Raw genomic sequence first — 288358 nt, 5'->3', positions numbered from 1 at the left:
AACTGTAAGGGACAGATTTCTGCTGAGTTTTGGTAGGATCCAGGTCAACTGTGTTATACAGAGAAAAAAGGAGTGTCTTCAACGTGGGAGTGTGTCTCTATAGCACCTCAGTTTGAGGGGGGTCACTACTTACTATGGATTGCAGGGGAAGAGCATTTTGAGATTGTGCAAAACTTACCATGGGATGTTTAGGGAAGGAACCACAAGGAGGGAAGGGGAGTGATGGAGGTTTTTTGGGGGAAAGATCTTGGGAAAATAGAGAGATAAGGGATAAAAAGGGTCAGTTGCACATAAACATTCCACATGTGGCTTGACTGAAGTGGAATGGTGGCTTCTCTGATCGTGTCCTCCACTGGATCATCAGGGTCTATCCTGTCTTCTCATTAAACTCACATTTTTTATTTTCTGGGTGCAGGGCTCTTTTCTGTGTTTATGGAAGTCTGAGAAACCAGCAACTGGAGTGGGACTGTGGGATCACAGGAGCCCCTGATGTTGTTAGTAACTGGAGCGGGTGAGAGAGAGTGTGATGGCTCCCTGAATTGGTAATCAGTGTGGATTTGCAAAGTAGTTGAAGTGACCTGGGAGCCAACTGTGTGCATGTGTCTCTGGAAGTGAGACAACTGGCAGGTACATAGTGGAATATCAGACCCTTTGTGTCTGGAATGCTTAGTCCCCATTTTCTATATCTTTCTCTGAAATAGACCTCTGTTCTGCATCCAGTTCACTTGCTCTACTTTTTCACTCAGGAAATCTCTGGATTGAGAGTGTCTGTAACACACTGGGTTAGGTAAACAGGCATGTGAATTATAACTAGGCAGTCTGGATGAGAAGAGGAAGCACTGAGTGCTTTCTTCCCCAGACTCCTGAGGAAAACCCCCTTTATAAAGGGTTGTATGAAATATGTGCTACCTATTGTCATGTCTCTCATATAAGAAGTCTTCACAGTGTACTGCAAAGATTTTTTCAGGGTTCTGTCACACCAAAGGTCACCCTTTCCACACGACTAATTACTGCCAAGGACAGTCTCAAGCAAGAACCAATAATGGAAGGATATCTCTGCATACATGAAGTGTGGCAAAGCCTATAGGCAGATGTGTATTGCTTGTGTGGAATACGAGTTTCAGTATATGGTAAGGCTTCATGATGAGAGATGAACAGTCCCTTTACCAAGTGTGAGGCAACATTTTGCCTTAGTATGGACTAATGTTTTTTTTAACATCTAGTGAAGGCTGAGGAGTGGCCCTTATTAACAGGTGCTGCCTGCAAGAAGGAGAGAAATGCCTGCACGTGGCCTCAACAGGCATACCAGGTGTTTGAGGAGGTGAAAGCAATGAAGATTTGAGAGGAGTGTGTATTGATGTTGTCTCCTGAATAAATTAAGATTCAATAACTGTCTTACTGGGGAGCAGGAATCAAGGTAGAACTAAGAAGGACAAAACCAAAGAGACTGTATAGGTGAGAATTAATCCTAACAGATGCTAATGCAGGGAGGAAGTACTTGCTCCCTGGCTGAAATCTTTAAATTTACTTTCACATGTTATGACTTGGATAAGGACTGTGTTTTGAGCTCTATGGTCAAGGGGCACCGACTTGACGTAACAGAGTATAGGAAGCTCTCTGCATGTGATCTAAGATAGGTAAATACAAACACTATCTCTTTATTTCTGTTCAGTCATTTTGGTAACTTCTGTTTCTATCCAGCAACTTAAAGTGAGGAATGTAGTACCCTACACACAATTTCCTACCAGCACATGGGTCCTGCCATGAAGTGGGTTGGATATTAGGAGCTATGAGGAGTTAGGTGGAATGATTGGACTCTGGAGGAATCTAACACACACTCTCACTGCTGTCTCCCCACCAAGTTCAATAAATCAATGCTCAAAAGCTGTTTGAAAATCAACCAATTAAAAAAAAACTTGACTTGTGTCATTGTAATTACTTTAATGCTAAGCAACACCTACCATGAAGCAAACCCTGCGGTGGTGGAGCTGTTGTGTCCTTTCAGAAATATTTAATAGAATACCATTAAAAAAAGAAAAAAAAAGGAAAAAAGTCTTTGGTAACAAGTCTAGTCTAGAAACTTTCCACTGCAGCTTTCAGTGATGATTTCAAAGTAATTTATGTTGACAAGTTGAAATATCAGCAGAAACTATTACTGCCATAGGTATAAAGTTACTCAGTGTGATATAATGATGATATCACTATGATACCATAGGGGAAAGCCACACAGGAACCTCTGTTACACTTGTGTGAGCAGGCATGCAGAACAAAAAACACTTAATGTCAAAGATGTGATTCTGTTGGGGGTATTAACCCATCTGGCCTGAGATACTGATGTAAAGTTGTGTAGTGTCTTTTGATTTAGTAGGTCTGATACTTTATGTTTTCTGAAGCTGTGTGGCAAACAGAGTATCACCGTTTTTTAGTTCATTTAAAGTGAGAGATGGGTAAGATCCATCACCCCTCCCATGTGTTCTGGCCCAAGCTTGTCCTGGAGAAGACAGTGAAATGTGTGCACATTGGCTGTTGTGTCACCCCAGCAGGCACAGCTCCAGGGCTACACTGTAATCCTTACCACATGTACATCATCAGTGTTTTCTTTCTCTCCAGTGGATTTTCACTGCTGCTGTGAGGAACATCAGCTAAAATTCCTAATTGTTTGAAACCAACCAGAAATTTGGCTTCTATAGATGAAACAGTAGTTTAAAACAGCAGTGTTTCAAACACTGCTGTTCTCAGATTCACTAAGTCTTTGAATATCAACAGGAAGCTTGATATATAAACCTAAGTTTTATAGCTTTAATCTTTATAATTTAATATAGTGGTGTTTCTAAAATTGATTTCATTCGTGTAACGACTATGTAGTAGTGCTTTACAGGCACTGTTAAGTCTTTATCTGGGATTACAAATATGTCTGAGAATACAATGGAAGTAGATGTTATGGTATTAATTTATGCATTTTTGGAAAATGTCAAAGCCACATAACCTTATGGCTAATAATTTAATTTAATTATACATTTTCATCTTCAAAGAAATCTACAAACAATGAGCAATTAATCTTTGCATGAGCCCTTTGAAATAGGTAGATAGACTTAATTAATCCCATCTAACCAACTCCTTGCCCAAGGCAATACGTGGAATCAATATTTAAACCAAGTTTAGAGGTCTGTCTTAACTCTCTGGTCATTTCACTAAACTAACAGTTCCCAAGTTTCCTTGCTGGGATAGTTTAGGTGGACAGATGCCTTGGCCTGCATCAAACCTTTATTCTCTGTCTTCCATCTCTCTGCCAAAATGCTTCCTCTCCCTCTTCCCCTTAAAAATTACTTCCACTTCAGTCAAGCCACATGTGGATTGTCCAACTTTTCCCCTCCTAAACCTGGTTTTTCCTTGTTTGTTTGTATCACTGTCTGACCAACTCCTTGCACCTTCACCCATAAGTTCCCTCCCACAAGTTCCTCCTTCCACAAGTTCCCTGTCCTCCAGGTGCCATTACGGCCCCTTCCATGGAGCCCTGCTTCTGTGCTTGGTGTGCCCATTGGCATCTCCCAGGGGAATTGCCACTCTCTTCCCCTCCCCCTGGCTACCCACAGAAGCCGTGAGAAGCTCTGCTGATGAGGCTGGTGTAGCTGCTTTGTGTATTCTGATTGGTTCACTCTTGTATGGTGAACAGAGAGAAGACTGAGGATAAGCTTTGCACCATTAAATAGCATGCACTGTTCTCATAGACCATGGCCTGTACCAAGGTGCAGCCTGTGATCCACGTGCCTATTACCGAAGGCAGAAATTCTGAAAGGTTTTGCAGCACATTGTGAGTAACAAAAGCAGTTATTGGTTCAAGGGCAGGCATTGACTTTCAGATAGTATTGAAGTCTAAGGAAGTTCATGAGTGTGGAAATGAAGAGAAGTTGATGTAGTAACAAGGAATATTACTTGTCTTGAAAATGGACTAGTGATAATATTGTCTGGAGTGAGGCCGTTCTGAGGACCACAGGGAGCAACAGGGATTGCAAAATGACAACAGTTTGTGGCAGACTGTGATAATGTCCTGATTTGATGGAAGAAATGAATTTTGCATAGCATGTAGTGATGGATGTGGTACAAGAAAAGAAGAAAAAACAATGGAAAAGGAGATTCCCGTCTCACGTCCTCAAAGTATGGCACGAAAACATGAGAAATAGTGCCAGAAACCTGGACTTCCCACCGTGGAAGTGTTTAAGATCTCGTCAAATATTACTTGGCTGTATCTTTTCTTACCTGGTAGGAAATAGAGTTAATGTGATATATCCTGTAGCTGTAGATAACAACGCCACATTTGTATTTGTACTTTGATGTAATATGTCAGACTAGAAAAGGTATTCACAGAGACTGTAGAGATTCTGCTCCCCAACAAATTAGTAAAGGGACCAGAAGTATTCCTGCAGGCAGCTGATCTGACTGACGTGCCATACTCTAGTTGACTTGCCAAATTTTTCTTGTGCTCATCGTTTCCTTTGTTTTATAGAAAATGTTATTGTTTGATGTGACTGCAGGAGAGACAAAAGAAGAGGATACATAGAAAACCTGAAATTCTCCAGCAATGTTGCACAGTATTGAAGGGTGTATTCCAAATTTGATGTACTACTGCAAAAGCTCTGATTTCTCTCAGCCTTCCCAAAAGTGTAATTTTCTGTAGCTGATACTGTCTAGCTGTGTCTGCTGCTTGATTCCATTTTCTATAGAAAAATGTTTGATGCTCTGCCCCTTACTTCCAGGCTCTCTGTAGCTGACTAAAAGGGCAGATAGCTTCCTAAAATAGATAGCCTGATTCAACCACAAATTGACTGGGCTTTGACTGGATAGAATTTTATGTGGTGCAGGAGGTCAGATAGATGATTATAATTGTCCTGCTTGGCTTTAAATCATTGGATTTACTTGGGTACTAAGTCTCTCCATTCAGTATGATTCAAGAGAGTAAAATGCAGAGCTCTATAAAATAGGAATTGTCCATTCAGCCAAATGGAGAATGGCTGAGTAGAGACATATGGTAGAGTCATTTTTTTCAGGCTGTTGATAATCTGAAAGAACATGTAGTAACAGAACAAATCAGCTTGTTGGTGGAGGTTCCCCCGCCACCCACAGCGCCTGATATTTTGGGGCATATACACAGGAGTGAGTTACATTAACACATCCCTTTCATTCTGAGTAATTTTTACTGAAATCCGAGATGACTACTGTCAAAAGGAGATGCACAGGGTATAGTCTTCTTTCTGGTTTAAAATAATTGTATACTGCAAATACATTCAGGAGAAGGCAAATCACTTAAGGACTTGTCTTGGAAGAAGTAACGTAGTGGAACTATGAATGTATGTCAGTTTCTTGACATAGTTCAAATGTTAAATGACAGATAACCTACTGTCACCCAAACTACATGGCAAAGCTTTATTGTATGATACTGTCAATGAAATCCTGCATCTTGAAAACTGAATTGAAACACTTCCTTCACAGCCATGTTGAAGGCTGATGTTCTGATATTTCATCTTGCACTTACGTGACTCCAAAAATGTATAAATTATGTAGACCAAATGTAGCAGTGAAGATTTGCTGCATAAAGTCTTGAAGGAAAGTTTCTTCTAGTCTAGGAGTGTTTTTTTTTTTTTTTTGATTTCTGGAATTAGGTGTCCAAAAGCAGTTCATAAGCACAACACAAAAGCCTAGCGCCGGTGAAGTGTTACCGGGTACTTGCCCTGTAGTGAACAGAATCCTTTTTAGATGGTGACTGCTGAGATATATTCAGTGGTCTCTGTCCCTCACAAACAGAGAGGGAAAAATGAAATGTCATCTTTTCACTGTGTGAATTTTGCAGGCAGTTTACTGTGTTTAATGAACTGTTATAGCATATGCAGATGAACACTTCCCACCCGCTCTCCACAGATCTGGCACATGTTAATCACTTGTCCCATATTTCTCTGCTATATAGTGGCTACTTCTGCTCATAGAAACAGTTCTCAAAACTGAAACAAAGGTCCCCAAAGGCTTCAGTTTGCCAAAGGTTAAATCTGTCTCCTCCTGTCAGGTCAGGACATTGAGAGACTGGTGGTGTCTTCTCAGCTTTAAATAAAGTCAAAGACTAGGTGACAAGCAATAAAGTCTGCTGCCCTTTCTGTCCTACAGCTAAGGCCAAGCAAGACCATTGTCTCTTTTTGTATAGGCGTTTGCCCTTAAAGCCATAGAACTCACCATGGAGCTTTGGGGTAGTCGTACAGAACCCGTGTAGATAAATTGAAGTGTGTTAAATGCTTTCAGTGTAGTTCAACTCGTTGCAGAGAAGACACATCCATCAGTAAGGTGCATCTTGCAGTCAGTTATGCATAACCACAGTCTTTTGTAGGTCTCCTTTTTACCTCTCCCATGTTAAGCATAGCACTTCCATTCCTTCCTTTTCTCTTTTTGTTAATATAAAATTATGTCTACACTTGTTTGTTCAAGAATATGTATTATCCAGAGCCTGTAGGTAACTGCATGATAGCTTTCTGTCTCTTAGCATAAGTAATACTAGTGCTTCACAGGTTATATCAGAGTATGAGCAAGAAACTTTGTGCTCAAGTCAATGGCTACAGTGCTGGGGGTCATATGTTTATGCTGGGGATTCTTTTCTTCTGTTTATACCACTAGTCCCATCTTCACTGCAGGAATGGTATTTGGACAGGTTTTAGAAAATGTTCTGACTATTATACTATTACTTGAAAACAAAAAGTGGACGAGAGCTGTGTCACAACTTTTGTGGCTTGCACCTGGTGAAATTGTTCATTTTTGTATATTAAAAAAGATCATATATAATATCTACATATATATCTTACACATAAAATAAGTATACATGCACATACACATATATATATAGACTGCATACACTGGCATTGCCTCCAACAGTCATGTACTTCAGTTGTGGTCCAGACAAAATTTTGAAAGTATTTTAAGGAATGGCTCAATGGATTTATGTTACTAGCCTTCAGCCTCCTTAAGCATGCATACTTAGTACACTGTAAGGATCAGACTGTTTATCTTGAGTTCAGTCTGTAAAAATGACAATATGCTAGACCAGTAGACACTACTGCAAGCTTAGGTCTCATAGACCTGCCAGATTTTGTAGTCAATACATTTGCAGATGAAGCTGCTTAAAGTCCAGACTTTTGGGGAAGCTCTTCCCTTCTTGAACCAGTCTTAGGGTTTACCTGGTGAATTTGATAGGAAACCTGATTTAATTGTAAAGAAATCATCTTCTCTTGTGCTCTAGGGTGGGCTTCAGTTAGATCAGCTCCACAAACTTCTGCCTGATCATTCTAGGCCAGTGTAAATTCAGGAAGAAACACATAACAAGGCTTAAGAGATTTAACTCCTAGGTTGCTATAGGATTTCACGCTTAGTTTCTAGTGTCTTTTGTGCCTAAGAACAACTTATCTTTCTCTTGATTTTCCCCCAGCCCCTTTTGTTTTTACCTGCAGAACAGTGCAAGTAGATACCAAAATATTTTGCAAGATAAGAAGTATGTAACATACTGCAGAAGTGATGTAAGAAATAAATGAGATCAATGCAGCATCCTTTTACTTTGCTGTGAATCAGCTTTGGCTCAGCCCAACTAGAAGACCTTTGTCTCCTGCACTCTACTGGAGGTTTTGAATCTCCACATTGTCTCTCTGCATCCTGTAAACAAGCCGGAGAGATAGCTGCAGAAAATCTAAGGCAGCAATTCCTGCAGTCAAGATGACTTTTTTAGCCTTTGCTCCAAGTTCTTGCAAAACTGTGTGATATTTGGTGATCCAACAAGTCTGACATCATATCCTCTGCACAGGAAATAAAATGTTAGTGCATTCTTATCAGGGATGAAGGACATCGAAATACTGTAGAAGAAGTTGGAAAAAATGGGAGTGTTGTTTACCAACAAAATATATTAAGCTACCCGAGTTACTCAATCTTCAATTTCAAACTTTATCGTGAAGTTTTCCATTTGAATTCTGGGACATTGGTGCAGATGTTGAGGTTGCTGAGAAATTGGCTCCAGTGGTGCTAAAACAAAACACCTAAAAATCCATTCTCTTCCACAAATTCTTAAAAACTCTGCCAAGGCCCTTAAATATGGAAGAAAAACATTTCATTTAAGCTAACATGCTGCAAATAACTATTAAATGTAATTAACAAAAATTATATGTATTTTCAATCAGTTTTATAAAACAAGAAGATACAAGTATCACATTGCATGTCCTGAAATTGCCTGGAGTTCCCCAATAGAAATAAACAGCAGATCTTACCAATTATGTGATAGTTAGGTAAGATATTTCAAAACATATACTTTTATATACACACATATGTCCATGCCTACACATACATTTACCTCTACATTAACAGTATAGATGGAGTGCTGAACAAATGTGGAAAAGCTGACTTTGATTCACAATACTGTTTTATTGTTCCCTAGAGCTTCAAAAAATGCTTTAAAAGTACCTAATGCAGTCCTACAGCCAGAGGCTTTGAGCTTGTCAAATGCCATAAACAAATCCACAGTTGTCCTGGTCAGTGCTTGAATAAGAGGCCTCAGAGGCAAGAAAGAAGGCTGTGGGATGCATGTATTTTTTTGCTTTTAATCCTGCTGCTATTTCAATCTCCCACAGAAGTTCTTGTATTTCAGTTTGTTCTCTTTGTGAAAGCTTTGTTTTCTTTCGTCCTTATATTTTTAAAAGAAACTTGTATACAAACAGTGGGAAAAATCCTAAACTACCAGCTCATTTTTTATTCTAAATACTACTTGCATAAGGCTTCAAAGGAAATAATAAGCAGTGTTTGAAATAAAGTCTTTAGTATTTGGTTCACTGTTTAAAGGATGTTGTGGATAACATTTCAATTACCAAGTTACTGTGGCCTCAACCTGGAGCCATTTCCCTTTAATTTTGTCCCACAAGTACACATAGCTGTGACAGCACTTTTTTGTTGCACTTACACTGTATATTCTTTGCTTTACAACTCCCTACGCAGACTTCATGAGGCTTACAACATGTTGATATATAAAGGGGTTTCCTCCTGCTGGAACTGGGCATTAAGCCTTGGTGAAAATAAGAATTTCAACACAGGTTTTGAAGGCTTCCTCCTACAACTTTGGGGTCTTCTTGCATGACAGAGCAGGCCTGTAACTCATGCCTGTCCATACACCAACATCCTTTAAATCCTCAGCATGGTGTGTCAGGTCCAAAAGCCGCAGACGTTTCAAGTCTCATAGGTCTTTGGGGGCAAATCCTGTTGGCTACAAACCCAGCTGAGAGGGCTGCCCTACCTCTGCACAACTCATGTCTCAGAGTTGCTCCAGGATTGAGCCTTGAGGGCCAGCCAGCTCTCGCACAGCACAGACATGGCAACACCATCTCCTAGGGAGGGTGCATGAGGGCCATTTCCTACTGAAGGGAAATCCCAGGGTCTTGGGAAAACAGAGCGATGGGCTGTTGAAGCGAGGGTGAAAAGTCAGACACTTCCTTTTAGGACAAGGTGAGCTGTGCAGATCTCATTTTTTCCATTCATCTTTTCTCTTGCAGTTAGTTCCTGAACTAATCCAACTGTTGGTAACAGTGGAGCCATCAAAGGCATAGGCAGAGGATGCAAAGGGAAGCATCATGCTTGTGACTGAGGAGGGGGAAAGGGGATCCCTCTAAAGAGGCTCCTGTTTGTGAAATCTCACGAGGTGCTCTGTTATTAATAGAATCCTACATGTGGTGATTGCAGTGCCCTGTGGGCTAATACTGGTATTGGAGAACAGGGCTTACAAGCTAGAACGAACTCCAGAGGAGCCCATTGGTTTTGGTAGGTTCCCGTAGGACTGTCATTTATTTGATAGATAGTTGCACAGCTAGTATGTTTCTAAGATCTGTGCCTGTAATGGGCAGGGTATGGCACAATTATATGGCTTGACTCTGCAGCAGATGAAATTTCTCAAGTTATTTCGGGAAAAATGTTTCTATAGTTTCTGTGATTTGAAGTATTCTGTATAAAAGTTTGCATCACCACTGTTAATCATGCATATTTGAATAGCTGTGTGCCCACTACATTAGGTGGCTACCTGCAATCGTACTATCTGGTGATATTTATAGCTAGTTGGATAAAGTACAGCTAATTGCATTTTTCAAAAGAAGTTAAAGACCAATACCTATACAGAGACACATGCACACACATATTCTTTGAGAGTTTTTCAATGACTATTTTATTATTTGATTTTGCAAGTAAAAATTCTCTTTTTGGTCGAGTTTCTCCATTTATCCCATATATGATGACTTACCTGCTGCTAAATAATGTTAATCACTGGAGTTCCTGACAACAGTGCACTGGTGGAGGTGTGCTCAGGACAGCAGCCTGATAAGACATAGGGGTAATGAGACTCACTGGACACCTGGTTGCATTTCCAAACATAAAATGTTGAGGTTCAGAGAAAATTTTTTGTCCCAAGTTTTTATATTTCTTAGAAAAATCAAATGAAGCATGAAAAATAGACCTTGGAAAATTAACTAAAGCCCTAATTGTCTGCAAAGACTGCTTCAGTAGAAATATTTTCATCAAACTGTTAAAAGCATAAACCCCCTGGTGATTCAATACAGTGTTCTGCTCTGAATTGGAGAAACGACTATAAATTCTTGTGCATTTGCATACATACTAAAGGCACAAGTTAGGTTTCAGCAGAAGTTTGTCTTTATGCAGCATATCAGTCCCTTGAACTCCACTGAAAGCTCTTACTCCCAGACAATGCCTGAGAGATCTGCTTCCAGCTCCTAATTTTCCTTTTGCCTGATCTCTCTGTTAGTTAATAAGAAGCTATTTGCACTTCTTTACCAAGATACTCCTGTCAATATTAAACTATAATTGACCCTCAAATTCACCATTTACATTGGCAACAAAGTAAAGTGTACGTTACCTTTTTGTAACACTTGCTTCATGAGCAGTGGTTTGCATCAAATATTTTCTTATGCTAATGGTATTCTTTCAATTCCCTTCATAATATAAAACAGTTGATTATCCATCAGGACAATCCTGCTATGGGTTTGGATAGAGTATTTCATCCTCTCTTTATTAACCCTGTTGTCAAACAGCAAACAAATAACAATTACTGGTCTCTTAGTTACTGTTGCTTTGGAAGCTAGTTACATGTCTTTATACTGTTATACTATTCTTAAAAAAAAAAAGAATCTATGGGGTTTTTTCCTTCCTTCCTTTATTTCTGTATAATATTAATATGCTATGTCCAAGAGCTTTATTTCAAATTGGTAGGCTACAGCTTCTGAAAACTAATTATCTCACAATTCAGTTTAGAGCAGGCATTTATCAGCAGAAACTTACAGTCAAAGGATGGTGTAATGACTAATGAAGTCTTGTTCCAAGTTCTTTACCAGTCTTCCTCAATGACTTTAGCAAATCTCTGTGTAAATACTGTTATTCTCTTTCCCTGTGCCTGGTTTAGAGAAGCATTTTGAGCAAGGACTATTGCTGTACAGGAGAATGACTTCAAAATGCTGCTGTCCTGATGAGATTCTTCATATACTTCATGTTGCCTTTGAGTCAGTAATGGGGCTCGGAGTTCTTCCCAACATAATCAGTGTAGAAGGATTTTTACTGTTACTTAAGGTCTTGCAAGTAAGGAAGTAGAAAGCGAGGAAAAATCTTCCAGATTCCAAGATAAGACAGTCTTCAGTATAAAATCTTAATGCAGTATATTTGTGATTATTTAATTGTAGATTTTAAAATGGCATTTTCATATGTTTTAAGATGTATATCTCTAATTCATGAGACTGAGAAGGAACTTACATGGATATCAAGTCCATGTAATTTTTAAAAGTAGTTTTTATGAAACGGAAATTTTAGAACAGATACACATCCATTCCATGACTTATCCTTTAAATACACTGTTAGAAACACATCTTTATCTAACATCCAGTAATTGCCTTATTACCTCCAAAAAACTGTTAGGGTGCTTTGTCTTCTGTAACATACTCAGACGTACTGAGTTATTTTTACATTGGAAGGCAGCAGGGAGTCTGATTTTAGTACTACCTGTTCACGACGGTGCAAGGTTTCTGGCATTAATCTGAAAAAGACTGTTTTATTTTTGTCATGGATTGAAATGCTTTTGAAAGTTACCAAGCTGACAAATCTGGAGAGTGGCATCCTGTTTTTATCTCTTGTGTGGGTGCAACACTGGCAGTGACTGCTCAAGCTGCCCTGCATTGTTCTATTGTCATCTATTCCAGGCAGATGTAGAAGGTCCATCTGTAAAAAGGAGAGAGACAATATTCATGACTTCATACTAAAAAGTAGTAACAATTCTGCAATGCTTCTAAATACTAAAATCTGCTACTGGAATGACGTTCAAATCACCACTTTTATTTTCATCTGTCTTGACTGGTACTGGTTGATGATAACTAAAATACGATATTTTCTCCTTAATATTTGTAAAGTCCATGCAGAGAGGTAATTTCTGCCAAAGTAAAATTCAGAGCAGGACCCTACAGTTAGGAGCTGCAAATCTCTCATACCCCTCCACACTCCCCATCAAATTGCCAAAGATTGAGTATCCCAATAACAGACTTACAACTCATCCCACCAATCTGTCTACAAGCCCTGGAAATGATTACCTTTTGGCATTCTCCTAAACTGCCTGAAAGGAAGTTGTAGTGTGATGGGAGTTGGTGTTTTTTCCCAAGAAGCAATTGTTAGAACAAGAGGAAATGGCCCCACATTGCACCAGAGGAGGTTTAGATTAGATGTCAGGAATAAAATCTTCACTGGAGGGGTTGTCAAGCACTGGAACAGGCTGCCCAGAGAAGCCATGCAGTCACCACCCCTGAAGGTATTTAAAATCATGGAATAGTTTTATTTGGAAGGAACCTTTAAAGGCCCAAACTCCCTGCCACAAGCAGCACATCATCAACTACATCAGGTTGCTCAAAGCCCTGTCAAATTTGACTTTGAATGTTTCCAGGAATGCGATACCTACCACCTCTCTGGGCAACCTGTGCCAGAGTTTTACCACCCTTGCTGTGAAAAAGTCTTCCTTATATGTAATCTAAATCAAGCCTCTTTTAGTTTAAAACCACCTAAGTTTGTTCCCATCTTTGTTGTAGGCCCACTTCAAGTACTGGCAGGCTACCACAAGGTCTCCCAAGGGCTTCCTTTTCTTCAGACTGAACAATCCCAAGTCTCTCAGCCTCTCCTTGTAGCAGAAGTGCTCCACCGCTCTCATCATCTTGGTGGCACTCCTCAGGACTCGCTCCAACAGGTCTATGTCCGTCTTGTAATATAGATGTGGTACTTAGGGATATAGTTTAGTAGGACTTGGAAGTGTTAGGTTAATGATTGGATTCTCAGAGATCCAAAAGATCTTCTTCAACTAAGTGATTTTATAAATCTATGATTCTAAACCCACAAGGTTCCAGTTCTCTCCCCAGGAAACGCCTGTACAAGAGAAAAGTTATATGAGTAATGTTGGTCTTGAGAATGCACTTTTTCATTTCCACCTCCCAAAACACTTCAGTGGAGGAATGCCTTGGTACTTTTTTAATATTCTGGAGCAAAGTAGTTGCATTTCTCTGAGTATTGCCCAGGACACTGATACTAATGAGTCACAACTTCTTATAGGATTGATATATTTTAATTTTACCCAGATATTCTAAAAAGTACTCATTGTAAAAAATACCTAATAAACACTATTGTAAATACTTAATAACAGCCTAGCAATGAATGTTAAAGAAAACCATGAGTTGATCCTAAGCTGGTATCTGGAAATCGTCTACTTCACAAGCCATAGTCACAAACAGTTGCCTAGTCCATATGATCCATATGATGTAGAATTTGCACACAGTATCTGCAAACAGGTTGTATTAATGAGAGATGATATATTAATGATGAACTGGGGAACACTGAATGCATTTCTGTTTAATCTTCCTTGATGTTGCCCACAAGGGAGCAAGAAGGGACTGAGACTAGGGTTGCCACCAAGATTTCTACTTCCTTTGATTACAATCCTAAACTTACTCAAGACAGGTTGATCCTCACAGACTGCTTTTCCTTGTATGGAAATGTTAATGTCTCTTTTTACAGTCATCTCATCTCTCAGTGGTAAACATGGCTTGTTTATCATGGCTTGTCCAACCTGCCAGCAAATCTTTACTGTAGTGAGAGGTAAAATGCTCTTTCTACTCAGGCATTTTGTTAAATTCATCCTGTAACCATTCTATATATAGGGCACCTTATACTTACTGCAAACATGTGTCAACACAGGATTAGAGCTGCATCTCATTACTATCACACTCTTGAGACTAGAGGGTTTGATAATCATTTTGAGATGGCTAATTTCCAAACCTCATCCCTAACCAGTAAAGTGATACTACTACATATACATACACATGCTTATTCCCTGCCCAGCAAACAGCCTGACACACTTCTTTTTTAATTAGCCTCAAGTTTCTTAAGAATCCCTTTGAATTTGCTTCTACAAGATACATGGAACCAAGACTATGAAGCTTTCAGAAGTCTGGGTGTTAGATTGAATCACATGGCATACAAGCATCATGCACTCAAAACAGCTTAAAGCTGTAAAGATGATATTTACTGTTACTCTCTCAAATAAGAGTTCTTTATTCCTGTTTTGGATCTATGTACTCATGTAATTCACAGAAAATATTTGTTGGTCTCTGAACTGCAAACTCCTCAGGTCTCCATAGAAACATACGTTAAAAGATGAAACTAGATGTTCCTATGAAAGCTGAAATCTGCAGCATTTGAAAGACTTAGTTCCTAAAAATATGCCTCTTGATCTATTGTGAATCAGATATCTCACTCCCCACCTAATGCACTAATTAAAAAAAATTGCCAGTGTAATAGAGACTTCTTCAACAGCACAACAGAGTAGACAGTTTTAAGTTATTCTTTTATAAGAATTAGCTACAGAAGGTTTGAAATTCAGAAAAAAGTGATCTTCAGCTTACTATTCCCAGCAAAGGTAAGGAACAGCATCCTAGGTATAAGAATATATTCACTTCATCCACACTTAGTACCCCTTTTCACCTCAATGAGCTTGGCAGAATAGTCAACGTTTTTTGTATAAATTATCTCATTCTGTTCCTCTTCCAAGGACTAGTTCTTAGTGTTCTGGGCCTAAATTCTCACTTCCTCAGGAGAAAGTGTTTGAAAAGTGTTTAGCACATTATGCTTGTTTTTATAAATGAAAAATGTGCCTGGATACATCTAATCAGGCGAAACATACAGCTATACACACAACAGTTTTGCATGCTGATGGAGAGGGAGCAATATAAGATGCTGAATGTCAGAAAAAAAAAAGGGAAAAAATGTGTTGCTGCAGAATAATTTTTGTCAAATGATAGGGATTGAAATATGTATCCCAGATTTTCTCTTTTGCCCTATGTTTGACCAAAAGTCATGGGTAGCAAAAGATGCTGAGTGACACAATCTTAAGGGAAAAGCCCAAATACTGACAAGAAGCAGCAGAGAAACCTTCCATTCTGGTATGTCCTAGAGCTTGTAAAAATTGCAATCAGAGCCTTTTTTCACTGTGGATAAAAACATCTTTGAGAAACGTGTACTCTGGTTATATTTTGCCTCTTAATGATGCATCAGGACTACTTAATTGCTCCAGCTGCCTAAAAACATTCTGCCTCCCCAGCACAACATTAAAATCATAGTGTTCTGCCTAAGACAAAAGCCCTAACAGTTTTAGAACATATTAACTTTTCACATATCTTTTGATTGTTCCTAGTAGAGATGAAAAAAACCCAAAGCCACATCTGTGAAAGAGCTGTGGTCTCTATTAATATCTCTATCCAGAAGCTGTGTGCTTGTTTAATGGCTAAAGTCAGTAGCTCTCTCACAACATAATTATCAAGGCCATAGTCAAGACATCATATACTGCTTTCTTTGAAAACCTTCTGCAACAGCATAATACTTATTGAATTGTAAATAAAGACATAAGCAAACCATGTGAAAATAAATGAAAAATACTATTCTTTTAGGTATCCGATGGAACATCTATTTTTTTATTTCCAAGTAGTAAGGAGTGAGGTTCAAATCACAGTAGGTGGAGACCAAGAGAACACACAGGGCTGAAACCAGAACCTTAGAAATACTCAGTTTCTCATGCTGTTGTTTTTGAATGACTACAATATACTTTCCTGACATGTAATGGCTTGCTTTCCTAACTGTAACTCCTACTCCCATCTTTACCTCCTGGAACATATTTTGAGTCTAATAGGTTGCAACAATATTGCTTCAAATTCAAAGATTCTGCTTTTGATCTAAAATCTGTCTTAAGAGAGTTTTATTTGTGGTGATGTATTTTCCTCAGGTTTAATTGCACCATATTTAGTTTGATGTTTTGAAATATGATTCACATGTACAGTTAATGTAAGATAGTTTTATAGTTCAGCAGCAATTAGAAAAGAGAAGGCCATAGGCCTATATTAACAAGTAAGTGATGCAAGTATGAAGCAATGTCACCATAGCAACTGGGCTTGCACACAGGATGCTGCATTTAACCTTGTGGAGCCTTAAAAACTCCTTGTTACTAAAATAAGTAAACATTATGTGGTAATGGGGCTGTGCCTTCAATGCTATAGCAGCAGATTTGTCCTAGAAATGTGCAATTGCTTTGGCCCAATATAACTTCTGAGAAACCAATAGTGTATGAGCACTCAAAAAGACATGCCTCATGGAAATCATGACTTGCTTTTATAAATGTGCAAGATTGCTTGCTCTTTTTGGAATTGGGAGGGCGTTATCTTTAGAGCTTATTGCAGTAGGACAGAAACACCTTAGCATGAAAATATTCCTAGGAATTACTCTTAGATTTTTATTAAATTTTCTTCTTGCTAATCCACACACACACTTCTATCTGCACAGCTACTGTGAGCGTTGTCAGGAAAAGGCAGAAAAACACATGCTTTTCTGTTTCTCTTGCAGGTTTGAATTTTCAAGTTCCTAAACTAGCGGTGTGGGTGGTATTAATTAGAAATGTGAATCTATATGCCCTCAAGTCAGATAAAAGTCACGTGAATTAGCTTCTTTAGAGGGTCAAACTGGTAGTAAAAAAGTAAAAAACATAGGAGTTTAGAGGTGTGAGATCATAGGATTAAAATGAATTTCTAGAAGAAACAAACAGTGGCAGGTTTGAATACTGTGTGGGGTACAACTTCCCCTCAGCTGTCAGGGAAGATTGATTATTATAATAAAATACCCAGGGCAAGAGGACAGATTTGCTGGAGGACTTCTTACCCAACTACCTTTCAGGATGCCTAAATCACATATCATTAAGAGTTTCACAAAACCCTCCTGAGCTACTTTTATGTGTCTACAACTCCTTGGCACCTTAGTTTCCAGTCACAAATTGCCTCAAGTTCTGAAATTTCTCTGGAAGCAATGGATACTCAACCCTCAATGTCCACCTCATACCTATGCTCTGGAAAGACTTGCAAATGCAGCCTTTCCTGTCTGTAGCTCACCTATAGGATAAAGGTGCTGATATCTTTATATAAAATTATTTTGTGGGGAGAATCACCCATTTGGGATAAGGAAATGAGAAGGTCTGCCAGCAGAAGAGAAATCTTTATGGATATGTAAATTCCTAGGGAAGATTTAACAGAAAAGCCCCACTTAGCCTTTTAAGGAAATTATTAGTGGGCTTACCAATATCTGAGAAAACAATGGTGTTTGTAACATACAAGAGGAAAAAGGAATCATTATTACAGAACTATGTAATACCTGACATAGTGTGGATTTCAACTATTTAACTAAAAGATGTAGAGAGACAGTTGTATTAAATGTTTTTTTCCACACTCTGCTGTTGCACTGCTTTTCAGGAACATGTACTATATTGTATTTTAGTAACCTGTCTGAAAAGATAGTTTAAAACTCTCCATTATACTTAAATGCATTTTACATCAGTTCACAAAAAGAAACAGTCGTGAAAGTAGAAAAGTGCTGAAAAGCAATCTGGTAAATAAGGGAGCAAAAAGGAACTTGAATATTTTTAAAATTCCTGCCAAGTATCAAAATCAGGTTATGAGAGTAGCTGAAAGTATTTTGGCCAGCCCATCAGTTTCCAAGTCAGTAACCTGTAAAAGCTGCGGGTTCTTTTAAGAGTCAGGTCCTGTGCCTAGTGATTTCAGATGCCAGAGATTCCCCACTGACTTCAGTGGGAAAGAAAGGCAAACCTCTTTCAGGAGGAATAAATGTTGGAAATTTCCATCTTCAAGACAAAAACATTTTGGCCCTTCTCTTCAGTAAGGTACAATCCCATGATTTGCCGTGCTGCTTCAGTGACAAACTTCTCAGTGGATGACTGTGATTAGAGAGTCTCTGTCTTGGGGCCAGAGACGCCCATCTGCCAGTCTGACTGCCCTGCTGGGACATGGACTTCCCGACTGATTCAGAAACCTCAAGCACAGTGGAAAGACTGTTGGGGCATATCCAGTCCCTGACTGTGACTCATGCTATTCATGTTACTCATCCATGTGGGCACTAATGAAGTGACTGTGAGGTTCTGGGAACACAGGGGATGGAGTCCAGGTCACAAGTGCTGCTTGCCAATACTTCCATTTGACTGCAGAGGCCTACCCTGGGTCATATGAGTCATGAATTTGAATGCAGATCTTTACTAATAGTGTCAGCAATGGGCTTCAGCTTCCTTAAACATGACATGCTGCTTTCTAAAGGTGGAATGTTGGAAAGAGGGACACTGTGACAGGGAAACTGTCTGATACCAGTGCTCAGACTTCAATCTAGGGTTAAAAAGGTGTGCACTCAGTCTCCAGAGGAGTCAATTACAGAGTTTCAAATGCTGTTTGAAATGTTATATGTCATTCACAGTACTGCAGAGACTAGCAAAATGCCTAATCTAATCCCCAGACTGACCTTCTGGTTTATTCAATAGAATGATAGCAGCACAGACCATGACTTCAGGCTATTTAAAAATATTATTATGAAAAGTTAAAGCTGCTTGCAAAACACTGTCTGAATTCAAGCAAGGGTGTATCAGACAATTAGCACCATCTTCTAAAATTCATAGAACACAGAACAGTTGAGGCTGGAAGAGACCTCAGGAGGTCTGCAGTCCCTGCCCCCTGCTCAAGCAGGGTCAGCTGCAGCAGATTGCTTAGGTCTGTGTCACCAAGCTGGAGACTTCACAAGATTTCTGGGAAACTTGTTAAAGTGTTTGGCCATGTTTACAGGCTAAAAAAATCAATTTCTCTTTTGTTTAAATGTAATTCCCTATATTTTAGATTGTGATCATTGCCTGAAATTGCAGTGCCAAACCAGCTACATACATACAAACAGAAGCAAACCTGCCACTTTTTGGAAGATAAAAGGTCTGAAATAAACTGTTATTAATCTGAGAAGACTCAGGCACCTCTGATGTTACTTAGTTAAAACCTTCCACCTTTCCAGTCAGATGGGCTGCACTCAAGAGCAGGCAGATTCTTCTCCTTAGCAGAGCTGTCACTGATTTCAGTCAGTGTGAACTGGCCACTCATTCTTGTGGAGGCTGTGTGGTTCCCCACTAGAGCTAAAAATCATCTAGGAATATTATGTTTTCTTTATTTTTTAAAATGTAATTACAAATGATCAAGTAGATAATACATGGAGATGCTGTAAAGCATTTCTGTTGCTAAATCTTAAATCAATGTTGCTTCCTTTTATTAAATTCTATACAATTTGTTCCTAAAAGAAGCCATTCTAAATGCCTTTCTCCATAGCAAGGTCATTTCAGGGCAATATACAGGAATTTCTTTACCTGTATAATCTAACTCTGTCAACATCTATGTAAATAATTTCACAATAAACTTTGTGAGACGGATTAATTCCCGAGGAAAGCGAGCAGAAGTCAACATAAACAGACATTTATGAGCACATTTTCACCACCCACCTCACAATTGAGAAGTTTGATCCAATAGTAAGGCATCAGGGAGTGAAAATAAAAATGTATGATAAGACAAAAGATACTGTCACTGCCTGATAGGACCTATGTTAAAAATGCCAATGTTTCTTCAGACCCAATCCATTCCAATAATTACACAGTCATTAAAGCAACAGTCTAAAGGGAGAAATACCTTCATGGAATAGTTCATGTGAATAGTTATTTAATCTGCTTTTTAGACTATCTAGATGAATGGCTTTTTTGCTGAATTTAGGACATTCTATTATCAGATCTTTGCAGTCATTCTAATTACTTCTCTGCCAGGATCATTTTTACTCTAGATCTCTATATAAGGCTAGTTAAGAGGGAGAAATTTTATTCTTGCAGCTGTAGGAGAGCCATTCTCATCATTCCGTGAGTGGTTTCACACTGTATTTCCCTCTCATTATCCAGCACTAAATAGACAACTATTGATCTCCAGATAGCCTCTTCAGTACTGTGTCTGAGTGCTGTTGCCCATCTCATCCTCAGTGCAAGCACCTCAGTCGCAAGCACACCCTTGCTGTGCTGCTGCTTAGCCAGGTGTGCTCTCATATTCCAAAAGAATATGTTCCTCTCACCCAGTTATAGACACATTTCTTCACTTTCATTCTCTCAGGAGCCTGATGAATATTCATTTCATGCAAAGTGGAACAGTTTGAACAGAAATAATAGGATGCTTCACCCTTGTGCCTTAAAATAGCCACCTTTTGTGATCAGCATATTCACCCCCATGTGGGAAATACCAGGTCAGGTTCCCTCAGGCAACAAAAGGAATTTAACCCAAACCTCCCACAGTCTTGCTGGGTCAGGTGGGTTTTATGATACAAGCTTCTTCTTTGATAGATCTTTCTGATCAGCTTAGCCTGGTTTGTGTCTACATTTAACTCTTGATCCCTTAAATAATATTGGTCATTTATGAAATAACTGTGACTGCATCTGTGATGCCCAGCTGGGCTTCCTTTTGGTGGAAACCAGGGTGCACAGACCTGAGCCCCCAGCCTTGCCTGAGTAGGATGGATATGTACTCAGACTGAGAAGTGTGAAAATGGTCACTCTGCATAGTCTGGATGCTGGCATTAGGTAACCTGATATGCAGTATGCTCTGGAAGATGCCTCTGTTTTGTGCTGTATGGAGAAACACCTAACTCTTTGGAAAGAAGTCTTGCAGTGTTGCCACAACTGTTTTCATTCATAAATACCTACAAGTAGTTTAGCCTGGAATGTTTGTTGGTTCCTTTTACTTTCTTCAACTCTCCTTGCTTGTGTGATTGAGTGTGTAAGACTATATGTACATGTGGAGGGAGAAGAGGTTCAGTTTTGGCACTGGTATTATGCAAAACCTTTTGATTTCTTTCAGACTACTGCTACAACCTGGTCCAGAAGGCACAACCTTTACCAGCTATTACACTTTAATTTCAGGCTTTAAGGGATTTTGCTTACACAAATTCTTGCAAAGCCTCTTGATTCTTTGATACCTTGAATTCATGTCTGGAGAAAAACTACACATTTTTCTCTAAGAGATTTCTTTTATTTGGTGAGAAAAATAGGTGTTTTGGCAAAAAGAGTTTTACAGAAATAAACATGCAACTTCACAAAAGCATTACAACAGGTTAGCAGGACGAACAAGCATTACTGTAGTAAGGAACTTGTGTTACACTTGGCAAACACAAACTCCATGCAACTTGGGTGAAGTACCCACACCTTACAGAAAGTGTTTTGCCTTCACTGCACTCCTGTAAAAATAGTTTGTGCTGATATCCCATTGTCAGAGATGTCATTGCCTTTTAGATATGCACCTTGAATTTCAGAGGACCTTTTTATGAAGAGACCTTTTTATGAAGTTTTATGCAGTGGGAACAAGCTCCAGCTGGAGTTGTTAGTATTCATTACGCTTGCAAATCCATCCACAGCTGTTTCATATTAGATACCTAGAAAATGAGGAAACCATATCTTGTGACAACTTAGAAAACTGTGGTTTGGGTGACTTTCTCAGCACCATGCCAAACTCAAGGAGAGATGCAGGGACACAATCCCAGCTATGGATGCCAGTACTCAGATTTGGAATGAAAGGCAGGTGCTGGGGAGAGCAATATTTTCCTCTGGTTCACCTCTGGCTCACACCCTTCATTTGACATAGGACAACACTGACTGCATGCACTGAATGTGTCAGAACACCTGGACAATAAATTGTATTTGATCATTGAAATAAAGACTTCATTGTAACATATTCTTTTATTAAATCAAAGTACTCTTTAAAAGCAGTGGTCCAGGAGCAGCCTATCTTTTTCCTTCTGAGTGCTGGGGTTTCTGATCAGTATGGGCAAAAGGAGTTGTGGTTACACAAACAAGTGTTGGCTTATCAACTGATGTGGTGGTATAGTTTGGTTTATAACAGTTCAGGGGATCTGAGAGATAAGCCTGGCCAGAAACTAGTTTGTGTAGCCCAAACCTTAGGAAATGAAGCAATTATATAATGAATTAACTGGATTTTTTTTTCTGTTCTGGGAGGTGTTACAGTTTGACTTACAGGAGATTTTAATAGAAAAATAATGCTAAGACTCACCCTAAAGCTTACTTCAGGCTCAACAACAAGAGCAAGTAGATGTTAGACAGTAGGGACAGATAAGAGCTGTGACTGCTGCCTTCTGCAGTAGTGGTCTCATGGTAACCTGGGGCTAAACTTGATAGTACCAGGGCAGCTTGTCCAGAGGTGCCTGTGTGTATATACAGATACATCTGTGTGCACTTGAGTTGAAGGCATTGTCAGGAAAGTACCTATAAACATGACATGGAGAAGCAAAGCCTGAGACCTCCTGAGGCACTGAGAAAGGAAAATGTCTACACTGCTTTATTCTATGTCTACCAAAGCAAAATTACCTTTTTTCCTTTATCTTTTTCTTTTGTAAAATAAAATTGCAAAGCAAATGTCCCTTTTTACCCCCCCCCCTTTTTTTTTTGTTAAGTCGGAATGACTTCTATTTGACTGCTGTATAATTACTTGATGAAAGAAACAGCAATGGTAAAACAGACTTCAGGCTTGAAACAGTCTTGCAAAGAATAACTCCTTGAAAAAAATGTCACCCTGAAGCAGCAGGGCAAGCAGAGGTCAAAACAGATAAACCTCTGAATTAAAGTCATATGTTTTTCCTGTGATTCTGGTTGTTTCTGCCCATTTTTGTTTCTATGCTCTTTTTCCTCCCCTCTTTTAGGAAATGCACAACAATATTAATGTAATTTTTTAATCAAAATAATAAATAAATTTTGGTTTGATTTTATATTCTTCATATTTGTTACTTTTAAAGGACAGTGTAAAGTATGGAAATTTAAACTAAGTAGTGCAGTTTATAGAAGATTTAGAAGAGAATCATTTTATTAGAGCTGTTGAGATTATTAGATATGCCTAGACTTAATCAAATCTAATTTTAGGTGTTTGATTGTGAGACAATATGGTTTAATTGGCAACTTGACTAAGGCAAACCTTGACCAAGGAAAATTAATGTTGGGAAAAAAACCACCCTTTCAGATACTACTCGATAAATAAGGGGATCCTGTGGTGATTTTGTATATCACAGGCTGGTCCTCAGTATACCAAAACAGAAGCAGCAGGAAATCGTTTCAGTGAAGGTGCTGAAAACAGCTTTTGAGACTTGGTTCTGCTGGTTGTTCTACTTCAATGACATTCCTTTGAAACAGTGATCCTGCAACACAAACTGAAGTCCAGTGAAACCTCATGTCCTTGTTTCTAGTGCAACTAACCCAGCAATGCCGAGTAAGAAGATGCTGCTGGTACAGCAGCTAAATGAGAATGCACAGATGTTCCAAAAGTAATGACTTCCAGTAGCTATGCTAGGTTATGCAGAGAGAAGTTACAAGAAGTCAAGGAACTCTGAGCAACCTAGTCTAGTGGAATGTTTCCTTCCCATGGCAAAGGGGTTGGAATCAGATGATCTTTAATGTTCCTTTCAACCCGGGCCATTCTATGATTCTGTGATACGATGCTGTATGCATAAAAACAGGAACTCTATGTCACTTTCATGTCTTCATAGCAAAGAGACTCAGAACAAACATGTTTAGGAATAGAGTTTATTTTAATTTGTGGCTGACACAAATTAAATTACTTTGTGTTTGTATGACATTTGTAAATAATTTTGGTTTGCTTCTTTTGACTTAAAGCTGAGTGAGACTTCATGATTGGGGACTATGTAAGTGACACCTTTCACAGTATGACTGCAGCAGTATCAGCTATCAGTCGGGCCCAGCAAAGAGTGGGGATCAAATCTCTATAGGAGAAGGAGGTTGTTCTTCATTCCTAATTCAACTCACTTTAGACAAATAAAACAAGAAACATTTTATACCTATAGCAAACCTGTAACAATGAAATAATCAAGATAAAATCAGACATGCAATACCTGATGTTAGTATAGTCTGGCTACAATGCAGACAGTACACTACACTACAATCACTGCATTTCTTGAGAATTCCTACTCAAGCTTGATCTTTATTGTTGTTAAGATGAAGGTTTGAGAAATCAGGAAGGCAGAAGTACAGTTGGAAAATTGGGGGGGGGGGGGGGGGGAGGAAGAGCAAATATGTAGTTTACACAAATAATGAAAAGGTCACTAGTGCAAATAATTCTAAAAACAGGGCTGTGAAACATGAAGAATGTGGTGCTCACCATCAGATCATGCCTATTGCCTTGTTTTGCCATACAAACTAAAAAGAGATGGGACAGAACTTTCAATAGGAAAATGTATCCTTTAGATCATGTATATAGCACAGAAAATATCCTTGCTCTGATGCCACTATTAGAAGGTTCATAATATTATTTGTGATCCTTCTTGAAGAGTAGTTTTTATTTACCCTCACAGAAGAGATGACTTATTTCTATGTTTTTTCAATGTTGTTTTTTATTGGTGAAGAAGCAGCAAAGAATGACTCCATTACAAAAGCTAAAATGTGCAGGAGAAGGTCTAGGTGATGCTTAAAAGAAAAGTCCTAAGACTCAATTTGTGAGTTTAAGTGAGTAGCATTCCTTTATTACCAAGTCAGATGCATAAAAAGTTAGATTCTTCAAAAACATGCATGCAGAGTTACAAAAGCCTTTTGTTTTTAGTTAGCTAATTAACAATTCAGAGCATTACCTAGTACTGTTACACCTACTTCCAAAACCGTCCCACCCACAGTACTACTTTTGCCCCACCCCTGACACACTTCCTGAATTTAAATCAGAAGTCTTGAAGACCCTTTATCTTCCTCTTGTCTTCATCTTCCTCATCTCCTTTGGCCCAGTACACACCTTCTGGAAAGGTTTCAAGGCTTCTAAGTAGCTTTGACTGGTTATATCAGGTGTTATGTCTGTTTCTCAGTACATTTTTACAGATAGAGAGCTCTTCAGCTTGTTAAAATCCCTTGTTTGTTGAAATTCTTAACAAAGAATGTTAAACAGCATTTTTAGGAATTTTGTACAAAGGTACTAGCAAGCTAAGGGTATTAGCAAGCTATACTCAAATTTATTTAATGTAGATTTTAAGGCACCCCATGACACTGGTTTTTTTGTTTGCTCCATGTACAAACAGACTTACATGGTGCTCCATAGAAGATGGGGAATGAGTATTTTCTTAAAAGAAAGGTGTCTAGTGCTGAGTTAGCACAAACTTTAATTAGGTGGAAGACAAACTTTATTTTTACTTTGCCTTTTATGTAGAGAATAAACTCTTTTCTTAAATTATTTCCATGGATAATCCCCAGAAGACATTGGTGAAGTGATTTGAAGAAAAAAACAGAGCAGAACTAAGCTTTCATCTTCATTCTGGGAATACCCAAGCAGTACTCATGAGAGATATGGACAAACTGTCAGGGCAAGAGGTACTTGGAAACAACCTAAGCATAAAAGGATATGAAAGGTATGGCAGGAGAGAGTGAATTTTTAAGTGTAATACAAAATTATGCAGAAATCCTGTGGGTTACATTCTCTCAAAGCTGAAAATTACTCATCCCTTTCAAATGCAAATTATGTAAAGATGTCTTCTATCTGAAAAGGTAAGACTGCTCACTTACTAATGACATATAATACCAAACATATTTTAATTCAGGCTATCTCAAGTCTGCTAGTCAGGAAATTGATCTAGGCAGCAACAAAATTCATCAGAGATATATACAGAGGTTTCAAAAATAGGCTATACATTTTTACCAGCAGTCTGTATCCGAGAAGGTGGTAGCTAGAATTAACTTCAATTTCCTTGGTGACAGTAATGGCTGAATGAAAATTTTCCTGGAGCGTGGTGAAGCTGGTGCTGTGGAGCATCCCTGAAAAAAGTTACTCCTTTTAACCCAGTGCAAAAGAGACCTTAGACTTTAAATGAAGATTCAGTGCAATTTCTTACTCTGGAATAAGTGAAGTGTTTGGGGGTTTATTTACATGCAAAAGGATTGACTTGCACTTGAGGAGGAGGGGGTAAGTTGGGGTAGCAATCTAGTTAAAAGACAATTTACAAAACATGAAAGTTTAAAAATTCAGCATCCAACTTTATTTGGCACATTCTCTAGTGAATCCCAAGTTTAATTCTCTCTGGCTAGAAAATTGGTAAACTCCTCAAGTTCCTGTTGGTCTACATTCAGAAGGGTGTCTAAATAGCTAGTCTGCAGAATTGCTTGCAATTGTCACAATGTTCAAATGAGCTATAAATATCCAGAAATAAAGTAAAACAGCTTGCTTCCTCCAAAAAGTTGTATTATTGTTCCCTATGGAACTTCATGCATATCAGGAGACTCTTTTGCTATAATAAGGTCTCTGCTCAGCTGTCAAAAATAAGTGGGAAGAATGGAGGTTGAAGGCTCCACTGTGCAAACGTGTCCCTGCCATGTCCTGGCTGCACTTCTCCCTCTGAGCCAGCCCACCACCTCCACCCTCCGCTGTCACCTGCAGCACAGGTGTCCTCAGCTTGGGCAGAACTCATGCTGGCAAACAGATACGTGCATGTCAGGTTTTTCTGTGATCTTTCTTTTCAAAGATTTCATCAAGCATGCCAAAATTGCTCTGAGTTGACAAAATTTCAATACCTTAAAAAAACTGTCAGCAGTTGTAAGAATCAGGATTAAGACTGCATGTGTGGATCTTGTCCTCCATAATGGATCTTGTTAGGATAAGGACAGTCAAAACAGATTTTGGCAATAACACGTAGGTACCTGCTTCTGCATCCATTTTCAAAGGGACTGCAGGTCAAAGGGAGGGATTGGGGAACCAGACACTTTCTCAGGATCAGCGATGCTGCTGCCCAGCATTATTCCTCCTGGTCTTTCTGGCTCCCATTGGCCACCAATACCCCAGGTCAGGAATTTTAAAGTCTGATCAAAAGCCTGCTGAGATCAGAGGTAGTCTGTTCCTTTCGAGGGGTGAATGATATCTTTTAGAACATTAGTGATATTTTTGTGCACTTAAAATTATTACATATTTTGTTAAGTATGTTTCGCAGGCAGATCATCAACCTTTCAATCTATAACCAAGACAAGTTCATTGCTAACAAAACTATGATAAATAGTTTATTTCCTTTTATGCTTTGGGGGGTTGGGGGGGTGGGGGGAAGCTTCTAATATTTTTTTACTGTGCAGCAAGTCAATGTCACTTGGTGTCAAGTGTGTAGGATATAGAAAGAATTCAGACTGTTTGCCTCCCTCAGTGAGACTGAGTCATGGAAGAAAAGGTTTCCTTCAGATCTTGCAATCATTCATTATTTAACACAATCCCCTATTTTGTTTTGTAATAAAAAAGGTCTTTAAAAGCTTTAAATAAAGGTGATCTCTATTTGTGTATGGAAAGGTGTGGAAAACTTTGGCAGACTGTGACTAATGCTGAGGGAAGCTGTTTTTGTTATTATGTTTAAAGAGGATTATGCAGTAAAAATGCTTTGATTTTAGCAATCAGGAAATTTTAAAAGAAGCCCTCTGATCATGGCAGCTTTGTGTCCCTCTGGAGTTACAATATTCGACAGTAAGACAGGCGTTGCTATGGTAATTAAACATTTTTCAAGGTTTTGGGGTTTTTTCAGATTTCTTCAGTTATTAATAATTTTCCTAAAACAGTTAGGAAAAATACTGGTACATTAAAATACCACTTGTTCCTGATAAATGGACTATTTAGAGTCTAATCCTAGTCTTTTAAAAGTCTGTGGCAGATTTCCCGCTGACTCTTATGGAAACATGGCTCGGCCGTATTTGGAAATTTCTGTCTTATTTCCTCCAAGCATGTATTTTTTGTATGGGGTATATTGGAAATGCCATGGTTTCTGATATACCAATTCCAACAGGGCTTTCACAGATATGTGTTTCTGGCAGCACAGCTCAGCTAACTTGCGAAGCCCCAAGGCCCATTTCACACCTCCTGCTGATGCCGAGTTGTGCTTTGAGGCACCGCAGCACCAGGCATGGCTGTTCTCAGCACACAGGGTCTGGGAGACTGTGAAACCATGTCTTCTTGTAGGAACAAGACAACAACTTCATAGGAAGGAAAAAATAAGAGATTATCATAGAAGCACAGAATCATAGAACAGCAGGTTGGAAAGGACCTCAAGGGTCATCTGCTCTAACATTTCTAATCAAAGGTATAGTCTAAAGAAGATAGCTCAGAACCCTGTCAGCTGAATCTTAAAAGTGTCCAATTTTGGGGGATCCACCATTGTAACAGTCCCTGGGAGATTATTCCAATGGCTGATTTTTCTCATTTTAATAGGGAAAACGATGCCATAGTCTGGCAGCTTTCACCAGTGGCATTCATCCCTGAGCCACCTCTGCCTCAGGGTATCTTTCCCCCATAACTCACCAGCAGGATGCAATGGAGAAATCCCTCTAAAAGGATATCCTGGAGGCAACTCCCAGACTGGAGTAGAAGGCTATGTCACCCATCCCTGCACCACCCAAAGCAAAGGTGTTTGCTCCTAGGGGGAACTGTGAAACCCCAGAGTCTGCCCAGGCACCACAAGGCAGCTCAAAACAAAAGTCAGGGTAGCCAGGCACTGGGTGAGGAGATTCCTGCCTGTTCTTAGCTTAAACTGTCTTTTTCAGATACACCAAGTGGCTCAATCCTTTGAAAAGAAAAACAGTGCTGTCTTCCATTTCTTTCAGAATAGCTGAGTTGTTAAAAGCAGGCTGGGAGCTGTGCCTTCGGTCTCCTCTTTACTTGGCAACTGCCCTGATGGTTAAGGTATTGTATAAACAGTGATCAGTCACTGCTGCCACTGCCATTAACAGCAGTTGCTGTTGCCATTTCATTAAATTCAGTGTGTGTGCAGTATGTGCAGATCAGGCCTCCAGATGGGTCCCCTAAGAGGCATGCCTATTTTGTAAATCTTAGGGTGGAGACAGGCTTATATCAAATGTTCAGGTCAAGCAAGAAAGTAAGATCCCTGGCTATTTATGACTGCACCACTTGTCAGGTTGTAGCAAGATGATGTTTGATAGTATTCTTGAAAAGAGAGCTCAGTGAGAAGGAACCCATTGACCCTTGAACATACTTTGGGAATTCTTGGACTCTTTTGAATGCTGTAGCTTGAAATTCAACCTTTGCAGCTTCTGATCAAGGACTAATTTTTCACTTACACAATAATTCAGCAGCGTTCACTCAAAGTCTTTTGACTTTTGCATTTATAGTCCCATTTTTGTACCACAGCTGTTCACTCACCATTCTTGTGGTGTGTAGGGACCCCTTCTTAGATCAGTATTTTCTGATCAATTAGCAAAGCTTGAGGTGAGCCAAAACAGGCGTACAAGAATTTCCTGAAGATGAATGACAACAGCCCTAATGTGACTGTTAAACAGAACTAAGTGTCCAATGACTCCCTTAAGCATCAGTTGCAAGTACATGTACTGGAGGAGGTATGTCATTGGGGTCAAACTAAACCCCTAACAACACAGATGTTCAGAGGAACTTTTTTTTTTTTAATGAAAACTGCTACATGTGAAATTCCTCACATGGATAGCTGTAGATTTCTCCACATTAGACATGTGGAACAATCTCTCAGATACCTTCCTGACCATGAATACTCAAACAAAGATTATTAATAATATAAATAGTAATGATGTAGAATCTGATCTTTTCTCAGTTGAAGGCCTGACACGTGCTAGAGCAGCAGCCCCTCAAGCACTCACCAATTTAGGCTGTTAAATGCTCAGTCTTTCTGAGTAATTATTACAGCCAATGCATTGGACATCTTTTTTTGCTGCTGCTTATCTCGCCAGTGCATTAGTTTGGGTAAAGTTCGCTGCATAACACACTGCCTCTGAAATGTAGGAACATCAGAATGTGGGACAAAGTGAGAATAGTTTCTGATTAGCTAAAAACTCAGGTTTAAATCATGTCACACCATAAAATGACAGATAAAAAAGTGGCTGAATCAGAATTCTTGATTTCATGGCTGGTGGTGTTTTATAGCCACTACTTGACTTCTGGAAGGAATAATTGCAATAAAAGGTAGATAGACTCACGCTTAATCTTATTATCAAACCAAGTTTGAGATCTGAAAATTATAGACAGGCATAAGTGTTTTTCTATTTAAAAATCTCTAATATTATTATTTAGATTTACACTGTGTATCTCTAAATCAGTCTCACAGAAACACTCTGAATTTCATGTCAAAAATTGAGAAGAGTGATCCTGAGTTGTGTTTGTATCTGTATCTTGATCTGTATTATGACTGTAATTCCTAAAAGGCTAAAGCCTGGAGGCATGATTTATTTCTAATGGTGACAATATGACCATATGTCATATCAATACTCATGCACAGACATGAAGAATTAGTAAATGGTGGACCAAAATAAATGTTTAACAATTCTTTATTATAAGAGAGAGCTCTCTCGGTTCCAACAGGGAAGGAAGAGTCAGAAAACTCTGTGTGTGTTTCAGGCAACAGGACTGCTTGAGTAGGTCTAAGAATTAAAAATGCATTGAACTGGAGATGTTGGCTCAGATGTCAGCTAAACTGGAGAAACAGAGAGAGATAGAAAATGGCCAAAATAAAACACAACAAGTGAAATTCAAGTGAAGGAAGATAGTCTAGTCTGCAGAATGAGAGCAGAAATAAGAGAAATAGGTATCAGAGTTAGAAGGGAAGGTCTTATGATGGCAGAGAAGGACAAATGAACCAAGGCTGAAGACTGAAGCTAAATTAATTACTGATGTATCAGCACATTAATAGGGGAGAGGATCAGAAGGTGGGAAAGGAGAACAGGTGAGAAACCATTAAAGATAATGTCTGAGAAATAATGGAGAGGTGAAGTGATGAAGCACAGAGGGAGGAAAAGAAAATATGAAGTTGAATTGGAGAAAGGAAGAAGACAACAATGTCCAGTGCAGGCTAAGTATGTGAGCAAGAGCATTGAACTGGGGCTACCTTTTTCCAGGGTAGCTTCTCTTAGCTATATAGAGTTGCTTCATGAAGATTTTCCTCTTTTATGGAAGAGGACATCCAGCGTTTAACTTGTCACACTCTACTTTTACTCTTTCTATCACTTCCAGAGGTATTGTGTTTGTCCTCTGGAAACCATCCTTCTCTTGTAAGATATTATGCAGCACAGCTTTCTTAGTGCCTGATAAAGAGCTGAAACAAGCTATTTCAGACTAAGGTATTTTTAGTGCCTGCTGTAATAGGCTTTTATGGCTCAGCATGAATTTCCTGCAGGTAGATACTGAAAGCCTAATCCAAAATTGCTTAAAGACAACTAAAAGAAGTAACGTAATATTTGCAAGCAGATCTACAATTCCTTTTTCCTGCAGGAATGTGATCAGAGGCCTAAGCTAAGAATACATACTTAGCCCTTTGAGAGGAAAAAGAAACAAAAGTATAAAAATCTATATAAAAGAGTTAAAACATGAAATATGTGGGATTAGAGCTCTTGTTGCCTATTATAAAGTATAGCAGAAGGATGTCAGGTGCTGCTAAATGTATCTCCGTTGCTTGATAGTTTATAAATGACCATCTCTTTTCAGGCATAAAATCTAATGACTCTAAAGTTTTAGTCTTAGTTTTTGTCTTAGGCCACACTTGGGCAGTTAATAGCATCAGGAAAAAATTCACCTTAAATCTTGAAATGTCCATGTGCAGCTGATCTGGTTTAAACATGAACTACAGGACTAGACACACAGTCATCTCCTTTTTATTCAGCAAACAACTGTTTTATTGAAACTTTTCTGCTACCAGCTGTGTGATAACTCTTCCAGAACATATCAGGTTCCTAATGAACAGAACTGTTCACCCCAGCTTTTTAATTCATCAAACCATGGCACCTCCACTAGCAAGAGAGCACAGGCAGTTGCGGATCCTTTCACACCCCACCACCCACATCTGCTTTCAGTGGTAGGTTCTTGGCCACAGAACAGCTGGTGGGGTCTGACTCAGTGATGCTCCCAGAAACTAATTAAAACTCATCCTTCCTTTGAAAATACACATGCTAAGGTCTATCACTCAGTCTCAGTGTATGTGTTAGAGGGGTGATCAGGAGCTTCCTTATGAAATTAATTTCCAATGAGAAATGACAGATTTTGGAAAAGAGTTCCTCAAGCCAACTCTTCTGCCAGTTCAACCTTCTCTTTGATTATCTTCAAAGCCTCTGCTTGTTTCTGGTGAGCTGGAGGTGGGCTGAGGTTTCCAAGTCCCCCAGCTGGTGGCCACAGGGAATAGGTAGCAAGTATCTGAGCAGTATATAACCCAAGTTGCCACTACGGTCAGAGTTTGTGGCCTCTCTCAGCTGGCTGTCTCTGCAGATCTCATCCCAAACACTGTTTCTCCTGGTAGCAGTAGTAGCCTCTTGGTCTCCAGAAGAGTAGATTTCTGGGTACCTGCTGCCGTGGGTCTCCATATCACCCCAGTGAAGGGGAGAGCAGCAGACCCTTGGTCGATCTCTATTCCTTATGGTCAGCAGGTTTCCGGCTTTCTCTCTCATGGTCTCTAGACATCTCTTTCTGCAGAGCAGGCTTTCAGCTCTGCAGGAGCCTGCCTGCATAACAGGCAGCCACAGCAGCTGGACAGCCCAGGAAACAAGCTGAAAAAACCTCCCCATCCTTCCAAAGAGTAATTTTTTTCAGGCTTTTCCCTCCCACAAAAATGTTCTGATTGTTAGCTTTTGTGTTCCAGCTTAGCACAGCTTTGCTTTTCTTTCAAAAATAAATCAGGTTGGAACAAAAGACAATCTTCTGACCAGCTCTGGTTATTTTATTGCCCTTTTTGGTCCATATCTGGATACTTGCCAGGATACCCTGACTGGGGAGCCAGAAGCATTAGGCTATCTTGGAAACTAAGGCTGAGATATCCATCTCTGGATGGAAAACTAACCCATGGAGAATTAAAATGACCTCTCTGGATCACAGTGAAAAATTGGATGAGTGGGTCTACAGCTCTACATGAAAGGAGAAGGCTAGCCACAGAGAGTATTTGATGGGTGGCATAAAGCTGTTTTGGCCACATTTTTCTTTAGCTGATCCAATGTGTTTGAAACACATAATTACTTCAGCTATTGTCATGAGTATAGGTACTGCAATCTATGCTCATAACCTCACAGAGGGAGGGAGGGAATGAGAAACAGTGAGGCGTTTAAAGAGCAGAGCTGTAATTGATTATTGTCACTATGCAGGCAGAACCCGTGTTAGTGGAGCTCACTGTGAATGTTTAGCAACAGTAGCAATTCAGGAGGCATCTATCAAGCTTTACGGCCTTGTAAAACTCATGCTGACATTATAGAGTTTGGGGCTTTGGTATCTTTCATTTTTCTTTCTTCTTTCTGGTTTTTTTTAGTTGTTTTTGGTTATGGTTTGGTTTGGTTTTGGCTTTGAATTTTGGTATGGTTTTTTGTTGTTGGTTTTGATTTTGGATATATTATTTAACTGTAATTATTTCATGATGTGTATCATAAGGAGATGCTTCAGTGTTAAGTATCTAATATTGCTCTTAGATTTGTCATGGCAGGAAGAATTACATGTAGCTACATATTTACAGGACTAACTAGAAAATATTACATGACACGCATGTATTGATTTTTATCTGAGATTTGCACTTCTTATCATTATGGTTTTTTTTTAAACTTGTAGACTTTAAAATTGTGATAAATACAGCATTTGATAAATATAGCATTAAAATGTTTGTAGTATCTCTTCAAAGATCAGAGCTCAGAAATGGAAAGAAAGTTTGAGGAAGTGCTTTGATGAGTCTATTGGCTCTAAAATGCTTTATTTGACCAAGTAGAGTGGAAATTTAATATTGTAAAAAATGCATAGAACAATATATTTAAATGCTTGTTATGGAAATTTAATAAATATACCTAGCAAACAATCTTTGATAAGCTTTGTCAAATATTTAACATTTTGCCACATTAAATACAGGTGCCAGTATTGAAAAACATGTATAGAAGAAACAGTAGCTCATTTGATAAAAAAATATAGTTGTCAAGCACCTTCCACCCACTTTCTAGATAGTTCATAATTCATCAGTCTCTCCCTCATTTCAGAAGAAGATCACACTGGACATCTTTTAAGGGGCATCTATTGAGATGTCATTCCTTATAAAATACACTCTTAATTGTGTTTTTGTGACTGGTTAGCAACTCCAAAGTATTGACATTACATTAAACAAAAGTTATCAGATGAAAATAAGTATGTTTTGTGAGGCATTAATTTCTGCTATTCGTTGCTTTCGTGATTATGAATCTGAAAAACTTAGCAACTTCCAGTGAGTGACTCAGTTTTTACTGAAAAATAGGCAAGGTTCAGCTGTGCTTGAAAAATTAATTACATTTGTACTTGAATAAACTTGAAAGAAGAGAAAAAAATACCAGTCTGCATGTAATTCTTCTAGTATTAATTCAGACTTTGGAGTTGCCTAAAAAACTTTGATTTTTCCCAGTCAAGTCTTTCCACTCAACCCTAAAATCAAAAGTCCAGTCTTGTGTTTCTTGTAGAACATAGCAGTGTAGCAATGAATGCCACTAATTCATCTCAAGTTTGGGTAGAAGTGGGCTTACTCCTCAGCCTTTTTGTTCTTGTAAATAGTACCACTGCCTCCCTTTTCTCATGGTGTTTTGTTTTGGTTTTTTTAGAATCTGAAATATTTGGCAAGAAGCTGAGCAAACTACACCTTGCAGTCAAGAAGAGTTATAAAGAGAAAAATTGGTGTTCTGTTCCTCCCTTTCCCCTGCTGTGAAGCAGCCCTGGCCACACACTGAGCTCTCCCTTGTTGCCCCTCTGTGGGCACCCCCCACCCTCCTGTGGGCTCCTGGCAGCAGCACATCTCCTTCTCCCCTGCACCTCACGTCACCTCCTTAGCCCCTGCTTATATTCATGAAGCACAACATGTCCAGATAAGAGACAAAACAGCTACCCTCCCGAAGACCATAAATCCACAAGTGTGATAGGATCAGACCTCATTTTCTCATCTCAAAAACTCGTTTTCATCTCTAATTATACATAATAATTCAGTACAGTCACTGGCATAATTGGCCATCTGTGTACTTTCATACATGTGAAATGAATACTGGGAAAGGTTACATGGGCTGGTGTTTCTAATGCTTATAAAGGAGCGATGGAGACTAATCTTAAGAGCTGGATTTGAGCTGAAATTCGTTTTGGAAATGAAGTGTGATTTTTCTTGTTGGCTTTGAGAGTTATGAAAGGACCAGGCAGTATGGTAGCAGAGCCTGATGGCTGGTGGAAAAGCAAGGATGGGACCAGAAGGCTTGCAATTTTTTTCTGGGAAAAAGACAATTATGTCTTTCATACTTGCTGCTCAAGTTTTTATTTAGTCCTTGACAGCTTCCATTTTTAAAGAAATAAAGGACAATATTTCAAAAACACATCTTCAAAGCTGACTCTCTGAGAAACGCCAATAACAGACCTTACAACCTATTATATCTTTTTTCAAGCTTTTCTAAAAATGTAAAAATAACGTGGAGAGAGTGAACAGAGAGGGGAGATTCCTCATCCTTATTTCTGAAGGCTTAACTGTAATAAGAAATCACTGCACAAGTCTGAGGGGCTCACAAAGGTTGTAATGAAATAGTGATACTTTACTTGCGAGATAATGCTTGATGAATACAAATAGTGGGCAATTACACACACACACATCCTTCACTAAACCAGGCATAAGCTCCACCTTCCCTGAGCAAAAAAAAAAAAAAAAAAAAAAAAGCTTTGCAAGAGAGACCAATTTCTCTTTTAACATATAGAACAGTATTGCTCAGGTATAGGGATATGAGAAGTTGAGGTGACTGTCACAGTTCTGCAGCAGGATGATGATAAATTTTTGGAGAGCTAATTTTTGGCATCCTGTGCTTGCAGTTTGCTTGTCTGCACTCTCAGGACCCCAGCTCAACTCTGCCAGAGGTTCAGGTTTTCCTTCCAAAAAGAAAGCTTTCCGATATGTTATTAAATGGCACAGAAAATGGTAGCCAGGAAAATATTGCTGCTATAAAGCAGGATGCACACTAGTGTAAGGCACCAACCAGAGGTGTCTGCTTTTTGGTCCTGCATTTATCGTGATCTCTGAAAGGTAAGTATGCATTAAATATATTCATATTTCTGTATACATTTACTATATCTCACTCTTCTTTGAACTTTGAAGCCAGAAGGGCATTTTGATGTTGAAGTCCAGCCAATGGGGAGGCTGAACTCATGTTCACACACACACACACGAGCCAGCTTCAAACATAGAAACAGTGCCTTACCAGCATCCACATAATCACACAGCACTCACAAAGAGAACAGGCTGCCCAGTACTGTTCCTCCTCTTTGGCTGAGTAGGACTGAAATCCACCACAGGAAAATATGTTTGTGTATGTATTTTTATATATACATATATACCTATATACATATACATATATATATACATATATATATATATATATACACACACACACACACACACACACACACATACATACATACATATATATATATACACACACATACATATACATACATTCATATTCACACACACACACACACTCACACACATATATATAAACACATTCTGGATCATTCCGGCAGCAGGTTGCAGATTTCCTGGTCTCCCCAGGTGCTGGTAGCCAGATGAAAGAGGTATGGAGTTTCACATTCCTGCTCTTGTTGCTGATAGACCCATCTCTTTTCCTACTTGCCTGCAAATCCATCTTGAAGCTCACTAGCATTCATATATTTCTACTAAGAACAGACAACCATTATAAATAGTATTTAACCAGAGTATTGATTGGACTGTGGTAAGGAAGCACAGGGCTCAGTTGGGAAGTGCAACCTGTTTACACATAACCATCTCCTTTTGTTCCCATTTATCTTATTTTCACTTGCTTGTTCCTCTCTAATCTATCCTGAAGCCTTCCTTTCTTTGCCTTTGTTTCATTCTCTTAATATTCCATAAGTCTCATACATTCCCACATTCTCATTAAAATCTAACACAGTAAGTTGCATATAACCCCCAAATGCCCCTCCCAATGCCCTGTAGTGAGTCCTATGACCTTGTAGGCAATAGCCGCTGACAGTCTGCAAAGTCTTCTGGGGAGGCAGCTTCTTTGGTTAACTCATCTTGGTGGGTTTAACACCAGACATGATGGGTGAATGCTTCTCCTTGGATAGTTTTCAGAACAATCAATTCAGTGTGTGCTGTTTTCCTGGTTACTGCACTTCTAGGGTGCCTCTGCTCCATTGTTCATCTACTCCTTGCCACGCCTTTGTGATTCTGGTGATTAGCCTTTAATCACATAAGTAACAATCATCTTGTCTCTGTGCCAGAAAAGCCTGGAGTATCTGATTACGAACTGGATGTAAAGATGATAGCAATCCCACAGTGCTGCAGAAGAGGTGCAGAACCTGAGAGTGCTGGTCTTCTTTTTAAATTCATTTTGATATTATGCCCAAGTACAGTGCTGGGGAATAGTATCCTCTTGATTATTCCCTGGAGCTGCAGTATGGGGTGAAAATTACTGAGTTCATGTAATGTGACAACAGTGAGGTTGTCCTAGCAGGTTCTGGGACAAACTTGGGTTAGAGGATATACCCTCCCCAAATTCCAAATTAGATTACTATATTGTGCCAATGAAATACCTTCTGCTGTTTTACTGATGAAAACTATTAGCTTTCCTTTCCTAAATGCTAGCACAGGAATTTAGTAACCATTTCTCACATTTTACATACACTGATGGGAGACCCTGGAGGTGGAGCCAGGGTCTCCATCACCTTCATGAGAAGCAGGCCAGGAGCCCAGTCAGATGAGGCTCAGGGTGGATGGACAGGACAGACTGGCTAGAGTTCACCTCCTGTAGCTTAAAGCTATCCCACAGAAGGTAATGCCTTGTGCTTGGCAAGATGTCAAGTTCCAGGCTCTCAGAAAACAGCAGAGATGGTGAAACAAAGCACAGTGATGGTGAAAGGAAAATATTGCTGTCTTTCCTGAGGCAGAAGCAGTTACATGCACTCTTGAATAAATCCCTTCCACTTGGGTACCACCACTATATTTGTCTCTGTACAAAGCTGCAGTAACAACTTTTGCTAATGGAAAAATACCACACTGGCAGAATTTTTTCTTCCATGCTAATGTGGAATACTGGGATATGAAAGCAAATTATTAGTTAGAAACTTGTGAGACAGAAGTGACAGTGCTCTTCTCAGGTAATAAGCCAGAAATGGAGACTGTAAGTCAGAATGGATTTTCAAAAGATATTTTGGCAATAATTTCAAAACTGAGTCCTTTTAGTGACTCACTACAAGTCAGATTAGAGACACTGAGAAAAATGGTTCTTAAAACACTGAACAACTTGGCTGAGAGCCTTCTTCTTAAGAAGCACTACAGAATTTAATATTTCGAGATTATTGGTTTACTGTAAACTTTTTATCTGGGACAGGTGTCACTTCCCACAGAAGGGGAGTTTGAACTAGATGACCTTTAATGTCCCTTCCAACTCAAGGCATGACCAGATTCTATGATTTATATCGGCATTTTTATATACTTGTTACAATATTTATTTCATCTATTTAACTTAGTTTAAAACATTGTAGACTCTACCTCTTTAATATAAGCATTTCAAGTATTTTTTTCACCAAATATCCCACATCTTGACCAAGGGACATTATAATAGTAGATGGCCAGTGTTTGTGGATCTGTGAGTGTCCTTTGACTATGAAGGAAATTGCTTTTGACTACCTGCACAACAGTCTGTGCTCAGGCTGTGCTTGGCCTAGCTCCTGGAAATCCTGAGACACTGTAGGTACATCAGAATCACCATGCTGGACTGCAAGCACATGCTTGTACACACTAAAGTAGGAAATTCAGGGCTGTCCCCAGAGAGGTAAACGGAGGTCTGAACTACTCTTCTGCCAGTACTTAGAGTAGGTTACTGTCTGAGAGGGATTCAGCCGCTTGCACTGAAACATTGTGTCACGGCAATCACTCCTGTTCTCTTGCATGAGTCTTGCCCAGATTCAGGAACACAGTGGTTGAGAGGTTTTTTATTCTGTATTATGCCAAGGTTTTCTGTGGAGTCAGCTCCACTCCAGACCACTCATTCCTTTTTCCTTTAGAGTCATAGAACAGTTTGCTTTGGAAGGGACCTTTAAAGGTCATCCAGTCCAAATCCCTTGCAATGAGCTGGACATCTTCAACTAGGCCAGTTGCTCAGAGCCCCATCCAGCCTGATGTTGAAAGTTTCCAAGGACGGAGAATCTGCCACCTCTCTGGGCAACCTGTACTAGTGTTTCACCACCTCACTGTAAAAAACTTCATCCTTATACCTGGTCTAGATCAACCCTATTTTAGTTTAAAGTCATTGCTTCTTTTCCTGTTCACAACAGGCTCAGGTAAAAAGTTTGTCCCTGTCTTCCTTATAGGCCCCCCCTTTAAGTCGTGAAAGGCCACAAATGTCTCCTTCTTATTTTAGAATGTTACTTAATGTCACACCAGCTGGGGTTTTAAATATTTCTCTAGAAACTAGATCAAGAAACCGATGCACCTTGTGATGAATAAATTAAGATTGCAGAGCTGCCACCTTGCCACATGCATTGTCACCTAACAAAACAATTGCACAGATGCACCACCAGAGCTGAGCAAGCAGTCTAAACATATCTCTATAAATAATTATCTGAAAACCAAGCTATAAGTTCATGACACTCATGTTCACATCTAAATGTAGACAGGCTATTAAGTTGCTCATTCAGTCTAGAGGGATGTTAGGCAATGAATTTTCAATTGTGTATTTGTTGATGGCAATGAGAGTTTGGCATTTGCTTCCTACTGTGTTCTCTAATCCTGAGGCAAGCCCAGCAATGCATGAGTTACTCAACCAATGAAGTCCAGATAACCAGTCCTTCGTTACAAATTGTTCACAGGCTCTGCACTTGGGAAATGTTCTGCAAACCAATTTGAAAATTATTTTGAACAATGAGCGTATCTGAGGATTTCATAATCTGCCTGCACACATTTCTCAAACAGAGGAAGAAGTGAGAGGCAACTGTTTATACATGATAGTTTAATCAAGGAAAGTGTCAGGATTTAACTTGCCTGGTGATGCGTATGTCTGTAAACTCTTAGGTATGTCTCCACTGCTGACTTTATGCCCTGACAGGCTTGTGATGGTGAATTAAATTTAAAAGGTTTTTCCTGTTCTTAAAGCAGGCATGTGTAATCTGCTTTCTGAATCAGCTCTTGGACTGATAAGGCTTCCAGAACCATGTACGAGTATAAACCAAAATGAGAACTTGTTTACCTTCATTCCTCAAAACTGAAACAGATGAGAAGCTCCTGCCTGGGGAACAATGGCCATGAGAGAGGGTAAAGCACTTTGAACTGACCCTGCTGCCTTAAGTACAAGTGGGAATACTTGCTTTCTCAGATCTTGCCCCTACTCTTCTGCTCCATGAAGTGTTCCACCCATGAAGTGTTTTCACTAGATGGCAAAATGTATGTAGAACCTTGAGGCCAAGAATTGCTTCTTTTTTGACTGGTGATTCACCCAACTTGCAGTTATGGGCTAAGTCACAGAGGTGCTGACTTGCCTGCCTTCTTTGTACCCGGGACAGGCAAGTTCATTGGGAAAGTGGTATGGAACAAAAACTCTCTTTATGGCTGTAGAAAGAAGAGCAGACCAAGAATTGCCTTCTTGGAGAGGGCTCATGGACTGAGAGGCCGAAATGATCCCTTTGAACTTGGGATAGCCCAAGAGCTCAGAACTGGATGGCCTTTTAACCATGTAGTGTAGATCCCCATGGACATAGCCACTGTCTGCCTGAAGACCCCTTGCCTCTGTGTAGAAGTGTGGAAGGCACCTTGGGTGATTGCCCCTCTGAGCAGGGGAGCCCGCCTGACTCCTGATGCCTGGCCAAGGTGCCTTGGTGAGAAGTGTCAAGCTCTCCTCCCCTAGTCTCCAAAGGTCAGTGGCTGATGTGTAGGCACCTCCAGTTAATAACTCAGGTTCCAGGGCACTGAATCGTCTTCTTGTGACATCTTCATCTAGTCACTGACCTAGGGACACTGAGCAGGTGTCTCAGTTGCTGCAGTTTGTGCCTAAAATTAGATGGCATTAATCTTCCACTGCTCTGTCCCTTCTAATCCCCAGCTGCCATTTATCATGTCTTTACATGTATATATAGTGGTCTTCTAATGAAAACAGTGAGATATAAACTCAGAGAAAAAAGAAATCAGGTTGAAAACCCTTTTGTAACCAGCACTCCCACAGAGAGGTAAGAACAAAAGAAGAAAGGCCAAGACAAAATATCTGCAAGTGGTGCCAGGGAGATGGAGGAGGAAGTCACATGTCTACTTTTCTTTTGCCAAGCAACCAGGAAAACCCCCATACGATATATCAGTGGTATAAGGGATTTAGGCTTTTCAGCTTTTCTCTTTTGCTTTGGATGTAAAGCTTGCAAAATAGCAACACATTTGAGGGAAACTTGAAAGCTGTGGCATAGACTGACAGAAGAAACCGATAATTTAGGAATGTATTTTTAAAAAACCTTGGTGTGGAAAGTTAAGAATGTTATCTATTGGGCAAGAGAAAAGAGATGAATATGCAAAGAGCGGAAATCATCCAGGAACAGGCAGACAATCCTTTGAGTTAATCATCTACGAATCATCTACTAATATAATCCAGAATCCTGACCCATCAAACAGTGTTGGCAAGTGCCATTCCACCCTGTAGAGCTCAGAAAAATCCCAGATTGCAATCACTGTAAGAGGAAGAGCTGCCTTGTACCAAGATTGTGTTTGACCTCCTCTGCTCATTTCTCTCTGTTTTTCCTTAACAGATAGTGTCTAACAAAAGAATAAATTACCTGTATATACATTTTACAGTAGATGTAGAGATTTTCTATTCATAGTGTGTCATGTCAGTGCATAATTTGTACAGCACAGTACACTTTAGTTATTACTCCTGAAACTTACTCCTGGAATATATATCAATAGGTTTCTTTTGCAAATCTGTGCAACATAAGAAGATTAAATGTATTTATTTAGGATATATATCCTGTCTGAACTATTCTTCAACCCCTTTCAATGAAAGAGACTGCTCAGACAGTACTTACCAGACAGTATTCTTCCAGGTTCCACAGCCCCTCAGATATCTTCTTTGCCCTGAAGTGTAACTTGAGTCATCAATTGCAGCTTTGTAATTTCTACCACATAGGGCAGTTTACATCTCCATTATTATGTACTTCAACACATGAACTAAATTTTCTTCTTGTTACCTCACTTAACGTTTCTATCCACCTGATTATTCTTGATGCTTGCCTTGAGTGAGACTACTTTCTTGAAGAGTGGGACCTGTTGCAAGACAGAGTTGAGCTCACCAACTAAGGACCTTTCAGGGCAGAAGAGACAGATTATTCCTTGCTTTGCAGCTTGTGTGCCAGTTTCACATTCTCAATATGGTATTTGCCCACTTCTCAACAATGATATATTTTTCTGATGTACATCTGCTGTCCATGAGAACCTATTAAATTAAATCTTTAAGCTCCAGAATATAACAGGAGGGCTGACTACCACAAAGAGTAACCCTCACAGCTACCTTGAAGAACTTGGCATTGTAACCACAAAGGCTTGCAGAGTACATTGTGATCCTGAATATCAGATGGGAGGTAGGAAAGTCAACCAATCAAACTGATGTTCAGCTTTGTTCTGCCTTGGATTGTAGTACTTTGAGATATTAAGGCTACCTTTAACATCAAAAGTATTGAAATAAGGTGAGGCAGTTTAAAAAATTAATCCATGTTTCTTATTTCAATGGGTATTTAATAGGATATAAAGCAGACAAAATCAATGTGATTTAGAAGTGGCTTTTCCAGAACTCTTGGAATATGAATCCATCAAACCACTGCCCCTGATTTTTGTAAAATCTGATAAGTGCTCACTTTTTCTATCTCCCACTTTGCCTGGCATTTCCATTTCTTTTTCCTTCCACCATCTTCCAAAACAGCTCTGCAGTTAGTCTTTCCTTCACCCTCTGATTTTACTGCTGTGAAGATCTCCTTCCAATAAAAACCTCAGCTGCTTTTATGCTTTCTCCTGAACTTACAATCCTTTTCCAGCCAAACTTTTTCCTCTTCTCCAAGTCATCCATACTACTGACTTTATAGCTGTTCAAGATCTTCTCCAACTTGCCCTCACAGAGCTGCAAGCCCTCCCCCCAGCTTCCACTGCCTTTGAGGCCATGGTGCCATCTGCCATGCTACCTGGCAGGTCTGACATCTGGATTTCCCGTCTCTACTTCTCCGCTGGAAGACAGATTCTGGTGAAATCACTGTGTCCATGCACTTTCCCTTGCTACAGCAACACTGGGTAGTAGCAACACTGGGTAGTAAAAAGCTAAGTAAATTTGGTAGGAAGTTCTTTTTCTACAGTAGATATAACAATATCATCCTAGGTTGGGAAATAGGAGGGGAAAGCTTAAGTCTAACTGTGTCATCATTCTTAGAAACCTGAACACTACTAGAGTAAAGAAACTAATTCCCTGCCTGCACTTTTATGGCTCAATGTCTCTGAAAATCATTCCAAACAGTAGTGTTTGCTTAGAAGTTACACCCTGGCAAGCAAACAAAATAGAGCTAAGTGTCAGTAACTTCAAAAGTGAGGACCTGGAACTAAAAATGGAACTGGGCAGCATACATAAAAAAAATCTCTGGAAAATAAGAAAAAGGCTCAAGGACAAACAACTCAGAAATTTGATTTTTAAGCACTCCTGGAAAGGTCAAAGATTAAAAAGAAAAAGTAAGAAGGATTCAATACTTGAATATATCATAAAGGATAAAAATAAAGAGACACAAGTCCATTTACAGGGCATGCAGTTGTTCCCACCCCAGAGACTGTTTGCATATACCCATTTCCTAAGAGGGTGCAGAGGCAGCTTGCCACAGAGTTAGTCAACACTCAATAGCTGTGCCTTTTCTGACACAGATTAAGTGATTTAGAACAGGAGAGTGTATGATTCACGAAACAAGTCTGATTAATTTGAATTTTGTAAAGTGGGGACCATTAAAAACTCGTTCATGGTAAAATACTATTATCAGCCTCTGTTATGGTGATAGTGACAGGGTTAAAAAGAGATTGTCAGTCTAGAAGTATAACAGGACCCTACTGAAGTGGTGAAAAAGATTTGTAAGGGTCTGACTATAGGACGTATAAATTATGAAATTTACACCATAAATTGTGTACCTTTCTCACACAGGTTTCAGAAAGAGCATATTCAATAAATATTGAATTGGGAATGTCCTATGCAGGACCTGGAGTTGGGTTGGATGATCCTTGTGAGTGCCTTCGGGCTCAGGGCATTCCATGATTCTATGATCCTAACCCACATCAGCACCTAGATGATAAAACTGAACCATATTGTCTTGAGACCTTTGTCAGACAACAGATTGTGTTCAAACTTATATAACCTGCATTATTTTTGCTTTGCACATCTGAGGCCTAAAATAGCAAACAGGCAGCATGGTGACTTAGATGAGAGTATATAACAAAATCTCACCCTGGAAGTTGAAGTCAAAGTAACTGTCTGATCAAAAGTACAAGTACTTCCACTGTATTGCAATAATGTAATAATGTGTATATATAAGACCTTTAGGGGAAAGCAAAAAAATTATTCTTAACCAGGTCATGCCTCAGTTTCATGTTGTTGGAAGCAAAACAAAAACCATATGCTTAAAATTTAGGAAATGACTAATGAGGTTACTGAAAATTTTTGGCATTAGTGATTTTCTTATGACAATGACATTACTGTTTCCCCACATACAGAATCACAAGTTAACAAGAGAAAAAGAAAATATTTTTTAAAAAATCCCTGTAGAAAAATTAACACATAAACTAAAGCAGCATAATATTAACATATCTCAATGAATTTTGCACAGGCCTTCTCAAATCTAACCAGAATCACTGGCTAAAATGTAGTAGTATACAAAATGTGGAGCTATTGAGACTGTCTCCATGCATTCATGTTGCACTTTTTACAAATGAGTTCTCCTTGAAGCAGGAGCACAGAGCAGGAGGACGTCATCAGGGCAGCAGCAGTCTCTAAATTACCTCACTCAGCATTAATAGAAACAGAAGAGCATTTACTTGAGTTTACTTCTGTTATTTTGTTGCCAGCCACAAATTATCAGTTCATATTTGAGGCAGGTATGGTAATACTTTTATTTAGCTCGATTCTTCTGTGTAGCGTGAGCAGTGGCTTGGTTCTTTCTTCATGTACACAGAAAGACACTGTTTTCTTCCATTTCCTGTCTTTTTGAACTGCTGCATTCTGCTGTTGTGACAATTCCCAACTCTGGCTATGTTAGGTCTTCTACTTTCTCTCTTTAATCAACTTGGTCTTGAAGTTTCATCATTCTTGCCAGTCAGAGTTTCGATGTTTTGAGCAGTATCATTGGCATGTACCCATCTTTCAACTGCCTCACAAGCATTTTCTTTAATTTTTTTGTCTTGCCTCCATTTTCTACAATGCTTCCTATTTCAGTTTCATTTTATGGCCAAAATTTCAAATAACAAAAAGGCAAACAAAACAGTTGTTACAGAAATTAAACACAAAGTCTATCATTTTGCTCAGCCTCTTTGCAAAATGGCATATGAAAGACATCTAGGATTTGCAGTTCTGTTCACAGTTACACTGGTGAAAGCAAGAAGGTTTGCATCTTTTAGTGTTAGCTTATTTGGGATCTTGTGTGTACTCTGTAGTTTAATGGATGTTGCTTCTTAAAACACAAATTTTTCAATCAAAAACCTCTTCATTACCAAGAGATTGTTTATACATTAATATTTCTGTTTAAAAGGTTTGAATAATTACTATATTAGCTGAAATCTACTTTTTCACTTTTCACATGTAATACTGCAGAAAGCATATTAACAATGTGGTTTGGAAAGTATTTCTTACAGCTGCCTAACAAAGCTACTCAGCTTCTGATTGACTTACATTATCAGACACTCCAGCTCTTCATCACCTCTAGTTTATCAAGTTTTTCTTTTTATCCTCCTTTTGGCTAAATTCTTTATTTGCCCATAGCACACTGTTTGCTGTGTACTTTTGATCTGTTGACAATTTTGTGTAGCAGCTTAAGAGTACAGAGAAGCAAACCTGTGAAAATCGTATATACCCTATTCAGTGAAAAGTAGGTTTTATACTGTAAGACTTTCCTTTATGAATTTTTAGTTCTGGCCTAAGTGGAAGTTATGGTTGGGGGTAACCAGGGGAGCACTAGACTAGTGTTTGAGAACAAACCTTGGAGTAAAGAGTGAGGATGCAATTTGTCATACATAATGGAGGTCCTGCCCAAAGCCAGAGAGCTGGTAGGCCTGGGAATGAAAACTTCAGAGACTCACTCTACAGACAGTAACCAGTAATAACACAAAACAGGAGGGCCCAGGGTTTGCTGGCTCAGGGAAAGAAACACAGGGAGAGCGTGTAAGTGCTTTGAGGCCATCCTGAGCTACAGTTGAGATAGCAGAGTATATATAGCCTATTTTGAGACCTGTTTTCTCAAGTAATAATACTTGGAGACAGTTGGCTGGTTTTAATTGCTCTTGTAATTACACCTGGAGGGAACAGAATTGCAGACACTGAAAATAACTCAGCCCTGCCAAGGTAATCACTGTTAGTGCTGCTCTGAGGGTTAGTTAATCAGATGACTGTGTGAAGGTTGTGTGGTGGTGAGAGGGGTAAGTTCTGATGACAGCAATGCTCAGAGCCTGGTCTGTAATACCTGCAGTGCTGTCCTGGGCATCCTTATCACAGCAGCATGAACACTTGCAATTCAATTTCCAGAATACCCAGAGACCACTCCTAATTTGTCTTTACATGCCAGGACTGAGGCACAGTGAAAAGTCTGGCATGCTTCCTGACCTGTCTCTGCATGTCAGGAGGACTTTTGTACCTTGGGCACCCTACACATCTACCACTGCATTAGGTGACATCAGTATCCATCCAAGCGACAGCTTCAAAGTCAGGGTAGGAAATACTGAGTTTCATACCAGCCTATCTGCCTCTAGATAGTCATTAGGTGTGTACTGTGGCTTGACTATATGATAGTTACTGGAGTTTTCTCATTTAGGACTGCCAAAAGTCACCTCTAGCCTGTGTCCAGTTGTGAACTCACACCACCATTATGTTGCATCAACATGAGGTAGTTTCTTCCTGCTACCCAGAAAAGAAAGGAGACTGAGTGTGCAGAGATAGAAAATATAAGGCCTTTCTGGGAAAACCTCTGAGTGACTCCCCTGTATGTTATCAGGCATGAAACTCCAGTGAGGCAGTCCTGGGCATGTGCCATAACCACAGTCATCTAGGGTATCATTGTGGTATTTCCAAACTGTGGAGAGTGATGAAGCTAAATGTGTACTAACAATTATGGAAACAAGTCTTTCCTTCTCCTCCTTCCTTGGCATTGTGAAGCTCATCTTGGAAAAGGCTGATGTCTAGATGGGCTAGAGAGTTGTGGAACTGGGGCTAAGTAAGGATTGGCCTGTTTTTGAAAAAGTAGAGGAAAAAGAAGTATGACTGACCTGATAATTGTGACAGATAACACTTATTACAGGAGTTCCTCTGTAGACATTTTGAAGCATTTTGACTAAAGCAAATAGTCTGTAGAATTACAGTATTTTGCCTGCCTCGATACCTGGAAGCAGCAGGTTCCCTCACTAGGCTGGAACTCCAACTGACTTGCTCCCCCTTGAAGAATTCAGTTCTCTTAGAGGCATACACTTTCTGAAACTCAGCTTTGAAGGAAAATTTTCCAGTGTTATTCCTCAGTACAACCCATTCAAACTCATAATTTCAAAATTATCTTTTAGATAAGGTCATTTATCTGAGCATAGGTAAAGCCTTTGACACCATTTTCCACAGCAGTGTCTGTCCCTGGAGTTGCTGTCTGCTTGTGGTTTGGACACATGCACTGTTCAGTGGGTAAAATAATGGTGGATGGTTGGGCACAGAGAGTGGTGGTGAATGGAGTCAAATCCATACAAGTGTTGTTCCCTGGGCCTCAGTATTGGGATCAGTTCTGTTTAATACCTTTATCAATGATCTGGATGAGGGGATTGAGGGCACCCTCAGTGAGTTTGCAGGACACCAAGCTGGACTGTTGTTCTGTTGGATGGTAGAAAGGCTTTGCAGAGGGATCTGGACAGATGGCATTCACACAGATGATATTCACAGTATTCAGTGCTTGATTATCAGATGGGCTGAGGCTAATTATATGCAGTTCAATAAGGCAAAGTGCCAGGTCCTGCTCTTGGGTGACAACAACCCCATGAATGGCTACAAGCTTGGAGATGAGTAACTGGGAAGTGACCCAGCAGAAAAGGAGCTCAAGGTGTTGGGTGACAGCTGGCTGATCATGAGTCAGCTGTGTGCCCAGGTGGCCAAGAAGGTCAAAGGCATCCTGGCCTGCATCAGAAACAGTGAGACCAGCAGGACCAGGGTACTGATCATGCCCCTGTAATCACACTGGTGAGGCTGCTCCTTGAATCCAGTCTTCAGTTTTGGGCACCTCACTACAAGAAAGACATTGAGGTGCTGAAGTGTGTCCAGGGAAGGGCAATGAAGCTGGTGAAGTGTCTGAAACATAAGTCTCATGAGGAGCAGCTGAGGGAGCTGGGATTGTTTGGCACGGAGAAAAGAAGCCTGAGGGGGAAGCTTATCACTCTCTACAACTACCTGAAAGGAGGTAGTGGCAAGGGGAGGGTCAATCTCTTCTCCCAAGTACAAACAATAGAACAAGACAAAATGGCGTAAAGCTACACATGGAAAGGTTTAGATTGGGTATTAGGAAAAATTTCTTCACAGAATGGGTTGTCAAGCATTGAAACAGGCTGCCCAGGGAAGTGTGGGAGTCACTATCCCTGGGGATATTTAAATGATATGTAGGTGTGGCACTTAAGGACATGGTTTAGTGGTGGACTTGGAATTGCTGGGTTAATGGTTGGTGTCAATAATCTTAGAAATCTTTTCCAACATAAATGATTCTATGATTCTGTCATTTCAAAAAATACAAATATTAACATGCTGTTCCTGCAGACTGTTATATCTGCTTACCAAGCTATGAGTTTTAAGAAGCTGAAATTGAAGCAGAACAGTGTTCCACTGAGATGATTAATGTTTTTGCATAAATTTCCTCCAGGAAGGATTTCAAACTTTTTGAAGAGAGAAAGAGTTTCTAATTCAGAAATAAAGTAAAATTTCAGGATTTCATTTTTTCCATGTGTCAGGCTTCCTAGTCTTGCAAGAACAGGCATCTCAGATGGTGAAGCACAAATGTGCACCTCAATGGAATAGGATCCACAACATAGTTTCTTTCTGATGTGGCTGCTTGATACTGTACAATGAAGATAGCTGGGATGACTTTGCTTTACTAGCTATCTAGGGGTTAATCTTCTAGTAATTCCCTGTTTAGCCACATCTGATAAAGCAGATCTTCATTCAACCTGTCATAGCTGTTGGTGCAAAAATAACCTTAAGGAAGAAGAATGGCATGAATGAGAGCACCTTGGTCCATAAAGTGCAGCAGCTTGAGCAGCGCATATCTCTTGCATTGCAGATCCCAGGTTCCCCTAAGAATCACAAAGATAAAGGTATGTTTGATTCCTTTGTGCCAACCACTGAATAGCAAAGCACAGTCCAAACTAATGTTTTTAAGCCCCAGACAACAGTGCTGCTTTAAACAAGGGAAAGTGCACCTGCCTGAGCTATCAAATGCCACTGTGGATATTGAAGTGTTAGCTTGATGAAGCTTTTCACTGGCAAGTTTTGCATTTACAGCCACTCTAAAGAAAAGAATTTAGAAAGGTGTTTTCAGAAAATAATTAAGCTTCAGATCCTCATTTTGTCTCTGTCTAGGTGCTATACATGTACTGGCATTGTCTACATATATGTCTATGTGTATGATTATCAAGCACAAATGAGATCTCTGTAAGTTTTCATACAATAATTATGTTGGACTAAGAGCAACCTCTTCAATAACATTTCACTTATTTTGCATTCAGGATGGCATTCGAGCAGGAGGCTGCAACTAATGACTGCATTAATAGGCTTAGCACAAACAGAGTATGTGTACTTTCCTCTCCATTTGCAGAGCATCTGGTAGCAAAATTAACTGACCTTCTGTGATTCCTATGCATTGTCAGTGAGTGCAAGCACCAGACTGTCACTTTCCTTATGCCTTCTGAAAGCCAAACAGACCTACTCATTTGTAGTCATTTGCTTTTATAAAAAAGGCAAAAGGTAACAGTAAGATGATATTCACAGTATCACAGAATATGCCGAGTTGGAAGGGACCCACAAGGATCATTTAGTCCAACCCTCAGCCCTGCACAGGACCACCCTCAAGAGTCACACCATGTGCGTGAGCATATCAACCAAATGCTCCTTGAACTCCATCAGGCTTGGCACTGTGACCACTTCCCTGGGGAGCCTGTTCCAGCATCCAGCCACCCTCTGGGTGGAGAACCTTTTGCTAATATTCACAGTATTCCATACTTGATTATCAGACCGTTGCCTAAAATCAAGGTAAAAAAGCTTTCAAGACAATATTAGTATAGGGAAAGTAGAAAGCAGTTCTTTAATGAAAGGTTTCTAGTGCACAGAGTATATAGGTGCACACACAGTATAGAGTTCTTATAAATTTATAATACTGCTTAATTATCATATCTAGTGGGTTTATCCAACCTGAGAACATTTTGCCCCTGGTACCACCCTCAGAACTGCTCCATTGGAGCACCTCCAAGGGTTCTGGGCCTTCTATCTTGTTTTGCCTTGTTATTCCAGTCCAGGTGCCTGTGTCCCAAACACGATACCCTTGCTGCTGTCTTGTACATTGAAAAGACAGTTAAACAAAATTCAGGAATGTGGCATAAACTATGAAAAACTGTGAGAAACTGCTACAAACTGTTAGCTGCTACCTCGAGTGTGAGAAACTATACAGCTATATAAAATTCTACAAATATAAAAATATTAAAATCTACAAATATATGAAAATCCTAAGGCATCAAGACTTCTGCAAACTTTGGTTAAGTTTAATGTACAAGGCTTCTTTCAAGCAGAAATACAGCATGAGAAGGCATTGTTCCTTCATGAGAAACTGAGATTGTTTTTCAGCAACAATAACATCATAAAGTAAACGATAGTTCTGTACTCATTCTTAAAACAACATCCTCATCTAAAATTTTGACCAAAACAACAAACATTTCACAGTATGAACATTTTCTCTATCACTTGGAGAGTCATGTCCTGACTCCATTGAAATCTTCTGCGGGAAATCATCAAACAGGTTTTCTTATAGTTCTTATTTACTGGTATATATAATATATTAGTCAGGTAAACAAATGGTCCCAAGTCACTCTAGCCACATAAACCCATGAAGTAACTGGAGAACTATTTTTCACCAGAACAGGTTAAAAGGATTAAAATAAATTAGATTAAAATAAAACACCAACATGTTTATAGGGCAGGTAGAATCCACTTGTTCTTGGGAGCACCAGGCAAAGTCCAAGCTTCACTGTCCAGCATGAAGCATAGAACAAGCTGCTGTATTACTGAAAAATGCTTATTTGAGCACAGACAACAGCTAGAAAAGATTTCCAAGTAAAGATTAAACTTTCAAATCTTAAATGTTTGCCATGTACAATTGCTTCATTTTGTAGCTGTCAAAGACAATCTGTTTCTTTGTTATTTCTGGAAAACAAGCAAATCTCTGGACTGTTAACTTTTGTGGTCAGCTGGCCTTGAGATGCTAACTTTTTCTTTGTTCCAAACATTGTTTATATTCTTTCCTGGAAGAAAAAAAAAATATGTACCCATTATTTTCACTGAAATACAGGCTCTCAGTTTGGCCCTCATTCTCCTTCCAGTGGCACTACCATGGAGCAGATTCTCCCTATGTCTCCTCAATGCAGCTTGTTTACCTCAGTACAGAATTGGTAAAACTGAGAAAAGAGCAAAACCTCTGTTCAGGCAAGAGTTTTCTAGATCAGAATTGTTCCTTCAGCTCTGTTGTTAAAATTGGAATCAGAATGCAATGTCCTCCAAACTATGGGTTAAATAATGATCAGGTATTAAGGAACCCTTTTTTCATACCTCTAAATTTTTCAGTTTTTAGGTTCCATCTATTTTATATTTTCAAAATTTGATGGTTTGCTGAAGGGAACATTTAGATCTAGCTTTCTTTTTGCTGTGTTTTTTTTTTCCTGTTTTTCTTCTTTTTGTTTCTTCTTGTCTTTCCTCCTTAAATAATAAAGGTATGTATGTATGTATGGCCGGTCTTCTCAAACGAGGATTTGGGAAGGGGTCTACCATGTGGGTGTGTCCTTCGAGCCTGTGCAGTGGATTTTTTAGGTGAGGCACAGTGTGCGCAGAACTGGCCCCACCTTTTAACTCTTAAGGTTCATCTGCCATGGCCAAGTGAGCTTGGATGGTGACAGTGAAGTCCTCAGGACTAGAACCTACAGCCCCCGGTATTGCCAGGAGGTCTCCCATCCAAGTACTTACTGGGGCTGACCCTGCTGAGCTTTCGAGATCTGATGGGATTGGGTGTCAAGCAATGATGCAGGCATCACAGCTGTGTTCCTCCAGGTGGACAAATCACTTTTAAGAAACTTGACAGATATTACAGGAGGGTTTCACATTCACACCACAGCATGGTGTGAGGAAAGAGGTTTGGAAAGAGGCCTTGACAGTGGCATGAGAAGTGACAGACTGAAGGCTGCTGCTGCCCCAAAGTAGGGAGCAAGCCTGTGGTGTTATGATACAGCATTTTTGGAACCTTTTGGGGATGTTTTGAAGCTCATTGTCCTTAGTGCAAGCTGTTGGCTGGGTGTGACAGAGAGGCAGCGCATCACAGCAGGAACAGAGCCACAGTCAGAATAAGGGTGCTGAGCCTGGTGTGGCTGTGGATCACTTTGCAGCATCAAATCACACCTAAAGCTTGCTGGAGGGCAGAGAACCCTGCGGTCATCCCAGCTGCCCAGGCAAATAAAGAGTTGTAAAGTTTGCTTTCACCAAAAGATACAGAGTCAAGAAGTGTACAAAACCAATGTATCTTGATGCAAAGTGCAAACTGCACAACTGCTGACCCCAGCTCTGGTGGATGCACATGGGAAACAGGGCAAAGCTTGCCTGCAGTCAATGGAGGTGCCTCATCTGGGAGGCTTGCCCCCCTGCCCTCCCTGTATGTGCAGTAAAGGACAGCAGGTACCTCTGGGACAATTGAGAGGAAACATGGGGCAAGGGTGTTCCTACTACAGGTATCTTGGCTATCTGCTTGGGTTTTCAGCATCTGATCAAGGTCTGATCAGCTGTCAGTTGAAGAGTGGCACTGTAACCATACTCCTCTTCAAGATAGGCTGCTCTCCAAGGACATGAAAGTCCTGCTTAGGGCAGCTGATTTTGAAAAGATGAAGACCAACATGGGTGTCAGCTCTGCCCAGCCTTGTGCCCCATGCCACTACCAGAGACAAACACACTCTGCTGCTTCCCAAAATTCCTGGCATGGCTGCACAGGTACTGTGTAGCTCAAGGCAGGAATAGGTGCCAGCAGCTTCTGTATAGTCCTTGGGAAAGCTAGAGGGAAAAAACCCACTTCCCATGATCAGAACAAGCCCGCTGTCCAGCTCAAGCCCTATGGGAGCTGCACCATGGTGCCCTGGCAACATTTTATGGTGCTGTTATGGAAGTGGTTTCTACTCTCCATATCAGTCATGTGCATTGCAGTCTCCTTCTATGGTTGCCAATCATTCACCTTTTTAGGGAGCAGTCAGATTCTCAGGTAGCAGTGTGTTGTTGTGCTGCCAGCAATTGTTATTACTACTTAGTATTATAATTCTTAATGTGTTGCTTTAACCCGATGAAAGTGGGATTTCCCAATAAAACCTGCAAACAGTGAACCTATTGAAAAGTATGTTGCATAAAAATGAATCCCACTTCAAAGGCCTTACTCGGATTAATACTGCTATAGCTTAGAACAGAATTTAGTCCCATGTTATTATCTCTGGAGGAAGATTAAGGCTCAAGATGCAATTAGTTTTAGTTTAGTGGAAAGGGCAGGATAGAACAAGTATGCTTCCAGTAGAGCATATTTCATAGGAGACCAAGGAACCAGAGACTTTTTCTGTTGGTGTCTGAATTTTACATGTCTCAAGTTTTCTCTAAACCTTTAACAAACCAGTCATTAGACAAACAATGTCTTTGTATTTCAGGGGATTTTTTGTATACTGAAATAATTGCCCCTGTAAAATTCCTGGCTTAAACACAAGATTATTGCTATGAAAATGTTTCTAGGAAAAATGAACTCTACTTATATAATCCCACTGATACTGGGGATTAACACTTTCCCCCAGATACAACTAATGCAATTCAAATGTTGATGTGAAATAGAGCCATTTTCCTAGTCCCATGTATCCCCTTCAATCAGTGTGAGGAGGAGGAAGTATACGAGTCATCAGAAATGCACTTTTTGCCTTTCAAAAAGTTTAGATTTAGGAGGCCTAAAAAGTGTGTTTAATGTCAATACAGTACTGTATTCTGACCCAACACTCTCTATTCAATAACATTGTCTAAACACCACAATTTTCTAATGCCTTAAAGCCAGAATGAATCAGGTCTATTCTTTGTTTTTTTGTCTGCTACAACTGATCATTTCACAGTGGTCAGTTCCCCTCTCTGCTTTGTGTCAAACCAATATTAGAGAAAATCTTGAAATGCAAGAAAGATTTTAATGATTTTGCTCATATGGACTGTACACTTCTTTGGGCCAGGATAGGGCCACACTATAGGGTTGTTAAATCTTTCAGCCCTGAGTGATGACATAGGTAGTTGGAATCTCTACACATTACCATAGTCTACCTAGTTATACATTAAATATTTGGTATTCAAATCACTCTATAGAGCATTTCTCCTTGCTTTTTGAGAATTGAACTTCATGGAATAGGCTAAGGAGAAAGCAGGAATGCTTAGAAGGAAAAAGAAAAAACATTTTGAGGAAGTTTCATTTTAAACATAGTAAATATAATAAACTTCACTGCCTGCAGCAAGCAGTGCTTAAATATAACTTCTTATAGGCACTGTAGGTTGAGAACAGGCTTTGGGCTTACTAGGACAGTAACTGGTTGAGAGTTGCAAAAGCAATAAGGAGAAGTCTTTATCCATGTCCACAGTTTGAAATTCAAGTCCTAGCTGCTCTAGAAACCACAGCGTCTCTTAGCAACTTTAAGGCCTCCAAGCACACTAATTTATGAAAGATAATGTGTTTTCTGACTAGTCTATGGAGAGTATAAAGACTGTTTTCTAGAGAAAATATTTGAAAAATAATTTTTCTCAGAATCACCCCCCTTTCTAACAGTAAGGATATGTCTGCAGGCTGCCTGGGAGCACAGCTCAGAGTTTGTGTGCTGTAGTGGGTTAAGATTATGAGTTATGAAGAAAACTTCTTGACTTTCTGGGTGTGTGGGTGAAGAGAAGAAAGATTCTATAAAGTTATTGTTCTTGTATGATTTTGTTTCCATGTCCATTGCACAGCGCAAAGTCATCACCAGCTGAATTCAGCAGCCAGTATTCTGCCCATCCCTGGAGACTGGAAAACCAGCCTGGTCTGAGGTCAGTGTCAAGTTCAAGGTCTCTGAATTTTGACATGTGTGACAGAGGTTCCAGTATGTCAGTACAAAGCTGAGATACATCCAGAAAAGACCTAAGAGTTTGAGAACACATTAAGCATGGCCTTTCCCTCTATCGAAATAATTTCTTTCATTCCACAGCCCATAATATTTGCTCACTGTTCCATATCCTCAAGGATCAGGCATACCCTTTACTGTATGGGACTCAAATTATGTAAATGGGATTTGAATTAGGTGAAAGCATTAGTTCTCAATAATCATGTGTTAGTTCTTGTCACATGCAATGGTGCTTTCTATTTAGCTCTGTCTGAAAATAACATTTTGCATAACGAAGTAGGAAGTAAGATAAAACAACAACAGTGATCATTCAAAGCTCTAGAGAACTTTGCAATACATCATTTATCATCATCATGGATGTCATTTGTTTGAAAGGCTAAATGAAAGCATTTATAATATTAGAGTATTTCAAAGCTGGGCCAAGCAGTTGTGCTAGATACTCAAAGATGAAGCTTATGAAACCAGAAGCAGTGGTTAGCCAAAAGCTTTCAAAGAGCTGAGAAGATTTATAAAATGACATATATACAGTCTGAAAATCATCAGTGGAATATTTTTTTACAAAATCTGGAGCCTTAGCTGTTTGCAGTCCTTCACAAATGCTGTTATTTATTTATTAGTTACTTTTGGTGCAACTGTACCTAGGGACTAACTTGGGAGCCCATTTGGACACAGAAGAATACATAGGATCTGTATTGAAGGATCTCTATTAAAAGTGAAATAGATACAGGGGAAAAACATCATAGGAAAATCAACAAGGTAATGCTTGAATGTCATTTAGTTCTCTTTAAGCACTCACTTTCAAGTGGATTGCAGAGGAGAGTAACTAGTAAATGGAAACAAAAAAGTGTTGTACTGGATCGAAAAGGGCAGGGAAGAAAAGAAGTGTAGTTGTGGAAACCTGTATGTACAAGGACGTGAGGAGGGAAGGGTTAGGCAGGAGAAGAGAACAGAGAAGGTTAGTGGACACACAGAGCACTCCTCATTGTGGTGCAGTGGGTCCAGTGCCCCAGCACATGTGCAGGGAACAGGCACATGTACCAAGCCACCAGGCTGGACATGCCAAGGGCCTTGCCTCTCACAGTCCTCATGCCTCTCTTCTTATCCCTGGCGCCTGGCAGGGAGGAGGCCCTCAACCAAATGCAGACTGGGAGAAGGGCTGGGCCCATGGGAATGCTGAGACTTCAAGCACTGATTCCACCTTGCAGCATATCCTTGCCAAAATCAGCTTAGTTTGCTCCCATCAACAGTCTCTCCTCATCATGGCATGCTGTGAGAGAAGGGTTTCACCAGCAGAGCTTGAACACTTGCTGCCAGATTTGTCAGTGAAGGCAGGTGCTGAGGGCTGACTGCAGCAGCTCTTGCTGTGGGAGCTGTTGTGGATGCACCAACCACCTGAACTGCTTGTAAGCAACATGAAGGGCACTTTCCCCATGGCAAAGCAGAGGAGGATGCACAGCCAAATCTTATGACTGATTACTAGGGCTATCATGGGTTTTTCTTGATTTTTGCAACTAAATGATCAGTTGTTACAGGTGGGTTCATGGAACACACATGCAAGTCATCAGTGTTAGCATGATATGATACAATTTTTTTCAGAAAGACAGTAAAAACCTGGTACAATTACTTGAAGCAACCTGTGTGTGTGTTAGCTCAGTTTCATATTTGCCTACTGCTACAGAAGTCCCCTCAGGAGCTGGGAACATCTTGTAACACAAGTAAGAACTATTATAAATACAATTTCATTATACAGTTGGATGTGAGAAGGATTAAAAATAATAAATTCATGTTAGTTAAAACATAGCCCTATGGAAAATTCACACTTGTATAGCCTACATGCATTTTTGTCAGCCTGGCAACCTGAAAAATGCCCATGTCAAGTGTTATTTTATGGAAGGTAGAAGAGTATACTGGCAATCCAGATTTAAATTCAAACATGGCCCTAGGTTGATACCTGCAATGCACATTTATGATGAACCTGGGAGAATATTGTAATAATGAACACAGCTTATACACTACTGGAATAAATTATATGCTACAGATGGAGAGATCATGGTGGGATCAGCTTGAGATGCATATATTTTTCTGATACATTAAGCCATAAAAGTAACTACAGTGCAGTTTCTCATGCTGTGTTTTTTTGACATATTTTTCCTTAGGTCTGCTTGTAAAGACAGAATAAATTGTCCTTGACATCTGTAAACATATTTCTTCTGTCAGTCAGTGCCCCTTCCCTCTCTATGTGATACCCCATGGAAACAGTGTGTGGGGGAAGCTGTGCTTAGTATTCTGCAACAGTGAGTGCCCGAGAGCTCTGAAATGGAAAGCTCTCCCCTCCAACAAATTACTGCAGGGATAAATAGACCATGCTTTCTTTCAGCCTACAAATATTTGCCTTTGTGAAGTGTAATGCAGTTTGGGAAAACAATGCTGATGGCATTTTCAGATGAATCTGGATTTCTTATTTCTTATGAAGAGCTGGATTATTCAGATTATTAATAGCATATTCCCTGGACTATATTTGTTTGCATCTTTATATGTATGCAATATTTTTGTACATGTATGCAATTTGAGTACTGTGTTCAGTTCTGGGCCCCTCAGTTCAGAAAGGATATTGAGGTGCTGGAGTGAGTCCAGAGAAGAGCAACAAGGCTGGTGAAGGGACTGGAGCACAAGCCCTATGGGGAGAGGCTGAGGGAGCTGGGGTTGTTTAGCCTGGAGAAGAGGAGGCTCAGAGGTGACCTCATCACTGTCTATAACTACCTGAAGGGAAGTTATAGCCAGGTGGGGGCTGGTCTCTTCTCCCAGGCACTCAGCAATGGGACAAGGGGGCATGGGCTCAAGCTCTGCCAGGGGAAATTTAAGTTGGATATCAGAAAAAAATTCTTTACAGAGAGAGTAATCAGGCATTGGAATGGGCTGCCCAGAGAGGTGGTGGATTCACCATCCCTAGAGATTTTTAAACGCAGATTGGACATGGTGCTGAGTGTCATGATCTAGTAAATGGTCTAGAGTTGGACCAAGGGTTGGACTCGATGATCTTGGAGGTCTTTTCCAACCCAATCGATTCTATGATTCTATAATTATGCACGTGTACATTATATAGCATGTTACCACCAAGAAGCAAAGATCCTACCTCAGCATCTAATGATGCCATCTGTAGTCCGGTTTTCCTCCTTTTCCCACCCTCACTTAATTTAAAGATCTTATTTGAGGCAGAGATTGTGCCTTCCCTGATGTTAGTCCTTTGCAGATGTAAATCCATTTCAAAAATTTGACAATGTTAATCTGCCACACAGGTCTTTGCTACAAAATTGCCTGTCACAGTTTCCTTTGCAATTCTGCTTAACAAGAACCTAAATGTTTAGGCTGACAGTGCTCTGAGACCCCTTCCTGTCATTCTGACAAATACTGCTGCAGTGTTCCTTAGGATTTCTCTGCCTGTCTAGATTAGTCTGCTGTCTCTAGTCCTCTGCTTCTATCACATGTTTTTCTTGGTGGTTTTTTTTTGTTTTGTTTTGTTTTGTTTGGTGATCTGTATAGCTCTTCAGATAAAGAATGTTGCTCCTTTTATGTGTTAAGATAAATGCAAGTAAATAATGATAAAAAATTAATTCATTAAGAATACGCTTAAAGAGGATCAGAAATGAAAAGTAAAACCTGAACGAGTTAAGTTAAATTAGACAGACAAAAGAGTAAGAAACTAGGGGGAAAATACCCTGCTTAGGGGATTTTGAGCTTGTTTGTTTGTTCATTTGTTGTAGGGTTTTTTGTTTTGGAGGTGGTTTGGGTTTTTTGTGTTTTGCTGGGGGTTTTTTTGTTTGTTTTTTTTTAAGGTAAAGAATGTAATCTGTTTTTTATTTGAAGAACAACAGGATTTTCAGAAGATCCTTTTTGGCTGACTTAGACACTCTAAGATATCAGAATGTGATTATTTTACTCTTCAAGTAACCTCTATGACAACAAACAGGAGGTTCCTAAGCACTTGCTACAGTGATGGTTTCACTTATTCAGCTCTCTACACCTGAAGAAACCTGCAGAATATAAGGTGCATCTAGTGCAGAGGATAGGCATTCTTTGCTCACAAAAATTATTGTGCGAAATTGTCACACACAGCTGAGCTGGTCTGCACTCTGTGGTCCAGCTCACAATGCTGAATTGCAGCTAAAAATGTTGAAACTCTACCTTGCCTTTGTGTCCTCCCTTTCCCTGTTATCCCAGCTAGCGCAGAGGCAGAGCAGAAGAGGCAGCGCATGGCTCAGCATTCCTCAATTTCAAAGCCACCAAAAATAAATCCATTGATAGCAGGCAGGCAGGGGCTGGCAGCTGGCGCTGCAGTGAGCATGGGCGCGGCAGAGCCTGCGGGCAACACGGAGGTGTGAGGCGGTGGGAGTGCTGCTTACGGGGGTACCCAGGCCCCGAAGGAAGACGACTCATAGCGTGGAGATTGGCACTGCATATTTGAAGTATGTAGTCAGTTTAGATTGTGTGGAATGTGGGACCCAAACTGGCTTCACTTAACCCAAAACACTGCATGCAAGATGCCTCTGCAAGCTCCGTTTCCATGGAAATGAACACAAGCATTAGCTTCCCTTGGAACCTGACTCTGTTGCACTGAGTTCAGTAAAACAGGTATTTTATCCCATTTCAGTCTGGGAGAAGATAAGGATTAGTTTGAAATCTGCACGTGGCATTATATGAGCATGATTTGATTATTCCTTCTGGGCTTTAGATTGGAACCTACTAGGCTGTATTATGTAGGTAGAACAATACCCATTTAAGCTAAGGCTGACTCACATACGTAACTCTGCCAAAACCTTATATATAAAACTTACACCAAAAAGAGGACAAAATAAATTTGAACGTATTTGCCCTAAATTAGGCTTTATTACTGACATGATTGTCCTTCCAAAAAAGTAGAATTGTTTTGATTTCAATAAGCAAAAGAGTTGTTTCAGTTACCCTACTGACTTTTTTAATTATTGAATCTCCTACAAAGAAACCCTCTTCTTTAGCATGTAATGAAATTATTAAATCATCTAAATCAAGTGAAAACCAAGCTTTTACTGTAATGATATTAAATAATAAAAGAAACTCTATCTCAAACATGAAGGAATGGTGGAATTTATATGGATTTGCTCTCAATATACATTACCAGCAACACTGCCTGACTGATTTCTCTCCAAGCTGTCAAAGAAATGGCAAATCTCCAAGGAATATTCTGGAAAGGAAGTTTTTAAATAAACCAAAAGAAGTTTCAAAGCTATTTTCAAAGCATGGTGGATCACTGAAGTTTGACAGAATGAGTGCAGTGTTCACTCAGTTTACATGTGGTAATCTTACTTAAAGTGGTCAGTAAAAGGGCTAAAAAAAAGCAGTAATATTCTCTCTTCATATCTGTAAGTGCTAAAGAAGCACAATATCTCTGGGAAGGGTCCATGGTTTATTAGTATGAATTGCAAACAGAAACTCAGCTGCAGAACCATTAGTTTTCTTCTTTCTATGAGAGAAATCTAGTAAGACTTCAGATCCCATGTCAGAATTACAGAACTTGGTTCACAGTTAATAAAACCAGAAAATTTGACCCCTTTGAGAGAAAACAATTAAAGTTGTATCTAATTTTAAATGTGTTTTTCCTTGTTTTGAGGTAAGGTCTTGATAGAATAGGTTGTACCTGGCCTATTATGCTGACATATGTTAGCATGACTCCTGGAGTTTAGGATATGTTTTTGTAGAAAATAAGGTGAGCACAAGCAAGGGTGCCTCTCCTGAAGTGCAGGAGTGATCTGGTGAATTCAGGAACACCCTCCCCTGCCACCAAATCCTGCAGCTGCAGAGCACGCCCATCATCCCACCCATGTTACCAGTATCTTACAGCCATGCCATCCTAGTAGCTGATTGCAACAGATATTGACAGAATTAATGTCTTTTTCCTTGTAAAGCTGGGAATATTTTCTCCCTAAGTCCAAATTTTCCAAGACTTTCTGTGTAACACCCATATCAGTAAAGTTTTCAGGTAAATATAGAGAGTCTTTGTGCCAAGGCATCATTCTTTCCCTTGAAAACCTAGAAATATACAATAAATCTAAAATCCTTAAAAATGCATCCTTCTGTCATTCTAAAGCGAATACATAGAAAAAAACCTATTTAAGAATTCAACATAAGAAACAAAATTCTTTCCAACACAAATGAGGTTATAAAAGTGTCTTAGTCTAACACAGCTAATTCTATTGGGACATAACCTGATCTCCTACCCTGCAACAATATACTGTTTATAACCTGTACTTTTAAATCAGTTCCTGATCAAATCCATCCCCAGTTCATTAAAAATTATTGTACCAGAGTAGCTAATAAAAGAACTAATTGGGACACAGGCCAACTTCTCCCAGCTTCATGATAGAGTTCTGACATTTTAGTACTTTTAATGAAGTGTATGTGCTGGTGTTACAGTGTTCAATAAATTGTGCAGTAAAGATATAGAATAAATTTCAGAATTCTTTCTTTGGGGAGGAGACAAGTTCAAATTTTGGTTTTGAAACAGATGGACAAAGACCTCTTAGAGTTCTGTTCTTGAACAAATGCACCAAATTTTGGAAGCTTCTCTCCTTCTCTTGGTTTCATAATCCTGCAAAATCTGCTTCTCAAGTTTTTAAAATTTCATTGCCTGTTACAGAAGCATAAAGCTGGAGGTTTTTTAGTTAATTTTATTTCTGTAGTGATATTGTGAGCAGAGATCTGAAAATGAGAATGAATTCTGCAAATACATTGCATTTCTATCTTGTTTCCAAGATCACTTCATATTTTCATTTCTTCACTCTTTAGTGTCCCAGCATGTTTGAGATACAGTTTATTTATCTTACAACACTTTCTGAAATCTTTGTTCCCATCATCATTTAGGTTGATAGAAGTTCTGCAGTGGACCTCTGCACAATCTGACCCAGTCTGGACTACAGATATGTGCAGAGAATGGGACAGATCACCTATGGAAAATGGGAGGAGCCTAAAATGACTAAGGACATCAAAATAGAGGTAGGGACTTTGCTCATGCCCTTTCTATCCAAACACAAAAACTTACTGCTTGACACACCAGTGGCCCTCCCAGCTGGAGGATAGGATGAGACTTTGGCTGGAAATTCACTTGGACCAACCCCTTCATAGAAAAGACAGGTGTGCACAATGACCTAGGGGCAGCTCATACCTTCACACTGTCTGCTTCACAAGTCAGAAGAAGAACCAGGTCTTTCTGTAACTCAGCAGGAAGGAAGCAGCAAACAGCTTAGGCCAAGGCAACACAAAGACTTGAAGGACATGCTACAAAGACTCCGGTCTGCCTAGAAAGTCTGCAGCGTGACTTTGCATATCCAGGTGGGATCCAAAGAGTTGCTCAATCTAGCTAATTTTCAGTACAGTTACAATCTGAAGGCCATTGTCATCTAATAAATATTTCCTGAATTCAATCAACTAAGAGATTTTAACCCATTTCCATTTTAATCCACTCATTTTGCCTGTAAAGCTATCACAGGTTTTCCTTTTTGTTTGACCTCCTCAGCTGAGTAGGTAGATACTGGGTAGATAATAAGTAACTTCCATTTCACCTTTAGGGACTGGGTCTCTGCCGGCCTCCTTGCCTCTGTAGTATACATTTCTTGTTTAGAATAAGTTGGAGGAATAATGTGAAAAATTGGTACTATGTCTGCATATATCTTTTTTATATTGCTAAGAAATCTTATTCCATGTCCAGCATTGCCTGTAGGATACTTTTTATAGGCATATAAGTCAACAAAAGGAAGTTCAGTGACATTTAAGACAGAGCTTGATATAGTTCATATATCAAAGTTTTAACAATTTTTTAGTGTTTCTATTCTGAACAAGGATAACTGATGGTAATTATTATATCAAAACTTGTAATGAAACAATTAACAAAAGAAACAAAAATAATGTATTTGAGACACATCTATCTGTTGACTGTTATGTGTCTGTTACCATGCTAGAAATCCTAGACAACAGCCACAAAATTTAGGTTAAGAAAGATGATAAAGCGATTAGAATCTGATCAGGCATCTATAAACAAGCAATGTATAAAAAGCTTTTTTCACTAAACCCTAATTACTTTGGGAGAAAATCCGTCTTTGCACACAGAAGGACAGATCATGTGCTAGCTCTAATTTATGCTGATCCTTATATATTGTACAGTAGGGATATGCCTTATCCCTTGACTGTCTCTACGTGACATGCAATTTTTCACAGTACTTCCCAGTGATTTTCAGAGTCCAGGAGCAATTCAGCATGGAGAATAATGAAAACCAGGACATGGTGAGTGATGCCTGCTCATGGCAATGCAATTATGTTATCTTCCAGCATTATGAAAAGAGATTGCATATTATCATGACTACAACCATAAGGTGGTAAATGATTCCCACCCTGTCTTTCACAATGTAGACATGTCTCCTTTCTAAAGTAATTTTAATCTTTTCTCTATCATCATTATTTATTCTGTATCAACATCTTAAGGAGATGAAGCAATGTAACTTCATTTACAACAGCTACCAGACTTATTCTATCAAATACAAAATGTTTCTTCATTATAACATTTATGGTTTTGACCTCTCTGAAGGCTCTGCAAAATCCTTGGGTGATGTTACTGGTACAGTAAGCATGGGTATTTTAGGTATATGTTCATATTTCAAGATTAGCACAGGATTTTTTTTTAATATGGCAGTTACTATAGTGACAGTGACAGTTTCAGAGAGGAAAGATGGTATTGTGATAAAGATATTGTGCTAAGATTCAGCTCAAATTTTCAGGAAGTCTTCAGAGAGAGTCACTTGTATCTTCTTATTTTCTAGTATTTTTTGATGTGGTTGTGCTTTGATGTACAAGTTGTTGACCTGTATTGCAGAAGGAAATCTGGCTGAGAGTTGTTCTTTCATTCAGTAGAATTCTTCTACATTTAAAAAATGTTTTTATTATGTATCAAAACAAAACCATATCTCTTGAAAACTATTTTGTATAAGTAAAATTAACCATCCCAGCAAAATATAATGCTGAAGGCCCATACTTTTTGCAGAAGGGGGACTTGGTTGCAGTCTGCCAACCTGTGCTAAAAAGCCTAGTACTGCTACAGTAGTGAGAAAGTTCTGTGGTTTACCCTGTTTTGAAATGGAGTTTAATTCTGGATTTGGAAAAAAACCCCTTACCTAAACTTTGTCTGACAATAAATTTGTCATCTTTTTTGATGAATTTCTAATGAATCAGTATTTTGCAGACATTTTTTCCCTAAAACATCTGTAGCCTAAAAAAACTATGCTGGCCAATTTACACTTATCTACATAAAAAACAAGAGAATTTATTTGTATTGATTTCTTGAATAAGTGTGTATAATGTTACAACTTATGAGGCTGAGCTCTAATTTAGGCTTGGTCAGAACATTCTTGTTTACATCTCGGCCTTTCATCCATAACTAGGAAGCTACAGAAAGTCTGTTCTCATAGTTGCAACCAACTGTTCTCACACTTGCCCAAGATGCAAAGATGAAGATCTGTAGTTCAAACCTCTCCAACACACACCTTGTAAGGGGGCTGCTATCTCACAATGAATTGTCAGTGCCCGTGATAATTATTGAAGTAGCCATGGTATAAGTGATGGCCCAGGTGGTCTATTCTTGCCTCTAAAGAGCCTTTGACAGCTTAAATTTACTGTACATATGGAATCATTCATGGCTGCTGGCATGAAATGCTCATGGCTAAAGCCCAGTGACAGCTGAGACAAGGTTCAGGCTGCTGATCTCTGCTACATTTCAGTAGTTGATTGCCAACTTAGAGCTGGTAATTAACTACATGAAGCATTGCTATCTGTGGCCTGCAAGTGTAAGCCATCAGTGGACACAGCCTAGCAGAGGATTGTAGGATGCTGATCACCAGCCTCAGCTAGGCAACATCAGAAGTCACTGGTTTTTCAATTGTCTCCTAAAAAAGATCAGCATCCAACTGAGTGAGCTGGCAGAGAAAATTTAAGACCAGATTTTTTCCCAGTTATAACTGAGAAACCTATTCCTAATATCTTCACTTCTTAACTACTTGTGAATACTCCTGAGGAAAGTCTACCAGCTCAGTTTACACCACTACAGTGTTCATTGACCTGTGAAACAATGTCCTGGAGGGACTGGAAAAAGCGACATAATCAATTACTGCATCTCAGGTAGCAATTCCAGAGAAACTTTCTAGGTTATCTCTGTACTGAGGTATTTAGGATGAAGCAGTATGTTCCAGAGTGTCATAATACCATGGTAAACTTCTGGTAATATCACTGTATTCAGAAACATCAGAATCTTCTATGAAGGGGGTGTTGGTCTTTGGTAATATGAATAACTTATTTTCCCTTTTGTCTTTTCTTTTTTTTTCACCTTGTGGCTTAGGTAATGTTGCCTCTAAGAGGAAAGAATTATAAACTCTCTCCCAATGCAGGATAAAGAAACTAGATTTCCTTATTGACACAGTGTTATGAGAGTGGTGTGATGACAATATTGTTATGCCTTATTTGGAGGTGATTTGGCTCATGTGGGTAGCATTGGCATTATTGCCATTTGGCATGGAGCTGAAAGGCCTAAAAAGCTGATTATATTGAATTGTTTGAAGGAAGGATTCAGGACACAGCCCTGGGAGAATTATAATCCTGCTCCAGTATGATGTAGCTTTAAATCCCACTGTTCCATTTCAGTTGCTTCTTCCCTATGCCTAAAAACCTTCTCTACCCTTCAGACCAAAGTGTACTTCTTGTTTTGAGTAAGGTAATAAGAGATTTGAAAAAAAAACATTGTTGTCACCTGAGCTTACTCCACAAATTAGCTTTTTGAAAAGCTATAGAATCAGAGCAAATCTCTGTTGGTTCTGCTGGCAGAGAGTAAAGCAAAAGGTATTTAGGTCTTGGGAACATAATTCTACCCGAGCTGGTTCTTCAGCTGGATCTGTAATGTTTAGTAAGATGGGTTCGATAGGTCACATTGCCTTGGATGAGTAGGTGCATAAGTGGAACCCTGTTCTGCCTGCAGGCTGTGAAATCCATCAGCAGAGGAAGACAGATGGTGGGAATGGTTAGATACTTTATGACAGAGTAACAACAATAACAATAATAATAGTGCTATAGTAAATAGGGTTACATCAAGGTGGTAAACAGTTCACTGGTGGGGTTCTGTAGGGCTCCATTTTAGGGCCAATGCCCTTCAGTATCTTTATACAAGACTTGGATGCAGGACTTGAAAGAATACTAAGTATGTTTGCTGATGACACTAAATTGGGAGGAGCTGTTGACTCCCTTGAAGGCAGAGAGGCCCTGCAGAAAGACTTTGATAGATTAGAGGCCTGGGAAACCACCAACTGTATGAAGTTTAGCAAAGGCAAGTGACAGATTCAGCACCTGGGACAGGGCAAAAAGAGACTAAAGAGCAGTGCCATGGAAAGGGACCTTGGCTTCCTGGTCAATGGCAAACTGAATATGAGTCAGCAGTGCCCTGGAAGCCAGGAGGGCCAATCGTGTCCTGGGGGGCATCAGACACAGCATTGCCAGCTGGTCAAGGGAGGGGATTGTCCCACTCTGCTCTGCACTGGGGTGGCCTAACCTTGGATATTGTGTGCAGTTTTGGGCACTGCAATATACGAAAGATATTAAGCTCTTAGAGGGTGTCCAAATGAGGGCAACAAAGATGGTGAAGGGCCTTGAGGGGAAGCCATATGAGGAGTAGCTGAAATCACTTGATCTCTTCAGCCTGGAGAAGAGGACACTGAGGGAGACCTCATTGCAGTTGCAACTTCCTCATGAGAGGAGAAGGGGCAGACACTGATTTCTTCTCTGTGGTGACCAGTGACAGGACCCAAGGGAAAGGCCTGAAGTTGTCTCAGGAGAGGTTTAGGACAGATACTAGGAAAAGGTTCTTCCCCCAGAGGGTAATTGAGCACTGGAACAGGCTCCCCAGGAAAGTGGTCATGGCACCAATGCTCCCAGAGCTCAAGACGTGTTTGAACTCTCTCAGACGCACACTGTGATTTTTGGGGTTGCCCTGTATAGGGCCAGGAGTCAGACTTCGATGATCTTAGAGGGTCCATTCCAATTCAGGATATTCTGTGATTCTATGATTCTGTGTTTCTAGCCTGTTATAAGGAGGAGATGAGGTTCACAGGTGGAAGAAAATGATAAACATTATTTATGGTTGTCATGGTGCAAGTCCAGCTGGAAATTAAGCAGCATGCAGCTGTTCATTCAAATCCCCTCTCTTTCCCCCACTCTAGTGGAATGGAGAGGATAATCAAGCTAAAACTTGTAGGTTGACATAAGAACAGTATAATAATTGAAAATAAAATAAAATACAGTCATAATGGTAAATGATGATAATAATGATAATAAAAAGGAATAAACTAGTGATGCACAGTGCAATTGCTCATCACCTGCTGACCAATGCCAGACCTCCCTTCCTGAACCCAGATTGGCCTTGCCCCCTTTGTGGTAACTCCACCCAGTTTATATACTGGGCGTGATGTTCTATGGTGTGGAATATCCCTTTGCTCAGTTCAGGTCACCTGTCCCAGTTATGCCCTGTCCCACTTTCTTTGTATACCTTCTCACTGGTAGAGCATGAGACTTCTGGGAGCAGGGATGGAATTGTGTCTTAACCACCAGGATAGAGACTTGAGCATGGTTAAGTCAGCACTTTTCTTATTTAGGCTGTTTTTATGCTTTCACATCTTGGATTCCTATCTGCAGAGTTGCCCAGCTTAAAAATGGAGGTGGAAATAACCCCACCACAACTGTCTCATTAAAGCCACCACCCACAGTCAGGAGGTAGATTGGAAGCTGTTTAGTTTGAGGAACCAAATATTTATCCTATCATGTTGGGTGAACGCTGCCTCCTATCCTATAATTTATTCCTAGTTTGGCACCTATTCCCCCAAGAGATCAGAGAAGAGTGTGGGGTTTCCTGTGGGTTAGTCCTTAGCATCTTTCTGCACAACATCCAGGATCACTCCATTGTGCAAAGTCCACAATGCCCTACAGTTAGGAGAAGGAACTTAAAATGACATTTGAGGTACCTCTTTGTTGCACTGGTGTGCTTGTCTTCTAATAATTTCAACATCTGAATTGGAAGGCTAGGCTTGGATTCATCTCACCCACATTAAACCATGTGGAAGATAAATGCTTGGTCCTGACTAATTGTTACAGCTCTCTCTATGTGCAATTATGGCATAAGGATACCTCCACTGATCAATTCTTCTCAGCTATCTCAGATACCTCTTTCAGTGTGCTCTGAATCTGCCTTTGCAGCTGCCTGTCTCTCTGCAGTGACTTCTTAGGGAGAGTGCATCATTATTTTTGACTGGGTTTCTACTTTAAATGGGTTAAGGTGAGATATTAATTTCTACAATACTAAATCAAAATCAGTTTTATTGTATTCCATGCATGAGCCACAGTGGATTGAATGCTAAAAATGTTATATTGACAGTGCACAGCTCCTATTTTTTTGAGGTGCTTTCAGTTAAAAATCTGCCAAAATTTATTCGATATAGATATTGGATAATAAAGTTCTGAGCCCTGCCAACACATTCATGTTCAAGTAAAATGGAAATTGAAAGGGAATGGAGAAAATGGTGGTCAAGGATCTACACGTTAGCACACACAGTAGAGACTCGCCCAAAGGGGAAAATTATGTGGTTGTACCTTTTGCAGTGTTTGAAGTTTAAAAGAGGTTATTTTACAACACTCTTCAGACATAACTATGCATCTATACATATGTAGGACACTGAAAGAATGTAATGATTTACTCAAGGGCAAAGTGACACTTCACTTGCATAAGCTGTTCACCCCTTAGGCAATGTGAGATTATACTGTCTTTTCCACAGAAGCCTTACTTGTGGCGTTTAACCAGATCTAATGCACTTGCTATTAGACAAACTGTGGGTGCTAAAGTACCATAAAGATGCAAGGAAGTCCTTAAAATGGAGAGATCTTATCATATTATAATAGTTGTATTTACTGCAGTTTAGCTCTTTGGATAATATATATTATTCTTGAGATAGTTTTCATAGCTGTAAATGATATGCAAAGGTACTTTAATGTTTTTAATATCTGAAGGGAAGAGGATCATGTACATAGTTGGTGTAGAAACTGTTGCTTTCAACTGTCTTTTTCATTATAAAGCAATGTTTTTAAGAATCCTGATGTTTTAGACTGGGAAGTTTATGTATTAAGGAGCTTGATTATCTCAGAATAGGAACTAATGGCATAAATCCTCTTCTGGTACCTGGAAGGCAAAAGTATTAATGAGGAACAGTTTGCAGTGGTGGCTGTGAGCCATATGAGTGCTGCTTGGTCATAGACCAGCTGTATGGTGATCTGCTTTCCAGTTTCAGCACTGTAGCCTCGGGGCTGCTCTTGCTTGTGCCAGTTTCCCAAATTCCCAGCACTGCTGCTGTGACTGCTGAGACACGTGGGATGCATGGGGGGCTGAAGGTATCCTCACCAGCAGAGTTCACATTCTGGAACCTTCCACCAAGTCTGTGCAGAGGAGCAAAGTCACTTATTGAATTAGACTGGCAAAAGTTGCTTAGATTTTACAGATTTTTCATTTTGCCACTAGAGGATTTTTAATGGATTTTTTGTAACATCATTGTGCCTTGCTTTTGTCTGCAGTGGGAGTGTACTAATTAATATTGATGACAGTGTTTTCATATGGCATTCCACTATGATGGGAAAGCTGGGATATAAATAGTTGTCAATCATTATTTGGGTGTCTTATAGATGAGATACATTAAAATTATTGCTGGGATGTAATTTTAAAAAATATAGAAATGGAATTGTTACTTTCCTTCTCTGAACTTTGTTGTTTGTTTTTTGGTTTTGTTTTTTTTTTTGTTTGTTTGTTTTTTATTAATGTGACAATCGTCAGTTAGTTTAGTTTCCTGCATTTTTGCAACAAGAGGTGAAATGACTGTTCTGACTTCAGAGAGGATGGGCACAGTAAAACCTTAATGCTCCTGGGCAGGTATCAGTGATGTTAGTGCAGGTCTTGGACCAGGGCTTATATGCAGATTATGCATAGATGGGAGATGCTTTATGCAGTGTAGAAGAATTTCTTTACTGATTTTGATAGAATCTATGAAGCAAGTTTGTATCAGAAGTGCCTGGGACATTCCTGCTTAAATGGCATTTTTTCAAATGAAAATATTTCAGAAATATGTATAAATTTTAAACAGAAGATACAGAAAGATTTTAGTGGTATAGTCAGCAAAGTATTGGTCCTGGGAAGTGGGAAGTGGCCAGTCAAGGCCTTTTAATTGCTTCAAGATTATCTGTGTTAAAGAACTTTCTCTCACTTGTACTTTAAAGAATCTCTGTCAAAGAGATTTAATTGTACTGTGTAGTGGAACTAAGCTGTGAAAAACAGATTCATCTTAGTTGAGTTTGTTTTGTTTAAAGTGAATGTAGGGTCAATGTATGAGAGTAATTTTAAGAGTCCTTCATGGTGTGATTCCAAAGATGCACACCTGTAAGTCAAAATCATATCTGCTTACATTGCAGTCTTAGTAAATATGCAAATCATATAGTCACATGTATTTCAGTTCATTTCCAGTGTGAGCAAAGAGCATGTTTCCAGATCAAATGCTTTTCCCTACAAATACACATAGAAAAGGATATTCAGTAAACTTCATAATCTTCAGAGCAGATTTTCTGTATATAAAATTATAAGAGGTTTTCCATTATTTAAGTGTAATATTTCATGACGCTATAGGCCTAGAAATTACAGCTTTAACCTTTTGAGTACAAGAAAGCAATGAAACCCACAGCCAATTGTCTGCCTAGGTCTCACAATAATGTGCTGAGAAGGCATAATGTATGTTGTTTTAAGGTATTTTATGGAGTACTGTTACAGATAAATAATGTAAATGTACAGGGAGAAGGATTCGAAAGTAGGTGCAGTAGCATTTCTAAAAATCCCCTTAAATATTGTGTTTTTCCAACCCCGTAATCTATGTGACATCTCTCAACATCATATGTTCTGCTGGGGGTGTGAGAATTTTGCGTACATAAGTTTTCTATCAGGTATTTAACTGATTCATGGTTTACCACCTACATGTAGATAACAATCAAAAATCCTGATGATATTACTTTTATGTGTCATCAGATAATTGTATATTGAATTGTGGTGTCCTTAATAACTTTTTAAAAAAGGATAACTATGATGTATAAATATACATGCATGTGTTTTCTCTCTTGTGTTAGTCTTTAAATTTGTTCACAAATGTCCTTGATAGTCACTGCATGAATATCTATCAGTAAAAGTTCTGCTCCAGATCACACAGAACACAATGTGGGAAACTTCCACAATGGAACTGAACAATTTGTATGAAGATTAATTCTCATGTCTAAATCTTGACAGTAGTCTTTTTAATCACTTTTCAAACAAAACTATCCACAAGATGAGAAAAAGGGTTGACAAACTTCCCTGGAAACAACATGGACAAGCATAGTTCACTATATAATTTCATTTTTAAAAACTAGATGTATAGATCACATCCATCTGAATCAATTATTCCTGTAAATAACTGTCTTTTCAACAAGAAACAGCTGTGTTTTTCCAATACTATTAAAATTTGAATTAATACTCAAAGAAACAATAAATGAAGGGAATAAGTGGATTATAGGCATTACTCATTCCAAATGACATAATTCCATCACAGGCTCCACACTAAGTATTTACAGTAAAATGATACTTCATTTTTAAACTGTGATTTCTGAACCCTTATTCTTATTTACTGTAAAATCTTCTCTATGGAATTAATAATCACTCTCATGAACAAAAGAAAGAAGCAAACCTCAAAATGAATAAAAAGTTTTTAGTTTAAAATGTGATTAATTAAATCTCAGCTTTGCCCTTCACAGATTTCTTTCATGAGGTGATGGCCAGTAGGGACCAGTATACTTGGTTGGTCTGACATCTGTCTGCAGACATTTGTTCAGAAGCTGGATTAAAGCACATTTTTTAGGAAGACACATAATAATTTCTCGAAGACCTAAGGTTGAGATGAATTTACAGGCTCCTGATAAGCTGATGCAATTTTCACCTACCAACACAGCTAGGAAATCATATGTCATTTTAGGGTTCAAAGCTGGTTTTTTCTCCCTTTATCTTCAGTCACAGCTACTGGATTGTTCCAATGCCTTTGCCTGCAGGACATTAGGTAAACAAAAACTTTGCACAAGGATCAGATCTTTAAAAAAATCCAGCAGTAGTCCTCAGTGTCCACATTGTAAATTGTGTCTTTCGTGACCTGAATTATTTGTGGGTCCCTTTGTACACTCCATTTTCCACACTGTTACTTAAATGGGACTGTTGTGAGTCAGAAACAGGACTCTAGTAAAGACCTTAGCACTGCTGTGTTCAGAGACAAAGTGCCTTACCAGCTTATTCTCATGTTACCCTTGGTGCATATGCAAGCATCTACCTAAACTCTTTGGCCAAAACATTGAAATGGGTTAGTGAAGAGCACTTGTGTTTTTCTGGTGAATACTTCAAAGGGCTCTAGCCTCTGAGAACAGCTGGTGTTCTTTGTACCCAAACACACTACACAGCACTTGCTTGAATTAAAGTATGTTTTGCTGGACTGTGTTCTCATCATTTACTGCCTCACCTATCTTGGCAACATCGTTATTCTACAGTTGAACTGTATGTCCTATGGGTCATTGATAAAAACATCCAATAACATTGGAACAAACTCTTCTGCAGGTTTCAGGAGGTTTCAGGAGACACTGTGGATGCTGGATCTAGGACTAAGTATGAGGTGAAACACAATAATATCTTAATTTAATTAATATTTTAATAGGCATTTCTGAGTGGAGATTAGCTTTTCACCTCTCCATTGCCTTCCACTGTACTGCGCTTTTGCTCCTGTCAGAATTTGTAGAAGTTTTTGAAACAATAAGAGAGACTCTTTAAAAGAATTGGTGGTTAAACTTCTCCAGAACATGAAAGAATCCCTATGTGGTCAAACACTGTGACCCAAACACAGTTGGATTTGGTTTGTCTGTGACAGCATAAAGAAGTATAAGAATCAGGCAAGATGCTTTAAGAAACCATTGTACACAATGCTGGAGAAAGAGGATGAAACTATAAGAGCAGCCAAAAACTCGAAGAACAGAGAATTCAGTTTGTTGGGAAGTTTATTAGCAGCTGCAGTGAGGGTGAGCAGAGCACAGAGACTGTGCCTTATAACAGTTAATAACTAGTTATCTCACAGTGCTATGGGAAAGTGAAAAAGATACAAAGAGTGTTGCAATTTTATGTACATGTTGCAGATCTTATCAGTAATCAGGCAAAATCATGAGGTGCAGACTGCAGAGTATTGCTGTGAGAAAGTGCACTGACTTACAAAGAGCCAGAGGAAATAGGTGCACTATGAATGGCCCAAAAAAAAAAAACCAACCAAAAAGAAGTCAGCAAGGATCAAACTTACTTTGAATGGAATGGTTGCTGGAGTACCTCTTCAGTCTGTTTTAGTAGCATGTGGTTTAGGCAATTCTTCATATGCACTGCATAGGCTAAACCCCTCCTCTCTTGCTAATACTTTGTGCTACACAGATTGAGCTAAGGACAGGATTTGAACATGATGATGTCCTTGAGGCAGGGATTTTGCAGCCAAAAATGCAGGAATTAACTTTTTCTCCCCTTTAATGTAGATTTACCACCAACACAGAAGCTGTGACGCATTTTCCTCCTCTACCTCTAATGACACAGATGCCTAAAGTTCTTAGCCTGAAAACCTGAATTTACCTCTGCTTCTCTCTCCATGTAGGATGAATGATTCATTTTGTTCCATGATGCTGTTTCCAACTGCAAAACTGTTACATAAAGGCATTCAGGCATTCTGCTTTTCATTCAGCTTTGGGAATTTCCTGTGCTTTGCCAGCAAGACCTAGGTAGGGTGAACTTCAGGATGATTTTGAGTAAGGTGCCAGCAATCCATGCAGAGCATATTTTTTTATATTTGTACTACTTTTCCATAATAGTGCATTTTCTGATATTTAACCATCATCCCACCTCAATATGTTCAACATATTCAATATGTTTAAGCTAAATACTGCTTCATCTTGTCTATGAAAGATCTCATTTCATGTTGACATGACATTTACTCAGTGCCAGTTCAAGAAGACTGTCCTTTTCAGGAAGGAACTCAGGAATCTCTTTAAATCATGAATATCCCACACTGGGAATAGGATACTACACAAAATAACTCAATTACTTCTTTCTTTTAATCGTGAAGTTCTTTGTCTTAATTATTCTCCTGGTTCTCATTAATATTTTTTTATTTCTACTCATGAGTTTTATGCTTGTGTATAGATCCAAAGGTACTTAAGAATGTATCCTCTGACTAGGCAGATCCCACACATGGGCAGCATCTGTTCAACACAATGAGTCTTCACAGAGAGGAGCGCTGACCTATATAGAGATGGGTGATGGAGAGATGAGGTCTTGTCTTGCTCTCTGTCCCATGTTTCCTTTCTTCCTGATAAACTAGGACAATTCTTTACTCACAATACAATGACTAACCATTCCTAACAAGGTGATTTCCAGTAGGTAAAACCTTCCAGTTTACTAACATAATTTTAATTTGGAAAACTGATAATTATTATATGTTAAGATGGTATACCTTAGGCTTTCTACTATTACTTCTGAAACAGGAGGAAAAAAAAGCCAGGAGTAATGGAACACCATTAAATTTAGTTTGGAAAATGTTATTAGTATGCTTCAGATAATCTAAGGCAGCTATTTTGGTGCACTGTAAGCTGTTATTGAAACAGATTAAATGCAATCATGACAGTATTCTAGACATCATTCTATTCTCTGTCAGTGTGTTATTAAATAGCATCATATATATGATAAATGTGTTCTTTAAGCATTTAAATGCTTTGTTTAGTTTGGGGAGGAGGGGGAATGCAGCAAAACAGCACTATTGGGCCATATTTTTAGCTGCTGCAAATTAACATAGCTCCACTGGGAGTAGTGCCAGGAATTTAAAATTATTGTTGAACTTCACAGTAGAATCAGCTACTGTGGTACTTCAGTTATATGGAGGGCTGGGATGTAGGAAACATTTGAAAGAAAGCACAATATATTATCTGTGGATAAGCATTGCTTCAGTGCCAGGTGAGCTGAATAAAACATTTCCAGCTGCAAAATATTGAATGTCTGTAATATGTTTCAGTACTGGCATTATAAATGTCCTATAAAGGAAAAACTGGTGCATGCAAAACCTATGCTTTTCTAATACAGTAGAATTCCCTGCATGCAGACTATGAAGTAATGGCTAAAATCCCTGTTCTTTATAATCAGCATGGGGATTCACATATTCTCTAGTGAAATCCCTACTAAATAAGCCATATGGTCATTAAACTTTGGTTTGAAGCAAGAGAAAACACATTATTATGATTCAAATATCAGATAAGAGGCATAAGATGAAACAGCTAATAATTTTATTTTTTAAACAGCAAAATGAGATACAAAAGCTGTGATGTAAAATTACATAATATTAGGAAAAAGCACAGTTTGGAGCCATAGTACTTTTAAATGCTAAGAAGTAAAATGCAATATATGTTTAAAGAAAGGTACTTAACCATTCACATAGTGAGGCTGAACATTAAATTAACTGTATAAACACTGAAAAAAGCATTTGGCACCGTGGAGGACATGTCATTGTAGTCACTGCAATCCAGTGTGAGGTCCTAAGAATATAGATGCAACAGAACAGAAAACACAACTGAATAAATCTAATATTGTGTAAATCAATCTTTCCTGGAATGTTATATTCTGTTCTGCTCAGCTCGCCTTAGAAGAGCGATAAACAGGAAGAAGAAGGGTTCAAAACTGGGTCAGTGACACCACAAACACTGGTGGAACTCATCACTACCAGTCATCCATTAAAATCAAGGAAAAAAAAAAGAAAGAAAAGGATTAATCTTATGGTGAATGCATGATGAAAACCTCCACAGGTATGACAAATAAGGCACTATCACATCTTTAATAGTAAGGAATTAGTAGGGCCAAGAAGGGTTCTCAACGATTATAAGTCATTTCCCCCAGCTGATATCAGTTCACTGGCTACCTCACCAGTTGGCTGGACAAGCCCCATCTATGTAAACTAGAAACAGGATTCAGTTCGTGGTGACAGAAACAGGTTAGGGGGCAACTGTAATGTTATGCCAACAGATCAAAGCTGAGCATCTTGTTAGTGTGTGAGGGACAAGGTGATACCCTGATCAGCTGCAGTCAGTTCAACATATTTTACCACAGTCCTAGCAAAGGCAAATATTTCTGTTCTGTTTTCAAAATATTTCAAACTTTTCTGTGCTCATTATATCTGCAAAGTAAATCAGAGGATGAAAGCTATTTTGCATAAAATCTAATCTGGAAGTATCTTGGGAAGGATAGAATAAGATTTACACTATATAATCAAAGCTCTGAAATTTTAACTCCTAGCAAAAGTAAGATGAAGAAGGAAATTGTTTTGGAAGAGCCAAGACAACAAACATAAAGCAATATTACACTTCAAAACATCTAAGCAATAAAGAACATAGCTCATCATTTGTCAGCACAGTTTTGGAGTGCTTTCAAACCCTCCTCTTTAACATTGCTCAACCCACAACATTTACACAAAAAAAAATGTATAAAAATGTACCACCATGAAACAAGGGGCTACTATCTCCCACATGTCATGACTGATCGGTGTTACAACTTTCCAGAGATGAGAAGGCCCAGGGAGAGTGCCTCCAGATGAAAGGGACACAGGGTTCCTTGTGGTGTTTCTCTTTATGCTGATTCTGTATAGTCCCATTTGCTCCCCAGGAGGATACTGTACATTGAGACATCGACATATATTACAAGTGAGCACTGGTTATGTATCAGTTGTGTATCAACAGTGTAAAGGAGCAGCAGAGGAGAAAGCCTTTATTCAGCAAAGACATGGGTAATCTAGAAACACAAATTAATCTATAGCAACATCTGTATTTACTTTGAAAAATGTGTCAGTAGGTCTCCAAAGACAAGAGATGAAGCTTTAAGCAGTAGTGGGTAGACTGTGACTTCATGTTTAACTTCAAAAAGTTACACTTTCATCTAATCAACATATTTCCTAGTACAATCCAGTACAATCTCTGTTGAATATTTCTAGACTACCAATTCATACCACTGTGAAAAAACATACATATACTCTGACCTAATTCAATGTACTGGAACACTGGACTTCTTTCAAACTCTCTAATGCACATTAGTTAAGAAAATATACAAAATCTTTGGTGACTTGCTACCAACACAGTTCTGTTGCCCAACAAAATGAGGGGACAAATCTGAAAACAGTTGGATTATGTAAGTGCTGTGGAATAACTGGGGGTGTTGGAGGGACACACAGCAGTGAGGAAGCTAGGAAGTCTCACACTCAGGCTGTTAGTTTCCAGATGTCTCAACAGCTGGGCTCTCAAGCAGTATGGATGGAAAAGGAAGGTCCAGCACTGGCTGGGACAGGTAGGACTGCTGGAGTTCACCAGAGTATGCTTTCAAAATAAAAGTTTGTATTTGTGAGATTTAGAATAATGTTGTAGTGACAAAAAATTAAGGGAAGAAACAGAAGCTCTGAAATCTGCTTTATGCTACTCTGTTACTCCATAAGGTGGGATTCTTAATCAATGCTTTATCTTTTTGCCATTCTACAGTACATCTATTGTATGAATGCTATGAAAGACTGGTGAAAGTTGCTGTATAAAGCAAAACTGTTGTACAAGATGTGCCAAAGACTTTGGCTAATTGCTCCTCTTATTTTTATATCATACAAGATTGTAATGTTTCACAGGGGAAACCAAGGTCAACATGCAGTTTCTTTGCTTTATCCTGTGTGAAATGTTCATGTTAGAAAACTAATGGTTTATTTCATATATTGCAAATGTCGCAATCCTCATAGCAATACTGCTTTTGACACAAAGGATTTTCCTTAATGAAGGATGACATGTTTGGTGTGTTAGTTTTGTCACCTAAATTGGTCTCTTGTGAAACATCATATACCTTCCTGAATGTGCTGAGAAAGGTTGTGCCAGATACTCCATGCCTATTATTTTAAAATGCAAGTCTCCTTTCTGAAAAGATTATTTCTTTCTTAGAAGATAAACAGTGGAAGGTTAAAGTTACCCTAAAGGTAAAGTCAGGTCAAAGCTGTTCAGAGTCATCAAATAATTTATCCTGAAAAAAGAATGCTGGTAGACTGAGCTAGTCAAAGAGTTTGGTTCACTGAACATTGGCTATCATGCTTGGCACTCTATTGACTTTTCAGAACTTGTCTATCCCTCCCCTTGCATTACTGCAGCCATCAAAGAACAACATGCATCAGAAGCTCTGCTACAAGTTTAAATTAAAACAGGGCAAATAAATGTGAAATACTGCTCAGTGCCTTTTAAACCTAGGCACTTCCTCTGACAAAAATCTTTCTAAGCCTAGTAAACTGCTTGGAAAAAAAGTCTTGCTTTCCCAGGGAACCTCCGGAAATTCACGTGGTCTTGATGTGCCTGTGGAATAACATCAGTTGTAAGAATTCTCTTTCCCTGTCCCCTCCAAATCCTGACAGTTGTGCAGTCTTGGTTGTATAGTTGCACAAAAGGGAATAACATTTTTAATTTAGATTATATATGAAGTATACAACCATGTTTTTCCTAAAAGGGAGTGCCCATTAGCAGCAGTTGTTATTGCTATGCTGCGTTACTCCCCTGATGTTTACAATGAAGAATTTCAATCTCAGATTGTGTTTTGCCTTTACTTCCAAAGACCTTCCTTTTCTTGCAGTCCCTGGCTGCCACAAATTTTTCTACTATTCTGCTGAATGATGATCTTACAGCTTTGCTTCCTTCTCCTCTCATGAACTGCAATCAGTCTCTTTAGTTTATGACTTTATACAGTCTCTTCAGTTTAATGAAATAACATCCAGTCAAGTGCTGCACAACTCAAGAAATAATTAAAATTTGTAAGAAAGATTATAGTCAATGTCAGGAATTGGGAAAGAAATAACTAATTGTATTCAGAGCAAGAAAGAACTCCCTAAAAATCTCCTGCACTCTCAGAGAAACCAGATGGTTCAGGACTTGCATGGTGTATAGCTGTGTTGTTAACTGAAAACTAGGGAATTTATAGAGCTGCTAGGACAAATCCTGCACTCACCAGAACACAAATCTGCAATAATTCCATTAGTCTTTGTAGATATATGTCACTACAAGGGAAATCAGAATGACTTTTCCCCTGCTTTATGTAATGAATAATGAGATCATCATAAATACAGAGTGTCAAGAAAACCCAAGTGTTACATCACAGGGATTAGAATAGATGTCCTTTAGTGTGGCTGTGCAACAATTCTGACACATTGATGTTCCTGATGAATACACAGCATAGTGTCCAACTCCTGCTCATCACATAGCAAATGCAACATTTTTCTCAAACTTGACTTTAATCAGAACTAAAAGAAACCCTGGTCATTTGTGGTCTGCTTTTCCTAAGAAGTTTGCCCTAGGCATTGTTAAAATGACAACTTAGAAAGTATAGACAGAAAGGAAGAATTTAGTTTGATGTTTTTAATTTCCTTTAGCTGGATTTCAGACTTTTATGCGACTAAAGTGTTGCAACCTGATGATCCAACTTCAGATGTTTTAACTTTAAACAAGGGCAAAATCATAATAAAAAAAATAGGACAGTGTATTAGCCCTTGTTCATCTTTGTCCCTATTCTGGATATAAATTTTTTTTAAAGTAAAGAAATTAAGTATTTTAGATATGTGAACCCTGGATGCCCTGGTACATAATACAAATTAGTTTGTGCTGGACAGTATTTACAGTGAAAGGCTCAGGTTGGTCACTTGTGGTTTGGCCATTGGAAGGCTGAACTCTGATATGAAGGTCACCAGCATGGTCTCCAAGCAGGGAGCAGCTGGATGTATCCAAGTCTGGAAAAGGAGCTGTGAAAGAGTTCAGCAACAGAGAGGATGGTGAGTATCAGGCTCAAGTTTCTGTCTGGGCTTGTTACAACCCACCCCAGAAGGCTATAACAAGAACCCAGGTTCTTGTTAATAAATCCATTGGGGTGGTTTAGAGTGAAACAACACTGAATAATCACTGTTTGTAAACATATATATGTACAGTTTATTTCAGAACAATTTTGTTTTGAAAGTAAGCAGGTATGTTGCCATTTGGGGTTTTATCATCTATAGTAATACAGCAATATTAATGCATAAAATTAGCATTTAAGGAACTCTATAAGGAATAGAGCAATATTAAGGCACAAAAATATCACCTAAGGAAATGTATAAGGAAAAGGTAAAGAAAGAAAAAAGAAGGTGGAAAGATATATATGTGTGTATATATCTGTATATTTATATAGTCACCATCCATTGGATCCAGTGATGGAACTTGGTCCTTGATGTCGGTTCATTGAAGCAATGGTCTTGATCTGCTGGGGGTGTGAACACCTTGTACCTCTCCTAGGGCAGGGAATTTTACAATGGATAGTGTCATGTGACATGTTCCAGGACATGTCACGAGTCTCTGACACCCCTAAGATGTTACAGCTGCCTATTATGTCAATATTGATCAAGGTCTATCATGGTCCAACATTTGAGATTAATTGTCCAGGCCAGATGGAAAATATCTTCAAGGTCACCCAGAATTTTTACAGCAGAGTCATCATGTAAAGGAGGACATTGGCACAATAAGGATTATCCCACCTCACAGGATTTGCCTCTTATTAGCCTCTTTCCTTATCTGGAAGTCCAGTTTGTAGCTTCAGGTAGACCTACCCTTCTGCACCTGGGATAGCTGGACAATGGCACCCTCTTTATCTGAAGGGCCTTTCACAGGGAGGGGTAGGCTTTGCTGAGTGAGGAGTTGTTTCTTTTCAGTTTGCTACAGTGTACAGATGTCTTAGTGATCTCAGAATGTTTAAGCCACTGACTATTTCAGTTTCTGATAGGGTACCGAGGCTCATGGGTCTCCAAGTTTCTGATCATGGCCTGGGAGCAAAGCAGGTCATCCCAAGACTGTGTGTGCTAAAACTGGTACTTTGATTTGCAGAACAAAGCAGGTCACAGATAGAGATATTTGGCTCTCAGCCTCACTGTGCTGCCTCTGTAGCTCTGTGACCTGGTTCAGGGAGAAGCAGGGAAGTAAGGACACACACACCTACTGGCTATTTTAGAACATCACGAAACACATAAAGTTTGTTACCACTAAATTAGTCTGATCTCTGGTTTTGCATCTGAATGTATCGGAGTTGTGAATCATTAGAAATCAGTTCATTAGCCAATGTAACTGCTTGTTTACCTAGTAGGCAATTATTCCAATAAATCACTTCTAATAAATGCTTTTAGGGTTAATGAATAGTATTCCTAGCAGCCATAATAAGCCCATAAACTAATTATGATAACAGGTATCCTAAAATACTGTGGATGATATCTACTATCAGTCAGGCATGGATTTACTGGGCAAATATAGATTTATAGCCTTGTATTAACATAGCATGAGGCACCAAAAACTTTGTGACACACTGTGGAAGAGGTAGGTCCATGGTTGCCACCCATTTCAGAAAAATCAGGAACCGAAAGGAGGTGCATTGTAGACAGTGATGGTTTATGGAAAGATGACAGGTTGTGGCAATAGTATTCTGAAAGGCAGACTTCTGCCATAGCAAAGCTGTGGATGGGAATGTCACAACACCTAAAGGAGGAAAAATGTCTCCAGGTCTCACACTGCATTGACTTCATGAGAAAGGGTGTAGAGGTTCCCATTCTTTCTGAAGCCAACGTGCAGGTTCTTGCCATAGGTGGCAGGCTCCAATCTAAAGCATATTTCTAAAAGTGTATGGCTCATTGCTTTTACTGCTAGCCATTTCTTCGATGTCAAAATGGGCACTAGAGTCAAAGGTTCAGCTCCCTGATCCAACACACCTTTCTACATCGTACTTTTAAGCACGAAAGTGAGACTATTTTTATATCCCATATCAAGGTTGAATCAAACTAAGGTAATACTGTTGGTGGCAAAGATACGTTTTCATTTTTTTCACAACAAGAGATTTACACCTTTACTTTTTAAATACAAAGAAGTCTTGTATTTTTACAGTACTCATAAACATTTAGATTAAAAGCAGATAAGATATGGATGGTACAAAATTTATACTTTGATGAAGTTCAGAAGTGCCATGGACTTCTGGCTTTTACTAAAAATGTCAGAACAAATTGATGTGCTCATTTACATTTGAGATAATCTGCAACTCCAATGACATAACAGGAAATTTGTATCTTGAAGTGCATGATTATTCTAATTCTTTGTCAAAAGTATTTTAAAATACAATATATTTATCCAGTTGCCAGGAGTTTGTATGGGCCTTTAGCTGCAGAAAATGGACACAATGAGGAATGTCCCAGCCAGAGATTTCATGGGATTGATATCAGCAGAAATTTCTGTTTATCTTTCTTTGTTTAGCTGAATCTATTTCCAGACCTGACAGAAATTCAGAACAAGCTTGTGAATGAAAAATAAACAGGTTTTTGAAGCAAAAATGTAACAGGTCTTATTTCCAAGCTGATTCTAGCTGTTACCTTATGTATTCAAAATTGGAGCATTCTCATGTTAAAAATTCACATGTACTAAATACCTTTTGAGCATTTCCATTGTACTGAATTGCCAAGGGGGAAATCTTCCTTAAGCTTAAAAAACAGAGTATAGAGCTGTTAGTATATGCACAAGAGGATTACAAAACAGATAATCTTGAAAAGAACATTTCATACACTTTTTTTTCTCTCAGTAAATTATAAAAGTCCATTCTATTTGCTAGAAAAATCTTTAAAAATTGGGAAAACACACTTTGGAATAATTGCCCGATTAAATATAATGTCTCAACAAACCTGAACACCTTCAAAAGTTTCTTTCTTAGCTACCTGAATGTGTTACATGACATATTGCATTTGAATTATCATTTACAGAAATGTCCTTCAGTAACTCTAAGTAATAAGGTGATAGAAAGGTGAATATCTATTGCAGTTACACTTGCCTGCCTTGAAAAACTGATTGCCATTATGCATCTCTGTATGGAGAGCCTAAATTCTGCTCTGCCACACACTTCTGCAACAAATGGATCTAAGAACCATGATGATGGTGATGCAATCAGGATTCAACTTTTGTATGAACTTCAGTCTGAAATGGCAGCCTAGGCCTATAAATCCATTTCGCTGTGCTAGCAGGCAGCTGTGGAGTCTTGAATGGCCTAATAATTCCTGCTATAATACTGTCTGAGGTTTATTTGGATCAAACAACTACTACAACAAATATTTTTTTTAATTCTCTAATGACCTACAGAAAGTACATAGGATAAATCAAAGATATTGCTAACATTTTAGGTTCCAGCATAGCAGGATATATTTTTTTTATTTGCATAGTCTCAAGGTACCTAAGACAAAGACTATGCCCTTCAATATGGAGGAATCAAACAAAACAAGCAAAAAAAATCTTGTAATCATTCCACTTGGATTAGGTGAAAAATTCTTCCTGATCCCAAATCTGGCTATCAGTTTAACTATAAGCTTACTTCAAGTGGTACCACAAGCATTGTAGCACTGTGCTTTTGCATCCTGTCTAGACATGTGGCCTATTTCTAGTTAGCTGGTCACTAGAGGAACAGAAGTTAAGCCAAAAGTTAAACCCTAGGAGTCAATTTATAAATCAAGAGAGAAAAAGAAAAAAATAAACCTTCTTGACCCAAAGACAGTCAATAAATGCCCTGAAGCAGAGAATTAATATAATACAATATGTGTCACGAGCAAGCTGTGGTCCAGTTTCCTTTCAAAACTTCTGGAGACTTAGACCCAAAGATTTACATCTATCCAACATTGGTTTGGGTATGGGAAGGCATAGCCATCAAAACCAATTTTCTGCAAGTATAACTCCTCACTCTGGAGGAAAACAGAGAAGCTTTTATCTCTGTAGAAAAAGTACTGATCTAAAGAGATTTCAAAACCTGAAGACAGCAAAATAAGTATCTTGTGCCCAGAACCTGCTGGTAGCTGGTCATTTGGGAAACTGAGAAGGAGAGCCAATGTGTGGGCAAAGAAACCAGGAGCAAAGGTTTCACAGTAGCATGCACAGTGCACTGTAAAAGCTCTCAACAAAAGGTGTATGCCATTCTGTTTCCATACCCATATTAAGACTCATTGCTTGGACATGCTATTACTCAGAAGACCAGCACACAAAAAGGTGTATGAGTAGGGTTGGGTGCTTGACTGGATTTCTGTGAAGTTTTTTTTCATGGTCTAGGCACCACACTTAAATTCTGTCACCAGAGGCATTTTACATCAGTAGAAATAAAATTGTGGTGGTGGTAGTAGGAATCCTATGAAAATGTAATCTATATGTACTTGAAAACATAGAAGTTTTAGTTTATTTCTCAAGCCTTTGACATTCTTTACTTCTGATATATTACTTTGCTTTTATGGTTTATTAAGTTATCACTTCTTATTTGATTACATAGGCTAATCAAATACAGAACCTATGAAAGATGAACACATTACCCTCATCTAGACTAATGTATTTGTGTCTGTCTGTGTGTATGTATTTAGGGACAAAAGTAAAACAGAAAATTGTTTTTATTTCTCTCAACTGGAGAAGAAAAATATCCATTATTTTATTGTACGTAAATTTGTTTCAAATAATATTATTTGTGTTGCAGTAGTGCTACCATTCCAACTGGAGATGAGGGCCCCTACTTGGCATGCACTATACACATGTTTAACAAAAAGTGTGCCCGATCCCAAAACCTTACCATCTGCACAGTTAATTGGAGATAACAGTGGATACAATAGGCCAGAGCAGAATGAAGAAATGGTGAAACAGTTTAGTCAGCATAACAGACATCAATCTGAAATGAGCCAAAAACTGATCTTAAGAGTGTTTATGCATAGCAGTCTGTTATCTTCATGCACCCCTGTTTTCCACTGTGTAGAAGGAAAACCCTTCAGAAAGGTCATTCCCCTTTCTTGCCAGTGATTTCAATGACAAAGAGAAGACTATTACTAATTTAGTATACACATATTACAAAGAGAAGGGTTTACACATGATCATGACAATTTTAAAAAATTGAGTCTTCTTGTACAAATCATATTTTAGATTTCAAAAGGTGGTAATGCAAATGGCAGTAGAAAAGCAAAAGTATTTCAAAGAAAGAAGGTGTACAGTCAGATTTACTAGCAAATTAATAAATGCTCATTTCCACAAAATAGGACTAGATAAATAAAGAAAATGTTAATTTTCTTTATACATATTTAATACCATCAACATGAATACTTTTTAGATTGTTTATAGGTAAAAGTCCCATTCAGTGCATAAGACTTGTAAGAAATTTTGACTGTTTAGTACATTTTTATTCAATTCCTTTTAATGAAAGATATTGTTGCATCAAACCAATTGCTAGCAAATGATTTTTATGCTACCAAAATCACAATGACTGAGCAGATATGGTCCCTTAGGTTGTATTTTTCGGCAGTTGCCAAATGGTTGAAAGTTGCATAAATGAATATATTTTGTGGTAAAAATTCTTTCCAGGTAGGAAAAAATAAACTGTCATAATTTACAAGCTGGCACACACCTTTAATTTTTAATGTGCTACATTTTTGAAAAATTAGAAATAATTACATTATAGCTTCTAAAAAAATAAAGCCTCTTTAATATTATAAACCAAAAAGTCTTTCTCCAAATATATACCAATAAAATACATTTTTCCTGTGCATTTAGTGTATAGCTAGTGTCTCATGAATTACAGTTCTTAAGCACCAAATTGGATAGCCACTATCCCAAAGAGTGAGAAAATGCTTTCCCTCTCCTCTGCACAACCCTTTCCCAGGGCTTCCTGATGAAGGAGAAGAAAAAAAGGCTTCACAAAATGTGTTTATTTTTTGCCCATGTGTTAGGGGTAGATTTTCATTGAATTAATGATTTCCTGATTTCACATGCTATAATGAACCCCAGCTTTCTCTAGCATTAATACCACAGGAATTGTACACTGCCTTTGTCCTCTTTAGGCTATCTTGCTGCTCAGGCTGCTTCTTCTGATGGTCCTAACCCACTGAGTCCCATTAGGAATGGATCTCATGCGATGAGGATATAGAAGAATGAACACACTGTCAAACTGAGTATTCCTTTTATTGATTGACTGAAGGAAAAAATAGCTACATACTGCTGCTATACAGTAGAATAGTACATCATCCAGACCTCAGCTTATATATGTATGCAGCAAATTCAAAACATCACGTAACCAGGAATCCAATACTTAGAGTGCATAATACCAGAGCACATTGCAGGGACTAGTCTAGGGCCATCATCATCATGGCTAGACTTCGCGAACAAAGATTTGAGAAGGGCACTACCCACGCTTGCTGCAAGCATGCTGGTGGCTAAAAAGGCCGATACAGGATAGGCAGGTCCGGTCACAAAAGGCACAGTGGAACGTCTCCCTAGGTGACATTGGCAAGGAACAGTTCTTTCTGCATTGTCTTTTCTCCTCAAGACTGACTCTCTGTGCATTCTCAAAGGAAGCAGCAGCGTCGTCAATGGTGTGTCTCCATGAATCCCGATTGGAGGCCAGAGTGGACTAGTGGTGGCAGTCAATATGGCCAAGGCTGAGGTGTTGTTTCAGGGAGTCCTTGTATCTCTTCTTCGGGGCTCCTCTCTTGCGGCAGCCGGTGGCGAGTTCACCATAGAGCACAATCTTCGGAAGGCAGTGATCCTCCATCCTGGAGACGTGCCCTGCCCAGCGCAGCTGCGTTCTCATCAGCATGGCCTCGATACTGCTGACCCCTGCCTGTTCAAGAACGGACACATTGGTCACGTAATCAGACCAGTGGATGTTTAGGATTGAACGGAGGCGGCGCTGATGGAAGTGTTCGAGAAGCCGCAGGTGGTGGCGGTAGATGACCCAGGATTCAGACCCATATAAAAGAGTAGACAGTACAATGGCTCTGTAGACACTAATCTTTGTACTTTTCTTCAGGTGTTTATTGGACCAGACTCTTTTATGGAGTTTTCCGAAGGCTTTGTATGCCTTTGCTAGCCTGTTGTCTATCTCTTTGTCAATCTTACCATCTCAGGAAATGATACTTCCCAGATAGGTGAACTGCTGGACTGACTTAAGCTCTGAATTGCCTATGGTGATGTGGGGATGATGAAAGACTTCTTGAGGTGCAGGTTGGTAGAGAACTTCTGTCTTCTTCAGGCTGACTTCCAGCCCAAAAAGCTCAGCAGCCTCTGCAAAGCAGGATGTTAAGTGCTGCAGAGCTGCTTCTGTGTGAGCAACGAGGGCGGCATCATCAGCAAAAAGCAGCTCACAGACAAGGTGATTCAGGGTCTTGGTGTGGGCCTTCAGTCGCCTTAGGTTGAAGAGGCTTCCATCGGTACGATATCGGATGTAGATGCCATTTTCTCCATCGAGGTCTGCTGTGGCTCTTTGGAGCATCATGCTGAAGAAGACTGTGAATAGAGTTGGTGCAAGAACGCAACCTTGTTTCACACCATTGGTTATTGGAAAGGGCTCAGAGAGTGCATCGCCATATCTGACTTGTCCACGCTGATCCTCATGTAGCAGGATGATCATTTTGAGGAACTTGGGGGGACATCCTAAACGTTCCAAGATCTGCCACAGGCCTTTTCTGCTCACAGTGTCAAAAGCTTTGGTGAGGTCAACGAAGGTTACATAGAGACCTTTGTTCTGTTCCCTACACTTCTCTTGCAGTTGTCTGAGAACAAACACCATGTCTGTGGTGCTCCTATTGGCTCTGAAACCACACTGGCTTTCAGGTAGAAGATCTTCTGCAATAGTGAGTACTAATCTTGTTCAGAAGTATTCTTGCAAGGATTTTACCAGCAATGGAGAGCAAAGTAATACCTCGGTAATTTGAGCAGTCTGATTTTTCTCCTTTCTTCTTGTACAGGGTGATGATGACTGCATCACAGAGATCTGGTGGTAGTTCCCCTTGTTCCCAGCAACACACAACAAGCTTGCGGAATTTGGCATGGAGTGCTTGACCTCTATGCTTCCAGATTTCAGGTGGAATTCCATCAACCCCAGCTGCCTTGTCAGTTTTCACCTGTTGTATGGCCTTGTGTGTCTCTCCCATAGTAGGGGCTGCATCCAATTCATGTTTCACCGGTTGTTGTGTAATGTGCTGAATTGCTGAGCCTTGGACTACACGGTTGGCACTGAAGAGAGTCTGAAAGTGCTCAGACCATTGGTTCAGGATGGAGGTTTTATCTGTTAGAAGCAGTTGACCACCTGCACTGAGTAGGGGGCTTTGAACCTGGTGTGTGGATCCGTACACTGCTTTCAGGGCCTCATAGAATCCTCTTTGGTCACCCAAATCTGCGCATAGTTGTGTCTTTTCTGCTAGGTCGAGCCACCATTTGTTCTGGATGTCTCAAAGTTTCTGTTGGAGCTTACTGCATGCAAGACGAAAGGCGGCTTTTTTTATATGGCAAGATGGCTGAGCAAGGTGTGCTTGGTGAGCAGTTCTCTTCTTCTTCAGCAATTCCTGGATCTCTTGATTGTTCTCATCAAACCAGTCTTTGTTTCTATTGGAGGAGAACCCTAGGGACTCTTCAGAGGACTGCAGGATGCAACTTTTAATATGTTGTCAAAGCGCTTCAGGAGAGGGATATATGGGATTATCTTTAAGTCTAGTTTGAAGGTTTCCCTGGAAGCTGTCTCTCACTGTGGCTGTTTGAAGATTGCTGACTTGGAGCCTCCTCCTTGGAATGTCGCCTCTCTTAGGTTTGGGCTTGAAGTGGAGGTTAAGTTTGCAGTGCACAAGGCGGTGGTCTGTTTGACATTCTGCACTCGGCATCACTCGAGTATGACGGACATCACTGACATTTCTCTGTTGTACTAAGATATAGTCAATGAGGTGCCAGTGCTTGGATCGAGGATGCATCCAGGTTGTCTTCAGGCTGTCTTTCTGTTGAAAGATAGTGTTGGTGATGGTGAGCTGCCGTTCTGCGCAAAACTCTAGCAGGAGGCGTCCGTTGTCGTTGCAGTTTCCAACGCCATGCTTGCCCAGGACTCCTTTCCAGGCTTCAGAATTCTTACCTACTCTGGCGTTGAAGTCACCAAGGATTATGATCTTCTCGTCTGCAGGAACATTTTGGGTGAGGTGGCGCAGGTCTGTGTAGAATTTGTCTTCTTCCGCTGGGTCAGCTTGGAGAGTTGGGGCATATACGCCAAAAAGAACAACATATTGCTTGTTGTGTAGAGGGAGGCGTAAGGACATAATGCGATCGGAATGACCTGTCGGCAGATTTTCAAGTTTGGAGGCAATGGAGTTTTTAATCATGAAGCCAACTCCTGAAAGGTATCTTTCGGTTTTGGGTTTGCCTGACCAGTAGAGTGTGTAGCCAGCACCATGTTCTTTAAGGCTGCCTTCCTCATGAAGACGAACTTCACTGAGAGCAGCAATGTCAATGTTGAACCGTGACAGTTCGTGGGCAATTAGAGCAGAACGATGCTCAGGACGTCCACTATCTCCAGTATCAAGCATGGTTCTGATGTTCCAACATGCAAGTGTTAGTTTGAGCACACCTTTGCAGGCAGGTGTATGCCTTTGAAATCTCTTTGTTTTTGTTTGACTGCATGGAAGATGCCGGTTGGCCGCGGTTATCCAACCGGGTGTGGAGATGAGCTTTGTTTAGGCCACCTTTGCTAGGCCCCTCTCCGTGTGGAGCAAGCAGTGCTGTCCCTAGAAAAGGCTGCTTGGTCATTCAGGATGCTGCCGCAAGACACTCTCATCTCCAGGGTCAAGTCTCTAATGACCCATATCCTGAACCACCTGCATGCAGGGTTGGGTCTGTGGCTTCCAGCTGCTTCCTATCACCTGCCGTTTTCAACCCTCACCTGTTGCTACAGGGCTTTGCAATGTGGGAGAAACCTTCAAGCCTGTGCAACGGATTTTTTAGGTGAGGCACAGCGTACGCAGAACTGGCCCCACCCCTTTACTCCTAAGGTTCATCTGCCACGGCCTAGCGAGCTTGGACGGTGACAGTGAATACCTCAGGATGTAGGTTTGGTTAGAGTATCCTTCTCTTAGATGGATGGCCTTACAGGGCTAAATGAGCTCCATCTGCCCGGGTTTGGGGTTGGAGTTGTCCTTCTCCTAGAATGGTTGCCAGACGGCTAGCGAGCCCATCCTGCCCATGGACACACTTTGTCTGACCCTTCAGCTGAGACCTGTCTGGCATGGGAGACCCTACTGGCGGCACAAACCACCGTCAGCATAGCTCTCAACCTCATGAGGGCATGCAAGCTTCTCCCCCACAACAAGGGGGTGTCCCCGGAGAAGTCTAGGGCCATACATAGGTGAGGTTAGTCTGAGGGCATACATGTGATTACAGAAAGATGCTGCTTGAAAACAATCCTTTTTAAAATATATGGGTTTGCATGTGTCTTGAGGAAAGGAAGGCATGTGCCATTCATTTGATACAAAGATGGACTAATTATCAGGCAGCCAGATGGCAAAATACAAACTGTAATTCACAGACAAGCATTCAGCACAGATCAATACCTCCTGTATGGCTCCCACATCCCAACAGCAGTAAAAGCACAGAACTACAGAAAGAAAATGCTGCGAGGAGCTCAAGAAACCATCTAATCCATCTTCTTGCATCCAGAAGTGCAATACAACTTTATTGCACAGAAAGAGTGTATGGACAAAAGGTTGCAATAATTAAAAATCCCTTCATATGCAAAATGGATAACAACAACAAATCCAAAAAAATCCCAGAGCAAAACCTTGAGGAATTCAGTGAGACCCAAACCACAAAAACCTCAGAAGAGAGAATAACCACAACACACATCCTGACTGCTGCAGACACATATGTTTCTTTAATGTGGTTACAAGTAAAACATGCAACAGGAACCTTTTATTGCACATGGGATCATTCATGTACATCCTGAGCAAACCAAAAATTACATTTCTATAAAGTGCAAAAACCACCAGCATCTGACAGACTGTAAAATGAGCTTTGCTGTAATGGGCTCACAGAAAGCTATGTGATGGGCAAGTTATAAGAACCTGAATAGAATACTAACAACATTCACCACAAATCAGAGCCAAGAAGTGGCAGCTGATGAGTCTGCGCAGACAGGGATTCAGCTGCCATGGGCTGGATAGATGTGGGACAATGCAAGTGCTCCAGCCCTGCCACAGAACACAGACCATGAGCTGTCCTGGGAACTTGCAACAAGGAAGTGGACCCAAAACATATGAAGACTTGTAAATTTGTCCTCGTAGAATCTGATTTTAAAGGACTAATTCCTATGCTTGCTTTGGGCTCAGAGATATGTTAATCAGGGCTCTTCCATATGCAACTCTTGATTTGCACAGACATACCTGAGAAATGTGCACCCTACGGACTGGGGACCAGTTTTGGGTTTGTCTGCCTTGGTGGCTTAGTGCTGGGTTGTCCTAGTTCAGCAGGTGGGACCAGTTTATCACTTATAGATGTGACCAAAGCTATGCATTCTACACCCTCTATTCATTTCCCGTGAACTGTTAACAATGGACCATTTGCAGTAGCTGCCCAGGGCATACCCAACCCCTCAGGCTGTGAGCTGGGTGTGAAAGACACCTGTGAGATAAGAGCTGTGATAACTCCTTCACACTCAGCCTGAGGGGGCGTGTCTGCTAATGGGCCATCAATGATACCAAATACCCTATGACTCACAGAGTGAGATCACTCATTGTGTAATTTCCTGCCCTGAGGGAGGTACTAGGCAATCCCACCTGGACCTGAGGGGATATAATCTTGGGGGTTTTGGGACCTGGGGAACCACTTGTCGGATCCAGAGGAGGACCAGAACCTCAACAGGAGGAGACTACCACTCTTGATCAGATTGCAACTGTCATCTGCACCAACAGGTTTCTCACTTCCTTTTACTTTGGACTTGAAGGAGCCATGTGGGGTTCAGTAGAGGGGCTAACAAACCCCTTTGTGTTTGTGCCCCAGGGTGCTGGATCATACTTCTGGGTTTTGTGGGTTAAAACCAATTTCTCTTTGTGCCATTGCATTTATTGTAATATTGTTATTAAATTGTAACTGATTTAAAATCTCTTTTGTGTTGGGTTCATTTCTCCTGCTGGTTTACTCTTAAACCGGTACATGGGTGTACAACACACCACCTACTAACTGCTGAGGACAAATGGCAGAGGATGACATCTCACTGTATTTTGTGCGTTTATTACTGTACTAGGTTCTGTAAGACAGAAAAGATGGTGGAAACCTTCTTATGCATTCACAATTTTCACCAGAGAATATATTTGGGGTTATCTGCTCTATGCCTAGAAGAGAAAATAAGAAGTCAGAATGTATGTACTTAATTAGTGCCACTTCTGCACAAACCCCCTTATTAACATTCATGGTAGTGTGATTCAACGAACTGCTGTTGTTTCTATTTCTTTTAATTGCTGTTTGGGGTTTCTTTATTCCTCCCTAAATAAGAGAAAGCATGTCAGGAATCTTGAGTTTCTTTCTCTTGAAAACATTACTGGTGAACACTGACCAGAGCCACTCCTATGCTGGGCTAGTGTCAGACAAGAGATAAATAACTCTCAGAGAGTGCTGGCTTTTTGATGCTCTCCCATGTGCGCTGTGGGTGATGAAGTTTCAAAGTTGCCACAGCTCAGGCTCCCGGAAGCTTGACGTTCATAGGGGATGTGAAGCCAGAAAGAGAATAGTGAGCACTGGGAGACAGCCTCGACTGCAGACACTTGTGGGACATGCAGGCAACAACTGCTGCCTGCTCCTGCAAGCTAGTGGGTTTTGCCTGTCACCTTCAGACCCAAATCCAGTGCAGTTGCCTGGTCAAATGCTGGAAAAAGGTACATAGACTAGAATATTGCAACTAGATCTTTACCTAGGACAGTTTTTGAGGGAAGGGAAAGGAAACTACCTTTGAAGTTTAGCCTTCATGCATTTGCACAACTCCTGTGGCTCTCAGTGGGTTTTTCTCCTGGCTGGTGCTTTGAAATTTAACTTTCTACATGAACTGCAAATGTAATAGGCATATACCTTTTATTTATATTTACATTTACAAACTGAAACATTTAGAATATTTTGTGACCTAAGTACATAAGAGAAAAACAAACTATATCAGTGAACTGCACACATAAAATGTGGGAAATATGTTTGTGTATGCATATACATAGTGAGCAGCAAATATAACTACGTTTTCTAAAAGAACTACTGAACAGCTGGTAGCAGATTTGCTTAAATTAACCTGGCTATATGAGATTTAACTCTGGGAAGCAATAAGGCTGGAAATGTCATTTGCTCAGCTGATATACAGCTATCTTTCATATTCAGATTCTGCTGGAATGTTAACTAGAAATTTGAATTCCAGTCCCTTGTTGATAGACCAGACTCTGAGAGTTACCTTCATAACAACACTTTCCCTCCTCCTCAGTTCCTCTAGTTGGAGTTGATCTCTGCCTGAGTTCTGTTCTTCCTTCAATACTTTAGATGCTCAGGGAAAGTCAAGAACCCAGAGGAACAAAAGCGGCTTTGTTACACAATGTCTAAACACTTAGGAAACATGTGAGAAGTGGGTGCTACGTACTTAGTTTCCCTGGAGTTTCATTTTCACGAGATTACAAAACAATGTATTTCAAATAAAAGACCAGAAGAACTGTGTTTCAGTGGCTGCACAGATTCCCTGCTGAGATGTTCCCAATAGCTCTATTTTCTAAATGGGAAGGATTTTCCTGCTCCCGCCATGAACTGTCACTGCCTACTTCTACACATGGAAAACCTTCTTGAGGATTCATATTTTTTGTTGCAATATTTACATAGTGCTTGAAATCTGCAAGAAAATTTCATAGTCCTAAGAAATATATTCAGACAACCATATATTTCTAGACACTTTTTTTCTGCAAGAAGCTCTGTAGCAGATCAAAAGGTGTTGTTTTGGGCTTTTTTTTTCAGAATAAAAAGTGCCAACCCATGTAGTAATAGCATCAGAATCATGTAGTCCTATGACCTGAATACTTGAGGATGAGGGTGATTGCTCCTGGAATTGGATAGTTACCTCAGAATCTCTTGTCCTTATTGGAAAAGCAAGCCAGAGGACAAAGAAAAATAACCCCCTTCCAGCTGGCCACTTTGCTGAGAATAAAATAGAAAATTGTCATGTATCCCATAGTGATGTCTTAGTAACACTCAGAGACTGGTACACAGGTGTAATTACTGTGAAATCATCTCCTCTGTAGGGCCATTAGCAAGAAATGATTTTGTAAACTCTCATCTATGTATATACCCAAGAACAACCCTGATCTTCACTGTGACATTATCTTGATAAAGCAAAGGATCCTAAAAGTTTAAGATAAACATGACTTGAAGACAGGATACTTTTTGTCCAGAACATCCATATTCACATGAATTGTCGGCTAAAAGCATATATGATGTGTGCTACAGTCAGTCATGTCTACAGTGGGGCAAGAGAGGAACCAGCTGGTGACAGGTGTGAGGGTCACCACCTCAGGGTGCTCTGCAGGTCCAGGGCAGACTCTGGAAGAAGCATGTGGCAGCTGAGAGGAGCAAAGAGGACAGCAAGACCAATGGGAGAGAGCTCCAGAAAAAGGGTATCAGAGGGAATAAAGCAAATGTGACTGGTGAACCCAAATGCCCTCCCCTTGTCTGAATACAATAAACAGCTTTGTGCATGGACCTGCAAGTCCTATGTGTAATCAGTGCATGGCTAATCTATTTTATTAAAATAATTTTATCTGGGAAGAGATTAAAATCCATGAGCATTTACTGCATCTGAAGTTCACTCATATGAACAAAACCTCTAGCATTGTTTTACATATGATTTCACTTACCTCTGTTTCATACTACTGTAATCCCAGTTATTTCAGCAGACATTTCACACTACGGTATCTGGGACCAGAGTGAGTCCCTTACAAAAGACTTTCAATATTGTGATCTTGGAGTGGATCTTTCACCTTGTTAAAATTTTTCTTCTGGGAATATTCAGACCATACTTTTTATACAATGTGTATAAGGGGCCATAAACAGCCTCTGTGGAAATGGAAGTTTGAAATCACTACATTGAAAGTTTCAAATATTTGTGAGATTCACTATTCAGAGATTGATTGATTAGATGTACAATTTCACTAGCAAAGAAGATTGTTCTGTGTAGATTACCTATTGTCCTATTTATGCCTATTTATGCATTTTGTTTAGTCTAATGCAGGTCAGAAATCTACAGTTTTGAGATTTTTTTTAATTTCTCAGGCAACAGTATTTGACCTTAAACCAAGATTAGTTTTTGCATATTTCAGTGTGAGTGGTGATTTCTTTGGAATCTTAATTAAGAGGATTCAAGACAAAATTCTAACCTCTGTCACGCTTAGCTTGTCGCATTCATGGATAAACATAATGTATACTGTGCATCTTTATAAGGGAACTTCTTTTCCTTAACCTTTTGTAATAGCAACATGTTAAAACAGAGAGTCTGAACAGAAAAATGAATAGTGTAACTCCACTAACATCACCCCTCCATTGATACTGTGTCCTGGTGCCCTTCATTTCACATCCTTGACTTTGTGCTGAAGGATGGTGGTCATATTCTGCTAAGAAATAGCCTGTGTAATGCTCAAATGTTGTTAAAATGTGGGGAACATGTCTCAACCCGCTGCAGCCAGCTGAAATGAAGTAAGCACCACACTCCTCTCTGAAGCACATGCATTTATAAGACTCCCCTAGGCACTGCATGACATTGTGAGGACACAATGACTGAAATAATGAGTAGCCACTGTGTGGTAACATGTTATTTTACAGCAGGGAACCTGTGTATGGCAGGCATGGTGCCACACAGAGATTGATTAGAACCAGATGGTAAGAAATACATTGCAGTTGGCACCCTGATGAGCCTGCTGCAGTGATCATTAAAAGGGTAGACTGGTCCTCCTGGAACATACACACCTTCCCTAAGGCACATTTCAGAGTTCTAGATATTGATTCTGGGATAGAAATGGTTGTGGTTGACCACATGGATATATAAATGTAATTCTGTTGGTGGGGTACAGTAGAGTACAGAGCTCACATGCCTACCCAACTGCAATCAAGACAAGTGTTCATTCCTACATTCCCTTTTCTGTTACAGAATTCAGGAAACCTGCACTCAGTTCCTATCTCTACTGTACCACTGCAGTATCTTTGTGGGTAAAAGCCTAATCCAGTTGCGTTACTGGCAAAATTCCCACTGACCTCAATGGAAGGAGATTTTAATTCTTAATCTCCATGTTTCTTATCTACTAAATAAAGAAGATATTTCATTTCTCCTTGTACATCTGTTTATCTTGTCTTTATTTAGACTAATAATCCTTTTGGATAAAGACTTGCTAATTTGTGCTGTTCTCTAAAATAATGTCAGTAATAGTCCATGTCATCCCCAAGCCATGTGACAGCCCAAACATCAGTAGGTTCCAAAAAATCAAGCATGCTCCCCAATGGGTAGAAAAGTACAGCTAACAAATTGCCAGTGGGTAACATGACCATGCAATGGCATGCAAGTGGTCCTGCCCTGTGGTTAGTCGTACAGTGCTTTTCCCACACATTCACAGTCAGCACTACACCGACTGCCCAGGAAGAACGATTTCCTGCAATTCACTGGGAACCTGGAGCAGCTCATCTGACCCAAGCACGTGGAACAATTAGATCATTCTCTATACTCTTACAAAGTCTGATTATTGCAGCACAGCTGATGCTTTGTAAAGTGGCCATTCTCTATTGAGCTAGATTAGCATGGCTTAGAATATTAAACATAATCTTAGATAATATCTAGCAAAATGTCTACATCAGCCTCATCTGAGATCTCTCTGGGTTACAGTGGTATAAATAATACTTAAATAATTACTGTAGGAATTAACTGATATTTAACAATTTCAGTTTTATTATAGCACTTGCCCTTTGAAATCCAAAGATGAAGTGATAGATTCTATAGGAACATTTGATGCTTGTGGAAACAGAACTGTAATTAAAAAATCTATTGAGACAAAAATGTAATGAAATCGCATGGCAAGTTTACAAATAAAAAAATTATATGCAACATTAGCACATAATAAAATGATTTGTTTTACTTGTTCTATGTGTTCAACTGAAGTTTCAAATATGTAAGTACTGAAATGATTCTTATTTGGTCCAGAACTGCTGAATTTTAAATTTTATCTTTTAGTACTCCCTTCAGGGTGTCAGTCCATTCTACTGGCCTGACCATGTATTTTTACAGTATAGGAATATCTTCTCCCAATGCAATAGATTTTTTTCTTGCACTACAGTACAGAGTGAATAATTTTCCATTATAAGTAGGACTGTTTTCTCACTTCAGCAGAAAAAAAATTGCTTCACTTTCATCCCACCAGCATTTAATTCACTTTGGTCTATTTTTCATTCTAGTTAGTTGTGTAATTCATGCCCATCTGTTTCTCTGCAAGCCAAGTGATAGTTTTTATTTTTGAAATGTGTTCTTTTTGTATATTGCAGTAAATCTTAGAGTAATATTTTGCCGACTGTTTGACTATTTCCACTTGTTGCAGAAGACATGTGAAAAAGGAGCACTGGAATGTTTCCTTAACATCTATGAGGTTCACAGTAAGTGCAGAAATTTTCTTCGGTCATGGTAGAAATGAAAGGAGTGCCAGGCTTATGCTATGCATTCACATTCAAAGGCATGTTCTAGTTTCTAAATGTAAATCATTTGAGATGGTCTCCCAGCTTTAGGAGAATATAGAAGAACAAGAAACAGAAATCATGCCTTCAATGCCCATGACAGTGTTCTGCTCAGATCATGAATAGACAGTGGGAAGCAAAGCACACAAGGAAGGAAAAGAAAAACAAAAGGAAAAGGGACATGCAGTCATTTAGCAGTATTCTTGGGGGGTCACTTATAACGGAAAATTAGATTCTTTAGTTTCAGGTGAAGATATGAATGCAACTTGAAATGTTGTAGAACATTTTTAATTGGGGTATGTTATACTGTTTTGTAATAACTTCTCCTAGCTGTCATCCACACCAATGGGAAAAGACTTCTTCCCGACCTTAGAAGCTCTTCTCAGCTTGAGCTCCAGCCACTATGCGAGAGGAAGGTCTCCTACCTCATTCCCTTCCCATACAGGAGAGACCAGAGCAGCTACTAGATCCAGTTGTTCACAATAGTTTTCCCTGTCCCGTATTCAAGGGGAGGAAGGAGAGTACAGAGTGTCAAAAACCAAACTAGCTCCAAAGAATGCTCCTGGAAGGAGTAGCTTACTCAGTAGACTTTGCCCTGAGCTACCCTTGAAGACACAAACTAGTCTTTGGTTTTTTGGCTCCTGTGGCAAATAATATTTCTCTTTTCAAACTTACAGAAAAAATCAGTTGCTTTAATAAGATATTTCAAATAATATCACATGGTGATATTTACCAGTGATTTCACCAGGCTATACAGCTAAAAGCAGAAAAAATAGCTTGGCCTTATAACTAAGTGCTGGTGTGCTGGTGTGGGAAGAGCTAGGTTAGCACCAGCAGGCTGGGGGACTACTGTGGTACAAGAGAGTGGGGCTTTGGGAGGAGGCAGCATGTGCTGCAGGGCAAGCTAGGGAGATGACAGGTATCACAGTAGCAAGGCAAAGGGACGTAAGGATGAGCTGAGTGTATTGTGGCAAGAGTGTTTAAAGTATATACCTAATTCACATATACTACACAGACCTGTAAGAAATCCAGCTCCCCCTAATCCGCTGGCTGTGGATTAACTGCTTTATGATAGTTACCTCACCAGGACATCAGGAGTGAGAAAAAGTCCATCCATGGTTTGGAAATCCTGACAGAACTCAGACCACTGAGTATGCAGTATGGGCCTTCCTGCTGTTAAGCAGCAGGACTGAGAAAGCCCAGTAACAACTTCAAGAACAACCATGCCAATTCAAAGATATCCCAGAAAGGTCAAATGAAACAATCACTTTTTATTTATCCTGTTCAGATAAGTCAGTCTGGGACTAGATTGCATACCTTTACTGTTGTGTGACTAAATTTTACCTGGCTCATTGCATTCCCATTAATTTCATGGCTTGATTCTCTGCTATCTTAATTTGTGTAACTACATTGCTCTGTAATTTCCACAGATCTGAATCAAAACATGAAGGAGCAGAACAGGAAGTGATCCTTGCAGAATTCTCAGCCTTCATCCACACCTTATCTGACTGAAATTGATGTTTTTCAAAAACATCAGAGGAAATAAAACAAAATGTATACCTTCCTGCTGGAATAGCCCCATGATGGGGGGATTCACTCATGATCTGCATCACCACCTGAATATCCACAGGAGTTAATTTAGAGGGATTCATATCCAAGCTTATAGCAGTTTATGAACACTCAATCTTTAATATATAGTGTGTATATACAAACATACAAAATACAAAGACTTATGCCTGGACCACTGCCCTGTATAATGTGTGATACAGAAAAAACACAAAACCTGGCTCCCCAGCCCCATCATCAAGAGCAGGCATTTTCAATTTTCAGATTTTTGATGCACACTTGTATTACCTGCATGTTTGTGTGTGTGCCTATATAAATAGAGGCATGTGCATATACAAGAGATTGATAATGTTGTCGGGCTCGCAGGTATGAATACAGAACAGCTTAGTCAAAATGAATGCTTCTGCATGCAGCTCCCAGTGCAGTGTGGCTGGATATCTGTTCACTTCAGCCATCAGTGAAGCCACAGGCCTGGGACAGGCCCCATGACGTTAAGGTGCTTTACTGTTTGTGTACTATTTTGTTTTACCAGTGAGGGTAATCTGTGAGGGCAGCTGAATAACAGAATGTGATGGCAATTCACTCTCTGAACAGGTCCAGTGTCCCAGCAGGCTGTAACAGCCCTTGGCTGGATTCATCATCCAAAAGGGAAAGCAGTGCAGAACAATTAGAGAGAGTTATATTCCTGCTGAGTTGTACTGATGGGCAGATAAGCTACTGCATTATGCACATGTCCTTTAATAGATTAAATAATTAAGCAATAGGTGGACATCCCTTCCTTAGAGTTTAAGATCATTAACAAAATTACTTGGAAGCATTCCTAGACTTGCAATTTTTCTTATTAGATTTGATAGTATCACAGGATGATGTGGGCAGTGCATCTTTTCTGATTCAGTTCAAGTGATGGGTGTCATGCTGTGTAATCTGAAGTAAAGTCATATTACTACTTGCCTGTATTTTTTTCCATGTTGAAATATTTTTCTCTCAGCACTGTGCATACATGGTATCTTAGTGCTGGAAAGCATTTGTGCTATCTGCCTTTCAACAAGCCTTCTTTGTTCACCAACGATTCACTTAAAAAGTAAATAGATCAATAAAACAACAAAGCAGTTGAATGGCCATTGCTGCCTTTCTATTCCTTGCTAATCACCATCAGGCAAATACACTGGTATGACTTTTCTACACAAGGAATAAAAAGACAGCTAACTGTACAGACTACCTGTATGAAAAATTACCCCATCTCCCTTGGAAAAGAACTCAGGCTATAATGGAAAAATCACACTTTATCTCCAAAATGATAATGTTCTCTGCAGTGCTCTGGCAATAATATTGTTATTGCTTCTAATTAAGTTATATAAAGGGATACTTTTTCCCCTCCTACTACTCACTTCACATTTATCCAGAACTTGCCCGAGATCTACCTTTATTGTACAGTGAAGAAAGAGCAGTTAAATCTCCAGTTATTTGCTCAAACTTCTGTGAACTTCTTCTGACCATCTGGAAAGCTCCCGCCACACATGAATGAAAGCTCCAGCCACATACAGGCACATCAGTGTTCTCTCCCTTTGAAAAGATCTAACTCCCATGAAATTTGGAACCCAGATGAGCATAGGAGGGGAGGGAAGAGTAAGCTGAAAGTGTAAGTTCTACTTCTTATACCAGTCTATGTGCTAACAGGCTGCGTAGCTGCTGGTAATGGTCCCTTCACTGTCACCGATGCATCTAAGGGTCTTTGCTGAAGAAGGATCTTGCTTGTATTTTAAAATGTAATTTTATCCATCATTGAAAGCTATTATTAGAAGATGGGGATGATTAGTGTCTCACAACATATCAAAAAAATTATTTTGATGGAAATTAATGATGCTTTCCTAGCATTAATTCTTAATTTCCTGGTATTGCATTGCTTAAGAAGTCAAGATAATTACAATAGGAATTTAAGTGGAAAATATCTAGGTCAACTCAGAGCAAGTATGGTCCAGTACAGTGTCTGTCTTTAACCTCTCTGAAACAATTCCTTTATGTCTGTTACACCTTCTTATAAAGATGTTTTGGTCCACATATCCTAGAGTTTCAAAACTATTGGTGACTATCTCTGACTCTCTGCTTGCTCTCCCTTTCTAAAAGTTTATCTGATTGGAAACCTTTTTTACAATTAACGTTTATTTATCACTTAAAACAACAAAATACTAGCATGTATTTCTGTTCTTCAGTTTTTTCCTCAGAGTAAGCACTTTCTAAGCTTAGATCATGTTTCTCTTCTGTTTCTAAAACATAGCTTCCCCTCTAGTCAGTCCATTCCTTTTCTTCTATGTTGCCCTGATTGAGCTTCTTCTGAAGGAACCTCTTGAATATCTACCTTGTATTTCATGTAATTTTATGCTCAGCCAGATGAAATGAGCAAAGCTCTCAGGAAAAAATAATTGTTCTTTTCAGATTTGAAAAATATGTCTTGAAAAATGACCATTTTGTTCACTCAGAGATATCCCATTTGAATGGATCATCACAGAAGTTCAGAGAGCACATATTTTCATGTCCATACAGGTTACAGGAGTTTTCCCAGTACATCGTGAACAGGAAAGCAAGGAGGCTGAGTAGTTCCATGGTCAAAATGGAATCCATGGTTTAACACAGATATACAGAGGAACCACATGAACTTTACCAGATGATCAGATGAGACTTACAATATCTGCTTTGTGACAGGAGACGTGGAACAAACATAGAAGGGTGAGTAACTACAATTCTAACATGAAAAGCTTTATCTTCTTCAGTTCCACTTGTGTAGCAGCTGGAATCACAAACTTTGGTATGGCATTTTAAGTGGCAGGATATCTTACTGCCTTATCAGTAGGGGCATTGGTAGCTGTTTTCCTTCTCTTCTGTTGCACTCACAGGCTTTGTGACTCTCTTCAGTTGATTAGCATTTTGAATTTTGCCACAAGATCGTTCTGTTTCTACAGTGATCTTGGCACCACTAATGTAGGTTCATTTCCTATCAGTCATGGTTTACTTATGTCAGCGAGCACATTATTTTCAACTACGTTTCTTTCATTCCTGCATCATGTAGGTCATTATATGGAGTCAATGAAACCAACAAGTTTCTAAAATGGCCAGAATATTTAGAACAGTCTGACAAACTGTACTATGTTCCTGCCTATTAATGTGCCATTCTGTTGGGAAAACAGTGCATAAATAAACACTAATTAGGAAAACAGGTAGAAAACCCAGACAATTTCTGTACAGTGCTCAGAAACAAATATGAGCATGATAGTTTCACAGAAATACAAGTATAGGATCCTAAAAACTAAATCAGGGTCTTAAAAAAGAAGGGGGAAAAAAAGCTAAAAATGACTTTAAAAAGACTTTAAAAAAGTGGCTAAGAAAGACTTCAGAAAATTCATTATTGCTGTATCTCCTCAGTTGAAGTCCTGGCTATTATTTACCGTAACATGTGTATGGCACAGGGCCTATCTCATGTTCTGTTCTCATGCCTTTTAAGTAGGCAGATGTAAATCAGACAAATGAGCTTTTCTAATTTTATGTACTGCAAACACTTCACAATTGTCTACACCAATCTCTTTTTAGCCTTGACCAGACTCTATAATGATTTTTTGTTCTCTTGGACTAAGAGTGTGTATAATGAAGGAGGCCTCTGTTTCCAAACAAGGAGGGAATTCAAGAAGAATTTGTCACAGAATGGGAGAGCTAGTAGATAAAAAAAAAATCCCCAGAAATGATTTATTGTTCTTCCAGTAAAAATAATACAAAAGGTACTGATGTAGCTTAGCTGTGACTGTGCAAACAGGGATGTTGTTCAGTTTATTTAATTATGTTTGACTTTCTCTGCTTTTAGATTATGTTCTCAATAAAATTATTGGAATTCTAGTTTATCTTGAGTTAAGCCTTTGCAGAGCAAATTAAAGCAAGTAGTAAATGCTTTCGTGTCAATGGAAGAGAATTAGAAAAGTGTAAAGTTGTGTAGTGATGATGGGTGGATACAAATGCAAGTGAATTCCTTAATGGTCACTGTGCTCTACTTTTCAGTAACACGCATGTAGGGAAATAGAAAGGATAAGGAGAATGAGTTTTCAGGGACAGAAACTGAGGTACAACTGCTGAATGTCATGTTTCTATTACTTCAATTAATGCAAACCTGTGAAGTAAACTTGAAACCTCAGAGAAAGTTATTTGGTTTCAAACCTGAGTACATCTCTAGCCCTGTCACTGGTGTTGCTGTTTTATTACAAATACATCCATTAGAAACAGACCTAAGGACTTTACAAGCTTCACCTCAAAGCAACATTTCAGATGAGAAAAAAAATGTTTATTTCAGGGTTTTCAGGGCAGGGACCAGTTATCACTCACATTTGTGTTTCTCCCAGCTCTTGAAAATAAATTATTTCTTTCCTGTTGTAATCCTGCTGGCTAAACTGTGCAAGAATGCTGCTTCTTAAGTAACAGTATAACCTTCAGTACAACTGTAACTAAAAGTGAACTCAGTGGGATGAGATTGGACAAGTGGTTTAAGTACTTATTTCTCAGCACTATGGAACACTGAATTGAAATGTCTGATAGGCGATTTTTTCCCCTTCCTAATTAGTCTCTGAAAAATACTATTCTGGCTTAAGCAAATTGCAGGTCAGGGTCAGGTCTGCAGCTGGTGTGCATTGGCACCGCTTTATTCTTTAGTTGTATTTTTTTTGTATAACAGCCAAGAATCTGATCTCTATTTTATTACATTAACTCTGATGAAGTTCAAGGACATAAAAGGTGATATCTCTCTACACCTAGAACAGGTCATATCCAGATTCTCTGAATTCCATATCAACAAAGTGGGACCAAGTCTTCAGAATCTTAAAAAGCCTTGCCTCTGTTGTCTTTTTCACAAAATAACCAGTCTCTTAAGTGCAAATTCCTAGCCCAAGGTGCTTGTGATGCTGGATTTGGGCACTTCCAAAGCCAGTTTCCAGCTTGCTGGGCAATGAGGCAATAGGATTCCGTGTGGATCTGGTTCTGAGAGAAAACATTGCTGAAGACAACTGAATTCAGCATAACAATATCACAGACAACCACTGAAGTGGAAATGAGATGATGCTTTTAGTTAGAGTCTGTAATTAAATACAATAGCTGACTATGGAAAACTTCTGCTCAAAGAATCATGAAACAAATATAACTTATTCTTAATGAGAAAAATGAAGGAAGTAAACAGGATATACAATAGTAAATAAATAACTTAAGACCCATGGTTCACTGTGTCAAATTACTAGAAATGGTGCGAAGTAGCTCCAAGTAATATCCCAAAATGTAAGAAAAATAGAGAACATCAATAAACATAAACATAATGTTCATTTATCTGATGTTTTCATATCAGACAAGTGAGAGAAAAACATATTGGTCAAATAAATATCAGGTAAAGAGGAGGAGGTTTTCACAAAGATGCATAAGATTGTGGAAGATAGTCAAAAAGCAGTATTACAAATAAGGAAAGATGTGAGTCACACTTATTTGTACATTGCTGTGTAAATTGTGTTACATAAACGAATTGCATTGGTGAGGCTCTAGTACAGACACACAGCCTGAGCCAGCCTGAAATTTGTGGTTGCCATCATGTAGTACATCTTGGCTCCTCAGAACTAAGCAGTGACAGCAAATCTACCTGCTTTGGAAATGCTATCAAAGGAAAATCTCTGCTGTCTAAAAGATCTTCCTAAATGTATCTGAGAAATAGGATATTATCAGTGTATGTGTTCACATTTGTTATAAAATTACATTATGCTAGTTTTCTTTTTTAAGAAGAGTAATTTCTTAATTTCTCTGCTTTAAGCATTCTTTGTGGAACAATCTTTTAATTTTTAAAATAACTGATTTCCCTAGCATACCACTTCGATAAAAAGTACACATACTATTGGTACCATCCAAAGCTCAAAAAACAGCATTCCAAAATTGTCCAGCTTTCATGGAAGAGTATTTATCCCTATGAAGGGCCAAAGGATAGCAATTTTGTCTCAGTTGTGTGTCTGTCAAAACAGTGAATGAAATGACTGCTCCTCATACCTTTCAGGTTGGAGTCAGTGAAAAGAAAACAGTCAGTGGCCTCAGCAACTGGGCAGTCATGTTTTGGAGCTGAGGAGTGTTGTGGAGACCGCTGCACCCATTTGATTGAAATGGAATGTCTGGACTTCTTCACTGGCAGAAGACAGGTTCAGTTTTCTTCTGGTTTTGTAATTGTTGCCTTCCTGATAATTTTGCTGGCTAGAATACTCCATGAGTATATGAAGCAGCACAGTACCAGTCTGACAAGTATTCCAATTTCTGAAAAATCCCATGGCAAATTTTCAGATGTAAATATTCATGACAGTTTTCTGACACATATCCATCTAAAGACATGCAACTTAGGAAACAGCAGGAACTTTTCAATATGGGCCTCATCTACAGATGGCACAAACCAAAGTGCTTCCAGTACCCCTTTGCTGCATTTCACACGCCCTCTGCACAAATATTAGTGTATTCAAGATGTGGGAGAAGGCGTCCTTGTCTGTACAAATATTTTCAGTGACACAATCCCTTATTAGTGTCTCCTTGACCCTCTCCCATCCAGAGACTCATTTTCTTTCTTCAGCCAGAAAATAATTAGCACTTTTTGTCTTGCACTAATTGATAAAAGTCTAACAATTTCTGTGTCTCATTTTCTTATTATTCAGTTCATGCCGTACGACAGTAATTTATTTGCTTTGGTGTTGGTTACATTTTGTCACTGTCACTTCACAGGAGCTTCCAATACACTGCTGGTTACATTTTCCCTTTGCTAGTGACTTGCTTTAGTCTGAATTCCATTTTTCTTTGTACTAAGTGGAGTCTCTTCTTGGCTAACCTGTTTAATTTCATGGGGTACAACTGGTCTCATACAAAGGATAAACATCCCCTTATAAGAGGAATGTGCCATGTATGTGTTGTAACACTGGTGATGACTAGCTAGGTAGCAATGCTAGAGAAGGAAGAACAGCTCTCCTTTCCCATAAATACAAGCCAGTGTCATGAATGAAGTGAAGAAGTTTATCTCAAGGTAGACACTACTAGACTAAACCGTTCCTCTTTCACAAGATGTAATGGGTTGGTTTGTTTGTTTCTATGTCAGTTTTGCACCATGCAGTATTTTATTTTATAGCGTTCATGTTCTAAGGCTTTCTTTTTGTGTTCAACTACTGGTACAGATCAGTCTAGAGCTAAGCACTTGAATCAGGGAAACAAATGGAAGAATAGTGTATTTTACTTCAGAAACTTTAAACAGCTTACTGTAACCACACTTTTGTTCAAATCCCTTTCCTGCAATTACAAAACAACATTGAGATAAAAAAGAAAATATTAGACTTCGCTATGTCAGTCACCTTTGAACAATTTATCAAACACCAAATTCTCTGCAGATTAATAATGCTTGTCCATTAGAATGCAAAATTACTTATCCTGTGACGTATCTAATTGCATATTTTCATCTTCCATGGAAAAGTCCCATGGCAATAATTAGTACCTAATGTTATATACACCATAGCTTTGGGTGTTGCCTAGCAACCAGCATCCTGTAGGCTTCCTGAGGGGCCTCAAATAAAGGCAGGGGAGCAATCCTTTCACACTACCATGAAGGAGAAGCAGCTTTGTTCTAGCCTGACGCTTTGTTCTGGTTGATTCTAGAGTGATCTCTGCAAAACAACTCTCCCTTAAGAGGTCACAATGTCTGAAAGGTCTTTTCAAAGGCTAAACAGAAAAGTGCTGCACATGCATATTTTTTTTTTTACTATGGGATTAATTTTACCTCCAGAAATACAACCACTATCCTCTTGTTATCTGCCTATAAAGAGTTTTGTTTTCAAGAGTGTACTGGCTTAAAGGTAAACCGTCAAGAGGGAACAAACCCATCACAAGAGAGATTATAAGTCAGAGTTACAATTTAATAAAAATATTACAATAAATGCAATAGCACAAAGAGAAAATGGTTTTAACTCCCAAACCCCAGAAGTGTAACCCAGCACACTGGGGCACAAACACAAAGGGGTTTGTTAGCCCCTGTGCTGAGCCCCATGTGGTTCCCCTGAGTCCAAAGTAGAGGAGGTGAAAACCCTGTTGGTACACATGGTGATCGCAGTCTGGTTGAGAGTGGTAGTCTCCTCTAGGTTCTGATCCTCCTCTGGATCCACCGAGTGGTTTTCCAAGGTCTTCAAACCACAAGATTATATACCCTCAGGTCCAGGTGGAAATGCTCAGTACCTCCCCCAGAGTGGGGAGTTCCACAGTGGATGATCTGACTCTGTGAGTCATGCGGTATTTTTGGAATTGTTGCTGACCCATTAGCAGACACGCCCCCTCAGGCTAGGTGTGAAGATGCTAACGACTTCCTGGAGGGGAGTTATCACAGCTCCTGTCTCTCAGGCTTCTTTCACACCTGGCTCACAGCCTGAGGGGTCAGGTGTGCCCTGGGCAGCTGCTGCAAATGGTCCTTTGTTGACAGTTCATGGGAAATGAATAGAGGGTGTAGAATGCATAGCTTTGGTCACACCTATAAGTGATAAACTGGTCCCACCTGCTGAACTAGGACAAAAAGAAATGTTTCTGTGGGTTCATTTACATTTTTAATTGGATTAGCTTCCCCTCCATGACAGAATATCATGCTGATGTTTTTCATAATCAACTATTTTTTGGACAAACTACATATTGCATTTAAAAGAAGACTTGCATTGTGGAGTGTTTTTATATAAATACTGTTGTATCTCAGTGGTACATACAGTACAGAGCAGAAAAAATTTCACTGAAATACAGTCCTTCTCAGCTGTGAAAGCATTCCTTTTTGACAGTGTCATTTTTAAAGTACCAGTTCATTTCCAGCGCAATTTCTTTATCTTGGCTCAGGGACATCTAAATCTCATTTCATTAAATGTATATATTTACTCAGAAAATCACTTCAATAAGAGCAAGAGGCTGGAAACCAGTATTCCAGGGTTTTCCTTATCAGCTACAGTTTCCAAACTGTTCTGTAGTCCTTACCAAGTCACTGATCTTTGTTTTACATTGAAATAATGGCCTAAATATCATCAGAACCAGAAAGATATTGTAGTGCTCACTTAGTAGCTTCTGTGTTATTTGATAGCCCTTAAGAAAAGGTTGCCAGTATCAGGACGTATTTAATTTTGTCATAAATAATGCAAAATGTACATAGTTTTAAGCTAACACATTCAATATTATTTGAATAGAAAAACATAGAGTAAAAATTCTGATGTTAAAGTGATTGTTTTATTGACAGGACCGTGTAATACATATTCCAGGATCTGGAAGAGGTTAGGCTAACTGATGGGTAATCCAGTCCTAGGTTTGATGAATCATATTTTGTAGCTGTTTTAACATAATGTGGATCAAATATTACATAAATATTCCTCAATCCAAATCCACTGTCTTTCTTTTCTTTTTTCTGTCTTTGTCCTGCAGCAAAATTATTCAGTCTCTTGAGATATTTTATAAACTCATTATATTCATTCGGATTTCTGACTGCAGTAGATCTTCTGTAGAGCTTTTGGTTTTATATTCATACTCAGTCTTGAAACCTCAGAGGAAATTGTCAAGGCACAGAAGGCAAGAGAGTTCCCAGCATTCATTGCGAGCTGATGAAACTCAGGAGCCTAAACACTCTTTTTATTTTTGCAATAAAGCTAGTTCACATTCATTTCTGAATTTCATTCCCATTTTATTCCCTGTAAGATAGGGAAGAGACACATTGGGAACCAAAGTCCCATACAGTTTAAGTGATGGTGTACAGTACCTCAATCTTGAGGGACATGCTGAGCAAAATTCTAATGAAAGATAATCTTATGGATATCCAGAATTTAAATGGTACAGCAAAGGCAGAACCCCTAATCCTGGACTTGAAGACTTCAGTGCAATTGTACATTGAAAGATGCTTATACTTGACATGAAAGACTAGTCAGGGTTATCTCTCTCCTGCTTATTGCTTTTCCTCTCTCTGCCTCATTTTCATGTAAATAAGTGAATTTTGCACACATACAGAATGCCATATGAATTATAATTTTGCAATTTTAACTTATGATTTTGCAAAGTCTCTTGTACTGAATTATTTTTTTTTCTGATTAAAACATTCATCAGAACTTGTGTTACCCATAAACTTGTATCACAGACTTACATGTGAATTACCTACTTTTGGGGAGGTAACTATGAGTCTTGGCAATATGATCACATTAGTTCAGTTTATGGAACACAACCACACACACTGAAATCTCTTGTCTTTTCATAGGATTACTTTTCACCTTTGAGAGTATAAATAAAGTTACATTGCAAAGGTTGAATTGCATCAGTAAGTGCATCACCTTCCTAAAGGCAAGCAATTTTGCTTCTTTATTCTAGCAGGTGATTGTTTACCAGGTGGGAATTAACTCCTCAGTGCAATTATTTCTGTTCTTTGTCAGCAGCACAGGACCTTATTCACAGGGGCTATGGTTCTAGTGCCAATGTCAGAGCTAACAACCTTTTGAAGCAGTTTTGCTTCATGAGCAACAGAATTTTTCCCATGTGGAGTGTTCCAATACAAAAACCATTTCATTGCCAAGCCTGCCTATAGACATTCAATCCAAGAGCTAAGGTAGTTACCACCTTAGTGAGACTGATCCCTCTTGGCAATGAGTTGATTAACCTCCCTTGAGGTTTTATTTCTACAATTACAGGGTAAAGGTCCTCTTGAAGCTGTTTCATGTGCTGACTACCCGCACACAGCGCTGCACTCACACAGGGAGCTCTCAGGGCAATAGCAGAGCATTGGCAGGGAGGAATACCTCTGCTGTGTACACTATCATTTCAATTCCAGGCAAGTTTCTTCTAGGATACAGAAGTCCATTTTGGCAGTGGTACAGCTTCATGTCTACAGGGGGGCATTTAGCAATCCAATTTTGTTCACAGAATGTCAACAGCATAAGAAAATTCCAAAATTAACCTTTTGTTTAGTGAAAAGGAGCAAGTGCCTAAACAGTAGGGTTAGCAATCAAGGGATTATTTGGGGTGGGGCCGGGGGGCAGGGGGAAGTAAAGAAAAAAAAAGAAGAAAAAAAGAAGAGATTCTGCAATAAAGTGACTTAATAATCATTGAAAAAATTAGTTTCATCATGTGGTGATTTGTGGGCAAAGAGTTAAATTCCAGAATGAGGTAGTGTACTTCCCAGCACTGCAGATCACGGCATAACTCCTGCCAGTGAAGGAACAAACTCTTTCACGTCTGGCAGTTACAGCATGAATTCCCCTGCCCCTGCCACTACAGCCAATATGATCACAGCAGCAAGAATTCCTCCTCTGTTCAGAAAAAAAATGTGGACTTTTTTGACTGGAAGTGTTGATGCCTGTAAAAGTATGTTAGTCATCATGCCTCCTTTTAGGGAAACTGATTTTGAGAATTCTTGATTCCTGTATCTTTATTGCTTCTTTTAGAAATCTCTTCTGGATTTACTTCACGTTCCTTACTGGTGCCCATGAGAAGATGAATGAAAAAGAGAAATAAAAGAGGGCTTTTAGCTCTTCTGAATATTTTCATAAATTTTCAGTCTGATAATTTTAATTGTCCTGTACCTTTCTGGTATTTAAAAAGCTCTACACACTCCTTTTTTTCTTGACAGCAAATGAGTTATCATTTTCTTCCTCATAGGAAAGGTTATGTATTTCAAGTCCAGGGAGATAGTGTGTGATCTTTTTGTATAACACAGACTGCAAGACGTCTCTAAAATAAATGTTTCAAATTTATAGGCTGTGTTTGTTTTCAGTTTCTGGATTCTATTCTGGGCTCAGATTTCCAAAACTTAGGCACAGCAAACACTCAAATTTTAGATTCCAGTCAGAGTGAGCTTTCCCTCTCCTTGTGTTAAAATGAGGTCTCACTTAGAATCCTCTTGATCAAGGTTAACTTTTTGAATTGTCACCTGTAATTTTTAGACATTTACAGGATGTTGCAGTATTGGAGAATGATGCCATTCTAGGTTAAGCCTCAGGGACAGCAACTTTCTCTTTCTTTGTAAAAGTTAAGGATCTTGTAATTTGGTTCTTTAGTATGATGTGAGGTTTACAGTAGACAATAAATACCTAATTTTATGTTTAAAGAAAGAAATGCCCTTTTCACAAAACAAGAGTTAATGGTTCAGAGTTATCAGAGTGCTCTATATTGCTTATAGGTCTCCATATCCAAAGTTCCCTGAAGAGGTAATCAGTGCAGTATTTGAATTTTGTTGTTTGACTTGGCTTGATGAGTCCTAGAGGGTGATGGCAGAAATGTCTTAAGTTTGCACTGGGATGACCTTTGCAGAGATTGTGATGATACAATTATTAATTACTTTTTCTCAGATATCGAATATTCTGTAAAAATTTATCTTGGAACTTCAGCATCTCCCACTTGCTTTAAATTCAGAAACAGGCTTTTTTTTCCCCTTTTTTTCTTTTTTTTTTTTTTTAGGGTGAATAAAGTACTATTTTCCACTTTTCTTGTTTGGTTGTTTTCCCATGTAAGTGGTTAGTTGCAAGGTGGGAAAACCACAATAGATTGCATGATTGAGATTCATAGCAGTTTCCTTCCCTGACAAGGTAAAGTCAAGGCACGCATTTTCTATCACAACAGTTGTGTGCTAATGGAGGGAATGAGCACCATTCAGTCCAGCAGTTGCATCCTGCAAGGTGTGACACATTCCACTGCTTTGTGCCAGCTCTGTAATCATAGGAAAAATTATGTTTAAAGCTACACTGTAAGGCCTGCTCCTAGGCTTGGGCTTTTCTTTATGTCACTCAGGCTAGATAAAACTGGAACAGCAGAAGAAGAGTTAATTGCATTCAATTTGCCAGCTATGTGTTAGTAGTAAAACAGTGATCACCTTGCTCTGAGAAAAGCAACTTTTTTACCTCACTGTAGTGACCAAATAGTCTGTAATAGCAAAGGCAATTTCTTCTTCTAGAAGGCCTCTGACTTAGCCATGCTTTAAAAAAGTGTTTTGCCCTGTATAATGCAGGCATAGCAATGACAGTGCACTATGGGAGCAGTCACGAAGTCATGCTGTCCCTCACTTTGAACTCATTCATTATGTGTGTAGATGCCGTATTACCAAGGGCTTAAAGCCACCTCTGAAGGAGGATGTCAGTAGCATAAACCGAACAATCAGGGAATAACTAAGACCTTGTCCAGTGATGCAGTACTAACAATCAAGGAAAAACATGTTTCCTAGTTTGAAGATGATCCCAAGTGTGAAGGTGTTCTTTGTGCAGCAAAACCTCAAAGACTTTTGGACCCTGCCACCGTCACTGATGATGCAGTCGTTGCTGTGCATCTTGAGAATCTACTCCCAGGGGCAACTGGCAATATCTAATATGGATTTCAGTGCTCTCATGCCAACAATAAGCCTTGCTGCTGTCATCAGGGAAAAAAGTGAAGAAACGTAAACATTCAACATAGTCTCACACAATTAAGAAAATTGATGATATTTTCAAAATGTTATGACAATTCATTTTATGACATAAAAATAAATATAGACCATTCCTCCTTCTAAAGAATGTCTGTCATCTTTTTGACCACAAGAGCAAGTCAAACTACCTACAACACTTGGATGTTGTGCTGGATATTAGTTGTCTGAGGATAGGCTTTGAAATTAAGTGTTGCCTGCCCACCTATCCTATTAATTTTTTGCTGGCTGAGATCTGAACACTCCCATCTCTCTCAGAAATCATTCTAAATTTATCTTCAGATGAGGAAAGAGAGATCAGTTCTCAAGTCTGAGATGGAAAGCTATGACTAATCTAATACTCATTGTTATTTTGATAAATGTACGCTTGGTAATTGATAAAATATCAGCTAAACCAGTTTATGATCTCAGCAGAGCAAGAGATAAATGGTGTAGTCTTTGCTGCATCATTGCTGTGATGTGGATGGAGTTAAAGGACAGTACTTATACAATATGTTGCATTCATGCTTTGTACCAACTCAGTTAGAAAGCCACATAAGTAACTGTGATGGTCAGCGGATGATTCTAATACAACAGGGAAATACTGGCAATAACAATGGTTATTGATGGGAATAAAGAAGTAAAAAGATATTTGAAAACAATTTAAAAATCTTCAGTATTTAAAACAATTTTGGAAAGGAGTAAGTATAACAGAGTTCTTAGGAAACAAATGACTTTTGGTGGAGTTTCTTGAAGGTAAAGCACCAAATACTCTTCCAGATTTACATAAATAATAATTATGAGCAATGTATGTTACTTTGCTGTCAATAAAATAGACAAGCAACAGTTTATCCTAAACAAATTATATGGCATTAGAGTGCTGAGAACTGAGAAAAACAAGTTGTTTTAGGCTGTGTCATCAATGGAGTTTCTCAGCTTCAGTGGTGGAAAGGACGTTAGCACTTACTATAGTTATAAAAAGTGTAAAACTTGAGTAGGAGGAGACCTAGATATTTTTTAAGGAGAAAGAAAAAACAGACCCTAAACATCTGTTTCATTTGATTTTATGTGCCCTATAATGGATACTATACATTGCCTTCTGCTCACTCTGTTCAGTGTACATTTATGTTCCAGTTGGATTTTATTGTTCATGCATGCTTTTAGTTCCACCCTTAGTACAGCATGCTTAGAAGAATATTTGCTGCCTTTGATCAAGGTGTTGGTCCATTTTTGTCTGGTCACGGTGCTAAGGGAGTTAGTCCAGCATGAATCTAGACTTGAGGCAGCCCTATGAAAGGAGTAGCCTGATAATGCTCAGATGAGCCTGTTGTTGGTGGAAGTTCCATGTGTCGGCAGAGTAAATAGTGTTGCAAAGCCAGCTAATAAGGGATGTAAGTTGGTTGCAGTGGAGGGTACGTTTGGATTTGGCTTTGGTGTAGGTCCCCAATGTGAGGGCAAAGCAGCAGGCCAAGATCTTGAGGAACCTGGAGACAGGCAGTGCAGCAGAAGTGGAGAGGTGCTGCTGGGTGGGGAACACTGAGCCTACATGGTAGTAGGTTCAGCTCACCTTCCTCTAGAAGAGTGAGAACACGATTTGGCTTTGGTACCTGCCTGGAATGGCAAAGGGCAGCTCCATGTCCGGGGGGCTCCAGCACGGGGTCTGAGAGGTGCCAAGGCATTGGACCTGACACACTGGGCCTGGATGAAGGTCCACCCCCACATAGGTTCTGAAAACACCCCTTGAAGATAAGCCTGCAAGCAATGGCTCGAAGCAGAAATGTCCCTCAAGCCCCTTAACAGGGCATGGGGAGGGATAGACTTCTGCAGTCAGTGCTCTCGGTAGGGAAGAGGCAGAGAAGCCCTTCAGTCAAAGACTGATCAGGTAAACCAACCGCACAGCAACTCCCCTTTTATTTTCCGCCCCATCCACAGCGTTTCCTTTCCTTCTCCCGCTGCCAAGGCAGGGGGGAGGGCAGGGAGGGAGTGGTGCCTGCGTGGGGCCCGGGCAGCGCGGCAGCGGGGACGCTCCCTCCGCAACCCTTGCGTGCCCCCTCCAGCGGGGTCCCGCTGCCCGGTGCCGCTGCCCCTCCGCCCGCCCCGCTGCCCCGCCCCTCCGCCCGGTCCCGCTGCCCGGTCCCGCTGCCCCCCCGGCCCGGCCCTGGGCGCCGCACGGCGGGCGGGGAGCGAGTGGGTGGGGAAGCCCGAGCACCCGCCGGCTGGAGTCGCTCGCCTCGGGCGGCGCAGGGGGCGGTCGGCTCGGCAGCCCCGCCCGCGCGGCGCCGCAGGGGTTAAGCACCGCCGCCGCCGGCGGGGAGTGGGTTAAGCGCCTGGCGGCGGTTCCGCCACTCGGCTTCGCACCGCGCTCCGCGCCGGGGCCGAGACAGCGGGAAGATGGCGACGGAGGGAGCGAGCGGCGAGCTGGGCTCTGGCGGGCGGGAGGACTCGGCGGCTACGGCAGCGGTAACCGGGCTGGAGGGCGAGGGCCGGGCGACCCAAGCCGCGGCGAGGAGGGCTCCCCGTGGGATTGGGACGATGCGGCGCTTGTAGACCTGCCTCCCCGGCTCCGTCCCTCCGCCCTCCTTCTCCCCCGGGGCGGGACGGGGCTCGCTGCGGGACCCGTCGCCGCCGAACCCCGTCCCGCCCCGCCCCGGACAGGGACAGAGAGGGGCGCGGGTCTGCGTCCCTCCTGCCCTCTCTGTTCCCTCTGCGCCCCACCATTGTTCCTTTCGGCTCCTCCAGCGCGGGGTGGGCGTGCGGCACGGAGCGGCTGCTCTCCCGGCTCTCCTATCTCGGCTCTGCTCTCTCGCACCCACAGCCCCTTTCCCGCAGCGAGGGGCTGCGCTCCGGCTCCCCGGGCGGGCTGAGGTGCTGACAGCGGCCGGGGCACCGGGACCTGTCACACCGGGGCGGGGGCAAATGTAGCCAGCCCGCAAGGCGCTTGGCTTTCGCCTTCACTGTCCTTTCCTCCCGCCCCAGGGGTCCGTCCCGAGCGGGGTGTGTGGAGACGTCTCCGCTTCCCGGGCCCGCGCCCCAGGGTAGGATCTGGCTCCCCACTTAAAATATCCCCAAAAGCCGAGCAGAACCTCCCTCCCCGCCGGCGTGTCCTCTCTGCGGGTGGGTGAGGCGGCTGGAAGGGGGGCGGGATACGGTGCCGGGGATGGCTGCGCTCCCCTAGGCCAGCGCTGGGCTCCACTCCTGCTTGCCCCGACCCCCCGGCAGGGCGGCAGGGCTCGACCCCTCGTTCGCCCTGCGCCTCCGCTGGGCCCGGGCTCCTCGCCCATGCTATGGCAGACCGCTCTCTGCACGGCATTCTCCCTCGCCCGGTGCATCCCAGTCCTGGCGCGGTCCAACCGGCCTGGGGACCGCCTGGGGCGAGCCAGCGCCTGGTACTTGCCGGGCTGACAGCCACAGGTCCAGGGTCAGGCTCTTGGTGCTCGGCCTCGTATCAACACGCGAAGTTCAGGGTAGTAAAACCGCGGTGGTTTGCATTCTGCTTGGGATCGTTCCTGAAGGCAATGACCCCCGAAGGGGAGAACACTAGTTTCTGTGAAATTTAGGTTATTGCTACCATTTTATTTTTTATTATTTTGTTTACTTTCAAACAGGAACTATTTCTTCTCTGAAACCCTGTTCCAACTGTGCAGTCCTTGTGTGTTTTAAAATCTGCAGTGTTGTGGAAATAGAGTTTTACTTCAAAAAAGCAAAGCTTACGCAGTGAATATTTGTAATTTCTTTTTAAACAATGTCATAACCGTGGCACAAATGAATATTAAGATAAGAATTCATAAAAGCAAGCTTAAATATTTTAAAGCCCTGCTTTTGACAAAAAATATTTATACTAAATTCTTTAATATACTCATATGAATAGTGCCTTAATTTTCAGTTTTAAAATCTCAACCAAGTAGCTTATAATCAAGTAAGACTTCAATATTGCCCTATTAGGCAGTGCAATATAAGCCACTCATGCAATTTGGTGCTCTCATTTTGAAAGGCAGTAGTGATAGCTCTATACTGCACACTGATTTGAAAATTTAAACCTGAAGAGATGCTAGAATGTAAATTGTGTGTTGCTCCCTAACAAAGATAATACCTTTACTTGCACCAAAATGTTTTTTTTTAAATTACTTTAACTTTTAATTTACCTTCAGTCATTAAATATTTAGTATGAATTTTAATATTTTTTTGCCAAAATAAGCATTGTATTGTTGATTTAATTTTATCTCTTGTGCAGGAAAGTAAAAAGAACATCTCTGTGCAATAAAATTATTTTAAAAAGATGTTCACAATAATCCAGTATTTCTTTTGAAGGGGTTAGTATGAATAGCATGCTTTCTATCTTTAGACTCAAGATATAAAATTATGAATTGGATCATCTTGCTTACTTTTTGGATACCACTAGTCATTCAGTTGAATACCTTTAAGTCGCACTAGACTCCAACATAAAAGAAAGTATTGTGTTAGGGGTTTTTTGGCTTTTGGTTTATTTATTTTTTTTTAGTTGTCAGAACTGTGATCGCACAAATGGTGCAGTAAAAAGCTGTAAGAACAGTATTTGTAATAGTAATGTGTTAATATGTAAATTTTATAGTGTAAGCAGAAAGTGTGTATCACAGGACATACAGTGGTGTTTCCTGATACTCAATACTGTTATTGTATCTTGATACATTATCAGTAATACCATTGGAAAAAAAAAGACTTTTTCTGCTCTTTTTAGAAGCACTGTAGAAAAGGAATGAAAGTGCCTCCCTCTTTTTTTTTCCATTCATCAGGGAATTTGACTGAAAAAAACCTAGACTGTTCTGCAGTGTTTTACATATAGAAACAGAGCTGATAATCCTGTTATTCTGAGTTTCCTTGGATGGAGCGCAGAATTTGGTAAACCCGTCACTTCTTTCCCACAAATTACTGATATTTTTATCATTGTAAGAATGACAACAAAAAATGACAGGCAGGTGGTTCTGGTCCTTTTTCACACCTGTACAGCGTGATTGCACTAAAGTCAGTGAAATTGTGTTGGTGCAATTTGGACTAGAATTGAAAGAAAACATCTGTGTGTGTGTGTTTTAAAACATCTTTGAATGACTTCCATCTGCATAATGTCTACCAATAATGATTATATAATAGCAAGAAATAATCCAATTTGACAGTCTTTTTGTTGAAACATTGAACATCAGCCTGCTGTGCATGGAGGGTTGCCTTGTCACACACTATAGATTCAGTGTAGCTTTAACAAAGCCTGTGAAAAGCCTCTTATATCAATCATGAATTTTGTTAAAATTATTCAGCAAAATTTTGGGGTTTGATTTTGCTTCACTAGTGATCAAAAGTGTAAATGTTATTTTTCCCTCAACATCAGTACCTTCTACTCTCTGTAAAGCTTTACATATAGTGGTTATTGATAGAGTGGAATCTTGACTCCTCTAAAATGTGTAGGGATTTTACTGCTGTCTTCATTAGTCAAAATCACAATGAGAATTGTGTGCACACCCTAAAGGATAACTCTGGGTTGCTGTGGGTCATGTAACAGAATAAAAAAGTTACACTACCTAAAAAATTATCAATACTAAAGAAAAAAAATTGAAGAGAAATTCCATGACACTTTGTGGTGACATTTTGGGGTATTTTATGCTTAGCTTGCTATATTAACTGTCTATTGATCTGTTAGAGTGTTCATAGCAGAACTGCCATTCTGGTCAATATAGTGAAATGCTAAATTATGGTTTGATTATATCAATTATACAGGCTGATTTAGATCAGTTGGAAAGATTCTTACATGAAAAAAACCCCTGCAAGTAGCAGAAAATGAGACTATAGACTTGAAAAGCAGAGACTATCTCATTAGATATTGCGTTCAGAAAAATGTTCATCTGCAAAAGGACTTGAACTACCACTGTCCTCATCTGAATACAAGTTCTCAGTATAGTGTTGTAGTTCAGAGAAGTTATTTTCTTTTAGTAAGATGCGTGATGCTGTTCTGGTGTTTCAGTGTATAGGTGAGATGCAGAGCGAGCGTGGTTCTGTCTGTTTTCATCCTGCTGCTCCTCTGTGGTGAGAGATTGGTCTTGATCCATCTTGGAATGATATACTTCAAACCTCCTTTCTTCCTCTGCTCCCCCTTCTCCAAACGAGAGCACGGCCTTTTCTGTGCCTTCTACTCCATGACCTGCAGCACATCCTCTCTTCCTGTGTTGTGAAGGTCCTTGGGAATGACAAAAGAAAGCTATGGAATGTAGTCCACTTAGTAAATGTTCTTTCTCCTCCAAATGTGGACTTGTCACACTGTCTGTTAGAGATGAATTGCAGAGGGACAATGCTCTGAGCTGGATGTGTGGAAGTATCATGAAGGTGCAAAGCTGTAGGATGCAGCATGTTCTGTTGTTTTCCCAGCAACTTTGACTTCATTTGTGTAAGCATTGGTTTTGCCTCAGAGGGGATATAGGAAGATAGAAATAGAGATGTAAATTGGGACAGGAAGGAAAGAGCTCAGGAAGACAGCAGTTTGGGGTCTGACTGCACTGCTCCTACTCAAGAAAGGGATCAGTTGATTTACAATACCTGTATAATCCTTGAATATGTCAACTGGAAGGTGTCAATTATAGGCTTAGGGAAGACATACTGGTATGTAGCTTTAACTCATGAATGATACATGAATTAAAGCTTTCTTGGGCATTACTCTTTTGGTTCTCTTGTAGCACAAAGTAAGGTGTAAAATTCCGAAAGACTTAGCAGTGTTTACCCTTATCTGTACCTAATCATATACTGTTTGCCTCAAAAGTGACTTACCTGAAAGCAACTTGCTGAATAGAAATTACCCATTAAATCTAAGTAAAAATTTAAACATGACTATTGGAGGTTTGTGGGCCTAGATCCATAAAATAGTCATGTAGTTGCCTAACCTGCACTGAAATAAAAAATGACAAAGCACCTTTGTGGCTGTTAATAGATGGCAAACATGTTTTAACAGCTATGACAATATCTGGGTTTGTATAAAGGTCAATGTCTTACTAATTATGGAGGAGTAGGGGGCTGGTTTTTTTCTTGTTTCCAAAATAAATTTCCCAGCTCTGAGGTATATTTATGGTTAATGTTGAAACTGTTAAAAGTTAGTTTAAGCCAAAAAAACCCACAACAGCTAAACAAAACCTCCCCCATACTTTTTAAAGAAAACCTTTGGAAAACCCAGAAAGCAAGGGAGCTGTGCTTGGGAAGAGGAGTGCAGAATAAGCAGGTAACTTCATGTGGTGAACAATCTAATAAAAGTCATTGAGCTAATGGATGGGCATAATTAAATGCATATACAGTGACCTCGTGATCCCTTAGGTATGACTGTGAAATTTTATGAGTCTTGAATGTTAACATCAGATGATGTTCTCTTCAGCAAGAAGCTCCATGTTAGTTGAGAAGCAAGTTCAACAACATTGCTTTTCCTTGGAAGATATTTTTGTGCCTTCACATTTGTTTCTGTTACTAAGAACGTTCCTAATTGTCCTATCTCCCCTCTTAAGTTCATCTTGGATGAGGTGGGAAATAGACATGTATTTTTGTATCAGATATCTTCTGATGACTTGTGGGATCACAGGTTCTTACCCTAATCTCAGACTAAAGAACAGACCTTCCACAGCAGAAGCAGTAAATTGCGGTTTTCCCCTGAAGTATTCATGAACACTATGTGATATTATAACCACGTATTTTAACAGTTTCTCTGCAGAGTTTTCTTTATTAGAAAAGGGTTAGAATTCATTTGACCACATACCCACTTCCTTTTATAGTTGGTGGAGTGAAGTAAGTGGCTAGGAGTAACTTGTTTTAGAAACAGGTTTGTGAACTTCTCTGTGTTTGAATGAAGTGATTTAGGCAACTGACTCTTGGAGGTATAGGTGGAGGTATGGATGGCATTCAAGACAATTAAATTTAGGTGTCTATATGTGTGCACAGTGTTCAGTATCCTATTACAGTCAGTAGAACTGTGAGCAAATAGTTCTGATGGCTGATTAACTGAATAGCTTTTTTGTCTGTTTGACTAGGCTGATGAGTTCTCCATTGAAAATAAAGGGGCATCAGGTACCTGGCTTACATAGCTGGTACCATAAGGTACCTCACTTACATACATACATCCAAGGCACCCACTTTGGTCCTGTCTTGCAGGCTTCCTTCAATGGCCCTTCTGTGATGCTCTGATGTTCTGTATCATATCTACCTGCCCCAAAAAGCTATCTCTGATCCCTGGGACATTTCAAATCCCAGTAATATTTCTCCATAGGCAACTAAAGGGTATTAGTCAAAATAGATATTCATAGATGGTCAGATGAGTTGTCCCTGGAGGATGTACTTGATGTTGTAACACATATGAATCATGGTTGTGTTTCCCTGGTGCAGTTGTTTCATGGGTCTGACAGATGTGAGGCCATCATTACACTAGAAGTTTACTTTGTAAAGCCTATAAGGTAATAGAAAACCTTTTAGCACCTTATCTTGGAACTCTGCTTTTTGAGTCCTCAAGAAGATGTGTATTGATTGGAATTCAATATAAAATATGTAAAAAATGCAGATATGTACCTTTCCCTTTCCTTCTGAAAGGACTTTTTTTGACAGCTTTTCCTTACATGTTTTCCTGTACACTATTTTTATACTTCTCCCCACCCCACTCCCATCCTTCCATTTCAGCCCTCAATTATGTTCCACAGGTTTCTTTTCCGAGTCTGGGTTATTACCCAACTCCATCTTTTAAAAGGTTTTCTGAGCAAGAAGAAGCTTGTTTTCCATGGTCATTTGTGATTAATTCACGGCTAACTTGTTTCTTGCCTGTCTTCTGTTTAGTGAAAGTACAAAGTTGGGGCTTTTATACTTTACCTATCTATTCAGACTTCTCCTGAAGGCAGTAGAGTTTTTAACAGTTGCTCCAATAGCACAATGAACAGAACTTTTAGCTCCTGAGGCTAAAATCGTCAACTGGGCTAGGTCAGCAAAACCAACTACTGGCACTGCCAATTCCTCGCAATATATTTTTTTTAATGGAGAGTGGTAAGATGAATTTTATCATAAATACTTTTACCATTTCTACTCCAAATTGCTATGCTTGTGGGAAAGAGTCCATTCTGTTCCTGTGCCTCATGGTGACCTTACAATTTCATCCTTTCCATCTTTTCCAAAGGCAATGGAGATGGTAAAATGCGTGTCCAGTTTGATCACCGCTGTCCTCAGCGGTCCTTGTTCAGAATTGGTGCCATTTTCTTCTTTGTGGTTCATGGCAGAGCTCCCTTTAGTGTTTAGCAATGCTGGTTTCATTTTGCCTGTACTGTTTTTGTGATGCATATGCAGGTAGTTGAATGAGTTTTAGCTAATTAGCAGTTTGCTCTACTGTCAGTGCACTTGCTGCCAGGCAACATACACCCCTTACAAAACTGATCTTAAAAAATAACATGTGGAGCTTTAGAGACATAGAGGATTGAAGTAGTCTTTTTTGGGTACTTTATTCTTACAAATCAAATAAATCAGACATTTTAAAATCTGAAAGAGGTAGAGAAAAAATTCTCTTTCAGTTTGGTTGTGTATACCAAACGTCTCCCTGGGGCAAGGTATTCATGTATCTTTGTTATAAAACCAATACAGTGGTTTGGTTACACAGTTTTTAAGTTGTTGGTTAAATTGTTACAGCTTGGCACTCTACCATAAGTATTGTAGCTAAACCCCAGATGACACCTAAGCCATGAGCCACTAATGCAGTCTTTATTTTCTGGAGATCTAACACTTATTGCCCCACTGGAAGATGTTATGAAGATTACTTTTCTAGATCTGAAGAGCAGTTTTCTTTATTATTTGGCCAAGCAGTGCTCCATCTGTATAAGAACTTTGGGCAAGCCCACCACGACTGACACTTTGATGCCCAGAAGATGGCACAGAGTGCTTAAGAGGGAGGATAGTTTCATTTCATCATGTGCTTTATCTGCTCAAATGTCTTAGAGACATTTTTACAACTATGCTTGACAATATGTTAGATATTTAAGGAATGTATTTTGGCCTAGTTATGGTAGGCTACGTTGCGGCTCTGTAGGTGTTGATTCAGATGTGCATGGGAAGAAGATGTGGTAGTGTCTTAAGTGACTGCCATGCACACTCCTCCCCCATGTGAGTGGATTTGAGGTTGCTTATCCATAGCAAACAAATCCAAGATGTCCTTAAAGTACTGGGAAAAACTGGTCGTTCCAGTTTCAGAGTTTTTCAAATGCAGTTATGACAAAAGCTTCAGTGGGTGTAAAATTATTCATAAACAAGACCTGGGAAATGGTGGTGTTTTCTTCATCCTAAAAACCAACCTCTCTGGTTTTAGGTCTTTTCTGGCTGATTGTGGACAGTTGCTGGAAATTTTGTTTGCTTTTCATATGTATGTGAAGATTTGTCTGGTAGAGTGTGTAGCATGCAGAGTGTGGGTAGTAATAAATTATATTTTCTGTACTTAAAAATCAGAAGGCATCAAACAGAAGTAGCTGCTGGCACACTGACAGCAAAGGTGCAGGTTCTACATATAATATGTAGTTGTGCTGTGGAATGTTGTGGATGCCAAAATTACACAGATTCAAAAAGCAAGGGAGCAGACTCACAACAGATATGTCAGCCAAGGGCTGCTACATGCAAAATGACAATTTCTGGCTCAGAAGGTGAATGAGCTGCAAATTGCTGGAGTTTAGGAGAGTATTTATGAGAATTATCATTAAGGGCTTGTCTTGTTCTAGTGCTGATTTCAAGGCATCCATTATTGGCTGCTTTTGGAGCCAGGTTGCTCGAGTAAGAGTGTTTAGTCTGGTATGCTAGAACTGTTCACATAGAAAGTGGTTTTATTAGTTATTATTTCAGGATTTTAAAGTTAAAATATGAAAATGAACTTACATTTCTGGTTTGTATGCCTTTCTATTAAAAACCATAAATTACCAGACAGCACTCTTAATTGCTAGTTTTTGCTGTCTTTTCATATTTTCTAGTTCAAGGTGTGCACTTGAAGAAAATTTACTGTAACTGCTTGATCAGATGCCTAGTTAAAAAATCGCATCACTGTGTCACATGTTGAAGAATGTCTCTGCTTTGTTCAGAATGGAAGAATATTTCATTTATGTCCTGTGGAAGACTGCAGAAATTAGAAGTTTCATCTGTGAAATACACTGTTTGACAAAGAACTGCCCTGTGTTATGCCTCCTAAAAGGCTGAATTTACTGACTTGGGCAAAGGAGTAGGTTCATATTTCTTGTACTGTACTTTTGTGGATGTCCCTCTTAACTTTGTCACTGCTTGTCAGAAACCTTAGGTGACTTTTTTTTGTCAGAAGAGGCAGGTACACTGTAGAATGGAAAGATGATGTGGTGGTTAAACCATTGAATGGGGACTTAAAAGACTGTTACTGAGTATTATGTTTTATACTACTTGCTTTATATGTTTGGAAAAAATATCTCTGCATCAGTTTTCCATCTGAAAAATGGATTTTTTTCCTCTATTATGAAGGAAGTTGTATGAATAAACCAATACTTGTCCTTGAGCTATTAGATTTTATGAAGTGGTTCATAGAAGACGAAGGGATAAGTGGGTTCTACTACCTGACTGAATTAAATTTAGTAATTAGAAATACTGAGAGTGAAATTGCTGGAGCCTATAAGGTAAAATCTAGTCAACTGGCTCTAGATTACATGAGGAACTGTGTAAGTTGAGTAACTTTTCACTTTATATGTGTCCTTAGGTCAGTGAGCACTATATAGAATTGTGAGGAGCAGTGTGAGTGGCTGCTGCAGCATATACTGGAAAAAAGCCTTCAGAGAAACCAGTTGGGTTTTTTTATCCATTGACCTGGAGCCTAAGAGGTATCTTTTGGATTAGAGAAATAGCTGACCCAGCAGCAAAAATAGATAACTATTGTTCAGTCTACAAATTTTCCTTAGAGTGGATGACCCTGTCCTCAAAACAGCTATAGTCAATAGGAATAAGGGACCTTGAAGCACCTCTTGTGAGGACAACCTGAGGGAACTGAATGTGTTCAGCCTGGAGAAGAGACAACTGAGACGGGACCTCATCAATGCCTATCAGTATCTGAAGGGATTGTGCCAAGAGGATGGAGCCAGGCCCTTCTCAGCAGTGCCAAGCAATTGGACACAAGGCAGTGGGCAGAAAGTGATGGACAGGAAGTTCCACCTGAACATAAGGAAGAATTTCTTTACTGTGCAGGTGACTGAACACTGGAACAGATTTCCCAGAGAGATTGTGGAGTCTCCCTCACTGGAGATGTTCAAGAATATTCTGGACACAATCCTGTGTTCCATGTGCTCTACTATGGCCCTGCTTGAGCAGGAAGGTTGGACCATATGATCTACTGTGGTCCTTTCCAACCTTCCCCATTCAGTGATTCTGTGAAATCATTGCTCTTCTTGTTGATCCATGTTGTTCATTTAAATGAAGAAGCTTAATCAAATGTACATTGAATGTAAATAGCTGAAGTTCTGGCATAGAGTTCTTGCTAGCCATTTGTGCATCTCTGTGTGTTTTAACAACAATGTAAAAAGGGAACACAGTAAATCTAACACAGTTACAGCTTTGGGGTATTTTTGATCTACGGCCTTCTAGCCTGAGGGAAGAATAACCGTTTTGCCATCCTCTTGCCTTGAGAAAGTAGAAATGGTACTTGCCTTAATTTTTAACAGATTTTTTTGTGCTGAAGTTAACCTCCTGAGTAGCTGATAAGCTTAGATTTTACATCCCTCAAGGCAAGTGGACAGTATATCCAGATACACTGTTCACCTAATTTGGCAACAGATTACTTCATGCTGAAGATAGCTGAATGTTTGCATCACAGGGCTTTTCTAGGAGACACATCTACATCATAGCAAAAGCTTCAGTGGGGGTAAAATTATTCATAAACAAGACATGGGAAATGGTGGTTGTGACTTTTGTGTTTCCCTTGCAGGGAATAGCGTATTGAAAACCAGTCTGGGCAGCTGAATGTAGTACATGGAATAAAAATTGGTTTATCTCCCTGAAAGTAATTCCCTTATAAAATTATTATGTCTACCTGTGTTAGCATTATAGATATTGGTGAACAACAGATTTGTATTAAACTTATCTACCTTTGTGATTTTGTGATTATAACATTCCTCTCATCCCACTTCCAAAATCAAGACTTCCAGCCTTGTAGTCTTTCCTGATATAGTACTTATTCCTTCTCTCTGCATTCTTTTAGTTAACCTACTCTACACTTTTAGATGAAGACTTTATGCAGTCCTTGAGATGTAGGTTTACCAGGGGTTTATATAGTGGCTAAATGAGGCTGTTCACATGTAAGTGAAGAATTATGTGCCAACTCCCACACAAAGTAGCTGTCCCTGCCACTTCTCTATCCTTTTTCCAGGTTATTGATGAAGAAGTTGAGTAAAGCTGTTCTCAGAGTTTCTGCCTGCTTACGTGTTTCCATCTTGAAAAGTGGCTGTTATCCATAATGTTTGCTTGCTATCAATGAAATGTCTTTATTCCAATACAGTTGGATAGGAATTTCTGTATAATAATATAAGATATAGAACTTTGTCCTAAACTTCTTGAAAATTCAAATACATTAGTGTCCAGTGGATCTCCTCTACCATTACTATTGAAATTGTTACAGAACTGTGGCAGTTTGTGAGATGTTTATGCATGTGCTTAAACACGATTTTACCCATCAGTATAAACTCCTTTTCTTGTTTTACTCAGAATGGCAGTCAGACTTACGCTGGTCTTGGTAACTGAGGAGTGAGAATATATTGTTGCTATGAAGTGTCATTTGTCAGTTCCTCTTAAACCTGGACTCTTCCCTCCATCCAAACAAATGGGACTGCAAATAAAACATACACTTAAGATTTCATGTCTTTTCACAAACCGTGCTTCAGAAATTCACATTCAGGCCAGTATATGGTGATGACTTGATAGCTGTTTGCACAGGTGGATTAGGTGTGCCATGGTTAAGGTCCTTCTCTGCTCTCTTGCCTTCCTCTCTGATGTGCTATTTTAGTTCTCCTGAATTGTTTCGGCCTCTGTGAAGCTGCAAAAGGGAACTGTCAGACACAAAATTAGCTGCTTTACCATTTCACCCTTATCATTCACAAGACTTTGCAGGATCGATTCCTTGCAACAGTACAGGATTTGAAACAATATCATATGTGAGGGCTTTAATTTCTTCCCTTTAAATAAAAAGAGTCAGACTATTTGCTATTAATTTTGACTTTTTATAGTACAAATAAAGATGCCTCAACTTTTGACAGCTATAGATGGATGCCGATATATCTGTGTCTCAAATCTGCAGTAACTTGTAGTCAGTGTGCTCATCAGTGTTTTGTTTCTTACAGACGAGAGAGTTTGATGTGGATAACCTGAGCAAGGCAGAATTGCGAATGCTTTTGAGTATAATGGAAGGAGAACTAGAGGCACGAGACCTTGTGATTGAAGCCTTGCGGGTAAGTCACTGGGTTGTTGTGATTTGTTTCTGGCTTTATTTTAAATTCTCTTTTGCCACCTCCTTTATATTGTAGACAGAATGTTATTAGTGGAAGAGTAAAGTGTGATTTTTAGTTTTAGGTTAACTAAATCTCAGTAATCACAAAATAAGTTCTTATTTCATTGTTGCCATTGAGTAATTCTATGTAATTTTGGTATAAAGTGCCAAAAAAATTTCAAAGAAATAAGTGAAAAACCTGTAGAATTACTTCCTCTTTAAAATCTTTTATATTCTAGACTCTGTTCTTTGTGAAAGGAAGGAATAACTTCAAAGGCAAATTCAGCGCATTTGTAATTTGTTCTAATGGTCTATATTTGATTGTATGCTCTATTCAGTGCTCTCATTTTCTGTGAGATGGAAGATGGGATGAAAATCAGATGGTCATATCCAATTACAGAAAAGGCTTTGTGGGGATTTTTTGTTTGCCCTTTTTTTAAAATTTTAATAAAAGGTGAAATATGAGCTATATGCTCTTAATAGCACTTTCAAGACTTGGTAGGATTTTTACTGCATTAGGTGCCTGTGAAGATTAGTTTTCTGCTTCAGAAGGTTGCGGTCTGAAAGGCAACTTAGAAAGTTGACTGGAAATGTACAAATAAAACTGTATTTTAATAAAAAAAGATTTTTTCTTTTATGACTGTATTGATTTTAAAATCAATCTGAAACAGAATAAAATTTAACAGACCGGCCAAACAAACTGCAGGATTAGTGAGATAAGAGTATTTCATGGTTTGAAAATATTTATAACTTCATAGGATAGAGGGAAATTGTGCCCTTTAAGATATTGTAAAGCAAAACCTCTATGTGGTAAAATATATTTAATACTAATTTTAGTAGTATGTGTAATGATTTTGAAATAGTGTGGTAACATTTTCCACTTGTAATGTTACACTAAAAATTGTAAATGCATTTTTATTCATTTTAAGTTGTTTTGTGATAGCTTCAGATCTCTTGCTGCAAATGAAGCATTAATGTAGCTGTCATTGATGTATTAGTAACTGAAGACTTTATGGGTATAAACCTCTCATATAAAATACAATTTTCATTTTGTAGTAACAATAAGACACTGGAAGCAATATTTTTCTGGGGGATTACTGCACTTTGAAGTTATTTGGTGTTTGGCCTTCAGTTATACGCATATGTTAAAATGTACTGCCTGGACTAGGACTTTTTATTTTCCCTGCCTGCCAGTTAAGGTTTTGTAGAAGCAGGAAGTGTGTGCACACTACATCCAGAATCTCTTTTTTTTTGACTCTTCTAGCTTTGAAGGAATGCAGATAGAATATTCAGGCAATTTTCTCTGGTACAAATTCATAAACAAGCTGCTATAGTGTATACCAAAGTATGTATGTATTGGAATTGAGCAAAATGGAGGATAAAAAAGGGAGAGAAAAAGAAACATGCAGTAAACATTTAATGATAGTAAACATTAAAAATGTGCAGTCTCATATGAGAAAAAGTCTGTATCAGATTCACATGCACCTGCTGAAATGGCTAGTATGTACATAGTGGGGTTTGATTATTAATAAAGATCGATATCAAAAGTGCTCAATTTCACATAAGGTATATAAATGCTGAAAAGTGGGGGTTTAGTGTTCTTTGTTTGTTTGGATTTTGTTGTTTTTAAATTCTTTTCCTGCACGTCAGTTTCCAGTTCCTCTAAACACAGTCCATGTATAACTCGAATCTTCCTGGCTGCTTGCCTGGTTACCTGTACTGGTACTGGGGAACTTGGAGTTATATCTGCTGAAGAACTGTAGGCTGATGTGTTGTAGTATAATAGTTTCAGACCTTTGGGGGTCTTAGTTGGGAAGCCACAAGTCAGCAATATTAGCACCTGGAGTCTCCAAGTAGCACATAAAATAAGCAACTAGATAGCCACAAACAGGTCTTTTGTAGCAGTGTATAACAAGAGGATTCCATTGAATTGTGTCACATTTGGTACTTAGATATGCTTCAACAAATCAGCATATGTAGTTTGTGTATTCCTGAAGCAAGAAGGAAATGGTTTTCACATGAGAGAAAAGAGTTGCTATTTCAAAAAGAGATGAAGGTCTGTTTCAAAGTTAGAAAAAGTTTGTGAGTGTGCATATTGGGGGAGTTGGTTTGTTGTGGGTTTTTTGTAATCCTACAAGTAGTACAGGGCTGTTTCAAAGCCTGATTTCTCTGATAGGTCAAAGCCTGAAAATTTCCAACCCTACAGAGAATATGTATGTTGTCTTTCCCTCTTGAATTATCTTTCTGTCAGTTTAAAGCCACTGGTATATACATTTATTAAGCAGTTCTTATATTTTCTTGGTCTTTTTGCAAGACTATAGAACTGGATCTCTTAATCTTCTCTTAGAAGCTGTTTATTCTCTGTTCATTCTTGTGGTGTTGTCATCTCAGATTTTTCTCTATAATCATATAAGTTTAACTACCTAATTCCAAAATGGGTGTGCCCTTACCTGTACTAATTTTGTAGGGTTTCATTGAGCATTTGTAAAAATTGTGCAGTAAACAGTACTTCTGTATCTATTGTAAATACCTCTCCTGAAAAGTTTTGGCACTAAAGGTAATCCACCTTGACTGATCACAAAAGAGCTGATAAGAGCTGATTATACTGAATATAATTAAAGACTGACTCACATGGTACTGCTCTTAATCTGTACCTGCTCTGTATTAGTCTGTCCTTTCCCATTGTATAAATTCTTACACTGAGCTCTCTTATTTCTCATTTTACTAATTTTTTGACTCAGTATCACATGCTTTATTAAAGACCTGAGGCAGATCTGGTTGTTTTTTTTTTCTCTGTCTAGAAAGCCTGTTCTATAACCCCACCCCCCACACTTACCTTCAGCATCCCTTGGTAGGCTTTCTTTACAGGCTGTCGTGGAGGTACCTGGTTCTCACAGTACCAAATGGGGTTTTTTTTCTTTGTATACATCTGATATCATCACAATCTATAACTTATCCACAGTATTCACTTGTGGAATGGAACAGAACCAGGAAGCAGAAACAGTACTTTTGATTAAAATATGAGGTTGGAACTTGTGTCTTACTGGTTTTGTGGTTTTGACCTTTTCCTACACCATGTTTATAATGTGTATATACATGTATTATGGAGTTTTCCCTTAAATCACTTTAAAAATCTTGTTTTAAGTTAATTATTTTCCCTTATTTTAGAAATTTCCCTTTCAGGATTACAGTTTAATGCTTCCTGATATGTTGTTAAACAATCACTTGCTTGTCTGGGTTCTCATGGATTAAGCAGAAAACATGTATGACTTTTTTTTTGTGTGTGTGTGAATTGAGCCTCAGTCTTATATATATGGAGCAAATCCTACTACTTAATAGCTCACAGAAATCTAAAGTATTGATCTTCCAAATGTGTTGTGGTTTTGTGACTTCTGTTTGGGGTTTTTTCTCTTACTTAAAAATAGCCATAAAATTATGTGCAGCTTGGAGTGTCGGTGAAAGAAAGAAAACTGCAAAGTGGTGCCCTGTATCAGTTAGTACTGCTGTAATACTGCTTTTTTGACAAGGAGACAAAGCCCCTGGATTTCCAAATTGTGTTGTCTTCAGATGCTTGTCTTCTGGCTGTTCATTTAGAGTATCTTTTTTTCTTAAAATAAATTTGTATTGTATGACTTTCAGTTTAATTTGTCTTGGTGCTAGTAGCATCAGAGATGATTCCTACTAACTTCTCATTTAGCACTTTTAAGATGTTGCATAACTTTTTCTGCTTATTTAAAGCCTAATTTCAAAAGGGTGCAGTCAGTGAGAGTAAAGAAGTGGTGCTTCAGAGTTTGTTACTCTGCTTTGAAAAGATTGAACTGGGGAATTTCAAGCCTGTCCACTGGTTCTTGTTCAGGGTGCAGAATGTTAATTCTGCCTATTCTGTGTAAATAAATAAAAAAAATTACGAGTGAGAAAGGCTAGCAGTTTGAGATTATGGGAAAACAAATCTTGTTAAATTAAATAGTCATACTGGGGGCAAGCGTATGGTGGGGAAGATAAATTTAGTTAGTAAAGTTTAGAGTGTTGATTTCTAATAAGGCACTGGAATTTATGTCACAGGGTAAATAAGAAAGAATCAAACCCAGTGTCACATATAACAATTAACTCTTTTTATTGTATCTTTTTTTCCATAATGTACCACAGTTTCCATGGCATTTCATATAAAGTTTTGATACCTTGAAGACCTCTTTTTGAAAGAAAACCAAAACTTCAAATCCAAACTGCATTTTTAAGAAATATGCAGATGACATCTGTTTATTTCCACATTGTCACAATACATTGTTGCCTGTTTATAACATGCACAACTCATTCCTGCTTCAGCACTTGAAAAAGTTACTGTAATTATTAACCAGACCAATGTAAGTTACTGGACAAGTTCAGCCCTGCGAGAGCCAACAGCCTTAGCAAAGTAGACCTTTATCATGCTTAGGGTCAAATTTCCAGATTTATTCTCCAAGTGAATAGTTAGTTTACTGTGGAGAACAGCATTAGGATTCACCTCAAAGGAGGTCATCTTTATGTAAATCTTTGTGTTAATCCTTCTCATTAGCACTCTACTGTTTTTGAAGCTGTAATTCATGTATTTTAGTATCTTCATGATCATGGTTACACTGCAATTAAAATTAGATTCAGATTAACATTTAAATTATTACAGTTATTTCATTAATGAGAAATATCATCATCATGGCTTGGCTTTGCAAACAAAGATTTGGGAAGGGCTCTACCCACGTGGGTGTGTCCTTCGAGCCTGTGCAGTGGATTTTTTAGGTGAAGCTCAGAGTGCGCAGAACTGGCCCCACCCTTTAACTCCTAAGGTTCATCTGCCATGGCCGAGCGAGCTTGGACAGTGCCAGTGAAGTCCTCAGGACTAGAACCTACAGCCCCTGGTATTGCCAGGAGGTCTCCCATCCATGTACTGATCGGGGCTGACCCTGCTTAGCTTCCGAGATCTGACAGGATCGGATGTCAGGGAGGCATTTAACTGCCTAATGAGATGTAACTTGCTGATTAATTGCTATTGGGACTGCATATAGTTAAAAAAGGAGGGAGACTTAACTGTAGCTGTTGCCTTCATCTGTCTCAATTATCCAAATAAACTGTCTACCTGTAATAAGGGGATAATATATTCCTAATGTGAAGGTAATGTGACCACATAATCAAAGCACAGGTCTGGCCTCCCACACCTGTGCTCTCAAATATGGCATTTATTTGTTGTTAGCTTTTATCCATCCTAAAAGTGATTGTTGTAGCTGCTTGTTTTCTAGAAGATTTTTTAGAGTGCATTCATCCTCACGTGAGGAATTGATGTGTTATTGTTAGCTGTCAAGCATAGAAATGGAAATACTAAATGCTGCTTTTAGTGGTAATTCTAGCAATAAAATTAAATCATTTGTAGGTTTTTTTTCATGTAAAATTTTAAAGCCCCATTCAGTTCAGATCTCTGTTTGCTGTAAAATTAATTTATTTGCCTGTATAGATTTTATTAGATGTTGAATGATAAATTGAAAATGTTTACTTGCTTCTATTGTATACATTAATAATGTAAATAAAAATGTAAATTCTTACTGTACTAGATTCTTTAATATACCACACTGCATGGATTTGGAAAAACTTTTTTTGATTGTTGGGAAAAATCACTTATGAAACAAAAAAAAAAAATCTAAACTGCCAATACCAACACTGGATATGTTTTTGTTTAATTAAAACTGACTACAATATCAGTGACATTACTATAGAACAATGTGTTTCTCTGACCTTAAGTGATATCCAATTCAACAGACTCTGTGTATGACCTGTCCAAGTCAGGAGAACAATATGTGAATGGCAAGGTGAATTTGGCTGTAGGTGTTTCTTCAGTGTTGTAAAGCCCTACTGTACTTAATTTCTACTGTAACTTCCTAAGGCAAAACAGTTTATCTTCTATGTATGCATTTGTGCCAACAACTGTTTAATCTTTTACGCAGTTCTTGCAAAATCTGACAAAATTCCAAGCATTTCAGAAATAGGGAGTGTCATAAAACTAGGCAGCTGGATAAGAAAATGTATAATGTTTTTAGGACCTTAAAGGAAAGGCAAATATTTGTGTGGTCTTTTGTTGAGCACTACATAGGAACTGTAGGCACAGAGTTAGGGAAAATCAGACTTTGTTAATTTAACTGCTCAGAGAATTTGAGACTATATAAATTTATAAAATGATAAGAATAAAAATATCTCTGCTGTGGAAGTTAGTTCTGCCTGAATTTTATCTCCCTGAATCTAGCATTTTGACAATGAATAGAGCTGGAAATTAATCATAGTTTCTATATTATGTCTAAGTAGAAAATCCATATAAGATATTGAGTTCTTGCAGAGCAATGGTTGAATTTTGTAATAAAGGTACAAATATTAAAATAATGAAATAGGTAGGGCAAAAGACAGGAATTAATACATTCTGTAACAATACCTCATAGACACATTTAAGTTTAATAACCCATTCTATTAGCTTTACTTAAAAAGCTTGCAGCCTAAAAATGCAAGATTTAAAAGTAAGTATAAACAGCTTTTAAGAGAGTATAGTGATTACTGTGTAGTAATCTGTTTAGATTTGTACAATATTTCTTTGAAGTAGGAATACATAATATGTTGAATGTGAGTTTTCAGGTTCCAGCTCTCCTGTTAATCATTTTAGACCTACTGGGATATCAGTATTCAATTGCATGAGAAATGTAATAGTTCAATGCAAGTTTTCAAAGAAAGGGGTGTCATACTTTTTAGGAGAATCACTTGTTTTGGAATGATCAGGTTGTTTCAGAAATTTTCTACATAATTAGCTCCAATGAAAAGATGTTCCATTTCCAAGGCTATAATGGTATCACCCAACATAACTTCAAAACTGTGCTCTACTTTTAGAATGATCAAATGGAATGTTGATTTTGTAAAGTATTGCAATTTAGAACAAGAGATAAAATGTTTCTTTGTATGAACATTTTATTAGACAATTCTAGTGAAATAGGTAGCTTATAAGATGTTGGAGTTCATTATGATAAAGGCTATTTTTTACATATCTGTATAATTGTGTGTGAATGAGCTTCTTGAACTTGCTGAACCTACCTTAGCATTCTGACCAAGAGTGTACTTTTGAAGAAACTCTTCCCATTGCCCCCACCTAACTTTGCTTTGATTTGCCTCACAGGTCACTCTCAGACTGTGTAAGCTGAACTGAAGAGCAGAGTTAGTCCCAAATGAGACCTTCTTCCAAAGGGCAGGACCATAGGCACATCCCCAGGGCCAACTGTGTGGCTCTGCAAACTTGCTGCTGTGCTGCACTACCTGCTGATGTGGACATAGTCATGTACCTAGAAATTCCATTTTCAGGGTTCTTTGTGTAAATATAGTAGTAATAAGAGTTGATTCGGTCTAGATTTAAAAAAAAACAAAACAACCACACCTTAAAATTTATATCCTGTGTTCTTTCTAAACCCAGAAATTCCCCAATGCATTCTAGCTTTGTGATTTCTCTTGAATTTAAGACAGATGGACCTTGCTTGTGAAACTGCCAGATAGGTCATTGTAAAGTGCTCTTCTGGAGTCTCTTCCTCCCCAAGAGAGTTTGCTTTCAAGTCCTGAGATGTGCATTGTGGAAGGCTTTCATTCTTGAACTTGTCTTTCAATTTGGGCTGAAAATGATTTAACATTGAACAGTATAGTTTTATTTTAATCTCGTGGAAAGCAGAACTGTTTTGATGGTAACTGTCAAGTGTGCATATTTCTATACCACTTTTGCAATTCTGTATGCATATGTGAAGATCAAGCAATATTTAAAGAGACACCCTGAGCATATCATAGTTTATTGTAACTGTATATTGTGTAACCAGGTTAGATTTTGGGGGGGTGAGTCAGAATGATACTGTAATTTCAATGCAAAGTGTGGGGCCGGCTCTGCATTTTCAGTAATGAGGTAGCTGTTCCTTGGGGGAAAAAAAAAAAAAATTGAAAGGAGAGCTGTAGATATTTGCAAGCTGTACTTATCTACTTTGACCTGTCTGCTTCCCAGTAAGTTTTGTATAGCGATAGATCTTTCTTTACTTGGCCAAGACAGACTTTTGCCTACTCTAGGCTGAGATTTTAGTTTTTAAAAAAAATTAATTTATCAGTTAGTACTTTCATACCCTTTTAATAGTATTTGTTGTCTTCTGCATGCTGTCATGGATACTTGGTTGCGCTTGTACTTTTAAGCTGGATGTCAAAACAGAATTGTTATCAACACAATAATTGCCAGTTCCGTATGAATAAAGTTTTGCTCCTGAACTACTGCATAAAGTCAGCAAGACTTTTACTGCAAGACTTTGAACTTCCAGTATGAATTTTGGGGTTAGGAGAGATCCAGGAGCTATTAGGAAAATGATGAATGCTTATTGTTTAGTTGGTCTCAAGCTGACTTATAGGTAGAAAAATTGCGTGTATATAAGTGCAGTCTGTCAAAGGGAACTACACCACCAATGAATTATGAAGACCCTTGGCTGCAGTAATTGTGTTAAGTTGTGAATTTAAAATGTAAATCTGAACTTGTCCTGTATATATGAATCCCATGGATCCAGAATGGAGCTAAGAGCACACAGAAGGTGGCTTTAGAGGTTTCTGGCAGCTTGCAATGCAGCCTGGTTTTTAGCAGGTGTCTTGAAAAATGATAACCAGGTAGGAGGAGCAGAAGATGTTAATCTGTGCATAACAGAAGGTTATTGTTGTAGACAATATAATGGCAGTCGTTGGCCTTTGTGGCATAAGTGAACCATGAAATAGAATTCAGATAATGCCTTGTTTGTATTGTCATTTTTGCATAGTGCAATTTCTTTGCAAAAAAAATAATTGTTAATGAATTTTTTTAGCTAATCTGCAAATTGTATCTTTGTTCATCTGATCATTACTTTTGGTTTATTGATTTAACGATGATTGTGTATGCATTTTCCCTGCTCTTAAGTATAGTTTGTCTTTACCTGTCCAATGAGTCTGGTTATGATTAGAGCTTTTACTTTCTTCATAATAGTTTACTGTACTTTTCTGAACTTGTCTGTCAAAAAGTAGTATTTCACTATTGCAAGCTATTTAAAATTGATTGCAAGAAAAGGATGAAATAGGGATAAACCTCAGACAGGTTTGTAGATTAAATGATTTTTTCTAGTGCTCAGTTTGGAATTGTTTCTTTATCTGTGGTTTATTTCAAATTTTAAAGTAATGTCACATGTTCTTTGAACCTAATTGAAAAAGTGTTGCTTGATACAACCTTAATGTTCAAATTTTGATTTGCCCCTATTTGATCATGGGGTTTATAATGTATTTCTTCAGTTTATCTTACATTGTATTTGCTTTTCTTGTGTCAGTGCGTTATGTAGTGATAGTTGTGTAAGCGTACACTTTGTTATGAAGGAAACCAAGCCTCACCTTTTCCTGAAGATGCTGGAGCTGCAGCAACAGCACTCCCTGGAATGATTAACTTAAATGATCTGAGTGGTCCTGATATTTTGACACATACAAAGTCCTCTTCTCAAAGCTGCTGACAAAATAGGTTTTCAGTCATGTTATATCACCTCTTGTGGTAGTTACTTGCTATTTGCTGGAGAGGGACATTAAGCACTGAACAAAGCAAAACTTTTGGTAAACCACATTAAATCAGTCCTGTTTTTGTGTTGTTTCACTCAGCTTAAGCATCAGTACTCGGGTAAATGCCCTTATTTCAGGCTCTCCTGAAACTGGACACTGCAAGCATGAAACTATGAGACTTGTTTTCTAGCATGAAAACTCTATGACCTTACATTGCAAATATCCTTTTCACTCTTCTTTCCAGCAGTGACTGTTAAACTGATCATAGACTCTGTTTTTCCCGTAGGGACCTGAATATCTTAATTGTTGGCAGGCATGTAACTATTAATTTGGCTGAAAGTATTCTGCTAATTTCTTATTTGGATAAGTGCTTTGCCTTTTCTACTTGATTCCTCCTACCCTCATTTGATCTTTCTGCATAATCCAACATAAACTAGTGAGTAGATACACACACTATTTGTGAAAATAATAATAAAAATTTCCAACATCATATTTATGTAACTGTTTCTCCATTTCTGCGATCTTGATGAATTATACAGATGTGACTTCATTGTAAGTGACTTATTTAAAATCTTCTATCTGTTTGCCATCATTACGCACAGTGCTGACAATGAGAAATGTAACTGGGTTGTCCTATCTTGTTATGTTAGCTGAAATGTTCCACTTTTTAGTGAAGGTAACGTATACAGGATGTTTCTTCTAAGGCAATAAATAGTACAGTTAATTTGGCTGAAGCAACACTGAAGTGCAGCTGAACACAGCTTGAATTGTGTGTCTCTGTGTTACTGTTGCTGAAGAAAAAATGTATAAGGTTTGCTCTTGAATCTTCACAAAAATTATGATAGTAACTTATAAAAAATAATTATGCATAAGACGAGATTTTATTAGGATCCTTTTCAACGCTTGTGAAAATAGAAAATAGTCATACAGCAGCAGTTACTTCCATTATGCTTGGGTGTATGTGTTCCCATGCTTTTCTCTCTCCTGCCCTGTTTTGTTGCTGTTGTGACTGGTGGACAAGTCTTACCACCTGCTGCAGTTCCAGAGAGAGGCATCTTAGAAGCTCTGGCAGTGTAGTAAAAATACTTAGCACCAGGTCTCTTATTAAAGCCAAAATTCCATTTTTATGAATAAATGGAACATTTAGAAAGTAGAACAACAGTGGTTATAGTGAATTCTCTCAGAAACAGCAAAGTAAAGTTTTAGCTACATATTGGGTAAATATACAGTGTTACATGAAATTTTTTAAAATGGTAACTCTATTGGTGTCTGTAAAGGGTGTTCTAGCTGGAAAATTGCTTTGAAGTTTCAATAAACAGCGTAAAATCCAGAATGTACAATGTGGATGAGTATTGTGTTTACTTTAAAGTGTTCCATTGTAGCAATCAGAATTATTAATTAAATGTATTTGTTCATTCAGCTTCTTTACTAGGGTACTAGCAAGAATAACATTTTTCCTGGAGGTAATCTATATTGCTCTCACAATTTACCTTCCAGTGAATACTGAAAATAATTTGAAAACTTGGAATTCCCTTAATCTACCTAAAATCTATATTGTAAATAGAATTAACTAGTTCAATTGGAAGCGACCAACAGTGATCATCTAGTGCAGCTCCTGACCCCTTCAGGGCTGACTATAAGTTAAAGTGTGTTACCAAGGGCATTGACAAATGCCTCTTACTGTCAGGCTTGGGACATCAACCACCTCTCTAGGAAGTCTGTTCCAGTTTGACCAGGCACTCAGTGAAGAAGTGGTTCCTAATCTCCAGTCTGATCCTCCCCTGATGCAGCTTTGAACCATTCCCACATGCCTTCTGATTGGATCCTCTCCCTCTTCCCCCCCCCCAGGAAACTGGACAGAGCAGTGAGGTCACCTCTCAGCCTCCTTTTCTTTCAACTTGGTGAGCCCAAACTCCCTGGCCACTCCTCACAGAACATCCCTGCAGCGTTTTCATCAGCTTTGTTGCCCTCCTCTGGACATATTCAGGGATCTTCACATCCTTCTTAAACTGTGGAGCGCAGAACTTCCCACAGTACTGCAGGTGAGGCTGCACCAACGCTGCATAGAGCAGGATAGTCACCCCTTTTGCTCAGCTGGTGATGCTGTGTTTGATGAACCCTAGGATGGGGTTTGTCCTCTTGGCTGCCCAGGCACAACTGCTGAATCATGTTGATCCTGCTGTCAGCCAACACTCCCAGATCCCTCTCTGCAGGGCTGCTTTCCAGCCACTTCTATTTCAATGTATGGTTGTGCCTGGTGTTACTCCATTGCAGGAGCAGAATCTGACTTTTGGACTCTTTAAATTACAATTAACCATGGTCCAGTGTTCCAGTCTGTCTAGATTGCTCTGCAAGGCCTCATGTCCTCAAAACACTTAACAGCATTTCCCAGTTTGGTGTCATAAGAAAACTTGCTAATTGTGCATTTGACTCCCATGTACAGATGATTAATGAATATATGGAACAGACAGAGCTGGCCTCAGGAATGAGCCCTGAGGAATACCTGGACACCAGTCAGGTGTAGCCCCATTGACTACAACCCTGAAGCCAGTTCTTCACCCAGTGCACTGTGAACCTGCTGGAGATCTTGTCCAGAAGGATACTGTGAGGGACAGTATCAAAAGCCTTACTAAAATCCAGAAAAAACTACATCCATCACCTTTGCTTCGTCAACTAAGTGGCTGACCTTATCACAGAAGGATATGGAATTAGTTAAACAGCCTTTTTGCTTTGAGAACCCATGTTGACTGTGCCTGATGATGGCATGATAAACTCTTACTTTGCATACTTTTTCATTAAAGTAATTAAAGCCTGGTAATAATTGAATTTCCATGCAATAATGTGGGATAGTATTTTAACTGAGCTTTTGATAGCTTGAAAATATGAAAGTCTAAATGCTCTAAATTAAAAAGAAACACAGATTGATTTAGTAAAAGTTTTACTGTTATGCTTTTGATATGTTTTGTTATTGAGCTGAAGAAGCTTTTTAACTGCTAAGCATGGAGGTTAAAGACCTCTTTTTGGTTAGAGATGAAGTCAGATTTCCTTCAGTACTTCAGAACAATGGCTGACAGATTTTCATGCAAAGAATTATGAATCGATTTGCATGAATTTGAACTATAAATTTGAACATGCAAAAAAATCAAGATGACAAATGGTTATTTAAAGTAACCAGAGAGCTCAAGTCTCTTCTATCACTTGAGACTCATTATGAGTATAAAAATCTGTATTATTTTCAGAAATAATTGTCTAGGTGGTTAGATAATCAAAGCATCAAACAGTGATACTTCCTGACAAAATATTGGCTTATAATTTTCAAATGTTTAAGTATCAGACAACAAAGCTGTCATAAAACAGGTGTAATGTAATCTTTATATGGAACATGTAGATGGCTCTTCTCAATCAAACCCACATATTGTTTCATGACTTGAACTTTTTCTTCTTCAATTGGAAATGTAGTGCAAGGCCTGAATTTCACCTTTTACGTTGGTGTGAAGAATGTCGTAGATTCACTGCACTGCTTTTTTCGTTGGGACTGATCTCTTAGTAACTTATTTTAGCTTTGTAATATGGCCTTTTCATTTTAAACCTCAAACTAGTAACTTCTCATTACTATAAAGAAAAAAAATAATAATGAAGAATTGGAAGCATGACTGTCTGTCCTGTCTGTGCCTCTTCCTTTCATGGAGGTTTGTGTCAAGTAATGGGGAGAAAGGGAAGGAGATTGTGCTGCTTGGTTGTATTGGTGTAATAATAATGTAGTATTGTATGATACTCTCTTTTTATGGATCGGACCCCTAAGGAAATTCAGGCTTGATCATTAGCTTGGTTGTACAATTCTGCTACAGTGTTTTGTGTTATATTGCAAGCCAGGATTGTTTAACTGTTAGTTAAATGTTGTCCTCCTATCACAGAGAGATTTGAGTTAATTGTTCAGCATGTTATACTTTTGTCAAGTATGTTTTTTAGTGCAGACAAAAGAAAACTCTTCAGCTTTTTGCAACCACTGTGATATTTCCATACCTGAATGAAGTAGAGGAAGTGTGTTTTGCTGTTGTTTTTATCAACTGCTTCATAAGATCACTTGAGCCTTAAAATGGTCTTCTTAAATGGAGGTTGTTATGGATAGCCTTGTAAAACGACATTCAGTCTTTTATTCAGAGCTTTCTTTTTACCTTGAAAAATGCTTTTTCAAAGCTTGGATTTAAAGCTATGTGATTCTGAGAGGGATGCTTTGTGAAATACAGATTTTCTAAAAGGTTCTATGGGTTGCTGTGAATGAGAGAATAATGCAACTTTTGGATAGTAGTTTCCTGCTTAGGATAACTTTTCTAGAAAAATTGTTTACATCTCATTCAGTCTTCTGTACTAAAATTCTGCTGATGTGTTTGCATGGCTTCTGACTTATGAGACTGCTCCAAGATAGATTTGAATACTTTCTATGAAAACATGCGTCTCATATTAAAAATTTCTGAGTGGGTATATGTACTTTTTTTATTAGTAACTCTACCAAAAGACTTGAATTTGTTCATGATCCTGCTCAGTCATCCGTACAGAGCATGTTTTTATAGTATGAAATAACCATATAAGTCTGTCAGAGTGTAATCAACCTGTATATTGATTTGTTTAACTTATTAATTGTATATTCCTATTTCTCAATTTCCCTGCTGTTTTCATACTTCTTGAGCTAGCGGCCTGTTATGCTCATCAATCTTCTTCAGAGAATTTCCGTTTTTTCCAGTCTTAAAATGGACACACATGATTTTGTCTTATGACACTTGACAATTAACATGGAAACAGGCACTTGGAATGTATTGGTCAAATATTCTTTGTATAATATGGAGTTCATTAAAATTGAACTCCCTTGTAGGCTTTGCATAGGTCTGCACTGTCACTGTGCTGAAAAAAGGAATTTAAACTGCAGTTAAGATAGTAAGGATAAATTGATCATTACATATTCATTGACAGAAATCATGCTCTTCAGCAGTCATTGACTTTTAAATTTTCATTTTTAGTTTTTCCTATGAAATTTTATATGGAGATAGCATCTCATGATACTTTGAAAACATTCATTTACATCAGCATATAAAAAAAGTCACTAACAAAAGTCAGCAAAGCCCCCAAGCCCCATTGTGTAACAAAATTGCTAGCATTCTTTAAAGAATCATTCTTAATTATTCATAATAAGGCATCATATCCTCCAGCCTGGTATTTTGCAAGTGTATCTGAAAGAACTTGCTTTTATTATGAGTATATATACTCACTGATAATTCTCTTTTGCTTAATTGAGTATCTCCAGCAAATCATTTCAAGAAACTATATAATGCCAGTGAAGAACTGAGAAAGATTTATAAGCATGTTCTCTTTCAGCCACCTTCCTCTTTTAAAAAAACCCATCTATTACCCTTTCAAGTTTTTTTTAGAATGAAGGACTCACCCTCATCTTTAACATAGCACATAAAATAAGTTTTTACTGCCTCCTCTTCTGTCCTGGGTAGTTTTAGTAAACCAGTCCCTAATTCATATGTCAAGAGAAAATATTAATATGAACCTGTCAACTTCTGTTGAAACAATTTTCATATATGTGGAAAAGGAAATTAATCAGAGGGACAAACGCTCTTGAAAGGAAGGAAATTTTGTTAAAGGGTTCTGGGGCAGCTTCAATTCAGTTCCATTGTTCCATAACAGTGTAGGACATGCAGTCCTATTTTTGATGTTTATCATCAGTTTCTCCGTGGAAGGCTTGGACCTGCTGAACTTTTAACTTGGCAGATAAATGAAGAGGAAACTCTGAGATACATTGGGGGAAAATGCAGTTTTAACCTTAAAAACACTGTTGGTTCTGTTGCTGATTATATACTCTGATTATGAAAACTTGTTTAAATAATTGTGTGCAACTAATATCAACATAAATTATTGAGGAAATAAAGCTAATATGTGCTTAATTGTCTGGTTTTCATTATTTGGCTTATTCCTTACATATATTAGTTGCATAATAATAATAATAATAGTATTTCTTTTTCCTAGCTTTTTTATGCTTTTAGCTGTAAGTCTACAGTAAGATGGATACTATTTGAAGGCCTCCCTGCCCCCTTACATTCTTATTTCAAAAACAGTGGTAAAAAAGTCTTATTAGATTTCATAATTCTCAGTTTGGTCACTGAAAATAGATTTTTGTTTTCTACTGAAATGGAATGCAAGAAACAAATGATTACAGACCAGTTCTTATACTGTATTGCTGCTTTTCCCACAGGCCATCATCGAGATATCTCCGCATCTTTTATCCTCTCCCTGCACACGCTGCTGCTAGTTTTCATCTGCCAGTAGATGCTAAATGGGGTCAGGGACTGCAAAAGGTCAGCTTAAGACAGGGAAGTTTCCATGAGAGAGATTGCAGGTAACTTGAGGTAACTTGTAAAAAGTTGTTGTAGGGATGAATGAGGTGTCTTGCTGTATGTGGCAGGACACAGGCTTCCTGTGAGAGTCATAAAAGATGCAGTTTATTTTACAATCTGATTTTTCAGATTTTTTTTGGCTGCAGACTTAGAAGAGAAAATTCGAGAATAAATCTTCCCCTTGTGTTGTACAGCTGTGTAATCACTAGGCATTGTTAAATTCTGATTTTTTATTTTTGAAAATATCACAGACTAAAAGTTATGTTTCCCAAGTCATACAAGGTATTTTCATGATTTAAAGCAAGACATAAGCCTTGTTCTACCAGTAAGTATTTCATTGTTTTTCCTTCCTCTGAGAGCTCCTTTTTGTCATTTGTTACTTGAGAAGATAACCAGCATCTACAAGCTAAAAAATAATAGTCCTAGAAGAAATCACTAATTATGAAGTAATTAGGTTGGAAGGCACCTGAAGACATTGTTCAGTCCAATCTTCTGCTTCCAGCAGGACTGAGGTCAAACATGGATCAAGTTGCAGATGGCTTTATCCAATCTGGTTTTGGAAAGCTTCCAGTGGTAGAGGTTACATGTTTTCCCTGGGCATTGCGTTCCATTGCTTACCTGCTCTCAGTGAGAGGAATTTCTGTCCAACTCAAATTTCACTCATTAGATCATGAGACCATCACTACTGTTCTGTCAGTGTATAGACCTCAAGCATCTTTCTCCCTGATTGCCTCTGTTTCACACAGAAAAGTCCTATTTCTACTTAGCTCTTCGTTGAAGAGAAGTTGTGTTGTACCTTTTGATCATCCTTCACTCCTCTCTGAAGATGTTTTTCAGATCTACTGGGTTTTTTTTAGTCCATCTTTGATCTAACATAATATTACAGATCAGCCATAAAGAAGTAGAAGTTTTATTGTTTCAGATCTTGGGTATGGATTTAAAAGTTCTGTAAAAATGTGATGTTCTTATTGGACTGAATTAAAAAGCTGTTGTAAGCAAGTTTAAGGTTTTGCTCTATTGCAATAGTGAATTTCATGCACTAACTATTTAAAGAGCTTTTATCTTTGGTTTTACCTTCTTTATCTTGATTTGTGTGTGCTTACTGTCACTTTTCATTTGCAGTTGCCTGTTGGAGGATTTTGCTCAAGTCTTGAGTCTCTTAAGTCATAATTTTGTGTACCACTGACATAGGCTGCAAAAAATATCATTTCCCATGGACGTATTTTCATACTTTTAAATACTTCCAGTTTCAGTCCTTCCATTAAAAGCCTCATTGCTGTGCAAGTGGGTATGTGCAGAAAACTAAATCTGATGGTTTATAAATTCATATAGCGCCTTTCACAACGCAGCTGTCCTGATGACTTCCTGTAGTGGGTGGATACTCTCTGTTTCTAAAAATGTTCTGTTTGAAAATGAATTCTGTTAAATATTCATAAATCAACTTTTAAAATGTTGTTTTCTGTATATATTGCTGTGCAATTGAAGTTAATATATGAGACACTTCTAACATTGCTTTAACACAGCCACCAAATTATGCAGAGACTATTTTACTGGTATGATATTAGATGGTACATTCCCCAGATAAAAACTGCCATAAAAGCAGATATGTTGGCATTGCTACTAACTCTTATGACTTGAAGTTCATTGCTGGAAGACAATGGAAGAGAGAAAAAAAATCTCATTCAAGCATTTCTATTTCTCCCAATTGATGTACTTTAGTGAATTGCAAAGGAACAGAAGTATTATTTAGAGGCTGGAGGAATCATGTTAAAAAACTCAAGCCTAGCTTGTCTTTCTGACACTTTGTGCATAAGTTTTAGTGAAATTCTCATTGTTTCCTTTCTACCAAGCTTCTGCTTTGTCTTTTATTCTGGTACCTTCTTTTTAAATCATGCATCTTCATTCCATCAGTGTATTTTATATTTTTCGTCCTTGTATAGAAACATGGAAACATTTCTTTTAATATTTTACATTTAGCTCCCTTTTGAGTTGGAAGCATCTTTAGGTGATTTTGCTGTCTGTGGTTTGATGGCTTTAGCCAATCTGTCATCCCAAACCATGTCCTGGTTTTTCTACAGTCTTTTCCTGTAGCCACTTTAATTTTTCTTTTGGTTTTCATTTAGATGTACCTCAACCCTACTATATAGTTCCTTCTTTTCCTTAGTTAATGAATCTGAAACCCTAGTCTGGTTACTATGTTGGCAGATCCACACTGAGTCTTTTTGCCTTGTTCTGTTAATCACTGTGCATGTTAGAGTACATTCAAAAGAGTATATTCATATTGCATGCATATAATATGTGCCAGGAGGACAGTTGGTCATGGATCATAGAAAAAACTGGAAAATGCACACTATTTCACTGATTGACGATATGTGTTTCCTTAAAGGCACAAGTGATTACTTTTGCCTCTAACACAGGTTAATCTTCTTGGCTTCTCCTTTTGTTGTTGGCTTCTGGATTTAAGGATGGGGGCTCTGGGGGTCTTCTTTTATTTACAGCTGAGCTCCTACATCTGTTTTTTTCTTTGCTTTGATGTCTCACTTTAGATAAACTGAATGGCTTTTACATAGTTGTTAATTTATGTATGGACTGTGCCTCCATCTCCATTTAAATTCTTAACCTGCTTCGGTTTGTCATCCTGTTTGTCTGATTAGCAAATTAATCTGTTTGCAGTTGGGATTTTGGCTTTGATGGTGTCCTTTCCAGGAGGGTTGAATTCCTAAGCTGCATACTGTCCTGTAACTTCATCTTACAGAACCATGAATTAAAAATACAGCCATCCCCCCAGCTTTGTAATATTACCTTTGAAACTAGATATTTTATTTTATAAATTAAAAACTAAGGGATTAAAATATTAGACTATTTAGGGGTTATTTTCAAAGCACTTTAATTAGATTATATCAGTTTGGTTTTGTCTCTTCATCCAGTTGCTATCTGACTTTGTAAGCCAAACTAGACTTTAGGTCTGAATGAACTCTGTAAACTTTTTCTGAAGTTGTATTCCAAAGGTCTGGGATTTTTAATAAATATTTTCAAGTTCTATTTACACTATCACATTGAAAAACAGACTAGAAGCATCTGAATATGTAGGCACGCTTATGTCTTTTACAAACAAAATCTCATTCTCCATATAATTTCAATTTTGTAGACTATATAGGGAAAATTTTGGGCAATCATTAAAGTGTGCTACTTGTAGTTAGTCTTTGGAGAGTATTTCTAACATAATTCTAATGTTCTTTGTTTTCTCAAGTGCTGAACTGTGTGTTACTTTTTATGAACTTTTCATATGTTGCAATTTTAACTTCAAGCTTTCTAAATGATCTACTAACCCATTTGGTAAGCATTAGGCCTCTTCCTCCTTATTTGTATCTCAGAATTGACTTATTATTTCTCTTTTTTTTTCTTCAAAACTGAATTTGAACCAAATCACAGATAAATGTTTTATCAATTTTTGGAGCTATATTTTTCTCTTAGAGGTTGTAAATGAATGCCTAAAGAAAATACTGTAAGACCTTAAATGAGTAATCTAACTTTCCCTGTAGTTTAAGTCTCTTCAGTGTGTGGATGTACTTCAAAGAATGCATTTAGTTTTATTTCTCTGTTTTTGCCTTGTTTGTTTGTTTATTTTTCTTAGGCCCGTCGCAAAGAGGTTTTTATCCAGGAGCGATATGGAAGATTTAGTCTGAGTGACCCATTTCTGGCTCTTCAGAGAGACTTTGAGGCAGGTGCTGGTGATAAAGAAAAGAAACCAATATGCATGAACCCTCTGTCCATTTTAGAAGCTGTTATGGCTCACTGCAGAAAAATGCAAGAAAGAATGTCAGCTCAGTTGGCTGCTGCTGAAAACAGACAAAAAAAGGTATCCTGCTACTGAATTTTTCCTTTTCCCTCTCCTGATTTGTTCATGCCACTTTTTTAATTTGCAACTTTTTTTTATCATTAAGAGTGTTAAAGTGTTATCACTTAATTGTCTTTATAGAGGGAGGTAATGGTTTTCAGGTGATATTTTTTGTGCACACCTTGTTTGTTCTGTGAATTTAACTCTAGTTATGGAATAAATAAAATATAACTGGTACAAGTTGATGCAGTGGATATATAAGTAGATAGTTCAGTGTGAGCTGAGACAGCATCATCACAATGTATATTTAGACCAACACCATTGAAGCCTTGAGGAACTAAGATTATTTTTGTTCTAACCTAAATAGTACAAAATAAATAATTTCTTTGCCTGCTATATTAGGTGGCTCTATTTCATAAATCAGTGAAAATTACTTATGAGTCTAAAAATAATTTTTTGCATATTTGAACATTTGCTGTAAAAAAATATTTTAGAACAGGTTTGTTGCAGGACGAAGGTGTCACATTGAAGACAAAACAAGGTGTTTATATTACTGATACGATTTAGTATATGCACATGGTACATTTTGCAAAAATCAGGTTGTTGTTAGTTCATAAACTCATAAATAATTACAGCTAGTTCCAAATCTGTCATCTAAAGAAAAAAATGCAGTGTAAATATTCAGAGGTTTTCCTGTTCAAGGGGATGCAGCCAAAAGAACAGGGAAGACAGAGACACACATAGGAGACAAAAATAAGAAAATAATGCTGCTTTTGTATTTCAAAATCAAATAAAGGATTTACATTTATATTAGTGATCCTTTTAGATGCAATGCTTACAAATAAGGTATTATAATGGTATGGTAAGCTGATTGCATGCAAGCTATATAGTAAAATCTGGTTGTACTTATTTGAAAGTAATACAATTTCATAACAATTAATTTATAGAACCAGACCCTCATCTGAAAACAAAATAGAAGAATAATAAAGTATAGAAAATCTTAACGAAAACATTTTCACTATAATCTTATTGCATCTCCAAGCTTTAGAAATTGTATACATTTCTCAGGATTTTTGTGCCTTTTTTAACAAAAAAAGAAACTGTTGGAGGCTCCACTTGATTTAAAATGCTAATGATGCACCCAAATGTTGTATGCTCGAAAAAGCAATGAAATCATTGAAAATAAAAAAGTTTTTTTTTCCGCTTGTAAACTCTGAATAGGACCATTCTTAAATACAGTGTCATTATAATAGTTTGTTAATTTAATTTGCAGCTCCACTGTCATTAACATAACTAAAGATGTGTTGCTCCTGATACTGTTTGTTTAGCAATGACTGATAATGCCATACCTTATTTTTTCTGTGTTTAACACTGGGTTTGGGGCTTTGAGCAACCTGGTCTGGTTGAAGATGTCCCCGCCCATGGCAGAGGAGTTGGAACTTGGTCACCTTCCAACCCAAACCATTCTATGATTCTATAATTCTGTTTTTAAGAAAAGGTGGATATGGTTTTGTGAAATGCATTGTACAGAGTGTGTTGGTCAACCTGATAAAGCTCTAAGACCCCAGTGGAGCCCCTCCACTGCTAAACCAGTTCTGAAGTATTTGAAGACAAGCTGATATTTAAAATGTAGATATCACAACACTGTATTGTCTTAAAAACAGAAATCAGTGTCATTTTATCATGACACTATAATCTGATTCTATAAGCTATGATTCTTCTTTCACCTGTTGATTAAATGTACTGCTGTTTGCCACAGGTTTTCTTAAACTTTTTTCTTTGAGTATTGTGAAATATTCTTATATTGTAGAAGAAAGAAAAAGTTTTCTGTTGCAGTCAAAATTAATTGTTCATGTTTGTGAGCACTTGATTTATTTTTTTCATAGGTGCCCGAAAGTATTTTTCCAGAAAAGATGCCCACTTAGAAAACGCACTTTAGTGGTATAGATCTGAATTGTTTTTTCTGTATCACTCTCTACATAAACATGCAGCAGAACTGGCAAGGCTAAACCAATAAAAACAGTCCAGGAGAAGGAATGGTCAGCAATTTTTTGGGGGTTTGTTTGATTTCTTTGTAATCAATCATTCAGATTAGCCATATAGAAAGCTACTGCACCAGTATATGAAGGGAGAAGCAGAAAAAAAGTAAATAATTTTTCTTTTATTCTGGATTTGTGTAAAAGTTTTCTTGGGAAAATTTAAAGTAATTTTGGTTACATTATTACTAGTAGGTATTTTAAAAATGGTGTATTAACATATTTTTTCATTGTTTTTCTAGAATAGTGTCTGTGAGTAAAAGCATAAAGGGCAGACAAGATGAGTTAGAGGCAATGGCTACATGAATAAGGGGAAAAATGATTCTTATCTGTTATCTGAATTTTAGTAGGTAGTTTTTTGATTCGAGCCTATAACATAATTTATGCATCACTGATATCAATGAGACTTTCCACCACTAGTAAATACAGGAAGATATTTGTGCCTTTGCCAAAAAGTTGGTCTCAGAAATGAATGTCTTATTTAAAAATGTTAAAATAAAATGTAAGATACCAATTATGATCATCATGGATTTAATCTCCTTCAGCTGGAGGAAGACCTAAAACCTAACCCCAAAGCTTATCTCTTGCTTGTGTCTGGTTCCTTTACTGAGAAGATGACTTTCTGTTATGTCTTATTTCTGGATAACAAGTAGCTCCATCACTCAGGTTTCACAAGCATTTAATCACTTTGGGGAGTTGCTGTGTTGTCAGTGGAGGAAAGTAAATGGGTTTACTTAGTTTCTGAATTGTTCTTCAAAGATGGCTCGCTCTGTCTTTTTCTTGTGTAAGAATATATGTACTTATGTTCAATATCACAAATCCCTTCCTGGATTCATTTTTTGGCATAAAGATTAAAATATCAGTGTCAGGTTAATACTAGGTTATTATGAAAATTTCTGTCTTGTTAGTGAGCATTATTTTCTATGCTTTCTTACAGTTGGAAATGGAAAAAACCCAGTTACAGAATCTTGAGCTGGAGCACAAAAAGCTTTCCGCTCGTCTTGAAGAAGAGCGTGGAAAGAATAAGCATGTAGTATTAATGCTGGTGAAAGAGTGCAAGCAGCTGTCTGGCCGAATTGTAGAAGAAGCCCAGAAACTGGAAGAAGTAATGTCAAAATTTGAAGAGGAAAAGAAAAAGGCTACTGAATTGGAGGAATCTCTTGCAGCTGAGAAACAAAGGAGTACACAAATGGAAGCTCAAATGGAAAAGCAACTGTCTGAGTTTGACACAGAGAGAGAGCAGTTGCGTGCCAAACTTCATAAAGAGGAAACACACACCAGTGACCTTAGAGAAGAGAGAGATAAAATGATCAAAATGATTGAACAATTAAAAATGGAAAATGAAAGCAAAGCTAGTCTTTCTCATAAAAATAAAGATAGGAGTCTTATTTCTGTTTCAGTTGAAACAGAAGAGCCTAGTTCAAGAACTGTTGCCTGCCAAACAGATACTGTAGTGATGGACAATAGCACAGAAAATGTTAAGAAGTTGCCTTTGACTGTCTCTGCAAAGTCTTCTACAGTGACCCCACTAGTGTCTGTCAATACAAAAATGAATGTGTGCACCAATGCAGCATTTGTGAAGCCTGGCATTGATAGGCAACCTTCATCTAGCGAACTTGTCCCTCCTACAACTCCTGTTCTTGCACAATATCAAAACAAAATTGAGGAAAATGGACCTAGTACAGCCTCTTCCCCTGATTTACCAAGTAGCACTTCCCCTTTTTCAAATAGTAATTCCCTTTGCTCTCCTACCAGACCAACTGCCAACACTACTGGGCATCCAGGCCTAAATCCACGAATCCAGGCAGCTAGATTTAGATTTCAGGCGAATGCAAATGATCAAGACCAAAATGGAAACACAACTCAAAGCCCTCCCTCCAGAGACGTCTCCCCTGCTAGCCGTGACAACCCAGCTGCCAAACAGGCAGCTCGGAATACTGTTACCCAAGTTCTGTCAAGATTTACAAGCCCCCAGAGTAGTGCTCCGTCGCGACCCGGAGCATCGCATTCAGTGGAAGCTGGTAGAATGAATTTAAAGACTCCCAGTGTATCAAGAATTGACAGAGGAAACCCTCCACCTATTCCTCCTAAAAAACCAGGGCTTTCACAAACTCCTTCTCCACCACACCCACAGCTTAAAGTTTTAATGGATAGTAATCGATCCCCAAATATAAGTGCAAAAACTGACGCCAAAACCATGACCTCACCTCTTTCAAGTTCACCACAAGGAATCAGGGTAATAAATGAGGAAATTATTTCTAAGTCCTCACCTCAGCTGCCACCAAAACCTGCTATAGATTTATCTGTGGCACCTGCAGGCTGTGCCATACCAGCCATAGCCTCATCTCAGGTGGGTGCCTGGTCTTCCCACTTTTCTGGACTGAACCAACCTGCATGTTCAGAAAATTCCTTTGTCATTCCCACCACCATTGCCTGTAGCTCCTCCATAAACCCTGTTAGTGCTTCATCCTGTAGACCATGTGATTCAGACAGCCTCCTGGTAACAGCATCAGGTAAAGGGATTGATATGCTACAAACTGTCTCCCTCAAAACTAATGTTTTGAGTTTTTTATGCATCTCTTGTTTGCTTTATTTTATCTTTTTGTAGCTTTCTCTTTTTCACTTTCTAAAAGTTGAAATTTTAATTTATACTTTCCCACATTCCAGGGGTATGGAAATTCCTTTGCTGATTTAGTAACATATACATTAGTTTGCTTCCTTAAGGAGGTCTCCAAATTGAAGGATTTTTGTAAGGGTAAAGAGGACTGATGTTTAAAGTAAATAGGTTGCAGATTATGGTGTATTGAATAAACTTTTTTTTTTCTTTATTTTTGGTTAATGCTATTATTTTGGACTTCAAAATGCTTTCTCAGTCTAAAATTATGTTTTGTATATTACTTCTGCAGGTGATCTTCCATGGAATATGTATTTCTGTGCTTTGTGAATCTGTTAGAAATCAGGGCTATGGTGTTCTGCTATGGCCTTAGATGGTTACACATGAAGGCATATAATTGCCTGAATAATAGTGTAGTTTCCTATATATCACTACATTCCTATTGAATATGTTTCATTTTTATTTCTATTTTTCTATAGTTCTGGTTTTAGTTGTAGGCTTTGTTAATATTCTTATATGGCATCTCACAGGTTTATTTCAACAGATACAGCTGTCTGGACTCAGTGTGTGTATGGGCTGCTCATTTTGCATTGTGGGCATTTACTGGTGTGTCTAATGTGCCACCAGCTTCAGGGAATCTTCTTGATGGCAGTTAAGTGAACAAAGGTGATACTGATCTACCTTTCAGTTAATTGTAGATCTCCTAGAAATCTTTTTGTCAGCATATTTCCCTGCTGGGATCAATAGTACTAGAATATTAGGTAGAAGTTCCTTTTTAGCTTGACTTGCACTGCAGTGAGGAAGAGAAACACACAGTTGTGAAACACTTTAGACCTTCATCAGCATTGAATAATGTTTGAATTGTCTCAAACTTTCAACAGTTATTCTCAGTTCAGTTATGGTTCTTCAGACCTTCATAACACTAGTCCCTGCATCATCCTCTGTGGGGTAAAAAGGCCTGCACACCTGCTCTTCCCTCACACAACCAACCACTTTCTCTTGGTAGCTGCACCACTAACATAAGGCAGTTGAACTCACCACTCCTGGGAATCTGTCCCAAAAGCAGTGTGTGGCAAACTTAGAACTCACCACTCCTGGGAATCTGTCCCAAAAGCAGTGTGTGGCAAATTTACGTGTATATATAGGAGATTCAAGGGTTCTCATTAGTAAGCAATTATTTTCCCCATTCCACTTCACTGAAGACTTTGTAGATGTATCAGGAGTATCCTCATCCTTTTAACATTTGATTGTGGCACTATACTCTCAGAATCATCCCTCGCTTCTGAACTGTACCATAAAAATAGAAACTCAGAAATCTTACCCTTCCATTTGTCTACTGCTTCTCAGTGTCAACAACAGTGGGATTTGATGATTACCTTTTAGTTTTCTACTTTTCATATGAAGGTCCTGAATTTTCATCTTAAATTCCTATTCCAAGATAGTTCTGATTGCCATGTCAACAAGATCATTAGTGTCCCAGTATTCCAGGTATTTTCCAAACTTAATTTGTCTTTGGGTGCTATTAGACTCCATAATGGAATTAAAATGTCTTAAAAAATCTAGGATTTTAGGAACATATAACAAATTAGTGGCAAGATTAGCTTCAAAATAAATAGTTTTTGTAGGCAAGAGATTGTCTCTTATCATCATGAATTAGACTGTATATTTCAGTTAGTATTGCAGTAATTATATGAAATTTGTTAGTCATTTAAGATACTTGGATCACTGTTAAAAAAAAAATCTCATACCCTAAAAATAAAATTATCAGTACTTGACTTCATAACTCCCTCTATTGCTATTGCTTTAGTTTGTGCTTCAAAGTGTAAACTTTTTTCTTAGGAGAACAATCAGACTCCTCCCCCAAATAGTCAGTTTGTGTTTCTTATGAATTTTGTGACAGTTCTCAGAGACAATTCTCAAAGATAGTTTTTTTGTCAAAAAAAAATTTTTTTAAATTGTATTGGTTTGTGTTAAGATTGCCTTTCTTTCTTAAAATCCATTCACTTGTTTTTGGGAGGGATGGAAATATGTGAGTCCATTTAATTCCCTTGCAGTCCTTGCTCTGAACATTTGACAGTTGTTGTAGTTTGTAAGTAGCACTGCTTTTTGTGTATTTTTGCAATTGCAGATGAAAAACATACCACATGATCCGAAATCTGCAAAGGAAGATTGCTTGAACTCTACTTAGTTGTTTGCTGTTTTATTTTATTGATATAGAGATGTTACTGACTACATACAAGCTCAAAGAACCTTCATAAATTTATCTGTAATATTCAGGAGCTTCTTATCTTTTACCCAAATTAATGCTTATATTTTGTTGCACTTATTCTTCAGTCCCATTTTATTTATATTTTTAATGAGACTTAATCTATTTTGGCCAAATGTTGTGACAAACTGCAGAACTAAATAAACATTGAGCAACAGATGGAAAGACATTTCCTTCAAAATTTTGTGCTGACAAAAAATTTAGACTTTATAAATATATATCGAAATAGATTTTATCTTAGAAAAGATAAACCAAATTTAAAAACACTGTTAAGATGACATGGTCAGTAATGCCTGAATCCATGTCACTTACTCACTTCTTTCAGTTTCTTAAGTATGACTTTTCTTGAGGTAAACATCTAACAAACAACTATTGCTGAAATGTCATTCCCATATCTGCATTTTCATGCCCTCTAGGCACAGATTCAGCTGGTTTTATTAATGATCTGGTTGATTGTTTAATATGTTTTATTTACTTTTTTTCAGAAAATGTTCAGAATTTTGATTTTACTTTCAGTTGAAGCAGAGCATGGTGAAATCTTATTCATATTTTATTGTATTATAAGTAGTGGGCTTCAGTCAGAGGTTTTTTATTATTTTTAACAACACTGCAAAACAAATTTAACATATTAAAAGACATTGAAAAAATCCTTTTTTTTTTTTTTGCCAGTAAATTCATGCATCTTTCTTCTTACCGTGGAATCAAAAGAATTAATAACATAATCGCTAAAGTAGTTCAATTACTAATTTTAAAAGAGTTTCCCAGTTAAATCATATCAAGAGCTTGATTTTCAGTAAGAAATTGTCTTGGTTCTAGAAAGAGCGACTATTAAGAGCAAACTTAAAATCAGAGCACTGATCCTGTCAGTTCTGTGTTCTTCTAAATTAATGTGATAGTACCTTCTTTTACAGATGGGGCATTGTACATGTTGCTCTTTTCACCCCTGGTAGGAGAAGACTCCAGCTTTTGTCATTAATGTTGAGCAGACTGCGCGTAGAGAAATTATTTATGGCCTGATTCAAAATCTGCTACAGTGTTTTCATTAACTTCAGCAGCCTTTGAACGGTGCCAAAATGCTTCTGCTCTGTTTGGATTTCTGCAGTTCAATGGCTGTAAGACTTCAAAATGGAAACAAATGTAGGCATTTGGATTTTCATACCCCTTGGATTTCTGCTTTCACTTCTTTCTTGGTTTTGTGCTTTCTATGTCACTCTTCTATGAAGTGTATTTTTTTATTTTGCTCATTTCTATAATGATTGATTTATTCTCTCTGTACAATTGGTTTTGAAGATAAAAGTGGGGGCAGGGGGTGTGTGAAGGACTGATCTAGGCTCTGAAATTAACCATCTCACATTCTGAAGCTGATGCCAGAAGCTGTTTTTGACTGTCCCTCTGCTCTTCATCACTGCATGACCTACAAGCTTTCACAGATGCTTCTCGTTTCCTAACTTTGCATCTGAAATAATGTGCCTTATTTATTGGTATCTTCTGATGTTGGTGTGTTTTATTGGATTAATTGAACTTTATTTTACTGCTTTACACTGATAATAGAAGCTACAGTTATTACCTTTTATTTATGTTATTACCTTTTTTATCTTTTTCAGTAGAAGGTTTTCATTTAATTATAACCTGGTATAATGAATTTCATCACCGAAATGCAACAAGATATTTTTCATTCTTTTTCATTTCAAAGAGGTGAAATGAAACTTAAGACACCACATGTGGCATAAAAAAATTCGTTTATTTTCATATTTCTTTTAAGGATGCTTTAAAAACAAACAATAAACAAACCACATCAAAAAACTTGCACTATTTTCAAGAATGAAGAGAACCCAGAAATAATATTCATATTACCAAAATTTCAGTATATCTTCATCAATGAATGTTAGTAACTGGAATACCACCTTAGCAATATCCACTATCAGTTAACTGCCACATCAAGACAGTAAAAACTACACATATTTTAAAAACCATATATATATATATATACACACACACACACAGCTGCAGCACAGTTAGTTTCAAAGAATAACAAAAGATGGGAAAAATAAAAACACCTTTATAATGGAAAGAAATAACAAAAGTTATTCTTTGGACCTTTGGGAATTTTGTAAGAGTTAATTGTTCTCAAATATTGGGAGTGGGGATAAACTATTTTCTTGCCACTTAAAGGATGCAGTTTACTTTGTATATTGCTTATTGGGGTTTTTTAAAAACTTCAAACCTCAAAATTAAAAACACCGGAGAAGCAAATATTAGTAAGAGTATTAATAACCAGAAGGTAGCTTCAGAATTGAAGCTATATGAAGATGTATGGAGGTAATGCTACAATGTATCATTGATTTAAAGTTTGATTTATGAGGTAACTTCATAGCTCTAGTGATGACTTCTTATAGTGAATATGAAAAATTAAGTTGAATAATAAGCTAACATTGTGAAAATATGAAAATGTTTTCCCATTAGATAATCAATGAGTAAACTTAATTTGAATTGACAAATTTACCTTACTTTAGACACAAATATGGGAATATTCCAAGCATTTATTGTTTTGGATTTCTGAACTGGAAACAAACTGTGTTCTCCATTGGCACTGCTCTAGTCTTATGTAAGTCTTGATGTTAATCAGAGTTTGTCCAGATCTTACCAGGTTCTCAGTTTATTGTTTCTATGAAATTCCATTGGCGATTTCTATTTATTTTTTGTTTTCCAAAATGTGTAGCATATCGTCATGGCATAGTAGAGCTGCTGTCACATACTTTTTCTAGTTCAACGTGTTAGAGGTTGGATAGCACTGGATCAGTTTAAATGGAGCTGAAGGTAATGCCCTGCAGCTCCTCTTCAGTCTTGGACGTTGCAAACCTCATTAAAAGTTGCAAAAACTTGCTTTGTAATGTCAGATTTCAGCTTCATTTACTAGCCTATTTGTGGCCACAGAGGACAAAGTTATTTATTCAAGAGATAAATATAATGTGGATTTTCTAAAGGTAATAGTGAAAAGACAAAAAAAATCATCTTTCTCCATTTTCTCTTGCAGTCCTTGATCAAGGAAGAATGCACAAAATATTCCATGCCTTATGCAGCAAACTTCATATTCTTAACAAAGTCCCTACTAAAGCTGATAAGTAATCAACAGAACATTTAACCACAACTCCCAAGCTTTCAGAGCCTTGGATTGAATATTCTTTGGTAATGGGGTGACTTGAAAGCTTTCACTCATAAATTTTATATAACCTCTTATTCATTCACACTGGAGCATTTTATAATATATTGTTTAAGTATTGCTGAGTAAAAGGAACATAACCTTAGTGTAGAGTTCAATAATTCATACAGTTATTTTTATATTATTTGTGTAAATTATTTCTACAGGTTTTTTTCAAACTTATTGAAAGGCACTTAAAGTCATTAAAGGCTCTCTATGCAATTTATGTTAATAACTACAAGTGAATTATGTAAATGCTAAACATATAAATACTAAAGTTTGCACTCAGACTGTAAGTAGGATAAAATTTCACATGAAAATTAGTACTCTGTTTTGAAAACCTTTCTATAGATACTTAAAATAAATCTTCCCAGCCTATCACAAATAAATTAAAACCTGTCTAAAACTTTTGTTAGTTTCTGAATTTTAAGAATATAATTTTTTTTGAGACATTCATCTGCTACTGCAGTTGATAATGGGTTTCACATTGACCTTTCGTAATGAAATCCTGTTCATTTTTATTAACAACTGTCATCCCTGAATACAGTTTTTATTCTTCAGAATACCTCCTAGTGTATAGACAAAGCATCATCACAAAACTTGTGCTAAACTAACAAATGCTGTCATTTTGAATATACTTTTTAACTTTTAAAAGAGCACAAAAAATGCAGGGCTTTATTTATGTGTCTTCCATCTAATTTCTATTGCTTTAACTCACAGGCTGGTCTTCCTCCCTAACCCCTTTGTTAACAAGTGGTGGTCCTGTCCCCCTGGGTGGCAGGCCCACCCTTCTTCACCAAGCTGCTGCCCAGGGAAATGTCACTTTATTATCAATGCTGCTTAATGAAGAAGGACTGGATATTAATTACTCTTGTGAAGATGGCTATTCTGCCTTGTATTCTGCTGCTACGAATGGACATACAGGTAAATTATACTAAGGTTTATTACGACATCAATGGAAAACAGTGACAGCTTTAGTAGTCAAGTCAAATGCATGTTTCTTAAAAATGTGAAATTGAAACTGAAATATATAGGTTATATAACTAAAGTCATGATATAGCATATATATAAGCAATGCTTCTGATGGCAGGATTTTCTATCACAGAGAACATTTGAAACAGAAAATAGCTTGTGGTAACATTCTGCAGGAAAATCCATTCTAATTCTCCACTCCCTTCCTATAAAAAGCCACTAAATATCATCACCCCATGTTCTATGGCGAACTAAAGATCTTTTCTAGCAATGGAAACTTGAAAGAAAGAACTTTCCTCTACAGGGAGTAAGCAGGAAAGAATAGATCATCGCCAGGTTTTTGATCTCCTGCAGCAGCAGTGAGAATGATGGAAGATAGTGTCAGAATAGTGTTACTTGGGAAATAAAATGAACTGTCTTTATTTTTTAATTAAATGAAATAGCCTTCATTTGTTCTCTAGGCTCTCCTGAGAAAATTAACAGGTTTCTTTTTGTTTCCTCCTAACCCTCTGCCTTTGAGGCTTCCTCTGAACCTTTCAACAGTCAGTCATCATTTATGGAGCAGATCATCCTGAGTGCAATCACACAGCACCTACAGGGTGGACAAGGGATTAGACCCAGCCAGCATGGGTTTAGGAGGGGCAAGTCCTTTCTGACCAACCTGATCTCCTTTTACAATCAGATGACCCACCTGGTGGATGAGGGGAAGGCTGTGGATGTGCCTGTCTGGACTTCAGCAAGGCTTTTGACACTGTCTCCCATAACACGCTCCTGGAAAAGCTGGTAGCCCATGGCTTGGACAGGGACACTCTCTGCTGGGTTAAGAGCTGGCTGGATGGCAGGGCCCAGAGAATGCTGGTGAATGGGGCTGTGTCCAGCTGGTGGCTGGTCACCAGTGGTGTCCCCCAGGGGTCAGTGTTGGGCCCAGTTTTGTTCAACATCTTTATTGATGATTTAGATGAGGGGATTAAGTCCATCATTACCAAGTTTGCTGATGACACCAAGTTGGGAGGGAGTGTCGACCTGCTGGAAGGCAGGAGGGCTATGCAAGCAGGGATCTGGATAGGCTGGAGAGATGGGCTGATTCCAATGGGATGAAGTTGAACAAGGCCAAGTGCCGGGTCCTGCACTTTGGCCACACCAACCTGTGCAGCGCTACAGGCTGGGCACAGAGTGGCTGGAGAGCAGCCAGGCAGAACGGGATGTGGGGATACTAATTGACAGGAAGCTCAACATGAGCCAACAGTGTGCCCAGGTGGCCAAGAAGGCCAATGATGTGCTGGCCTGTATCAAAAATAGTGTGGCCAGCAGGACCAGGGAAATGATCTTTCCCCTGTACTCAGTGCTGGTGAAGCCACACCTCGAGTATTGTGTTCAATTCTGGGCCCCTCAATTCAGGAAGCTTATTGAGGTGCTAGAGCAGGTCCAGAGAAGAGCAACGAGGTTGGTGAAGGGACTGGAGCACAAGCCCTATGGGGAGAGGCTGAGGGAGCTGGGGTTGTTTAGTCTGGAGAAGAGAAGGCTCAGGGGTGACCTTATCACTCTGTACAACTACCTGAAGGGATGTTGTAGCCAAGTGGGGGTTGGTCTCTTTTGTCAGGCAACCGACAGTAGAACAAGAGGGCATGGGCTTAAGCTCTGCCAGGAGAGGTTTAGGTTGGATATTAAAAAGAAATTCTTTCCAGAGAGATTAATCAGGCATTGCAATGGGCTGCCCAGAGAGGTGGTGGATTCTCGTCCCTGGAGGTTTTTAAGATGAGACTGGATGTGGCACTGAGTGCCATGATCTAGTAATCAAAATGGTGTTGGATCAAGGGTTGGACTTTATGATCTTGGAGGTCTCTTCCAACGCAGTTCATTCTATGATTCTATTATTAATATTTTATGAATACATTTATGAAATGGAGCAAGTATGCTAGTAACAGATATGAATTTCAGGGATACTAACTCCAAGCAATAATTTTAATTTTGCTTTTAACATAAGGCTTTTGAACAGCAGCTTCCTTTGAAAGTTAACTTCCTAGATTCTTATATTGCAAGTAATATCACTAAGGACACTAAAGATGAAATTCAGCAAGATTTTATTTCAGAGTAGAAGGTGGAACGTAGTGGTGTTAGAGCCTCTGCTTTCAAGAGTACTTTGTGGTTTTATTTAACAGAATATTTGTTAGTAACACAATTAAAAAACCTTAATCCAGTGTTCCAGATAATATTTAGAGAGACTGTTTCATAAATTTTCTCAAATATTTTAAAAATAAAAGCAAAGTTAGGAAAAAACATCTGTAGCTAAGCAGATAGTGTGGACTTTTTGACATGTCCAGGATTAATTTCGCTACCAGGCATAGGGAAGGAGGAATTTTCCCTTTCCTCAGAATGGTATATTTTGTCTTTGCTTGCTAGGTGCTATGCTTTCTCTTGTAGAAGCATCTGGGCCTTTTCACCTGACAGATTCTTTCCTGATTCCAAGACCTTCAAAATAGTGGGAAAGTACCTTTTCAATTTTTTTTCTTTTGCACTTTTTTTTTTTCAGTATTTTATCTGCAGTATCAAGAGTCCAAGTTTATCATGTTTGTCTGGATTTATTTTTCTTCCCTCAGTGAATGGGTGTCAGAGGTTTCTTCTAGGCTTACATCAATTTATCATTGCTGGTGTTTTGTTTGTGGGAGACCAAAGTTGACCCAATTCTTCTTTACTCATCATGTATTCCAAAAATGTTTCAAAGAAAATACCCTGGATTTCAGTTAAAATTACTTTACAGCAAAGACAATTTGATTTCTTGTTTTATTGTCAAAATTTCAAATAAGAGAGGCACTTGACATAAATGTGAAAACAGTAGTAAAACCAAACACATGCATATGCATCCTGTAATTGTTTAGTATCTTTTACCTTTTAAGATAAAACATATATTACAGATATCTTAGTGTCACTCTTCTATTTATAGTTGACAGGATGTGAAAAAAATACTTTGTTGTACAAATCATCACACTTAGGTTGGAAGAAACCCTTAAGGTCGTTGAGTCTAAACATAAGACTTAACACATGAGCTTACCCTGCTGGATGATGACACCATGATTTAATTTACTGAGAATATTTTCAAAGTGCAGTTAGTGACTAAGTGGATTTGGAGTTTTCCAGGACCCTTCTAAGTCAACTAACCAGATTTTCCTATTTCTCTTGGAAAAGATGTGGCCAGAAGAAAAGAGTAACTCTAGACTTGGTAAGAGATTCATAGTGAGTACCTTCCTTCAGAAACAAATACCGTGTTGCAGGGAGTCTGGGAAGATTAGAAAGTGAATGATTTCCACACATTTTCAGTGAAGAAATACAGTATTTGAGATGTGTAGATAACTAGAAAATGGTAGAGCACATTGTGAGCAGCATCGTGGCAGTGGCTCTTACATGTTCTCAGCCCATTCTGTTGAGAAAATTGAGTTACATAAGAAAAGAGAGCAGTGAAATATTCTGTCCTAATTTACCCTTATTGCAAAATATGTAGCTTTCTTGCTTGTAAACAGTTGCCTTTTGAGAGCTGCAGCAGAGGGATTTTCCAGCGCATGAAGTTAATAGCAGATGCTTTGTTTCTGACACACGCTCTCCTTAATTCTGTAGATCTGAGAGAGAATTTCACCTTAAAAATATACACTTTCTTTTTGTTTAATCTTATGATGTAACCACTACATTGGGATAGCTGAACAGGTTATTTTGTCAGGCTGGCTTGGTTTGATCCATTAGTAAAACAGAAGCCATTTCTGGCTGTTATGCACTTAATAACATGTACAGTTTTTGTAGCTAATGGATCTGCATAGCTGTATTGTGTTGCAAATCCTGACCATTCTCTGCCATGTGAGGTGGTTGAGAAGGACAGAATGAAATAATAGAGTTCCTGAAACTGAGAAATGTGAAGAGAGTAATAGTACTATCCTTTGGACTCAGCTAATATGCTAATCGTATGCATTTATGGTGTAATTGATTCTCTTCTATCCTGAGTATTTGGAGGCTGTGGCACCCTGATTGATAGGATAAAAACTGGAATGATGTGGGAAGTAGAAAGGAGTGAGGTGCAAAGACATACAGCTACCCGGAGTCAGCTTTGTCAAGCCACCGGATGTATCTGCATGGTGTTTGCCAGCACTCTGGAAGAACTAACTACCCAGCTGTGGTGGAGAGCAGTAAAGTCTCCAGGTGTTTGTGCTAATTCGCTTCCATGTTTTGCTTTTGTTTTGGCCAAAACCTTTAACTTAGCAAAAACATCGGTGTCTGTCTTGTGCCTGCCGTTCCACCCAGTGCTCCCCACTGCTGACTACTTATGTGGCAGACAGGAGTGAACTGGAGTTAATGAGCCTGGAGTCACCCAAATTACCTTTCTCCAAATCCCAATAAAATGTCCATCCAGAGGACCCAGGCTTCTTGGAGATAATTGCTCTTTTACCTGACATGCCACCAGAACAGGTCTCGTAGACATTACTTGCTCACATGGTGTGCCTTACGAAAGTAGCTGTATTTCCTCATGGCCACACTTCCCCCTTAGAATAAACAGCTCTTTTCAGTGAACTTCATGGGAAACAGTGTTCTCAGCGATAAGCTACCACCTGATTGATCTGGTGATCAGTAAGTGAATTAACCATATCTTTCTAGAAAGGTCGTCCTGTTCTATGTGTTCTTCATGGCTTTTGCATGGCTAACATGCTTTATGAAGAAACAGAGGCGTATTTGAGCCAAACACTTGAAACTGCTAGGTGAAAATTTTTACATCCTTCATAACCTTCAGAAGTATTTTAGGATGTCAAGCAGAAATCTGTATTTTCAAGTTAATCATTTAATATACGCCTGGAAATTGTTTTTTTATGTTAAAAAGCAAATGAAAATATAATTTTATTTTAAGTTGGTATTATCTTGCATTTGGAAGGACTAGGTAAGTTAGTTAACAGAGAGCTTCTTTGTGACTTAAAAAAAAAATTACAGGTGAAGTCCTGGTAGCTTTTTGTGACAACCAACCTTACAACAACAACAAAAAAGTAATTTCAGATCAGATTACTTATTTCAAAATTAAATAATTTTAATTTACAATATATTAGTGTTGTAAAATCTTATTTCTTAATGTTAAATTATTTATTCAAGCAACTCTAAAACATCTATATTAATATTTGAAAAAATTATAACAGGAGTAAGTACATTAAAGAATGATTTAGATTAGTCAGATTTCTAAATAATTGTTAATATATGTTTCTGATATCTAGAGCTAAACTTCACTAGCAAAGCTTGGCTTCAGGATCTTACTGAGTGCTGGAACGGCATGAATTAGGCTTGCTCAGAAAACAGGTCAGGAATTTATAACTGGTGTTGTAGCTGAGCTTATTTTCCAAGTAATAGTTTCAATTAAAAAAGACTTGCTTTATTTTGGTCTAGGACCAATTTCAAGAATGAGAAGCAGATTAACTATTTTCTTCAAACTTAATTGCATCAAATGATATTCCAATTTGTGGATGAAAAGCAGTTTAATTACTATGTAATTAATTATCTTAATTTAGCTGTAGGGATGGTGGAAACAGGCTGGTACTATTTGTAGCATGTCATTTTGGAATTATGTGAATGGGAATGGTTTGGGGAGGTTTGTCAGCTTATTTGATTTGTCATTGCACTCCCAAGTCAAAGTGTCCTAAAACAAAACTTGCCGGTGTGTTGCTTGATTTATGTGTGGCTTGTGAACATCTCCCCTTTGGCTGTGGTGTTTGGGATTTATCACTTGACTGTCCGTGGGCAGTGATACCTTTAGGGGCTCCTGGATTGTTCAGATTCCCCTCTTGGATGTTAATTAGCTAACGCTGTGAGAGTTGCTAGCAGTGGGCATGTATTTGAATTCAGCAGAACCCAATCTAAACCCTTTCTGCAAGAGGATGGTGGTGCCCCCAGGCATTCAATTCTCACCTCTCTTGCAAACTTCTTACTGTCCCCTAAGGTGTGTATGTATAGTCCAAAAGACTGGCTGATGTTGTCCCTTGAGTCTTTTATAGTTTTAACTGCTTGATTTTGTTGACTCAGTCTATGGTTCTGCTCTATTTATAGATTGTGTGAAATTGCTGCTGACTGCAGAAGCACAAGTTGATGCTGCTGATAAAAATGGCTTTACACCCTTGTGTTCAGCAGTTGCCCAGGGACATGTCAAGTAAGTGAAGTCTTTTAAGATTTTGACTGCCAGCTGTTACTCAATTTTATATTCTCTATACTTTTTTCTTTACATTACTGTTTCATTCTTAAGTATAAATGGATTTGACTATAATTTATTAAAAGTATCTACTTAAATGCCTTTTTTTTTTCTTAAGCAACTATGATCAAGTGTTTATCATCCTTGTGAAATTCAGTGTTTTACATTCACAATTTTTCAACACAGTTGCAGTGGTTTAAGATTTACAGATTTAAAGTAACCTGTCTTTATACCTACGTATAAAATCATACATTATACATGTGCGTATGGGGTGACCACAGGTAGATCTGTATCTGTAAAATCAGTACTTTATTTAAAATATTTTAATGCTGTATGTTATAAAGAGGCTTTGGATGTCAAATATAAGACAATTTTACTGCTTTATTGTTTCCTGTAGATGTGCAGAATTATTAATTATGTATCAGGCTGATATTAACCATGCTGCTGAAAGGGGACAGACACCTTTGTACCTGGCCTGTAAAAATGGAAATAACGATTGTATTAAGCTACTGTTGGAAGGTGGAGCAGATCGAACAGTAAAAACCAGTGTAAGTTAAAATAGTTATTAAGGTTAAAGTGCCTTGTATAGTATCGAATGTTTACATCAAAATATTTATTTAAAGTTTTCTTTAAAGCTCGAATAAACCATGCCATTTAAAATTAGTATTTTGTTCTTTTCATTATACTTTCTGGCTTTATTAAAATTGTATATCATCTTAAATCTTATAAATTATGTGACTTTCATATCGTTTCACATATTTCACATTCCACCTGCAGTTCACTGCAGACTTTTCTCCAGAACTGCATTTGTAAAACAGAGCTGTTCTGGTCTGACTTATTTTTAAGGTGGAGAAGCGCAGATAGGGATTTTGCTTCCAGTTTTTATGTCAGGGTGCTTTGGTTTTGTCCTTGAGAACACCACCTCAAAACTTTTTTACCAGTATTGTAAAATCTCATATATCACAAATGGGAGAATATGGCAAAAAAATTTGCATCTAAAGGAGAAAGGGGAGGAGGACTGTCTTAGAATTAATGCCTATTTATTGCCTTTTTCAGAAAGTTTTTCTTAAGGTTCTAGTGTAAACATGACAATAAATGGGAATGGTAACCTGTCCCAAAATACAGCACAAAGAATAGGAGCTACAGAACGTTCTGCCCCTCCTGTAATTATGACACTAATTTTTTTGTCACTCATTTATTTTGCATCTGGAAATTTAATATATTGGACTTGCAATGAGAGAAGGTTGTAATGTCAAAACCATGAAACTGACTGATTAATGCAACATGAAACAGTGTTGACAGTTAGTCATGTCAGTTTGATACACAATAAGGAAAAGTTTACTGTATCACTTAGACTCTTCTAAAAATTTTGAAGACTTTATTTGTTGGGCTCTTCTTGAGGAAAGCTGTGAAAATTTCTTGCTGTTACATTTTCTTCCCCAAACACATACAAGCAACTTTGTTTTCCCAGAGGATTATTATGTCACTCTTGCTTATTTTCTTAGTTTCTAAACAGAAGCTTCCATTCAGGTTCATTGCTGGTATAAGTCTGCAAACATTTGTCTATATATTTGGTGGGAGTGTGCTGTTTGATTTTGGTTCTTTTTAGGATGGCTGGTCACCAATTCACGCAGCAGTGGATTCTGGTAATGTTGAAAGTCTCAAGCTACTTATGTACTATGAAGAGCCAAACAGTGGGAACTCTTTCACAGTTGCAGAGTCTAATTTAGACTACTTCGATTTGGAGAAGAGAGAAGATGGCTACAGCAGCAGAGTGAAGCCTGTTGTTTCTGCAGATCTCATCAACCACGCTGACAAAGAGGGTTGGACTGCTGCCCACATAGCAGCATCAAAAGGCTTTAAGGTCAGTCTGTGTGATCAATTACAGTAACCTTATAGAATTTAGGCAAGATAAATTCTTTTATCTTTGAAGAATTAAAACTTAGACATCAAATATACGTTTTTGTCTAGTTTATTGGCATACTTGATTTAACAGAAACAGAGCTATACTTCCAGTGGACAATTTACTCCAGAACCTAGGTGTCAAATGGAGTGAATTGTCATTTAAATGTCTATTTCTTTTGGGGTAACAATACAAAAAGAAAACTTCATTACTTGAGATTCAGGTTTTTGAAGTTAAAGTGAGGTGAATCCCACCCTGTATGCCAATTCAATGGGTGTCATGTACTTATGCATGTACAATATGTCATATACATTAGATGGACATAGTTTCCAGTTACAGATAGGGATGATTTAGCTATGAACAACTTCTCCTGTCTGAGGAAAAGCAATTTGAGAATCAGACATGTGCAGTAATACATTGTTTAATTTATTATTTTGGGCATCTTTTTTTAGCAGGAAACAAATATGGTTTTGGGGGGGTTAACTGTTGACATGGAAAATGATGTGACGGGTCTTACTGATAAAAAACAGGAAGATTTCTGGAAACTGAATATTACTTGAAGGTTTTGACATCAAAAGTTATACACTTCTAATGCTGACTGTTTAAGGGACTTCTTTTTATATGACAGCTGTCAGTCAGATCTTCACAGAAGAGAGTGAATTTTAAGAAAATACAGTCCAAGACTTCAAAACTCAGCTTGTGATTACATGCCTGGTTCAATATCTGTCATTATCTTCACTTTATTCCTGATAAATTTACTATGATAGGTTCAAAGTAGACACAGATTTAAGATTTAGTTTATTACGTTGTGATTTTTTAGGGGCCAGCCACTGCTTACTCAGTATTTTACATTACAAAGAGTCAGTGTTCCATTTCCAATGTCTGTTTTTCCACTCATCTGAATTTCGATGGAGTTTATAGTCTGCAAATACTTTTAAAAGGTGCAATTTGTTGACTCTTTCTGCAATAATATAATCCTCAGGAACTTGGAAGCTAGGTTTTGTTCACTGTTTGAGAGTTGCTTTGGCTAGGTGATTTCTCTGAAGGTTCTGGCACTGAAAGTCTTCATCTGTATCTTTCATAAATAACTCCAAGTCAACTTTTGGAGGGTAGTCTCTTAGGTGATGAAGGCAATATATAGCTGGCAGTCAGATTGCTAGTTTTGATGTTGCAGGGAGTTTTATAAAATTGTATTTGATGAAATGCATTTATTGACTTGGGATATGTTTGGGATATTAAAAAGCTAAAAAAGCCTATAGCCATTTTCAAGTCCAGTTAACAATTTGACTGCTTTCTCTAATACATTATCTGCACTGCATGTCATTCATTCTGACACATGATAGCTGCATATAAGCAGTGCTGGCACTTGCATCCTTTTGTTTCAATGCTATTCTTTACAGATACATTCTGCTAGGGTGTCTTAGCTGTTCTTTCATAGGCAGCAGATCCAACAAAAATCCTCATTTTACTGAGGAAATAGGCTTGTTTCTTTGTTCTGTCCCACATCTTCCTGCTTTACTTCCCACGTTCAGCCTCACAGTTCAGTCCTTTGCCTTCTGCTGTCCTTACTATTCATTGCTGCCACTTGAGAGTCAGCGCTAACGAACTAACCTGACAAGAAAATACACACTTTTTCTGCTTGTTTTTCTTCTGGCAAACTTAGTGAGCTAATTAATTTTTAAAAGCAATCACAAATGCTGAAGCTACAGCCTGATAAAATGTCACCTCACATACAAATATACCTTGGATCACTGCTGTGTTTATGAAAGGTCTCAGGAGGTCAGATATACTGACAAAAGTTTCTAATGGAACAGCTACAAAATAGGTAACCTTACCCAAACCTGCAACAAGCCACTGTTCTGCATCCCAATACTTAATACCTGCTTCTCTGTGTTTTCAAGGTTTTGTTTTCCTGCTGTGCTTAACCCCAGAAGTTATAATACAGTATTAAGTAGTATAATTTATGTTGTTGTTTGTTTTTTGTTGCCTTTTAAATAAGGGTTTAGGTCCTTTAAAGGCATCTCTGCAGATGGCAAACCTTTTGTGAAGGCCACTTATATTTTTGCTGAATGATGATCTTTAGAAACAAGGATTTAATCCTTCTTCTGGTTGCTGGTCAGTCAACTTTTGAATGTAGTTTTATGAGAGCTTTTTTTACCCCACACTAGATTGGGAAGATCTATATAATTAAGATTTTTTTCATGTTACATTATGATTGTACAAATCCAAATTTATATGCTAATAGCTTCTTTCTAATAAATTTTAATGATTTTTCCTTTTGATGGACACATGACTTTTTTTTTTTTAAGAGGGCATCATGTTGGCATCCACAAGATGTTTATGCCCAGACATAATAAAAATGCGTTTTTATGTCACTGCATTGTTACTATGCTTGCAAAAATTCAAGTTTGCCTGCCAAAGAAGAGGCTTGCAAGGTGATTTTAAAATGATTCTTTTTCTCTGTCTCACTCAGATGTCAGGCATGATGGAAACTCCTACTTCATGAAATGCATTGCTTTCTAAATAGATTAATTAATTAGTCTGATGAATCTTTAGAATTACTTCTTTAATTATTTCAATATTGAGGCCAAGATGTTCAAACCAGGTTGTGTAGATGGGCTTCTGTTTCCTTATGAATACCTTAACTAGTGGCCAGATATTAAGACTTTCTTAATTCAACTGATCAGCACTTGATCATCTTGGAGACTGTAGGAGCCTGGCTGTGTATGTTCTGCTCTTTCACAAACATGACTTGAGACTTTCAAGTCTGATATAACATTTTTTTTCTCCTGGTTTTCAACTTCCTGAGAAACAGCATTTGAATCTCATCTATAAAAACTCCTTAGCTGATTATCTTTGGAAATGCATGTGTAAGAATTTTAGTTAGGAAATTGGTAGAACTCTTTAATGCAGCAAATGGACAAGTGAATAATACAGTTCCTACCTTTGCAGAACTGTCTAGAAATCCTTTGTAGCCATGGTGGACTAGAGGCTGAGAGAAAAGATAAATGTAATCGAACATTGCATGATGTTGCTACTGATGATTGCAAACATCTCCTAGAAAACTTAAGTAAGTAAATGCTATCAGCACTATATAAAAATGTTTTTAGTAAAGAACGTGTGTGACAAAAATGAGAAATATGGAAAGGGTAGTTGTAACTTTTTTGGTACCACAGTATTAAGTTTCCTTAATCTCGCAAGTTTCGGTTCTTCAAATTTTGCAATAGCATATGATAAACTTTTGTTTGAAGTTATCAAATGACTCATGCCTTTGTTTTTAAACCACTTGAAAAGATGGTACATATTATACATGTCCAAACATCCATATTCTCTTAACATTTCTGAATTTAATATTAATTGCTTTTTCCAAAGCTATTATCTTCTTTCTATTTTTTCTTCAAATTCTTGCAGAAGTAAATCACCTAGTGGTAGATAGCTGTCAAATTTCTTCAGGCTACAAGAATCATCTAGTCATATCTGAATCTCTTTTTAGAGCACAATTTTATTTGTCACTTGTTTATTGTTGAGGGGAATGTTTGTTTGATTCTTCAAAAATGTCTTAGAGACAATACTGAACAATTTCTTTTTTCCAACATCAGCAACTTATGTCAGAAGATTGTTCTTCTGTTGAAACCTGTTATCTTTTCCTTATCTTTTAAGTTTTCTCAACATTCAGTAGAGCAGGCTGACCTGTATATTTCTTGAGATAGAACTTAATTCATCCACTCAGTAGTTCTGTGTATATCTCTATATATTTATATCTGTGCATGCAGAGAAATATATATCTGTATTTCTCTGTATAGTGAAACATATTGTCTTTATAGATTTGTATGCTTTATATTTATTCACTTTTTGGTGTTTGTTTTATGAGATATAGTGATATGGGTAGTCAAATTTCTTGATTATCAACAAATTAGGGAAGCTTTCTCTCTGCTGCTTCTGATTTTCCTCTTCAGCGACTATGAATTTGGTTCTTACCATTTTACTGCAGGTTCTGAGGGGAACAGCTCATTTTCTAGTAGAAACTCCTCCATAGTGATCTTCTTTATCAAACCGAAGCCAATTTCTTATGGTTGAATCTGTAGCCTGTGAAATTAATGCTTCTATTATTTTCATCAGTCTTAGCACTGTGTTTCTCTGGTCATGCTTGTCATGGATCCAGCTGCTTTTATCAGGTCAAAAACCTTTGATTCCCCATCTCTTCTTCTATACACCTTAAGAAGCCAAGACTGCATTTTTGGTAAGGTGTGTATGTACCATCCTCTACCTTCCTCACAGTCCAGTAGGGTTTCCACTGTAAGGAATTATATGCATGTGGGACAGAAGGATATGCTCAGACAGATCTGAAAGACTTGGGGCCAGGATTGCCAGTTGTGTTGTAGAGGTCACATGCACTGAAGTTTAGGCATATACTGTACCTCTCTCCTGGGGGCCTGTTTACTTGTGGAGAACTCTCTCTACTCCTTACAGTCTGTGCTCATTTCCCTGAGGTCCAGCCATCAGAAGGGCAAGCCTTTGATGCATTTCTCAGAATTCCACATCTGAAGGGTGCCTTTAAGTAATCTTTTTCCTATGGTAGGCTAGAGCTTTTAAATCAGAGCTTTCCTGACATCAGAAAAGTTTCACTGGTTTCTGTCAGCTGAAGATCTGGCTTCTGAACACAAAAGCAAAACCAAGACCATGTGACAAGATTTCATAATAAGCTGATACCTTTTTTTCTTATGGTGTACTTATTTTTAATTCCAGGGATAATTTCTGAAGAGTATTGTTTTCGCATGAAAATTAGAAGATAGTTTCCTTTTCAATTTACTTATCTAAATGATTCCCAGAGACTGCTGCTTCTGTTGAATTGTATTCCAAAGAGCAAGATTTAAAATAACTTTGTTGTTTCTAGAATGTGAATGTAAATTTCCTATTTTCCTTTTTTAATATTTTATCAATTTGTTCTGCAGCAAATCAAATATACATTTTCAAGTGACTTTTCAATCCTAGCTCTTAGCTTTTTATTTAAAGATGTTTGGCTCAGCTGTGTTTTCCACTTGGGCACTAGTGCCAGAAAATTCTTTTTTGAATTGATAATAAAAGTATGCACAACCACAGTAAACTAAAACATGAACACACGGCCTACCTTGTGTCTCAATTTATATACAATTAGTCTGTAAAGAGGAAATATAAGATTAAGTTTTGTCTTGCTTCCTATTATTTAAGCATAATAATCCTGATTTTTGTTTTTAATTTTCATTTCTGCTCTCATTTTGTGATCGTGATCTGTGCTGCTCTTTGCCATTTTCTTCTCTGTAGCAGGAGTTATTTTGTAGCTTTCCATTGTAATATTAGATATTGGTCTATAATAATATTATTTTAAATTGAGTTTTATAGGTTTTCTCATTGTTGGTGTTTGTTTTTCAACAGATGCTCTTAATGTACCTGTAAGGATTTCAGTCAGTGGCATTGAAGTAGCCCATTGTGGTACAGAGGAATTTGATACAGAAAACACGATATGTGCTATAAATATCCGCAAGCAGATGTCATGGGATGATTTTTCAAAAGCAGTGAGTCAGGCAGTGACAAACCATTTCCAAGCAATCGCCTCTGATGGATGGAAGAGCCTGGAAGACCTGTCACTTAGCAGTGCTGCAGAATCCAGTATTGGCCTCAGTGCAAGCAGTATACTATCTGTTAAACTAGGTATCAATATTAGTGTAATAATAAAAGGGAAACTTGTGGCTTTTCTTGAATTTGAGTAATCTTGTAAGTAAGATAAAAGTATCTTTAGATTTCTGGATCTTTTAAAGCTTAGACTTAGACCAGTACTAGCTGTGAACCTTTGAATAGTGTTGGCATGAAAGCATTCATTCTTTTTAGCTATGTGTATGGCACAATTCATTAAGCACTTCAATATAATCTTGGGGACCATGAAGCCCTTTGTTAATTAGTGCTTTATTCAATTTAGTACTCCAGAGGAGAGATTGATACCACAGGTGAAACAAAACTCTCACCTTGAGTACTGTGTACAGTTTTGGGTGCTACAAAGTTAAAATAAAAGATATTAGGCTGTTATTGTACAAAGGAGGGCAATGAAGATGGGGAAGGGCCTTGAGGGGAAGCCATAAGAGGGGCAGCTGAGGGCACTTGGTGTGTTCCTCCTGGAGAAGAGGAGACTGAGGGGAGACCTCATTGCAGTTACAACTTCCTCCTGAGACAGAGGGGCAGGCACTGATCTCTTCTCTGTGGTGAGCAGAGACAGGACCTGAGGGAATGGCCTGAAGTTGTGTCAGGGGAGGTTTAGGACGGATACTAGAAACAGTTATCCCTCAGAGTGCCCAGCCACTGGAACAGGCTCCACAGAGAAGTGGTCACAGCACCCAGGCTGCCAGAGTTCAGTAAGTGTTTGGGCAATGCTTTCAGGCACATGGTGTGATTCTTGGGGTTGTCCTATGCAGGGCCAGGAGTTAGACTTTGATGATCCTTGTGAGTCCCTTCCAATTCAAGATATTCTACGTTTCTATAAAAGCAATTTGAAGCAATGCCAACAATGCATTTTTACATCCAGAATATACAGTAAATACACACTGTGTATCATTGGCATAGGTAAACAGAACTAGTTTTATTTAACTTTACTTATCAAGGTAAAAAAAGAGAAACCTTTAAAGTTACGAGAAATCAGTCAAAATGTGGTGTTTGTAGTAACAGTCATATAGGTTTCTGAAAATTCTTATACTTTATCTTACATCTCTTTTCTCCCTCCACCTGCCCATCAGCCAAAAAAAACCCTATTCACGTTAGACTGGGCAAATATCCTATTTTACTCTATTTTACATGTGAAGATGTAAAGACAGGCTAGCTGTTAAACTTGTGTCTCAGTTAGCAGAAAACATTATTATCCTCAAATGTGTATCAAGTGATGGTGTGATTTAGTATATTTCATACATAAGACTGGTTTGTTTGTCAAATTTGTCAGTGTATACACACAATCTTTGTAAGCAAGTGAATATGCTTGAGCATAGGACACTTTATATAGATACAGGGAATATCTCTCTCTTATTTTTTCTTTTTAACAGGAAACATTTCATGGTCAAGAGGTCAGATTTTTTCCCAGCCACCATGGGACTTTTTGAAGAACAATAGAGCTGAACATATCACAGTGTTTTTGTTTGGTAATTTTCAAATCATCATTTTTCAATTTTGAATGCTAAGATACTCCATGTGAAGTACATCATTTGAGAATCATTTGCTGCTGGTTTTGTTCTTCAGTGCTGCTTGATTCTCAGAAATATCATATCTACTTAATTGTTTAACTAGATTTGAAAGTATCTACAACATTTAGAAAATGGGCTGGCACATAAAAGTCTTATTATCTTTTCAGTTATTTAGTAGTATTCATATTGCTTATGTCATGGATACCTATGAATCTATAGCACCAGATATTTATTCAGCATTTTAATTTACATAGCCTCTAATTTTAGGAGACTACTATAGAATACTGCATGAAAATCATATGAATCTGCCATTTGCATATGTAAACATGAAAGATTTAGAAAGGTTATTTGTGTATGTCGTTTTAAGGACCTCAGGAAGGTTGTCTAAACAGTGTGACTTATGCATCCATGATCCATCTTCAGACACTTCAGAATTACCTCCGCCTGGTCAGTACTAAGCTAACTTCTCTCAGCATGCTAATTGTTTATAGAAATACTTCTGTAAGTGTTAGCTAAAAAAAAAAATTGTTCTTTTACTCCATGAAAGAATGTCAAGACTTTTAAAACAATTAAATGGGATGAAAGCTGTTATTTTAAAATAAAGTTCCCCTTAAATCTTACCCTTTAATTTTAGTCTCAGAGAGCATTAACTTTCTTCTTTAAATAGCTGCTACCTGATTAACAGAACTGCTTAAAAAATATATTAAAAACTCTATAATATCTTATTGTTTTCCAGAGTTACTTCATTACACTTTTTGAGGGAAAAGTAAATTAGAGTAACATTCATGTAAGCAATTAGTTGAAACATGAGTTTTGTTACTAGCTTATATCAGTCTCCTGTTATACTTACAGGTTGTTTAATACCTCAAAATATTTTGATAGTTGGATGAGTTAACTTTCATAGATCATTTGTTTTAACATTGCATCAACTCAGAATTAGTTTAGAATCTGCATAATTTTTGCTGTGTCCTTGCATTCAGCAGTATTGCACAATGATATGAGTGTATTCCATTACTGACTTTTTAGAGATAAAGCAATTTTACAGTTAAGATAAATAAAATACTTTTTATTCTACAATATTGATAACATGATCCAATTTCTACTGGAAATAAAGTTCTCAGTGAAAGTTCTTAAGTTAGCAGTGACTTAAACTGATGATTTTGTCATCATTCTGCTGTATATATTTTAATTCCAAATCAAGAAAATATTTGTTGTTACTAAATTCATTTTTCCTACATGAATCTTTCTAGTTTTAAAGCTTGTTGTAACAAAATACCTGGTTATGTATTTTTATAAATTAGGATATAAATTTATCATTACCAAGATATTGCATGCAAATTAAATTAGTAAGAAATGCCTACTCCAGTAGTGCAAAGCATAGAATTTTGTCTCTTAGGTGCTCATTGTGTTGTCTGGGTAAAAAATACCCAAAACCAAGTCTGAGCTTTCAAGCATATTTTATTGTCTGCCTGTAGGTTGAACAATACCGTAATGTCATTTTCCATGGTCCAGAAGGAAGTTTGCAAGATTATATAGCATATCAGATAGCGGCCTGCATGAAGGTATTTACACAAACATATCAAGTAAACTGATTCATAAGTTTCCCAGAGTTTTCACTATTTCACCAAATCTCTAAATTTTCAACACAGCAAAAGCAAGTGGCTGCAGGTTTCACATGTGAGATTGTTCAAGTTCAAGTGGATGCTGGTTTCTCCAAGGAGCAGCTTGCAGAACTGTTCATCAGTACTGGTAAGGTTATTTCAGCAGGACTGATTTGGTAATTTGTAGGAAAAATTTTAATGGTGCAAAGTAAAGAAATGCATTAAGACATTTTGCATAGTGGATGGTGTGTTTCAATGGAACCCATAGGTTTTCAGGTCCTTGGGGAAAAATCGTATGAGTCTAAACAGAAGTAGAACTAAGTATGACAGAGCTTCAAATAGGGAGCTCTGTCAGAAGTTCATGCCATTTAAGTAGAATTAATATTTATTTCTCTCTCGTTCTTTTTTCCCTTTGTTTGTGAGCCTTTAAAAGTTCACTGCTCTGGATCAGGTCTCCTAAATCAGAAATAAAGATCTATTGTTGTCTTATTGAAGCTGTTCTAATGTTTAAAAAAATATATGAGAAGGGAAGCTATAATTATTACCTTTCTGGGGATAAATGTAGTTGCTTATTTACTAGATACTTATCTGTGGATCTGAGCCAAATTTTGTCACCCTAGCAGGTAAATATTAATGTGTGTGTGTGTGGTGTGTTCTAACCCACTACTACAAGATAAAGTTGAATTTCTGTTAGGATTAACTGTTTTATTTCAGTGGTTGTAAACAACTGCATATAGATTAAAGTCCTGACACTTGGGTGCTCCACAGTGAAATATACTCAGAGCAGTGAGCAGGCTGTACCTGTGTAAACTGGCAGTGAAACTGGTAAGAATGAGAAAGGACACAGTAACCAAACATAAATGACAGTGAAAATGGGGAAATGACATATCGAAGCAGAAGAATGTGGGCACATGGGTCAGTCAGAAGTAGTAAGGAGGATGTAAGAAAAAGGAATGTATGGCCAGACTTTGCAAACGAAGATTTGGGAAGGGCTCTCCCCGTGTGGGTGTGCCCTTCCAGCCTGTGCAGTGGATTTTTTAGGTGAGGCACAGCGTGCGCAGAACTGGTCCCACTGTTTAAGTCTTAAGGTCCATCTGCCACGGCCAAGCGAGCTTGGACAGTGACAGTGAAGTCCTCAGGACTGTCACAGCACTCAGTACTAACCGGGGCTGACCCTGCTCAGCATCGAGATCTGACAGGATCAGATGGCAGGGAGACATTTAACTGCCCAGTGGACAGTCCTAGTGAGACTTGAACTCAGGACCTTGGGATTTGGGGTCCAGAGTGCTCTCCATTAACACCACGGGACCGCCCCTAGAAAAAGGAATAGAATAGTGCTAAAAGTGAAGGAAAAGGTAACATTTTATGTGGAGGACTTTCTCATAGGCAGGTTGTGCTGCTTTCTGCCCATAGTCGTCATGCATTTTAACCCTGATTTCTTTTATTTTGCCATAGTATTAACCATCCACTAATACTATAACATATCATATATATTATATGTAATACAATATAAAATATATCTTAAGTAATATTATGTAGGGATAATATATAATTTATAATATTAAGCATACAGTAAGGACATAAAAACCTGAAGGGTGATATGAAGCTTCATTTTCTTTTTTGCTGTTCAAATTTATTTTGGGTCAAATACAGTTCTGCTGTTTGAAGGCAGTCCTCAAACATGTTGCTGCTTTCACATCTTGGTAGCTTTCTTCTATTTTTTTTCCTGTTTCTGCTTTATTAATATTTAGGTTTTGGGGGGGGGGGGGGTTGTTCACCAAAATTGGCCATATAGTTTGGATCTAAACTTGGTAATAAGACCTCATTTTCATCTCAGAAGTTGGGCTTTTTTTTGTTGTTTTTTTTTTTTGTTTTTAACAGCCTCTTCTACAGTTCTAGGATCCTAATTTTACTTCTTATTCAGTATAGTCATTCACATTGAAAGTAATTGAAATAAATGTCAGCACTGCTTGGAGTAACTTTGTGTTTCAGAAACTGAGATTTTCACATTTCACTTTGTGTATTGAAAGAGGCTGATCTTTGGCATTTGAAATTGTACCAATTTCAGTTGTACCAATGCAACTGGTATAACTGAAACCGATACATTTCCATGTGCTATCATCATGAAACTTTGAGACAGTCCAAGCTTTGCAAGGATCAGCCCCTGCCTTTTTTCTTCTCAATATAGAAAGACTGGAAACACCAAGAGGAATCTGAATCTCATAAGCTAATATTTTATTCAAACAAAGTAGAATTACTAACTTTTTAATAGAAAAAACTACACTTGGTGAGACTGAATGCTGTCTTCAACCTGCTCTGCAGTAGGGTACCTGTTACTCAAGTATGCTTTCATCCAGTAGCTTTCATTGTCTTTATTGGTTGCAAGAAACTGAACACTCCCCTCTGACCATGTCTGTGCTCATGAACAAAAGCAGAGCCATCCCATCAGGTTGTACAGTGCCATGCAGTGCTCTGTTCTGCTTGTTCACATACTTCCTGGTGTAACTTCCGTCTGTGGCAATTTTTCTCTAAGGAAATCCAGGTCACAGTTCAGAGGATAGTTTGTGCTGGTGATTATTCCCACATGTCATTTTCAGTGCTATCACATTGCTGGGAGAGAAGAGAACAGTTAGTCAGAAGTCAGCCAGGCTTTGGTGTTTGGCTTGCAGACGAGAATGTCACTAGTAGTCTGGTTTGTTTACTGGTTAGTGTTTCTTAGGAAAGCTGCTTGTTTTGGATGCTTTACTCTGTGTCAGCAACACACACTTTTAAATAGTCTGTGCTTGCATTTCAGTATGGTGCTTCTGGTTGAATCTCATTTTTCTGCCTGCTTCTTGCCCCATTGTTCTGCTGCATTTCCTCTCCTAAGAGAGCGCTCCTCCTCTTTCTGAGTGGATCTGTCAAACACAGAGAAACTGCCTGTCTTCCCTTCTCTCAAGCTATATCCTCCTAGTAAAATAGGGCACTATAATCAGGAAACTGCAAATCAATAGCAATGGTCAGATACAGTCAGATGCTGTTAGTTTTGCCTTATTATGTGTCAGTTTTCTTAATGACCATTTTTAGTACCACCTTCAAAAGATTCTGAAACAATGCAAGGCACAATATACTCAAGATGAGTGCTTTGGTTTTTTATATATTACAGAAGCATTCACCGAGTTTTAGTGTTACAGGAACACTTGCAAAGGCTGTGTCTTTTTTAAGCAATAAAATGTTAAAATCAGGAAAATTCAATGAAAATATCTCAAATTTGTAAAAAAAAAAGTATATACATAATTTTAACGCCTATTAGGTTTTTGTGCTACTGTTTGTGCCTCATACTAGCTGTGAGTATATGAATGATTTTTAAAGATTGAAGGAAGTTTTGAAGAGAAGATAGTAGCAAACAAATAGGCTGATAGAATAATTGTTTCTTCTAAACATGAACTATTCTGAAACCTTTTATCACTACATGGTATAAAGTCTACACGCTAAAAGTTTAAGATGTATTACAGCAAATGAAAGAAATGTTTTCAGAGGTCTTTGCTGTCTTTTCTCTTGTATTTATTTTCAGTGTACTGAAATCTTTCCTATCTATGAAGATCCCATTATAGCCATTTCAAGAATTTATTTTAATCTTAGCTTTCCATTTTTTCCTAAATATACAGTATGATATTCTTTCTTTTGTTTGATTGTATGATTTCTGTTTTGAACATATTATACAGTCTGTGTGCTCCTGTGAGCACATTAAAAGGAAAAAAAATTAAAAATCCTTTGTTGCATTAGTAGCAGTAAAAACTGTATACATAGATAAAAGCCACATTTCCTAAGTAGAATTTAATGGGATTTTCCTATTTCAGCTTGTCTGATCCCAGTCAAACAGCCTCCTGTAAACAAGACAACCATTGTGATTTTAGAAAATCTGGAGAGAGCTTCTTTGTCTGAATTACTAGGAGATTTTCTGGCACCTCTTGAGAATCGGAGTTTGGAAAATCCTTGCACTATTCAACGAGGTATTTAAAGTACTTAGGATGGAGAAATGTTTTTACTGCAGTAAAGTTGTATGATGAAACAAGGACAGGATAATAATGTAATTTGTTCACTTTTTATATTTTATAGTGAACAGTTTTTCTTAACAAAGATAGCGTGTTTTAAAGCTAATTTATGGTGTTTTGTGGTTTGGGTTTTTTTTCCTTCTAACTACGTCACTGTTTCTTGCTTTCATATAAAATCATATCAAAGCTATGAGTATTTCAGTACAGTGTTTCTGTGCTTCATTTTTAGCAAATGGAGTTTCTGATGCTTTTTACTTTCATGAGAACTGCTTTTTACTGGGAACAATCGCCAAGTGTCATCTCCATGGCTCTGACCTGCTGGTTCAGCAGCACTTCCGTTGGGTTCAGCTTAGATGGGATGGGGAACCGATGCGTGGCTTGCTTCAAAGGATTTTAAGGAGAAAAGTTATAAACAAGGTAAGAACTTGAATCAGTGTCTGGGGTTGAGCTGGCAAAATGCCAGCTGTCCAGGACAGAGTGAAAAGGGTTCCTTCTCCCCCCAACCAGCCAAGGGAAAAAGAAGAGGGAGAGGAAGGAAAAAAAACCCTCAGACCAGGTTTATGCTGAAACTAACTACATGTATTTATACAGAAAAGAGAAAATTAAGAGAAAACTACAGTATAACACACACTTACACAAATTATGTATAGTATAACAAGAAATAACTTCCCACTTCCCAGTTAATACAAAGTGTATTACTCTAAATCTATAAGTACTCTAAAAGACACCCTGCAAGAAAGAGAAAGTATAACAACAAAATATTTCTACTTTCCTGAATTCAAACAAAATACGATGTAGCAGCAGCAGGGGCAGGGCCTAACAGAAGAGAACAACTGCAGCAGTCTTCTCTGTACTCCAGCCATAGTGGAACTGAACAAACACCTCCCACTGCTGCCCCATATCTTAAGTTTGCATCATCTGGTATGAAATACTTCCTTGGTTACCCAGTCAGGTGAGAGCTGTCTTCCAATCCACATAGATTCTCTGAGCCTGACAATTTGAGGCCTAGCTAAAACCACTATAATCAGCTTCACCAGTTTTGTTCATCACCAGATCTGTGAAATATGTATGATGGTAATTCTGAAAGCTGTGCAGATATCTAAGTTGTTTCAGGAAAGAAAAGCATTCATTTCTGGGAAGATACAGGTTGTGTATCTGTAAATGTTGTGCTTGGCCACATAGGAAACTGTGTGGCCATGTCTGATTGGCATAAACACAAGGGTTAGCTGCAAGAACCAATACTGTGGCTACTTGCCTACCCAGAGTATGAAACATCCTTCAGTATTTTTTTTCAACTTCTGTCTGAGCATGATGATAAGGATAAGTTCAGCAAACATAAAATCCCTTTTTAAAATAATATATTCTATATATCTAAAATAAGATAGCCTTATGTGTGTTTTGTCTAAGTTTTAAGCAGTAAAAAGACTTCAACATTTTCAAATCAAAAGAGGGGTAAAATATATATCATTAAGAAAGTTGTTTTAAGACAATAGGTCTGTTGAATCTGGAATAAAAGTCCAAAAGAGAATAAAGATGGAAAGTCTGTTTTCACATTAATAAATAATTGGAGATGGGAAATGAAAGGATAGAAGTAGGCAAGAGAAGAATTGAGGACTTCTGGAAATTAATTGGAAAAAAAGCCATTCTAGTGTGATAGCAGCTACTGCAGACAGTCAGGAAGTGTTTAGACATTGGGAAGGGGAGTTTAATCAAAACAGCTGCAAAGGAAAATAATCTTGGCAGCGGAGTTTTGAGCAGGCTTAAAAAGGGAGATTGTTCTATGAATAGAAAAAACTGTGAGTAATAAAGAGTCCTGTTGTGAGATAACAGACCCACTGTCTGTTCTGAGCATTCAGATGGATGTATCTTGGTTATCCTTGGGGATGTCATCTCCTGTACCCTTTGCCACAGTTCTCCTCTATAAAAGCTTACTGATTCAAAGAAATTCTTAAGAGGAAGTGTGTGGTAACTGTACGTTTTAGCTACGATAATGAGGAAATTTAGAAACCTTCCTAGGTATTGTTTAATTGCAAGAACAAAAATACAGAATACAAAAATAAAATCATGTGAAATGTATTTATGAAACTCTTACTAGATTACTTGTCTTGGTTTACATATTTCAGGAGCATAGTTGTTTATCTCTGAGTCCCTACAGGCACAGTAACCTGGAATTATTCTAATTGATTGTCTGGTTGAGGGTATGAATGGTTTCCAGAACCCTTGCCAAGGGAACGAGGTAGCAGCCAGAGAACAGTGCAATAAAAAAAAAGTTTGTAGCATGAGGAGAAAGGTTGTATTCTCAAGCCTACAGTGGAAAATATCTAGTGATCTAAGCCCCTTCATAAAAGGACAGAAACACTTTGATTACAGATCGTTCAAGATGAAAGAGAAAGCCTGTCTTCAGCTGAGCCAAGTAACGCAGCAGTGCAGACAATTGCAGAAGCAGGGGTATTCTGACTTGCTCACAGTCAAGGACTGAGTAACACTTATTCTGCCAAACTGCTTTGGCTACAAGAACTTGCAGCATCATGTCACAGATGTCATTTTCAAGCTTTTTTTTTTTTTAGGTTTAAACAAAATCTTTAGTCTCATAGGTTAGAATTTGACAATGTAATAGGTTCCTACATCTGACTGAAGTTGAACAGAATTTGGGTAGTAATCTCATTATGTTTATTTTCTCTAATAAATGGTGGTGGTTATATGGAGAAAAAGGCCATGTGTCTTCCTGTACCTTCCCTAATGAAATATTTAAATGCTCACTGTGCAAGCACATTTTTTTACATAATTACATAGGCAAACCCAAATGCCAGTAGGTATGGGACTTAAAATAGTGAATTCCAAAGTTAAAAAACAGAAGAAAGATTAATCTGTTATAAAAATCTAAAGGAAAGTAAAAGCACATTTATTGTTTGGACAATAGGCTATTTCAGATATCCTTGCTCTGTATTCTGATAACTTGTTTGTGCCTTAATGTTCATATTTTCAGGTGAAAAGCTCTTTTCCGCCTAGTTTGAACTATTAAGATATATGGGAACGTGTTTTTGTACATTAAGTTCACCTGTAGACTCTGTCAAGAAGCTCTGGCTTCGATGCTCTCTATTCCTGGTGCATCTTTTGATGCTTCCTTTAATTTGAAATGTTTCAGAGGATAATCCTAGGATTAGGATGATGAAGACTGTAATTTGGAGTCAGAGGAAAAAGAAGATTTTTCTGGCATTAAATAATTTGCTGTTAACAAGGCATACTAAAAAATGTAAGTCTTAGAAGAAGGCATCTTTCCTTTATTGCTGCTAAATCTAAAATCAATATGGAAATCCACTGAGCATATGTCTGGAACAGATATTCCTGTTCAGTGTGATTGGGTGTTCTTTCATATGCCTTATTTATATCATATGTGTTGCATAGGAGATGGTAGGTATGTCTTGTCTTCTAAATATTTTAGAAAAGCAGTGCTACCAGAATTTGTATCTCAGTTTCCCACAAGAAAGCAAAGGCATGTCAGTTTATTGATAAGGAGATATCTTTAAAAGTGTGGTTGGGAAATAAGTTTTAATACAGCAGGATTTCAATATACTCCATAAAAAGGTTTCACCAGTTTTGGACTGTTCCTAATTTTTGTAATAGCAATACATGAGTTGAAAAACCCACAAACCTTGGTGTTTCAAGGAAATTGTTTGCAGCTCTGGTCTTATGTGACGTCAAACATCTTTTCTCCCTGCAGTTCAGAGGCAAAATACCTCCTCCATGTGATCCTGTGTGCAAGATCATAGACTGGATTCTTGCTGTTTGGCATCAGCTGAATTCTTGCTTATCACGTCTAGGAGCACCTGAAGCACTTATGGGACCCAAACATTTCTTTTCTTGTCCTGTGGTGCCAGGGCATGGCCAAGCAACAGTAAAGTAAGATTTCTGTTTCCTATTTGACACTGTTCAGTGCCAACTAGGTACTTTTACAAATGTAGTAGTTGTGTTTCTCCCAAAAATCAGTTTTGTGATCTTTCAGTTATTTTCTAACACAGAGGTTACAAGACTCAAGAATTCTGAGCTTAAAAAGTCAGTAAAGTCTCCTTTTGAAGTCGTGTATGAAGGAACTTCGGAGAATAATTTCTCACTCTTTTAAATACCTGGTATAATTTAAAAACATACATACAATTTCACAGATACATAATCTTAGGGCAGATATATACATTTAGTTATACCTATAGGTAGATGTCCAGTAGCATAAGAAAATATTAAAAAATGAGGAAAAATTTGGCTTTTCTAGCCTACAATTGCATAAACATCTGCTCACATTCCAGCTGAAAATTTAATGCTAGCAAATGATACAAGAAATAGTTAGAGAATATTAGATTATATTAATTTCAGACTAAGATGTTGTTTGACTATATTAGAAAAGTAATGAGCCTCTAATTAAGATTCAGAGTTACTCACAATATAACACTGGTTTTTAGATACATGAGCTTTTCTCACCAGGCTTTACAGTATTCTCCTGGGTTGCCAGTTCTCTTCCTTCTCTGACCTCTCTCTCTTGTACTAGTTTCTGCTGACCCTTCTTCCAGGGGCCTTCACTTACTAACATGTATAGTGGTTGTTTCATCTTGTGTTCTGTCTGAAGAATTTGATACATTTTGTTTGTTCATTTTCTTTTTTTTTCTAAAAGTACAGATTATCTAATCTTCACAGTATTTATCAAAGTTTAAATGTGGATATAACTTTGACTTGAAATTTTATGGGTGCTGGGAAATAAAAAAAGAATAAAGTATACCATGAATTTACCTCCCATCTCCTTCTTGAATCATGTCCTCTGAAATGTTTTAGTCATTTATTTATTGCAATAACATTAATAGAGGGCAGAAAAACTGTTCTTTAGATGCCTTAATTATATATTTCTGTGTTTGAATTCCTCCTCAGAGTAACTTTGACTGGTTTCACAATGCTTTATTTTGAGCACAACCCCAAAATGTCTTTTATTGGAGTCATATGTCATTTGGCTCCTCATTTTAACGTGGTTTTTGCCCACTAATAAAAAATTAAAAAGTACAGCTCCAGTGAGCTATTACTTGACACTTAGTTTAGCAGCATGTTGGCTAACAATGTGGTCATGTAACTAGCAATAAAGAGCTTTCAATTAGCAGCCCACTGGTTGCTCTTATTTCAATCTAATTAACCACTACTGTCCTCTTGCCCCTCCTCTCCACTGTGCTATTCTGCTGCTTTTTGCATTTATTAAAGCTTCACTGAGCCGATCCAACTCATTTAGACAGGATTCAGCTATCTACAAACAGGGTTCATTCTGGGCTCAGTGTTAGCATGAGGCAAGAGGAAAGTGCAGGAGCAAGGAAGGGAGAGAGAAGGCATTACAGGACATTGTTTCCTGCTGTGTGTTTCACGTAGCTTCACATGGTTGGTGGTAGAATGAATAAATGAGGAAAATTTTAGCTATGGTTTTTTTTGTGGTTTTGATCTAGGGAATTAAAGTTGATGTTCCAACAGGAACAACTTTCACTTTGCAGCTCTTTTTCAGAGGCAAGGTGTGCTATACCTTTTCTAAGTATCAGCTATATCAAAGAATGAGAGACTTACCAAGATGAATGCAAACTTAAAACTAAATTTAAATACCAGATTGGAATTTTATTTGCGGAACATGGCATTGCACACCCCATTAGTTGTTAAGTGTTAGAGTAGAAGGGGCTCAATTAATTTTCTCTTTGCAGTGTTCATTTCTGACCATTTATAATGGCAGTATTGCAAAATGTTGAAAGCTTACATAGGCAGAAATTGAGGGAGAGAGTTCTTTATGACTAAAATAAAAGCAGTCGTTTATTTTGGTAGTTTAACTCAGCTAGCAGAAGCAGACTGTAGCTGTATGGAATAGTATCTACAATATTAGGTGAAGGAAGTTTCAACAAATATCTCCAATATGCATTTTACATCCTATTTTAACAACTGTACTAATTATTTTTCTAAGTAACCTGAATTTACCAAACTTCTACAATCACTTAATACCATGGTTATATATCATAAAAGCTCAATCTTATGCTTCATATTGGACCAAAAATACATATCAAATTCATGCATTCTAACTTGAAAAAAAAAAGTCCTAACAATATTTGGGGTAATCAGATAGCTTCAGTGTATCAATGTATCCAACAAAACAGTCCACTTAAGTCAAACCTTTTAGCCTTGACTTTTTCTGAATGGATTTCTGCAAAGATGAACACAGCATGATGGCCTATAATTTCTTACAGACCTTCAATATAAACCATCTGACTAATCTTACCATTTTCCTTCTATAAGAGAGTATAAAGAAAATCAAAAGGAGTTAGATATGATCCTAAAAAGATTGTGTCAGTGTCAGTTGTAGATGTAACCTGAGCCCTAAGTCTGAAATTCCTAACCTTTATCCCCAGAGAAATCTTAAGTTATAAGAAAAACCTTTTTTTCCCCCAACGTAAATTTTTCACTTCTGTGCTAAAACATAATATTTCTCTCTTAGTAAAGCAAAAATCCTAGAACCATGTCTCTTTGAATCAAATTTTTGTAATCAGACCCAGTCTCTAAACCAGACAATCTGGAAAATCGAGAGCATCCTGGAAAGACAGTTCACCACAGATCAAATAAACAAGGAGAATGAGAGCAAGGCCACTGTACAAACAGGAATGTTTTGTAAACTGAACCAGTTCAGAAGTGAAAGACTACTGGAAGGAGGACAATTCTAAGAGAATACCTCCTTTTTCTCATGCTGGCATAAAATAGGCAAGGAGTGAACATCTGCAAGCATGGACACTTCTCCATATATATATATATATATGTATATGTATATATGTGTGTATATATATATATATACATGGAAACTTCTCCATATAATATAAATATGCTTCTTTCTGGGACATTCTTTCTTTTAGCCTTAAAACAAAAAGGATGATTTATAGTCCTTATCTGAATGAGGAAAAGTGTCAAGTGCTGAACAGAAGAAAGAAAAAGTTAGATCAAATAGTTTAATATAAAACAAACAAACTTTATCTAAATAAAATCAGTCCCTCTTTGAAATGGGGTGCAATACAAAGTCCAAAATGCACATGTTTCATGAAAGTGCAGAATGTGCTATGTTACCCAAAGTATAAAATCTTGGGTTTTGAAAATTGTCTCTGAAGTTAAGGGATTGTTTGTGGGCTTACAGGTGGATGTCCAAGTTATGGAATGCTGTGATAGCTCCGAGAGTTCAAGAAGCCATACTCTCTAGAGCCTCTGTGAAAAGAACATCTTTCCCAGGACAAGAAATAGCCAAAAAGTGTCCTAGCCAAGGGCAACAGGCTGTTGTTAAAGCTGCTCTCAGTATCCTGCTAAATAAAGCTGTTTTGCACGGCTGTCCTCTACCCAGAACAGGTAACACTGGACTGTCTGAAAGGCACATAGTTGTACAATGCCAAACTGGGGGGTTTAACTGCTTGGTTTCCTTTATTAAAACTTGTACAAAATGGTACTGTAATTCTGATGGGAGGTGTGGGGTTAAAAGTATTTATGGTCATTAAAATGAGTAGTTGTATAAGGGTAGTCCAAGAAGAACCATTTGTAACAGGCAGTTCTTCTTAACACTGTTCTACCTTTGTTTCAGAGCTAGATAATTATATAGCAGATTTTAAGGGAGGAAATTTTCCTTTATCCATGGCTTCGAGTTACAAAAATTGTAGCAAGAAAAGAGGTGAGAATGCTTCTTGGAGAAAAGTGAGCACAAGTCCTCGCAAAAGGTCAGGCCATTTGTCTTCCCAGTCATGGAATAAGCAGGAGACAAATATTGAAGGTAAATAATGATTTCTGTTTTCAGTTCTGAATGCAGGGGGAGGTGGGGGATGTTAAGCTGTGTAGATGTAAATCAAACATTCCTCCTACATCATGAATTAAAAATTCTCAAATGTATGACACTCAGGTTTAAGTTCACCAGCAAAAAATTGTTTACTTTTCTCCCCCCAAAATTATTTCTTTTTGACTGTGAGGTGTCCTAAATTTGTTTGCTCTCATGCTCTTCCTGTTGTCTGGTAATGAGGTAGGCATTGGCTCAGAAGGTGGAAAAGTAAGCAGTGGCTCCACTTCATATTGCAGGGAATGATGTTGTATGTATCAGTCTCTTCCCCAATACCAGATGAGAGAAAGCTTCATTACTTTATCGGTACTCCTTAGATATGCTCCTAATTTACTGTGTACCTACTTCTCTGAGTTTTCTTCATCTTACTTAATAACTGTAAAGTTTTCAAGACGTTTCCACATCATTTTCAGTATGCAGCTTGATAAAGAGGACTTTATATGAGTGGATCTGTGCAGGCGTATAAATGTGTAAGTTATATTAGTGGCTGACACTTTTGAAAATTCTTTCCACTTCAAGGTCATAAGCCACAGAACAAGCAGTTTACTACACAGAGATGGTGTTTGAATATATGCAGAAGCAACATCATTCTTGTAAAGGGCACACATTTCTAGGAGGAAAACTTAGTAGCACTAAAACTGAATGCAATATCAAACAGGAAAACTTCTAGGGAACAAAATCAAATTACTTACTTTACTTTCAGAAAATGAAGGCAACTCCTTCAGAAGGAAGATTTAGGAATAGAGAAAGGCTTTCACACATGCTTTAGGAACAGTAAGATTCTAGCCTCAATTACCTCATATACAAGACTGAAATACGTGATGTGTGGTACTTTGCAATGTTAAATTGAGATATTCAGTCCTTCAGCCCTTGTTCAGAAAGAAGTCTGCTTTTTTGAACTGCAGCTCTTATGTTCTGATTGCCAGTTCTCCATTTGAATTGGGAACTTACCTAATCCCACTAAGAGGATTTAATAAATAAAGAACATAACCTGAAGCAGTGTGGTTGATGATGTATCTTGTACCTGAGAATGCTCTTGGAATCCAGTTAATATCTGTGTATATAAGTAAAAAAATGGAATGGTCAATTAATTTATTAGGCTTCCATTTCTGACTCTCAGAATCAAATGCTGTTCCTTTTTCCAAGGAAGAGTAAATTGTTTGATTTTTACCACCATGAAGCAAACTTAAGTATTTTGCTGTTGACAAGTGATTTCTCTTTGGGTGAACCAGTAAGGGTGATTCAAACAACTATTCTGTCTTTCATAAAAGCTTGAGCAACTCATGCCCTATTTGCCATTTTAGAAGTTCCTAATGCTACTCTGAACAGTTTTGAGGGATGTATTCTGATCTTTGACAGACTTTATTGACATAATTAGCTAGTAAGTGGGAACACATTTTCCCTGTTTATCACAGATTTTAGAATAAAGAACTCAATGCACATGGTAACACACTAAGAAGTCAATCTCTCTTTTGGGCAGGTATAAAATCTAAGACTGTGTTGCAGCCAAACTGCAAGAAAAGAGCTTCTCTCACCACAAAGTAAGTTTTAATTTCTGGTATTTGTGACACTTTAAAAAAATAAAGATGATAACATTGTGTTGTAAAGCAGCACATTATAATGAATAGATGGATAGTCTGTATTTGGTAATGTTTTGGTCCCACATCTGCAGAAAGGAATTATTTTTACTTTTATTTTCTGAGAGGAAATAAAATGTATGTACTTTGATATAAGTTCAGCATACCTTTCTGTAATTTGAACCTTGCAGCAGTACATGTCTTTTTATGTAGCGAATAGTCTAAGACTTAATATTATGCAACACTTACTCTGCCTTGAAAACTTGACCTTATGGTTTTCTCAACTGGCATTATATTTTAAAAACTCCTCTGGCTATTTCAGCTTGCTGACTAGGAATTCAAGATGGTACAGTACATGCATTTTACTCTAAATGATACTGAGTCTCCCTGAGAAAGAGTGCACAAATTAGCCAGAGGGAACTGCTTTTGAGACTTTACTTCAGTCTAAAACCTCAGCTCTACTTTATTCACAGGCACAGAGAAATAGAATATTTATGCTTCCAGTATGCTAGAGGTTTTTTTTAACTGTTTGGAATTAATTCTGAAAAGGAGAGTGGAATAAAATTTATTGCTTCATCTTAAAAAGAGGGGAGTCTTTGAAGATATTAGGCAGAGGAATCCTTTGCTACAGTTTCAGAATGGGGAGAATAACTTGTATAGAAAGATCTACTATGAGATAGCAACTATTGACAGCTATTGCTAATAACATTAGATGTTATTTTCTGTTTGTTTGTGCTAGGAAAGGTCATTTGGAAAAAAATTAATATTTTTCAGGTATTGATGTTTTTAAATTCTGTATCTTAGCTAATTTAAATGTTTATTTGGGGTTTTTAAACCAGATCTGCAGAGAAGGATCATCTGAGAACATTAAATCTGGAGCAAAGGCTGTCCGTTGGGTCTGATGATGAAGTAGATCTTGTGCAGGAACTTCAAAGTATGTGTTCCAGCAAATCTGAGCCTGATATAAGCAAGGTAAACACAAGGCCTTTAAATAATTTACTGCATTACCATATTCAGTAGTTTGTTACGTGTTTAAAATGAATTTTTAATTTACAAGCTCTGCTTCAACTGAAGAAAATTATTAAGTTATTTGGGAATAAGCCAAAGTCAACTAACAAATTATACATGTGAGGGTAAGTGTTCTGGTTTGACATACCCTATTTTAAATGACACCTACACCTATTTTTGCAGTGGAGTCGGAAATATACAAGTTTATAGAATCATGGACTATGCTGAGTTGGAAGGGACACACTTGGATCATTGAGTTCAACCCCTGGCCCTGCACAGAATCACACCATGTGCCTGACAGCCTTGTCCAAACACTTGGACTCTGGCAGGCTTGGTACTGTGACTACTTCCCTGACAATAGCCATCTCTGCATAACTATTTCCTGTGTTGTTTCATGCTATCATTGCTTCCACTGGCAAACTGTTTTGTAGTCTTAAAGGCATAGAAAGCTTTCCCTAATATGTATTGAACATTTGCTTTGTTTAATATAATCTCATTGGCCATCACAGAACTGGCTCAGACTTCTGCTGCTGTGTAGGCAAAATGCAGTTTTGCTGCCCTAAGCAAGAGAGAATGCATTGGCCTAATTCTTTAACAGTGGCAAAGGAGGGTGAAGGATGCTTGCAGGGCTCATAGATTTGGGCTGAGTTCTATGCTGGAATGGGTTGTGGGTGGTAATGGGAGGTCTGTTGAAGCAGAGGGTGGAGCCATGGATCTCTCACATTTTTCTTTCTACATCAATAGCTGAAGCAATTTACTCTTTTCCATCTTTCCTCCTAGTTCAGCTGAAGTTGGTGGCTGTGTTCACACTGGAGCAGCTTTTTCAAGTCTTTGAAACACAGATAGAGTCAGTTTTAGGCTATTGTCCAGTTGGGTTGCGCATGACATCCTCTAGGATTTCGCTTAACAGCAGATCCATTAATTTTGCTTTATTAAATATTGTGTTTATTCTTAGAAGACAACCAAGTTTTTATTAAAAAATTAAATATTGTGTTTGGGAAGATTTTTTCAACCTCTTTAATGAAACTCTTCATTATGGTATTTTGGTTTGGGTTGTTTTTCTTCAAGTATTTACAGTACTTATATGAGTCACATGCACCAAACTGGCAAGCTAATCACTGCTCAGTTAACTGGAATTTACCGTAGCTATCCTTGAAAGAATGGGATGAGCTTAAAGGAATGGTAACCAACTTAAAATTATGTTTAATAACATGTAAAGTTTAATTGCTTGTTGATGACAATTCAAGGAAATATGGGTTAGATAAGGAAGGAGATAGATGACATGTCTTTTATTCGGTTTCCTCACCATGGGTGGAACCATCCATGGCTGGAATTTCTGTTTTTAGTTCTCCAGCTGCCTAGTAGAGCCTTGCAGAAGGGTGCTGTTGCATGTTTTCTTTTTGTGATGTAATTTCATATTGCCATCAGAATAAGTACTCTTGCTCTTTAATTTGCCCTTTCACTTGAATCTGATCCTGCTGTCTCCATTATGTTGGGATTGAGTACTTTTGCGGTTGCAGAGTTGAATTGGATCAGCTTACTCCAGGATAAAATACCTAGTTTCAGGAACTTCACAAGGTTGAGCAGGCTCTATCTGTTACTTTCTGGTCACAAGGTTTGATAGAAAATAGCAGGGAAGAAACATGGCAGAAAGAGGAAAAGATCATTCCTTTCTCTGATGTTCCTGGGGGCTGGAGAAAATTTAATGGGAAACTGCCCTTAAGCTCCACTGAATAGTATTACTCTGGAAATGTATGTTTAATCTTCCTCTGATAATAGTAAATGTGAAATCTCTATTTCCCACCTACAGATGCACTCAAGAGTAAAGGAGAAGTATTTTAATTGTTGGTTTGTCTTCTTTTTTTTAATGTTTATGCATTGCATTGCACAGAAACCATGTAAATAAAATCAACCTCCAAGATTTGTCAAATTGAACTATAATCTCTGTGAATAACCATTTTCTAATCTGTTTTGAGATTGCAGATTCTAAGGATGAGTTATTGATGTTCAGTAACTCTAAGAACACTCCTGTATTTTCAGCAGGTGATACTAACCCAAGTAAAACAACAGCACAAAAGGTAAGTAAAATGAGTTCTGGAGAACAGGGAAGATGTCTTGAGTTTATCCAAAATCCGAATTCCTGATTGGATCCTAAGAATTAGTGCCTGTTTATTACAAGAATAAACTGTCATGATTCATAGGAAACTTGCTAGACAGGCCATGCCAAGTTTCTTCCATGTGTCTTAATAGAAATTAAAGATTTATTAAAACAATGGATGCATTTGCTTCAGGTTTTATGTTTATGTAAAGCCCTAAGCCAAGTATTGTTGACATTACATTGACATTATAAGTTATTTGCATCAGATATGAAGAGAAATAAAAATAGAGTTCAGTGTTTCCGCTCAATTAATGTCATTCAGTAAGTTTACAAAAGCACAAAACTTTTAAAATTCTTGATGCAAAATTGCTGGCTGCTCTTCTGTCAAAGCTCTTAAGGCAGAAATATTGAGAAGACATCATATTACCAGAGTTTGTGAAGAATAGCCTTTTGTTTAGGGTATTCACTTCCTTTTTTTTTCAACCTAGCTATTTGTTGAAACATACAGTTGTTTTGCCATATTATTTATGTAAACAAACTTCAGTAACTTTAGGATTGTTTCAGAGTAGGAAGATAAACTGAATACTACTGGAAGATAAATAATAAATCCACTATCATCTTCTTTTCAGAAATTTATGTTATTGTTTGTGGGCACTAACATCCCTACTAAATATGAAGATGAAATTATATACTGCTTAGTTTTCATTCTTTGGATAATAAAGCAAAAATTATGCTTTGTCTGTTGTTAAATTTTTTTCCCTTTTCTTTTTTCCTCCTTGTGATTTTGAACAGCAAGAGAGCTTCTGAGCTCAATTAACCTTAGCCAGGGCAGAATCTGTGGTCTGTGTTCCCTTACTAAGCCCTCTGTGTTTCCTCAATATGAGTCTTCTTGAGGCCAGTCCTGAACCTTTATCTGACTCTGATAATTTTTTTTCTAAAGAAAATATTTTCTCCAGATACAATGAAATAGCCCTGAAAATAGCTTAATTTGCACACCTTAGCATTTAAAAAGCTTAAGTTAGATGAGTTACCACCCTTACAATCCTATTTCTTCATATCCAAATATTCAAGATGTTAGAATACTTTCTGTAATTTTACTTAAAATTCACACTCTCCATTAACAGAAATAATTTTAACCTTGCAGATCCACATGTAAGTATACGAATTTCTCTAAACATAAATTTCTGGCGTTCCAAATCAGAGCGTCACATAGTAGTGATGACTGGGTAATTTGGTAGGTCAGCTGACCTACCTATTCCTACTGTAAATTTTTCATGGTGATTTTTTTCCTTTTAAAATTCCCGCTAACAACAAAAGGCATAACTTCATTAACCTGCTAGTAGCCAAGCTTATCTGTGTGGGAGGTTTCTGAAGAACATGGTCAAAAGATTTCATACAGAATTAAGAAAAATTATCTTTGTGGCGAAATGTTGGCCAAAATGAAGGAAACACAACCCAACCTTCTGCTGGAAGGGCAAGAGATTTAACAGAATGATAGGCTTTGTTGCTAGATTTAGTCATTACTACAACAAATGTATCAAAAATTTAGAAGAGCACACTCTTCTTTGGAAGCAGAAGTCAAACTTTTAGATGAAATTGTAGTGCTGATAAACTGATTCAGCTGCAAGAACTGGTAAGAGGAAGAAGGGTTTGAGATCAGAAAAGCCTCCTTTTCTGAAAGTGAAGAGAATCCTGTAGGTAACAAAAGCAGTACTGCATAAGCAGAGATCTTATCGACGGTAATGAGACAAATTACTTAGAAGGGCAAAATACCCATAATTAATTATTTTTTTAATTGGCTGGAAGAAAAACTGCTTTCAAGTATGTGAAGGAGCAAGACACAACTCATGAAAGATGCAAAATCTTTGATCCAGGATGCAAACAAATTGATGAAATCAAGGATTAATAAGGATTAGACCCATGATGAGTAGCACCCCCAGTCTTTATGTGAAAAGCAACAGCTGATAGTGAAAATGAACTTTCTAATATTGCTGCCCAGAGGGGGATCTGGATCCGGCTGATGCTAACAGAGAGAGGTCCTATTTCTCCTTTCTCTCATGAAAGATTCATCTTATTTAGGCCTAACTAACCTATTGCTCCTTGACTGTAGAGGAATAAAGAGTGACAGCATACCTAACTTTGGCACTTCAGATATCTAGAAGGATTAATACGGTCCAGTTTTAAAGAATAGAACTTCTTACCATGAGTCATTTGAGACACTAAAATCTAATTTCAAGAAAACAATCTATAAGATGATGAATTTATATGTGACTAGCATTTCAAGTTCCATTCTGAAGCATTATTTTTCTTCATGGGTGGTTTGTCATTATTTATGGCCTTGATGATACAAAAAAAGGTGAATATATTTATTCAAGCTGGAAACATGATTTTTTGCTTGTAACTATAAATTTCCATTTTTCTCTTTTAGCTGTGGCTGCAGCTGTCATTTTTTTGACAGTAATGAAAGAAAGAACATATATCTTTTTATTTGGGTATCCCTGAAATTGAGACATCTCAGAATCAAATTTAAACTCTTTTCAATGGCATTGCAAAAAACCCCATTGCCTTATTTTGATATTCTGAGTGGTTGATGATGTTTCCTTCCAGCCAATGAAGAAAAGAGCTATGGTTTGGTCTCCAAACAGTAAGAAGCTCTCATTAAGTGTCAAAAAATTGTAGATAACACGGGTTATGTGGGGATGGTAGGGTGAGTTGGTTGGTTGTTTTTCAGATCAGACAGTGATACTTATTTATACATAAAATGTTTTTTTCTTTATTGCTAGGTTGGAATGCGTCCTCTCAGCAGCAGTCGAACTGTGGAAAGCAGCAACAGTAAATCAAAGACAGAGCTGGGTGTTTCAAGAGTTAAATCTTTTCTTCCTGTTCCTAGAAGTAAAGTCACCCAGCCTTCTCAGAATACTAAAAAAAGCAGCAGCAGTAATACAAGGCAAATAGAGGCAGATAATAACACAAAAAGAGAGATTTGGAATTTGCACAAAAGAGAACAAATAGAAAAATCCAGTAAATAAACCTGCCTATCTTACAATTTTCTGTGTTCATATAATCTCTATTGCAAAGAACCAAGTACTCAAATATGTAAATATTTTTTAAAAACCAACTGTTTCCCTGTAATGTAAAGTTTGTACAGGACCACAGTTTTATTTCTATGTACATCAGCTGGAAATTATATTGATTTAAACTTCAGAAATGGGCATTTTGCCATCTCCACAGATGGTTGGGGTATTTTTCTTATATCACAAACATTACTCATTTAAATGATAATATTCAGGGGAACCTACCACAGGATTCTGTTTTTTGTATATACTGTACATAAATATATTCTATGAAGTTCACATGTTAAACTGCATTCAGATGAGTTGCACAACATGTACAACAATGGCTTGAGGCTATTGTTAATGAGTTTTAAAGACATGTTTTTATCTTTGCGTAATGGAAAATTAATGAAATTTGGCAATAACTACAATGATTGGAAATGCAGATCAATTGATTTCAGCTACAAGCCATATTAAATACTTTGATTCCCCATCATCTGCCTGCTGAATTGTGATTTTGTTTTTTCCAAGCTTCTCTTCATTGAAAATGTCATGATTTTTCTCTATAACTTTTATCTTTTAAAAAAGGAGATTGAGAAATTAAAATGCAACAAAAGTTATTTTTCCCAGACTCTTATTCTTTGATAGAATTGAGGAAAATGTGATCATTTATTAACTTAGTTTTTCTTGTATACTGTAAAAATTTTTATATATTTCATTAGTGTTTTAAAAGCATCTGAGAAATAACAGTGTTTTACAGAAACAGATTTTACTGAAATGGAATTTGAGCAAAAGCTTAACTACAGTATTACCCAAGATAATGTAGTAGCGATGAGTTACTATGTAATTATCAATTTCTATTGTGGATTTAAGATGTAATTGCTGTGAAATGGTACTTGAGTTGCAGTTAAAATTAAGTCTGTCATTTTTCACGCCACTACTGAGGTGTTGATCATGTTCCCATGAGTGAGGGTCTTTCTATGCAGGGTGTATTCCTCCAGCCTCTCTCTACAGTAGCTGCAGTTACATCCTTGTGATTTGTAGTAATGTAGAAACGCTCTGTTGAGATACCTCACCTGTTAGGCAGGGGAAAGTGTAGAGTTTTCTTGAGATCAGACTTGGATGTCTTCTACTGGACTATCAGATGATAGTTTGGAGAGCTTTGACAGTGACATGGTCATGCCTCTAATTTCAAAGGAGCATTTTTCTCAAATTAAGCCTGGAGGAGGAAAGGATTACCTGTTTCCTTAAGCTTTACCTTTGTATGTAAAACAGTCATCCCAGACTCATGTAAATAAAAGTTTTGTATGGCATATTGTCTTTCTGTCTCTTATTATGTATGTCTTAGTTCTGTAGATATCAAATATTAGAAGCTTATTTCTGTAATCATCTCCTTCTCAATATATTTAGAAAGTAACTTGCCTTTTTGCAACTTCTGTTTTATTAAGACTTTAATTTGCTGTGTGATTGGAATATGTAACCAAATACAGACCACTTCTCTAGAGGTTGATTTCAATTTTTTTAAATTAATTTTTGTGCTGAAAAGTGGGATACTGCTTTTGCAGGTAGTTCTTAGCAGCTGACTCTTAGTTCTTAGAGTCAGCGGCAAAGTGGTGCAGGTCAGAGCAGTGGGTCTCATCAAGTAGGATCCCTTATGTGCTGAAGCAGTGAGAAGTGGTGTGGTAACTTGTGTGAGAAGTTCAGGCATGGATTTCATGGTGAGAAGGAACAAATGGAAAATGTTTCAACATCAGCATTCATAATATTTTTTTTAAGAGCTACAAGAAAATTAATACCTTGACATGCTTCTAAGCTAGGCTTATTCTGCATTGAAAATATGCCTTGGAAATGTCTGACCTCATTTAGATCAACAGTTAGCAGTGTGCTTCTGTGTGGAAAGGCCTTTGGCACAGTGTACTAACACGTGTTTTGAGACGTATTTTAAAACTGTATATTGTCTGTGAGAATCAAAAGGCATCAGTACTGTACTGTGAGTGAAAATCTGCAGAGGACAGAATAACTTTGATCATCTGTTCATGGTGTGAAAGTTAGGTCTCTTGCTAAATTTAGCATTGCCTTTCAATGCCCTCATTATCCTTCCTTTTTCAGCCTGCTGTCCTAAACTCTCTCCATCTGCATTTTTTACCTGGTTGACTCTGTCTGCTGTCATTTTGTTTGTCTGCCTGTCAGTTCACCACAGTGTGTGATCTCCATACAGCTTTAATCATGCAGTACTTTGCAGATCGCCTAACTGACTCTTCTCTTTTGCAGTAACTGCTAAGCAATCTTGTTAGGCCACAGCAGTTCCTGCCCTCAAGCAGTGAACACCACATAACCATAACACAGTTTGCTTATGGACCTACTGACTTCTGTGCTGGCTCATAACTTGGTTTGTGATAGATTGTGCAAAAGCAAGGCCAGACTCTGTTCATGAGCTCAGGGTTTCTTCACTGTGTCTTCAGGTTCTTCCTGTGATGTTACAAACAGCACTCCTCATACACGACTTGTAATATCAACTACTCTCATTTTGGGTTAGTAAAGGGCAACATCTTTCCCTACTTTCCTCCTATGTCTTAAGCAGAGAGGATTGAAGTGTGCTATCTGTGGTGGGCCATGCTGCTCCATGCTGCATTCTGCTCCCAGCTATTACTCCTTTCTTTAAAAGAGGTAAGTCAAAAGAGAGATACTCTGTCTCCATGGAAGAGTATCTAAGATAAAGTATAGGGAAGCTTCTAAGGTTGATCCATCCTGCAGGCCACTGAGGCAGTGAAAGACTTTTAATTCAATTTAGGCCCCATCTGACCCCACTATACACAGCTGGATGTCTTCAACCAGAGGAATATGAAAGATCCTTCTCATCCACCAATGACCTTGGTAAGTACTAAGCATTCCAGCTCTCCACTTCAAACCAGTCCTGAAAATAAAAGCTTCCAGCATCTCTCCTCTTCTTGATGAAGAATGTGGAATAAGTTTCTTAAAAGAGTTTTTGAGTCCATCAGACAATATTTATCTTGGTTATTGGGTTGCTGAGCATGACCTCCAAAATTAAAAGCGTGAAGAAACCTGCTCTATTGTTCAACAAAGGCAGAAACATTCATCAGCAATGGCAAAATCAGGAGGCCTGAATTTCTGTGATGCATCTCTTCCCACAATACAGCTCAAGTGATTTACAAGTGACATGCAAACCCTCCAGCTTTCCAGTAAAACTGGAGAGGCAAAACAGGCTCTGCAGGTGAAAAAACACCTGGGAAAAAGATGAGGGACCACTTTCTTGGTGCTAACTCTGGCTAGAGTGGTATTTATGATGAGCAAACCATAATTAAGAGACTTTAGAATTACAAAGTGGGCTATTCTTCAGAAACTTGAAGTCAGACCAACTGTTGAGGTAGAACAAGGTGTGTGTGTCCTGAGCTGTAGCATCCTTCAAAAAGCCCTAGTTGAATTTTGAGGTTGAAAAAGTATTGTTTATCCTAAGAAGAGAAAATTGGTTTAGGAGAATATGAGGGTTTGCAAAGGAAATGCACTGCACTTTGCTTAACTTGCATGATGTTTTAGGCAGCCACTAATGGTCCCTTAATGAAAAATTGTATATCAGTTCTAAAGTCCTTTTTATTTTTTTCCCAAACGTTAAATCATAGCCAAGTAATGGTAGAGTTAAAATGCCAAATCTATAATAGAAAAAGGAGAAAAAAGTCACCAGAGCACTTTTTAAATAAATCCAAAAAATTATGTAGTTCTGAAATGACCTCCAGCAAATAACACCAATTCAAAATTAACATGAGGAAATGCTTTAAAAGGCCCTTGTTTTCAAGGTACATTTCAGAGAAATAACTTTATCTTGTTGCTTAAACAGGGTAGAATTCAAGTCATGTAGATGCCATTGGGTGTTTAGCACCTCTGGTGTAACAGGTTGATGGAGTTGAGGCTTGTGGAACTGCAGGAGGTGGATCCTTAGAAAGACTTTGGAAAACAGATATTTAATGAATAAAACACAGCTGGTAAGACACTGGTTAAGCAGCTATGAAACTGAAAGTGCTTGCTGGAATAGCAGGCCCAGAAAGATACTGAGCAGTTCCCACCAATGATGATTATCCAGCTGCTTTGTGTAGTTATTTTGTATGTCAGATTTCTGAAGATGGCTAAGTGTACAGTTTGTTTAGGCTAGCCTTGCTTGGCCTTTGCTGTCTCAAGAGCTTCTGAGAGCTGTGCTAGCAGTGTGGCCACCCTTCTCCCTTCTCTGCTGTACTTAACAACAGCTACAGAATCTCTGCAGAGTAATTGCACTCTTCAACTTTTCTTTTTTATTTCATTGTTTCTTCCCAGCAGGCTGTAAAATTAAATCTCCACATGTAGTATTAAAATCATGCTCTTCTTTTTGGCCATATATTGTACACACCCACATTTTTACGGTGTAAGTGGTTTTAATGACAAAGTGCTTTGGTAGAAGTATTTTTTAAATATTGGTTTTGCTTTATCAGATATATGCACAGCAAAGCATGTGAAAAGAAAAATTCTCTTAATGCTCAGCCTGTGTTAATCAAGGTCATTGTTTTTTTCTTCCCCTGCACTTAGTTTATGGCTTCATTTTTTTTAAATTTTATTTTTCCTTTTCTCTTGTGCTCCGCTTTCCACCACGAACAGCATGTGCAACTTCCTAGTTTAGCTTCAGGCAAACAGCCCTGGGAGCTGTCATGCCCCTGACAGCAAGTACAAGAACACTTACTCCAGAAGGTAACATGCTTTTCTCGACCTTTGCTGGGAAGACAAGGCTGTGTCCTCCTCCGCCTGGAGGCTGGTACCAACTTACCTCCTGTTCAAGCCTGAACTCCAAAGTAGCTGAAACAGTGGTTTGGGACTGAAAAAAATAGCAGACTTTTCTCCCACTTGCCCTCAGAGGGCAGAGAGAGAACTTGTGCAGCATCTTGCCTGGGCTCTTTGGGACAGGCAGTGTGGTGGTGGTAGCTGGGTACTGATGGCAGAAGCTGTTTCAATGAGTGTTGTGGCCCGGGGTGGGGACAGTCATCACATGACATTTTTTCCTTCAAAGTGCTCCTTCTGAATCTTTGTATCAGCAGCTTCCATATGCCCCACCTACAACATGCTCCTGCTGTATTTACCTTTTCCTTTCCTGAAATGTCTCCTTGTCTGTTCAGTCCAGCTTGGCACCTTCTGACTCCAACTATGATCCCCCAAACCACTAACACTACTAATGGTGCAAGCTTTGAAGCATGCACTGATTCTAATGATGTAGTGATTCTTTTCTGTTGATCTTTCTGAATCATCTTATTTATTTTGATAATAAACTCTCCCACATGGTATGTCTGCTACTCTGAGTAACATCCGGAGTGATCCTTGGCATGCCTCCTCAGGCTTGGCCACACACATGGCAGCGGCCCCAGCCTCCCTGCAGGCTGTAAAGACTTGTACAAATGGAGAGCTGGCTTTGTGAGAAAAAGGATAAATAGCGTAAGGTGAACAATTTAAGGGGGTAGGGGGAATGGAGATGGGATTCAAAAGCAACGTTATGTCAATATACAGTTGTGTTGCCATTGCATAAAGGCTAAAGCAAGCAGAGCTTAGTGGCAGAGAAACAGTGACGTGACAAAATTGAAACTCAAGGATCTCCAGAACACACTGTGAGCAGAAGGTATTGCTTTGTGGAGAAAATCAGGCAGCACAAAGGTGTCCCCATAGACAGAAAGAAAAGAGACCCTGGTAAGTGCTAGAAGACAGACAAGAATAAAAGTACAGTATGGGCTGGACACCACGAGGGAAAAAAATAAAACAGGTGTTTCCAGAGGAAATGTGTAAAGAGGGACAGAAAGTATGTAATGGGGGCAGAGCTAGAGGGAAACAAGAATGAAAGAGGGTGAGCTCCACTGCTCATGGAGTCAGCCAGACCCAGTGGTACCTTGAGTGGCCCTCACACCCAGCACCCAGCCAGAAGCCACTGCAGGACAGCAGAGCAGCTCCAGCTGCAGCCACAGGATGCCTAGAAGAGTTTAGTTCAAGGCTTGCACATGCTGCTCTTTGCACCTGTAGGGTTCAGGCAGTGGTGAGGGACCCACAGCTGAGAGAACTTGCTCATAGCTGTGCAGTGTTTGAGCCCCGTGGCACCACCTAGTGCTGCCCAGCCCAGTACAGCCAGCCCTGACAGCCCCTTTTACCCACTGGTTTTGTGATAAATAGAATATAAATATTAAAATGCCCATGGTTTTGACAGCTAGCAATGACTGAAGTAGCAGAATCGGTCTGCAGTGACTGCCCCACGGTGACAGGGGTGTTGTGATGTATTGTACAGGCAGGGGGTTTTTTGGTGGTTTGCTTTGGTTTTGTTATTTTGGGGGGGGTTGGGGGGAGTGTCTTTGGGGGTATTTTTGTTTGAAGAAAAAAATAATCTAAACCACCTGTATCAGTAGAAGAATACTTTAGTGCACAAAGACAACATTGGACAGTACCTGGCATAACTCTGGGGCTGCCCTCGTTTTTAACATAATGAGGCATCAAAGACTAGTAGCAAACCCTCCCCCTCAACAATCCAAATATAAAACTTTATACAAATATATTTATCTTTATAGTATGCAATCACTCTTAAAATACATAATTTCCTTAGCAAAAGTTTGCAACAATATTAAAATAAATAAAATAACCTAGAGAACATTCAGTTCCATAATGAAACTGCAAACCAGAAGAGTATAAAAATTAATTTCATTATTAAAATCTACTTCTAAGAGGTTTCTTTCTTTTTTTTTTTGTTAGGCCAAATGAAAAAGCATGTAAAGGTGCCAGACCTATGCAGACTCTTAAAGTTCCACTGCCAGAAATCCTACCTTTTGCTAGATACTGATGTCAGCCTGCACTCATCCCACTGTGAATGTGTACAGGGTTGGTTTGACAGCTTCTGGGTTTTAAGAGGAAATACCAATCCTCTCTTAACTCTGGAGACATGACAGATGTTGATTAGCTTCCAAGTCAATATCCTTTCTTCCTTTATTCTCACCTACACATGTGGCATTTGGCCTTTCCTGCTAAGTTGAAACTACAGTTGCTGCATGGAAAACAAAGAGGAGGAAGTTTTCTGTGTGCCTTGCTGATATTGTCCCTTCATTTGCCTGCAGGAAGTGAATCCAAAGCAGCTTTTTTGCATTCCAATTTTGGTATTTTCTACCCAGGTTTTTTTTCACACTCTTCCTGCTGTCTTGTCCTCTCATCCCAGCAAGAACATTTCTAAAAGTTTTATGAAACAATTATGTCAGGCTACACAGGTTACTTCTGCTTGCCATTTCGTTTGTACCAAATTAGAGCAGCTCTTGAAAGGAAATCTGGTTTCATTATAAGTGGCAAAACTTCAAAGAATGTACTAACTTGCACATGATTAATCACAGAAGGGAAGTAATTCCCACATGCTCCTGCGTCTGCTGCAGTGAACGCCTCCTGCAAGGTTCAACCTGTGCTTGGCTTCTGCAGGTTCAGTGCTGGTCCTGTCATCATGGGGTGCTGCTGACCATTCACTCCACAAAGAGGGAGTCTGCACAGTCTCACAGCCTCGTCTCCTGCACTTCTTCCTCTGTCTCCTCCTGCAAGGCAGTGATTTGGGGTCGAGGTTTGCGTTTGCTGGAGTTTCTGTGGTGTGCTGGGAGTAGCTTAAGGCGGTCAGCGTGGCTGATGGCCTGCCTGAAGGAGCTCTTTTCATTCAGCAGCTTCTGAATGGATTCGTACTGCCGCAACTTACTGTCCTCAATCACCTGAAGGAGCATATCATGGGTTTAGAAGAGCAGTGGTGGTGCTGACAGAATTCAGCTAACACAACTAATGGAGCAGGAAAGAGAAATGAAGACATAGCAAACATCTAACAGAAAAAGCCCAATTTACAATTGCAATTTCTAACTGCAACTACAAAACATACATAAAAATTTCAACATGGAAAAGATGTCTACTGCCCAAGTTTAAAAGTGCCCCTGGGCTCACTGGTTTCTCAGAGGTTTTACCTCTGAGTCCTTTTCCTGAAGTCTTCAAGTACTGTGGCATTTCTCTGGCACTGCTAAACCACCTGGTTAAGAAAGTGTTAACTGCAGAAAATAATTCTATCACAAGCAGGGGGAGAAGGCTGCCAGGGAGGTGCCAGGCCTTCTCTGCTTTCTTCTTGCCAAACAAGGAAGTGCTGCTCACCTCTGTTTGAGGGAGACAACAGGTTTGCCCTGTAAGGCTGTGCCAGTCTCCTCTGTCAAGCAGGGGACAGGGAAAGATCAAGCTCCTTTGCTGGCACTGCAATGCCAGCATGGCTCAGGTGAGGACACATGTCTGACAGGAAAGAATATTTAGTATCTCTGTTGCTAAAATACGGTCTGGAGGGTGGGAAACCTGTTCCAAGCACAGGCTGCCTGGATGCCAGGGGCTGTGGGCTGAGGGTGAGGCTGAAGTCCAGCACACACAGAGGAGCAGCACATCCAAAAGGACGTACAACCTGCCTGTTGGCTTGCCTGCTTCAGCCTCAGACTCTTCTTCCAGTGTTCTTCCTGCTCTGCTAATGCACCCCATCAAATAAGGAAAATGATGTTTCACTCTTCATAAAATGAAGATCTCCTCTTACAGAAAAGTGACAAAAATAGAGAGGAAGGAACCTTATTTTTAAGAACAATTGCATAACTTGCCTTTTCTTTCCTTTACTAACCATTTTTATGTAACATAGGAAATACTCCAGGACTTGAGGAATTGGCCTCATGATTAAACATGAAAAGAATATGTACATTGCCTATTGAAAGAATTCAGCATCACATATTTCTTATCATCACATATGATGATAAGAAACCCCTTCTTTCTTAGGAAACCCCTCTGCCCCAGGCAGCCATTTCTGTATTTGCGATGGTAAAGCTCTGTGAGATGCTGAGACTTTTCTGGAGCTCCTGAGCCAAACAAAAATGGAAGACCTGGATCAGCAGCTGGATAACCTACCCAACTTCCCTTCTGGTTGAAAGAGGGAATCCTGCTCCTCCAGAACATGTCTCAGCCCATCTGAACACAGATGTCTGTGACAGCTCAGGTAAAAGAGCAAACAGAAGTCTGCTGCTCTTCTGCCAGTGAGGACATTGCTCAACTGTTCTGAATGACCTCCATCAATTAGAAAACATTACCATTTTTGCTTGGTTCATTTTGCATGTCCATCAAATGTAACAGAACAACAGTAAATGAGCCTATGAGAAATGCTCACCAAAAATCGCTGGCACTCCAGCATTGCCTCCAGCCTGTGTTCGGAGAGTATCACTGTGCAGTTGGCAAATGCATGCTTCAGGGTCTTCCTGATCACTTGGGAAGTTCTGAAAGGCAAACAAATGCTAGCATTCAGTGTTCACGCCCATAACCGTATGTATTAGTCTGGCTGCATGTTGTAAAGCTCACATGCACAGACTCCAGTGCTGCATCTCTGCTCTCAAAGTACCTGTTAGCCAAAAAGGTAAGGTTGTAACCAGCCTTCTCTGATCCCCCATGCAGATTACTAACATATATTACTGAAATCTGGTTCAGTAACAGACCAATTCAGTTACAAAAAGTTTCTTTAGATGGTGCTGCCTCACTGATTTTCTTATTTCGTATTAGAAGACAAAGTGAACAAAACGTACACAGGGTCCAGGTGAGCACTTGGTTCGTCAAGCAGCAAGATTTTAGCTTTGCTGAGAACTGACCGGGCAAGGCACATCAGCTGCTTGTGGCCATGACTGAGGACACAGCCTCCATCCACAAGAACAAAATCAAGCTTGCCTGGAAATTGCTCAATTACAGACTTCAGCCCAACCTGCCAGAAAAATAAAAGACAAGACAAACTGGTGAGATATAGTTACTGCCAACTGTGGCAATGTACATAATTGGAAATATTAAGGAAAGTCATTTTTCAAAATAAAACAGGCCTCTTTGGTTACTAGGAGTTATAAAGAAATGACCAAAATTCATATGCTACATTACAGCAACAGAGAAAACAACCCAGTCACCATGGCCACTACCTCTACAACTCTGAGAGTGCTTCCATACACTCCTTGTGCTGCCCCAAAGGTCTTGCGGACTTTGTTTATGCTAATGACATGAGGGGCTTCCCTCTGGCACTGGAGACAAAGCATTTAGAGGGGTGCCCATGGCAAGTGAAGCTGCTGCCTTTGGACCAGAAACCAGAATCCGGACCAGGAGGTGTTTTCTAACTGTTTCTTCCAGTGCTCCTGTTTGCTCTGACTGGGAGATGTATTCCCCAAAGCAAAGCTTTCCATCTTCCACAGATCCAAACAAACTGTGCTCCTTGGCCTTAACAGCAGCATTTACAGAGACATATTTGTAAAATATGAGAACTAGGAAATGTATGTGAGCTGCACAACTCCAAAAAGCATTATAAAAACGCAAAGCAACCCCAGTAATGTATGAAGAGCTACTCCTGCCCCTTGGACTTTTAAAATGCTACTGATCTGCAATTAATTTGCATTCCAGGGAAAACAAAAAATTGGAATTCGCAATTTGTGTTTCCATTCTACATGGAAACCATATTAAACTGTGGTTTGTGGGTATGTGTTGAGTTTCTGAAGAGTTCATGCTTTAGTTTGTAAGGAAATTAAGGCAAATGCTTTGTTCCTCACTTCTCTTTTGAACATATCTCATGTTCTTTAATGAAAATTTTGCATCTAATGGCTGGAAAAGGTGCTTTCGTCTTAAAACTGCACAAGGTCTCTCCATGTACCCATGGGGTCCAGAGAGCTGACTGCAAGAGTAAAACAGTCTCACAAGCTGATATAAGTCTGACAGAATCAGGTGCTGAAATATGGGGGACAATAAAAAAATGAAACATCAGATAAGGCCTTGCTCTCTGCAGTTGATTTGAGAAGCACAAGAAGTTGATGCTGATCTCAGCAAGATGCTCTAAATCCTCAGCAGATAACATGAGTCAGGAATAAGCTGACAGCTAATTTCCATGTCATGCTCCCAAAGTCATATCAACTCAGTGCCAGTCGTGAGACAGACTTCAAGAGCATGAACTTGGTAAACAATCAAATCACTCCCACTAAAAAGCATTACAGTTCTTTTTCTTTTCTGTTTACTTTGCACTCTTGCCTGTGGAATGAAAACCTCAGTGTCACATGTGAATTTGCCAAACTCCTTAATAATAAACCCTTAAAAGTAATTTTTTTCATGCCATTGTAAATGAGGTTAGCTCTTTAAAATCCCACCCTAAATTCACACGCACACTGGGAACAATCCTCTAAAGGAGGAGAGCTTATCTTCTTCAAGAGAGGGGATGTTGATCCATTTTCTCCCCAGCTCAGAGAAGCAGAGAAGCAGCACTGAGAACCCTGCTACCTCTGCTAGGACTGTCTGAAAAGCTGCTGTCACACTACCTAAATGTCATGATGGTTTTACTTTACAATATATTACTCACAGAAACTGTCTGCTTTTGCCTTTTCCAAACATAGAGAAGAAATTAGATAAGCCCAAGACATCAAGCAGAGACAGAGTTAACCTCCTGGATGGGAAAGGAGGAAGTTTTCAGATTAAGTACCACACTTCTAAGCATTTTCTGATACTTGTGACTTGCAATGAAGAAGGAGAATGACACCAATTCATGCTTAAGTCTGTATTAATTAAGTTACCTGTACCCTGAAAAAGGCATTTGCTTTCTAGGCCACAGCCCTTCCCTCTCATACTGCTCACCTTCCTTTTCCCTGGACAGTACGGACACCTCTGCAGCCTATGAAGCACCATCAGAGCCAACAGGTGGCACCTGACAACTGCAATGCATAGGGATCAGTGCTATGTGGAAACACAATCTGGCCCTTAAGCTTGGGGAACTTGGAAGCAAAAATGTTGCTAAAACCTCAACATAAAATCAGAAGAAACCCCTCAGGCTAATATTCCTGGTTTCTTATTTTCCATGACAGAGGACATTCCTGTGAGACAAGCAGTACATAAGCATGAATGCCTTGTCAGAGACTGCTTCCCCCAGCTGGCTTCACATTGGCATGAGAATTTCAATAACTATTTACGACTAATAATAGATATTGTTTATGGCACAGCATTGTCTTTCATCTGCACTTTTTCCCTAAGACTCTATATAAAAGTAAAATATGACAATCATTGGACTTGCACCCTTCTGTAACCACATGACCAGGGGGAGACAACACTGAAGTTTTACCTCCTCTGCAACTTTCCATATTTCTTCATCATTCCACTGCCCATAAGGATCCAAATTCATCCGAAAAGTTCCAGAAAATATGAACACTTTCTACAAGAAAAACATATACATATGTAGAGAGAGGTAGATGGCATACAGAGAAAATAATATCCTTCTGCAAATACCAAATAGTGCTTATCGCAGGTTTGGGTTTTTTTAAACATCATTTCAAAAAGGATTGATTTTGAAAATCCCTATATAATAAAGATTTGGCAACTGTCTTAAGAAAATCCTAGCCAGATTTGCATGAAAAACAGCAAACCCCAAATTTCAGCCATTTTCAGAATAAAAGATTTCCTGTATTTTCATTCTGAAATAAGCCTTTTAAAAACTAGTTTTGATGCTTTAGTATGCAAAATATATTCAAACAAATAAACACAAAAGAGGGTTTTTTCCCTCTCTCACTGTCCCATCACTGAGATGTGACAGGCCAGGACCTGGGTCACAACTGCAGCAGCAACAACCAGCTCTGTGCTCTCTCCCTGCTCCAAATCATGCCTGCCTTCCGCTGAACAAGATGAGGAGGACACACATTTCCTGGCACTGAGAACACACCCTTCTCACACTGAAATTCACTACTCTGTTCTGCTTTCCCTATCAGTTCAGGCAAGTAGATTTAACCAAACATCCCTAGATACATGTTTTGTAGCTAAAAAAGCAATGTTTCAGACAAAATTAAATATTTGTTTAATCTCTTTTTACATGGGATGGGTATGTCAGATTCTGGTGGAAATGAGATTCTTCAAGGAACACTGAGGTTGTACAACATTTCTTAACAAGCCATTGTTTTCTGTCCTGTAAGGTACACCTGCTGTTTATAGAAGAGAAAACTTGCTCTCAAAGAAATACTGTCTTTTTGAAAAATATTACCATTTGCTTGCTCTTTCCTTGTACATAAAGAACAAATACCAAGAGGAGAGATTTGAGGCAATTAATTCCTTCTGTCCTTCTAAAGAAAATATTTATTTAGAGAAAACATATTGAAATGGCAGTGATTCATAGTCACATAAATTCGTGGGAGTCTTGGTAGTGAAATGCTACCAAAAGCAGTGAATGATCAGCTGTACCAGCAAAAAATAGCTGAGAAAATACAATTAGCAAGTGCTTTCCCAGAGTTTGGCCTGTTTAACACAATTTTCATCTGACCTAATCTGGAAACTTGGCATTCTTTCACCAGATTTTAAGGTGATTTATACACATATTTGCATTAATAATTTAATTATGATTAATTAAAAGTTTAAATGTTGCAGAGGAAAATAAATTACATTAATTAATTTGCTTATGATATGTATGCCATTGCCAATAACTTTCTTGGTACACGAGAGAAGGAAATACCGGATTCAAGAGAGCAGAGGAGAAAAGGAGTTGCACCATGGTGCCCTGCAGGCAGTGGGATGGGTTTAAGTGTAATGATACCTTCACTGCACGGCCAACAGCACACTCAGTGAGCTGCAGCACAGGCAGCAACACACACTGCTAAAAATTAATCATTGAAGTACATTTTGTATAGACAAGAGGTAAAGGGCAGACTCTTTCCTTTACAATTGTTATTGTTAATAACAGTGAAAGCTTTGCTGAAGTACAGTGCAGTCTTTTTCCCATGTCCTGCACTGGTTAGGTGGCATGAGCGAAGTAACATATTTGCAGCAGGATTAGGTTCTTCCAAGCAGTGGGTGTGGTGGAAACAACAATGCTGTGGAAACAGTGTCAGAGGTGGGTTTGTTCACACTGTGAGCACCATACATTTAACTAATGGAATAGGTATTTTCATTTCTCAGTTGTAAAGAATAGTTAACTGAACAAACCAGTTTTAAAAAAGATAGGGCTGAATAACATTCCTGCTGAAGTGCAGCAGGCAGAGCAATAAAGAGTACAACTTTCTTCAGAAGTTGCTGCTGTTTCTAATAACTGTTCTTTTGAGAAGGAGGGCACTAAAAGCAAGCTATTACTAAAAGCGGGGTTGGGGTTTGTTTTTCCCCACAAGGTAAATATTTCATTGTCCTGAATTCTGGTACTTCTCTCTCCATTTCAACACCTCCTTCCTTCCAGCTCATTAGAAACCCCACAGAGTTCACTTGAGTAAATACCATGTGAATCACAAGGGCAATTTAAAGTCTACTTAAACAGAAGCAGAAATAAATCTCTCCACATTCTTAAAAACTAGTGAAAAAAAAAAGAAAAAACTAAAAAAAGTGAACCCCAAGGACTTATGTTGTTCAGAAACATGGAAGAATTAGAAATAAGGAGAGCATTGGAAGGGGGAATGGATGGCTGAGGAGACTGGCAGCAAATCTGGAACCATTACCTTCTAGGTCACTTGTTCAAATTCACACAGGATGATAACGGGTGTGATTACACAACAAATAGTTTCTTAAACCTGACATCCACCCACAAGTAAAATACTCTGGAACATAAATATGGTCATCTTTCTGTTCTGACTGCCCCAAATATTGTCAATCAACCCCTCTGAAGGGCATTAATCCCCATCAGTAGCTACAGCCTCTGCATGTGGTTACAGCATGGCAATAGCTTCCTAAGCAATTTAAGTGTTACATGGAAGATCAAGACCCTGAAGTATCTAAGCAAATGCATGCAGAAGAGTTAAGGATCAGTTGACAAGAGGCTGCTAAGGAGTGAGAGTATTCTGGCTGTGACTAGCTGCTGCTGCTGCTGCAACCTGTGTGCAGTTCCTCAACCAGACCCATGGACCTTTCTTCCCACATGCCACAGGGCTGGAGCACAAATGGAACCAGACAGCAGCTCCAGGCACGAGAGAATTACAAGTAGCAACACCATGACCTCCATGCAGCCTTCTGTGCTTTGTCTATAATATAGCAGCAATATCAACATGTAACAAAATCAAGTTATGATGTGAATGCTTTAGTATTAGGTGCAGAGTTAGAGGTTTTGTTTTCAGTAAGTGTCCTTTAGAGATTTTACATTGACCTTAACACATTGACAGAGAAGAATAAGAGCATGGGAGCAATAAAAACCTGAAAGTTGTTTGGGACCTGTTCTGTAACATTCACCCTTGAAGATGCCAAAACATTTGCCTACTATAGAGCTTACTGGTAAACATAAGTGCTGTGCTCCTGACAACACTTTACCTGTGATGCACAAAGCAACTTACATGCTGCCCAGAAGGAGCCCATGGGGTTATTAATTACTGTCCCCAGTTGCTCTGTGTATGGGTCTGATGCAGCAGACACTCCCCAGTATGGTGATGCTGACTTGTCCCAGTGCCCTGCAGGAACCCAGCCCCTGCAGGACCCTCTGTGAGACCACCCTGGGGAGTGGCACTGCTCAGCAGCTGCACCAGGCAGGAGTATGCAGGCACACCACAGCACAGCCAACCCCATGACCTCCAAAAGTGAGCAGCCCTGAAGGGTATGAGAAACAGTGCTGCAGACAGAGACAGATAGATTCAATGAACAAAATGTGATAGCTGCTGAAAAACTGGAACTACAAAGATACATGTTGTGAAATTTCACTTCTTCAGTAAAATAAAGGAGCAAAACTAATTTGTTTTTTTTTTGTCAGCTGGCAGTCCCACAAACTGTACTAATCTTGTACTCCATGCTAAGCTTGATTTTAACTCTATGTGGAGTATCTACATGCAGAAAACTGCATGAGATCCACTAGGATGCAGTAGAATAACACTCAAGAAAACATCAGAAGTCAACCCCTTCTTTGGAGTTGGCAGCACCTCACGGGTCTTAGAATTCTCATAATTTATTTTAATGGGAAATTGGCTGCAGGTCTTCTGCTTCCATTCAAAGCCAAATTTCTGAAGGCATTTTCTCAATCAGACTGTATTAAACACTTCAGGATACAATCTGCATGAGAACCTGGATACAAGAGAGCCTTAACCTGAAAATGTAGTGGGCAAACACACACAGAAGAAACATCAGAAAGGTCTGTCCAGAAAGAAGGGATGATGGGTGTGACGGTACAGCCTGGTGTTGCTGGTGCAATTGTTGTGCAGGACAATGACAAACAGCCTGTAGAAGCAGTGCTGTGGGCAGGCTGTGCTTCAGAAGTGCAGCCATGTGCAAAGGTACAGCAAGGAACTTCCCTGCGGGTGCTTCAGGAAACATGTTTTACCCCTTCACACCACTACAAGACACCGACAGCCAGATTTAAGATACTGAAAGAAACGGGAGGTTTTGCCTTTGCTCCAGCTCAGCATGATCCCTGGCCATCCTGCAGGTCATTCCAGCCCAGCCTGCATGGAGCAGACGGCAGTACCTTAGAACCCCGTGTGTGCTATGCAGTTGTGCATCACAGAGATTCCCACAGAGGAAAAGCACATCTTTTGTACTAAATTGGAAAACTTAGGGTTAAGGAAGAGAAGGAGAGTGTTGGGAAGTTTTCAGAAGGAAGCATGCCTCAGGCAGAGCTCCATTCTCCTTTTCTTGGCATAGCCTCTCCTGGAGACAGCAAATCCAGGTGTTGCTGTAGGTGAGCCCCCCAGGAAAGGAAAGACAACTTTATTTTTCCATACTGAAGCTGTAGGTGAATGGCAAAGAACAAAAGGCTCCCTCTGTTCTGCTGGGAAAGGCAGGGTGGCATATGCAATTTCTCTGCTGGGAAAGTGCTGCTAAAAACTTCATTTTGTTCTGAATGTGGGAACTTTTGAGGCATAATGTGCAGTTCTTTGGCAAGGCTTTGGGATAAGAGCTGTGAGCTGAAGCATACAAACAGGCTGGCAACTCTCATGACCTTCCAGAGAATGGAGGGCTGGGATTATTTGGCATTGATCCCTGTATCGGGGACTTGCAAACTGAACTAAATGTCTAATTTTAACAATGAACTAACAATGCACTTCACTAGCAGAAAGGCAAGTTAAACAGCTTATGTAATAAGTATCTCCAGCATTTTGCTGTAGAATGATATTTACTATACCATTAGTGACCCTATGGTGAGTATTCAGCTATAAGAAGTATTCCTCATATTTTTTCAGTAGGACAATGAGACTACTTGTCACCAAGCATTCAGTTTTCTTCTCCATCCATGCATTCCCAAGGACAGCTGGAGACAGAAAGCAAAAACCCTGCTGGGCAACCACATCCCAAAGGGAGAAAGGACTGAGAGCAAACAGGTGACTGTGGGAGAGAAAAGAAAGCCACTTCCAACACAGAAAGTTATACTTGGCTATACAGAAAAATTTTGTAGTGGAGACAGAGCTTGTACTGGTAAAAGCATCCTTCATGCTATACAGGCATGCCTTGGAGGACAGATCTATAACATACCTGCTCCCTAAACTAACTAGATGCAGCTGCACATCCAGGTCACTGCACAGCTGCCTTGACCTGAAGGGGGACTTTTTTCCTACTTGTAAGCAACAATCACACTGCAGAACTGAACCAGCTATAATAAAGAAATAAAAGTTTAAAGGAATAGATAGGTATGAAAATGTTGAAGAGAGGACGGAAAGTGTGACAACAGGTCAGCTATAAAAGGCTAGCTTGCCAAGCAAGCCTTAGCTCAGCAGGCAGCATCTGACTGGTAGAGCTCAGGTAAGAAATGCATCCAACCAGTGGACTCACCACCGCTCTGTTGGAGTTGATTTGTTGCAGGTGTAATGTGGCAGTGAAGAAAGGGTCTGCTCTGGCAAGATCAAAGTGCTAAAAAATGGCTCTCTTTAAGGGAATTTCAGAGCATGATTGTGGAAATGCACAGAGAGTTGTGCCTTCTTTGCATGTCTACTTTAAATAAAGACCACTCAGGCTACTGTGGAATAACACTTTTGAAAGGGAAGTTATCACAACTCAGAACTGACAATCAAGCAGAAAAACTGAATTCTGAGTCCTCCTTTTGTTTGCAAAATATGGAATTAAAATTACTATTATTATTATTCCTTAAGTTTTCATTCCTGCTCTTACAATGAACAATCACCTTTCAGTGTTACTGTGTGAAGACAAAAATATTCATTTTTCCGACAGATAATCCACAACTGGTGCAGTGGTGGGGACATTGGCAAGCCCTAGGTTTAATGGTTTGCTATCAGCCTGTCAGGGAAAACAGATAATGTACAATATCCAGATGTTAACCATAATATGTGATGTAGGGTTTCAGAAAACAGTAGCTGAGAAGAGTGATTGCATTTCTTTTCTTCAGGTGGCACTATCCTATTCTGAATCAACATGCAGTCTCAGAGGAGCAGGGATAAGCAGGTTAGAAACACTTCTGCCTGAGTGTGGTCTACCTTCCCATTTCTAGAAAAGTTCTTGTGTGAGTGGAGTAGAAACCCTAAAAAGGCAAAATTTGCTGTGAGACATGGCATCTGTCCATCCATCCATCCATGCCACTCCCCTTTTCACAAAATCTGTATTCTGTTTGTTTCTCAGCATACAAATAAAAATTTCCATCTTGAAGGTAACTATGTACATATGGATATAGAACCAATGAAAATAAATGCACAAAAATATACAATAATCTCGTTACCTGAGGAATCACTCCAAACGCTTTTCTCCATTGCTGCACGCTCACTGAGTTCCAGGAGACGCCATCAATCTGGATATCCCCTTCTGTATCCAGCAGTCTTAAAAATGCAAAAAGTAAGGTGCTTTTTCCTGAGCCTGTTCTTCCTAAAAGGCCTACCTGCAATGCAAATCATAACAGCCAACATTTAATACTGTTCATATATTTACCACAGGCTAAGGCAAAAATCGGAGAGATCTCATGAGGGAAGAACAGTCCAAATGGATCTCCATGGAACAGCAAATGTCATTCACTTGGGAGTGACAAAAGGCTATAGCAAGGGCTGAATCAAACACTGGGCCAGACCTTCTTTGCTGTGTTAAAAATAACTAAGATGAAAAAATCTGATAACCTACCCTTACTGAAGGTCAGAAACTTGCATATCTCTTATCTTGTACTGATTAGCCCTGCACTTTGAGCATTTTTGCTTCACTTTGCTATGAAGTCCTCTTCAGCAAAATCCTATCCAGCAGACAAAAACTAAGTAGGGAGTGCACTTGAATAACCCTAGTAAGCTACTCCATTTTCATAGAATTGAAAATAGAGGGCCTAACTCTGAGCACACCATGAATTTGTAGTGGGCTAGCTTGGGCCTAAGTTAGTGGTTACAGCACACACCATGCTATTTGCCACTCCCAAGCAGCTGTGCAAGTCTTCAGCCTGCCCAGCTGATGCTGACTTTCCTTATCTCTAAGGCAGGAAGAAACATAATTCATGGAGGTTTTTTTTAAAAAAGCTGGTTTTCCCTTGTAGGTTTGCACCAACTAACTGCAGGAGCGAGCAATATCTGCAGTAACCACCAGCAAACTCTGAGATGCTGCCTTTTCCAGCATCTGGATTTACGTGGCTAATGATGTCCTATCAGAGCATGGTCTGCTTTTGCAGGGCGACCATATACATCCACAGGTGAAGAAGAGGATTCTTCCTTCTGCCTGGCTTCCCTTTGGTATCAGTGCTTCAGGCATCCAAACATGATGAGCAGTCTGTTCTTTGTTGCACCTACCCCATCTACTGATTATGTAAATTTGTATTCCAGTCTACAAAAAGAGTATGAGGGAAGACCCAGCGAACTACACTCCGGTTAGTCTAACCTCAGTTCCCAGAAAAATCATGGAGAAGATTATACTGTGTACTACTGAAAGATATTTAAAGAATAATGCAATCAGGCACAGTTAACAAGGTTCACAAAGAGAAAGAGTTGTTTAACTAATTCAGTATCCTTCTATGATGTGGTCACCCACCTCATGGATAAAAGAAAGATGGTGGATGTAGTTTGTTCTGGATTTTAGTAAGGCTTTTGATACTGTCCCTCACAGCATCCTTCTGGACAAGGTCTCCAGCTGTGGGATGAGCAGTTTCACAGTGCACTGGGTGAAGAACTGGCTGCAGGGTTGTAGTCATGGGGCTACACCTGGCTGGTGTCCAGGTATTCCTCAGGGCTCAATCCTGAGGCCAGCTCTGTTGCATATATTCATCAATGATTTGAAAACAGGAGTCAAATGCATCATTAGCAAGTTTTCTTATAACACCAAACTGGGAAATGTTGTTGACTGTTTTGAGGACATGAGGCCTTGCAAAGTGATCTAGACACACTGGAACACTGGGCCACGGTTAATTGTAATTTAACAAGTCCAAAAGTCGGATTCTGCACCTGGAATGGAGTATATCACCAGGCATAAGTATAAACTGGGAGAGGACTGTCTAGAGAGCAGTCTTGAAGAGAGGATCTGGGGCTGACACCAGGATTAACAGCTGGAAGCCAGAGGACAAACCCTATCCTGGGGTTCATCAAACACAGCATCACCAGCTGGGCAAAAGGGGTGACTATCCTGCTCTATGTAGCATTGGTGCAGCCTCACCTGGAGTACTGTGGGAAGTTCTGGACTCCACAGTTTAAGAAGGATGTGAAGGTCCCTGAATATGTCCAGAGGAGGGCAACAAAGCTGATGAAAACGCTGCAGGGATGTTCTGTGAGGAGTGGCCAGAAAGTCTGGGCTTACCAAGTTTAAAGAAAAGGAGGCTGAGAGGTGACCTCACTGCTCTGTCCAGCTTCCTGAGTGGAGGGGGGGGGGGGGGGGAGAAGGAGGGGATCCAGTGAGAGGGCATGTGGGAATGGTTCATCGGGGAGGATCAGACTGGACATAAGGAAGTGTTTGTGTACTGAGAGGGTGGTCAAACACTGGAATAGTCTTCCTAGAGTGGTAGTTGGTGCCCCAAGCCTGTCAGTGTTAAAGAGGCATTTGAACAATGCCCTTGATAACATGCTTTCATTTTTGGTCAGTCCTGAAGTGATCAGGCAGCTGCACTAGACAATTATTCTGTTCCATTCTATTATTCTATTCTATTCTATTCTATTCTATTCTATTCTATTCTATTCTTAACTCTAACTCTATTCTACCCTTTTCCTCAGCACAGGACAGTTCTCCCCTTTCCCATTTAGTTTACATGTCCTTCTCTATGGGCCAGAGCCAAATCCTCTTCAGTTTAAGGAGCATGCTTACATCTGAACGCAGGGTACATCACCCGATTTGGAACATAGCCCTTGAAAAAAGGATCTTTATTTTTACTGTTCTACCCACTCTCTGTACAGTACAAAAGTATCTTTCATCTTCCATACTCCACTGCTTCATGGGATTTTCCAGGAAAAAAGTCCACCAGACTGCAACAGCACCTGCATCTCCACGTTCCAGGAATCATAGGTGTCTCAAAGGCAGAGTGGCTTCAGGAAGTCAGAGTTCTGGGCTCAAAATTCTGGTGCCCTCAGACTTAGTAGATGAAACATTCAGTTCAGGTAAACCAAGACAGATCTACCAAACCTGGCAGAAACTGGCGATATCCAAATTAGGAGAGAAGACTGGGCTCGTGTCAAGGACAGGAAGCTGTCACTGTACCTGTTTTCTCATCTACCTGGGACAGTTAAAATCTCCTCTTCATCTGCATGGCTCCATCTCAGGAAATCTTGTCAACCTCTCTTCCCATTGCACCAAGAATGGTCCTTTAGCATGAACTTGAAGCAAAGTGTTAAACTCCTACCTAAATGCTGTCCTGAAACTAAAGCTCTTTCTTGAACGGAACCTCAAACACATATAAAGATTAATTAGAGGCTTGTCCATCCTCTAAAGAATACAGCTGTTTGCAGTCTGTAATACAATAATTCAGGGTGGCGCACAACTCCCCTCAAATGGGCAGGACAGCATCTCCACCCTCTGGCTGCCAAAGCCAGCAGTGCATTACCCGTGGCACTGCAGCCAGTATTCTTTCGTACTCTGCCCCATCTGGGTCAGGCTGCCCCCAGCACTTGCCCTCAGCAGCAAGCTTTCCTCTTCCCAGGAGAAGGCAGACAATTTCAGGCACAGGAATACAACTTGGAGAACTGCTTCATAAATGGTATATTCTGCTCCTTATGGCCAACAAACATCCCCATTGTGCTTCACTGAGCTGTAAATAGCCTCAAGGTTTCCAGGATAACTGAAGCAGATTTTTTTTCTTTGTTTATTTGTTTGTAGTCAATAAACCTACAAATGAACTCTTTTTAAGAAGAGACATAAGCCCTTTCTGTTCTTCAGGTACCTTAGATGATACTTTGTTTAACAATGATACCATTTACAAAACCTTACTGGACTCAAACTCTCCATTAGTCATCAAATAGGTTTATAATGATAATTCTACAGTTAAGCTTAATGAAGGTCAGAACAAACACAACAAAAGAGTGACTTACCCTCTGCCCTGAACTTATTGAGAAGGAAATATTCTCTAACACAGCAGATCCTCCTTCCCCATATTTGGCCGTAAGGTCTTTCACAGTCATTTGGCCCCCAGATGGCCAGTTCTCTTCTTCTTTCACATGCTTGTTTTCAATTACAAGGGCGTCTGAAAACTGATTAGTTTTCTGTGGTTTAATGCTTTTTTTCTCTTCTGTTGGCATGTCAATGAATTTAAATATTCGTCCAACAGACCGCATCTGCAAATTAAAACAAACAGTATTCAAATTGTAATTAATGCTTAGCTATCAAAACAAATGAAATAATATTATTCCTAATTCCTAGCCAGAACAGTGAGTCTCTTTTCTGTGTAAGCTATAGTATGATGAAATTTTCAAAGGTAGGATATTTCTTGTACAGAGCTCTAGATTGACAGAATCACAGAATATTCTGAGTTGGAAGGGTCCCACAAGGATCACTGAGTCCAACTCTTGTGTTAATGGTCCCTACAGGGATTGAATCCACAACCCTGGCATTATTAGCATCATGCTCTAACCAACTGAGCTTATCTCAGAGTATCCATTGAGCTTCTACTACTGGCAGTGGTCCAACATATGATTCCTCTTGCTTCCTTTTTAAATTGACACAATAGCTCTTTCTACCTTTAAAAATACATTTTGAAACTGCTGATGACTTGTATTAACCTGATAACCTGACTAAGCAAAGTATAATCATAAAAGCAACCTTGGTCTATTAAACTCCTTCCTCCTGAATGGGGTTGCCCAAAATCTGAAGTTCCTTGAATAATGACTGATCTCCAAAGATCAGCAGACTGTGTAGAATTTGAAAGATGCAAAGCAGTAGCATCAAGTAAAGAGGAACAATCATCAGACAGTAACAGCTGAGTATTTATGAGAAATTATCTATAGTTTTCAAAGAATTAGCAGGAAATGCGATGATACTTAATTTTTTATCTGTAATTATATATATTAGGTAAAATAATCAAGTCTTGTAATCCATAAGCTTCAGACAGAAGATGCTAGTAGCAGTCTTGGTGAATTTTCAAAGGAACATCGGATTAGAAAGTGTCCTCATGGTTTTATTTTTATTGAATCTGGCAACAGTCAATCAGTAAATAGTTCATACATGTCCTTCACTACAACTCCACTGCTCAGGTGGTCAGAGAACAAATTTTTTACTTCATGGACCACTTTGTTGTTATAACTTTATTAATTTTAAATTCTAAAGAACATTTATCCTTAGCTGCTTTCCCCATTAATTTATGGAGGGATATCTTAGATCCAGTCACCATTTGTTTCCCAGGACTAAAGAAAAGCCATGTTTAAGCCTCTTTCTTAACATATGTTCCTCTCCAAACATCCCAGTCCAAAACAAGCTTTCCTGTCTGACCAGAACATACACAGCATTTTGGATGACATTTAACAAGGAAATTGTACAAATGCATTGATACTTCCCTATCTATCTTAGGAATATCTCCATTATCACATCTTAGGATCACACACTCTTTTTTTCACAATCACATCTTATAGTCACCCTCTGATTGAGAGGTGGTCAGCCAAGCTTTCCTCTAAGACATTGCTAACCAAGGAGATCCTTACTTACAACTGAGGTTATTCTTAGCAGTCCCTAAATTCAAGCCGTTGCACTTTGGTTACTGAAATCTATTTACATCTGCCATTTGAGGTCACCTAATACCTTTCAACTGCCAGGATCCTTCACGCCAACATTGCCTTTTAGCTTTGTGCCTTTGGCAGCTTTCTTCAACACATTTTTGTCTTTGTTGAGAGCATTAAAAAAAGATTAAAACGAGCTCAGTCACAAATCTAACCTTTGCTGAGTAGCCTCCCTGCAGCTTAATACATACAGCTTAATGCCATGTCCAACTCATTAACTAGTTTACAATTCTTGTAATAATCCTGGTATCCTTCATTTATGTAATTCCTGAAACAGAGGCAGAGCCAGTGCTTTCCTGAAGGCAAATGAGATCCACTATATTAATTTTGTCTGGAAAATAAATCATCAAACACAGTTACCAGGTTAGTGTGATGCAACCCTAATGTCAGCAAACCTGAGTGATTCGGCTCTATAAGCATCACATTTTTAATTAATTCTTAAAAGCAGCTGATACAGAATGCTGCCATGAGACTAACAAATTGATGGTGGCATCAATGATTTCCTATTTCTCCTTCTTAACCTAAAAGTGACAGGTGTTATTCTATCACATGCCATCACCACTGCCAGCTTGTTGGATTTATTTGAAGTGGCCATTACCAGATTTCCAGGTGCTCACCCAGTTCTTCCTGAATCCTAGGATGGGATGTCTGATTCTACCTGGTCTGGGCAGCATTGTTCCAGTCCGGTTTCACAGGTTTAACTGAAATGTCCAACAGCAGAACACAAACATGTCTTGTTGAAGACTCCAATTTTAGATGGTCTGACTCAGAGGTGGTGCATGTGTCCCTCCACAAACTGTACAGAAAATTTAAGGAGACTGGGATTCTAGATGGCTTTGTGTATAACTCCCACCTCAGATAGTGTAAATCTCTTTTCTACTTTCTGCTCCACTTTCAACTCCACAGTTTAGACACTGCCCATTTACTGAAAAAATGGAGACCAAGCATTTATCCAGATTTTGAACCCATTGTAAGTGTAACTACAACTTTGTAAAGTCTCTCTTTGCTATCTGCTTCTGGAACTCCAACACATATCTTGTCTAGGTCAACATTAAAATCCATCTGTAGAGACTGTAATTTCTCATATACTTTCAGAGAATGTAATTGATGTTGGTAGTCCTAGAGTCTCCAAAATGTCCTATTTTTCTCCTATGCAGGAAATAAATTTCAGCTCCTTACTTGAAGCAGACATGACTTTCCTTTACATTTGGGTTCCTAAGTGCTTTAGTCCAACTAACTTAATTAACTACATTTTTTGTTCTACAAAAACTGATGCCCATAAACAACATTTGTTCTCTAATCAGTATCTCCAGTATAGTATCTCTAGTGGTATTGTGGAAAACTCCTCATACATCTTTTTTAACTGCTTCTATATTCCTTCTGCAAAGTGTTTCTACTTCATCTGTTACCATCCCTTTTCTGCTCTTCAAATCAGATTGAAATATTGCTAGGTAGATTTTCCACATGGAAGCAAATTTATACACAATGCAAGGAAATACCAGGATCATAGCTTACATCTCAGTATCCTGAACTGCAACTGTGATAGAAGTTTTAAAAACCATGCTAACACCCAAACCTAGGGATTATAATTTCCATTATAATCCATTGTGCAAGATGGAAAGGCATGGTTATCATCATGTTGATGTACGTATGTCATCTGATTTTGGTGACACAAACAGGAAGACCTTGGATCAGATTGACAATTTTCTCCTTTTCTGACTGTCTGTAGTAAATCCCTAAATGAGCACCATGCATTTATTTTAAATGGCATTTGATGGTACATTTGTTTTCAGAAATCTTTAGAGACACATAGCCACTTTGGAAATTAAGGTCTTTCTTCACTTTATCATGAGCTGTGAATGTTTGTACAGGCAGAGATTCCCCATAATTTCCAAGAGATCATATCACACACTAGCTAATAACTGCTATGAAGCCAGATGGGCAAAAAGTCTTCCCATACAAAAGAAAATTTCATCACTATATCCCAGCTTCCCTGACAGATTTATCAGTCACATATGCAGATATTTTAGACAGTTTAATATTTTTAACTGAATTCAGAAGGATGCTTTCCTTGTCCTATAATTTGAACAAGGAGTAAGGTCTGGGCAGAACACAGCACAAATGTCAGCAACATTTTACAAAAATACCCATTCTTCCTTTCACAGGCAGAAATCTTCTGTCATCACAATGACAGGTACAGTGTAGGTGACAGTGAGTTTCTTATCCATTATTCCCATTAGCAATGTTCCTGCTAATGCTTTTGAATAAAGAAGTGTATATACTACTTCCATCTAAAATTATCTAAAGTATAATACAGTTTTTAGGCTTGCCTAACTGTATTTTACTGAGATTTTAATAACATTGGAAATTGTTTAATTTATTTTCTCATTAAAATCACTTAAACTCTTCTTAACATTGAAGGAAAATTCATAATATAATTATGTAATGTATATTTCCAAAAGATGGAAGAAATAATTCTTTTACAAGTACTCTAATATAATTAATTTAATGAGACTCTCTCTTCTGCTAAAACGAGATCAGTCACCTTCTCCAGACCACACTCACAGAGTATTCAATGGCCACGTTGCAAGACATCACCTCCTCAAAAACATGTTGCCTGAAAAGTGCAGTGTACAACTGAGAGATCCTATGAGAGATTGGTCCAATGGTTCATGTTGTAAAAAAACCCTGTGCATTAAGCCACTGCAGAAACTGGCTCTGTAGGCAGACCATATGGTTTTACTGAGGTTTCACATCTACTGCTGTTACATTTTGGGTGCACTTACAGGACATATACTTCTCTGTGGAACTTCAAAAATGAAATATTTACTTCATGGCAAATTTGTACTGATTTTTTTTTCTCTTTTTCACAGTGCTGTGCCGGCACGCAGAAAAAATGTTCTATATTACAATTTTTTCTTGATTCTGTTCTGTTCCAGACGACCCACACCTCACTCTAAGAACTGTCACTCTCATGCAGATTTTATAGTCAAGTATCTAGTCTACTTGAACTTTGGAAATTAACAGTGTTCTCAGGTTTTCTTCCAAAAGTAGTAAAAGGTATATTAAGATCATGTCCTAGATTTAGAAAAAAAAAAATCTATTAAAGGAGAAATAGTACAGGAAAATGAAAGCATGAAAATCAGCATTATTTTTCACAGTTGTACTTTTTTATTGGGTCTTTTTCTCCATCGTGTACTGCTTTAATTATTCAGCATCCCTGATTTACCAGGCGGGGCACCATGGGGTTTAACAAGTTTGGTTTTAATATCTTTTGGGGGGATTCTTTTTATATCTCCTTATACAAGTAATCTTGGCAACAGTAAAAGTGTGGCATTTTCTCTTTCCCTGATAAAAGGAACTGTTCTTCACAGTTAAAGTGCTGCTACTGAAGAATATACATCAGTGAAGGAGGAGGTTATAAAGCATTAAAATAGTTCACTGGGACTAGCTGATTCTCATCTGTGAAAGCAGCACTTACTGAAAAACATATTTTTTATTTCCTTATGAGGGAAAAAATCTAAAATACTACAAGGCTGTCTAGAGGGATAAGAAAGAGACTGAAAACCAGCTAGAGGGATATTAACGAAATGATCAAAGTCAAATGATAAATTTAGCCTAACTGACAGCTTTAAGTGAAGCAATGGATAGCTGTCAGAGTGACCACATATGTTTGGGTATTTAAAAAACAAACAAACAAACAAAAAAAAAAAGCAGAGCAGATAAAGTATCAGGGCTGTAGGGAATGAAATACCAAAACCATTACACCGTTATGGTGCATTAAGAGACAATGGGGATTTTTCAGTTAAAGCCAAACCTGTTCAACAGAAATTGCTTCAAATACAATATCTATGTATGTAAAATTAAAAGCCAACCTAGAAACACAAATCTCTTCAATATGTGTGCCAGTGTCACGGAAAGCTCAAGAAGGAGATTGTGTGGAATGATGTCACATTTGTCACCCACCTATCTGTTTGGTCAGTAATTGTTACAGTATATTTTTTACTTTTTTTACATGATCTTACTTCCCTGTTCTCCTGTCTTCCTGTTCTTCTGTCTGAATTTATTTCAATGATGTCCTAAAACCTTGAGTATCTTGTAAAACGACTCAACAGGAGCTTGATACTATACTAAGTTCAGCAGCTACTGCTTTGGACATGGCTTCAAACCATGCAGCAACCATTGTAGAAAGCTCCAGCTTATCTGACAACCAAAGGCTGCTGCCTACAAACATGCTAACCCCTTAGGCATGCTCATCTGCAGTCTTGTAAGCACAAATGTCACAGCTGCTCAAGAAAAGGCAAGAGTGATGTCATCTAGAGTGCTGCATGCATATCTGTAACTAGAGATATGTGGAGATATTCAATTCTAGTCAATCTGGTCCAGTGGGGAGCTTCAAAGTACCCTTTGAGAGAAACACAGAGTATAGCCAAATAGACTACTAAGGTAAACCTTTACAGTCATCTTTAACCAAATAATTGTAAAATACTTTAAAGAGAGAAGTGCTAAATGCAGAGACTACAGAGTAGGAAATAATACATCTGCATCAGCCAGTGAAGTAGTTTTATTATCTTGACACCATTAAGCTATTCTCATCTGCTTGTGCGCAGGAGCAGCTTTTGAATGTCGGGAAAACCATCCTGCCAGCAATATCTATTAGTTTGTCATCTGGGATACCTAAAACTTCATGTACTGGGGGTGGGTAATTATCCATTGCTAAAAGGTGTCCAGGGAATCCACCTGTCAACTGATGTACTTTAGAATGATCTCATTCATGTCATATAACCAGTGCTCTGGTGCAGTAGTTTGTCTTAATGTACTCAAAGTACTCAAAAATGTCTAGAGCAACTTGAGATTTCCTTTTCAGAGGAAAGGGAGTTACTTCCTTATTGATACTAGTGGATGACATTTTAATATCACTGTATTTTTAAAAAGAGGAAGTTCTTATTTATCAAAACACTAGTGTGTCCAGAACCCATTGAGTTCTAGAGTAAGACTTCCTGTTGTGAAAGAATTTCCATTTGTATCAAGGCTTGTAATATGTGCCCATGATTTGTATACAGATTGTTACACTTAGGAGTGATTATATTATGCCTTACAGGGCTAAGATGAAATTACAAATGAAAGCCCAGTGAACATTGTTGTCGCTGTTATATTTTTGGGGGCTGACCTACTAGAGAGTAACTGCAGAGAAGGACTTGGGAGCCTTGGCGGATGAAAAGCTGACTGTGAGCTGGCAGTGCCCTTGCAGTCAGGAGGGACTATGGTTTCTTGGGGTTCATCAGGAAGAGTGTGGCCAGCAGGTCAAGAGAGGTGATCCTCACCCTCTACTCATCCCTAGAGAGGCCACATCTTTAGTGCTGTGTCCAATTCTGAGCGTCTCAGTACAGGAACGACAAGGAGCTACTGGAGAGAGTCCAGCAGAGGCCGCAAAGATGATTAAGGGTCTGGAGCATCTCTCCTGTGAGAAGAGACTGGGAACTGGGCCTGTTTAGTCTGGAAAAGAGAAGGCTGAGAGGGGATCTCATTAATGCAGATAAATGGTGCCCTCAAACATGGGTGCAAAGGATAATGCCAGACTTTTGATGCTGCCCAGTGAGAGGATAAGGAGCAATGGCTGTAAACTAAAACACGAGAGGTTCCACCTCAACATGAGGAAGAATTTATGTTGAGGGTGGCAGAGCACTGGAACATGGAGTCTTCTTCTCTAGAGACATTCAAATCCCACCTGGACACATTCCTGTGTAACCTGCTCTAGGTGAGCCTGCTTTGGCAGGTGGCTCAGACTGGATCATCTCCAGAGGTCCATCCCAACTCTAACAATTATGTGATTCTGTGATTTACCTATGGTACATTTTACTTCATTATCAGTAACGTTACTGTTGTTCGGTGCATCTGGTAGTTACAGCAATAAAGCCCTTTCACAAAGTGCTTCCTGTTCAAGACAGGCTGCTTTCACATGCAAAGAAAGAGCCAGCATAAAACATTTGATGTATAGAAAAAAAATGTGTCCCTCAATGGCTGTCAGCTTTCTGGACTATCAGCAGTCACATGTGTAAACAAGAGATTAGTTGTAAGTGGTTAATTCCCACTTGGGCGGCTCTTAAGGATTTCATTCAAGATGAGTCTGGTTGAATTACTTATTTAAAAAAAAAAGTATGTTGAACTGCAAATATGGCTTCTAGTGTCACCATCTACCCCAATTATATATTTTTAATATGAGAACTCAATTAAACTAATTAGGATTTAATGGTATCTAAGATCTGCCTTAAATTTTTTTTTGTTTTGCAATACTGAAATAGTTGGCTCGAGAAAATTTAGAGTTCAGGGAAAGTATGACTGGATATGGGAGACTTTTTTTTCTGACTTTTTTTTTAATAAGACTACTGTATTTTGTTATATAAATAAATCCTAGAATAACTGAAATGAAAAGAGATAAGTAACTACTACATTTTAAAATAACATATAAAATTTTCATACATTTAAGCTAACAGGATAAAACTGTAAAAGAAAACATACTCATTTATGAGTTTATTGTCTGCTTCTCATATCTCAACAAATAGGTGATGATGAGTTAACCATGTGAAATATTCTGTTTTAAAGCTAATCTTACCTATTAAAATTAAAGGGGTTAATATATGTAAAACTTTATGTCAGAGGATTTTACATAAGGTCAGAGAAAGACTCCAAGGAAGTCAAGGACAGATTTTTAAATCACTGTTGATACTGGGTAAAAGAAACTCAAAAACATCCATTGTGATCTGCTATGTAAAGCCCTTAAGTAGATCAAGGATATCGAGAGAGAGAGAGATCATAAGAACAAAACTATTCTAAGCCTTTTTGAAGTTTTCCCATCACTGCTATATCTGCAATCTGAATCCTCAAATATAAGTATTTGCTTGTTGCTTATTCTAGGCCAGGAAAACTTTTGAGCATGGAAAAACTCAGTTGGTGCTTTACCAAAGCCAGTAGGTTGCTATCAAAGGTATGAGGGGAACTTTTTTGACATATCTGCTTGATATCCAACTCTGAAGATAATTCACTGCACAACTATAATCAACAAAATAAGGCAATTCCTCAAAAGAAAGCACAGCACAATGCATTCTATGCTTACCAAACTATCGACATCTATGCTTGAGTTTACTGCCCACTGCAAGGTTCCCATGATGTTCATAGCTAAAGTGAGAATAATTCCAACTCTACCTGGTCCATCACCTGTGGAGAGAAAAACACATTCAATTTCTATGCAAATAAAAAGTCAATAGAAATCAGCAAATTAGCAGGTATATCTTAAAATGCTTATTCATATTCTCTTTTATTTCATACAGAAACCATGTATTTGTTAGTCATACAAAGGACTGAGAGCTTAATCACCAGCTAAACACCTGGCTTTGGCACTGAATTCACTAGAAACCCTAATTTTGCTTTGGCAGAGGAAAAAATTAAATCTTGGTGCTTAAGCTGTAAACAGAATCAGTCTCTGCAATCGTCATTTGACTTCCCTTTTTGCAACCCTTATAAATCTGTGAAATTACTCTTAGACCTATCTAAAACACCAAACACAGCTAATAACTTTACAGTTCAAAAGTGTCACATAGTTTACATTTTCATTTCTTCAGCAAATAGAGGACATGTCCTTACTGTTCCACATAGTTGCAAATATGAATTCTTTAGTTTCAATGGTCTGCTGTAACACGCATGGGATTTCTGAGGGATTTTCCTCTATGAGTTCATGCAATACAACATAAGCATTTAAATTAACCCACTGTTGATTTTTAACCTCACTATGTGTTAAAAGAAATCAAGACTTTAAGCCAAATGTCTTTCCATGATTTCTCCATTTCTTTTATGATTTTCTTCAGCAAAGCTTCTCCTTTTTCTTATAGACATCTTGTTATCAGAGTAATTATACAAGTAAGCAATAAAGGCAAAATATTCCTCATGAAAGCTGACAGATTCAGAAAAGGAATTTAGTGTTGCTCCAAGGGCCTATTATCTGTAACAGTAAAGGTTACAATGGTGGCAAGATGACAAATTTTAACATTTTAAAGACGTGCTTCTAACCCCTTTTCTCAAGTAAAATATCCAGAAAAACAGTAACACAAGAAATGGTTTTCCTAAAAACCCCAAATTAGTAAGGGCACAAAGTGAGAAATGAGAAGGGTAGCAGGGGATATTGTTTTCCTATGAATTTTAGGGGAACTAAAAGTCACCTTTTTAACAAAAGTACTGTAGGTACCTATTTTCATACAGAACTATTGGTGTGGTTGATTTTTATATAAGGAGAGCTCCTTGTACATGGAGGATAGCATTTCATAAACTATACAATATTTGATAAAATGCATGCTTTTACATAACTCCTTTTCAACAGTGAAGTACAACTGAATGAAATTTGAATATTATTGAATTTAAAAACCTCCCCCACAAAATCATCAAATTCTTGTTCATCATCGACCATAGTACTGAAATTTCATTCAGATGCTGCACACAAAGTTCAGTGTAAAATTTGAAGTAGAATGATGCCTAAACATAACAAAATTGTAGTGAATTAAGAACTGTACTTGAAGTAATCTATAGCTGAGTTTTTCCATAGAACAGAATTATTCCAACCTTTGGGGGACATCATTCTCCTACTCTCTGCTGGTTGGAGGCTGGCTACACCTGGACAGTCATGGGCACCACTTCAAATACAAGATAGCAAGATAGAGTGTGATTCTCATTCATGTACTGTGTTTGCTAGGAGTGGTGAGTCATTTTAGAGGGGATTTTGAATGGAATGTGCAAAACGCCACATAGGAAGATGGGTCAGTGGGTTGGGAATTAAGGAACTGGATGATTATTTCTATTGGTGTGGCTTTAAATGATCATTAAAACTTTGCATGTTTTACCCATTTGCAAGTGAGAGAAACAGTAACTTCTATTTACTAAAAACCTTTGAGCTATACAGATGATAATCAACACCCAAGCTTCTCAGTACAGTAACATGGTTTAAAACATGAGATTGCTTTTACAGCAATTACAGTAAATAAAAGGAAAATTCTGTCTCTTCAGTTATTATTTTCATATTAATCCCTTTAATGAGTTGTCTACAATATCAGACTGCAGATAACAATTGTGTCATTTCTATTTTAATTAAATTGTGTTTACTATTATGACATACTTAAATCAGTGACTCCAACATATACTAGATTTTGTAACAGCTTATTTCCCTCAGAAATTTCAGAAGCTGAGCTGTTAAAGAGAAGCAGAAAGCTTCCATTTCAGTACTCAAGTGAAGTTATCATACCTGTAGTTATGATAGAGATAAATGCCACAGCAACAAAAAAGACAACAAAAATGATTTCTATCCTCATCTGGAACCAGCGCAGTGTTGACAGATAGAGGAACCAGTTTGCTGTGTGCAGGTTTAGGGCTTTGTGAAATAAGGTCTCAAAATACGGCTGCCGTCCAAAAGCTCTCAGTGTCCACAGCCCTTTCAAGCTTGTAACAAGATGAGTGAAAATTGGACTCCGAGCTGTAAAGTGTTTAAATTAGAACAACATAAACACGCATAAGCAAACACCTTTGACAAAATGCAAACACACCCCCATGCTCTAACTCACAGCAGTGTAACTATTCCTAGTGTGTAATTTACATATGTTTTTGGAGTACATGACTGACTTAATCCTAGCACAGGATAATCAACAGTCTTTGCAAGAATGGGTTGAAATTGTATAGTGTATTGACAGCAAGGGATCGCATTAATTCTTCATAGTTAGCACTCTATGTGAGGAAACTCCTGGCCTTCTGTAAGATGCCACAAGTAAAGACCATTCCTCCCCAGCCAAAATTAATTTCTGTAATTTTGATAACTCCATTATATAAAGCTTTTCTAACACAGGTAGAGTACTTTAATGCTCTGGATTCAAGTGTATTGACATGGTACATGTAATGCAGATCTTGCATTACACATAGAGTGGTGAGGCAATGTTGGATCCCCTTGAACATCAAAGAAATTTAGACTTGGATCTGAGGAACTTCAGAATTACACTTAAGCAAAAGGGAAGAGGATCATCACTGTTTAAGATTCAGGACTGATCTGTCAGTTTGTTGTAAAGCCAGGCAGCAGTACCTGCTTCTGAAAAGTCACACTTTAGAATGAGGTTTTCAGTTTTATTTGGAACATTTTAGTCTCTTAATTGGGGGAGAGGAAGGAAATTTATTTAAATAACTTATTCAGAAATAAGAGTTCTTTGCAATCCAGATAGATCCATTGTCAATTTTTCTTATAAAGAAGCAAACTCAAAAGGCACATATGAAGTCTGACCACAATTTTGTAAGTTACATTTACTCTCAAGAAAACTGTCAGGCCTTTATTTGTTTTCAGCTGCAGAGGTGAAAAAGCCCGTCTTTAAAAAAATACCTTCTTTATTACTCTTTGGCAGCAAAGCACTGAGTATTGGCTGGATCAGTAACAGCCCTGACTTTAAGGATATATGTGTTCTGCTCCCAGAGACAATGTCATTTCGCAAGAGAAATGGCAAAAAACAGGAGAAAGAGTGGATCACTTCTCAATTGATTTGTTGTGGATTTAGAAGTCTACCAATTTTGCTGCTCCTACCTTCAGATTCCAGTTGTTTCAGCTGCTGAGAAGTGTGGAGGAAGTATGCCCTTAACAGAACAAAGGCTGCTATCACAGGCACTGATGCCAGGAAGATGTAGGGTTGTAATATTGAGACTACTGTTATAGCGCCAATCACAATCAGTATTAACTGTAGAATGAAAGAAAAATACTATTGATATAGTAAACTTGTAATTTATAGACTAGAGATTGGTGATGAATCTCTTTCCCATGGCAACTATATATTGTTTCAACAAACACAAAGTGCTCACCTAAGTAGGACTTGCAGCTGAGAACAAACCTCCATGAAAACATCACAAATAACTTGGACCAGATCTATAACCTGTTGGAATAAACTGCCACCTTTTCTAATAGACAAAAGATGTGTTTTCTGTAGTACAACCAGTACTGCAGACTTCTAAATTATGAAGCCACACAAAAACAATGGCAGCTAGGCACTCATTCTCCAGTTAAAATTGTAAGAACAACATGTGCAGTATCTGCAGTCACCCATCAAACCTACCGATGCTGTCCCTGTCTTGTCTGGACAGGGGGTCAGGAGCTGAGTGCTAGTCTCTTGCAGGTTCTGGGCAAAGCAGTTTTGCTGAGGATCAGGAAAGTGGGAAGTCATACTCAGTTGCTTGCTCAAGGGACTGTAACTTACATATGAAACCAGCACTACTGCTCATCAAGATCAGAAGACAGGAAATAAGTTCTATGAGTGGTATGGCAAATTAGCAGTGTAAGAAGAATAAAAAAAAAAAAGGTGGTTTAAGATGACAGACTCAAAAGGAACAAAATCTTTCCAGAGTTAGACTACAACCATTCTACTCAGTAACTCCAGGCAGATTTAGCTAAATCAGGTCTTGATCTTTACTCTAGAAGCACCTTAAGCACCTAAACTGTTTTTGTCTCATATCTAAATCTACTAAAAATCAAGTATATCAGTGTACATAGAATAGCAAAGTTCTGCTTTGTATCAGGGTGTTACTTTTAACACTAAACAACTACTTCAAGCTGCAAACTTACCAGCATAAACCAACTGCAAAAGGACAATTTGAACAAAAGGATGAACATAGCATTGAAACATCACTGCAAATGACCAGTCAGCAAAGAAAGAGATGGAAAGCAAAATTATTTTCACATTAGAAAGAAACTTGCAGTTGGTACTTCTGCTACTACATCCACATAAATTCAAGGAAGAATTTAAATTTCCAGTACTCCAAGTTAGAAGTCTTTCATGAGCAAGTAAGTGCTTTCTAAATTTCCTACTTTTTATTTCCATCAGAAATCTGAGTAATACAATAGCAACATCAAAGTCTATATAAAAAAAGAAATTGCTGAAACTGCTGAAGTAACTAAAGGGGGAATGGTTTTAAACTAAAAGAGTGTAGATTTAGATTAGGTGTTAGGAACAAATTCTTGCCTGAGAGGGTGGTGAGGCACTAGAGCAGGTTGCCCAGAGAAGCTGTGGATGCCCCATCACTGGATGTGTTTGAGGTCAGGCTGGATGAGGCTTTGAGCAACCTGGTATAGTGGAAGGGGTTCCTGCTTATGACAGAGGGATTGGAACTAGATGACTTTTAAGATCCCCTCCAACACAATCAATTTTATGATTCTATGATTTCTTTCACTGTTTTCCTCATTTCTCTTCAAGGAATGGTGACATGTGGGCTATGCTTGTGCAGGCTGTATAGCAATGGTCTGCAGCAATGCAAGAATGGATTCGTGTTTACTCATTACTTCAAACTGCAGAATTTAGTAACACTTGTATATCTACTTGTTAAGATGCAAATGAGCTGTTCAATTGATACTGAGCTAAGTTATACAGCTCTCACATTTCTTGAGATTACAGTCATTCAGTGATTGTTATAACTCTTGTTTCTGTCATTTACTCAAATTTTGCAAGGGTCACCATGGTGCCATATTGTTCTCACTGCTGGTCCCACAGTTATTTGATTAAAAAGATAAATATGAAAATTTGTGTAATCTCATAAGCTCCAAACACAAAATAAGTATAAAGTCGGACAGAAGATGATACCTTCTCCAAAAAGGCAGAAGCAAAAATCTAAACCACAAGCCAACTACAGTGGGTAAGGAATGGCAGCAGAGGGATCATGCAGCCCAGTTAAGAGCCACAGTGTTGTGCTGCAGTGAACCCAGATGCTGAGCTTTCAGCCCTGGGACAGAGGCCAAATGGGGAGACATATTCCAAAGTTTCCCAGTTCGGAAAATGGAGGTGGTGGTAGAGACAGCAACTCAGCAAGGGTTAAGGGGCAGTCAATTTGATTAACCAATAGGAGTTTATTGTTTATGTAAAACTAGTCATGACCACAGGCATTAATGTTCAACAAGTGCACTATGACCTTTGAGTGTGGCAGCATTAAACTTTAGAGACAAGCAATATATGCTAGTAGCATCTCACATGAAGGATCTCCAATGATGACTCCACTGCAAGCACTGGTAGAAGACCAAGATGGCTGTTAAGAGTAGTGGTCACGTTACTGCCATCATTAGCTGACTACAGTTCATACCCAAGATGTATTGAAGCAGGTTGGATGGCTGTCAGAGAACACATCACAGATGCTTTCTCTGGTCACTGATGAAAAGGTTGATGCCACTTCTTTTAAGGGCAACTGAGTATATCCCAGGGACTGGAGAGTAGCACTGGCCTCTCTCATCCTGAAGCCTCATTCATCTTGGATGAAAAGTTATGCTTCCTGAAAGGGAAGATTCTTTGGCATGTCTAATGCATGCAAAAGTACTAAGAAACACTATGGCATGACATCCACAGCTGCAACAGAGAAGGAGGCAGTGTTCCTAAACAAGCAGTTAGCTACAGTCATCTACCAGCTTGTTCTCATAGCTCTACAATTTTGTGTCAAACTCTCAAGGAAGTCAGAAGGATGAGCTTAGCAAACATAAACTGAAGGTTATCAGAGGCTGTCTCCATCTCCACCAGGCTCATATTTAGGCATCCCAGCATAGTCAACCTTTTCTGCAGATCTCTGCACCTGGGAAGAAATAACCTCATGCACCTGTCCAGGCTGGAGGCTGACTAACTGGAAAGCAGCTTTGAGAAGGTCTGCAGGTGCTGGTGGATCACGAGGCAGCAACAACACTCTGCAGCGAGGGAGGCCAACAACAGCAGTGTCACCATCAGATCAAGTAAGGTGATCCTTCCCCTCTTTTCAACACCAGTGAGATAATGTCTAGAATGGGCTCTCCAGTACAAGACAGATGCAGACATACTGGAGTGAGTCCACTGAAAGGTCTTGAAGATTATAAAGGGACTGAAGCAACTCACATACAAGGACACATTAATAGAGCTGGGTTTAGCCTTAAGAGAAGGCTTAGGGGGATCTCAGCACTTTGTATATCTAGTGGTATTCATTTTATTTATATAGATCATAAATGTTTCTGTATATGCAAATCTTTTATAACTTCCATATATTTAAAGATTATATTCTGTTTAAATAAGTACCACTTGGTATTTCTTGTGGGGCAAATGTACTTGAGCCAAATTCTTTTCATTGGCACACACTGGGAAGATAAGAGGCAATAGGCACAAGCTGAAATGCACAAAATTCCATTCAAAAATAAGAAAAAGCACTTTCATTTTGGGGATGATCAAACACTGGAACAGGCTACTTAGAGACCTTTGAGATACCCCAATTACAGCTTGGCCTTGAGCAACCCGCTCTAGTTGAACCTGCTCTTAGCAAGGGGTTGGAGAGGCTCCAGGTCCTAGGTCCAGAGGTCCTTTCCACATTCTGTGACTCTTCAACAATCAGCACAGAAGGAAAAAGTCCTATGTATAACTTTACTGTTGACTTTGTCCATTAGCAGAGTCCACGAAAGTCTGAAGCTGCTAAAGAAGTCTGAATCTATGGATGGGAGGATCAGAAGGAATTTTTTATGAAGGAACGTCTAGTAAAGTTAATCAAGACAGTGGGTAGGTGCAATGATCTTCAACAGAAAAACCTGAAAAGACTGGGCAGCTTATCATGCATGTCTAGGAGCCTCTGCATTTGAGACTGGGGAGAGAAAGGTGAACTTATAGGACATTAGAGTCTAGGTAAGCCTCTGAAAGGCATCAGAACAGAAAAGCCAAATCTTGGGATTTTCTTATTCTTGAAAACTTGAAAAACTAGTCAGTTTCTTGTAGAAAGTTTGAAACACAGAGACAGACTAACTAACATAATTCTGGAATGACATCCCCAAGGTAGATCCAAAATATTAGAAAAAAAATGGCCACACCAGAAAAGACCGTAGTAACTCCTGATGACAGCAAAAATTATACTAATGATTCAGAGTCTTAGTGTCCATGTTTACTCATGCAGCAAGTCTTTGTGATGTCAGCAGGATATGAGGAAGAGCTGTAACGTACTTGAACCTCTTCATGCCAAGCTGCACTGGCCTCTCTGAAGTCATGAGCCAAAGCTATCAATTACTAACAAAGATATAGGGAAAGGAATACTGTCTGTATCAAATCATCATGTTGGTTGGGACTGTAAAGTAGAGTAAACTCAAGATGGACACAGGCAATCTGTACAGCAGAGTGTTTAGGTTGATAAAGTTGGGCCTGTGTATCTCCTAAACAAAGGTAGAGAGGAACAGGAGGCCAGGGAAGACTTGCTTTTATTTTAAAAATTTTCTGGGAACCAGTTCCATCCAAGGAAAAGGTGGTATTTTCATAGAAGGTAAAAGAATAGAAAGCCAAGAATATATCCAGTAAAAGAGGAATTAATTAAGGGTGATGATAGCAAACTGGAAACAGAAGAGCTTAAGGAGGTAAAGTCAGGAAAATGACTGAATGCAAACAAATAATAGCATGAAAAAAGTAGTAACCTTGAGCCAAGATAACTGCCCTTTATGTCATGCAGTTGAATGTGGACAGCAGCAGTGATACGTGTCCTGTAGGCGTCTGTGGGCAGAAATGTTTCTGGGCCTGAGTATTAAGAGTTGTTTGCACAAACAATGGAGGCATATATATAGGCAAGTACTCAAAAAAGAAGCAATAAAGTTGACTTATAGGATAAGCAGCTACGTAAATAGATACATACACTGTAAAAAATTGATATGATTTCTTTTGCATAGTGTACAACTGAAACTTGACATTGCTGTAAGACAGCAAAAGTTAGAACTTTTATTCTACAAACCTGAATGAAGTCAAACACTGTAAGTGGAAGCAAATCATCCAGTACTGCCGTATCTTTTGAGAATCTGTTAAGCATACCCCCTATGGATTAAGAAATAAAAAGAAGTAAACTTTTAATACACTCAAAATCATACAACTATTACTTTAACATAAGATAAACTTTTTTCCTGAATACAAAAATATTAAGGATGAGTGTAATATTTTTTCAAGTACAAGCAGTTCCACTCCAGTTTAGTGGAGCTACAGCTTCTATCCCTATGGAGGAATTTGGCTATACAACTTTTCTTTCAGGTCTTGGAAAAAAGCTAGAAAAATGTCATAAAAACAAAGGAACAAGTGAAAAGGGAAGGAACTGAAGCACAAAGCACAAGGTCTGCAGCCCTCATGCTGCAGGCCCTGCTGATACGCAAAAAATTTGCACATCAGCATCTGTATGAGTTTGTAACCAGTTACTTTGTTTCTGAGCAGAATTACTGTATTAATCATCAGGTAACAGCAAAATTAGAATATAATGGAAAAGGAAGGAGAAACTCTATGTTGTATTGTCATTTACCAGTGTCTCTTTTACTCTAGTATCCATCAGTAAGAAACATATGAGATCGAAACTTCATGCACAGTGGGGGATGGAACTTGTTTCACCAGTTATATAATGAGCTTCATAGCAACTCCAGAACCAAATTTGAAATACATATCATTATTCACAGTAACTGATATTTAATGCCATTTCAGTAGGACTATTCACAAGATAAAGCACTATTTACCATCCACACCTGACTCTTTGTCACGCACAATATAGCTGACTATATCTTTTCTATTGCAGTTTTAGACAAGGTCTATTCATTGGAAGTTATTCTAGTTTTATTGCCTAGAGCAGTTAATAGTTCATTTTCTCCAACTTACAAGGCAGTATTTCAGAACCAGAATTGACAATCAAAATATGTCACATTTAAGCACAATCAACTTTCATTAAAAGATTCACAAAGTACTTTATGTAGCAAACTTGTAACATTCCACTTGAGTGAAAATGTAAATGCAAGGCAACAGTATCCTTTAACAGAATGAAAACCATTTAATTGAAATGAAATGCACAAATGAGTAAATCAGTTCCCATCTCAGTGTTACCTGCTTTCCAAGAGTTGAATGTTGACATAGGTGCATGAAGAACTGCATGCACCATCTTTTGATGAAGAGTTTTAGACACTGTTATAAGTGTATGCACAAGGGGCAAACCTCTGAAAATGCCCATGGCAAGCAGGGTATCTGCCACTCCCACATAGATGTAAATGATGTAGTAGCTGCTAGTGTCAGTGACAATCACAGGAGGTTTGTCAGAGGTATTGTTTTCTGACTGTGTTGAATTTGCCTTCAAAGCAGTCCTGCGTGGTGGAAATTAAAAATAAATGCATTATTGTAAATTGTGGGGTTTTTCTCTACCAAACAAAACCAAAAAACACTACAGTGTTCTTGATTTAAAACTATGTTAATGATTATATAAATCTATTTCCAGTAATTTTGTTAAATATTGTCATGTACATATGAAATATAAATTACGAATGGCTCTGGTAGTCTCTTGCAAATCTACTGCCTGTTTAACCACTGACAAATGTAGCCTAGCCAAGGAAAACACATCCATTACTTTAAAGCTGAAAAAATAGGTCTTGAAAAAATCTGAATTATTATTATGGAAGTAAAATGCTTTAGGTGTACTAAAAAATCAAAGGCCTTAGTGATCTGTTGTAAATGGAAATCAACATAAATCCCTCCTCCTCCAGATCAGACCTAAGTCACCATATGCTTCTGTACTCAAACACAGACTTATTGCTGCAAGACCAAATCAGGGATCAAAAGCATTAACCCAGGAAAAGCCATACCACTGCTCAGTATGTTTTAACCTTCAATTGCCTGACCCTGTAACCTCAGGGAACGTTTATAGGTGAGTAGAGGAAATTGTAAAATGGGGTCTTACAGAAAGGGCTCCCTTGAAATGTTCCTAAACAAAAGTCTCACCTGGTGCCTCTGAAAGACAGCAGTGAACCCCAGTGTGTGGAGGATAATTGGGTTCATGTATTCCTAGAGTGAGCTGACCCAGGAAAATTCTTGCATATACTGTTGTGTACTCAATTACAAGACACAAACCACTTGACTGTTAGCACTTGAAGAAGCTCCAGTTTAAGATACCATTTACACGAGGAATTAGATCACCCTTCTATGAACCATTTTCTTGAATATGATCTAGTGGCTATCCACATGGAACTCTGGCATAATTTTTTATTTACAGCAAAAATCAATGTAAAGCAGACTCCAAATTTCTCAATAAATGATCACCACTACTTACTTTTTAAGAAACCATACCCCAGCAAGAGAAGCAGCTACCTGTGACCAAAGAACACAGAGTCAAATTTTGTCTTATCACTTAATGTACTTTTTCTTACTTATCTTCTTTCTTTGACTTTATACTTGGCTTTAGAGGGAGCATAATAAACAGATGGAAGGCAAACTTCCCGAAAGCAAAAATCTTGTCATATCTGCTTTTCTTTCCACAGAAAAAAGTTAGTGCATCCCCCCAGGAAAGCTACATTTAAACTTCTATTACAATCAGGCTCTCAAGTGCCTAAATATTTTTGTCTTTTTTTTAACCATAATATTAACAACAGCTTGCTAATGTAATCCTAATGCAAACTGTATGCTTTCAAATATTTTAAGTTTTAAGATTAATATTTTTGATGACCTCAAAAGAATGAGTCTCTCACTATCTTTAAAGACAGGTGTTCAAACATAAATGTCAAACCTTTAACATTGTTATTGTTACATTGTTCTTGCTAGCTGATATCTACATTTGGTGTCTCTATTTGTCTGATGCTGTTTGTCTGCTTAACTTTACATAATTCTCCACTTAATCGATTGCAATATTTTTAAAATGTAGAATTAAACTCTTTTTATTGTGAGGTGTTTCAGTGCTCAACAGAAGCTTAGTCTGTAACAGATTTTCTCATCTGTCCACTGAAACAATGGAGACGTTCATCTAGTACACCACCTTTTCACTCTGCTCTATTTCTGCCTATGATCTTTCTTTCTAAGGGTTGAAACAGTTTCTACATTTTCATCCCATATATTTTTATGTTTTTTATGGTACAGAAATGTATTGTGATAAAACCTGATGATAATACATAACTAGTCTTCTTGAGAGCCACTCATTTTTGCAGGTCTTACAGTAAATAACTCGACTGACCGTCATGTCCTGAATTAAGTATTTGTAAGAATCGGGCTTTTTTCACAGTAATACATTTACATCTCCCAACAGAATTCTGTTCTCATCTTGACTCCTCACAACAGAGGAGTTTTTTCAGCTGTGATGATGAAAGTAGATAATATTGTGAAGAACAGTTTCACAAAGCCTTTCTCTATGTTTTCATTCTTAACTGCTCTTCTCCCAGTTCAGCAACCCTAGCCTTTGGGTACCACATCTAGGAAACACAGTTTTGAGCTGCTTAAGTGAGCTCCCCACACATACACACACCTTGCAAATCTAGGAAGTATGTACAACTGATGCCCTAGGTATAGTGATCTGTGTGGACTCACCTTGGAACCTGCAATACAAAGCAATCCATTCCAAATCTAAAATAGTATCTCTGTCAATTTCACAATAGTCCCACCCAGCTCTGAAGGCTCTCAAAACTCCACTTTCAATTTACTGGTCACTGCTTTCTCAGTTCAGTGCTTGGATATTCATCACTAGCCTCTCTTCATTGTCTATGGTTAGAAGGGTACAGACTGTTACCACAGGCCAGGTAACCACTTGGCGCGGCATTTCAGCTCATGCACAGAAGTTTGCTAAGGACTGTGCTATTGCTGGGTATCTTCCAGCCCATTCATTTATCAAAAGGCTTATACTTAAACAACAGCCACATTGGAAAGCTTAACAAAGAATGGTTCTTCAACTAGAAGATGAGAGTTTTGAACTATAAAAAAGTTTTAGACTAATATAAAAGCAAAAATGTGTAATGAAGATTAGAAATATACGCTGAATATACAAGGATAAATCTGATACACCTCAAAGTTAAAATTTCCTTTGCGTCTATAACTCACATTTACCTTTGCTGTTGTAAGTTTGCACAGCCATTTTCCACTACAATGAAAATAAAACTTACATGATATGAACAGCTACAGTCTTGCTTCTGGGGCTGGTTTGAAAATTTAGGATGTTAAACTACATCTAAGCTCCAGGATTTATTCCTTAACCAAGAGAACTAATTTAAATAACCTTCCACATTACAGTCTAAGCTCAGGATACCATCAATCACATCTTTCTCCAGCTTTGATGATACCAGAAGTTTGAATCCCAACACAGAACTGACAAAAATCTTTCACTGACACAGTCAGCCAGATGCTAATCCTATACTCCTAATGGAATCTTCTTTCAGTACATGTTGAAAAATACCAAGAGAAATTGGCATCGTATTTTATAAGTTGACAAGTGAATACAGTTGCATTGATCTCCCAGTCTGAAACATGCTCCTTCCCTTAGAAAAACCCCCAGATTTAGGATATTAACTGTGAAGGAGGACACTGAGATTCTATATGCTATAGGTCTCTCCTAAATTGAGAGACAAGATAAAAAGCAGGCAATTTCTGTTAAAAGAAAAGTAGTCAGACTTTCATGAACAGCCAGACATTCTTCACTTCGCTTTTTCTGATAGTGCTTTTACACTGTACTTGGAAAAAGTCTTATTAGCAGACTGCAGGAACACCCCATACATCTTTAAATCCCATCACAGGCATTCAGCACTCTGCCTTACTCACCACTCTTCTTTAACTAGGAGCAAAGCTAGTAACTCATTTATCAAAACAATTTTCCTGAATTTATGTACGTGTTCATCAAAAAAGTACAGTAATTTTTGTTGCTAACTCTCTGAGACTCTGTAAATGTACATTTTAATGGAAAATGGAAGACTATTCACCTATGAATGAGAGATCTCTGTAGGGCAACAATTCTTACTTACAGTACCATGTAGCAAAAAATAATCAGGATATTTTGAGAAGCTCAGTCTCCTGCTGCTGTGCATTAACCACTATCTTTGGTAAAGAAATGCTCATCTAAGCAGTAGAAAAGTCATTGCAATATAAATTAAAAGCAGCTATCAATAAGTGACACATACATGAGCTCATGTCTTGATGTTTTATCCATTTCTCAGAAAAATATGTAATTTGAACAAACATAATTGGTAACAACATGACACCAAGTGCATATTTCCTTACCTCAATTAAGAAGACGATCACACACAAAATGAGAACAAAAATCAAGTTTTTGTGGACGGTAAGGTATCTGAAATATGTATTCCATGTAGTAACAGTACCCATGCTTTCAGCATCATCTATGAAGCATTCCTATCAAAAAGTCAGTAAGACCATAGTAAGAATGATAATAGTATCTATACATGAGAATTTCTGACACATGAATGCTGTCATTCTTTCTGCTAACTCATTCCAAATAATTGAACTGCAGCATTTAAATCAGCTGATAATGCTAGAGAACAAGGTACTGATTGGTTGTCATCTTTTATATAAAAATACAACTTAGAGATTATCTGAAATTTTCAGATAACACTGAAAGAAGGAACCAAGATTTTTCCAGCACTACCAGCATCAAAAAATATTAAGCAGTGGCTATTTTCTTTCAGTGGAGATTATTACTGTGCTTTTGAAGCAGATCTGTAAACACTCTGAGGGGTTTTTTTTTTCTGCTGAGGTGAAAAGAAAAAATTGGCAGTGCTACAGCAAATTATGAATTTAAATATTTTTTGGAGATTTTTATCCACCTAGGAAACTCCTTCAGAAAATTTTTTTATCCTGAGAAAATGAGCTGTCAGCTTTCAAAATGAAAGTAGTTCACCATGACCCTTTGACAGCTATTAGGTAAAAAAGGAATTTTGGTCCTGTTCTTAGTATAAAATTCATCCTCAATTGCATGATTTCCAGTACATCAATAAAATCAGAGTAAAATAGAGATAACTCCTCTGTTCATTATTTATATCAAAAGAGCTAAGCAGTCTGACAGATTTGTCAATTTTTTTTAATTTCCAGTTCTAAAAACTGTGCTAGTACTTCAAACATATTTTGTTTTTCCCTAGAGCCTTACGGTTTCAAAGGTCAATTTTACAACATTTAGGTCAAATGTTTTCCAACAATGTTTTTCCAAGTTGCGGATTCAAATTTCATTTTAGTATAAGTAATCTTAAAGGTAAAGTACAGGAAATTAAAATTCTGTATTGAAATTCTGTACACATAACATTCAAAAATTATAAAAAAGTCAGGCAAAATAAATTTTTGAGGATTTCAATGATTGAAAAGATATTTGAGTTTAAAAATTTTCACAAATACTCCAAAAAACATATTCCACAGAGAATGAGTGCATTAGGAATGAAAGAGTAGGAAAATATATGAGGAGTATATGGTAGTAAACTATCACCATATCAAAACCCAAGCTGACTGTAAATCAACACACACCTTCAGGTCCTCTTCATTGATTTCATCAGTTATGTCCAAGACACTGTCTCGAGACACGCGCCTGGTGTAGATATCTATCTCAGAAGACAGGTTTGTCTGAGGTGCCATAGACATTTTCCGAAATGTTGTACTTCCCTTTTTGAAAAAGTTTGGTCCATAGTTCAAAAGGGTGCCTGTCATCAGGTTTAATACAGATTGCCTTCTCCGACCTTGCAGTATATGGTCAGTGTTCAGCATGCTGCTCCGAAGCAGACCTACATCGCCCTGTTCCAAGTCAGGTACCAGCGAGAGCCTCCTTTCTGGTGGGTCGTTATGGCCATCATCTATCCCATTGACCTGCAGCCCATTCTTCTGCACTACTGAGAACTTTCTACTTGCACTAAGAGGGTTAATAATTATGGAATTCTTCCTTTTGTCATTAAAATCTGATTTTTGTTTAAAAGACTGTTTCTTTATTTCATTTCGTGATCCCATGCCTTCTCCTTCAATGGAAAATCTTCGGAGAGTCTCAGTTAGAATTGAATTTCTTCTCTCTGCACTGAACTGATCAAAAGAATCAAATCCCATCAGCTCTGAGCTGAAGTCTGGCCGTTGACCCTGAAGTTCAGAAAATGTTCCATAGAAATAGCAGCTCCCTTCATGCAAAATGAGTATTTTGTCAGCAATCTTCAAATGCTCCAATTTTGAAGTAACTAAGATCCTAGTTTTATTGGCCATCAACTTGCACACACAGCTGTAAAACATGAAAGTGTTAACATTTAGAATTTTTTAACTCATGATTTAATTTTACTTTTACCCCTTTCACTTTCAACCTGTTTGCTTTTATCTGCCTCTCTCTCAGTATGAGCAGTTTTGTTTGCTCCCTCAAACTACAAAGGAGGTGGTAGGGTAAAGATGTGTAAAGGGTGAGTACTTTATCACAAGAACCAGAAAAAGGTGTAAAATTTATTCATTTTCAGGTCAATCCAAAAAGCATAGTTCAATATGAAAATGAAGTATTTCTTTTCATCTTAGGGTTACTCAGATATTTTGCTACGAAATTTAAAATTATTATCATCTTAATTTCAAAACTTCAAACCTATGGTGACTGAAAAACTCATGGATGGCAGTGTGTGTCCTTACTCTTTTGACCAACAGGACAAGACAAAAGTCTGTCTTGGGGCAACCTGCTGCCAATCTCCTGATCAGCAGGAACTTTCAGGTGACCCAAATTTCAGTGATTAGAAAAACAGGACAAAATATAGCTTTTTGGGAAAATGTGTATTTACAAAGCAGGTTAAGTGTTTTAAAAAGTTTTTCTGGTACACGGAGATATCAGATACAAAACCATGGGAGTAAGATTACAGCAGGCTCAATACATTGAGCTGGAAGAGGGAGCTGTAATTCCCACACCTGTGTGCTGTCCTGCTGCTGACACAAAATATTCAGCCATAAGAATCCCTAAAAATAAACATCCTCAAAAGGTATAATTTTGATCACTTTAGTATTTTTGTACTGCTATTAAATTCCTCTTCTTAGTTTTACTTTGTGCTGCTTTGTGGGATTCTTAAATACAATCTATCAAAACATACAATACCTCTCAAATATCTCTTTTTCTGTAAAAATGTCTAAGTGTCCAAAAGGAGAATCCAGGAGATACAAATCGGCATCTTTGTACACTGCTCTGAACAGAGAAATGGAAATGACATTAACTATTATAAGTGACATTAACTATTATAAAGTTACATAAATATAATTTTAAAAGAATGCCTTGCAGTTATATCTGAAAACATTGTAATGGATAGACTTTTCTACAGCAGCAATATGGAGCTGGAGTTCAACGTAATGTGCTTATAAAACACCTTTCAATAAAGCCTTTCCTTGCTGAAGACCACATTACAAACGAACTCAGTTTTCCATTAATTTCTGTGCAACCAAATGGAGCCATAGAGTTGTCTTTTACACAGGTTACTCTAAAGATTTGTTGATGGTGTGAATCTGACAGTCCCCATTGGTGTATAATGACCATTTAAATGGGAACTTAGGATCTACTGTAATGTCTACCAGTGGCTAAGGGAATACTACATATATGTAAATAAGCATGTAAAAAGACTTAGGTCTCAGTACTTAGTTTTCAAAGTACTTCAAAATAACTGGTGAGCAAAGAAAAGTATATTAGTGAGGCATGACCTTGCAAACATTATCTGAATTGGGGCTCTACAATCTTTTGAGTTGAAGACATCAAAAATTATTGGTAGTTTTAGGACCTTAAGCTGTATGTACCTGGACATGGCTCACTGAGACCCTAAACCTTTGGTTAAGAGAGTCTTTTTAAAAATCAGTTTCATTAAAAGTTCAGAAAGAAGCCATGCCTTCCTCTATGAGAATGAAAATCATGATGTGATATCAATCAGTGTATAATTAGTAAACAAATCTGGACATCTGCATTTTGGTATTTTTTAAAGTATGTTAATGTGAAAATATCCAAACATTAGCAGAAAAGGCCCTCAATAATAGCTCATTGTGTTAACAAACCAAGTAATTTTATCGAAAAGTCCTCAGGCATGATGCATCTCACTGACCATACATTATGATGTAGTGGTTGCGTAACAACAAGAAGTTCATACTGTTCAGGGCACTTTATCAGCAAGAAGTTTGCAGGGCTTTTCCTGGAATAATGGTAGCACTCAAATTACTGTTATAATCTGTGTATTGGACTTAGTAGTTATAAATGACTGGCTTTTATCAGGCCAGGGGATCAGGCCAGCAAGCTAGTTCAAACCCAGGGCATGCACTGTTTTTTTTCCCCTTCGTCTTTTCTTTCCCCTGGTTGTGACTGCAGGCATGGACAGTGCTCTGTAAGAAAGACAGACTCAGAGCTTCTCATGATGGCTGACTGGTGACACTTCCAGCAGGAATCCTCATTTCACATGACCTTGCATAGAGTACACCAGATTCGTGTACGCAGCCAGTCACAGAAAATAATGTAAAGTTTATCTCTAGTGCAGATGGGTACAACCCAGAGCTGTAATTCTAAATTTTCTCCTCAAGATTTCAGAGCTTCAACTGCAACCCACACCTCAATACCTGTACATCTTGCAGCATGCTAAGCTTGGACTGGAGCCCAAAGAAAATATAAGACAGTCACTGTCTTTATGACATTAATTGTTTTAAAAATAACAATTACACAGTTGGCAATAAATACCTAAGTTCTGTGACCCTCCAGGAAATGAGCTGTGACTGTCTGAAAGGTGACAGACATGATTATTCATAACATCTAGGAAACAGTTCATGTAAATGATGCATTTTAAATGAAAATCATGCTATTTTTTGTTGGCTTGAGGTTTTTTGCTACGAGAGTTTTGCCTGCTCCTCCTGTCATCTCTTACAGTATAAAAGAGATCCATCCACATATCTCTTCCCTCTCACAAATCCACTAGAAAGATCCACACTGAAAGATTCTCTGTTTCAATGAACTCATCTTTTAGCCTCACACAGACATGTACATTTTCCATGGGATACCATTGCAGATCACCATAATGTGATTTTACTTCTACTCAGTGTTTCTGAGCATGAGAACCAACAAAATATGCACTTGGCACAGAAATAAATGGGGCCATTTACACATCAGAGCTGTCATTACTGGATTGCTGGTGATAGCTAAGTGATTCTGCTGAAACACATAGCTAATTTATAAGATAAACACCTATGTTATTGTTCTGTAGACCTTCAGAATTACTTACTAACATTGGAAGGTCAAACAGACAAGGTCATTATTCATAGGTACTGACTAGCCACTGCTTTCCACTTTTATTTTTTACAACAGAAAAACCCCAGAAGTATTAGCAACACTTTTTGAAACAAGACTTTTTTATTCCTTCATTTTTGTTCACCTGAAGACAGGGAGTATGTCATTAATCAATATACAAACTGCTTTGAAGAAGTGTCATAGCAGGGAAAGATCTTGGAATATTTATTTGTATCTTTCTATGGGTTTCTTCAGTACTGAGGAAGCTACACTTAAAATTTCCAAAGGCATCAGGGAGGGAAAGATTCATCTTACGCTAAGCCATATCATGTGTCTGACATCAAATTGTTAAAACTCAGTAAGTTAATTATGCAGGAGTACCACAAACAAAATTGCATAGCAAAACTCAGATTTCTGATAGTAAAATCAAGTTCCTGATATACCTAGAGGATATTTATTTAGCAGGACTTACTCCTGCTAAAAATGCATTTAAAGGGTTAGTCATAATACATTCCATATACATGAAAGAGTACACTACTTAAAGAGCAAAATACTCACCTTGCTAGTGAGATTCGTGCTCGCTGGCCTCCACTCAGAATGATTCCACCTTCACCCAACAGCGTGTAATCTTTGTCTGGGAACTTGGAAATATCCTGTTAACAATTTTGTAAAGAATCAGCCATGTACTTTCCACACCCAAGAAACCCTGCTACAGACTGGATGGAAGCATAGTGTACAATGGTGTACCAACAGGTCAGACAGCAGTTGTAAAAAAAAAGAAGTCCCACAGAGGCTTATTTATTAAATTTGTTTATGTAATTAGAAATGGTGATAAGAGAAAGTATATCTTTCTGTTGCAGAAAGCAATCATGAGCTGCAAGACCACAAGAATAAATATTTGTCTGAATAGTTAATCTCCATAAAAGTAAGGAATGTACCTTCATGCAGTATCAATCCAAGATGTTAACTGTTCAAGCTTTCTGTCTGATAATAATGATAAATGCAATTGCTGCTGAAGTTCTGGAGAGCAAGAAGCAAACTCTAAATCAGAGCTCTTCAAAACCCAGAGAAATTTATACTTCAGGCAGGCTGATTAAAAAAGGCTCACTCTAAATTCCTAGTCAGGAATGCTCAAGGTTTGCAAAAGGTTTGGGGACCAAGATTCACTGCTTGGGTTGTAAGTTACTTATAACTGATGACTGTTTTTAAAATGAATCTTTAGCCAGCAATAAAACCACAAAATACCATTTCACTCTCATATTAGACGAAGAAAGGAGAAAAGGACAATTTTGTGCCCCACTGGCAGAGGCAGCTTGAAATTTTCTTGAGAGGAGTGTTTAGCACCAAAAGTGATAATCCATGCAAACCACAGAAATTCATGGAAGTGGAGACAACGAGAATGGCTTGTGTGCCTGAAGCCTGTCTTTCTACTTTTACTGTTGCTTTAACAAAAAATATTAATTCTGTCTTCAAGCTTAGCTGACCTACATCGTTAAGCCAATACAGTGACACCAAGATCACTGTACAGCAGGAAGCCCTGACCATCTCAGAAGCTTCCAGTGCCTGTGCTCCCTGCTCAGCACCACCATACTGCTGCTCTTGCTGCCTGTGCACATCCTCCTGCTCCCAAGGCAGGGATTCCCTGCAGCCAAGGAAGCTGCGCAAGGCATCCAGTAACAGACAAAATTGGTTCCAGTGTTCTCATGCTTTTCACATATTTCCTTTCAGTGCACCTTCCAGGGGAAAAAGGTGGTGTGCAATATCCCTCAGAAACTGAGCTTCTGAGTGAAAGATTTAGGCAGTGCTCTGCAAGAGGTAGCCTGTTTTGGGGTCTCTTCCCCCAGGCAGCCAAGAGGCATGCAGTAACTCAGCTGTCTGCATGCACTCTGCAGCATCCACAGAAATCCTACAGCTTCTTGGAAACAGACTGGAAGACACATGAAGCACTTGCAGGGCAATACTATCTGGCATTCTAAGTTGAATTGCCCTCTATAAGTCCATATTTCATAAGAAGACAGATACAATCCCATTTTCATGAGTCCTGCTGTGATTTTGATGGTTGATCAGTCTCTGTTGGGCAGCCTTTTGGCATTCCAGGCCTCTTAGGTTTTACAGAATAAATAAATAAATAAATAATCAATCTTCCAGAGAAATGTTTCCTTCTTCCTCCCCTACAAATTGCCCTGACCTCAGGAACAGAGTGAACAATGCTGTTCAGCCCTGGAACAGTGACAGATGAAGGATCTAGCCACTCAGGCTGGAAATTAACTGCCTGGTCTGTCAGGAAATGGGAGATTCTCTGAACTCTTTAATTTGATAATAACATTTACTTCCTGACTTAGAGGATTCTGATCTTATAATCAAGATGCTCCTATGTGTGGAAAATCTATTGCAGGTGATTTTTGAATTATTCTCATGTTAACTAGTTATTGCCCTTTTGTAAAAGGAGAGTCACACAAGCAAATCCTGGGTACTAACATAAGAGTTCAGGTATTTGCAGAAAGAGGGGTGTGAAAAACAGGGCCAGTAACAGTTTTAAAGGAAGATTTTCTGAATGTAACAAAATCACCTTCCTATAGGTCATGAAGTACTTAGAGAACATCTGAAATTCTGGCATAAAATCTTTTCTGGCATTTATTTGAAACAACCTGGTCAGATCACTTTTGGTTTCGTTATGTGTGCAGGAGTCAAGTTATTCATCTGTGCCTGAACATAGGGATTTGCATGGTTAGGTATCTAGATCTCTAAGCTGCCTTCAGCTGTTTCCCAGTACTACCAGTACTACTACAACCGTAATAGTGCTGGTGCCCTTGCTATTCCCTGATTCTACTTCTTTAAAAAAAAAATAGAACAAGTGAAGAACTGGGACCAGCACGTCTTCTCCTGCAAACAGGGTAAAATCCTAGCCCTACTGAAACTCATTCCAGGGTTCCCATTGTTTTAAATAGTAGTGGCATTTCATCGGATATTTCTTTGCAGGTGTGTCAAGATGGAATTTTAATCAGATTTTTAATGAGTTCCCCTTCTGCTCTCCTCTACCCTTCCCCTCAGGATAATATATGGCATGGAACAGACAAAGAACTATTCAAGCTGTAACTATAATAATTAAAAAATGTTTAGTAATTTCTTTCAAAGGCGTAAACAGAGTAATAAAGTCCAATAGACACACAATGCTATTCATTGGAACATGCATGACCTATTGTAAAAAAGTACATAGGGCTGGTCCAAATACATCCTTGCTGTCATTCTATGCAGGAAGTGAAATCAAGCCAAGGACAAACCTAATGTAGTGATGCTGAACAGCACAAAGCCCCTCTTATTAATGAAGTAGCCACTGGATTTTCTTTAACATATCTATTTCTAAATACTTAAATGGAGAAACTTGTTGGCAATTATTCAGAGATGAAAACCTCTACAGTTCCCACAGACATTAATTACTTTTGTGGATGCTTCTACTATATCAAGAGATAAAAAAATCTCAAGTTACATACTCCAGAAGAAGGCACTCCTTTTTCATTTTCAAAAGCATAAATGCCATATTCTTCCACATCAGCAGCAAGGGATCAGCCTCATAATACCTTTGGACTTGGTATGGAAGAATATAGCGATGATACCTTCAGGGTGAATAGGAAATACAGTCTTGTTGTTAAAAAAAGGAAACCTCAGAATGGACTTCACACTCCAAGTCTTTTCTGTAGAGATTAATTATTATCAGAATAATTTGATAAATCATTAGCAACAATTAAGACAATACAGTCTTTAAGTCACACCTTTCAGCAAATAGTGGATTAACATACTCAAGCAGTTCTAATGATACAACATAAGTATTTTATTTAGGGGGCTTTCTTTCTTCCTTAAATTTGTCCTTAATTATGTGTTCGATAATCTCTCTAGAAAATCCTCCTACTCTCATTGCTACCTCCTTCTCACCTATGCAAGTACTCCCTTTTTCATCACCTTCTTTTCTCTGTGTATTAGAGAAGCTGCCTCTGAATACACTTTCCCATTTCTTTTCTGTAGCATGGACTATTTGCACTAAATTTGAAGAAAAGTACTGAAGCCTTTATAGTATAAAAAGCTGAATACAAGTTAAGCAGAAGCAGCATCAAGGACTTCAAGCAGGAGTTGCAATACCATTCCACTTTATTTGATAATTTTTCTCTTTAGTTATAAGAGAAAATTTAACTGTTACCTACTTTCTCACTAATATGGTTATTTCTGTACTTCCAAGCAGTCATATTCAATTCTAATATACTACTGGGGTAGAAATGAAACTGAAACAGATCTCTAGACTTGAATTAATTTATTATTAAAAATCTTTAGATAATAAATCTGAAATGTCATTTTGCAGAAAGTATAACTTTCCATTTGTCCTGATTTTTAGAAAATAAATTATCTTGGAAATAAGACAGATATGAACTAAACCACAAAAATTGAACTTTTATAGTTCTGAAATCAAGATATATGTTTCAGACTACAGAACATTTCCGTGAAATTTTACAATATGAAGAATTTTCAGTAATTTTTTATATATTGTCTTTTAGGTAACTAGCTTGGATATACTTGAATCCTCATTTTCCTGAGACAGAAGCCAGAAAAGCAGATTTCTTTAAAGTATTTCAAATCAGATTTTTTTTAAATTTAGGTAAAACTCCTCTCTGTTCATGATTCTTGAAGCCAAGGTTTTTGTTAGAGTTCAGCTGAACTGTTTATGAAGGACTCATCATCCAAAAGCATAAGTTTTGTTTTCACAAGAGTTTGTGACCTTGAAGAGTCAAGCTCACCCCAAACTCACAAAATTCCTGTGAAACATCTTTTTGAAATATGAAGTAGTCAGTGTGCTTCATGTGGGGAGGTTAAACACAGGGTAAGAGAATTAAATACAATTCCAGAAGTGACACAGAAGATAGGACAACATCCAAGGTAATGAGTCCAAGGCCCTGTACCTAAGACAGCAAAAGGGGTGGGGGCAGCTGCCTTGACTAAAACAGGTTTTAACTTGATGGTATCAACACTAAACATTGCAGAGAGGCTCTGTTAATACATATATACTTGATCACTTGTAAACATCTTGAAGTCAGTGCATTTGGGAGTTTGAGGCTGGTTTTTCCTCTAATCAAAATGTTCTCTTGCTAAAAAGAAACTGCCAGCCTATTAACTTCCAGTTCTCACAGAAAACTCACAGTTAGCATCTTCACAGCTGACCTCCCCATGATTTTGGGCCACAGACAAGAATTGTGTTTAGAGGAGTCTGCTTATGCCAGTGGATCATAACGGTGTAAGGTGGAATAAGTATAAAGGTAGACAGCTTTTGAGCCCAAATGTCTGAAATGCAAGGATTGTAGAGGGAGCTTTCACATATTATGTGGACTTCTTCCCTGAAAGAGGTATTTATGCTCTTTTAGCTGTTCACATCAGGATGCAATGAACTTCATCTTGGCATGCCAGTTGATCTCCTCAACTGTGAAGACAGGCTGACACTTGCTCTTCCATAATTTACACTATAGACACTATAGACTAGATAACCAAGCTACCTCTTGTAGAGATTATGTACTACAAAGCACTCCAGTCAACACTTGAACCCTGTATTGTTCCTCTTTGTAACTTACCCATACCCCTTGTGAAAACAAGGCTCAAAACCAGGGCTCTTAAGTATTTCACTCACTGACAACAACTCTCAATTCCTACTGATTTAGTTATCTGCCAAAAAAAACCCCGACCCAACCAACCTAACTGAAACCAACCCCAAATCAGCACAGACAAAAGGGGCTTGAGCAGTATAGTGGAATACAAAGCTTTGTGTTTCTGTTTTAGGGCATCCTTGACATTGTAGTGAACTTATCACCCAGGGATGGATGCCATACTTTGCCAGGAGACATTAAACACACAGGAACACGAACCTGGGCTTGGCATATTGGCACTCTTTCTACGGTTAATCTCTCCATAATCTAAATTCTTAGATAAAAATGAATCTCCTGTACTCCCTGTAAAACCAGCTCAACCCACCCCCCCTCAGAATATGGCTACAAATTTATGTAGTACTGTTATATGATTTGATTTCACATGGAAACACTTCCTCTATTTGCATGCCACATTAAACATTACATTCATGAGCAGCTGGTGGCTTTCAAATCAGAATATGTGTTTACTTAAAGAGTGCTAATCTCTCAAAGGTGGTTTGCCCATTATGTGTTTATGGCCTCTTAGGTAACTGTTGAAGGATCAAATGAACTAACTAGGTGGAAAAATATCTATCTTACATGGCAAAAAGGTAAAACTGGAAGTCATGGAAGTGTGGCTTCAAAACTTATGAATCACTGGACTCCCTCAAAAGTGATATGATGCTTGTTTATTTTTAAACAAGAGTAACTATAATGCATCTGCTTCTCTAGTTTTGACTGGAAGAACACCTTCTCATAGGATGATTTTGTTCAGTGTTAACAGCATTTAAACATGAAGATTCCTGTATGTCAACTTTTTAACTTATCAAGTGCTAAAGCTAAACAAATATCACACACCCTACATATATAGCTGGCTATACTGACTTCACAACCTAAATATCTGAAAATCGAGTCAGATTTCTTCCCCCTTTTTCATAACATAAGTAAAAAGGATTTTGCAAACTCAATTAACTACTACAAATTTCCATTTATATTTATGTTATCCCTGCCATTACATTAACACAATCTCCAAATAATACAATCACTAGGGAAGTCACACTTGTGGAATTGGCAGGTTTCACAGACACAAATTCAGGAAGTTCACATCTCTCAGTGGCTTTGACTATATACCTGGTTCTTAACTTGAAGTGCTAGGCAAAAGTTCACACTCTCTTGCTACAATTTTTATCATGAATGAGATGAAAGGTACATGATAAAAAAGGGTAAACCACTTTGTCAAAAGTGCTGCTGAGGCAGCACCAATTCATCTTATCTTATTTTTTGAGTCCCTTTAAACTTACCTATGGGGACTGTCTTTAGAAAATGCACTCAGAATCCATACCAATTACATTTTGTCTTCTTTTCATAATAGCATGTCAACAAATGACTTAAAAGTCATTTGAGATAATACCCACAAACTCAAAAGTAAACTCATTCAAAAAATTAATTTCAAAAAAGTCTTTATTTAAAGGACATATGATAAGGACTACTGATCAGTCCTGGAATGGTTTGATCAAGGAGTTGAAAGCCCTCACTTTTTTATTTGCTTACTGGGACCTTAATTTTAGATGTATTAAATTATGCATTCATCTTACTTTTCTTCTTGCTAAAATATTTGCTATTTTTCAAGAAAAGGAAAAGAGAGGAAGGCACAAGCAGCCCTTCTCCTATGCCTTCCTGACAGCCTTTTTTCCTATGATGTTTCACAGAATATATCATGTAATTTAAATGTAAACCTGTGAGAATATCTTTCAGAACAACATCCAATATTCTTCTTCCATTCAAGACAAACCTACCAAAGCCCATCTGTCTTTTAGGTAATGGCTAATATAATCAGATTTGCCCTTCTTTATGACTTCACAGAAAAAAAAATCTAACACAAAACACATTCTGACCTCTCAATAAAGATCTGACTTACTACAGGGAAATAGTCTATTCTTGGACACCTAAAAATATAGAAAGCCCTGGGAAATATTTATTTGCACTTTCTGTCTCTCATACTACTTTAAGATAAATTTACGTTGAGTACTTAGCAACTCTAAAGAGGTTGTAATTGATAAGTCTTTAGTAAATTAAATATATACCAATAAAAAAAAAAGTCAGGCAGAAAAATGTATCGCTGACTTCTTTGAAAATTCTTGGGTGCCCCAAATTATTTAAGTTACACCTGCATAATATCACTTACATAATAATATCAATTGGATACCTCCATACACCTAAAACAAAGCACAGAGCACCCAGCATGGCATCGTCTTGCTTCCGTTTCCTCTTCTGCAGCAAACAAGAACAGGCTACGCACTGTGTGTCTGAAGCCTCAAACTTATGTAGATGGTATGATGTGACCCACACGTAACTGTAGTATTTTATTGGCACTAACAAAGATGAAGGGGAAAAGACATTAGATTTAGGAACTGGACTAGATCTTTAGTATGCTTCCTCTATAGGGTGATGGTGGAGATGACAAAGCAAAAGGGGCATTTTACAGGTATGTTACTTTTTGCACTAGTAACACACTTATTTGCCCACTGGGTTAAAGAACATGGCTTTGTATTCCAAAAACATTTTGGTTAGTATGGAGCTTGGAAGTAAATCTCACTTAGCCACTCATAAGAGCTGTAATTTAATTAATTTTGAACATACGGGCAATAAGGAAATAAACTCTCTTGTATCACCAATCCTTGGTTCTTGAAGAGTCCACATAAGAATTATACTCAGCAAGAGGTCTGCATTCAGGTGGCCTATGGAACTGCCTAGGAAAGTTACAGAGAAGGGGACAAACTGAACTCACTTAGGCAAAACCCCTTCTTTCTGAGGAATGAGAACACACACACAACTCCAATGCAAAGCAGTAACCCTTGTAATAAACCCCTAAAAAGTCACAATGGGGAATAAACAGGGATTTAATATTTGAAATCCATCCTTCAATCTGCCATGGTGAGTTTTGTGTGGTAACTAATACATGAAAGCTAACAAAACTAGAAAGCATAATAACAGTAATAAGGTAATGCATTTGGCTTCCTTCCAGATTATTCTGCCTTCTCTTCAGGCCTGTTCAATTTACAGAGTACAGAAAATACCTTTATAAGTATCAAACTTGATCTCAAATAATGAGCCCTGCTAGGAGGTGAAGCATATCATTCTGCCCAATACACATCAAAGCTGGCTTGATTGAACCTGTCTGGAGAACAAAGGAGCAGCAACCTGCCGAGCAATCCCACAAACACTGGAGCACCAAGCTGTCCCACCAGCACTGAGACTCTGAGCCACCAACCCCCTGCTGCTCCAGAAAGGGCCTGCAGTTGGAAACCTTTTTGAGTGAGGGCTGTTCTGAACCACTGAAGCCAGTTTCTTGGAGCTTTAGCACTAATTATAACTTTTACAACCAGGGTTAAGGACTACTCTTCACAAAGCCTGACACAGAATTTGCTAATTCTCCTGTTTTCAGAAGCTTTCAAAGAAGTTTTCCAGCAAACCAAATCAAAAATCCAAACACAAGCCGAAATGGCCTGAAACATAAAAGGAAATGCTACTTTATAGCTTAACTATACGCTCCTCTAGGCAGTTAAATGCTTCCCTGACATCCGATCCCATCAGACCTCGGAAGCTAAGCAGGGTCAGCCCTGGATTAGTACTTGGATGGGAGATCTCCTGGGAAATGCTGAGTGCTGTAAGTTCTAGTCCTGAGGACTTCACTGGCACCGTCCAAGCTCGCTCGGCCGTGGCAGATGAACCTCAGGACTTAAACGGTGGGGCCAGTTCTGCGCACGCTGAGCCTCACCTAAAATCCACTGCGCAGGCTGAAAGGGCACACCCACATGGAGACAGCCCTTCCCAAATCTTTGTTTGCGAAGCCAAGCCACACATACCCTCCTCTGAAATAAAATGGAGTAACCTCATCTTATTTTTAAACAGACTGGCTATTATTTTCTTGCTTGACTGGTGCAAAAGGAAAATATGTTACAATGTGTGGCCTAAAAGAAAATCCTGTTCAACACAGTTGAATATTTACTGGTTTTATTTGCATATTATAGGCAAAATGCATGATCTTAAGGCTCAGCAGTAAGTGTGCAAAGGACTAAAATGCTGGTTCCTTCTGTATTTTGCCATGTGAAAAGATAATCTTTTCCTACACTACCCTCTGTCAACATCAAACACAAACAAGGACATTTTCATGTAATTGTACTCATTGTAGGCTACATGTCACATAAGGATCGATCTGACAATAATTTCCAGTATGAGAATTTCAATGTGCATTCAGGAAGAAAAACAGCTTTAGTCAAGATTTTCCTCTAAACGATTCAGGTTTCTGGCACAGAGTTCCAATCATCTCTGAAGCCATTTCTGAAGTGCAGAAGAAAGGGGGAAAACAGGTTAATTTCCAAGACTGTAAGGAAAAGCTTGGGGAAGCATGGGGAAGAAACATGACCAAAAAAAATTGTAGGAACAGTATACTTTTTATGTAATTTCTTTAACACCAGCATGTTTACTCACATTTTAAACTAGCAAGGAAGGCTGAGAATGGAGATACCATGTAATATCTGAGCCAGTTTACTTAGCTCCTGTTGTGTAAACCAGACCTGTCAACATCAGTGTATCTCCCAATGAGCTGGCAAAGGGCTGACTTGCAGTTCCACAAAATTGGGATGCCAGGCAGGTTTTCTTAAATCTCAGAAATGTCTCACTTACTTAAGGCCTCATTCCCTGACTTGTCTGGGATGGTTTCACTTGGGTGTGGTCACAGGTCTTAAAAGTCCTAGATGACTGGCCTCATTCCCTTACTTGTCTGGGATGGTTTCACTTGGGTGTGGTCACAGGTCTTAAAAGTCCTAGATGACTGACCTCTTCCAGTTGGCAGGCTTTGATGACACTCTTGTACCGGTATTCATCATAGGATACACCAAAAATTACGTTTTCTTTTATTGTTCCAGGCATGATCCAGGAGACTTGAGGTGAAAAGGATATCCTTCCACTGTGCTTAATTTTACCCTGTGAAGGCTCCAATTCTCCCATTATCAACATCAGAAGAGAAGTCTGAAAAACCATTATCATTTGATTAATATATCAGAGATCTGTACAACAATAAGAAATGTTGAACAAAGTGAGTCACTCTGCAAAGTCACTTAAATGGCATATTTGTCTCGTCAAGAGTGCCCCTATAAGTACTGATCTAGTGCAAACTCCTATTAGTGGAGATTTTCATGACATGTGTGATTCTGAAAGGCCTCTTATATGAGAGAAACTTAATTTAATGAATGAGAAAAATTGTGTCAGGTATCTTGTAAAAAGGGCATGCTGTTGCAATAGTATGTAATTTTAATGGAACTTCCTGTAATGTTACAAGGTAAAAATCTGTGAGACACATAAGTTATTACTATCTATGGAGAATGCTATTTGATTTTTAAAATGAACAATGACTATTTTGTATGTTCTTTGTACAACATAATACATGTTTATAATTTTGCTACTGTTCATAGGTATTTTATCAATACTGCCTTGTAAAATGCAATTTCTTTGTGTAAGTGTATACAATTTCTCAGTGTGATCTGAATTTTCCTCTGTAACTCTTAACTCATTTACGTGAATGTATGACCTAAGTGTATTTACTATTTCCCTTCATAAAAGAATTGATTGCAATTTCAGTACTGACATGTTATAATTTCAAAGTTAATCAGTAGCTTGTAGTAACCTTGCCACACATCACTGGCTACTAGATCAAAGAATAGAATTGAGAAATACACGGAAAAATATGTTACAGAGCCCTTGCAATGGTATTCTTATCACTAATTAACAGTCAACAAGGCTGGGACGTAACAGCCAAAGATCTAAAAATCTGTCTAAATAACAGCTTCATGCTGTCAAACCCAGAGATCCTTTGACAAGTTATGCAATATATTGGGGGAATCTCATGAGACGTTTTCCATTATATCAGAATCTGACTTTTCCAAATACTGAGTGAGAAGTTTCCAATCTTGCAAAGAACAGCCACCTAGTATGTTTTGTACACCAGATGGTAAACTAGTGTATCTTGTGCTATATAACACAAACTGAAAAAACCCAAACCAAATCAAACCAAAGCTACTTAATGTTGAAGGAGCATTAAAGAGCTGATGTCAGGCTTAATACCTGTCACAGATAAAACAGTTGTGCACTCTGTTTCACAGGCCTTACAATTTCTAGAATATACAGTAACAGCCTCAATCAACATGAAGGAAGCCTTAAATTAAGAGGGTGTAAGAGAAGGGGAGTAGTTTGTGAGGAAGGAGTGGAGGGTGGGTGAGTCTTATTTTTCGTAAATTTTTTAGATATTATAACCCTTTTATTTTTATTGCCTTGGAAAGTGAAAATTTGTTGCATGTATACACTCACATAAACTGCTCAGTGTAATTGTAATTTTCCTTTATTTCCTATTAGCTGAACAAAGGAGATATAGATATGTCCTTCAGCACTTTCTAGTTGATGTTTCTGTATTACAATAATCAGCTTTAGCAATAGCTATAGGTAAACTATTCTGTTAATTCAGAAGTATCATAGGAAAATGCACCTTAACATATCAGCTTGAGGACAGCCTCATGTTCTGAGTCCTTTGCTCTCTCATATGGGGATCACTACTGAAAAATAATATAGAAGCCTTGATCATACTGAAATTTATGGATCCTTTCTCATTGACTCTAAGAGATCAAAGATCTTACCCCTTTGAGTAAAAGAAATCGGAATATTTTCACCTATAATTTTTTAAACAGAAGTTGCCAGATGCATAATGAATGTTTGGTTTGACTTTCTCATCTTTCTAAAAAACCCAGTAAAGATGACAGACTCATCTAATTACTTGATGTTGAAAGTGAATAGGAATATCACCGTTCAACTCATTTCATATTAATGAGGTTAATTGGATGCATTATCTGCAAACTAATTCCACTGATAACATTTTAGGGTAGTAAAATGATGATTAATTCTAAATCACAACTTTTCTCAGAAAACCACCAGTTTCAGCAGCACCTTGCCAGGCTTTCACATGGGTCTCGGGAAGCCCGAGTGAGGCACTGCAGGTACATCGTGTGTCCAGGGCGCACATACTTAGCTAATTCATGTCATCTTTTCACGTTAGTGATCATCTTGTGTTCAGATTTTCCTTAAAATGTTAGCAAGGCAGGGAAAAAAAATTGTTTTCTAGCACACTGAGTCATCTGAATATCTATGCCATGTTCTCAGGGTTTTTTGAAAGGTAGGGAGATTTTCACCATGATCCTTAACTTTGGGTTTCACGCTACATCACTCCAGTAAATCTCCTTTTACTTCCAAGAGGAAAACAGTTTTGTCATTTAAATTGCTATTTCCTTATAATGTTGTATTCTTGTAGTACAAAAAATATCCAGCAAACTCTCTCTCATGTTGTCCACAGTGTAAAACTTCCAATAACTATTGGCTATTTCAGTGAAACCTACAGTTTATCCATACTTTTTCCTGCAGCCCTCATTTCTACAGCAAGCACAGGATAGCAAGAGTACAGTTACAATATATGTAATAATACATATAACAACACAATATTATTCCTTGTAAATATTAGGACTTCTGTCAAAATAGCAGAAATAGAAATACCTTGCCTGCTCCAGTAGATCCAGAAACAGCTAATAACTGTCCCTTCTCAATCTTGAAATTTATATCCTGAAGAACAGGATAGGCATGAAGTGGAAAATTACTGAAGAAGAGATTGCTGGTGGTACTAAGAGCTTTGCTGTTGTTGTTTTCCTGGTTTGCTTTTACAAACAGCTCTCCAATCCCCTGCAACATATACAGATATGTATTTGATGTATATAAAAAATAAATAAACTAGGCATATGTAGACATGCATATCATACTATGGATTTATGAAAACATATGAACTTACTTTTCTCAGGTTACTTTGCTTGTCAATAAAATATTCCTGATATTCTTAAATATTCTTAAGTGCAATTTTTTTAATTGCACTTATGCCTAAATTTGTGAACATAAACAAAATTTGTTTATTATAGAACTGCTTTCCAATATTTATACATTCCACAGCCTGATTCTGTTTTCAGGATGGCATAAATCAGTAATAATTGCTTATTATAGGCCTTAACATTTATTAAAAGGTCTATTCCAAAGTTTCTCAACTGTGAATAATTTTATATCATACATTAATTACTTGCCACACATACCTTGCCTTCTGAGAGCTGAAGCTAGTTAAAAGAAAGCAGTGTAGGCTGCTCTTTCTAGAGAATACCATGGCAAATAGCAATAATAAAAAAGATACTCTCTGTGTTTTGATAGTTTGCGTAAAAGTACCAACCTCATCCCAAAAAGCTGTTACTTTGTCCAGCTCAACCCCAGTGGTTGTTAGATTATACTCCAGAGCTTTATATTCTTTTTTCAGCAAGAAATCCTAGAAACACCATGAAAGCAGATGAGGGGAAACAGTAAAGGACAAGGTTGTATCACAAACAGCAGTACATACTTGCCTACACTAACTAATATTTGTGATGATACTATTGCATTACAGTGTTTTTAGGCACCAGTATGAATATAAATTATATAACATCTATTGGATGCAGAAGGAATTGTTTTTGAAACTACTAATTCTTTCATTGCTAGTGAAAACATAGCCATAAAGGTATTTTGTTCCGATTTAAAAAGAGTATCAAACCTTGGCATTCGCTTTGCTTTCAGGACTTGTGTCAGGCAGGAACACTCCTCTGACCTTAATCCTATTCAAATAAAATGCTGATTTTGGAGTAAGATGTAGAAGGTTGCACTTCTGTAAGCAGTAAAACAAAGCAGCTAGATGCTGCCATCTCCCTATTCCAGAACAGAAAGAGTTTAAAGGCATTGGAATTATTTCTCTACCAACAAAAATGAAAGGCAGATAATGATCCTCAGAAGGGCAGCACTGAAGAAGTATAATTTCAAATGACACAAGTCAGCAATCCAATGCTTCTGGGATAGTATTAGGAAAAAAGAATAAGCCTATGCCAATGTAGGAAAGACAACCTCGAATCCTTTATTTCCTTAAGGCTATGCAGTCTATAGGCACTATCTCCTTTAAACTGACTTTTTTTAAATTACATGGAAGCAAATAGGTCTACATAAGCAATAGAATGAACAAACTAAGTAGAATCATGGGAAAATCAGTTCTCTACAATAAACTTCCAAGTAGAACAAGAAGAAAAAAAGCAGATGATTGAAAGGGCAGGAATTGAAAATCTGAAAGGCAAAACACACACATATTATGCAAAAAAAAAAAAAAGTAGGAAATGATAGCTAGGCTTTCCTAACAAAGGCAGTGGAGTCATCCAGTGGAGTTCCTGGAGCAGTGATAGTCAGAGAAAGCACACTGATCCTAAACTACTTCATCGTCTAGAAAACATGGGTCTAGCTACAGGGAAAACATAATAACCCAGAGGACATAGCTGGCCCATCCTCTCTCTAAACGGATGAGGAAATTAAATCAGAGAAATGTGTAAGTTGTTTATTACTTTTTGTTTATGCTTCTTATGACTAGTAAAGGGCTTTGTTGTTTTAGGATTCTGTTCAGTCTGTCTATGGGGACTACACTGGACCTGCCACAAAGAGATGATAATTTATGGATTCTGGAGCACCCATTCGCTAATACCCCAAAGACAAGTGCTCAGTGAAGTGAGGGCAAGGGTCTGACAACTGGGCTTGCCAGTTCTGCAGCAGGACATTGGACACACTCTTCCAGAAAAGGATGGACAGAATATCTCCACTAATGCCTAAGGAACCTGAGAACACAAGGATTACCTAAACTGGGACCCAACCAGGCAGTCTTCTAAATACCAATTAAAAAGGTTTATTATGGCCAGATTTCTTGAATTTTCTGCCCAGTTGAAAATCATAAAAATCCAATACCTGCTTCTTATTTTATACTAAGGTTCAGATATCTGATTAAGATCTTTAACTTCTGTATTACATATTTTTATCACTCTAAAAATAATAAAATCTATATTCTCCAAAAACCAAAAATCTATACATATGTAATTAAAAAGCCTAAAATTTCACCACAAAATAGAGTAAGAATTCTTTTTCTGCTGAATGATTTGAAAACAGCAGATAAAACAGAGCTAATTAGAATTCACCCTGATCTGACTCTATAGATAAGCCTCTCATGCTGGAATATAAGCAATTGATCTTAGCAGGTAAGGTGGGTAGTAATTATTTGACTGGCACCTTAATTATGTTTACTACTTATAATGAATGAGATGCACATTTGCATAAGATGCAGAATCTCCTGCTGTTCTTGCCACCAATATGTAGAATAACAGAAGATCATTGGAAGCCGTGCTATAGAAAACATGTACTAATTTTGAACTTCCTTTTCTGAAGGAAAAACCTCTCTTAAGCACCGTAACTCATGATATATTTGTATTAAGTTCCTTGTTTTGCAAAGAGAATAACTAACTAAATGTGACTGTTTAATTAAAAAAAAAAAAGGCAGGTAGCATAGGTTTCCTGTGGTTATGCTGCCAGGGGAACCAGCTAACAATATCAAGATTTATAATGACATTTCATGGTGTTTAGTCAAAGCAACATATATTCAGAAAGTCTGTATAAACTCTCTGCGCTTTTGTTGATCAACTGACAAGATAACATCATATAAAGAACTAGCTTACGTACTTGGGAAGATTTTAGTCTATGTACCCTACCTGTATTTTGTTTATTGCTCCAATAGAGTCATACCAGGTCTGTACAGAGCCGGGAAACTGCCTGGTCACTGTCATTCGAAGAACAATGCAGAAGGAAATGGTGGTGAATATTTTTCTGAGAATAATTCCTTTAGTCACAGCATATGGGAGCACGGCTAAAAACACCACAAAAAAGCCTGAAAAGAAGAAGGCTGAGCTGTTGAAATATCTCATATAAGCAGCTTTTCGGGTAAGCTTCAGTTCAGTTCTGTTAAAGAAGCAAATACAAATAATCAGCATAGGATCTCACAATTTACATCTTACAAATATTTTGGATGGAATGGTTGGTATAACAGTTAACTCAGAGGCTTGCTCATCCTTCTTATTTTCTAGCATTGCAGTTAGAAAGTAAGACTCCAAACTACTTTGGGGCCAAAAAATTATTAGAGCCAAATTTTGACATCAATGTTCAGAGATGCCAGACAAAATAACAATAATCTGTGTTATGATTTATATGCCACACAAACCACAAGCCTCTGTAATTCCTGGCACAACCAACCTTAAGTACCTAATGCTGTAGTATGAGATACACTTCCAGAAGCATCATCCCATACTCATCTGGTCATTTAGATTTGGAATTAAGGTATCACTTAACCTCAGTTTGAAAAGGCAGAAGGCAAGGAGTCTGCTTTCCACTTTCTTGTCTCCATAGAAGCTCAATCTATGGAGTAGCTTACTGCCTCCTATGCAGGAATGCAACTGGTGATTACTCTTCACTGTTTCCTTAATGTCTATGCATTTTACAGCAAGTTATTAAATAAAGAGAAATCATCCAGGTAAAGTAATTAATTTTCTGAGTTGATAGCCCTAACTGGCAGTGTTGAATCTTTCTGTTGACTGCTCTCATTTTGACCCTGTTCACTTCACATCCCCCAGGTGCCCTGCAAGTCAGCTTTGCTTGGACAGAGGCAATTGCTCTCCTGCAAGACTAGTTAACTGGGGCTAGAGATGGGGCTGGACCCCAAGGTGTCCATTCACTGCGGGAGCGCTATAACCACTGGGATACCATGCAGAAGATCACAGTCCTATTGCTGATGGCAATACATGGTGTTGCCAGGCTGAATATCACAACCTTTATGTGTCTTCTCATACTAAGCCAGTGTTTGCATCCAAAGTTCATCCAGGATTTTGGTGCTGTGTGCAACATCCTTTCAGCTCCCTACCACACATGTATGAGACTTCCACATGCATCCAGCATCTTATCAACTTTTGTCAGCCAAACAGTTCTTAAAAATCCCTGACAGAAAATCTGAGCTGAGCCAGTCTGGGAGCAGGGTGCCTAGCACTTCTTATTTAGTCTGTATTTCACATGAGAGACCTGAAGAAAGTAGCCAGACTTGCTGGTCAACACCACGGTAGTAGCAGCCACTGCCCTGGATAAAGGGCCTTGTAAGTCCCTCCAGAGTTCATATGAGACTGTGAGGGCAGAACTGAATTGGGAACATATAGATTTTAGGACTTAGTGCTCATCCAGTGCCAGACAAATGGCTGGCTAGAAGTATCAAAAAGTCCCTCAGTGCTGAAGAACACAGCACTACTCCAAAGAGGGAGAATGAAAGCACTAACTCTTTTCAGTATGCTCTGAAGTACCAGCCACAAGAGTCTGTCTGTGATACAGGCTTAAAAGCTCTGTGGATGAAGCACTCACTTAGGACACGTCTTGCCGATGCAATAGGGGGGCTTGGAGAGAGATATAAGCCTATGAGCCTTGCGCATATGCAGAGTGTATGCCTGTTTCTGAAGTGATGTGTCTCTACTGACAAAGTGCAAACACTTCCAACCTAGGACTTCACCTTCTCCAGCGCTATGCTATGGTTCAGGGCAACAGTTTGTGTTTTTTCGACTTATCTGAATATATTGCATAGCTCATGGGAGCGCAGAGATATTTATTCAGGCACCTGTTACAAACAGTTATCAGTGCAGACTTAAGAGGGCACACAATAGACAGTTCATATTGGTCTCTCTGAAGTGTCACGGTTTCCAGAGGGAGTTTGTCTGCGGCAATGTTACAGCTGCAAGATGGACAACCCTGTCAGCATAAGTCTACCAGAGCAAGGACAGAGGTCTATCTAGTTCACCAGAGTTGATTACACTGACTAGCACCAGAAAATGCCAGCATGCAGAAAGAGTTTAGTAATGACAGTTATAACACACTGTTGCTAAAACACAGGCATGGTTTCAAGCACAAGGCCTCCTTTCCTACCAGCTTAACAAGCCAAATGACTGGGAGGTCCCGCAAAGCTGGTTCGCAAGACAAATTCAGTTGAAACCCTGACATTCCAAGGTTGACCTGCTCTGGTGATATCATCACCAAGTGACCTGTTGCATGACCCAAAAATATACAGAAGAATCATAGAGCTATAGGATGGTTGGGTTGGAAGGAACCTTAAACATCATCTAGTTCCAACTCCTCTGCCATGTGCAGGGACACCTTCCACTACACCAGGTAGCTTAAAGCCCCATCCAACCTGACCTCGAACACTTCCAGGAATGGGGCACCCACAGCTTCTCTGGGTAACCCGTGCCAGTGCTTCACTACCCTCACAGGGAAGAGTTGCTTCCTAATACCTAATCTAAATCTACTGCCCTCCAGTTTAAAGCCATTCCCCCTTGTCCTATCACTACGTACCCTTGTAAAACATCTTTCTCATGGTTTCTTGTAGGCCCCCTTCAGGTGCTGAAAGGCCACAATAAGGTCTCCTCAGAGCCTTCTCCTCAAGCTGAATGATCCCAATTCTACCAGACTTTCTTCACAGGAGATGTACAGGAGATCTTGTAATATTGCTATCATTCTTGTCTTTTAAAAGTCCATGCATAATACAATAAAAATTAATTTCAGTATCACAAAATTCACTATAAATTATTATATTGAATTTTGATCACAAAATAACATTCCTTTTTCCAGGTTTCTGTGACCATTTTGTGGACTATAACTTAATTAATTTCTATAGGATTTGGTCACATGATGTGGCTTCAAATTTCCTAAAAGCAATACATGTGACTAGTGACACCAGGGAAATCCTAAACTAGTTTCATCCTCAAGCTAGCACTCACAGCCTGGATTCAACTCTGATTGTTTATAGTAAATCATTACAAATTCTGATGGTAAATAACACTTCACTTTCCCTGGATTATCTTTCAGAAAGCAGCTGAACAAGAAGATGTTTGTGTAACAATAACATTTTATGTCTTTTATTTACATGATAATATGACACTTAAATTTCTTTTATTTTCTTTTATTTTCCCAATCACACACCTGGCACAGAATTTTAATTCTCTGTAAAGGACTAAACAAACACTCAGGACATGGGGGACAGCTTTAAAGCAGCGTCACCCATCAATCAATATGTCACTTCTCCTCCCTTTTTCCCCCATAGGACACCCTGTCGGTAACAAGGTAACAAAGACTTCCTTCTTGCAGGTCTCCGATAACCAGGTTAGTACCTTACCCTTTTTCTGCTTCAAGTCTGGTAATTATAGTATAATCTTTAAATTAATTGAGGACATAAGTATTCTACAAGGCCATTTACAATAAATCTTTATGTAAATGTGCAGGATGAATACACTAAGCTATGCTACTTTAATCCTTTTACCGATTGCATGCAAATTTTATAGCCAGCTTTATTGCATTTCTCAGGAAATGGCTGTGCAGGATTCATATTGTTTCCTTCACCACAGAATAGGAAGCTCTGTAATGGCTTAAGTAACCATTACAAAAGGGCTTTTTATTGTAAGATGAGGATAGGCTGGCCAGAAACAAACACAGATCCCACAATTGTTTTACCTGTGCAAACTAACCACTGAAATTTCATTATAACACATGAGGAAGTAAATAAAAAAAACCAACAAAACCCTCACCTTCATAGCAAGGATGACAAACTGGGAAAAAAACCCCCAAACTGCAGTGTGGGAATGAATGCATGGTTAGTTTATGGAGGATTAAGAGTTGCTGCTTTACTTCTTCACTAACAAGACATCAGATCATGTTCATAGCCACTTAAGTTTTTTTCTGAGCACAAAAAAAAATTTGACTAACAAATGAGAACACTTACTCACGGATACTTTCAATCATTTTTTCCATTGCATCTTCCCAACAATAGGCTTTAACCGACTGTATATTTTCAATTATTTCTGAGGTGATGACAAGTCTCTCATTGATCTTTCCTGCTCTCTTATTTCTGCAAAGCAAAAAGGTATTAGGTCAATCTTCATCTTTTTCATCCTGTATAGTTAGCTTGTATCCCATGATATCTCATGAAAACACCTTCTGCATATGCTACTGCTAAAAATGTTTACTTTATCGGAATTATTATGAAGAATGTAAAAGGAATAACTAGAAATCCAGTAATTGCTTTACAAAGGCAAAAATACAAACACTAAAAAAAAATAAATCAAGTCCATAACAAGTTTTAATTCTACAAATTCTAAATTTAATTTAAAATTTAATTTTATCACTATTTATTGCATGGTAGGCTTTTCATTTTGTTTAGACACCTCCTACTAAAAAAGTAAAGATTTGTCCGTAACTTTTGTGACACAGAAAACACTCTTTGAACTCCTCTTACATAATGTCATAACCAGAAACCTTTAATCAAGTAGTATAACTTCTTAAGACCAATGTGTTTCAGGAAAATATATTGAAATATTTTAAAACTGTCTTGTCACCTGTATTTCATCATCATTTGTCCCAGCCAGGCTTGGAATAAGGCCATGACAATTAGAAAAGCAAGTCCAGAAAATGCAGAAGCTTCTAACATATCCCAGAGCAACCCCATCAGCAGTGCCACTTGTAATGGTGCAATCCATACAAAATGAGCCAGAGCAAGACCCTATGGAAGGCAACAGCAGAAAATAATAATAATACAATTACAGATGTGCTCTGAAAACTACATGGAAAGAAAGACGTCATTAAAGTGACACTTTGAAAAATGTAATGAAGAATGGTGCAAATATTTCCAGTAGTAAAACAAGTTTACAAGGGAGGATTTGTGATCCTCAGCACATAGCATTCTAGGTGTTAATGATGATGACAGTGCAGCAGTACATATACATTCTGCATTTCTAAGGCACAGTTCAGTCTACAATTGTCTCTTTATTATGTATCTGCATAAGGAAAACCCACAACTTTGTAAAAGTAAACAGAATTTGGTATCAATGCTGGCTTTTTCAAACACTGTAAAATGAGAAAAATACACACGAGAATCATCTGAGAGTGTGTTAATCTGATAAAGAAGGCAAATATTACTTTGTTCAAGAGATGGGTGTTGTGTGAACAAAACTAATTCAATACAGATTTCTGTCTACTTCAGTCACATTCCTTCACATTCAGATTTTGGACTGAGTCCTGTGATCAGGCTGCACAGGGGTGTGTGTTACTGCAGCTACGCTGCTGCAGTGACAGACCACTTGTCTTAACTTCTTCAGAGCTAGCTGACATTTCTCTATATAATAATACAGTGCTTTAAATAAATACACCCTACAGTCCCATCCTTGATTCTACAGTCTCTGATCTTGCATCTTTAAGAGGAAGCAAACCTTGCATTAGCAGTGGGCCAAATAAGCACACACAATGAACAGAAGTTCATAGAGCTTCCAGTTTCTAACAGCAGGAATTTATGTCTTCAACAAAAGAGAAGTTTACAGGAGACTCTGTTAGTATTGTCTAAGACAGATGTGTTGGGAATGACTCCTAACACGGTCTTACATCAACAATCACTTCTAGGACAGCAACAGGAGACTGAACCTCATCACTTGTTCAATGGCAGGAGTGGACTGGATCACTTTAGTAAAAACATGGTCATCAGAAAATAGGATGGAAAGGCTGGACTAACAAGTTCTGACTTCTATGAAACCAACTGTAAAATGCAGAGATTCACTGGCAGGTTCTCACTGGCCTGCAGAACAAGCATGTTTTTATGACATAACTGGCTTTTAGGTTTCCCTTACTAATCAGCATAGAAGACAAAGGATGTCATAATTATCAGAATGAGCATTTCCATGACCATGTGCCAACACATTTTCTTAAGACAGGTCAGATATTTTTTATCTACAATGAGCATTCAGTGCAGTTTATCATTAATGCTTCTTCTTTCCTTAATAATTGTCAGTAACAGCTTGAAATATTGCATATGTATTTGAAGGTTCATGAAGTGAATTAAACAATTGATGACGCACCTCATCAAATTTGTTCAGATTGTTGGAAAGAAGACTGACCAGTTGTCCAGTACTTATTTTATCTAGAACTCTGCTTGACAGTTTTAAGATCTGTGAAAGAAAACAAAACCATAGAAAATCAATCATCTAACTCATCCCCATAAAACAGAATAAATACAGATAAAAATGATAAGCAATGGCACAGTAGTATAAATAATAATTCACTTATCTGTTTATGCTATAAAGAAAGTCTCATTAAACTTGTTATTTATGCCACTTGAATTCAATACAGTCATTAAATTCCTTTGCAAATATTGATTTATTGATTTAGTCCTTGCTTTCTGTTGAATATTTTATGTATATAGATACATATGCAAATGCAAGTTTTAATTAAGCACGCATGCTGTGTGCTGTTGTGCATCCTCAAAAATCTCCTACTGTGCCCCCCTCTTGACAAATATTTTTGAAAGATGCTTTCACAGTGAACTTTATACTAGAATAGCTAACATGTTGGTTTAAATTAGGTGCTTTTGATAAAACCAAATACCTTTATAAATCTTTGCATTGGTGAACATGTGATGCATCAGTTTCCGTTGACTCTTCATGCTACAGAGATCTCACACAGTATCATTCAAACTCAATCCCTTCAATGCTACATGTATTGCTTAAATATTAATCTATTATTCTCTTCTGAAGATATTCTTTGGCCACTAGCACGTTATTCTTCCTTTGCAATATACATGTATAATGGGAGCACAGTGGTAGAACAATTAAGGTATCTCACCACATATCCAGCAAGTCTGAACTCACACAGAGGCTGACTTCAGCTAAAGCAGTAGGCGAGTATTTGGTTCTTTGGATTGGGAAATGGAGAGCTATCAGAAACTGATGTCAGCCACATTATTATTCTATGGGCTTTGTTTACCTTAACAAAGCTATCAATCTTTTAACAAACTAGTCTAAAAGTTACATAGGGTAGAGACAGAGGTTTGGCTTAGAGTGCAAAATGAAACAATTACCTTCTTATAAATCAAGCTAAACATAGCTATCCTCATTTGCATTCCAATGTGATGAAGACCAAATATAGCAGGGTGTATAAGCAGTGTTCTCACAAGGAAGAGAAGGCACAAGCCAATGCCCAGGTAGTAGGCTATAGACCTTTCATCAGAGTTATCTGGGTCATAGGAAGCTATTATTCTTCCCAGCAGAAGGGGTTGCACAGATTTGGTGACTTCCTGCAGATAGAAAGCAGAAAAATAATTTTGGTCAGCAGTTTGTTCATTTTTTCAAAATGGCTAAGATTTTAATTTCAAGTCCTATCAAATGAGATTTACAGCTTCATATCTTAAATGAAGAAGTCAGGCCTGTTTGCTGTGCAAACCACATAAAAATGCAGTAATTACACAAGAGTACAGACAACCCACTGCTGTCTAAATCTGTGGTGCTCCTGCAACTCCATGAAAAGAAACCTAGATTGTAAACTTTATTTGATAATTTTCTACAAAAGTGACAACTGAGATTAGCTTCCATGTTTATTTCACACAGTTATAATGGATTAGCCACATCATATGACTGAATCCAGTTTATCAGGCTGGATCTCTGTTTTGGCTCCTAGGGAACAGTTCTCACTCAGAACTTCTGGAATGAACACCACCAGAACAACTCAGTGAGGATATTGCTAAAACAAAAAGTAAATGGAGGTAGCCACGGAATAAAAGCATAAATAATTGGATTATCCCCCTCAACAGTTACAGACACTGTATCCAGGTTTGTAGCAAAAGCAGGATGAGAGGAAGTAATAGTAGTGGAGGCAAGATTAACAAAAGTCTCATAGAGAAACTAGTTCCTTCTGCATTGTAAGCCCCAGCACTACCCATCTCAGGAAGACCAGCATGGTAGAGATCCAGAGTAGGAGAGGAAAAAGAGGCAGTATGAACTGCCAAAATGCAAGACATCCAAATGATTTGCTATAGCCCTGGTTTTATGTTAGCCTGCTATTACACTTGTCCTCAGTCTCCTTTTCCGTTGTAATTAAACCCCAATAGCGTTACCTCACCTTTGCCTTCCATTTCACTTCCTGCCCCATCATGCTCATACTTTCACTCCTATAACCTCAACTTTGCCATCTTTGCCTCTTGTCCCCTCTTTCCTCCCCCAGTCCTTCCCCAAGAACTGCACTGTTAGTGCTGTGGTCTAACACTTTGCTTCATCTTCAGCATGAGCTTCAGAAGGCTATGAAGCACGTATGTCCTCCTTTGTTTCACTGTTACATTCAATAGTGTTATGAACTTTTGTGCCTGTCACCTTATCCTTCTTTCTGTTGTGTTGCAGCAGAAAGCATCTGATAATTCCAAAGTAACAAGACACCACAGAATTCTTTTTTATACAGATATGTTAAATTGTGCCAAAAAGTATTAGTACTGCCTTCCTGCTGAAAACCACACAGATCACCATACAGAGCCACAGAGAGAAGGCAATTGGTTAAATTCAGATGTAATTAATGTTCTCCTGTAATAAATAGATTGGGAAAACCCCCTTTAATTTTTTTCCTTCTCCTTTGTATTCCTTTCACTCTCTTATACAAAAGTAATCCCAAGTGCTTCTACAATCTGTAGTGTAATCCTTTTTGAATGTCACTGTTGGGGGAGCTGATATTAATCTCTCACTTTTTCCACAGAAGAGGTGAAGTTTTACATCTCAAACAGCATACCTGTGCTATGTGCTACATTTCCCAAAAGAAACATCACTCTGCCCCAACACAAATGCTGTAAATCTGGAGCCAGTTTTGACAAAGACTTCAGTGTTATTAGTAGGCAAAGGGAGGAGTGTTTATTAAAACACACATGACCCAAGGCAGCTGTGCTTAGACCATATGCATCCCAAAGCATCAAACCAAGACTCCCCAAAACTCACAGAATACAAAACATTCACCTCTCAAGGACAATGCAGTGTTTTCATACTCCCAGAGATTCCAAGATAAGCTTTTCTATATAGGCTTAAAATAGCAAGATTTTTTTTTTTGTATTTACTTTCATTCCAGTGAAAACGCCATGTTCTGCTTCTGTGTTTGTTGTGACTATAAGGGTATTGCATACATTCTTAGCTTGCTGTAAAAAAAGGTGATTTACAGACTAAGTGTAAAATAGTGGCTGGCAGTAAGCCAAGTCATATGCTATTTCATGGGGCATAAAAATCCACTGGTTTATAATGGAGATTTGTCGGCTTACTTACCAAAGATATCTAATCTACTTACAAATCAAAGCAGAACTACCTGGTTTTCAATTTTCCTATTGTGAACTCAAAATTATCTACTGATATAAATATGGATAAACTGATTAGAAAAACCTGCCTTAAAAAGGAATGGGATTTGTGCACCTAAAAGAAGATTCAGTTTTCAAGAGTTATGTTTTGCCTTCTCCTGTCCTTACTCTTTCCCCTGCATTCATCATAGGCCACTTAGATACTCAAGAAATGTCCCCCTCAGATATCTTAGTTATAAGAGCAAAGATCTGCAGAGAAATGAGAGCATGACACAGGATACCATGCTAATCTGACCTGGTATGATTATTCTTACACAACAAGGACTTTTATGTTATGTGCATCCCCCATATGTTCAAACACTCTGCATTTGAAGACAATATTGCACATCTCTTCTTTGGCATATGCCCAAGAAGGGCTTCTGGACTTTCATATCCCTTCCTGTCTCCTCACTCACACCCATGACCCATATGCGAGAACTTCAGGATATCCTCATTAGAGTCCTTTGGGATATGATATTAATACTATTTTTAAGTTAATGTTAGCAGCTGCTGTTCCTGAGTGAAAATATATATTTCATGGGGATGAACGTAAGACCAAAATCCAAGTAGAATCAAAGTACTAATAGCAAAGTACCTTTTTTGGTTAGCAGGCATCAAGCTAAAAAGCAAGATTTTTGTTTCACCACCATAATATCTTTTCTTTAAATTGTAAGACATCTTCTGACAGGGTGAAACACAGAAGCTGTTTCGAACAACAGGGGAGCAGATACATTAAGTGCAGTAACACAATGTCCCTGACATAACACTATTTATGAGGAAGAGTCATAGTACTCTAGGGAGCCAGACCACAAGTGTCCACCCTGCAACAACATCATTACCTACAGCGTGCCAGGGAAAAGGGAGAGACAGAAAAAATTCTGGACCTAATGAGAGCAAAGTTGTTGTGCCAGTTGCAACAACAACTACAAACAGCAGGGATGTCAGCAGAGTTTAAACCACGCTCCAAGAAAGCTGCCATGAAAACGGCTCAGCGACTAGACAAGAGAAGATCTGAAAGGAAAATTAAGTTCAAAGAACACACAACTTGGTTACACCTATGCCAATGCGGCACAACATCCTGTCCCCATTCAAATTAATGGCAAAGCTCCCATTAATTTCCGTGAGCAGGGCCTGAAAAGAACACCAGCAGATTTAGGAGAAAGTTTTTCTCTTATAATTCCTCTTTCAACAAAATTAAGCAGCTTTCAATAAAATGAAGACTAAGGATAATAGAATAAATAATTTAAACTGAATTAATCTTTCCATGTTCATTGTGAAAGGTGATTTTGTTTACTATATGTTAATTGCATGTATGTGTGATTTCTAAAGGAAATTAAAAAACCCAAATCCACAACCAAACAAAGAATATGACTCAAACATCCTGCAGTCTTGTTCTGTCTTCACCTGTTCTAAAATTGTACTCCATTAAAATAGTCCACATGGAGAAATCAACTCTGCAAAGTCACACTCATGCATGCCCACACACTGCCTACTGTGGGAAAGAGTGTTATCCTCAAGACTGACTGCAAAAGCCCTCAAACACTGTTTAACTTTTAGTAGGAATGCATTACTACAAAATTTTTGGCAGGCAGACTCTGCAGGAACAGCTATTGCAGTCCATGGTAGGCTACACTGGTTGAACCATTTTGTTGTTGGTTTGGGGGTTTTGTTGGGTTTTGTTTGTTTGGGTTTTTTTTAAATACAAACCTATCTTAAATAAGAAGTTGCTGGCTTGGTGAGGAAAAAAATTAAAACACTAAAGGCAGTTATGAGATCACAGGAGCACATGAAAGACATGATTGAGTAGGAGTCCACAAATAAAGGTTCTCATGCCAGAGAAGAGTTGACAAAAAAAACGTGAAAGAGGATAGAATTAGGGTTATTATGCAGCCCCTTAGATAGCAAGATGCCCTGTCCTAGAGGCTTAACAGCCCTATCTGGACAACAACAATTTAGGGTGCAGTACCTAAACAGTATCCCCTGACACTACCCTCTGCATCCAGCAAAGGATGAAGACTGTCCTTAGCCCTCCTTTTGCACCAATATATTTGTAGAAATTTTTTTTCTGTTGTCTTTAACTGGAGTAGCCAAATTAAGTTCCACTTTGGCTTTACCCCCTCTATTTCTCCCCCTACATAGTCTCACAGCATTCTTTTGGTCCCCACAAGTTACTTGCCCCTCCTTACAGAGGTGATATGCTCTCTTTTTCACTATTAAATCGCAGAAACTTGAAAATAACATGGATATTTAATGTGCCTATTGGTTAACTGCAATGTTCAGATTTACAGTCTGGCTATACAACACACCTAGTGAGACACCATTAGCAATAAACTATTTTCACAGCTCCTAACCCCAGTGACAGACTGTCAAACAAACAGGAGGCATTTGCTAAGTCAGGGTAATCCTACCTAACATGTTGGAAAGGTGATAAACACAGTCAGTTCAGACTTTTACACCAAGTTCCTGATCACGCACTTTGGAGCACTGACAGCACCAAGAGTCTATGATATGATTTCACAGAGTTGTTTAGGAAAAATTGTTACTACTGATGAAGGCAACTTGTTTATTGCACATGTAAACCTCAATAAAGCATTTAAGTGTGAATGTGTCTACTAGACACTTTGAAAAAATCGACTGAATCATGTGACATTGCATGGTCATTGGTTTTAATGTAAGGTAGAAAATTCTTTAGAAACTTCTTAAAAACTGGAACATAAGAAAATAAGTACTTTAATTCAGCAGTGATACAAAAATTCTACCTGTACTTGGAGAAGCATATGCCAACACTAGAATATTTGAAAAATTATTAATATGTAGGTTTAAAAGATATCAAGATATTATCAGAAAATACTTTTTTTAGTTGAAAGCCCATCAATATGTCTGTCTATATTTATCTCCTTTGTAAGCAACACACAGAGGAAAGATCTGTAACTACTGAAAGGACTGTATTAATTTAGCAGTCCCTAAGACTTAGGTGTATTCATGGGACACTAAAAGTGTACTGGAAAACAAGAAAAAATCTTACCCCTAAATATAACATAATTCCATAGAACATAAATTTCCAGAAAAAGCATCTTCGAAGAGCATTAATGAGTTTGGGTTTCTTCTTTGAAGTTGCCAGCTCTCTGTCCCACTCCCTGAAAAGGAACCAAAAACCAAGTTGTGTGAGCAAATACATGGGTCTGTGGCTCTGACATACTTCAGTTCACCCAAGTATATCCAGGGAGATTTAGCTAAGGTGACTAATGAAAGAAAGCCTTGCAGAGAGCCCAAAGACCTGGCCTTCACTGATCAATAAAAGTTCAGACTTAGTTCAGCCACATATTTTGGCTGTTTTAAATACTCAGTCATATATCACCCTGCAGGGAATTAATTCATTAAAAGGTCACACTGTAAGTTTTAAAGAAACTTGCTGTACGTAAACCCAAAGCATAATAATAGGCAAATAAATGCTTTGGAACTCTTCCAGTATGCAAAAAAAAAAAAAAAAGCACCAAGAAAGCATCAAAAATGTGATTTTTCTACTGCACAGCACTATTTTTAACTCGTGTTGCTGGGACTATAATTTTCTACTTAATAGTAAGTTGTTGATCAGAAGTAATGATGCTCAGAAAGCATATGTTTAGTCAAAATTAAACTCACAGATTGAAGTACTCCTGAGGATTTCCTCAGCTAACTCTCTTCTCCATTTTTCCGCAGAATATTAAATAATCAAAACATTCCATTTATAAACTATCAAAATGCATTCAGCATACCAGTTTTATCAATACATTCCAGCAGTTTTGAATACTTATGTTACACTGCAACTAAGTTTAATTGGATTGGCACAACAGTGCAGACTTGAGCTGCCCTGGAACACCAGGGAAAGCTACACCAGAAGTTAGGAGAGAGGGAATGGATTTAGGCATTTGCAATTGTAAGAGTTAGTCACAAGTGCAGAACAGTTTCTGTACTATTAACCATTGAAATAGGCTAAAGAAGAGTGGAAGCCAAAATAAGGAAAGTCAGGGTATGATTTCTGTAGAAACACTTAGTCTTTCAATAGTGGTATCAAAGGAAACTAAGAAGGTTATTTAGTTGAAGAAAAAATAAACCAAAGTTTTACAAGGTTATTTTGTGCAGAAAGAATAGCAGAAAGGGGAACTAAGATTGAAACTGAGTCCAGCCTCTCTCATCAATAGACGGATGTCACAGGTACCTGTATATAATAATTTAGAGCATCTATGTGGTACATCTCAGTCAGAGATTCCAGTAATCTTCAAAGTACAAGTGTGTGCAACCAGCTTGCACCCAGTGCTACTTAAACATTTCATATAACAGTTTTGTAATGAAAATTGCACTGTGATTCCTGAAACACTTATTTCATTAATCTTTCTTACCTTTCTAGTTTTTCAGAAAGATTATCAGCAGAGTCTGCAGAAGGGATTTGATAAATATCTGACAGCTCCAAACGTCGTCTGTAACCCTTTTTCAAAATTGGTTTTGTCCATCTAAGCAGAAATAAAAATAATTTTTTTTAAAAATCACCAGTTTCTGAGGTTAATCCTGGAGCTGCTTTGTCTCACCTTTAATATTCTGTCCACAGCATCCAAGTATGTTTATGTGCACATGCACACAGATAAACATACATACATGACATAATATAGTGCAGCTCTGCATTATAGTTGCAAAACTATATTTCAAACATAACATTAAAAGAATAATAGTGTAACTTGCATTTTTTCAGTTTTGGGGTGGGATCACACCCCAAACTTCCTGCTGAGTCAGTAGCAGACAAATGAACAGGGCAATGAGATCTTTGTACTGTACTTCAAAATATGCTATGTGCTATGTCCATGTAATTGAATAATAAGTCAGAACTATTACTAAACTGGATATGTAGGTTTCATTCCTATCTACTCCCCTCTAGTCAGACCCCATTTGGAGTACCATCTAAGGTCCTCAGCACAGCAAGAACATGAACCTATTGGAGAGAATCCAGAGGAGGCCATGAAGTCAATTAGAGGGATGGAGCAGTACTCCTTATCAAGAAAGGCTGACAGAATTTGGATTATTCAGCCTGGAAAAGAGAAGGCTGAGTGGAGATCTTATAGCAGCCTTCTAGTACCTAAAGGGGACCTACAAGAGAGCTGGAGATGGACTTTTTACAAGGGCATGTAGTGATAGAACAAGGGGGAATGGCTTTAAACACAGAGTAGGTTTATATTACACATTAGGAAGAAACTATTTATTGCAACACTGGCCAGACACTAGAACAGGTTGCCCAGAGAAGCTGTGGATGCTCCAACCCTGGAAGTGTTCAGGGTCAGGTCGGATGGGGCTTTAAGCAACCTTGTCTAGTTGGTGTCCCTGCCCATGGCAGGGGGCTTGGAACTAAATGATCTTGAGGTCCCTTCCAACCCAAACCATTCCATGATTCTGTGATATAGGGGTTCCTTTGACACCCTACATTGCAGTATGCACTTGACAAAACAGATCTATCATAGGACTCATCGTAAGATCTTCCCTGTGTCCATCATATGCATGCATTTTGCATTTGTTTTTTCAAATGTCATGTTTAAAAATTTAATACCAATTTAAAGAGCATGCTCAATTAAAAATTAAATATCAATTTGAAGAGCATGCTGAATTAAAACAAAGCAGAAAAATGGCTACTCTTCTGTAGAGTAAAAGTTTAGAAGCCTCAACTAATTTTACCCAACAATTCAGCTCCAGAAAGGCCTATTAATCCTCAAGTGCCAACGTGTACAAAATTTTGCAGCAGATTCTGTTTGGAAATCTTTTTGAAAGTATAGGACTAAAACAAAACACAAACACGGACCAGTAAGAACTTACAGTATGTGTATTTTGAAACTACTCAAGTCTCTGCTTTACGGCCATAGATAAAAAATATTTCCTTAAAAAATTAAATGTCTGACAGAGAAGCAGTTTATGGTTGATTGCTGTCATGCTTCCATATGTAAACAGAGTTTGTCAATAACCCCATATGATTTATGATTATGATAAAAGTTCTGCAAAACCTCAAACATTTCAAAATGTCTTTGTTTTAATCGTCTTTATTAAAAAAACAGTTACCAAAACGGCAAAGGAAATGCAATAATGTGTCTCACAGTCACTTAGAAAATATAAATAGCTTATTGGATATGTGTACCTGTATGCCTATAAGAATATGTGTCAGAACATAAAGTAATCCACATTCTCAATTGCAACCTCTGAATTTGCAGAGGTTGATACAAAGGTAAAAGAAAATCATTAAACACTACACAAGGGCAAAGAGACCTTAGCACAACCACTGAAGACTATTTGCCTACAACTATGAACACATACATGCACACTCTAACATTTACTGTAATGAAAATCTGAATTGCATGAGACACCAGTCTCTAATCCCCATAATTCAGTAAGGCACAAAAGTATTTCTCCAGTGCACAGTTACATCAGACCCACTGCAAGGAGAAGGTGCTTTTAAGAAACTGGAGGATTATCCTTCATTTCTACAATAACAGTATAGTTTCAGATGAATCCCATGGCTTTTAGCTCAATCTTTGACACCCCTGTAGCTGAGAAATAACACACAATTCATGGTATGTTACAAGAAGGCAGCTAGGAGAGTCCACTTTGGAGTCATTGGTAAAACATCTATAAATTTTACTTCTACTGGAAACAGGAGACAATGTTTTTTTAGGGACCTAGTAAGATGGATTAGAAGAAAATCTTTGAATTTAAAAGTAACATTGTTATGTGAAAGTCTTTCATGGCCACAGCAAATGATAAATCAGGTATTGATTAGTATTTTGCCAGCTTCTGATGACAGAGAGAACAAGCTCTAACTGGCTTTGTGCATTTCTTGTGGAGAACTGGCCAATCCTCGTCCTTCAAGAACAGAAACTAATGGACTGGCTTCACCGAAAGTTCTCTATATGCAGATATTCTGGCAATGATCAAATAAATACAAGTCATGGGACACAAAATAACTACTGCAGTTAATGTAAGTAAGTAACCGTACTTCCTAAGCAACTTTAATTATCAATACCATAGCTAGATAATAACCTTGCTGAGTCCCTTAATGCTTTGAGACTGTAATAAGCCATTCTCAACTTGAAAAAAGTTAAATGCTTTATTGTCATACTTTGTATGTTTTGGGAAAACATTTTTTATTGCTGTTTCCCTTCATACATTTGATTTTATTTATAGTTTTGATTAGCACCTACCCTGGCATTTTGCCACTGTCTGAAGTAACAAACAGTAACTGCATTTAGAGCAGAGTGGCTGTATTAGCATTCAAGGAAGGCAGCATGCTTAGCAGATCTACTGTACACCTACAAATGTCTCTTCTTTCATTTTTTGATTAACTAGGTGCACTTACCACTGCCACTGAAATTACGTGGTCCCTAAACCATCTTCCTCTCCCAAGACTTTGATACAGATTTAGTGCAGGTCTCATCCTCATCTCACTGCTCATCAGGGTAGCTGCAACTATGGTTCTTCTCTAGCCAGCTAAAGGAGCAGTGCTGACACCTTCCCCTGGGCAACTCCTAGTCTGTAGCCAGGTTTCTACTGCAGGCTGCTAGCAGGGCTTGCACAGAAAGGTTCATCTCCCAGCTGCCCTGGCCTTGCTCGGAAGTCCCACCCTAACTAGATCTGGCCAGTTCGTGCACTGTGCCAAGTGGCTTCGGGTTGGAGTGGTAATTGTGAGAGGAGTTGGTCTGACACGTGATGTTTGTCTCAAGGTAGATTTTCAACAGTTGCTTGGGTTGTGCTGTCATGAACCGTAGGAGACCGTATGTATTTTATTAAAAGGAATATTCTAGACCTAAAATATATAAATATCTCATGAAACCAACCTTTTTTCAGATTTCAGTTGCATCCAGATTACGATTATGATCCAGTTTCAGTGCAAAGTTTTGAAAAGAAGAATGACTATAAATTTATTTTAGTTGACAATATAATCTGTAGTTATCCATGTTTCTTTAACACCAGGTGGCACAGCTCAGTCAGTGTTTGTCAACAAATATGGCTCTTCTATTTTTTGGCTTAATGGAAATGATTTGTTAGTGTTAATGCTGAGGGGTTTTTGTGGTTGCTGAGAATGAGAAATTTCTTCGGAAAAGAAGAGAGCAAGAAGGAAGGGAAACAGATTGGTTTTACAGCATTACATTAGCAAATGCCACTGGATTACTGCTGGCATTTAATGAACTCTTTTACAGAAAAACCTGTAGTGTTGTCAGAGTTTTGCCACTAACTAGGAATGTTGTTATGGGTACACACACCTATGAAACCCAGCAGGGGATAAGTTTCAAGGATGTACAGTAGGAAAGAAGAAGAGAAGGAAAACAAGTTCCACCTCTATTATTTACTGCCTGGAGCAAAAAATACCTTACAAGTTTGATATGTAAATATCAAATACCTAACATATTGTTTGGTAGATTTCTAATGACTAATTCTTTGTCATTCACCTTATCAACACATAACAGATTTCTTACTACAGCTAATAGCTTTCCCTAGCATGGTCAGACTCATCCCATTCAAGCAAACTGTATCTATAGGACAGATGTCTTTGGCTTTCCAGAGAGTATTAACACAGACAACTTGCCAATAGGATTTGACTCTCCCTTAAGGCTGCTTTGCATGTCACTGAAGACAAAAGGAGCCTGTGTGTTGCTAAGCCAACTACTCAGATCTTCTTCCCAGCTACAGGAATATCCTAGCTCCATCAGGCTCTTTAGATCAAGCAGTGCTGGATGTTAAAACAGTGACAGAATATGGGGCTGAGCAGTTTAAGATATATAAAACAGAGAAGCTCTCCTGCAGGGGTCACTGATCAGACTGGTACCATTTCAACATGTGTCCTGTGCAAAACACAGCAACACCTACTGAGCAGTGCAAAGGCAGACATGATTTCACTCCCATTTACAAAGCATTGCTACCTGTGCATATCAGCGGATTCTGGTCTCCTCCGACATGTGCACAATATAGTTTAGCACAGTACCTACAGCTCCTAAGGAACTGGGCCTAAATCTCCATGGAGAGGGCAAGAAAAGTGTCTCTGGCTTTATCTTATCTTCCTCCTAAAAGTTAAGGGGAGGGAGAGTAGGGAACATAATCAAACCATTATGAAGATGCTTTGGAGCCTAAGTTTTACAAGGTGTTTGTAGAGCCATGACTCCTACCAACAGCAGGAAAAGGCTGAGGCACCATGTATTTCTGAGACATTCCCAAAGGGTCAAACCAGACCAGACTCCGTCAGAGGCTTTGCACTCCCATCCTCTCCTACAAGATATCCATCACTCCAGCAGAAGCAAATTATAAATTGTTGCTTGCTTTATACTGGAGGTGTTAGCTCTACTACACCCAAAACTATTTCCCCAGAAGAGTGTCTGCACCACCAGTGATCTTCTGAGTATTCTGCAACACAGCTGTAAAGGGTGACTGCAGCTCCGTGTGACCTTTGCTAACAGATGGGAGAAGCCAGCACCCCCATGGAGCACGACTACCAGGCACCACAGCCTTATTCCTGTCCTTTGACTACTCCCAACAGATTAGGGTTTCAGTTAATTTGTTTTGAACAGTAACCTACTAAAATAGCATGTTAGATATTCTGAAAACTATATTAAGCCTTTAGTATTTTCTACTTTAAAAACAAACAAATGCAACACATCTTAATATTTAAACATAATAATTGCAGGGCTTCAACAACAGAAGGTAAATGCAGACTCTACTGATTTCTGCATTTTTGTTGTTGTTGTTGTTGTTTTCCCCCAGATCACAAAAAATAAGATTTTAATTTCTTCACTAATAAACAATCCTTCCCCATAAGGTGTTATTTGACATGGAAGATATTTAGCTGCAATATTATTGACTCTGCCACTAGCTGTGAGCAGCACCATTTTAAGAATCATCAATGTTCTGCTGAAACCCCAGGATTTCAACAGCAAATCTTAATTAGGCTTACTCCACGGCAATCCTTGGAGAAGGCTTGCCTTTTATGCACAGTTTTTGTGAAGTGACACTTATTCATATTATTATCTTATCTCTAAACACTTTTTTAGCAGAAATTCAAGAGTTTTTCCTTACAATTAGGAAAGTAGTCAAAGAATTTCAGTCTGCAGAAGTCCTGAGAGTTATATTTGAGAGAAAGCAAAACACATTAGGGGTTAAGTTGTGCAAGACTGAAGGACAGAACACATAATTGTATTAAAATCTGATTAAAATATGTCAGTTGTTTAGATACAAAAGTCAATTTTAAGATACGCTTCAAATATTTATTTAACAAAGCTAGCAAAATAACATTAGTGGTGATGATGTGTTATGAACAGGGTTTGCAAGGCTGTTTCAGCATATACCAGAGTTAGACTGAGTAGAAGAAATAGCTTCTTCACCTTCATTCTTTTTCCCCATTATATATCCCACAGCAAGAAAAAGAGAGATTCCTTTTTTCTAGTCATTTGAAAGAACAGGGAACATTACAGAAAGCTGCCATCAGCGAAACTTGCAGAGCAGTGCTATTCATGATTTAATTGAATTTTAAAATCTTGCAGATGTGTCACTGATGTGGTATCAAGAATTTTCACCCAATTTAGCATTTCACTGTCTTAGCCATGTATTTTTTAGAAACATTTCATAATAAAACAACATACAGTTGCACATCAGTTGACCTTTTCAAACATGTAATTTGTTCCAACCCCAATGACTGCTAAGTGGTGAGGTATAAACTCCATCACAAAGAGGCGAACACATTGGTAATTTATTTTATTTTAATACCAAATATCAAAATGTAAATTGCCATGACAGTAATATGAAATTAATCCTGAATTAGCTTCTGCTTCTCTTACCCCTTGCTCTTTGCCATTTTCTCTGTATTCTCGTATTTGACACTACTACTCCTCAGCATGATCCTTGCAAGTTAATGAGAAAATGTCTCATATCTTCTGATTTCCAAAACAATCTTGGGCTTTGAGCAAAGTAACATTGGGGGGCTTTGTAAGTAACAAAGTAACATTGGGGGACTGCAGTAAGGCACACTGTTTTCACTACTTTAGAAATTAGCATATTCAATAATGTAGATATTCAGAGACTAAGATTGTTCAGTATGAAGAAGATAATTGTTCACTCTAGAAATATTCCAAAATAACTGTCACACCAGAAATACCCTTGTGCATTAAAGTCCTGGACAGGAGACCTCAGACAGATTGAACCGACTCCACCACATACTCCCAGGACAAGTTACAATCATTGTGTAACCCACTTTCTTCTCTACAGAACTAATAAGGAAACTTCTTTTTAGCCCATTCTTTGTGTTGTCTAGTTAGACATTAATATCTTTGAAACAGACTTCCTTATCAAATATTTTCCAGTGCTTAGTACAAGGGACTTCAAATTTCTTTTTAGTGCACTTAGAAGCCTCTATAATACAGATAATAAAACTACTATCCATGTTACTGCTGACAGTATTAAAAAAAAGTCAAGGATTTGGATGGATTATTTGTCACCAAAATCAATGTCACCAAAACCACGTAGAGAATAACAAGGTACATACAGGTCTGCAAATCTTTCAAATGCTTGGTAATTAATTTTGAGTAGCAAGATGTTAAGTCTTCCTCCTGCAGGAGGAAAAGAGTCTTTAAATATATTTCAGAAACTCAAATGCAACTTGATACAGGCTTCTGTGCTTTAAAGTTATAAAGCAGCTAAAGGTCACTGTTCTATGCAAGGTTTGCACTTCTTCTCGTTAGACCAAAGATGCAGCCTTAGCTGAGCCAAGGACACAATTTAGCCTTATTGCTAGAAAAGGTATTCCTCTGACTGAAATGACTTCAAGTGTAGGAGACTCGACATCCTTTCTCCAGTTCATTTCAAGTTTCATTTTTACCTTGAAAATAGTAATAGAAGCCAAATTTTTAAAAGGAGTCCAAAACTTGCACACACAACCTTGAACCACCTGGGGGCTGACTTCCAGAAGCACTGAAGCCTTGGTCTCCAAGGACCACTTGTGGAAACAAATCATCAGGCAGCCTCACGGAGCATTCTGTGCTGTGGCTGCATCTGTGCTTGATTAGCACTGACAGGATTTATGATTACCTGGGATTGCTAAATGGCAGCTCCTCGGGGCTAGACACATAAAGGGCCTTAAGAATATACTACAAGAAATTTGCCTTGTAGAACTGTCCAAGCCAACTGTTCCAGCAACTGAGCTGCAACACTGTGCTCAACCCACCTGCTCATTGTTGCCAATGTACACAGAGGCTCCCTACTCAAAGAGGAAACGTGAGCCAAATGCTACAGCTAGGCATTAGTAGGGGATGCTCCAAGTAGGTGTTGGTTTGGACAATTTCTAGACACCTGTCCTCCAGACTTGAATTAGGCCTTCAAACTTCCTACACACATTTGTGGTTTTTAGGAACTCAAGAGAGTTTCAGGAGACATTTTAAGTACAAATTAATACAATAAACCCCAACCTTCTTGAGGAAAATACATAAATCCTTCTCTGTTCAAGAATTAAAATCCTAAGTAACCTCTTGGTATTAAATTCTAAGATACACAGTTCAAGGATAGAGCAGGGACTGCCTATAGCAGGTCTGGCTTTAGTTTCTTTCTTTAAATGGATTCCATTAATTCTCATGAGAATTCATTTTTAAACCTGAAACTGTCTTGGCCAAGGTACTCTCAACTTTGCAATTATGACTGAATTAAGCTACAAAGAGTGGTAAAATAACATGGCTGTAGCCTATGGATTAGGTATTTTCAAAACTTAAGTCATGGGTTCTGTTATCTACCTTAACAGACTTCAAAAGAAGTGCCCTCAGACCAAAAATCAGGACTCATAAACAAGTTTCTTACCCAGTAAACTACAGAGTAATTCTTGCTTTTATGCTTTAAAAAGAGTAGCTGATCCAGGGATGGAGGACTAAAACACCTTAACTGTCAAACACAGGTAACATTTGGTCCCAAATCCTAGAAGATGTGAGATATAGAATTTAATTCTTTTTCCTACCCCTCCTGCCACACACAGGGCAGAAGAAGGAATCCAACATTTATCCCCTGCAGGATAAGTTGTTCTAAGAACCACTGGACAGTTGTATAAAAAGGCAGTACATTTGTTTTTCTCTGATTTGGAAAGAAGCAACTAGAGTAGGTCTGATTGACTGAATCAATGGGAAGACTTGACACAAAAGCTGGCTTAGTTTGCATTTCTCGTTTTGATTTAATAATGTTCAGGCACTAATCTACTAGGTCCTGCCAAGAGTTGTCACATTTGGTGCATACTTTGCAAAAGTATATGCTTAAAGAGTTGGACAGGAGCACAAGGATTACTCCTTGAGAACCTGTAGTTTAAATAAAATCAGAATTGTCCCATAATTGCAGCCATTTCTGAAACTCCAGCAATAACTCTGTGTGTCAGTACTCAGATAAAAATTGATTAATTAACAACACTTCCTGATCTCAGTTAATCTTCAATAAAACTGGCTGAATGCAAAGTACTCTGACGTTTGCAACAAAAAGTATGGCCTTGACCCTGCAAATCCTCAAAACTACAAAAGAAAGTAAGTCATGATTATAAAGACAAAAGTGGATCTTCACTTTGAATATGAAGCTAAGCATATGACCTCTGACTGCTTCTGCATAAAACTCTGTTTTCTTTAAAGAAGGTAAAAAGTTGCCAATGCACAGGAAAAAATGTCTTGCATGAGGTTGGTATCGAAAGGGATCAACTCTGAAAACATACAAGGAAAATAAAACAAAACACAAAAGAAATCCTGAAACTCCAAACCCTTAGTACCTAGAGTTTTCCAAGTGTCATCCTAATGGAAGATCTCAAACCACTTGTCTTCCCACCTCATTTCTTATCCACCAAAGCTCAGTTTTTAAACAAAAACTGTTTAAAATTTTGGATGAAAGTTAATTTCTAATTATAAATACTTTCTATCACGACCACCCCAAGCAATATTTTTTTTTGCCTCAGTAATATCACTAATCTTGGAAACAACAAAAAGGTACATTTTCTTTAAGATACTGCTCCTTGTACACCAAGACAGTTTCTGATTTTTAGCATAAAGAATTAAGAAAAAAAGACACACACAATAATGAAACATGTCTAAATTATTCACTTATGAGCAAGGAGCTCCATTCTGACTTGAACATATTTAAACCAATCTCTCCAGCTAGAACAGAATACATTATGAAACAATAAAACCTTGCCAACAGGTTTACACACCTATAGCTGATAGTGGCTCATACAATATTAAATAACAATTTTACATTTATCAGCAGGATTTCCTGAATAATAACAACTAATACTTTAAAATCACTTCTACTAACATGATCTTCAACTTATCACATTATATTCAGATTGGTACTTCACACATAATTGCATAGCAGCCACCTATAAAAATTACTTCACTGAAACATTCTGTCAGATACTCAAAAACAACTGTCATCATCATTAGAAAAAGCAATATTTTCCATGTATCCTTTTTCCATTTTTCTGCTCTAGTCAATATTCATCATAAACATCTCCTTACCTTTATATAGTTTATTATTATCACTTTGGTTACATTTACCTGACTGATACAGGGTACAATATAATGCATCATGCATGATAAGCATGATTAACACACTATTTAATTGACTTAAAGACTATGATTTTAAAAGTCCATCTCAGGTCCAAAGACGGTTAATTATGCACTTAATGAATATGAACTGGTTTCAGATATGGGAACTTCAACTATGGTGGGAATGAGAAATATATTTGCTTTATCTTGGGGTTTTCCTTTGTGCCTTCAGCATTACAGATTCTAGGACAATACTACTCTGATGGAAGTTTTACAAGCAAATAAAATTAAATAGAACAAGTGGCTCCTTGAGCAATGAAATTAATATGCAGACTTATTTTCTACAGATTCCTATCTTATACTTGACAGGAGAACTGGCTGAAGATGCTTCTATGGAGAATTTGTAAAGGCTTACACTCCATCCACACTCCCTGGTTCTAACAGCATTTGACAGCAAATATGGCTTCTTTCTCACTGCAGTCCCAATGAAGAACACCTCTAGGTTCCTCACCTTTACCTAAATGTTTGTAAAACTTTAGGAACAGGTTAGATTAGGGATCCTTTCCCACCATCACATCTGGCTAAAATGAGGAAGAGGGGGGAAAGGCAGGCAAACAGAGTGATTCATACAGATTCCCTTTCCTTAAGAAACTTTTTAAAAGGTATGGACCAACCTGCTGAAAGCTACCCCAAAAGGATTAAAAAGTGAGCTAAAAGCTCCCAGTTGCTCAGGCAGAGACCTCACGCCAATGTTATGGTTTTACACCATGTGCTCCCATTTCAGTCACCATGTTCACATCTTACACAAGATTTCCCCCCTTCCTTCACTGCCATGCAAAAGATCCTCCAGCAGCAAAAGGGGAGCCCAGCACCCTGGCAAAAACAGTGGTGTGTGGGCCAATGCCAGGTAGATTATTTGCTCTCTCAAGTTTGCAGTGTCATTTCTAGCAATGTCACATAAAACGTGGTCAGGCTTCCATGTTGTCTTACAAAGTACATTGTGCTCAGGCATTGGTATTGGCATCTTCACTTTTTATTTGAAGTTTTGAGAAAGAAAAGGTACTAGAAAGTGTGCTTTTGAGAGAACATTTTTGAGGCTTACAAAGAACTGTTTCTAGTAAGATCGTATATTACATTTGCACACCGAACAAATGCTGAACACTCAAAAAGTCAAACAGAAGGTATCCTTCCTCTGAGAGCATTACCCCCCTGCTTCCCACCACCACACTGCGTTCTAAAAGTTTACAGTGAAATAAGAGATTAACTAGTTGAGCAATTTACCAAAGGTTGCTCAAATTATGTCATAAATTCATCTGTCCGGGTCTAGCGAGGGTTTATGACATCTGACAAAGCCCATTCCTGGTGCTAAACCCCCATGCAACAACAATAAAAAAAAGAGTGATCTCATCGACGAGCGAGGCTCCCACCGCTCTCCGCACAGACCCTTCCCGAGGTTATTGCCTTCCACCTCGTCAGGCGGAGGGCACGGAACCCCCTCTGAGCTCCGCGCGCCGCCACCGCCCCGCCCGCACATGTCCCGCCGCGCTGGGTCTCCCACCTGAAGAAAAGTTTCGAGAAGATGTTCGCCTTCTCCAGGGGGGACCTCTGCATGGTGCCCAGAGCAGCGGTGCGGTGCGCAGGGACCGGAGGCAGCCGCTAATCGCAGACGCCTCTCTCGCCCGCTCCGCTCCCGCAGCTCTCCCACCTTATCCGCCCGGCCGCTCTGATGTCTCCGCCCGCCTCCTGCCCCTGTCCCTCTCCCCGCCTCTGCTTTGCCCCGGTTCAAAGGCGGGCGAGCAGGGGCCTCAGCCCGCGCTGCCGTCGCCACTCCTCCTCCGCCTCCCGCCGCGCCCGCACCGCGCTCCGGGCGCGCCCCGCGGCTCCCCCGCACCCTTCCCCTCCCCTCCTCTCCTCCCCTCCCCAGCTCTCGCCCAGCCCGTTACCTCCACCTGCCGACTCCGCTTTGTGAGCACCCCAGCTCACGTCCCCGACCTCCTTCCAGCACTAAGCCCCTCGCCCGAC

The 288358-nt window shown here is 38.4% G+C and overlaps 2 protein-coding genes across 4 annotated transcripts; one reads left to right on the top strand and one right to left on the bottom strand.

The window, feature by feature from the left end:
* Nucleotides 1–64354: 64354 nt before the first annotated feature.
* On the top strand, nucleotides 64355–196381 carry CTTNBP2 (cortactin binding protein 2). 3 transcript variants are annotated; one of them, XM_071552462.1, is made up of 25 exons: nucleotides 64355–64434; nucleotides 103045–103227; nucleotides 106562–106700; nucleotides 128305–128412; nucleotides 148059–148283; nucleotides 151236–152811; nucleotides 159098–159301; nucleotides 165413–165512; nucleotides 165949–166099; nucleotides 167161–167415; nucleotides 170407–170524; nucleotides 172867–173142; nucleotides 174516–174611; nucleotides 175021–175100; nucleotides 176129–176215; nucleotides 176303–176402; nucleotides 180094–180246; nucleotides 180518–180705; nucleotides 184010–184188; nucleotides 187469–187674; nucleotides 187904–188089; nucleotides 189630–189690; nucleotides 190566–190698; nucleotides 192711–192812; nucleotides 195616–196381. In XM_071552462.1, the coding sequence occupies exons 3-25, from the start codon at nucleotides 106665–106667 to the stop codon at nucleotides 195859–195861; spliced, it is 4866 nt and encodes a 1621-aa protein (XP_071408563.1). In that variant the 5' UTR covers nucleotides 64355–64434; nucleotides 103045–103227; nucleotides 106562–106664; the 3' UTR covers nucleotides 195862–196381. The 3 variants fall into 3 exon arrangements, 2 of the variants coding, with proteins under 2 accessions (XP_071408563.1, XP_071408562.1); XR_011697505.1 differs by lacking the exons at nucleotides 64355–64434; nucleotides 103045–103227; nucleotides 106562–106700 and adding an exon at nucleotides 116114–116416 and having other exon boundaries at nucleotides 192718–192812; nucleotides 195616–195703; XM_071552461.1 differs by lacking the exons at nucleotides 64355–64434; nucleotides 103045–103227; nucleotides 106562–106700 and adding an exon at nucleotides 116117–116416.
* A 5962-nt stretch (nucleotides 196382–202343) lies between these two features.
* CFTR (CF transmembrane conductance regulator) lies at nucleotides 202344–288045 on the bottom strand. The gene is made up of 27 exons (XM_071550001.1): nucleotides 287895–288045; nucleotides 276167–276277; nucleotides 274813–274924; nucleotides 269508–269723; nucleotides 268510–268599; nucleotides 267001–267164; nucleotides 266388–266513; nucleotides 262297–262543; nucleotides 259926–260018; nucleotides 259214–259396; nucleotides 256457–256648; nucleotides 246516–246610; nucleotides 243807–243893; nucleotides 242231–242963; nucleotides 240983–241111; nucleotides 238062–238099; nucleotides 236849–237102; nucleotides 235728–235807; nucleotides 230566–230716; nucleotides 229252–229479; nucleotides 227080–227180; nucleotides 218289–218531; nucleotides 214535–214690; nucleotides 208049–208138; nucleotides 205503–205675; nucleotides 205094–205199; nucleotides 202344–203630 (listed from the first exon to the last, which is right to left on the bottom strand). Exons 1-27 carry the CDS (start codon nucleotides 287945–287947, stop codon nucleotides 203424–203426), a joined length of 4458 nt encoding a protein of 1485 aa, XP_071406102.1. The 5' UTR covers nucleotides 287948–288045; the 3' UTR covers nucleotides 202344–203423.
* Nucleotides 288046–288358: the final 313 nt, after the last annotated feature.

The sequence above is a fragment of the Pithys albifrons genome, chromosome 3 (genome assembly GCF_047495875.1).
Source record: "Pithys albifrons albifrons isolate INPA30051 chromosome 3, PitAlb_v1, whole genome shotgun sequence".
In the NCBI taxonomy this organism is placed as follows: Eukaryota; Metazoa; Chordata; class Aves; order Passeriformes; family Thamnophilidae; genus Pithys; species Pithys albifrons.
The sequence above is the reverse complement of the archived record's forward strand: the minus strand, read 5'-3'. Positions and strand labels throughout refer to the sequence as shown.

Excerpts from the sequence above, each read along its gene's own strand:
- CFTR (XM_071550001.1), bottom strand. The coding sequence starts at position 287,947 with ATGCAGAGGTCCCCCCTGGAGAAGGCGAACATCTTCTCGAAACTTTTC. Across the intron at positions 241,112-242,230 it reads TCAATGAAGAGGACCTGAAG|GAATGCTTCATAGATGATGC; the intron begins GTGTGTGTTGAT and ends ACTTTTTGATAG. Across the intron at positions 238,100-240,982 it reads TGATCGTCTTCTTAATTGAG|GTAGCTGCTTCTCTTGCTGG; the intron begins GTAAGGAAATAT and ends CTTTGGTCACAG.
- CTTNBP2 (XM_071552461.1), top strand. The coding sequence starts at position 116,348 with ATGGCGACGGAGGGAGCGAGCGGCGAGCTGGGCTCTGGCGGGCGGGAG. Across the intron at positions 116,417-128,304 it reads ACTCGGCGGCTACGGCAGCG|ACGAGAGAGTTTGATGTGGA; the intron begins GTAACCGGGCTG and ends TGTTTCTTACAG. Across the intron at positions 189,691-190,565 it reads AGAGCTTCTCTCACCACAAA|ATCTGCAGAGAAGGATCATC; the intron begins GTAAGTTTTAAT and ends TTTTTAAACCAG.